This window comes from Xiphias gladius, chromosome 9 (assembly GCF_016859285.1).
Source record: "Xiphias gladius isolate SHS-SW01 ecotype Sanya breed wild chromosome 9, ASM1685928v1, whole genome shotgun sequence".
Classification (NCBI taxonomy): domain Eukaryota; kingdom Metazoa; phylum Chordata; class Actinopteri; order Istiophoriformes; family Xiphiidae; genus Xiphias; species Xiphias gladius.
Window position 1 is genome coordinate 10,990,341 of NC_053408.1, and position 288,358 is coordinate 11,278,698.

The 288,358-nt window shown below is 39.8% G+C and overlaps 12 protein-coding genes and 1 long non-coding RNA gene across 21 annotated transcripts in view; 8 read left to right on the plus strand and 5 right to left on the minus strand.

The window, feature by feature from the left end:
- si:ch211-28p3.4 (E3 ubiquitin-protein ligase TRIM39) overlaps positions 1 to 8,407 on the minus strand; it is a 13,121-nt gene extending 4,714 nt beyond the window's left edge. Inside the window, exon 1 of the mRNA XM_040134327.1 lies at positions 8,322 to 8,407. The gene's annotated coding sequence lies outside the window, so the exon portion shown is untranslated. The remainder of the gene's footprint in view (positions 1 to 8,321) is intronic.
- On the plus strand, positions 1,305 to 12,225 carry LOC120793895 (pleckstrin homology domain-containing family S member 1-like). 3 transcript variants are annotated; one of them, XM_040134322.1, is made up of 16 exons: positions 1,305 to 1,392; positions 1,936 to 1,973; positions 2,378 to 2,475; positions 2,576 to 2,694; positions 2,952 to 3,086; positions 4,188 to 4,263; positions 4,423 to 4,443; positions 5,233 to 5,280; positions 5,413 to 5,499; positions 6,025 to 6,068; positions 6,236 to 6,286; positions 6,396 to 6,521; positions 8,307 to 8,426; positions 9,194 to 9,289; positions 10,788 to 10,923; positions 11,046 to 12,225. In XM_040134322.1, the coding sequence occupies exons 2-16, from the start codon at positions 1,949 to 1,951 to the stop codon at positions 11,115 to 11,117; spliced, it is 1,254 nt and encodes a 417-aa protein (XP_039990256.1). In that variant the 5' UTR covers positions 1,305 to 1,392; positions 1,936 to 1,948; the 3' UTR covers positions 11,118 to 12,225. The 3 variants fall into 3 exon arrangements, with proteins under 3 accessions (XP_039990256.1, XP_039990257.1, XP_039990258.1); XM_040134323.1 differs by having other exon boundaries at positions 5,416 to 5,499; XM_040134324.1 differs by lacking the exon at positions 6,236 to 6,286 and having other exon boundaries at positions 6,462 to 6,521.
- A 1,021-nt stretch (positions 12,226 to 13,246) lies between these two features.
- On the minus strand, positions 13,247 to 23,860 carry dclre1a (DNA cross-link repair 1A (PSO2 homolog, S. cerevisiae)). Its single transcript, XM_040134320.1, has 9 exons — positions 23,172 to 23,860; positions 21,286 to 22,680; positions 21,057 to 21,190; positions 19,367 to 19,485; positions 18,836 to 18,979; positions 18,411 to 18,556; positions 16,839 to 16,993; positions 15,519 to 15,660; positions 13,247 to 13,916 (listed from the first exon to the last, which is right to left on the minus strand). The coding sequence occupies exons 1-9, from the start codon at positions 23,590 to 23,592 to the stop codon at positions 13,750 to 13,752; spliced, it is 2,823 nt and encodes a 940-aa protein (XP_039990254.1). The 5' UTR covers positions 23,593 to 23,860; the 3' UTR covers positions 13,247 to 13,749.
- A 232-nt stretch (positions 23,861 to 24,092) lies between these two features.
- nhlrc2 (NHL repeat containing 2) lies at positions 24,093 to 44,995 on the plus strand. The gene is made up of 12 exons (XM_040135330.1): positions 24,093 to 24,291; positions 26,619 to 26,771; positions 30,258 to 30,307; positions 31,361 to 31,766; positions 32,988 to 33,109; positions 33,214 to 33,343; positions 35,631 to 35,724; positions 36,090 to 36,321; positions 39,370 to 39,492; positions 39,717 to 39,926; positions 40,166 to 40,379; positions 42,471 to 44,995. Exons 1-12 carry the CDS (start codon positions 24,129 to 24,131, stop codon positions 42,731 to 42,733), a joined length of 2,160 nt encoding a protein of 719 aa, XP_039991264.1. The 5' UTR covers positions 24,093 to 24,128; the 3' UTR covers positions 42,734 to 44,995.
- A 6,610-nt stretch (positions 44,996 to 51,605) lies between these two features.
- adrb1 (adrenoceptor beta 1) lies at positions 51,606 to 55,344 on the plus strand. Its single transcript, XM_040134393.1, has one exon. It carries the CDS (start codon positions 51,824 to 51,826, stop codon positions 53,015 to 53,017), a length of 1,194 nt encoding a protein of 397 aa, XP_039990327.1. The 5' UTR covers positions 51,606 to 51,823; the 3' UTR covers positions 53,018 to 55,344.
- A 9,857-nt stretch (positions 55,345 to 65,201) lies between these two features.
- Positions 65,202 to 92,621, minus strand: ccdc186 (coiled-coil domain-containing protein 186). Of its 3 annotated transcripts, XR_005708087.1 has the most exons (16): positions 92,510 to 92,621; positions 89,809 to 90,820; positions 89,177 to 89,303; positions 87,643 to 87,771; positions 85,140 to 85,352; positions 84,431 to 84,550; positions 83,303 to 83,407; positions 82,335 to 82,433; positions 80,672 to 80,758; positions 80,441 to 80,583; positions 78,151 to 78,406; positions 77,461 to 77,650; positions 76,308 to 76,406; positions 75,807 to 76,033; positions 69,365 to 69,584; positions 65,202 to 66,326 (listed from the first exon to the last, which is right to left on the minus strand). XR_005708087.1 is itself a non-coding variant. In XM_040134715.1 (15 exons), exons 2-15 carry the CDS (start codon positions 90,798 to 90,800, stop codon positions 74,044 to 74,046), a joined length of 2,880 nt encoding a protein of 959 aa, XP_039990649.1. In that variant the 5' UTR covers positions 90,801 to 90,820; positions 92,510 to 92,621; the 3' UTR covers positions 72,422 to 74,043. The 3 variants fall into 3 exon arrangements, 2 of the variants coding, with proteins under 2 accessions (XP_039990649.1, XP_039990648.1); XM_040134715.1 differs by lacking the exons at positions 65,202 to 66,326; positions 69,365 to 69,584 and adding an exon at positions 72,422 to 74,154 and having other exon boundaries at positions 76,326 to 76,406; XM_040134714.1 differs by lacking the exons at positions 65,202 to 66,326; positions 69,365 to 69,584 and adding an exon at positions 72,422 to 74,154.
- A 1,616-nt stretch (positions 92,622 to 94,237) lies between these two features.
- Positions 94,238 to 105,301, plus strand: tdrd1 (tudor domain containing 1). 2 transcript variants are annotated; one of them, XM_040134712.1, is made up of 26 exons: positions 94,238 to 94,329; positions 94,659 to 94,826; positions 95,051 to 95,088; positions 95,185 to 95,245; positions 95,628 to 95,742; positions 95,904 to 95,970; positions 96,092 to 96,172; positions 96,273 to 96,452; positions 96,563 to 96,706; positions 96,931 to 97,096; positions 97,233 to 97,316; positions 97,786 to 97,962; positions 98,049 to 98,156; positions 98,612 to 98,782; positions 99,335 to 99,592; positions 99,720 to 99,851; positions 100,427 to 100,534; positions 100,832 to 100,999; positions 101,197 to 101,526; positions 101,610 to 101,726; positions 101,831 to 101,959; positions 103,305 to 103,472; positions 103,601 to 104,014; positions 104,360 to 104,425; positions 104,541 to 104,584; positions 104,757 to 105,301. In XM_040134712.1, exons 2-26 carry the CDS (start codon positions 94,667 to 94,669, stop codon positions 104,826 to 104,828), a joined length of 3,558 nt encoding a protein of 1,185 aa, XP_039990646.1. In that variant the 5' UTR covers positions 94,238 to 94,329; positions 94,659 to 94,666; the 3' UTR covers positions 104,829 to 105,301. The 2 variants fall into 2 exon arrangements, with proteins under 2 accessions (XP_039990646.1, XP_039990647.1); XM_040134713.1 differs by having other exon boundaries at positions 101,834 to 101,959.
- Positions 105,302 to 105,393: 92 nt separating this feature from the next.
- vwa2 (von Willebrand factor A domain containing 2) lies at positions 105,394 to 120,843 on the plus strand. Of its 2 annotated transcripts, none has more exons than XM_040134718.1 (14): positions 105,394 to 105,695; positions 108,962 to 109,023; positions 112,998 to 113,072; positions 113,810 to 113,943; positions 114,028 to 114,137; positions 116,477 to 116,674; positions 116,866 to 116,999; positions 117,320 to 117,449; positions 117,646 to 117,701; positions 117,832 to 117,939; positions 118,028 to 118,609; positions 118,898 to 119,449; positions 119,723 to 119,845; positions 120,301 to 120,843. In XM_040134718.1, the coding sequence occupies exons 2-14, from the start codon at positions 108,972 to 108,974 to the stop codon at positions 120,429 to 120,431; spliced, it is 2,385 nt and encodes a 794-aa protein (XP_039990652.1). In that variant the 5' UTR covers positions 105,394 to 105,695; positions 108,962 to 108,971; the 3' UTR covers positions 120,432 to 120,843. The 2 variants fall into 2 exon arrangements, with proteins under 2 accessions (XP_039990652.1, XP_039990650.1); XM_040134716.1 differs by lacking the exon at positions 105,394 to 105,695 and adding an exon at positions 105,772 to 105,800.
- A 625-nt stretch (positions 120,844 to 121,468) lies between these two features.
- afap1l2 (actin filament associated protein 1-like 2) lies at positions 121,469 to 159,867 on the minus strand. Of its 3 annotated transcripts, XM_040134846.1 has the most exons (20): positions 159,779 to 159,867; positions 146,831 to 146,959; positions 142,671 to 142,736; positions 139,694 to 139,785; positions 131,767 to 131,878; positions 130,371 to 130,454; positions 129,651 to 129,862; positions 128,273 to 128,452; positions 128,053 to 128,139; positions 127,851 to 127,935; positions 127,591 to 127,695; positions 126,796 to 127,007; positions 125,318 to 125,463; positions 125,107 to 125,218; positions 123,929 to 124,183; positions 123,498 to 123,795; positions 122,852 to 123,025; positions 122,583 to 122,770; positions 122,147 to 122,341; positions 121,469 to 122,026 (listed from the first exon to the last, which is right to left on the minus strand). In XM_040134846.1, the coding sequence occupies exons 1-20, from the start codon at positions 159,792 to 159,794 to the stop codon at positions 122,000 to 122,002; spliced, it is 2,775 nt and encodes a 924-aa protein (XP_039990780.1). In that variant the 5' UTR covers positions 159,795 to 159,867; the 3' UTR covers positions 121,469 to 121,999. The 3 variants fall into 3 exon arrangements, with proteins under 3 accessions (XP_039990780.1, XP_039990782.1, XP_039990781.1); XM_040134848.1 differs by lacking the exon at positions 130,371 to 130,454; XM_040134847.1 differs by lacking the exons at positions 130,371 to 130,454; positions 131,767 to 131,878; positions 146,831 to 146,959; positions 159,779 to 159,867 and having other exon boundaries at positions 142,671 to 142,737.
- Positions 137,229 to 138,810, plus strand: LOC120794131 (kelch repeat and BTB domain-containing protein 13). Its single transcript, XM_040134849.1, has one exon. The coding sequence runs from the start codon at positions 137,229 to 137,231 to the stop codon at positions 138,744 to 138,746; it is 1,518 nt and encodes a 505-aa protein (XP_039990783.1). The 3' UTR covers positions 138,747 to 138,810.
- LOC120794132 lies at positions 146,899 to 151,545 on the plus strand. Its single transcript, XR_005708098.1, has 3 exons — positions 146,899 to 146,992; positions 149,066 to 149,191; positions 151,246 to 151,545. It is a non-coding gene; the product is annotated as an uncharacterized LOC120794132 (long non-coding RNA).
- A 7,028-nt stretch (positions 159,868 to 166,895) lies between the features above and the next one.
- On the plus strand, positions 166,896 to 235,879 carry atrnl1b (attractin-like 1b). The gene is made up of 29 exons (XM_040135136.1): positions 166,896 to 168,084; positions 172,180 to 172,263; positions 173,407 to 173,520; positions 173,960 to 174,088; positions 174,538 to 174,746; positions 176,375 to 176,549; positions 177,518 to 177,605; positions 177,955 to 178,216; positions 179,082 to 179,265; positions 179,402 to 179,556; positions 180,023 to 180,107; positions 180,656 to 180,870; positions 181,298 to 181,416; positions 181,797 to 181,929; positions 183,099 to 183,286; positions 183,941 to 184,154; positions 184,313 to 184,504; positions 189,146 to 189,379; positions 190,714 to 190,851; positions 192,951 to 193,044; positions 202,813 to 202,865; positions 204,304 to 204,398; positions 204,781 to 204,859; positions 207,811 to 207,968; positions 212,123 to 212,184; positions 216,890 to 216,968; positions 227,214 to 227,321; positions 233,192 to 233,306; positions 233,733 to 235,879. The coding sequence occupies exons 1-29, from the start codon at positions 167,834 to 167,836 to the stop codon at positions 233,855 to 233,857; spliced, it is 4,137 nt and encodes a 1,378-aa protein (XP_039991070.1). The 5' UTR covers positions 166,896 to 167,833; the 3' UTR covers positions 233,858 to 235,879.
- An 11,760-nt stretch (positions 235,880 to 247,639) lies between these two features.
- Positions 247,640 to 268,749, minus strand: gfra1b (gdnf family receptor alpha 1b). Its single transcript, XM_040136061.1, has 10 exons — positions 268,645 to 268,749; positions 267,964 to 268,272; positions 266,841 to 266,924; positions 257,010 to 257,188; positions 256,395 to 256,567; positions 255,649 to 255,758; positions 253,722 to 253,856; positions 251,731 to 251,930; positions 248,829 to 248,876; positions 247,640 to 248,124 (listed from the first exon to the last, which is right to left on the minus strand). Exons 1-10 carry the CDS (start codon positions 268,682 to 268,684, stop codon positions 247,972 to 247,974), a joined length of 1,431 nt encoding a protein of 476 aa, XP_039991995.1. The 5' UTR covers positions 268,685 to 268,749; the 3' UTR covers positions 247,640 to 247,971.
- Between the last annotated feature and the right edge of the window lie 19,609 nt (positions 268,750 to 288,358).

The window sequence follows — 288,358 nt, forward strand, 5'->3', positions numbered from 1 at the left end:
TCGCCATGACCCATGATCTTTTACACGCGTAGCACAAATGGCCAATGCATATGCACAAGCAGAGAGATGCACCAAAAGCAGCTGACTCCCATTCGTCTAGTGACTGACAGGACTAAAGTCAAATTCTAGTCATCCTCACGTCACGGCACAGACACGGAATATCCCTCAAATCTGCCACGCAGGACTCCAGTCTCCTCCTCCCTGTTATCCTGACACATTTCTCATCAGAGGATATGGAAGAAAGTGGAACAGGACATGCCTCCATCTGAGTGCTACATATCAACCCCTCAGAATGTCATGCCCATTTCTGAACTGGGTAGGGCTAAAGCAGCCGCTTTAGAGAGAGGTTTGCTCGTCGTTTCACACCATGGGATACATACGGCTGCGACTCTGCTGATAAATCGACTTTGAATCAGTGCAGAATTGAACCTGCACAAACTTCAACCAGAAACATCTCTTTGGTTTTAACTGCCCGGCACGTACTGATACTACTACTTCTACCGAAGCATGTTGTAGCTTTTTTTACTCCAGCGTCTGAATATCAACCTTGCTATGAACATACTGGCAACACTTTGCTTTATTCCGGCCTATTTAGCAATTATAAGCACCATATAAACATTTCCTAAATTGTTTATAATGCACTGTAAATATGAGTGTTTATGAATTAATTTTTCAATAACTCCTAATAAGTTGGTAAGGCTATAAACAGATGATGAATGACAATGTAGTAAAACACAGGTGTAATACTATAAAATACATCTTCATATTTGAGAAGTTACAGTTGTAGGCAAATACAGAATATTAATAAAAATAAAAGTGATCCTTACACCTGCTTACAACAGGTGTGTGTGTGTGGGGGGGCTCTTCTGACCAATTCTACATTTCTTCCATCAAAGTTCTAAACTGAAACACTTTGCAAGGAAGTTAAAATCAGAATTTGAATTGAGAATGCGTCAAGAGTTCATAATCTGGACTCTTACACAGCTTTAAAGACATACTATATTCAGCTGAAGTGGTACAATAATAACCTGACATCCTTTAAATCTCACATGCACATCTCACATAGTACAGACATATTATGATTGACCTGAATGTTTTTGGCTAAAATTTATTCCCTGTCGATGTGGTTTTTACCATTATTTTTTTGCCGCCCTTTCTCTTTCTGCTGCCGTCATCCTACTTAAGGAGCGTTGCATGGAATTCTGCAGCCCACAAACACAGCGGGTAGAACCTTAAAACAACTCAAGCGAAGAACCAGAAACTCCAGTTCCCCTTATGAATATCTTGTTACTGTTTGTCAGGTACAGAAAACATCCAGCTTCCTCATGCAGCAACACTTACTTTTGTTAAAGACAGTGAGGTGAGCAGAATCTCTGAACAGGTGCTACACAGGTAACCATATTATGTTTATATATGTATGTATATATATGTGTATTTATATGTATATATATATAGTAATGTGTTGGATTTTTTTGTTGTTCCTATTTAATTACTCTGTGATGTGTAACATAGTTTAATGTGCATCGACTCGCCAACACATATTTGGTTCCGTCTTAGAAAAGTGAGACTTTAATTGTGTAAACCTTAACAATGGCTGGATGTGAAGAGAAGAATAAATATTAGTAAGTTTTAAATTTGCTAAGATACTGTATGTGCATACTTATTATAGACTTAAATAAATTAGATAAATTAGTGCACTAATGTCTTCACTGGCAACAGTCACAAAATGTTTTTTCTTTTCTCATAAATGTACATGTGAAAATTACAAGGCTTCTTTTTGTGAATTGAGCGCTATTTCCTGCTCTGCTTACACAGAGGCTTGAGCCTATTTTTAAACTCTACATTGTTAGTTAAGGTTAACTATTTCCCCCTGGATATTTTTATGCTGTCTGGAAGAGGCAGAGACTGATAGATGCCTGTGTTATTTTTGTTTAGGTGAGGTGTCACAATGCATAAGGCCCAGAAGAGCACAGGTAGTGTATTTCATCTGGAAACCTGATTTATGATTTGATTTAGGTGCTTGTGGTTATTTACTGGTATCTTGGGCTTGCTTAAAGTGTATCGGAAAACTTGTTTTTAACAGCTGATCAAGTCACAAAAGATTTGACAAGGACACCTGGAATTCAATTATGTACATAGGTATTGCATGTCGGCACCCTCATTAATAGTTTGGAGATTTTTAATCACTCAGTCCTTTCTTTAAACTACTCTTCAAGTTTATTTTCAGTTTTTCACAACTTGTTCATTCTCCCTCCATAAATCCTTTGCTGGTAGTCCCAAATAGATCCTACGGGGAAATAAAGTTATAGATTTCTGTAAACACAGACAAGATTTAAGCTAATGATCACAAAACAATAGGCTTTTCTTTTGCCCTCAGCCGGAAATGCCGTGTTCTACAGACCACTTGAAATTACAACAGAAATAAGATCTGGATACCTGTTCAAGTCTCCTCCCCCAAAGCGGTTGAAGACAGAGGTGACAGATAGCACAAAGAGTGCAATATATTGCTGCTTTTTATGTGCATATGTTTTAAAAATCACATTACATTATTTATTATATCGTATTTCTCCTGCAGAAATCATGGAAGAAGAGGTATTTTGTGCTGTTCAAAATCAGTGATCGAGAACATCAACTGAAGTACTTCAGGAGTCCAGAGGAAAAGGACAGGCCACTTGGAGGGATAAACTTGTCACGGTATGTCCTCGAATGGGCCATTTATTAGCAATTTATTGTTATTTTTTTATTTCCTGTGTAACCTATAACGAATAAAACATGAAGAATATGAAACAACATACTTCTCTTAAACTATGTTTTCCCAGAATTTCTTTATAAGCTTGTGTGCATGTTGTTTTTCTCTCTCATTTTTTGAGAGGGCTTTGTTTTTGGATGTATATCTCCTCCAGGACTAAATGTTATTTTCAACATCTGTATCTTTTGTGTCCTTGTATCAGTATCTCTCTGTTGTATGTGAACCCTCAAGACCACCAGAGATGGAGATGGGTCCAGAAGAGCGCCAGGTGCTCCCCATCCTGTGTGCTCTACATCAGGGCTGCTGACCGGGACTACTTCCTCGTCGGGGAGACGAGGTCAGTCATCTGGTTTTGAAGAGTGACATAAAGCACCAAGATGGAATTTATGACTCTTTTACAAACTTAAACGCATATTATGACACTGTATTGTAAAAACAGTACATGCCACACATACATAGGAATGTCTTTTACTATGACCCTAAACATAAATATTTATTGGGGGAATTGTAGGACTATGTGGGAGTGAAAAATGTCCGAATGAGCAGCCAGCAGCCCAAAAACCTCATCTGAAATCTTAATTAATCAAAATCCTGTCATGAGTCCACAATAATCACAGATCATCTGTGTATTTTTCAAAATAAATCATGTTTGGATTGTGCATGAATGCTGCCATTGTAAAACAATATAACTTTTTCAAAAGAGTAGTATTAGTTTCGGGTTTTGCGACGGCAACGTGAAGAAAGAAAGTCCCAAATACTGTACATGAATTGCATTAATTTGAAAGTCAGTGATGGTGTGAGGTTGAGGCCACAGCTGAGTTGGCCAATCCTCCTCTCAAGGCACTGACTGACACTTTCACAGTGCCTCATAAAACACTTCCCCCTGCCCTTTACACCATCTACTATTTTGGGAGTTATAACAATCAAAATTAAATTATGATGCTGCTTCCCTGTTTGGTTACCGTCAATCAGCAGATAATGGCTTTGCCTTTCACTTTGCCCACACTGAATTGTTGCTAAATGTCACTATTTCCACTTTATATGTGAATTTAAAATTGAATTTAAAATTGAATGTAATAGCCATAATTTGTGGAAAAAAATTATTTTTACCTCCGACAAGGGGGTTATGTTTTCACCCGTGTCTGTTTGTTGGTTTGTTTGTTTAGCTGTCAGCAGGATTACACAAAAAGTGCTGAACCGATTTGCACCAAACTTGGTGGAAGGATGAGGCATGGGCCAGGGAAGAGCCCAATCAAATTTGGTGCGGATGCGGTTCAAGGGGCTTATCCAGGAATTTTTTTTTAACCACTTTCCTTAACATTGCGACAATTTTTTGCCACAGCTTACATGTGGACATATTTGGCCTTGTCGGAGGTATGTGCTCTACTGAGTGCCATTCTAGTTTAAAAAGCGGTTCATATGTCCTTCTTTCTTCTAGTGAGGAAGTGGAAGGCTGGTTCTCTGACCTGTTTGACGCCCTCAAAAACCTGCCACATAAATGTATGGGTTCAGAGGTACGTTTAGATTTTTGTTCTTTACGATATTTTGTAACAGTTTATTGACACAAAGCATCTGTTGCACTGCTCTTTTTTTTATATTTCTGTCATGTTTGCTTACCAGCTATGTCACTGTCACTGACAGTAATTATTTGTTGTATTTTCTTACTGCTAAAGGAAACAGTTGAAACAGTTGAGGTAAATGCTCATGTCCCCTGGCTCAAATGGATGTCGACAAGTAATTTATCCAATAAGTGGCTTTTCTCTTCTTTCCCTCCTTTCCTTTCACTTGTTTCACAATTATTTTATTTCCTGCTGTCGGTCTCTGGCTCCATTAACCGTGCTTATCAATCAGCTCTCTAATAGACCTCCCTTCCTGTTTTACCAGGTTATTTCTAACCCCCTTGTGCCGATAAAGAAATTCAGCTGTTGTGTCTGAAAAGGTTGGTCCATTGCAACTAAAGCTCTGCTTGCGTTTGGCCAAATCTTTCTAAATGCATGCATCCTGTCAGTCTACCTTTACATCTTGCTGTCGTTGAAGAGATGGGTCTCAAACTCATACCGACGCTCAAAATATTCAGAAACAGAACACTCTGCTGGACGACTGCATGGCTCTGTGGTGTCGACTAAGTTCTTAGTCATACTTTAGCACTGTTCCAGTCCTGTGTTTATTCTAGCACATTTTACTTTTTGCTGGAGTGAATGGTTACATTGCATGTCACATAATCACAACATGCATGGTTTGATTCTGGCCGGGGACCTTTGCTGCATGTCAAACATCCCCCCCCCACTCTTCCCCTTCTAGGGGTTAATGGGCTGAAAGCAACACAACACACACTGCACATTTTCACGGGGATCGTCTCATTTTCTCTACAAATCTCTCTACGATCAAAACCTTCTGCTTTCAGAATAATGTGACACATGCACTAAACACACAAATATTGTACACACGTGTGCTTTAATGTGTGTTTTTGTTTTCTTTTTCAGCCACAGCTTAAAATACGGTCCATGTCTGATCCATCCTCAAATGCTTTGGTAAACAACACTGAAAAATCAAAGGGACAACATCTCAACTTGATTGTTTGTAATTAGTAATATATTAATTGGGGCAACTGGAGGTTGTTTTTCTCCTTCTGACACATGGCATATTGCTTTCTGATTGGACAGCAGGGTGAAGATTTTTCCAAAAGACGTGCATCAGAACCTTTGAATCCAATCTATGACTATCCGAAATCCTACTTGAGACAATTACAAGTAGGGCTGCAACTACCAATTATTTTCAGTATCAATTCATTTGCCAGTTATTTTCTTGATAAATGAGTCATTCTATCTATGACATGTCATTAAAATATAGGAAAATGCCAATTATAGTTTACCAGAGTGATGTCAAGTGACCACGTTGATGTTATTTTTTGTTTGACCAAGAGCCCAAACTCCAAAGATAGCTTAATATCATATATGACAAAGTAAAGCATCAAACCCTCACATTGGAGAAGTGGGAAGCAGAGAATGTTTGGCATATGTGTGTTAAAATTGATTAAAACGATTAATCAATTATTGAAATAGTTACAGATTAATTTTGTTGACTGACTACTTGTTGAATCAACTTATTGTTTCAGTTCTAAATACATCGACAACAGTGACTAAACAACTTCAGCTTGGCCATGCATGTTGTACTATTACAGCTGAATCAAACGTTGTGATTAATTTAACTGAACTCCTACTAATGTGCACTGTAACTAATACTAGTTGTAATTTTCGTCCTTTTTTGTGAATGAGGTCGGGGAAAATGGTTCAACCTGCGGCAAGAGCATGGAGTCAATGTAAGTGTTAAGTTAAGTTAAGTTATTACTTTTTTCTTCGTCAGACAAAAACACTCTATGTCACCTTTGTTCAAATGACACATGCTGGAATTGTGACCTTCACTTCTACAGCATTTCATATACTGTTTTTTTGTTTCTTTATTGATTTGAATCTCTATCTCTTGCAGATATGAAATGATGCAGGAGGTTAGACATAATGAGACAGTGGCCCAGGCAGCGTAAGTTGCAAAATCACTGAAAAAAAAAAAATCATATTTCCTAATAATGACAAATAATTGCCGATAATTGTTTAAGTTGTAAGCAGTTCATTGTGCCAAATGCCTCCAGAGACCATGAAGTTGAAGAGGTTACCGCTGGCAGTCTTATGAGGTCTGTCACTAAGGTCTTTGACAGATTGAAGACCCAGATTTCCCCACTGCCTCCGTTCAATGAGGAGACAGTAACTGAAGACAGGTAGATCTCAGATCCATTGCAGGGTCATTTTCTTTTTTGCGGGCCGCACGTGTGTGCGTGTCTGTGTGTATTTTTTGACTTTTCATGTTGTCATCGGTGTCAGTGTCCTATGGTCTTTGTGCAACATGTTTTTGTCAGTGCCCTAGATACCAAAATAGCTCACTCATCAGAGGTAACCACAGCCTCACTGGCTCAAGCAGCTAGACTGACAACAACGAGGGTGTTACTTTTACAGCACAAAACTGTTGACACTGTAGGACTAGTCAAGGAAAGGCAAGGCTAAAAAAGGGAACCCAGAGCCTGTTTAGCAACTTATGTAACTTCATCTTGTGAAAGAGTTTAATGAACCAGATGGCACTGATCATCTTCGCTGATTTATGTACAACTGAGCCATGACAATATGTCTTGTGATGCGGATTTTTGTGATCTTGTATAAGCTGAAATTGGTTTTACAAGTCAGCCGTAACTGATAAACATCTTCCACATGTTAGCTGTGATTTATTTGTTATTGTTAGATCCTAATAAGCTACATGGCTCGCTGCAGCCACAGTTGACTGTAACTCATGGCCTGTGCTGTCCCCAGCTTTTAATTTGGAAGAGGAATAATGTAATAATCATCTTTTGCTGAATATTTCTTCAATCTAAAACTTCCTTTGTTTTGCTTTAAGGCTGTCAACATTAAAAGCGAAACAAAGAACCAAACTGCATACTCTGTGAGATTCACGAGATTGACCTTATCATATGAAAATCAGTGATGCCGAACTTACTTTCATTACATTTAAGCTTGGAAGAAGTTTACCGTCAGAAAATATTCTTTCTGCATATTAAGAGTTGCTCAGGTAAAGTCTTTTGAAGTGGAAAGGCCGTCACAGGGCTAACAATGTTGAGTGTGTAGATCCAGCTTTGTGTTGATGTAGCATGTCAGACCTTCTGTTTCCTACAGGGCAAGCTTTACCCAATTAAGACCATTGTGTTAATCCCCAGCGCAACAGGCGATCACTTCCACTTTGCCTCTTCCAGCGTTTCCATGCATTACTCTCCTCCGTAAAAATACTCTCCCTCTGCTGTTTGCTTTGTTCGATTTGGTGCAATACTAAACTAAGTGATAATTTGGTGTTTCGCACTGGTGTTTGATTTCTTTCTAAGTGGCCAACCGCTGTGCCGCCGCACTGACGACCATCTTCTCTACTACCTTTGGCATATGGGTCAAAAGACTCGTTCCTGAAGTGCCTCTTAATCAGAATCCCTCTCGCGCTTTCACGCTGATTAGGGAATTATTTGCTTCTCCCATGCTGCTTTTATGAACCGTTTTAAAAAACCCTCAAGACATCTGGTCCCCTTTTTATGTAACTGAGAGAAACCTACAGTATTTTGGTTTTCGGTACACACAGTGCTCTTGTGACCTTTATCAAACATTTCTTTTTCCTTCATTGTTGTTATTTTCTGCCACAAGGGCAAATGTGTACGTCTGTCCATCCAAGGCTTCTAATACAGTGCCAGAATCTGTTGTTATGCTATCTGCCTGTGACTCACCCACCACGACAGTGCACGCAGATTCAGATGGTTCCTCCTCTGTGTCATTTTGTGGCTTCAGTGGTTGCAGTCAACATAAATCATTGGCTCCTGCTTCGTGACAGCCTCTTCGTGGTTTATTCTCGCTTTCTCTAAAAGCTGTCTTGTGGTTTTTTGTTATATGTCAACCAAGACTACACAAGTGACTACTAGCTGAGTGTAACGGAGACATGTACCTGATAAAATCCCTCATGCTATTACTTGCCTTTGCAGAGAAGAAACACGTACTTCAGACTTCAGCAGCAGCTCCAGCGACAACGGGGCCAACTCTCCTGTGGAGATGCTGGAGAGTCAAAATGCGCACACACTGGAAAAACAAAGCTCTACTGAGAGGTGAGATTCTGAAATAACTGACCCTGAATCCAAAAAAAGTACCTACCAAGTGGGAGGCGCTGTTTGAATTTTTCCCCCTTTTGTAAGACAAACACTAGAGATAGGGACATTTATGGGGGATGTGATGATAAACTGAAGCAGCGCGTTAGAGAGACGCATGAGTGCTGTCGTTCAACAGTTGCTTTAGTTTTAGAGTAGTTGTACAAGGAGACATTGGAAACCCCCACTGTGGCGCTGTGTTTGCTGTTGCCGATCAATAAGTCAGATACAGCTTTGTAATGGTTACGGAGAACAAGTGAAAAAAAGACATTTAAGGTGACTCAGTAAAATAAATAACTAGAAAGGAATTCTGGGACCAGCACTGACATGTTGCAGGACTGGTTAGAGCAGTTTTTGGAGGTTTCTGCAGGCAGTAGGGGCTACAATAATAGTAGAATAATAATAAGAAGCACTCGACATTAAACATTTATAACTCAGGCGACTTTGAAACCAGAATTTAAACGAGCTGTTCAAAGACAATTATAAGTCCTTGTCTATCCAGACACTCATGCCAATGTAATGGAGGAAGGAGACAATAATAACATATTTTCTCAGGAATGAAGGAGGTGCTTAGGAAAACTTCTCCCCTTACAGCTCTTACAAGTAAACAATTTTTTATTCCACTGGACAATTAGGGGTTAAGATTTAGATGTATTTTTCTTTAGTATGTCAAAATATATACCATAGCATTAAATAAAGCATTTGTTTTCTGTCATTTTTCTTTCCAGTCTTGACCCCATTATCCCAGAGGAAAGAGATATTGAGGTCAAGCAGGCAGATTTGAAAAAACACCTGAGACTAACAGAAGTGGATGGGAAACCTTGGTAAGTTTGTCTGTGAAAAAGGACAAATCACCTCACTGTTGTTGGACAATAAAAGTTTGAGATGTCTCAGATACTGGATTGCTTTGATCGAAACATCTGGAAAGGCTGAATCAATGCAACCCAAAGAACAAAAAATACAGAAACAAATGTTCCAGCTGTTTTTTTTTTCCTTTTTCCATTAATATTAATGAAAGCACTAAAACAACAGATGTGTGTGCCACATCCACTCCTGTCTGTTCTACTGCAGATTTGTCATCATCCCAGAAATTACAGACTCCGTTTAAAAAAAAAAAAAAAATACAGTTCACATCAGGCAGCGCTGGCGGTGATGCTGCACGTCCTTGTTTGCTCTTTTTGCAGTTGAGAAAAGTCAGGCTTAATGCTGCGCTGCAGGAGCTGTCCATTCATTTGTGCTGGATGGTCCAGAGCACTCAGCGGTACTGTGTGGAAATTTGGACATTTATTTATACTGAGATTGCACAAAATCAGAATTCTCAATCACCTTTATGATCTAGAAAAAAATACTGGTTTACTTCGCAGCTGCTAGATCACAAGACAAACACCATTTATAGAAAAGTTTGGATTTTTTCATGTCAGGCTCAGTTATTACATCTGTTCTAAACTCTGGTTTATGGTTATTTTGGTTGAGATTTCATGTCAGGTCTGGCTCTACTTGGCTTAAGACACTTCTCGAGATGTCGTCAAAGCAGCAGTAACTGTTTCTCTCTGAGCTGGTTTTAATAGCTCATTAAAGTTGGAGCCTGACAAGGTGTCTACACACACTGTGTAGTGAAGGCAGCACGTTGGCAGAGTAGCAGCAGCTTCAGTCATCCGTCAGTGTCTACACAGGGTGTGTCTGGGCACAGAGTTCAGTGTAGGTCACCCAACACACAATCATTGTATAGTAACACATGGAAAATCATGGAAAATAGACATGAAGCGTAAAAATTTGCTAAAATACGGACCGTGGTTACATGGCTGAAGTGAGAGTGACCAACGGATGAGTGAACAACGCGGCTGAAACGCCTCCTGTTTAGACAAGCCGTGAGGCATAAGCCAAACCTGCAGTAGAACAGATAGTAGTAGTTATCTTCTGATTGTGGCTTCAGCCATTAACTGAAAATGGTGATAGGGGCCAACAGCTGGAGAGGGCCAACAAAGGGCCACAGAAATCTTAGCTGAGACTCTGTTAATAGGAGGAAAATTTAGAATTATTTTCATCTCAACACTATGTCTTGTCATACTGTATCTAGAAGTGTGAAGTCAACTTCACTCGCTGTTTGGTCCCGAAGACATTTCACAATTCTCCCGATGACTCTTTATAGACATCTCACACCAATCCATACCAGAGCCAAACTTTGGCCCTGGTGTGGATGTACAAAGAAAATGCAAAAAAAAGACCAAAGGTAAATATTGTGTGAATGAGATCTACAGAAAGAATCTAAAAAACACAATATTTGTTTGTGTCTCTCTCTGTGTGTGCGTGTGTGTGTCACAGTGTGTCTGGGTGGACAGGCCAGCCACAGACAGTGTGCCTGTTCCACAAAGGAGACCAGATTCTGGCAATGAATGACTTGCACGTCAGCAGCGTGGAGGAGTTGAACATGTTCGTCAGCAAGTCACTCAGGAATGAGGTACATCCATTACTCGTGCACAAAATGTGGCACCGCTAACACATTGTCAGAGTTCATCAGGTTGCTGTTTGCATGTATCCGTGCAGCCTGTGATCTGAGAGGCAAATGATTTCTCTTTTCAGGTGAGACTGACCATCCTGCGTCTACCTGGATGCCACCCTCTGCATTCCCCAAACTGTCTCTGCAGTGACTAACTGCAGACTTGCCCATAAGAGATGGAACAGTTATTCCTACCTACCGGCTAATGATGCCTGTGTTTAGAGCACAAAGAGATCAGTAATATTGTGTGTTAAAATGTCCCCTCTATTTACATGTGATGAGTATTTGTTTATATGAAAAAAGACCCACATACAATTAAGATTTAAACTTTCCCTTTTCTTATTTTTCTGGAGAAAACTTTGTGAGTACTTAGGGGTTGAAAAACAGAAGATGTAGGAAGAGACCAGTGTTTCTTGTTGTCCACTGCGCAGGGAGTGTCTTGTGAATTAATGTGAAGACAGAATGCTGGTGCACCTCAGGCTATGTTCCACCTATTTCTCTCTGATTTGAAACAAAAATGGTGACTCAGAAAAACCAAGGAGATTGTGCTGAAATGTAATTTTAATATAACTTGGAGAGATGGTTTGTCTTTTTTTTTGAAAATTATGTCGAGTTACTAATATCCATAGAGGGCAAGAACAAAGCCTCCCTCTAAACTTCTAACATCAAATAACAATATTATCAGATACAGCTAATATTCAGACAAGTCCTTTTCCTATTACATCCTGTCACCCTTAATGTTTCAAGTTTTAATGGAGCTACTAACAGGTATAATTTCTGGCAAAGAAATTATTCAGGGTATTTATTCAACTGTGGTATTGAAGCTGTGCTGTATTACAAATATGTTCTATTGTAAATAAATGCAGATTGTACTGGGACAAAAATCTGTTTTATTTGTAAAATGATTACGAAAAAAATTTGACCCCATTGTTAAAAACCCTGACCATGTGTATTTTTTTTTTTTTTTTTAACAATTTTAACTGGGTCTGAGAAATATAAGTACACAGCACATAGAACAGGCTGCAGAGTTTATGCAGCAAAATTACATCATTCAGAGGAATTGTTAGTAAAACTAATCAACATAAAATGATTGTTTCCAATTGCTTGACTTCCAAAATCAATGATATTAAGTTTAAACCTGTCATCTGAGCAACACACTGCAAACTTAAGGTTTATTATCTGTAATGTTTATCATCATCGTGGTTATTTCAAGACTCCACTGAAATAAGACAACTGAAGATATTCTTACACCACAGCATTTTTGTCCAGTTTCATTAAACTTCCTGTTTTTCAAAAGATTATCAGTTCATTCTTTTTTAATTGAAGCATACAGTAAGAGCCACAGGGTATCTCGTTACAGTTGGCAGGGATTTAGTATTGCGCTCAGTAGGGTGAATGCTTGCACGTGCGAGAACCTGAACATCCAGCGACCTCTCTTATCTTCTCATCATCCTACAGGCCAGAATGTAGGGACTGATCATTATCTCTTAAGAAATACAGGGTTATACCACTTAAGGGTTTCCTATTACTCTGACAAGCATCCAGACATGCCTACTGACTAAAACAGAAGAGACGTTTCAACAACCACCCCAGTCAATCCAGTTTGGCAAGACTTAATACATATTCATGCCTAGGGTAAGAATACCAAAGATGATTATTAGACTGCAATTCCCTTTAAGGGAATTTTTACAAGTATTAAATGTGAAAATGATAGTCCAACAACAAACCTTTTCAATGTTTAGAATCTAGATTTTATGACCAACAGTTTCCTCACACTGGCCCCTGAGATTTAACACGCAGCTCAAGGAAATGTGAAAAGTTGAAGTCGTTCTGCATGAAAGGAGAAATCACGCAGGGATTGTGAGAAAAGCCTGCTTTACGGAGATAGAGATACAAAAAGCTCTCTCTGTACCACATCTCTGCTGTCTCCGAGATAAATGGCTGACAGATCTAATCTCTTCAAAACAAGTCCTCATTTTCAAAGCCACTACACAAGAGTGGCATTCCTCCTTAACACGGTTTCCCAGAAAAGGCATTGATGGTGTTGCAGAAATCCATCAGTAAGGACGACTGGAATTCCAGAGATGTCATTTGATGTACAGTAAGAGTAAAAAATCCAGATAATGCAGTCTTGAAAACCACTGATTATACCAAGTTTGCAAGTGTTAAAAGAAAATAAAGCTCATCTTGAATCTCATGTGCAATGATTTTTCTTGACATGACACATAATATGTACAGGTTAATGCTGCCAAAAATAAATAAAGAAAAAGGTGGGGTGGCGGGGGGGTGTTAAGAGAACGTTTAAAACATTTATTTTTTCAGCATAAAAATTTTCATTACATACAAAAAAATACAGACATTAGGAAACTGGAATTATACGGTTTCTAAGCAGCACTTGCATTGCAAACAGTGGTAAATTTGGAAGCAGCCACACACCCAATTAATTCAGTTCCAATATAAAACACTTCTTGACAACAGAGGTTTAACTGTTGTTCATGATTCACGTATGACCACAGATCATGTTTACACAAAACAACTTCCAAAGTTGTCAGTTATTTTTATTCAGCCCATTGTGAATAAAAGCAAAACCTTTGTCTCTTTTACCAGTGTTTGAAATGTTATGAGCTCAGCAGTCTGAGGCGAGCAACTTCAATAAGAGCAGTAAAAATTAGTGTTAAAATATATTTGTTCCCCATGATCATACGTCATTTGAAGTAATGAAAATTAATTGGTTCTCTCTTATTCCCAACGAGCAGCAGAGTTTCAAACAGTTTACTGGAAAATAAGCTACAGTTTAGCTTTACTTTCCATGAGCCATTCACTAAAGCACTTCTCCATAGTCTTCCTGCTGGCCCAGCTGCCATTGTTGACTGTGGGAATGATTTTGAGAGGTTGGATCCACTGGACGAAACGTTTCAACTCCAGAAAGCTGCTGTGTTCACTGTATGGGATTCCTGTCAAGAAAACAGAGGAGCCATTATCATTGTACATAAGCTTTGGCAGTTGGAAACAGATGTTTGCTTTAAGAGTTACATTTATCAAAAATATTCATATGTGGCCCTGCTGAAAATTCATTGTAAGCCTTAAGATAACAAACGTTTTGTTTTTCCTCACAGGGTTATTTCAAGTGTAGGTTGTATTTATCTCAATTTTCTATTTATTAAGGAGAAAAGCCCTATAGGGAAAGAGGCCAGCAGTGGTTTAGTACTGAACCAGAGAGACTTTTCAGACATGATTTTCACTCACTTTCAGCTCATCTGCTTCGACATTTTTCTTCCTAATTTCTCTGTTACATAATGTCAAGCTCAGTGAAGACAGAAGCAGTACAACGCTGTCACTGAGCCAGATGTCTAAAAGTATGAGGAAGCCAGGCAGACAGGCAACAGGGCAAAGACTGAGAAGAGGGAACAGATGCTCAACAGAGTGACTCACAGGCTCAGATTGACCGATTTCATATGCTGAAACATTAAGCCTGACAAATGTCATCTTTTTTTTTGTTGCAACGTGAGAATAAGAAAACAGCTTGGAACTGCTGCAGAGGGCTGCCGCCTCTTGTTTGTCCTCCTTCATCCCTCCACAGCTTTTGATGTGCTCCACCACTGCTTTTAACTGATCTAGCTGAAACCAAGCCCACTCAAGTATACAGTCAATCTTCCTACATGCAGAGAACAATATTAGCAGTAGCAGCATATGGTTGGGAAACACCATGACGAGATAAAACAAACACACACACACACACACACACACACAGATAATTGGCTGCCGCCTGAGTGACACAAACTGCGGAAAGAAAAACTGAAGAAATTATATGACTGCACGCATCGCAAAGGCCTCTAGCTGGTGATTTTAGGGTACGGGCCAGATGGCTGATGCTTTTGACGGATCTATTCAGAACATGAAGCCGAGGTAAGGAAGAAAAACAAGCTAAAACTGCAGTGGCAAATCAAGTCATGAGCCATTTCGTCTCTGGGGTTTAATGCTAGATTACTGTCCAGTAGTGCTCTCCATGACCGAAGATGTCCTCTTATGTACCCTCTCTTCACCAAGCTGAGGCAACCTGAAACTCAGCCATGTTCTATTGTTAATCCTCACACTCCTTCCCTGAGTCTTCTCCTCCTCCTCGCCTTGCCAAAAGAGGGAGCTGTAGGCTCAAAACAATAATGTGAGGGGACATGTTTTTGGCAGGGAAAATGCTGCTGTTATGATTAGGTCTTAAGAGAGTCTGGGAAGACGACAAAGATGATTTACCTCCGCAAGGTTCTGCTTTTGGTCAGTAAGAGAGAGAAGGGCATTCTCTCCGGGCAGACAGTGCCAATACCTCCAACTTTGCAGAAGACCTTCAAATACTATTAAACCCCAGTTACAGCCCTAATTTATTCTGAGAAGAGAGCGATTTACAAATGAAAAACATTACTCTTGGCCATTATTCCTTACCTGTGATTCATTATCTCTTTAGGTTTTGTAGAAGAGTTTTTGTGGTTTTCTCTGTTGATACTCTCATGTGAACAAATAACTGGATGTCAGGATATGTGTGAAGGAAGAAACGTAATGTGTACCATAGATGGAGATGTTGCCACTAATCTCAGGCTGAATGTCTTCCACTGATTCCACCTGCTGGCTGAAGGTCCAGCCAGTAGGTTTAAAGGCCACCAGCTGATCGTACCGTTCTGAAAACCGTGCCAGGTGATCCCGCAGTTTCTGGAGACCAAGTGAGGGTGACAAGGGGATACAGGAAATGAGAATTTAATGTTCAAATTTATCACACGTCGATGAATTGAGATGTGTCGTCATAAAACGCGGGTGCTACCACGAACAGCTGTCAAATGTGATACGTACAGTTCTCTTCCAAAATGTATATAGATAACCTTTGTTTGTGCAGCCTTTGTGCCCATGAGATTTGACAGTTTACTAGCAACACCCTTTAATATCCAGATGCAGTGTTTCTTAACCAACTAAACCCGGGTCCAGGTCTCATTGTGCTTTTGAGATTGTCAAATCAAAAACACAGACGTGGAACTATAGTTATTAATTTCAAATCAAGCTTGTTTACTGGTTGATTAAAAAAACTGCAGTGTTATTTCCAATTCACTATACACTTAACACAAAGAACTAACTTAAAATGGTGGTATTATACAATTTTATCAATTTCTTTCAAGGTACTCTGTCTAAGTTATGGTAGCTCTCGTTGATGAAACTGCTCAAAAAAGACCCACTACTCAGAATGTCTCAGTGCAAAACTAAGCTGCATCCATTTCCCCCAAGTCAGCCTCTCTTTGCTTAGCGATGCGTGAATTATACCAAGTCTTGGACTTATCTGTGGTCATACAGATGGAAAATTTAAATGCTTTGGTCCTTTTTAAAAGAGATGATATGCTCGGGTCATCATAATTAGCATTTCCTAATTATTTTAACTCCTGTCACAGATACTTGCATATGAATAGACGATAATAAATGATGTGTTTGTACATCAAAATAAACTGTCCAGAAATAATTGGAAACACCCCTTGGTTAAACAAGAAACATTTACGCAAAAGGTCTGCAGACTATTTGAGAAATAATTTATGACTATAATATCCAGCTATATTCCCCCTCATCTCACTAAGTAGTTTATTATTAAATGAAATGTTTAAACTCATCTCACTCTTGAGTGTTTGCCATTGCAGTACATGGGCTCATATTCCATGAATAAACAAAGAAACTGCCTGAGGGATATAAGCTTGATGCGATATATTTGCTGGTTGTTTTACTATAATCACTGATGTATTTTGTTTTCTAAACATGCCCTTAAAATAGAACATTTTTATACTCCCGAGGGCTCAGAGTCCCACCGTAATGACTGCTCTTTTCAGATCAGAAAATGAGATCGCTGCACCTACTTTGAAGGAGAGCTGCATCATGGGCAGCACATGTACTTGGGCTGATTTCCAGTCTGTGGTTATACGTTGTCTGACTTGCTCCGACTCCAGGCAACACATGGTGTTGTATTTGTCTCTAGAGAGGGACACTTTAGACCCCAGGACCTCTGCCAGAGCTACAAGTGAAGCAGAACCAGGAATGTGGGAAATTCAGACTTTTCATTTTAAGACCCATTATGTACTTGCAGTTAAGAACTCCTTGTTGTTACTCCCACTGACAGTTTGTACATTTCACTACAGAATAAAGTCTACCTGCTCTGAAGAACTCCTACCCCGGAGTTAAGGGGGGGGGGGGCAAACCAAAAAAAAAAAAAAAAAAACAAGCTTCACGGGAAAAAAAGTTTGTACAACTACAGGCTACAAATAAATTTATTAAAAAACTGCTGAATGCCTCCTTTAAAACAATCTGAAAATACTCTATTGCATTCTCTGCATTGTAAAATGTGTGCTTTAAGTGTACAAATACTCTTGTGAAATAAGAGTACACAGTGGATGAGTACAGTCAATTGAATCTGTTGTCATTTTTTTTTTTTGTTCCAATTTCATGCAGGGCTTGTTGAAACATAGTTGATTACAGAATGAATGCACGCCATTCACTCTCTGTGAGTACATTTGTTTTTGAGTACTTCACTACACCAAAGTGGAAAAGACCATTATTCCTGTGTGTAACCAGAGGACTGTTCGCCTCCGCATGAGGACAGCACATATTGAGTGGCTCTTTTCTCAAAACACACTAATCCACAAATTCTCCAAACCGCTCCCATTTCAATAAAAGACATCAGATGACCTGTCAGATGGGAGGAACGGTCCGGCAGTGATATAAGGCTACAGAAAAACCCGCTCATCTTTTCATTAGTTTCAGAAACACATTTACTTTGTGTCCATCAGTTTGTGGTCGAGGTAATGCCTTCCTTTGTAACACATCACGGTCACATCACCACTCTCATAATTAAATGAATAAATTACCATGTCATTGTCAGTGGTATAATTAGCCATCGAAAAAACATGTCACTTAATCTGTTTTATCATCAGACTGATTATGTGCAAGATATAGCATCCACCCAATTCCCAAATTTCTTTTCAGTATAATATCTCAGTATAATCTCAGCTGAAATGTCTACGCAAGGGAATAGGCTGGATGACCAATTTGATCACTTTGATTTTTGAACAGCAAAATGATCACAAGATCATCTGATTTGTTATGTGATGTCACCAAAATGAGGCAACTGAGTTTCCCTGATTTTGAAGGAGGTAAGGGAAAGAGAACAGCATAACAAACTGCCGCTGCTCTTTAATAATGACTAATATTTGGATTAATAAAAAGTACCATTAGTTTTGAGTAATAAGCTGAGTCAAAAGGGTTACTTTCTTTAAATGGTCTTCAGTCTAGACAAAACCCATTATTCTAAAGTATGGAACAATCTGTAGTTCTAAATCATGCCAAGTCTGCATGCTTTGCCTTCTAGCGGACAAGCACTTAAAAAGCTGGGTTAGGACACGTATTAACTATTTGCATAAACACCAAACACTTACCCAAAAATACCTTCTCTTTCCCCACAGAGTAGGATCCACATACCACAAGTGTACGTGGGTTGAGTGTCACCAGTTCAAAGGCTGTGCTGGCTGCAAAGCTGATGGTCTCCTGCTGTATGGGGAAGGTGTACTCAGGGCTGCAGTAGCTACAGGGATAAGAGAGCTTACACTGAAATCCGAGTTCCCTCAGGGCTTCTGCATCACTTTTAACAAGTTCCTTGCTTTAGTAGATTTAAGACATGGAATTGTGCACAGTTTTCACAAACTGGAAATCAGTCTGAACTAGGGACTGGGGAATCATCCTCAGGGAGTGGTTGTCGCTGCATGTTTATGTATTAGTTCATACACACAGCTGAGAGCAGTACAGTACAACCACAATCCTGCTTTCGGCACTGGTACATTCACTGTATATGAGAGGTACTTGCGTGGTGTCCAGGTAGAGCGTCTGCACCCTGCAGCTGAGTAACTCAGTGTAGGTTTCCATTGAGGGATCAGCTCTGAAGTCTCCCGTGTGGAGGACTGTCTGCCCATCGGGCAAGAAGAACAGCAGCATGGCAGCTCCTGGACAACTGAAAGAACAGACACAGAAAGGAGGTTAGCTGGAGACAAAGGGACATCAAGTGAGAGCACAGATGATCTGGGGAAAAAATAAAACTTCTTTAACTAGGAAAACTGAAGGAAGATCTCAGTGTGATTAACTAGAGTGGATACAGAGATGGTCGAATAAAATGGAAGATATTGTAGGCATTTATTTGGGCTTATAGAGTAAGGACTGGCCATCACAACTGTTGGTATAATTAGGCCCGAATTCAAAAGTAAGGATACTAACTGACTGAATAAAATTGCCCTGTCACACAGAGTTAGTTTCCCTAAAAAGTATCTTTGTATTCTTCAGTGAAAAAATGACAGCTAATCACTACTCAGTGGCTGATATTGATGTCAGCTGGATTACTCACTGGTTAGCGTCCAGGAGGATGACCCGGACTCCCTCCACAGTCACCTGGGTGTTCATGGGGAGGATGTGGACATACTGCTCTGCCACCTTCAGTTTGCTTTTCACCAGGTTCCCTGTAATCTGACCAGGAGAGGCAGCTGTTAGTCACCTCACATGTCTGTGGTTTACTTACAATGGCAGCAGGCACTAGCTAGAATACCTCAACGCTACGCAGAATTTTGCCGATTTTATAAAAAACCTGGTTGAGCAAACAATATAATTACTCTATACATTGTACAATTATTACAAACAAATAAGTAACGGAACCCTCAAAAAAATACCACATCACATATACCATGAAAAAGAGTAAAATGACTATATTTAAAATAAAAGTGAGACACAACACATGAAATACAAAAATTAAAATAGGATTTCCTTACAACTAAAAGGCTGCAATATAAGATCTGCTAAAGATCATGTTTCAAATAATCTCAGCTGCTAATGCCTCAGCATCAGTGCTCATCATGTTGCTGTTTATTGTATAAATCGCCCTTAACACCCTTGAAATCTTATTTCCAAATCTACTTGGAAAATTTCCTTGGTGACTCGGATCAAACTTTTCTGGGCTATGACCCAGCTAGCGCCCATATTGAATTTCTGTGACCTACCAAATAAAATAAAACCCCTATGGAGCCTGTTTTTAGTATTAATCCCTAAAGACACGCACTCCAGTGAGAAGTCATGACCCATTTGACAGAAGAATTTACATCATATCTAACCTCCTCTTTCACCAATACATTTTATTCTGGATACAATCTAATGCGCTGGTAGTTTCAGAGATATGATTTTTAAATATACGGTAAATAGAAAATGTACAGTACCTGAAGTTACTAGGGTAAACAAATATGGCCAATCTAAATATGAAAGAGGCAATATAAAGTCTGAATATTATACTTTGAATACCTCAATTCATTGAGTTTAACGCTTAATTCAGACACCTTAATTGGTTGCAACATTTGCACAGTGACAGAGTGAAAGAGGAAGAACAACTGAGATGCAGACACAGTAAATTTCCTGGATATGAAGCATTCTTATGCACAATTGGGTCAAAAAAAAAAAAAAAATCCCACTAAGGTCTTCAAATTTCAATTAACTACAATATGGTAAGAGCCATTGGCAGATTGGTATTCATAGCTTCCAACTGCAAGTGAAATTTTCATTACTCTGAGTCAATGCAGTGCAGTGAGATAACAAATAGATCAGGCATTTACTTTATTGAATTCTGTGGAAAAGAGCAGACAGGGAGCTTTTCAATGAGGTGCAAATAAATATGATTTTTGAAGAAAAAAAAAACAAACAGTTTGTAGCAATTAGTATCTTCCATAGTATTCAAGGGCTGACGAGCCTTTGGAGGGAAAATGCTATTAATTAACTGCATAAAACTAAAACCAACATCCATAACAGTTTCCTGTCCAAAAAAAAAAAAAAAAGGCCAAAAAGGACAGTCTTGTGCAGATCAATTCATAAAATAGGTTTTAAAGTAAAGTAATTGACTCCTACTTCAAAATACAGTGACGTAGCTTGACATATGGCTAATTCATTCACAACCAGTCAGGCACTTAAAGATACAATACACAGCATCTGCTCCAACTGAGGCAATGAAATAATATTAGAAGTCATTCATATTTTATAATGGCCGAAACATGACTTACTCTGTTACAGTAGATTGGGAATGTGGAGTTCTTGGTCAGCCCTCCGTAGTGGTCTGAGTGGAAATGGGTCAAGAAGTAGGCAGTGATGCCCTCAATCTCCCCGTATTGAAAGGCATCTATGGCAAACTTTGAACCTGAACAAAATTTTACCAATATTTTAGATTATAAAACACAAAATTACTTAACCATCAGATTGATGCAGCAATATATGATATACGGTCACTCTGACCTGGAATCTTCTTGTAGAATGGACAACGTGGTAATTCTACTTCTCCATCAGCATTCGCTCTATTCCACCTTCTTCTTCTCCAGCCTCTCCTTGCTTCTCCCCGAGCATTCACTTCATCACTGCCACCTACAGTCACTTTCCCGTCTGAGGTATCTGCGGTTGTGTCAGCCTTACTTTTCCTCGGCCTGTCGCTCCTTTGTCGTCTCTGTCCTGAGTTCTCACCATGTGTTGGAATACAGGTGGTGTTGAGTTCATGTGGTTCACTCTCAGCCCTTTTCTCCTTCCTCTTGAGGGGTTCGAGGCCAAAAAACACCCCAATGTCTGTCTGCTTGAGACAGGAGGCCTGACTGGCCTTGCTCTGGCCCTTCTGTGGCGGCATGGCTGGAGATCTTTGGACAGTGGAGGTTTGAGATGAGGGTACTTGATGAGAATTTGTGTGAGGCTGCTCTGACTGAACACTGTCATTCAAATTTTTTAAATGCAGGCTATCTGAGCTTAGAATAGTTTCTCTCAGGCGCTCTAAAACAATACTCTGTGGAGAATGAATGCTAGTCTTACATGGACTGGTGGGATTGTAAGATTTACCATGAGTTTCTTTTTCCCCTGTGGAATCCGCTTTGTTTCCAGCAACAGTAGCGGCAGCCAGCTGATTAGTGGGTGCTAATGAGGTAAACGACTCCAGCTGGGTGTTTGAGGAAGAAGGGTCCTTTACGGGCACATTATTGGTTTCCAAATTATCTAAGAATTGAGTTAGGAGCTCATCTTCACTTGAGAAACAGTCACTAAACAGTACCATCGAGTCTTCATCCCCATTTTCAAATGCATCACTATTAAAAAGGATTTTTCTACACTCACTATTATTGACTTCGGTCTCTGCAGGGAATTTAGAAAGAGGCGAGTAGGATATGGCATAACTGTTTTCAGGAGAAGGCTCACTTTCGGGAAAACCTTCACAAGTTTGTCCTCCACTGTCTTCCTTTACAGGAGTGGATGAAAGCTCTGTTTTACTTTCTTGGGAAGCGCTGATAGACTTGTGGCCTTTAGAAGAGGAAGACCAGCCTTTCTTCTTCTTAAAATCCTCTGGGCCAGGCGAGCGCAGACACAGAAGTCCATTTGTAAGTTTAGACGGAGGTGTTCCAGTGTTGTTATTGCAAGGGGATAAGACAGAAAGACTAACGGCGCTGTCCTGTGAAGTCTCTAAAGCAAAACCATCCACCTCATTGTTTATCAGTCCTGGGAGACAACTGAGACTGGTCTCCCCGCTGATTTCGGTCTGCTTGGACAGACTGAGGAGGGCTGTGTCACTGTTTGCTCGACTGTGTGCCAGGAGTGTGTGGTTGAATTTCCTGTAGTGGTTTGGGATGGTGGAGGAGCACTGTAGACCATCTGGACACTCTGTATGAACAGATGAAACATCCAAAAATTAGGCTAATCAGAGGGAGGTAAGAAATGATAATCATTCAAACTCTCAAAAGGCAGTTTGACAATACAGATATCCAGAGACTTTGATGTGATTTTTTTTTTTTTTAGTTTAGTTTATTACATTTATTTACTTGATTCAATCATCCCCTGACTTTCCACATCAGTTTACTTGTCAAAGAAAATACTACTCAGCAAACTGTATCATACATGCTGTGCCTCTTGAGGGAGCTTTCTAAAGAAAATAACACTAATTATGTTGTCAAGGTTTCCTTAAACTGGGCTTTTAATGAAAGTGCCAATGAATACAACTTGTAGGTTGATAATACAGCCAAAGTCTGTTGTTTTAGGTAATTAAATCTAAGTTTAATGGATGTAGGTCAACAAATATAGACAATTTTTATGGGACGTTTCTGATGTGGTTGTCCCATTTAGAAGTATATATGAAGAAAAATGGATGTCTGTACCTCTGCATTTGTCCCTGGGGCTGTCAAGGCATTCAGCAACGTGCCATCTTTGCGTCTGTACCACCAAGATGGAAAAGGGCATCTGACACATTGGACAAAAGTCTCCAGAGGATGGTCCCTGTGCAGCATTGTCTGTTTGGACTGTCTCATGTGTAGGAGATAACTTTGAGGGTAGGGTATTTGTCTCTACGCTTCTACGTCCGTCTACATTAATAACAGTACTAAAATGTCCACTTTCAGCTGTCTTGACTTTTTCAGGTGCCTTGACTGAGAAAGCAGTGTCTCTCGTGGAGGTTTTTCTGGAAGCACATCTTCTTTTGGTGATAGCTGCAACCGCGGAGGGTGATTTCTGTCTCTTCTTTTTCTTCTCGAGAGGTTTATAGTCCCAGATGTCATTTTCAGAGTCGTCCTTTTGTGACATTTGGAGGAACAGAAAAGCGTAACGTGCCTGGTGTTACCCAACGACCTCCTCAAAAACCCATTTATTACACAAGAGCTGATGTTTGATAACATCCCGCGGTTACCAATAATAATAAACGTTACAGTAGATTAACGACTACTGGTAGATTCCTTGTTACAGTGAGGATACATGACATTGCTAAAATAGTTTATCATAATTAATAAATAGAATATGGAGCTAATTTTCTTCTATACATGCTTTGTGTTCCTGCAAGAACATGTTAGCAGCTGGTAAGCACTTACCGCCACAGTGCATCAATGAATCTAGTAAAGACAACTACGGAAATACAGCAGCACTTTCCACAAATCTCGTAAAGTTTACTTACATTGTAGCTCTAATTAAAGACAGGGACATTCCCAAAGTTTTTTTTTAATCATAATTTATTTTATGAGCATAATTTAAACATTTGAAAATGAACGAATTAATTATATAGCTACATATTTTGAAAGGCATGAATCTTCGTTGTGGATTTACCTAACAGACTGGTTGTTGGGAACATGGCGTCTCAGTGCAGCCTCTCTACTTTATTTCCTGTTCAAAGTCAGCTGGATTTCGCCCTAGATGATGCTACGACACCACAGGAGAAAGAAAATCTTGTGCTCCAGTATTTGAAAAAACTAGACGAGAGAGACGACCTGAAGATACCCGACTTCCAGACAGGTCAGACTAAGTTTAAGTTCGAGCTCGCTTAGCACTGTGTCTCTCTCCATAGAATAGTTTGCCATCACTGCATGTTATTACAGGAATCTAAGTACACTTTTTTGGGTTTGCATACGAAAAACCTGTCCTCTGTTGGCATTTAAATACATTTTAAAAGCCAACTCTCACGCTTTTTCGCCCTATCAATACGTTTTTCTCACCGTATCACATACATACTTATCTGAATTTGTCTAAACTCTCTGTAAGTTAAGTATCTTATCTGTTAAGTACTTGTACTTTGAGTATTTCAGTTTCCTGCTACTTTATGATTCTACTCCACCACATTTCAAAGGGAAATATTGTACTGTTTACTCCACTACATCTATCTCATAGCTAAGAAATTACATTAAAAAAAAACATATGATAAGCTTATACAATACAACATAGTGTTAAAGATTAAACTAGTGGTGTCCAGACTTTTTGACTTGTGAATGCTCATATTAAACAACAGTGTGTAGTTGGGGCTCATATTCACGTCAGATGTCTGAGTTGTTTGCCATTACACCAAAGACAGCCCCCCTCTTAACATCTCACTTTGTTTCAACTGGGGCAAACCCTTGCCCCACTTTTGTTTGTCATTTATTATCATTACACAATATTAGCCTACATTAAAACCCCTGCTTGCTCCGGGTTTTTCCTGTAATCTTCAAATTGGTAGCATGTTTGTCATTACTTTTTCTTAAAACAATAGAATCGACAGCATAAGAATTAGAATAATAAAATAGCAATTGTCCTTTGTAGTTGCTATAACTACACGACTTGGTTGAAAAGTTGAAAGTTTTTGAATTGTTGTTGCCAAGTAATTCACAGTAACAGGAAATCACGGGATTCTGGTGTCCAGCAGAAGTTATAGTTTATTGATGGGCTGCTCTATAAATGCTGACTTGTTGAATCTACAGTTTGGTCCTCTGTTAAGGGATGCAGCATGTTGGCAGTATCTCATCACACCAGTAGATGGGGATCTACAGTAGTACATCAAACAGCCTAATAAACAGGGCTTTACGGACAATAACCAGGCCGTCGACCCCTCAGGAGCAGTTTTTAAAACTGCATAGCAGACACAGGTTTAAAATATATGGCTTTTTTTATATATAAAGCAATTTAGGGTGACAAATTCCAGGTTTTTCCTCCTCCTGGGGGTTATTTTAACAGCCAGCAGGGCACAACACAAAAAAGGTGTTGCGTACCTTGATTACAGTGTGTGTTTAAAATTTGATATTCTCCAGAGAAAAGCGAAAAGCATTTATGGCTGTCTATATATTTTTCTTATTGTCACTAAACTGTGTTCGCAACCCTTTCTTTTCAGGATTTCCCTTAAATTTATCCAATTATTTCCGGTTAGATACCTTTTTAAGGTATACAATATATTAATTTTCCTTACTGCCATAATCTGTTCTTCACACAGGCATCAAACTAATAGCAGCTAATTTTAAGACCACATGAATAAGAAAGGGATTGTTAGATTATCTGGGCATGCAATACCCATTATTACACATTGAGCTTCAGTAAAGCAATTGCACATAGTAGATGCACCATTTGGGAACCAGAAAAACCCTGTTATCACTCTCTTCAACAGATAAAACATTGAGATTTTGAAATCAGGAGAGCTATTTCTTCTTTCTCCTACTTGGTCTGTGCTTGCATCATTCTTGGAAATTAGAGAGATAACTCCTTAACTCTGTTATTTAACCTTGATTTAACCAGGTCAAGTGCCACTGAGATTAAGAGTCATTTTTCAAAGGAGACATTGCAAAGCTAGGCAGCAGCACAAGTAACACAAAGGGTTTCAAACAGGCAGTATTATATTCAGAACAAACAACAGGAATGCCATACAAGAGACATTTATGTGGAGGTTCGGGTAGGGTGTTACACTAAGTAATACAGGTTCATATGTACCTCAGTACGCTGTAAAATATGAAAGTAAATCTGTTAATCAAGTGTGACAGATGTTATCTCACCAAATCTAGAGTGCATGTGAGGTAAGAGCGAAATACCTTATCAGACGGAATCTCTAAGTTATTTATGGTGTTTGATAGCGCCATAAAACTTCTAAAGCTGTGAGTATTTCCAAGTCATTGCTTTGATCCATCAAGTTGTCCAACTTTTTTTTTACCATATGACATGAAAGTTGTGTCAGGCCTGATACAGATGTAACCCTTAGGTATTTTATGACTACTACCATTACCCTCCTAGGACCGTGATGGGCACTGTAAAGCGTTTGCCTACACTGTGACTAAACGTAATTAATAAGACGACAGCATCATTTTCCACTCTGTGATTTGCTCCAGGCTTGGAATGGCTGAACACGGAGGGGCCACTGTCTTTGAACAAGGAGCTGGCTGGCAAAGTGGTGCTTCTGGACTTCTTCACTTACTGCTGCATCAACTGCATGCACATCCTGCCTGATCTGCACCAGCTGGAGAAGAAACGCTCTGTTAAAGGTATGGACTTTCAGAGTTTATCTTTTAAAGCAGCAGCCAGCATGGGTGCCTTGATCCTGAGAGTTGAGAGACTACATGTAGGTGTAGGGTAACGATGGCATGTCTCACCATTTTTATATACCTAATTTAATTTACACAGAGAGATGCCTACGGTGTGTAAAGAAATATTCAGTTTAACACCATAATAAACCTGTATGACTTTGGAAAATAGAACAATCCTAACTGTCCTCCCCAAGTAGACTTCACATCACCCAACTGTCACAATTATGCAGAAGCAAATCTCATAATGAATTACGTGTCAATGAATTAATTAGTTAAATTATGATATTAAGAAATGATTTGATATTCATGGGTCTGTTGTTACAAAGCAGGTTGGAAAGCATGGTTGGTCAGGTTGGTCTAAGCTATTTGGCCTAGGAAAACTGGGGTACCTTCTGGGGCACCCTCTTTTATTTATTGAGTTGTAATTTTTTCGCACACGCTTAGTTAATGTTGGTGAATGTTAGTGAATTTTAATGTAATTTCACCAGATAGCTGGGAAATCGGGGTAACATTAAACTGTCAAGTGTGAACTTTAAGGCTACCTATTGTGAATTTCAAACACACCCCACATGTCAGTGGATTGGCTTTTATCTCTGAAAGACTGTGGCAGATTGTAATTAAGTCACCCCACATTTTGAAGCTTGCTGACTCAGTTTAACTATGAAAAACGTGCCCAGTGTCTGTAACCAAAGAAATCATCGGCTCCTGTCCAGTGCTTGTTAACCATAGCTATAGTTGAATGTGAGCCAATTAAAAAAGTATCTTACTTTGGTGAGTTACTTTTTGTTTGCCGTTCATATTGAATGGATTGAAGGTAAAAATAAAGTACGTAAAGTAGGTAAAACAAAATGCAGATAAGTTTTGAATGAAGCGATATTCCCCCCCTGCTAAATTATTAAATGTTTGAAGATGCCTCGAAAAAGCATTACTGGCCTGTCAGACTGCATTTTTTAATATATTCCTTTCCTTAAAGTCAGACTGTAGGGAAACTGGGCCTTGCGGGAGGCAGGAGCCTGGCAGGCCTTACTGGGGGAAGACAAATCCATTAGTACCTCATTATGTGTCATGCTGCGTCATGGGAATATGTGTAAGTTCACCGAGGCAGAAAAACTGTAGTACATCAACTTGCCCTCTTCTGTTCTAAGAGTATGAAGGCCCTTATCTTAGGGCTGTGAAGAGACAGTGACTAAAAATATTTCCAAGCTGCAGTGTCAGTGAGCAGGGGGCCCATAATTGTACCCTGCTGCAGCTCATGGTGTGGTTCTTTATATTGCCACTCCATGTACAGCCTAATCACATCCGACTCAGTCTGGCATCCTGCAGGTCCTTCAAGGGACCATCTGAGGAAGCTGTGCAGCTTGAAATTCAGTTGTGAGCCAGGCGGGACCCAGAACACACACACTGCAGTGCCACCACACATTATCATACTTGCCTTATCTTTGGCACTGCTATGGGTACATTCTGTTTGCTGCTCTGGTCAGTGAGGTGTGGGAGCCACCCTGTCCAGTCACTCCCACAGTCCACCCCGCCACCCACCCATCGTCACTACAATCTGTGCTGGTACTATACTGCTTGGCAGAGGCCATGAGTGATGAAATCCACTGCAGGCTGTGTTGGGTCTGAAGGTCTGGAATTGTGTGTTTTTACTTCTGTTTAGGAAGTGTCCAGTAGGGTCCATTTATGGACGACTGAGGGCTTTGGTTGATTTATTGTCGTCTGAAATGGCATGTGATGATGTGAGCCAAAAAAGGCATGATGAAATCTAAATTAAAATATAAAAGCTTTACCTGTTTTGTGTGACAAAGATCAAACTAATTAGAGTTCAAGTATGCATCTTAATTATAAAAAAAACAAAATTTTAAAGTTGTTTTTTTTCAAAATTAAAGTATGCATTTGATTTCGTGAGTTTTACTCATTTTCTCATTTCAAAACCTCAGTGAATATGAGTCTAATTTTAAAGATATATTTTTATGATTATAGGTAATATACTAGTTTCAGACTGTCCCTCAATTCCCTGGATTTGCACATTATTCTTACATTTCAACCTTTTATCGCCCACTGTTCTGCCCACCTGACGCTGGCATTATGTAGATCTTGACAAACTGCTAGTGCTATGAAAAGTTACACGAATATTAGCAAACAATAAAATTATTGGTAGATTAAACTCTGGTCTTTTCGGTCATTGTGGTCATTTCGGAAAAGAGTGTCATGTCATAAATCTCAATCGAGTGTAATACATGCAGAGTATACTAATGAAACCTTAAAAATAAGGTGTGTCCTTACCTTCAAACCAGTTTGGCACTTCAATAATGTAATAAATCATCGTAAACTTTCATTGCAAGAGTTTACCAATTATAATTAGTGCATATGTTTTATTTTAGGCAGGGGTTTGTTAAAGGCTTTACTGCTACACATATACATAATGTAATTCTAGATGGAGGTTATAAAAATACCTTTTTTTAACATTTATATATTATATAAATTATATGTTCTAGAAATGTCTTTATCACCTGTCAAACTTGATTCCATGTGAATAACGGATTCTCTAAATGACAATGTAGCTTTGACAACTCTGTCTCTCCACTGGCCCTTTTGCATACAGTATTCTCAAGTTTTTGGATCAAGGAACACATGAGTAAAAAAGTGACTGTGTTTCAACACAGAGTCCCGCAATGATTGGGAGATCGGAAGGCAACTTCTCAAGATATCTGCTATTTAAGGTCACTTCTGTCAGAATTCTACCAGCACAAAAGGGTCTGTTTTAAAAGGCATCAGAAATATGTAATTTCCACAGTTTTAGGCCATTCAGTTCCATAACATTTGAGTGCCGGCCTTGTGGAAAGTGAAATTATAACGATTTGCTCTCACTGTTTTGTACAGTAAGCATAGTATTAGTAGACTTTGATGACTACTGAGAAATGAGTCAGATAAGCTTTTACATACTAGAGGCACTAAAACCTCGCTTAAACCTACCTTATATAATGCTTGAGGGTCAACAACAATTTAACCAAGGATGACGTTTTAAGGTTTTCCATTGCAAATCACATCTGTTTACCTTCTTTTACCAAAGCATCTTTGACATCTGCTGCATCTGTTTGTGTGTGTGCATGTGGTGTTTTTTGTCTTTGTTAACTCATTATTGATCAGGCTTATGCAACTTGTTGACAACATGTTGACAGTGATTTTTGAGAAAAGGTTTTACAGAGATACTCATGGGATTACTAGATGGACACAAGTTTGAAACATTTGTATGTCTCTTTCAATTACTGCAACACTCAGTTAAGTAAAAAAACTGACAGACATTGGGCTTTTTTGTGTTGGAATAAAACTCAAAAAGCAAAAATATGTCCTGAAAGTTCAAAAATGCCTAGTTTGGATTTGGAGCACTGTTAAGTCAATCCACGGACTGTGTGACTCTCTCTATCTGTTTAATCTCTCTCGCAGATGGATTGGTTGTTGTTGGCGTACACTCTGCCAAATTCCCCAATGAAAAGGTAAGTGGTCTTTATTGTTCATCATCATTTTTACCTATGAGAAGACTTTTCTGGTAGGGCTTTCTTTCTGAATATTCACAATTGCAAACTACAAACAAATATGTGTAATTTGGGGAACGCCGTTAAATTTGAATATGATGCAAGACAATCCTTTGTCAACACGAGCCACTCTTTCCCCAAGCACAAAAATCAAAGCGCCAAGTATTCATTTGTAATCTTACACCAGTATACCAGCATTAGAATCTGATCTTGGCAGCTCTTATAGTATTTGCCAGAATTATCTGATACACACAGTATTTTCCCTGAGTACTTTTAAAACTGGAAAAAGATGGAAAAAAAAAAACACTTTAAGGGATATGGGAACATTTCAATCTAAGATCCGATTCTCTTTTTTTAAATAAAGATTATTTTAGTAGTTTTTTGTTCCAGAATAACTGTAGTATGTGTTTTGTGATTAAACGGTAACAGATTATATTCATTTTCTGTGCAGTTCTCAGTTTAGATAAGTTTCCATTCCCTAAAGACAGTGGAACATTAATTCCTTATTTTTATAAAGGACTTTCTTTAACAGAATATGACCTGTTAATTGGCTTCATTTATAGACTCAGACGTTCATTCAGAATATGATGATTTAGTCTAGACTGTAAGTTTTGTTTAATAATCGATATGTAGATCACCAGAAAATGAGTTTCCAACTAATATGATAATCAATTAATAATTTCAGTCATTTATTAAGCAAAAGTCAAACATTTGCTGGTTCCAGCTTCTCAGTTGTGCAGATTTGATGATTTTCTTTTATAGGTGATAGTGAATATTTTTCAGTTTTGGACTTTTGGTCATTTATAACTAATAAATTATAATATACTATATTATAATACAATAATTTTTCACTATTTTCTTACATTTTATGGACATGTTATTGATTGAATAATGGAGAACTTAATCGGCAGATTAATTGATTGTAATTTATTATAAATACAAGGTATTAATGAATACTTCACAGATTCACAGCTCATTACTAATTTTGCTATGTTTGTCACCAACCCTTAAAAGGTCCTGGAAAATGTTCGCAGTGCTGTTGTCCGCTATGACATCTGCCACCCAGTGGTGAACGACAGCGAGGCGCACCTCTGGCATGAACTGGAGGTGTCCTGCTGGCCAACACTGGTCCTGCTTGGACCACGTGGCAACCTGCTCTTCTCCCTGGTGGGTGAAGGCCACCGCGACAGGCTGATGCTTTTTACTGACAGCGCCCTCCAGTACTACGGGAAGCAGGGCCTGCTGAAGACTCACACAGTGGGGATCAAGCTGTACAGAGACTCCCTGCCACCCAGCATCCTGTCTTTTCCTGGGAAGGTGGCTATAGACAACAGCCAGAAAAGACTGGCCGTAGCAGACACTGGGCATCATCGGATTCTGGTGGTATCCTCTACCGGACAGCTGTTACATGTCATAGGGGGTAAGATACTAGATAGAGATATACAGTCTCTCGAGGTTGGCATTAAATCCTTATACCTCCACTCTATGGTATTTTGAAAGAAAGGACATACGTCTTTGTTATAATATATACTAATTTCAATGAGTTGTGGACAAAAATGAAGTATTGATCCTTGTAAAAATCAGAATCTTTACAAATTAAACAACCAGATTTAAGCAATACTGTTATTTTTAGATTACTCACATGCCTCAACAACCCTCAGAGGAGCCACATGGTTGTCTGTGTTGTCCTCAGACCAACAGAGAGTCTGGCAAGAGCAGGGACTAGTACACGCTGGGAACTGGCACTGACCTAAGTGTGGACAAGATGAGGAAAAAAACACAGAATTATTTTTATTTTTGTGGGTTGACCTCATCCCTATGTACACATAATATTTATGTGGGCATGACGATGAATTTCCAAACATGATTCGGGTCTAAAGATGGTATTTATTAGGACAAATTCTTAAAAAATGTCTCTTGTTTGTTCTGTCTCTATGGACTGACAGTGAGCTTTGGTTCAGAAGGTTATGTTCTTCCATTTAACACTACCTGATATAGATCACATCTCCCTGAGCAAATTTGTTACATACGGTAAAAGCACATTAGATCAAATAAACCACAGACATAAATTTAAATAATTGATCCACTTACAGAAATGAAAAACCCCCTCCAGTTGCTCCAGATGTAAATGAGCAAATACGCCTGTACGTATCCTTTGTATTAGTAAAACTCCCTTTTTTTTCTTGTAAAAGTCTAAACAGGGATGATGAAATTCAACTCTTGTATTAATATAAGTATTTTTTAAATAGAATGTGTGAACAATTAAAACTGCTGTTTCTTAGTAGCCTTTCAGTATCAAAGACTTGCTGAATACTTGAACATGCCGAGTCTGAAGATGCACAAATTTCCCTGCAAAGCTCTTATATGACAGCTCAGCAGAAATGATGACAGAGAAAATCTAGAAGAAACATTAACACTTTCAATTGATTTGTCCTTGGAGATGCACAGTATTCAGAGTGTGCAAGCATTATGTTTATCTTGGCAGACGTTTTTTAAGAGTAACAGGGTAATGAGCTTTGAGCCACTGACTTAGTATGGGAAAAAAATCTAAATAAATGAATAAGAAATAAATATATTAGGAAAGTAGTGTGGTGCAAATGGGACCTCCATAATGTTCATGGCAGTCTCACTTCTGTCGCAGGGCCTGAACGTGGGAGACAAGATGGCGACCTGTCCGAAGCTTCCTTTAACTCTCCTCAGGGTGTGGCCATTAAAGGGGACACAGTATATGTGGCCGACACGGAAAACCACCTAATCCGAAAGGTAGTGTCCTCCTTTATCTCTTAAAATAACTGCATTTTGATTTCTCTCAGCGACTATCTCCACATTTATGACTGGCTGTCTGTGTTTGTGTGTTTGTGTGTTAGATTGACCTGTTAGAGGGAAGAGTCAGCACCATAGCCGGCGTAGGAGCTCAAGGCACAGACAAAGAGGGTGGGGCCATGGGACCTCAGCAGCCAATCAGCTCTCCTTGGGACGTGACTCTCGGCACTGCCGGTGAGTTTTGTGGGGAAGACCAGACGTCGAGGGGCAACATTTACAACATTTTATTGTCTTTCTCCTCTGTGCCTGCCCTTGCTCTCACAGCCTGCCATACAGAATCCCCTTTATTCTGCTGTTTTTCTTTTTTCTGCGTGCTGCTATTCAGTCAGTAACTCCTGAGATAGACCTCAGCCCCAACCCTCTCTCAAATTGCCTGGTAGGTGTTGGGCCCCACTGTTTCGCAGGTCAGAGTTCAGGCAGTTTGAGGAGACAGTGAAGGTGGAAGGAAAACAGAAGTGACTACATGTCACCCTGTATGAAGAGACTGGGGTTTGAATCACACCTTTAGAGGGATTGTTTGCACCTTGCATATTTAGTGCAATTGGAGGATAAAACAGGTACTGAACATCAAATATATACAGCAAAATTACCTCGTATATACAAATTATATAGCTTCCCAGCTTTACGTAATATACCTTCAAAACACGTCTTCTGCGAGAAGTGGATATCCTGAGTTGCAATAGAAATCAATTTATAAAAAACAGCCTTTCATAAGTCATGTGCATGACAAATTGCAAGCAAGTAGTCATTGACGTCTAAGTCCTTCATTTTTCAGACAATATTCCTGAACCTGATAGTGAATAGAATAGGTAACAGTGCACAAATCACACATAATGTATAGACAATTGAATGGAGTACTCATGGTATGGGAAGATACCTTTTAATTGGTGGGACCTAATTTATGGGGGAGACTCAGTAAGCATCTTTAACAAATTCCTCTTCTACTGAGTCATTTTCAGGTCAAAATGTTGCCATCGAGCCTTGTTATGTGTGAGCATTCGTGGTTGTCATATACAGAGATCCTGTACCAGCAGATCCCTCAGACACACTCATATATACACCTTTCAGACGGTACTGTGTGTTGTTGTTTAATTAGCCCAAAATTTGTATTAATTTCTTGCTTTCTTTGTTTCACTCTTTATCGGTGAGTTAAGGTTTTTTTTCCAAATGCAGTTTTAAAATGTACCAAGTAATGACTTGATTAGCAATAAACACCCCCGAATTGCTTATTTTTTTCCCTTCAAGAACTATGTCAAAATATAGTTCTTAAAATGATAATAGATTTCAAAAAACATTTATTTTAAATTATTATGTCATGTGTTTTTCTTACAGCTTTCTTGCATCAGGTTAACATTGTTTACGGTTGCTTCTTCAAGTCTGAGATGTTGTGAGAGCCAGCTGTTGTATTTGAAGGAAAAATGAAGCACGTGTCGGACTGTCCTCGTGATATTGTGTACCTACTTAAAGCAAACAAAAGATGAAGGTTGGACAGAGTTGTTTATTCTGCCTGTGGCGAGTACCGTACTCATCAACGCTTACAGTAGTGTTTTTATTTTAGCGGTACTGTGATTGAATGACTGATCACAGGCATGTGATAAATCATTTTTTGGCCATTAGCACCATTATTTAGCAATTGCACCCAGCCTGGAAGCATGAGGTAATGAGTCAGTGTCGCATTTTCTGCACAGGCTGATGGATGACACAGCCTGCTGCTTTGAAACATCACCACATTGTCTGCGGATGTGTTATCACACCTTTAACTCCACCAACATTGTCCTTTGAGAGTACATCCAAACACTCATTGCATTTTCATGATTATTCACCATGTGTATGACTAATTAAGTTCACCAAATCAAGGAGGACCCTACGCCTTTTGAACTATGAAGAACTACCGTGTCACTGATGCGTTGAGTCAGGTGCCAGAGATGTCAAGAGTTCCTGACAGTCCAGCAGGTGTGATCAAGACGGGCTGAGATGTGCACTGCATTAAAAAGTACAGCTTGGGATACTGTGTGTCTGTAAGGGTTTTGAATCCATCATGATGGCAGCTTTTTCTCTGCTAAGTGGATCTGAGGTGGCATATGGGCTTTGTCAGACAGGCTGAATTCATTTAAACCTGCATAGCTGCATCTCTGACTTATTTCTGCCTCTCAGCCTTCACCAAACAGATTTTAAAAAAATCAGATCTGCATAGATATTTCTTTGGAACTGAGTAAAAAATTATGAACAAATTTTTACTTTTGAGGTTTCTTTCAGTCGTAAGAAAATCATAATGCTTTCTCTCAGTAAACTTCCCAAACACCTGAAAGAACATTTTATCCTTAGGATAAATATCAGCAACTTCTGGATGATTGAGCCTAACTAGTCGACGGTCAAAAGCAGTGACACAGGTCTCCTGATTCTAAACTCACCCTGTGTTTTATTGTGTGTTGATGTATGTGCGTTTCACTTGCATGTGTAGGGGGTGTGGAAGATAACGTGCTGTGGATAGCCATGGCAGGGACCCACCAGATCTGGGCTCTGTTCCTAGCAGATGGGAATCTGCCTAAAGGAAGGTGAGAGACTGGTACATGACCACCATGGCCACCAGGCAACAGGAACCCTTTAATGCCAAGAACAAAAAGAATTAAAAGGAAATAAAGACATCTGCCAAACCCCCCTCACAACGTGTTTTATCTGTGTGTGGCTAGCAATATCACAGCAAATCAATGACGAAAATGATCTAATAATACAGTATGTCCACGTTAACCACTTCCAGCCAAGGGGATCTCCATCTTAAGAAGAAATCAAAGTTTAGCATCATCAAAGAAACCATGTCTATGATAAATAAAAATTAATATTACCCATTTATTTGAACTGTACATATTCAGCAATGTATTTCAGTGTTTTGTCATTATCTTCTATTTTACAACCTAAACAGTGAGTCCAAGGCTGGAACGTGCGTGCGATGGGCAGGCAGTGGCAGCGAGGAGAACCGAAACAACGCCTACCCCCACAAGGCTGGCTTTGCTCAGCCTTCAGGCCTGGCTTTAGCCCCAGAGGAGCCCTGGAGCTGCCTGTATTTGGCCGATAGTGAGAGCAGCACCATCCGCACGCTCGCGCTGAAGGACGGAGGTGTCAAGCTGCTGGTTGGGGGAGAGAGAGACCCACTGGTGGGTGTACAGCAGGTTGATGGATGGATGACTAGGTAGTGGATGGATTTATAACTGGATGGATGTATTTTTTAAATAGTATTTACTACTTTTTCTTTCTTCTTCTGTCGTTTATATCTTTACATCAGGTGGTTTATATTTTTAAAAAACCAGCCACAGAGAATAAGCACGAAGATAATCCCAAGGGGCTTTAAGGGAGTTTCAATTTTGGTTAATTTAAGGTCCATTCTCTCATACCTAGTACATATCGGGGTATTATTTGTCCATTTTAGTGTTATTAATATTAAAAACAATACAGTGAACAGCAGAATGAACAGAAGGTGGTGGAAATTAAAAGCAAACCGCAAGAACTTAATAACCTCTCGTGCAGTACTTTCAATGATAATATGTTCTGTACCTTGCTCTGCCACCATCCATAATCAGAAAACACACAATGTAAAACCTGTACATTAATCTACCACATTTCCAGCCACAGATAACACCTGCGCACTACTTTGGATAAGTCCTAGACAATCAGCATTCCTCTAGAAGATAGAAAATACAGATTTCAAAAAAAGCCATAACTAAACACAACCTCTCGTTTGTTTGCTGAAGCAAGGCCTGAAAAACAATTTTAGTTAGTACTTTTATGTCCTCACAGCAGCTCTGTTGTAGTTTTTTTTTTTTTTTTTTTCCTGCCACTCTGGTGTATTTTTGGAAACTCCCAAGAGCTCTAAAGCTTGTAGTCACCCATGAGAATTGGGAGTAATTAACTGGAGAGTCATATACAGTTTATTCAACATGGCAGTGAGCCAGCAAAAACCATTAATGCATTGTATGGTCTACTGCCTGTAGACATTTTAGCGATTTAACTGAGACAATAAAACATAAAACCTTAAACAGGATTAAAGCTGTTACAAGTAAGGTGACACTCTTATATCTGCACTTTTAACGGCACTATATTTGCATTAGCACATGTTGTATCTGGCCATTACTTAATCAGTCCCCAGCTCCTTGAACATTTTCTGTTCACATTTTTGTTAACTTATTTATTGTAATTCATAATATGTCTGGAATCTTAATGTCAAACTATCTATCCTTAACAACCTCTCCACATTGATTTTCAGTGTCTTGAAATACTTCAAAAGATTATATAATTTGTTTAGAGGACTCATTTGCATCAGCTGAGCTCTATCTATTGTACAATACAGTGCTCTCAGTATTTAACAGAATCGGTTGACATTTCGGGAAATACACCAGTTCCTTTTTCTCACCGAGATTCGGATGAGAAGATTGATACCACTTTCATATCTGTACACTAAACATGAAGCTACAGCCAGCAATGGGTGAGCTTGGCACATGGAGTGGAAACCTGGGGAAACAGTTAACCCGGCTCTGGCTGAGGTAACAAAATCCCCCTGTTAGCACCTCTAAAGTTCATTAATTACCATATTATATCTTATATGTGTAAGTCATACGAAAACAAGAGTCATAAGTACAAGTTGTGGTTTTACAGGCGGTTGGGTGCTGGACAGTTTCTTGGCTGGGCACGGTGACTTCCCGGAATTGCCAGGCAACCAGCAGAGACTCCACAAATTTTTGCTTTTACACCTCGGTTATTGTATGGACTGAACAAATGTTCAGATGCTCACTCAGATGTTAATGAGTGAGCTTTAGAGAGGCTGGTAGGTGGATTTTGTTACCTTCAGACAGAGCCAGGCTTACTGCCCCCCCCCCCCCCCCCCCGTTTCCAGTCTTTATGCTAAGCTAAGTTAACTAGCTACATAATTATCGTGCAGTCATGAGAGTGGTTGTGATCTCCTCATCTAACTTTCGGGAAGAAAGCAAATAGGAATATTTCCCAAAATGTCAAAGTATTCCTGTAAGCCCTTTGACTTTTTTTTGAGTTTGTGTTAAACCCTAAGCTTTTAAAATGCCTGTATTTTTCCAATGTAAAGCTCAGAGTTAATAAGTCAGGAACCATAGCTATCTTTGTACAGGCTATGCACTTTGTTTCCGCACTTCCACCAAATGCATTTTTTCCATTCTTCAGCCTTAGTTTGAGCACTTCCTTTGCACCATGGAGAGGTTTTACACTTCTGCTGCATCGCCATCAGAAACCGAGGGCACACTCCTTCAGTGAAGGGGAACATCTGGGCACATGTAAACTGGTGTTTGGCACAAACTCTATTGGTGCAGCAACAGATTTTTCCCAAAGATTTGTTTCTTGTTTAGCCGCCATGGTTGAGTGAGCGCTGCAGCTGTGGAGAGTCAGTGGGCTGTAGAGAATCACGAAACTATTTTATAAGATTGTTATCTCATTGTTTTGTTTATTGACCTGAGCGAAACAGAGGTAAAAGCTATTTATTTCAGTTCTTCCCAATTTCTCACTAATTGACTGTTGATTGACTGTAATAGTAATTTGTCTGTGTGGGATCATGTTGCCAGGGAACCATCTGCAGCACTAAAAACTGTTTTCACTTAATTTGCTTATTTTCACTTTCAGAAAAACCATGAGGAATTGTCTTTTATAAACAATTTCTTCCACATAATTAGAAAAAAAATCCCTTTTGTAATATGAAATTCATCATTAATGTTGTTGTACTTCTCTAAAAAACTTCTCATGAATGACTCATCCAACTATTTTTGGCACAGTAGCTATTGCTATCTAAAGGTATTGTCATCTTTCCGGTGTTTCTTACAAATGTGGCATTATATTTTGTGTTTTACTCTTCTTGTATGAATTATTCAGAAACACCTAAGATCATGAAGGCAATTTCGCTTTCATGTTTTTATTTCAAGTATTATTCTGTAGAAACTGATTGTTGGTAGTGTATAGAAAAGGCTTCAGATTGTATTTTCAGAAGTCCTTTTATTTTGCTGGTTAAAAAGACTCAAAAATTAACAAGCTTTAGATTTAGTTAGAGGCGGTTCACAAATTTAGATTTTATATTCTGTTCTTCGACTCACGTTGAGCTTAAACACGGGTCACATGTTGCAGTTTGGGCATTTGGAAATTTTTATATCCTCATTTGATCTCGTCTGAATGTTTTATCTTCTTTGAAACAGAACCTCTTTGCTTACGGGGATGTAGACGGTAAAGGGGTGGACGCCAAGCTGCAGCATCCTCTCGGTGTCTCCTGGGCTCCTGAACAAAGCCTGCTCTATGTGGCCGACTCCTACAACCACAAGGTAACTGTTGCCTGTCACAAGGCTGTAGTTCAAAGCTGCATTGTACTCACATTTGATGCTTCTGTAAGGGGTTCCTTTAAGCTGTTGAATGGCTACTAAAAGCTTGTCTGTCTTTTAGAGCTAATACCATACATGGAACGTACAGGAGTTTACCTTTTTTTTTAAAATAAACCTGGTTTTGTTTTTTGTTCGTTCAATTGTGTCCATTTGCCTGCGTGATTCAGATCAAGGTGGTGGATCCGAGGACAAAGCAGTGTAGCACATTAGCAGGGACAGGAGAGGCTGGAGATTATCTGGGCCCTGAATTTAACAGATCATGTTTCAATGAACCTGGAGGAATCTGTGTTGGCAACAACGGGAAGCTTCTTTACGTGGCAGATACCAACAACCACCAAGTCAAAAGGCTGGACCTGGACTCCAAGACTGTCTCACTGGTAAGACCCGTGTGTGTGTGTGTGCGTTAGTGAGAAAAGTACAAACGCACACACACATCCACTTCCAACCTTGAGAAAGTACTTAACATTTTGTCCACTTGTATGTAATTAATCTATCCTAAAAGCTTTTGTACTAGAAGAGTTTGGATAAAAGGTTACAAAGAAAGGACATGGTAAGTGTCAGTAGCTTTCTCCTTGATCCTCTTTAATCCAAACATGAAAATTTCTCTCCTTTCCAGTTCCCCATATCCACGGACTGCACAGACTCAGTACCAGCAAAACCTTTGGCTCCTGCCAAAGCCCCCACGCTGCCTAAATCAGCTGCCAGGAAAGTAATGCCACCAGTAGCAGTGTCTTTGGGCCAGACTCTAATCCTGTCACTCACCCTGTCCCTTCCAGAAGGAACCAAACTCACCGAAGAGGCCCCCAGCTGCTGGGTTCTCTCAGCTGAGGGTGAGACAAAGTTCAATCATTGTTACAGATCTCATGCTTGTAATTGTTTTCTTCAGATTTATCCTAGCAGCACATTTGACTTCTTACCCATGAAAGGCATCTTGACCGTTAAGTAAGCCTCACCCTGTCACTGCTAAATCTGTTAAGTTTTCCGTTGTCGCAATGCACATATGCAGTTTCCAATTTTATGAGTGGCAGGTTAAATATTTGAACTTTGGACTAATTCTTGAAATAATGGGCATTTGATTTTCACACAATTCTTCTCAATACTGGCCGGAGACTGTCAATTTTGCCAGCTGAACCAACAAGTGTCTCAGCATATTCTATAAAATCATTAGCTCCATGAGTTGCTTGAAAACTACCAGCTGACTCATTCTGAAACGAGAAAAGAAGGTGTGTATTTCCTGGCTACATACATGACTTCATGCTAAAACACGGAGGCTATCCATTTAGAAAGCAGGGAAATAAAGGAGACCGTTGTTTTGGTATTGCAATGCAAAGCTTAGCCCTGGTGTTACAGGTTCATTGAGGAGAAGCGGAGGGATTTTAAGCAAGAGGACAGTCAGGAAGTTTGAGTGAAAGTACACTAATCTCATCTCCACACTTCAGAAATTGGCTGCGCTTGTAGAAGTGCATTTTTCTCTCCAGTTGCCCAAACTCAAGCTGAGCAAGGAATGATTAAACCATATTACTGTTGTTTTCATTAAGTTTCAAAAGCAAAAAAAAAAAAAATTCCTCAATTGCCTGCCTTGTTGAAGTTATTTCTACCTGTGAGTTTCGCCAGAGTCAGAGTTGTGACCCAAACTGGTTCTCTACATTTAAAATGACCCTATTCTGGATTTGAGCCTCTCAACCTCTCCTACTAAGGTTTATTTTGGTCCGCGATCCATGATTCTGTCAAAAAAAAAATAATGGAAGTGAATGATGCTTAACCTTCATATCATTCTCACTGTACAACAAGCAGATCCTCACTCTCCCAGCCCACACCTGGGATTAATAGTTCTCAGCTGAGGGATGGAGAAATAGATCAGTCAGAGACTCTTTTAAAGCACCAGTGAGGTTATACATGGCATGGATGATTTCATATATGATTTTTACGGCTACATACTGTATATAGGCTTTGATTAGTATTCTCAATCGTAATCTACAGCAGTCTGACCCTAGGATCAAGTGTGAAGTGATTTAAGATATCACGTTAGTGACGGTTGATGGCACGTTCATTAGGTTTGGAACAAAAGTGTTTCCATCATTCTGAGCGATGCAGCATGCAGTCGGTGATATCAGCAGGCTATTTTTAGAACTTTTCGATAAGACGACATGCCTTGGTTCACATAATTAGCTACCAGGCTATGTTACGTGATCCTCCACTCTCTGATCATACCCAGTCTAGACTTATGCTGATCAGATCAGAGCAGAGGCAGGAATTTTAATGGATCAAGTTAGAAGCGCACGCCAGATCTAAATTGTTTTTTAGGGGCTTTTTAGAAATGGCTTCCCTGGGACCTCACGTTAGCCATCAGCTTCATTAATCACTGCTGGCATGGATTTGACAGTCTCTCTGGCATAATAATATTTTCTCACAGTTGATGTTCTAGTCTTTTCTTTTCGACTTTGATTTATCTTTCCGTATTCACGTCTCTTTAGAGGAGCATTTGTTTCTAAAAATATCTCCTGCCTTTCAGAAAATCCATGTCCTCGCTCTCACTTCATCTGATTCAGTGGAGTTATGTGGGTTTGGGGTAATACTTTAGCACACTCCATTTAGGAGTGCTGTGTAATGCTCAGGGCTCGAGCCAATCTAGTACACAGGGTGCACCTTGGCACGCTCAACGATTAATTTAGGTGTCAGACAGACATTTTCATACAGACACATCTGCACTTTTGGAATATGACACTTTGTGAATGAACTGGGTCCAAAATGAGGAGTGGTCTTTGTGAATCACCTCCTTTCAAGAACATTAGTATTATTTATCATCGTTTTTTGCGCCAGACATTTATTTGTTCTTCTATTACCCAGATAATATCGGAGTATTGATTTCTGTCCCTTTGACAGCATTAAGACGACAAAAGTCTGTTTCCTGTTTCTCACAGGTAACGAGTGGCTGCTAGACAGTAAGCTGGTTACCGGTGACATTTTGGATCTGTCGAGGGCCCTCTGCATCTCAACCAAACTTCCCACTGTTGCGAAGGACTCAAACGGCAATCCAAGCCTCACTTTGGGTGTATGGGTGTACTACTGTATGGAAGCAGGTAAAGCCTGTATGATGAAAGCGGCCTCCTTCACTCAGCCGCTTCAAATAAGTGCCAGTCCTGGAGAGGCAGAGGTCACTGTGGCGTTGACTCATGCCTTCTAAAACCACTTACTTGTCGTAGTCAAAACAAGCCTATGAATCCACGCTTCCTGAATTGTTGCGACGGCAGTTAAACTTTCGATGCTAGCTGACTCAGTCTCGTGTTTTGTTTCCGACAGAGTTGTCACTTTTGACAGAAATGCATTTCATACAAACGTGATTTTCAGGAGAACTTAATTTCAAACTACTCAGAGGCCCTTTTTACGAAACATAATGCATCAGTGCTGTAATGTTCTTGACAGTGCGTGTCAATTATTTATAGGAATGCATATAGATACATCCCCAGGCATCTTAATAGGGCTGTACAGCAGACACAACTGCAGCCTAAACATCTGTATAATAGCATATTTATGCACGAAATTCCTTAAGACTGCCTGTGCTGGCGAAGTGTGTCTCCACTAGAAATTAATGTTTTATAGATGAAAAATTTCATCTTAAAGGCATCCTCTATCCGACACACTAAATGTATACTGAAAATAAAAGCATCTCTGTAGATTTAATGAGAAACTAAGATATTATGATTATCTAATTGGAAAGTGGTGATGATGGTGTCAGTGATGGATAGACAAATAGACTTTCTGTCATTTAACGACGTTGTGGAGGATTTAAAGCACTTTCAGATATCGAAAAAACAGAGGGAAAAGCCAAAGCCTCTGATAAACCTCACATTTTCACCTGAACCGCCAAATGGATTTGAATTTCAAAGATAAGACACAAAATTAGTGGAAGCCTCCTGGTTGTGTTCAAACCATTTCTCACAAAAATGAACAGAACTTTCTCATTTAGTCCCATGAGTAATTACATAGTAGGAATTAAAAAAGAGACATTTTATTGGAGCTGAAATTTGATTCAGACTCGGAGAAAGAAGTTTTTATTCTTCCTTTGCTCGCACAAGCATTGCTTTTGAATGCTAATATCAAGTTACGACAGTTTCTCGCAAATATGATATTGAAATCCCAAGAGGGAAACCTTTCCTTTAATCTCAGTCTAGGGAAAGAAGTCGTAAGTGGAAAAGGACAAAAATAAAACTTTATGAAAGGTTTATGCGAAGTTGTCTATGCAGAGACTCACATTTTTTATTATCTTTAATATATTAGATGCCTAGCAACAAAGTATTAATACACAATTTTACTTTGTACTTTTTTGAATAATATATTTCCATGTATATGTGTGTGTGGTTGCTTTAGTTTGACGATTAGCTTCGACGGTGCCTTCAAGCACACTAATCAGGCTTTCATAAATATTTGTCTACAAGTGTCACCACAGTCTGAGTAGTCCCAAGTTTTTCAGAAAGTTCACAGTCCCTTAAAGGTTACACTCATAGCTTAAAGTGTTGTTCTGTGTATCCACTCTCTGTATGACTGATTATTCTTCTGATTATCATTATTCATGACACAAAGAGCCCTTTTGATTTAGATCCTAGAAAATTGCTGTTACGTAAGTAATGAATAAAGTGCCTGTTTTCAATAAGGGGGAAGCGACCTCTTGTGAACTGATGACACTGAGTGACTACTGCTTGCCATGCACACAGTGGGATATTGTATTAAGGAAGCAAAGTTGCATTAAAATCTCTCTATCAAGCATTTATATACTTCTTCTATACTTCACAAAGGGAACATAATATGAAAGAGATGCTCTAATGAGGAGACACTGTGTAATACCTTGTGTATTTTGTCTGTGTAATATAATATGATGATGTGAAAGTTGTTATTGTCATTTTCCCTTCCTTTCCCTTCCAAACTTATGAGCTGTTGTCGGAAATGGGCCGGAGAGTGTTTTGATTATCATCGCTGTCATCGTGTCTCATAACGTAATTGTGCTTGTCAGACTGTTTTTTATTTGGCTTGGATCAGTTGGCCGACATGCATTGTATAAGGGGTGTTACTGTATGAATGGTGTGAACTGATGACACTCTGGGCGATCAGATGCAATAACAGCATTTCTGTAATGGGAGATGTGATTTATTTCCACAAGTTATTTATTTCAAATGAACTGCAAATGTTTTGCCAGTGTGTTCTCGCGACTCTGTGAGCCCTCTGGCTTTTTTTAATGAACAGTAATGAGCTTGAGTGGCTGCTGGTGGGCATTAAGTTCCTGATAGTGTTTACCAACTCTCACTTGATTTCTTCTCACTGTACCACCTTTTCAGGCACATTTTGCCATGCCTTTGTCTTGACGGGTACGTTGTTAATACGTCTGCTTCTCAATGCTGCACTTTAAGATGCAGCAAAGCAAGAAAAAAAAAAAAACGAATAAAACATTTTTATGCAGTCTGGTGGTTTGTTTGTGTGCAATGAGAAGAAGGTAAGATTTCATACAAAGAGCTTAACTGAGTGGTTGCCATTCTTTAAAATTCTTGTCCTATTCTTCTCTACATATTTCCAGCATTTGCGAGCAGGTCACTTAGCATAACTACAATTAATACATTAATAAATCGAAAGATGCAGCGCCTCTGTGTGAGATATTATCAAAAGCTTCACTAAGGAGTTTGCTCCGTCACAAATTTGTCACAGTGCCAGGTTATATGTGAGCTGACCTCAGATCACAGACTTCCTGTTCACATCGTGCAGTAAATTCCTCCCATTTGTCTCATTCATTTTACCAGTAGCAGCACATTGCCCTCATTTTTGCAGATCAGTATTGAAGTAATGACCACTTTAGCTTGTTTTGGTCGTAAACAAACTTACAAACAAGCACCTTACATAAGCCAGAAAAGCAGACTCACATGGGCCTCTCAATCTAAGCGTAGTCACATGTTATTGTTTTTTTTGTTTTGTTTTTTTAGATCACCTGTCACATTCATGCTGGGAGGTATCACAAACATAACAGTATGTAGCAACGTTTGGCTTAAATTTAAATTACAAAATGGATTAACTGTAAGCCAGTGCCCCAACTCGAAAAGCCAAAACACAATGATAGAAAAGGAAAAGAGCTGGGTCAGGTTTTTTAGTAGTGCTTATTAAAATTTTCAAGAGTAAGCACATACTACCACAATTCAAAAAGGTGCTAAAGCCAAAAAAAAAAAAAAAAAAAAGAGTAAATGTCTCCATTGCAAACACCCAATTTATTGTCTTAGATTTTGGTCAAAGAGACCTTTGGCAGCACATAAAATATCACAAATACACACAGAACAAATAGTTTCCCACATCATCATTTATCAGTCAACACACCTGAGATGATGGAGGACAATACACTTTTTTTATGGCGCAATACACTTAAAAGATAAGGCTAGCGCTGTCCTATATATATTTCTTATTGTCAACAAATCCCATGAAAAGACCGAAACCAGCAATGCGTTAGTCCATCTCTTAATACTTTCTGGCGTCACCTCCCTGTTACACTGAGCCCAAGCCCATTCCTTTCTACTGAAGACGTACACCGATCAGCCCCAACATTAAAAAGCACTGACAGCTGAAGTGGAAAACATTGATTATATTTTTACAATGGCACCTGTCAAGGGGTGGGATATACAATATTAGGCAGCAAGTGACCTGTCAGTTCTTGAGGTATAGGTGTTGAAAGCAGGAAAAATGGGCAAGCGTAAGGATCTGAGCGACTTTGACAAGGGCCAAATTGTTATTGCTAGACGACTGCGTCAGGGCATCTCCAGAGTGGCAGGTCTCGTGGGGTGTTCCTGGTATGCAGTGATCAGTACCTACCAAAAGTGGTCCAAGGAAGGACAACGGGTGAACCGGCGACAGAGTGTTGTGGAAGATTTTCCACAAAAGAAGACTCTGAACACAATTAAACACACAAAACGGGGTTAAAGTGAGATATATTGTAAGTTACAATATAGGAGACAAACAAACCTTATCCCAAGAAGTCAGAGGAGAGTCTCAGTAGAAAGAGTCTTAAAATCATGCTGGGAAACCTTGGGTGCCGGCATTCATGTGGATGTTTCTTTGTCACGTACCACCTACCCAAACATTGTTGCAGATGAAGTGCACCGCTTCATGGCCCTGTATTCCCTGCTGGCAGTGGCCTCTCTCAGCAGGATAATGCACCCTGCCACACTGCAAAAATTGTTCAGGAATATGACAAAGAGTTCAAGGTGTTGCCTTGGCCTCCAAATTCCGCAGATCTCAATCCCATCGAGCATCTGTGGGGTGTGCTGGAAAAACAATTCTGATCCATGGAGGCCCCACCTCGTAACTTACAGGACTTAAAGGATTTGCTGTTAACATCTTGGTGCCAGATACCAGAGGACACCTTCACAGGTCTCGTGGAATCCATGCCTCTACAGGTCCCAGCTTTTTTGGGAGGGGGAAGGGGACCTAAACAATGTTAGCTAGGTGGTTTTAATGTAGTTAAAAACAGTTCACAAATATATAGTTTCATTTATTTTAAAAAGCCATTTTATATAATTATTTTCTAAAGCAGCGGGACACTGGTTTTAAGCAAATGTTACTTAAACAGGAGTAAATAGTGCATTTGTTGGAGTCTATTTTTCGGCTGTGAATTTGGTGCACTAATGGGTACTTACAGCAACAGCATGGTCTACGTGTGACTGGTGAAAGATAAACTAAAAGGGCCATCTTTATTTTAATCAGAGAACATGTCACCTAGTGAAAAGGTGTGGCTCATTTAGTCTTATCCTGGGGATTTTTTGACAACAACAAAAATATAGAATATCACCAGACTTATCCTTCAAGAGGGATACAAAGCATTATCTGAAAACGAGCACGTTTTTTCTTACATATACACGCATGCGCAAAAAAAACATAATAGAAATATAGTTTTAGTGTACACATACAACAGTAAAGTATAACAAATTGGGTTAAATAAATGCCACGAGACACAGCAGAATGACCTCGAAAAAGATTGAGGCCAAACCATCGTACATTACAGCACCAGCCATTGTCGACCAAGGAAGTCACTGCAGAACATCAAAGAATTAAATCTATCAATGCAGGCATAAATTACAGCTCAACATAATTCAAACTCATCATTAAGGCCCCTCGATTGTGAGGAGTCCAAGTTAAGGGGTTAACTGTGCATCTGGAAAGTTATGCAAGCTTGTATAAAATCCTGTGGATTAATGATCAATCTGTCTTTAAACACATGAAAAACGCTTAACATTAAGTATGAGAGGATGAATTAAGTAACGGATAATTACTTAAAAAAGCATAACGAAGAAGAGGGGACACAGGAGAAGAGTTATCACTCTCCCTCCACCACCTCCTCTCTGCCCCCGCGTTTGTATCATTGCCTGCCGTGTTACCCGTCCATCCCCCTCAGCGTCACCCCTAACAGCATCGTTAACCCCACGTGATGCCGGCTGCTGTCTTCGCTGCCGGAGGCCGCGCACACACACACTCACTCACATAAACACAGCCTCAATTAACTCGGGCCACACTAGAAACATCACCGGGGAGTATACCGACACCTTTTACAAGCATTAAACGCTAAAGGTTTTCACGGCCACAAGTCGGGGGTGTCATCAGGAGCTTGGCAGTGGCACCTCCTCCCTTTGGCTGCCAAGCGATGGCCTATATAGTGATATAACACATTAAAATGAACATTAATTTAAAAGTAGGCAAATCCCTCAAGTAAGCCAGGAGGATTTTGAATCTGAGTGATTAGATAAGAGCCTCCATGAGCACACAGCTCCTTTCAGCAGCACAAAAAAGGCTTTCTCAGGGGCATGTAAACCCTGCTTCTCCTATGACACTCATATGATGCATGAAGCTGACACTGGTTAATTGTTACCGACCTATCTAAAATGATTGTTCATTGTGGCGTAAACATAAGATGCCTGATTTAATTGTGACTGGGCTTAGGGGAAAGATGTTGGCCGGGTGTTTGGCTAAACGTTTAAACCACATGGAGTTTTAGTGGAGGAGGACGGTTTTTACATGGTTTTAATCGCAGGAACATTTATTCACTCTATATTCTGGCTGAATGGGCTCCATTAAGATCATATCATCGTAAGAGATAAAATATTATTTCCATATTTCGAGTCTGTGTGACAGCACGGGAGGAATGTTAACTCAAAAAGCAGGAGAGAGAGGTTTTATGATGAATAGAGCTATTGAAAATGTTATCCCGCTTCATCTGAACACGTCATACCAGTTTGTCCGTCTTTGCCGCGCACCTCCATTCTCCCCTCTACTGAAAAGCTCAAGGCCAAGAAACAAGAAGACCACACTTTAAATTAAACTTGATGTCGGAGGTCAAGCTGCAAAGTCAAGTCGAACGTGCTCTACTTCCTTTCATTCGGGCATGGAAAGCTTGCATGGAGACATGTAGGAGGCAGCCACTGTGCAGTGGTCGAGAGAGCTTATTTTTGTGAAGGTGAGGGAGCAAATATACAAAAGATACTGAAAGTTGAATTACAGCAAAGAGGTTTAAATGCCATAAATATAGCCTTTGAAGAGACACCAGCAAAGTTGAGAAAACTTAAGAGTTCAAGGGCGATGTGTCTGAGGTAGAATTTGTTCAACATCCTAAACGATCAGTTCACCCAAATTGCAAGATAAAACTTTTTTATTTTTATTTTTTTTACTTCCCCGTTCATGCACTCAGCATGCTGCCCTGCTCACAGCCCTTAAAATTACACTTTAAATATTCAGCAGCGACACGTCTGCCCATGCTCCTCTGGAGCAGGGATCTCACAGGAGGATAGAGGATTTCTGAAAACGGGGGCACATTAAGACCAAAACTGCAAACTACATGAGTAGGAGGCACTAGACGTAAACATGGCCGTAGCCAGGAATTTAGAAAAACCTGAGGTAATTAGTGCAAATCCTCCCATGGTATACTCTGAATGAGAATGTTTTCCTTGACTTGTTTTTTTGGTGAACATTCACAGGCAAACTTTGCATTGATTGCTTATTTCCTTGCGCTGCTGTTACGAATCTCAAGTTGGTTTTCCAGTTGCCGCCGGTTATTATGGAAGCTGCAACCTGTCGACTGACCAGTCCAATGCCAACGTTCTAACGACACCTTCGTGCGCACTGCCCGGTGTCTGACGACTAGTATGCTAAGAAAGGGCTCCGTCCTGGACAGTCTTCTGCATGAGTTGAAGTGTGCAGACTTTTCACTTTTATCTTCTAAATACATTGAACTTCCAAATACTTGAATCAGCCTCTGAAATACCCATCACGTGTATGAGAATGGTAACCTAAAGCACAGTAAAGTGGGGTTGTGTTTGGGTCAATACCACTGTATGGTGCCTGCCTTTCTGTGTCCTTTACTTAATAAATTCATTTGCCATGTTAACATAAAAATGACTATGAAAGGGTTTCAAATTCCTTAAAAAAGCATGACTTTGCTATTTAGGTACATATTCCTGATTTTCCTTCTTTCTTTTTTTGAGTTTTGCATATTAGGATGCATGCTATTTTTCTATGCCCCATGCACTGCGCACTCTACTTCAGTGTGAGTAAAACATGGTCAAATCATAAAATTTACATTTTTTGTTTTCATATTTTGTTAACTTTTGTTGACTTTAAACTTAGATTCGCGCACAGGTGAGAAAATCGGGGGAAACCAGAACCCCTCACCTGCTGCAATGAAGCCGCATTCTGGCTGAAACTGTCGTTACAGGCTGCATCTCCCAAGTGCATAATGCAACCTGCATGGATAAGCGACCTGTTGTGGAAACACAGCGCATGCGTCGAGCTGACCCCCCCCCCCCGGGACACCCCTTAGAAATTGGGTGCAGAGCCATTCTCTCAGCCTCCTCCTGTCTCCTTCGGTGTGAGGAGCCCCCCCCCAGCATGTGGGCCGCTCCGAGGGGCCTGATGTAGGCCACGGACCCAGCTCTGCGATGGGCCTTGTTTGGTCGGGTCAGGTCGTGTCACGACCTCTGGCGCTGGGTCGTCAGAATCCTTGAGAATGCCTGGCCCCGTCTTCATTTTTCACAGTGGTGCCTTTCAACCGTGGAATCGGAAAGGTTTTCCGAAACTCAAAATATTTTTTCCTTATTCTGTGAAAATGAATGTTTGAACGAACGAAACTGCCTTTATTCAGATGTCGTGTTGTTCCCTAAGGAGGTCATATTGGTAGAATCGATTGTTTTTTTGGGGGGGGTCCATCTTGTCAGTCTCTGCATTACACCTTCCCGTGACACCTCTGTCTCCACTGTTATAAGTTTGTCTCGCAGCTCCGCCTTTCTTGTGTAACCTGGCTTTTTTGTTTTTGTCTGAACGGGGCTGCGTACGAGATCTGTCCGCGCTCTGATGCTCCGCAGCCTCGGTGTCCTGCTGACATCCTGACGCGAGGCGGTTCAAAGCACAGGCACCGCCGATCCCGTTTTTTATTTTTTATTTTTTAATCCCCGTAGATAACAAATCCTCAGAATTCGCGCTTTACGTGAAGCGCTGAGCTGAGGGCTTTGTCTCTGTACCGGTGCCTACAGTTTGGTCGCGGGTCAAACCCTGTGTTATAGCTCTCTCGACCCCATGACTGGAGACAAGAGGCTTCGTGTAACGCGGGATCCGCGGCTGGGCCTGACCCAGCGGCCCTGGAATGTATTCTTAGTGATAAAAATATGAAACGGGACAAGTGGAAAAATAAACGTTGCTTGTGATGGCAAGGGATGAAAACAGGGAACTCCCTGCAGATCGTCATGTAACGGGGTGGCTCTTGGACGTCCATATTTGGCTTCTCGTGTTCGCAGAGACTGGCAGATTTTCTTTTTTTTTATTCCCAGATAGCCTACCAGTCACACACATCCTCCAGGTGAGACGCTGGCTGTTTGTTCAGGAGCTGCCTGCCAGAAAAATTCCTGGTTATTCATCCGTGCGCCTTTAACTTATCAATACCTGATAAGAACCTGAGACCGAATGAAGGATTTTTTTTTTTTTTTTTTTCTTTTAGGTTCAGGTGTTGTTTGCGCCCTCAACTTCATTGTTAGAACAATTTGTCCGCTGAGCTGCCTGATTGGCCGTGAGCAGCCGTGATGTCACGGCCCGATTGGATGTCCCGGCTGGTGCAGCAGCTCGCGCAGGCTGAGGGCGAGAGAGGAGCTCCAGATGGAGTTGGCGCGCGACGGGGCTAGAGCCGTGGCCCGTGAGACGGACCGGACCGGCTGCCTTGCACTGCGTTGATGAGCCCGACCTGGTCCCGCACACAGCGCAGCAGCCCGTCATGGGGGACGGTGGCGCGCCCTCGCCGCTGAACTTCCAGAATGGCACGGGGAGCGAGGCGTCGGACGCGCCGGGTTCCCCCGCGGCCACCTCCGACCAGTGGATGGCGGGGATGAGCCTGGTGATGGGCTTGATCGTCCTGTCCATCGTGTTCGGGAATATCCTGGTCATCGTGGCCATAGCCAGGACGCAGCGGCTGCAGACGCTCACCAACGTGTTCATCGTGTCGCTGGCGAGCGCGGACCTCATCATGGGGTTGCTGGTGGTGCCGTTCGGCGCCGCACTCGAGGTACGCGGCTCGTGGCTCTACGGCTCCTTCTTCTGCGAGTTTTGGATCTCCGTGGACGTCCTCTGCGTCACCGCCAGCATCGAGACCCTGTGCGTTATCGCCATAGACCGGTACGTGGCCATCACCTCGCCCTTCCGCTACCAAAGCTTGCTGACCAAGGCTCGGGCTAAAGCTGTGGTGTGCATAGTCTGGGCCATCTCCGCGCTGGTCTCCTTCCTGCCCATCCTGATGCACTGGTCCCGGGACAGTGTGGACACAGCCTGCTACGAGGACCCGGAATGCTGCGACTTTGTCACCAACAGGGCATATGCCATCTCCTCATCCATCATATCTTTTTACATTCCTCTGCTGGTCATGATATTTGTTTACGCCCGCGTGTACAGGGAGGCGAAGAAGCAGCTGAGGAAGATCGACAAGTGCGAGGGCAGGTTTCACAACACCTTGACCGGACTGACCTCCAAGTGCAAGAAGAGGCCGTCTAAAATCCTGGCGCTCAGGGAGCAGAAGGCGCTCAAGACTCTCGGCATCATCATGGGGACGTTCACCCTGTGCTGGCTGCCCTTCTTCATAGTCAACGTCGTGCGGGTGTTCTGCGCGGAGGTGGTGGACAAGGACCTTTTCGTGTTCCTCAACTGGCTCGGGTACGTGAACTCGGCGTTTAACCCCGTCATTTACTGCCGGAGCCCAGACTTTCGGAAGGCGTTCAAGAGGCTGCTGTGCTGCCCGAGGCAGGCCGACCGCAGGCTGCACATCAGCTCTTGCGACCTGTCCCGGTGCTCCGGCGGGTTCGTGTCCTCTCTGGAGCTGGGCACGCTGGGGATGTGGTCAGACTGCGCCGGCTTGGACAACAGCGACAGCAGCCTGGTGGGGCCCGCAAAGCTGTCTCACTCCGAGTCGCAGCTCTGAGGGGAAAACGGTCAACTGTTGCTGAGGTGGATTACAACGGCCTGGAGAAGGACGGGTGGCCTACAACAACCGGAGCGGACTCCTTTGGCTTGCGCCTCTATTGAGGGAAGGTTTGCTCAAGAGCTGTACCTTAGAGCCTAAGTTGGTCGATTTTATTTCTTTTTTTTTTTTCTCATCAGAGAAAGAAAACAGGCGAAGTCACCAGAAACGTATCTGGAAGCCATACTTACCTTTTTAAAAAGAGGCATCAGGACCAATCATCTTTCCGGGATGCGCAAGTCCCTCCGAGACAGTTTCCAGTTTGCCAAGTATAACATCGACCCCTAAAAATAAAATCTAGTTAGATGGATCTGATGTATCATAATGGTTTTCATGCCCTTTGCCATAAAGCAGGTTTCGGTGAAGTGACACCTCTGTCAAAGAGCGCACGATGCCGCTCCCGTGTCTCGTTCCCGATGCTTTTTCCTCTGTGTCTGATGTTTATTGGATCAGCGGGCCGGTTACGCGCCGAGGGGAGGAGAATCCGCCAAGGGCAGGCGGCTGTCGTTGTACGTTGACCCCCCCCCCCCGGGTGTCGCGGCGGGTCAGAGGTTATTCTTTCAAAGCGGCCGCCGTGGTGGACGCGGCGCGCAGGAGCGATGGCATCTTGCGTCGGCGGGCTGACCGCACTGTCGTCGTAGGGTGCCCGCAGGGTGTTTTTACCTCACGGCCAATCGGCAAGTGCAATTTCTGCGACAGGTATTTGTTTATATTAAACATTAACGTGAAAACGGACACGCATTTATTCCGGCGCTGTCTTTTTACGACTACGCGAGTATGCGCGGGGGCCGAGTCCCGCGCCATTTGTGCACATCGTAGTATGCGGTGATCGGCGCTGAAGTGAGGAATTGGAGCCTGATCCCTCGCGCCCCCCATTCAAGCTTCGGACGCTGTGGCGAGGCGGTGTGTCGACTCCCGCGAAATAAAAGGACGCTTCGTCGCCAAAATTGCTGTTTGGGCTTGATTTGGAATTTCATCCTATTAATGAGTTCAAGTTTACCGACATAGAAATGTAGGTTCTCGAACCCACATCCGAGCGAGGGTGATCACGAAAAAGGCTCGAGGAGGAACCCCCCCCCACACAGACACACACACACACACACACACACACACACGCTTCATTCACAATTCAGCTGCGAGGAGGCAAAATAACATTTGTGTCGAGGCAGCGGGGGACACGTAGAGGTAAAAAAAAACTTGGTTCGGCAGGACTGGCGCGAACGCGGCGGGACGCTCGACCCTGCCGCGGCTGGCGGGGGAGCTGCCCGAGAGCAACTGGAAATCCGAAATGGCCTCTGCGGAGAGACGAGCCGCGAGGAAGCGGGATTTTAATACACGTTCATGCACAGTGGATTCGTGAGGTTTCGTGTTCAGTGTTTACATGGGTTTTTTTTTTTTTTTTTTTTTTTTTTGGTCGTGCAATCATTCAAGGCAGAAGTTCGCCAATACGGCACATCTGCAACATTTGAAGCACTGTGCACATGCACCGGAGCGCACGTGGTACACTGAACTGCATTGTGGTCGGGTTTTGATATAGGTTTCCCGGAAAATCAGTATTTCTCTTAATTAAGATGTTAAAGCATTGTAAGTGCTTCTCGTTCAAATTAAATTGCACTACTAGATGAATGCATTTGTTGTATGTCAGTATTTTAAGTGCATTTTGCCCAAATGTGTCTTGACAGATTTTTTTTTTTTTTTAAGTTGTATTGCACAAATAGACAAAGTTGCATGTCATTGTGGTTTTCACACTGCAGAACAATGTACTATTTTAAAACTAAAGGGATACTCCAGCTATATTGGGGGAACTCATAAGAGACAGATTCAAAAAACAAAACAACAAAAACGGTCAAAATCGAACCAGCAGATATCTTGACTTTTAGTCCCGGGCATGGGTCAAGCTCAAAAAACACTGGATCCCACACTTCCCGCAATGCAACTGGATAGCACCCTTCACTGCCCCCTGGATGCCCACGTCTTTCGAGAAACCCCACATCTCCAGTTTTGTAAGGCAGGCTCTCTGTTTAAAACTTGAAGTCCCAGGTCCGAGCTGAGACAACCCGGGTGACGTCACAGTGGCGTCGCCCGGGGTTGTCTCAGCTCGGACCTGAGATGACTTCTCTCAGCCCTTTAGAAAGCTGCACAGGAGACAATATTACAACTGTTCCTACAAGCTGAGTAGCACTCGTCAGGTGGAGTAAACTGAACATCATTTGTCAAAGCGGTGGAGTGTCCCTTTGAGTCTTCTTTTAAGTTAAATAGTACTGTAGGTTTCACTGGAACATTTCTCAAGGGTCTTCACATTAAAAACATCTAAGATATGTCAGATATGTCACGTTTTTTACGGTCATCAATGTTTGCTTTTACTTTGTCAAACCTGTTGACATGATCTAGAATCTAACTAAGCCCAGGGCTTTTAGACTCTCAGCTGCACACAAACTCATTCAGGACCTTAGATACCTCTCGCGTATGCCGTTTGATCACGGCATTTTCTCACTTTCGAAGCCTATAGATAAGGTTTTTCGTAAACATCGTGACAGCCGCTGTTATGCAGTGGCTCTCACAGGAGAGATATGCAGTTCTTTGCGGGGAATATTAATTAGCCCTTGAGCTGGACATCTTTAAAATGCATTAGCATGATTTGTCCTGCTAATGATGCACTCCCCGAAGGGCCGAGCGGTACATTTCAATTAGACCAGAAAAACTGAATGGAACGGAGCTCAGCTGTGTTGGGTAATGAACATTGTTTAGAAATGATTGGCTGAATTAATGTGTGTGAACCGAGACCCAGCTTTTAGAAGAAAAAAAAAAAGATAAATAAATAAATAACAACAGCAGTGTAGCCAGTATCGTCATTGGCTTCCTGGCAAAGACCCATTTCATTATTAAGCATTGTTTGCTTGGCAGGAAGTTTGTGTTTGGGCAGATTAGCAGTGGGCTCACAGATGGAGAAGCTAATCAGCGGCTTTAAGAATGATTGTTTCAAATTGCATGTGTATCAGTAGATATCTCAACTGCTCCAAGTGGATGAATTGATATCAACCTGACCTCTTCAGTAACGGAGGTTCCTGTTGGTAAACACAGAGTTTGCCTTCTGAAATATGACTGATCAGTGATTCACCCCTGGTGCAAAACTTCTAAAGTTTCACTGGAGTATTTGACAATCCAGTTAAGGGACTATTCCTTTAACTGCTAAAGTCCAAGATAAAAGGTAAACACTGAGTGATAATCCTATACTTATACTAACTGTATTATATTTGATGCCATCTTGAAATATAAAGGCATTTTAGAACACCAGGTACAACCTAAGGTGCAATAATTTTCCGTATGAAATTCTTATATTCCCAGATGTTAAAGGAAGAGTTTGACATTTTAGGGAAATTCACTTCTAGTTTTGGTTTCGATACACCATGAAAAACGCTGTTTGGCTAAGAAATAGTAGGTGGATTTTGTTACCTGTAGATGAAGCCACTAGCTATTTTCCCCTGTTTCCAGTCTTTATGCTAAGCTAAGCTAAAGGACTCCTGGGGTTGCTTCATTTTTATCATACAGGTATGAGTATGGTATCAATCCTTTCATCTAACTCTTGGCAAGAAGGTAAAGAAGCGAATAACGCAAAATGAAAACCTATTCCTTTAACTGTGTCGTATTTGACTTCGTTCAAACTTACTTGTATTTATTTATTGTCTCAGGACCATTAAATTCAGTTCAATTCAGTTTTATTTATATAGCGCCAAATCATAACAGAGGTTATCTCACGGCACTTTTCATATAGAGCAGGTCTAGACCGTACTCTTTAATGTTATATTCCAGAGACCCAACATTCCCCAGCACCGGACGACACCGGCCAGGAAAAACTCCCTTTTAACAGGTAGAAACCTTGAACAGAACCTGGCTCACGGTGGGTGGCCGTCTGCCCCGACCGGCTGGGTTGATAGAGAAATAATAATGAGAAATAATGAGACTAAAATAAAACTAATAATTATAATAATAGGGTGAATAATAATACTAATAAAACTAAATATAATAATAGTAATGATAATCATAATAATTGAAGCAGTGGGTGTTGAGCAGGATATTGGGGGCGGTAGGTGGTTTGCAGTGACAGATCCAGACTCTCTAGCACCAGGGGCAGAAATACCTGCAGAAAAAGACAGGAGGAGAGAGGAGAGAGACGAGAAAGCACAAAACTACGGGAGAGAGGAGAAGTCAAGTTAGTAACGAGCTTATAACATGGGGGCATTTTATCAGAACAGGTGCAACTCAATCATCCCCCCCCATAAAATCTTGATATTCCCAGATGTTACTGAACCAAAAACTAATTCAAAAGGGGTTTCACAGCGGAGTGAAATCATTTTCCATGACCTCCACTCAAACTTGAAGTAGGTATCTGGAGTTCTTTCAGATCCTCTCAGGCAACTGGTGTGAGTCTTCATTCAGTTATTAAATGGACTGCGTCTCTTCCTGTCCAGATCATGAATATTGTCTCTGCCAACCACCTCCTACTGCCATCTGCCCTTGGTTAAAGACCAACACAAACATCATAATCATCAAAGAGAGTTAAAGACATTCGAAACACGGCACGTCTTTTCCCAAATACTACCACGAAGCTGATGCTAAGGCGTGTTTGCTACATAACATGGTGTTCACTTGACGAGCCACTAAATAACAAGCTGTCCAAATGCTGATTCAAAAACAAAGAAAACAACACTGTAAATCAAAGTCAGTTGAAAGGGAATTACATAATACGTGACACTTAATGAGCTCCTTTGGTGGACTTGGGCCTTAAAGGGGAAAAAAAACAGGATTTTGACAGCTGAGATGGGTAATTCAGCTAATTACAGCAGAGATCCAAAAGAAACATGTTTATGACACACAGTACTGTCAAATGCAAAACTGTCATTTTGTTCAGGGGGTGGTTGGAGGGATGGCGGTTAAAATCTGTGAGAAAGAAAAACAAAACAATCCTGTCTGAAGGCAAGAAATGTCAGCACCTGGAGATACTCATTGCTGATTACAAACCTTATCAGCCCCTAACGGATGTGCTAATTCTGTTTATTCGATTGGAGCATAAAGGTGTGCCTTTTAAAAACCGTAGCCACTTTTAAGTCGTTTAAAATGTTTTGGGTTTTTCTTTGTGGCCACATGAAATGTAAATAAACTGTAGCAACGGGTAACAAATGTATTCCCTCAGCCCCTTAAACCCATCCCTTCAAAACCAAGCGATCGATTCAGTGGACATTGTAAAGAGGAATTTAGCTAAAAGGGGAAACAACACTGTAAATCCTAATAATGAATGTAAATGAACAAACAGAAATACCTTTGGTGAGCGGAGTCGAAGAGCTGAATTACAATGCAGCTGAACGACTTGCCTGAACTTGCAGAAACCTCTCAGTTCGCGCAAGTCTCTGATGCAGAACGTTGATTAAAAACTCAGCTTCCATTGGCTAATCAGTGCCTTGAAACCCTGTGAGATATAAATCCCCATGAAATTTTTTTTTTCTCTCTAAATCACACTGCGAGTGTTGAGGTGCGGTGCCAAAAGCAGGTGCCACACTTCATGCGTCCATCTGTTTGGATTCCCCTATGAACTTGGAGCGTAGAGGTTTCCATCTGCTGTGCTTTGGCTTGCTGTGATTGTGGCTCATGTAAAGACTGGGTGAATGTGGTCAGTCACATTCAGCATTTGTGTTCCACTCTTATAATGTAAATTGATGTTCTACTTACTGAAATATGAACTAAGAAACTGAGCATAAGCACATTCATGACTAAATAGCTGAATTTAGAAACGTGCAACAGGAACGGAGAACGTGTCTGAGGTACATTTTTCGTCAAACACATACATAAATACAGTATAAATCTTAGTTTTAGGACCCAACTGAGGACAGACTGCCAGATTATGATAACGGATTTATAAAAGAGGCTGGTCACAGATCTCGGCGACTTCAGGGAAAATACTCATTTATATCTAAGAATTTGGCCTAAATCAAGCTGGAACAGTAACAAACTCCAAGCAGCCTCTAGGTGCCTTGATTAGACACATGATGGTGCAATTATTCAAAAGGTGTTTATAGATGAACCACTTTGCCAAGACCTGTTGAAAAAAAAAAATGCAGAACTGATGATGAACATACCGGTCTGATGCAGCTCGGGGTGCACTATTCCGTGGCTCTACATTTTCTCATGGGCTTACTGGTTTTTCTCCCTACATGAGAAACCTGTGACACAGTCTGAGCACTGACGCACTGTGGCTCCAAAAGCCTACTGCAATTTTCTGGTCCAAATTGTACCAAGGGGGTGCCAACTTTATCAATCTTGACCTTTTACTTAATCCCAAACTTGAATCCCAATAAGCTGATGATTCAGTGCCTGATGGTGCAGGGGTCCTTTTTGATGCCTTGAGATTTAGTGTTGACAACGTGCGTGCCAACAGAGATGGTCATTAAAAGAATATTCTGACATTTCCTGCCAAGAGTTAGATTACAATATACTACACTCGCATCTGTCCATTGAATATGAAGGTACAGCCAGGAGATGGTTAGCTTAGTTTGGCATAAATACTGGAAGCAAGGGGAAAAAACTAGCCTGGCACAAATAGGCTAGCTCTTTCCCCGTTTCCAGTTGTTATGCTAAGCTAAGATAACGGGGCTGCTGGCTCCAGCCTCACAGTGAACAGACTGATTCGAGCGCGGTATCGATCTCCTCGCCTAACTCTCGGCGTGTAAACAAATAAAGCATGTTTCACAAGATGTCAAACTATTTCTTGAAGTAACCAGCAGCTGATCAACCGGTCGCCGAGGACGCTTTAAGAATGACTGCACTGATTGAAGCAGGAATTGTCGAGTCCACTTCTAACCACTAGGTCTCTGAGATACTGCGCAAAGAAGACATGCTATTTTAACAGTTGGCCAGCACAGTCAGATACCATCCTCGGTTTACAGTTTCTGATCAAGAGTTATTTTCTTCTCCCGTCAGCACCCAGGTTGCAGAGATCTGACCACAGATGTGTACAGATGTTTGCTGTTTAGTCCTTTGGCAGCCCCTAGTCATTTATAAGCCTTTTTCTTTTAAGGAATCGTGTTAAAGGTCCTGGCCGGACTCCTGAGCCCTCCTCAGCTCCTCAATTGTTCATCTGAACTTATGCTGACCACCCTCAGGTTCCTGCACCTGTAGACTGGTTTCTCAAGAAGACAGAGCAAAAGTTGTGAAAGACATCCTTAACTGGAGTAAAAGTACCAATACAACAATGTAAAAATACTCCACTATAAGTAATAGCCCTATATGCGAAATCCTATTTTAGTAAAAGAACAAAAAAACTGCCACTTTGATTTATTATTATATAACATTTTATTATATTGTTACTGATACACCAATGCATGAGTAGCATTTTACTGTATAAAGTTCAGTAGTTTAGTCCAGTGGTTCCTAAACTAGGGGTTGGGCCCCCGCCAAAGGGTCACAAGATAAATATAAGGGGTCGGGAGATTGGTTATTGGGGAAGGAAAGAAGAATAAATAAAGTTCTGAAAAACAAAAATGTATTAATTTTTTTGGACCTTTTTTAATTTTTGCTTTCTTAGTGCAATATCGGATCACTTAACCTGGTAATTTAATGAAACCACCTGTGAAGTTTAGAAGGGAAAAATACTAACAACATAGGACTCTCAAACGTGACAAGAGGCCAAAACTAGAAACATCACAAGCCAAAAAGGTTGGGAACCACTGGTTTAATCTTTAACAGTGCGTTGTATTTTATTTGTTTATCAAATGTTTTTTTTTTATGTAACACCTTAATCTGGATAGTAACTCGTGACTACATTTGTGAAATAAATGTAGTGAATTAAGAAGAAGAATATTTCTCCTCTGAAATGTTGAGAAATAGAAGTGTCGTTGAAGTGACATTAAATGGAAATACTCAAGTAAAATACAAGTATATATGTGCTTCCACGTGCCATTCACCCATTCACACACACTCACATACTGATGGTACTGATTGCAAAGCCACAAAGGGGATATTTGGGGTTCAGTATCAGTTCAGTACTTAGTTTCCACAACTAGCAAGCAATGAAACGGTTCAAAAGCCTTCATCACACCCAAGGCCATCACCGCGTGCTATCTTTCTTGCTGACTCTTTGCACCGGATCAGCACTAACCTCAAGGCTTTGACTCTAGTCTTGTCTCCCTCCAGGATAAACATACAGAAGACAATTTCCAGACATAAGGTTGTGAATGCACGCTGTGTAAGTAAAGAAGAGTTCTGGTTGAAGCATGAAACGAAATCTCTCTCATTCATGGATCCATTCGCAAAGTGAAACTTGCTGAAACCTGCAGCTCTGCACTTTAAAAAAAAAAAAAAAAAAAATGAATCCCAAAAACTGAATGAACACAACAAACTACGTAATGTATTTTGTTAAAGAAGTGCAACACTATTGGAAAAAACGAATCCTCTCAATTTCCATCTTTGAGCCTGAAGGGAAATGTGTGAACGGGCAAAGCAGGGAGAGTGGCATACAATCAAATGATTACTGTGCGATTCCACAGATAAGAAGGGCTGATTTTTCTGACAGGATACACCAGATGGATATATGAATATCCCCAATTAAAAAGGTCTATTTTTGTACACAGAATTTCGTAATTTTGAAATTAAAGGAAAATAAGTGAAATGTAAGAATACTCATCATAGAGACCCATTCATATTAAGATGTGTTTATTTATTTATTATTTATCTTAATGTTGCAGCAGTCGCTGTGCCTGTGTTGGGAAGGAATATAGTAACAAAACAAAAAAAAAAAAAAAAAAAAAATAGACTTGCAAGGACAGGCCAGGCTTTTTTATCTCCACACCTTGAGAGCTACTGTCATGCTTGCGGCCGCGTCTAAAGGACACAGGCAATGCGTTATGAATTCAAGGGTGGTCATCTAAGCTGATAGGAGAATCCGTTATCTGAGAGCTAAAAATAGCCTGTCGGTAACCATTGGGCTGAATTGGATATTTGAACCTGCCCTGTGCTGCTGTACTTGCAGAGAAAATGGGGAATTTCACCCATACGTGACAAAAATGTGCAAGTGAGGAAATGTCTTATGTTCCTGCTTAATGATGTATTACTTTGATAACAGGGGCTATCAGTTGGTCTGTAGGTGTTTTCCAATGTTTGCACATGTGCCTGCGTGGGAAATAATAACTGAGAAAGGCCGATGTCTGTGTGCAGATAACAGGGTGACTGAGGGTACTGTTCAACAAAACTGCCTCTATTATTCGGATTTTGATCCAAAAGACACAACATGGTAACTGCAGAGAATTCTCCTTGTGAACGTGAGATGAAACTATTATTTTGATAATTGAGTTGTCATTCAAGTCTTTTTTTTTTTTTTTTCAAGAAAGAATTCCAAATAATAACTATTTGCAGCTCCCCATTTGTGAGGATTTGCTACTTTTCTTTGTCACATTATATTAAATTCAAGATTTTTCTGTTTTGGATTGTTGGCCATTCCAAACAAGCAATTTTAAGACCTCACCTGTAGTTTGAGGAAACTGACATTTTATAGACCAAACAATTAAGTAATTAATCACCATAGGAAATAATGCTTAGTTGCAGCCCTAATTGGAACCTTTCACATTTGTATTTATGTGTTTTGTGTAACTCCAGTGCCCTCAATAAATTAGGTTACTTACAAGAATGATGCTTTCAGTTACACTAAAATGACATGGGTGAACTCCTCCACAACCTGATTTGTTTTTGTTTGGATTTGGGGAGATGGCTGGCTGGTTTGAGTGACAGTGGCGCAGTGATGTGCGTGACCTCCAGCACTGCTGACACAGCTGCTTTTTAAGTGGGACCTAAAACTGCTTCTCGAAAAAAAAGAGTTGCTGTGTGAGAGGTTCTCCCTCTGCAAAATTGCCCTACTACCTGAATTGCACTTCATTCCACTGTAACTGAAAAACAGAAATCAGGGCAACAGATGTTAGTGTCAACCAAAAAAACACGAGACAGGACGATGGCAGACCATTAAAGAGAAATTTAAGACTCATCTTCTTTTATTCCCTGGAAACACCATATATACAAACATAATCCAGAATCATTGTTTTTAAAAACATCTCATCATAATTTTACAGAATGACATATCTACAAATGTATATTATAATCACAGTTTGAATATTCCACAAAACAGAGCAAGGGGAAATCATTGCACAGCGGGGAAAAAAAAACAAAACCAAAAAAAAACAGGAAAATGACAAATTTATCATTAGATGTCACATTTTGACACTCGCACATATTGAACACAATTTCTTCACATCCATATAGTGGAACACGAGATTCTACTCATTCATCCACACAATGCTGGAGCATGGCTTTGTTTCAAGGCTGATTCTTACAGGTGACACACTGGGACCAAATCAGAGGAGGCGTATTAGCATGCCTCAGAGAATTATGAGGAATTAATCTGGAAATCCCATGCGAGTCTTTTGCATTGGTTGCATTTTCCTTCTGCACCAAAAAACAGACTGCAAAACAGCCAAATTAAAAAAAAAACAACTAAATTTTCACCTACTCAGCAGTATGCCGCATTGTTTAAGATACACATAAACACCAAGATAATTTATTTTGAACGAATCAAATGGCTTGATAGAAAAAGAAACCTACATGTTATTGTAGTTGATAAAGCTGCAAAACTGCACCTTTATTAAACCTATGTTGGATTTTTGTTTTTTTTGTTTTAGGTTACTAAGTTTCAATATCAAGGAGATTCAAGACATTATCTCAAAGTTTGCCATCTGTACGTTTACACACAGAGCAATTGGTTTGGATGAAATAAAAGTAGAAGTACATCAAACAGCGAGCAGCCACAGGAGCACCAGGGAGGCTTTAAGGACTCTGTGACCTCAATTCTGGAAACCTTCATCTCTATTCATATAGTGGGCCATTTCAACATAGCCTCAGGGTGTAAGCATTCATGGCCCATAAAAGCTGCTGTTGATATCTGATTTTGGGGGGGGGGCAAAAAAAAGGGATGGAGGCTTATTTGTGACAGCTTCTGCAATAAGAACAAATGAAGACCAAGGAAACTTTAGTATTGTCTATACCCTTTTTCATGTGTGTTTGAGAGAGTGAGAGAGAGAGAGTGTGTGTGTGTGTGCGTGCGTGCGTGTGCGTGCGTGCGTGCGCCTGCACGATAGATTAAGCAGCTGTAACTGAGAGACAGAAGCATTATTGCGTATAGCTGAGAGGTACTGAGCTGCAGGAGTGGGTTCGTGTGGCTGACAGACACTGGTGCAAATGCAAATGGTGTTTACCCTTCTGGAAGGAACAAACTTCATGGACAATCTGATAAAAGCCTTTAAGCGCTGACCGCTGAAGAATTTACACAAAGTGTAAACACAAAAGCTCGGGAGGTGAAAAAGGCACACATGCAGCTCACACACACAGATTGGACACTTAAATATTCAAACACCAGCACAGCCACATGTTGCACAAACACAAGCATAAAAACAGAAGATATGCAAACAGTACACTGGCACACAAACACATTCAGAAAAAGGAGGGGGAGGGGGAAAAAAAAAAAAAAAAAAAAAAAAATCAATGAAAGGAACGGCATTGCACTTTGTCCCTGGTTAAATTTCTGTAGGTTCCAAAAGCTTTCCTGAGCTACATCTACTAATCTCCTGTGCTCCCTCTGATTCTTCTACACTTTATTTACTTCAGCGGACTCAGTGACAGTACAAAGAAAAATATAAATGTATTCCTGTCTCCCTCCTCTTAACATTTTAGTCTTTTTCCCCCCGCTACATCATGTCATGCACATGGTGCAAAGAAAGTTTCTACCAGCCGAACCTCTGTCGCCACCGTTTTAAATGCGGAATGCTAATGATGCTAACAAACCACTAAGGAAGCTGAAACAAACATCTTTAGATGCTCATGTCTCATGCGATTAAGAGAAGTTGTTGCCAGTTGGCACTAATGACGCCTGCAACAGGAACATCTGATCACACCAGATTACAGTGAGGGAAAGGCAAATATGTTCAAAGTTTTTATCATTTTAAATTAAGATCCATGACCAAAAATTCTAAAATAAAGCTATCTGAGGTTATAATAAAAATATAAAAATTGATAACCAATCAGACACACAGAAATAAAAATTTAATTTTAAGCCAACAAAAATGAAAATAAATTTAAAAAAAAAAGCACATTCAAAATGGCCAAACTCAAGACCAGCTCTACATTTCAACCTTAGCTTGATATATTTGTCATAGAAATCCTTCAAATTTTACACAGCTCAACAGCAGGATTCTTCCACACTGACGGCATAGTGCTGATGGCTGCATGAAACGTTGCAAAGATACAGTCTGCTTCCTTAAGTGTATCGCCGGTGTCACACAGACGACCGGGTCTGCTGGCGTGAGGCACCTTGCCTCGCCACCTTGGTTGTAAGTGCTTCGCAGAGCAAAAGATGATGATTATGAAAAATGGTTGCGTACACAAGATCCCTCCCCAGGCCAGGGCTGATCTGTTTTTCACTTTTTCTTCACATACGGAGTGCTGTGCAGTTAAGCTGAAGAAGCAGCCTCTCAGAAATACATTTGGCTTATTGGCAGATGGACGTCAGCAGACAAGCGGAGAGCGCGTGCTGGCCGATGGTCATCTTATCTCAGTTTACTTACTGTACAATCGACAGACCTGTGATTCGTTGGGAGGAGAGAAATGAACTAGTAGACTCAATATTTTAGGATTAATTCATTGGCAAATCTTTGTTGGTGTTTTGTGACCATTTCCCAGGTAGATTTTGCTATACATTCATAATTATGGCATTTTCAGTTAATTAGTTTACAAGGCAGTCAGAGTTTGAAACTTGAAGAAACTGGCCTGAAGAATTTTATCTTGGCAAGGCTGAGGGGAGACGGATGTTAGCCAGAGGAAGATTTGTTGTGTTGGAGGAGGAAACGGAGGTGGAACAACGTAGATTGTTCAGTCCCAGTTCAAGTAGGTTCAGACATGTTCCGCAAGATGGACAGAAACTGGGGTCCTCCAAAAAACAACCTGAGGTGCTACTGGCACTTGCAACATTCAATTTGCTCCTTCACATGTTGGGAGAACAAGTGTGTGTGTGTGTATACTTCTCATATCCCTTCAAAAATGGTGTGTTGGAGATTCCTCAAGTAGTCCTTCATTTTCTCTTCCTTGTGACGTGGTCGTGTCACTTCCTCCTTGCTCCGTCCTCAGGATCTCTCTGCTGTTTGATGAGCCTCTCGATCTCGGCCCCGAGTGTCTGCAGATTCTCCTATCAAAAGAGAGTCGAGACTTTTAGATTCAAATGTGACATTTTAAGTGTGACAATACACGAGAGGGACTGGTGTGCCGTGGCTGCTTTTCTGCAGTTCATTCCTGCAGGGAAATATTCTAGGAAGAGCACAAATGGCATTTCAAAGTGTGAATGACATTTATCATTTTAATAGTACGAGTGAAAAAACTTCAAAGAAGTTAAGTGATTCCATTAATACTACTAATAAAAAATAATCATAAAAATTTAGGAAGAATACTGTTATTAAAGATGGTCCCCCTCTTGTCTGTCTTCTTGGTGTTTTCTGTACTTTGTGTTTGAGAATAGGAGGACACTCGCTGCCATCAGTTCTTATACAGTATGAAAAATAATCACCAGACTCTAAAACTGGTAAATCTAGATGATCCATATAAGTAAATGCAACACCTTAATTTGGCTTTGTCAGAGTTTTATTGTCATTTTGTTGTGTCCATGTTGAGTGTTTTTGTATCATCACTTCATGCTTACTGCCAATCATCTTTCATCCACAGAAAGAAAAATGCTCCCAGAAAATACTCCCACATTCAGATGCATTGTCCCATTTAGGTTTTTACACAGGGCGTCTGTAAGGTAAGTCTGACAAAAATATGAAGACTATAGGAAGCTGCTTGTTTGCAAAATATGAAAATATTTATGAAATCATCCAATGCGCCTACATGAACGTATGTATGTGCACATAGAGAAAAAAAAAAGACAAGCATCAAGGAGGCTTTAAAAACACGTGACGACAGGATGGTAAAACATTTTGAGTGTTCAGGATGAATTGTTTATGTGGGTGCATTAAGGCTTTAATAAATATTTTCATTTTTGGCTCGGTATTATCTATATGTTGTGTTTTCGTCTGCTGTATTTGATGTTTACGTTTAACACCCCGTAACTTTACTGCATGGATTCACTCACGACTCGCTTCAGCACTGTTTTTAGCCACAGCAGGCAGCTATTCCAATGACAAAACTATGAAGAACTCACTGTATGCTACCTGCCAAGCACCGACTGATGGCAAGGCAAAATTTATCAACGGGACAGCGAAAACAGTGGAGCATTTAGAAGATAATCAGCCAGGCATTTCCCTCAGGAATCGATGATAATGTTGCTCTGTGTTGATAATCTTTAGTGCAGCTGGTTACATCACTCAAAATCCACTCGAGACAGTAGACTCCCATGCAGTGAAAAATTATATGTAAATATAAGTAAATCCTATCCAAAAATACTACACAAATAAGGACTAAGGACAATGTGGGGAAAATTGGAACATTGTGGTAAATGTGTACATACTACAGCTGGGTGGTTTAATGTTAACTTTTAAAATGGTAAATCTGGGAAATTTGCATATTTCACCGCATGGAAATAAGCTGCTGCTTTCCTGGCACTACATTTTCTTATGGATGCAGTGCACCATTTGGCTAAATCACTAGTTGAGACATGCTGCTGTTGTAAACTGACCTGAGAATTGGAACGGATGCATTCATTTAACGCCAACACATCGGAAAAATTGGTTAGGCCTAAATCCTAATTCGGTTAAATTATGTAAAGACCCTCAGGTGCAGAGGGATGAATGAGGATAGACAATGTGAATATAGGCTTAAATCCAAAAATTTAGCAAGGAGGAAAACTATGTCTCGCTCACAATGCGGCACAGTTTCCTTACTTAGCGGCAGCATCAATCATGCAGGTTCTGAATTAGACCCTGATTTTCAAACATGTCATGCCTCTAAAAACGGAGATAGTGGATAGACAACCTGACGAGCACACTGTCCTGACAGGACTGTCAGTCTGTCAGATGAAACGCAAATTCACACACAGACAATGGGATACATGCCGTGGCTGACTTCAAAGGTTTGGGAGATACGACCCGAATGTCAGACAACTTCACTCAGCAGAAGGTAGAGGATGGTTTGACATTCCCTATACCCTGAGCCTCTTTTATCCACACCTACATTGTCATACTGTTAGTGTACAATTTCACTACTGTCCCAGTACTGTTGTTGCTTATGTAAAACTGTTAAGATGACATTAGTTGACAATATCAACTTCACGTTCAATTTCTGCTGTCAGATGCCTGGGCATGAACTTTTGGTGAAAGTCAAATATTGGACACCTCAGCATGGCAATCTCCGGACTGAGTATGCAGATTTGCTTTTTCTAACATAAATGGCTTTGAGAGGAAGATTAGCAACTGTTTCTGCATGAAGGTACAGCATGCTGACTGTGATACCTGTGCGTTATCCCCATGCACGGTGTAAGAACTAAAAAAGACTGTCAACTATTCATCAGTATTCTGCATGAATAGTTGACAGTCTGTGCACATGTGCAACAGTAGAGGCATCCAGGGATCCTGCGGTCTCCCGGGCTGGTGTAGGTGTGAGGAATTAAAGGAAGTGAGACAAGTTTTCAGTATGAAAAAACCTAATTGCTGAAAAAAAAAAAATCATTATTATTATGTAAGCATAAGCTAGGGACACTATGATGTCATTATATACCAAATTACAATAAAACATTAAATTCTCAGTTTTTTCCTTCTTTCTTTACAATCATGAACACTATCAATACAATGGGAGCAAATAAACTAAACTGATAACACAAGGGAATGCTTTAATGAGAGTCATATAAATTATATGTAAAGTTGTGCACAGTGTTTCTAATTTATGTGTATTGTAACATATCAAACTGTGACCTCAGAAGAACTCACACCGACGCTTTCTGTATTCGAATTTGACATTTTTTTTTTCTTTCTCTTTTTTTAACGGTGATGGCAGCGCCTGCACACTTTGATAGTCAAGTCACATCAGGCCGTGTTGCTGCAAATGTGGAGTGTGACACTGGCACAGCCAATTAATTATCCACTCAGGTCACCAAAGATTCAACAATTACACACACACACAGCAAATTAAGACGCGCTGTACGGAACTGCACACATCATCAGTCTTTTCAATGTCATGTGAATAAGTTTTTCTGTATTTAATACTTAGGGGAATGATGCCTGCTGGGGGAGACCTTACCTTCAGAGTAATGTTCTTCAGCAGTGTGTCCTCCAACACAGCCTGCAGCTTCCTGTTGATCTCCAGCGACAGATCCAGGGTCAGCCCGCTGTCCGCCGGATGGGAGGTATAAAGCGAAGCCATAATGCCACCCCGCCGGCTCAGGTGGGCCTTGTTAATGTCAGATGCCTCTGATGAGAGGGCCCCCGACTCCTCTCTTAGCACGTAGCTCTGGATAATTCTGTGGGGAGGAAGGGGAGGAGCTGTGTCAAACTGCGTTCTTCAAAAAGGAGGGGAAAAGGGAGCAAGTGCGTGGCATCGGCTGAGGACTACTGAACAAAGCAATAAAACCGTTTCCAGCAGCAAAAGCAGCAGACGTTACTGGAATAGTAATTTCAAGGGGATGGCTTATTGAACTTATGCACGGGATACATCCAGTCACAGCTAGAAAGATTATTATTGTGCGAGTCAGAGAAGGAAAGGGAAAGAAAACAGTGGCATTAGAACGGGCTGCGAGGATTTAATTAATCAATTGCATGCCTCTCTCACTCAGAGAGAGAGCGAGAGAGAGAAAGTGGGAGAGATCTTCATGTTAAAACTTATTTTCATCTCAATAACAGTATGGTGTTAAGCTATGTTTGTGTCAGAGAGAGGGAGGGAAGATAATTCATTTGCTTAATAGCTCTAAACTTCCTGTTGTCCAATTTTCCCAGCGCAGCCCAGAGAACATTGACAAGCAAGTGTGTTTCTATTTAGAGGCAAACAGAGAGCCGTCATTGTGATTCAAATTCATTACTGCCTCCTACATTATTATCCTTTTCAAAATATGTAACCAAAGAGAAAGGAAAATAATACAAGTAGCTATTAAAAGCAGAAGGAGATGGTTAAGGAAATTAGTGCTTGAAACCCATTCATGACATTTTTTCTGTGCATGTCTATTGCCATAGGAGTGAGGATGATCAAGCTACTCTCCTGTCTTCAAAGATAAAAGAAACCTGTAGAGGGTTGGAACTAGAAAGCTTTTGCAAATGCATCTGTATTCTTAAATTTCTCTTAAGACTTGGAGTGTGTGGGCAAGTAAGGAGGGTTGTGTACTGTCCTTCAGAAAAGGTCAACAATCTCTCAATATTTTAAACCTGCTCTCAACCCAGCTGTATACCTAAATCACTAACCTGAAATGCCAACAACATTCAGCCCCCCCCCCCCCACTGGGATTGTTAAATTCAAATTCAGGGTGTGTCTGAGGGAGATTTTTTGAAACTGAGTGACTGCAGGATGATTAGATGAGATTCTGCAGCAAGATTTCCACCCAGTAAATATCTGTCCTTCTAAACAGAGTCAGATGACTGCCTGACTTGTAAAGCTGAAAGATTCTTATCAGAGGATTCTCAAGAAGATAACTGGAGTGTAGATTCATTGGAGGTGAAAAGCGAAATTTGCAAAGTCTAATACGACTACATATTACTACTATAACTACTATAACTACTATAATTACTACAATTGCTACTGCAGATCATGATCTAGCCATCAATAATGAAAAACAGGAATTCAAACCATAAATACCACAAACGCATATGAATAGAAAAACGGTTTGTGTACTACATCCTTAATGATATCCCCTTTCTGTGCTGTCATGCCCTTTATTTATTTTTCATGTGTGGCAAATAGAACTGCTCTGTGCAAATACACAATTTTCAGGTCTATATCAAGTAAATAACCTTATGGATCCAATCCAAACAATTACACTGACTTCAGGTGGTCTATTTAAATGTAAGCACAAAGATTTTACGTGGCACAGTCATTCATTCGGAACTAAGTAACTAAAAAAAGCTTGCTGTTTAACTTTTCTTGTTTATTCAAGTGAACATGTTGTGAAAGACATCTTGGAAGGGTTGAGAACATGTCGGTGATTTCTGGTAACGACATTTCAAAACATACCACACATGAATTGGCCAATACCAAGATAAATAGATAAACTGGGTTGCACATAGTACTTAGCAGTACTGAGCATGCAGCAGCCTGCGATACCTGGGTCTCAAACCTCCTTAAAATGCAAATGTAATTTCCATTTTACCTGAAATGAAGAAATTAAATTTGATGACCTCTCTGAAGAAGGGCAGATAAAGTCAGAAATCACTTTTAACAGGCATTTTAAGTGCTAATACTGGTACTCAGTATTGGCTCTTACTTGCACTCTGTATGAGTGTATCTTTTGTTATCCAATGATTAATGTGTCTGGTATAATGAGTCTTTCACGGAAGTCAACACAATATCTATGCACTACTGCTTGCTAAACTAACAAAGCAAATAATTTTATGGTGCAAAAAAAACAAAAACAAAAAAAACCCAAAACGTATATATATATAGAAACAATGTAATCACTACAAAGAAGCAACCATCATAAATCAACTCACACACACAGACACACACACACACACACACACACACACACACACACACACACACACACACACACACACACACACACACACACACACACACACACACAAGACTTACCTCTGACTAGACTTGCAAGGGTCCATATTTGGACCCCAGTTCCATCACGACAGTGTTTAGTAAAAACAAAAAAAAGTGACAGAAATTAAAGATGTGGCCACATGGTGCGCTTAAATGGCATGCAAAGGTCGGTGGAGGGAAGTAAGCAAGACAATGACTTATTTATGAATTTGTGAGTAATGTGTACTTTCTTTCCTGCTGACAGAGTGTATGCAATGAGGGCAGCAAGTCAAGCATGCATAATGTGAAGGTGGCTACTCTGGGTACAGTACAGCTCTCTGACAGGTTTTGCCAGACCATACCACAAAGCAAAGTTCTTAAAACTTGTGCCCAAGAAGTGGCAAGACAGAAAGAGAAGATACAGAGAAAAAAGGATATGCCTGGGGTGTGAAAGCCTTTCAATTATCAAAGCCATATTTTATCTTAATTACATTCAGAACTACACAGGTTCAAAAAAATGAATTTAAAAGGCAACTTTCTGTTTCATATTGGAAGAATTTTGTTGCAACATGTACAACTGTACATGCTCAATAAACGTAGATACTTATGATCAGATCTAGATAAATCTAAATATATCCTCTGTAGTATTTCAAAAACATCACAGGCACTGGCTTACATACAAACTAAAATCAAAAGCATAGGGGAACACAGTGGGAGTGGCAGTGGGACTAAAATCCCACATAACCTTGAGAGGAACAATTATAATATTTTAACCCATTGAGCAGCGTGGATCCTCAGTAGCCTGCAACCGATTTTAAATCGTATTGATTTACAGCTACCATTGATTACAATCTTAACAGAGTGAAGGAGGCTGTCCAGATAAATAGCCACCTACACCACGTGAACAGAGGGGCTTCATCCGTTTTTATTTTCATCTGGTTTGTATTGGCATCATTTTAATTCAAGTCACATGAATGGTCCATTTAGACTTAATGGTCATAATAACCAGGTGTGGTGGGTAAAGGACAGACATCATTGCCCTTGAAGGATGATGCCGCCGTTTCTGCTTTTTTTTTTAGCTCATTTACTACAAATTACATATACTGAATGAACAATGCAGCCAATGACCCATGTTTGACTTCATAGCAGCACATGAACATGCCACTGTGAGCACATAATATAAAATACCAAAGGGCGATAATATATTCACTGTGATGGTTTATTGGCCAGTCTGGTGAATTTCTGACAAACTGAAGTGAATGGAAATGAATAGCTGCATGATAAGTGAAAAAATAAATAATAAAACTAATTATGTAGCAATAAAATAGCGAACTAGGAGAAGCTGCTGGCTCTGAAAGTATTTTCACCATTACAAATATGCATTTAAAATTGTTCTTTTAATGATATCTTCAATGTCACTGAACACAGAAACAAGAAGGTGTCCTCAATAGTGTAGTAATCCTAAAGGTTTATAATGTGGCTACCAGTTTTAATCATTTCAACTGAATTTCCAAGAAATCATGTTGTTTCCATAAGTTTGGCATGGCCAACAGCTCTAAATACTGCAACACTCTAGAGTCCTCAGCCGCTATTGCTATGGAGAACAGGCCAGTCAGAGATGCAAATGAGAGCTGCAGCAAAATCAAAATGTTCATCTAAAATGTACCTAGGATAAAATGTGAATTGAATTAAGCTGCATATTGTGTTATTTGTTTTCTAAACAGCATATTCTTCAGCTTTTGTCTGTGGTTAGCACTGCATAGATGTTTAGCATAACAGTGTTTAAAGCTCCGAGAGTCAATGTTTCTTAAGAAAATGCACCTTAGGAGTCAAAGTTCATTTCCCACCTTACGTTTTTATGTACACAACCTTTTACCTTCAACTATTTGTCAAAGAACTAGATATTCTCTAACACAAATGTTCATCTGTTGTTGTATTCATTTGACTGGGAGAGTTTCATGCCCATTCAAGGTGTAGAAGTGCTCCAACTGTCTATGGGGAAAAATGAATGGGACTTTCAATTCCAGAACCAGGGGATGCTCTTAACAGCTCTTCCCAATCTGCAACCCTATATGCAGTACTTAAACTATACAATATATTAAAATAGAGAGTATACATGAGTAGTAAATGGATACAGTCATTAGTAGTCAATGAGCTAAAAGATGCAAAGCACTGCCATCATACAACAGAGCGATATGGATGTGCTAACATAGATCAAAGGTTAGCCTATTGACTTTCTTGCACTAACTGTCTTCTGTCAGAGACCCACTAAGCTTCAGCTTCCGTATCTCTGTCTCTTTATTCATCACCTGCTGCAGGCTTACAGTTATCTTGCCAGTGTTCACCAGGCTGTCCTGGAGGGATAGGGACAGAAAAGGCAAAAAGGACAAATTCACATCTCACATCCACATTCTGAGTAGTGTAACACCCCCGCTTAGCTGAGATTTTACAAAGCTAAATTTAGTCCGGTAACCGTGGGATTCGTCCTCAATTTTAACTATTGAATGTAGGTTGAGGCTAATAGATTCAATCCAAGTGTATAGCTGGGAAACAAATGAGAAGAGGGAAAGAGCAGATGATTCAAGTAGAATCAGATAGGATGGTTGGCTATATCCGAGCACTGTCAATATCATCTGGCAACAAGAGCCAATATGATATCATACAAAACTTTAATGCAGTGTACGGAGTGATCTTTACTGATCAATGAACAACATTTCATTCATTCCAGAGAAATCTCTCCTTTTTTTAAATCCCATTGGCTCTATGAGATTATATTATGTAGAAAATTGATAACCACAACCTATTTTATACTGGCATAGGTTCCCAATCTACTTCAAAGCCTAAATTATAAATGAGGGGGTGTTTTGATTAAGACAGTCCAAACGTCCTTCACACTGTCTCTTTGGTATAGGTGATGGCCATGAATATGGATGGAACATCATTAGGGATCCATACTGAGGCATTGCCCCCATCGACTCAGCTATAAATAGTTCTTGGTGAAGTTACCACGAATCGGAAGTGTGGTGTTTGCATTCGTTGTAATCTGAAGACGAGAGAGGGAGACATAGAAGGAGGTAGGGGGCATAAACTGTGTGTTTAAGCGTATGCTGTCTGTCAAGTTCAGCTGACGCCCCCTGTGCACAGGGACTGAGGTAAAGTATGCCTAAATAGGTTTTGAAATATAAAGAAAATGTTTGTCAACAAAAATATTACGTTATAGCTCCAAAATACAGTTCTCACAAGTGCCAAGACCTAACATGTGCAACTAAGAAAATATACTCTTTGCCTTTAGTTTTTATGTGTTTTTCCCCTTTAACACTTTCAAACAACTGCTGGAAATTGCTTATCACTCGTATGCTACACAGGAGAGATTACCAATGTTATCAAATGATGTGTTGCTACTTTTCTTTAAAAGGGAGGTCACACAAAATTGTGGCTGTACAAGAATCCACAGCATGTTTCAGGGAACCTGTATATAAAGCATTTTGTAATTCAACTAAGAGTAATGAATGAGTGAAGATGACGCAACCCTGTGTCTGCCTTGGAGCATATTCTCATTAGTGAGCAGCTTTTTATATTTTCCTGACTCCTCTTGTATTGTTTAATGTGTGCTGGTTGTTACTTATTCCTTTATATCTATTACACAAGTGCTGAGATGTTGACAACCTTTAGTAAAACTGAATTATTATTACTCTGTTACATTAAAACTGCTGTAGGGTCTAAAACAATGTATCAGACATGTCAGGGTTGTGAGGTTTTCTTGCATTTGCACTTGGAGGGCTGTTAATTTCCAAACTTTATCTTATCCATCAGTACTGTTTGAGTACAATATACCACCATAGACTGCACCAGTAAAAACTGAACACCCTGCATTCTATGGTCAAACTGCTCCTAAAAAATTTAGTCAGCATTGTTTATCACAGCAACAAAAAAAAAAAAAAACTATAAAAAAAGGTTCCTGTCATCCCTCTTCCCTGCTCCGTGTACTTTGCTCAATGCCACTCACTTCGTCTTTTTGGATCTCTTCCACTAGTTGCTTGATGTGATCCTCCATGAACTCAATTTTTTCCTGCTTGCGAGCCAGGGCCTTTTGAAGACGGACAATGCGCTCCACTAGCACAGCCTTGTCGACCTCTGGGAAGCTGTCCACGACCACCACTGATGGACCTGACTGGCTCTCCGGCGACCGCTCTTCAACACCACTGCCCCCACTGTGACGTGCATTTAAGGAGCCTGGGGACAGGAGGGGAAGGAGACAGAGATTCACTTATAAAACCGTTTATTTTAGGTCATGTAACAACTAGCTATTGAATTTTCCGTAAACAAAATAATAAAGATTCTTTACATTGCCTTATCCCTTTGTTGTTATGAATTATTTAAATAAACACTACCTTCTTTAGAGGGACATTTATCCCACTAGAGCAAAAAACCAAAAAGACATTATACACCAACTATTGAAAAACATAAACCTTTTATGATATTACTGCTGCATGTGTTAAATACTAACCAAATCCAGGAGTAGTACCTGAGGAACTAGAGCGACTGCCCATACTACTGGCATCCCGGTCGCAGCCTCCATTCTCAACCTGCTCCAGTCTCTTACGGGCTGTAGAAGAAGAAAAAGTACACCTATCAAGTCTCAAAAAGAGACACTAATACCAATCAGTCTGTGTGTTAGATAAAATTAGAAATTGACATTGCTAACTATTGAATATTACAAAATTATTAGCTGAATTCAGCAAATTGTCACACTTTTCTAAGTACTATCTCCTTCTAAGAAGTCTTTTATGACATACTAAAGTGCTGCCTTAAAATTGCATCCTGTTTGTCTGACCAGTAGTCAAAACCCCCAAATATTTAGTTTAATTGTATGAATGAGAATCAAGCAAGCAAATCTTTTTATTTAAGAGGCTTCAATGAGGAAGTATCTTTACTTGACAAACGACAAACAATAAATTGATTATGGAAGTGTCAGAATATTAATTTTCTGCTGAGTAACTTACCGATTTGTCAACAACTCATTTCCAGACAAGCCTTGATTGAGCAAAATATCAGACAATACTGACTGGTATTATGTCTTTGAAAATGGTCTATAGTTGAGCAAAAACGAACTACATATGAAATTTTTTCAAACAAATTATTAGAGGCAGAGGCCCACAAGAAGACAGCGAAAATCAAAGCTAAGCAGCACTGCTTTGACTGATCCACTGAGTTTCCCCCTGTGAAGGTGTCTACCTGAATAAATGTTATGCGGGTTTCTTTTGAAGAAGAGTGCATGCTCAGCAAACCTTCCATGCCTAAACAAAGGCTTGAAAATGACTGTACTGTAGTCGTAAAGTGTAAGTGCAACACTGATGAATGATCACAGGCTCTCCAATGAAAATGTCCACTCTGTCCCACATGCCAACTAAAAGTGAATATCTTATGCATACAAGATAATAGCACTGAACTTCATGCCTTAAGGTTATTGTGTGTCCAGAGAACAAAGTAGGGGAAGGTGGCTCATTCTACCAAGTATAATCCTAGCATGAGAGGAACATTAGCTTTCTATACATCGCACCTATCTGTACACTTCCATCCCCCTTGTTTCTAATCACCCTGCACTTTCCCCTCTTAGTCTGCATGTGTGGAGTAGCAGAAGTATCTGATGGTTTCCTGACCTTGTGTTAGTTGTTTCGTCAGGTCCTTGATGTTGGCGGCTTGTTTCCTTTTCTGAGTCACCAGCTCATCTCTTAGCTCTTCAACTCTGGTTTTTAGTTGGGCCACCTCTGTATGCTGTGCTGTCCGCTCCTCCTGCAGGCCCTGCACCTCCTGCTGCCTCAGCACCTCTTCCTGTTTGAGCTGCCGTGACTGCACGATCAATGGCGATTAGAAAGAGATGGGATTAATAATGAAGCCATGACAGAGTGGTAAGATATTGTGACAATGACTGCGTGTTCAAAGATAAATAAATAAATAAATAAATAAAATCACAGTCTAGCAGCCCGTGGCTGAACAGAAAAAAATAAATGTAGTACTCATTATTTTAAGAATTTCTCCTGAATGTCAAGCCAGAAATTATCACTATATGCTCTAGGTCAGACAACTCCGCTGTTATGAGAATGTCAGTAGCACAGACCATTCAATCTACAGTACATTTGAAACAATGTTTGATTAATCAAAAAAGGAAAAACTGAGATTGAATCAGCACTTTTTAATAATCAGACCCTTATAACTTTATGAAGGATTTCAGCAAGGTATTCCTACAGGATTTTAGGGAATTGTATTCATCTGTTAAAACCGGGCGAGTTTCAGTCATGCATCACTTCTACATCTCACTCTATCACTCAATGGAATCAGAGTTCCCCAACCTTGTCATCCAGTAGCCTGCTGGTCTCCTCCAGCTTTGCTTGGAGCTCTGTGAAGCTGCTGATAAGCTGATCCAGCTGAGACTGTAGTGCGTTGCTCTCGGACTGGAGCTGGGCGTTCTTGCTGCTCAGCTTCTCGGTGAAGCCCAGTAACTCAGCCTCACGCTCCCTGCTGCCCTGTACATCACGCTGCAGGTCAGCCATCTGGTTGGTTTGACCGTCCACTTCCTCTTGAAGAGACGTGATCTCCTGTTTGTCACTGCGTGACAAAGAAAGTGATTGACAGGATAATTAATAAAAAAGACAGCAACTAACATTAAATGGAAATTCACTATGAACTTCGCTGTGTGTGAAATGCATACTATAAGCATACAGTTATACATGAGAATTGTTTGAGAAACAGCAAATCATACTTAAAATGATACAAACATATGTAAGACATCTTGTTGACACAAAGATCCAATAGGAAATAAATACTTTACAAAAATAAGTCACAAACTATTGATTTGAAGGACATGAGTACATGCTTGAAACTTGAGTACATGTTAGATTTAACTGTTCACTATCCTTTCAATTAAGTGTAATCATTTTCCAATTCAAATAAACCAGTTCTTTTGCATCTGCAACCACACAGACCACTGAAGTTAAGGGTAGCTAAAATGACCAATAACAGTTTGATTCTGATTTACAAAAAAACTGGGCCATACATAATGTGTTTGGATGAAGGTCACAATCGTCACTGGTAGTGAAATTGTCTATGAACCAAAGAAGTGGTGGTACCAAATTATGTTTTTCTTGCAAACAACTTAAAATGTTGGTAGAAGTGGTGAAAAAAAAAAAAAAATTCCTGCTGCTCAGTGCTCAAAATGACAGCCTGAAAAAAGTAGAGAAGCTTTTGCATAAATCCATCTGGGTTGGCGCCACGTACTTATGGCACTCTGGCACACACAGAAAGCAGCATTTCAAAAAGTGGAAAAAGGTTCTCAATCACGTCATCTGCACATGGCCAGCAGTGCCACAAACCCACAAAGGGACCTGAGTCCCTTTCTGCCCTGTGTGCTATATCTATCCCTGGCCTATCTTTAAACGCTCTGATAAGGTACTTGAAAAAAAAAAAAAAAAAAGGACAAGAACTATATTACAACCTGCACACGTCTATCAAAACCAGATATGTCTGAATGATGATACAGGTGCATAAGTCAAGAAATAAAACTGGCCAGAAAGCTAGCCTACACCATGCATGTATGGATTTGTATAAGCATATGACACATCTTAAACTGTCAGGAGGAATTATCTTGTCATGACTAAAATGCTTATAATAGTGTGTTCATGTCGATATTTCCAGTTAGTGCTTAAGTGATAGTAATGATTTTATTTGAAGTTTCTTAAAGTCTAAATCCCATTATGTATCACTGTCTGTCCAAGTTCTTTCTTGCAGTTAAGTCACAGGATCCCACTGTGTGTTTCTGAAACCTTCATGTATTTTTTGCTAATCCGAGCGGCTAATTTTGACATTTGAAAGGACTACTTCCAATTCCTATTGTCTTTCCAAAAATAGACTGGGGCTACTGGGACTTTCCATCATAATTCAGTGTAGCCTACAAAGGTATTAATAATTACTTTAGCAGTAAGTCCTCCTTTACCAACACAACACCAAGCGTCAACAATAGAAAAGTGTCAGAGCAGAGTTAGTAGATGTTATAGCTTGTTAGCTAGACTAGCTCGCCTGCAATATTTCTGGATTGGAACCTTCTAGAATGAGAGTTGGAGCCTACAGCTCCCTCAACATTTCTGGATTATGATTTCATAGGTGTGGAAACCACAAGACGTTGAAGTTACTGAAGCATAATCAATAATAAAAAAAGCTAAACAAATGTCTCATGGGCATCTGGTTATCACATTACAGTCTCAGAGTTTTATTCAGCATTAGCTCATGCCAATGAATGCTTACATTTACGACAAGCTAAAGCTGCGCTCTGCTAGTGCAGCACACTCGCTTATAGGGGAAATTACAATTGCTGCAGAAATATGGCACAAACATCACTGTCAGTAAGTTTGTTGGACACTTATAACCATCTCATCTCAGAATCACTAAATGATGATCCCTGGCCTCTGTTAACATATGTCACAGTGCAAATTTATAGTCCTCTAGTCATTTCCTTCAGATGTTGGAAATGCAGCACTGTCCTATGGTGTATATTATTGTGTACCGTTTCACTTACTGCTGCATGCTTCTATGCTTGAGCTTTGACTTTAAGTACTGTTCCTACATAATCAGTGTGAGTGTGTGTACCGTTGATGCTGCTCCTGGAGTGTAGCGATCTCTTCCAGCTTTTCTCTCTGGCGGCCAATCTCAGCTTTCTGCCGGTTGATGATCTCCCTGTACTTGGTCAGCTCGTCCTCCCAGCGTGGACGCTCGTCTTCTAAACACTTTAACTACATCACAACAACCACTTACTGAGCTGAAGACCTGCTGATTTCATGTGCACACACAGATGTTCAAGCACTTATCTGTATGACAAACCTTGGTACGCAGAGTATTGAGCTCATCCATGCCCTCTTTGTAACTCCTCTTCAGGTCTTCCAGCTCTTTGGCCTTAACCCGGTGTACCTGCCATGTGCATCAAATTCTACGTTAGATATGTACCCACTATTATTCATTTTACTTGCAGTTGTCTCTAAACCTCTGAATCATAATTGGTAAAGGATACCTAACACTAAAAGGGTTTCTTCTCTGTCAATTACAATTGTGATTACAAAGATTTAATACACATCACCCATTCAGTTCAGTGGTTTTACACTTCAACTTAAACCTCAGTCACCTCATTTTACTGCAAATTAATTTCCTGGCAATCCAAGGGTTGCATTCATTAAATTTATTTTGCTTATGCACTCATTAAGCGTATAAAAGCAAAGCTTATTAATGTTTCTTCTCATGTTTAAAAAAAAGAAAAAGAAAAAAAAAGAAGAAAAAAAAAAAAAAAGGGATTTATGGTACTAGAGCTAGGCAAATTTTCCAAGAAGCTATTAGTAGTCTGTAGTATCCAAGACAACATGCCAGTAAAGGAGATGCCAGCAAATTTTAAAAACAATTCTATTTTAATGTTAACTCCCACACAGTAATGGAAACTCAACTGTTTTGTCTGCATTATTTATGACTGAGCTGCATCATCATGTCAGCATTGCATACTTATTTAAGTAAAAAAAGGGCTTGGACCAATTTATTCATCACCGGGGCATCGATACGTGCCAAAATAAAGGTCCTACATCATAAAAACAATCTGCACAACTATCGGTGATGTGCTAGCAATGTACAGTATGTCACCATTGAAAATGTTTCTTTGATAACAGAGTGTCTGATACCAGAGAAATCATTTTTTAGTTTTAGTTAATCAAACCAAATATCTGCCAAAAATTTAAAATGAAATAGGTTTAAATAAAACTTTTCAGTTAAAATAAATTCATCAAAATTCAAATTTAAGACAGTTTAATTACTTTTAAGACCTGATATTTGTAAAATTTAATTCAAATATTAAGACTTTTTAAAAAGGACTTGTAAACACCCTGAAGGAAAAAACCAGACTGGGGATTGACGGCGAAAAAAATGGGTGCTGTCTTCTGGGTTGTTTTTAAAATGCACAGTTTCCTCTCGATTATTTCTAGGCCACTTATTTTTAAAGCGAGATACCCCTCAGAATGAGGCAGAGAGGAAAAACAGGCCATTGTGTTTGGAGTGAGTCCATGTCTGTGCCTGTGTGCATGTGTGTCTGCCTGCAGAGTCTATGTGCCAGTTTGTTACTCATCTCTAGTTAAGGCAATTACACCTCTCAAACTGATGAAAACAGCTGAAAATAAACATTTTTACTGGAAGAGCCAGCATTAAGGCCATCAATAAAAGGCTGAATAATGGCCTGGCGGAAAACAACGTATATGTAATTTTTGGGTAATAGCAAACCTGTATTACAGTTTATTTTGTATTTCTGATATAAATAGAAAACAAACTCACAGAAAAGCACATGCAGCAAGCATATAAACTACTAATATTTATACTATCACTGTTTAGCTTCACATGATGGAAATGATGAAAAGTGGGAAGCCTTGATCTTGCATGAGAAACTGGGTGATTGAATTCATATTTTCATTGTATACATGTGTGAGAAAGTGTATGTGTGCACAGCGGTTGTCACCTCTAATTGGTCTGTTTGTTCCTGCTTGTGTTTCTCTAGCTCTCCTTTGGTCTCTCTCAGTTTAGCATCCAGCTCATTGGACTTTAGCTCTTCTGATTCCTGGAGGACAGAGGGGTAAAAGGGTGATGGGGAGAATGCATTGGCTGAAACAACAGCAGAAGAGGGATCGACATATAGAGAACGCTAGCTTGGAAGAAAGAGATTTCTGCAGGATAAGACACAGGTAAAGGGAAGCAATTGAAAATAAGGAGACACCAAGACATATTTTCCATGTTTGCAACAAAGATATCTGGGGGTAATTTTGGTTTTAGTTCAATTCAACTCTATTCCTGGTCTTATTAGCTATATGATTTGTTACATGCTTTTGTTTTTGGGAGCTTCATGTCATGTAATTTTATTTTGTTGTCTGGTTCAGTTATATGCTGGCAATGTTACTTGTATATGCTCTGATAACACACTAGGGATGACAGCAGTAATAGTATACGTAAACTAATCTTTTCACCACAGAGAGAAAAATTATGGTAGAAAGCTCTTTACTACCATCATAAGGTACAAATGAAAACTGCCATTCTCCTGAAGCAAAATCATTCCTGTTCCAAGTTCAGATTTGCTCCCTGAGCATCTTTTCACATTCTACTAAAAAAAAAAAAAAAAAAAAAGACACACAGTGTTTTCCAGTCTGTGTATGTGAAAGTATAGTATGTGATAGAGCTGAACATTTTCTCATCTCATTAGTCAATTACAAATCCGATTTGATTAATTTACCTCTTAGCCCAATTTGTTGATCATTTGGGAATCAGCTACCTGATTGCAGCCCTAATAAAGGATGTTGACCCATACATTTTGCCATCCCTTCCACAGACACAAACCTAGACATGCAGCATGATTCTTGGACAAAGCTATTCTTTGTTTGCTTACATCCTTGGTCATGAGCAAACTAAAACTTCTATGTGATAAATATCACAGACCTGGTATGTTCGGATCATGTCCTGGCAGTTCTTGCGGATCTGTTCGGTCTCTTCTTTGGCCTGGGCCAGTTTGGATGTGGTCTCTCTCAGCTTGTCTTTAGTTTCCTTCACACAGATAAATATAAGCAAGCTTTGTAATTATGATATTAAAAAAGGGCATTCACTTCAAAGCAAAGCCGGCACTGTATAAAGCCAAAACAATTAGTAAAAGGTTGCAGTTTTGTGCCTTTTTTTTTCTAGCAGATGGATAACAACAAGTACAGACAGAATGATTTACACACGCATCAACCACACAAACGACCACAAAGAGAAACATCAGTGGCTGAGCTCCCGTGGTCTTGAGCAACTACTGGTTTTTTGCTTTTTTCCTTTGTTTATAGTTGGGTATTTGCTTGATGGCAGTTAAAAAATAAAACCATTATTTTGTAATATACATTTTCAAAAATAGCTAGAATGTTAATGGTGATTTCCTTGTACGATCATTACTGTACCATTTTCATCCCATTTCATTTCAGCCCTGAATCAAAAGACCCATCTAATCATGTTTTTTTATGAGGTGGCTGCAGATAAAATGAGTGAAAGGGACATCATTTGTATCCTGGAAATACTTAGCAGGTGCAAATGTTTGACAAACAACATACAGGGTAAATTAGGAAAATCAGCGTTAACCAAAAAATTAAGTATCTTGTTACAAACTGATATGTTGTAATGTATACACTTTAAAGTGGAGCTGCGATGACCTACATAGTCAGCCGTATTAGCGATGTAAATGTGTAAATGTAGCTATTTCTATTCCTTGTATCATTTGATTAAAGTTTGAATGCAGCATGTTCAGGTTCACATGTTCAGTAGCATCCAAAACAAATAGAGTGCTCTACTGTCTGTGTTTTTGATAAGTTTACAGTGGTGGACCAAAAGTAAGGAAAGATCAATTGGTTTTATAGATTTTTTTTCCCTATGTTTATCCATGAAATATTTTCCCGTACACATTTGTACATTTGGGTTGTTAATTGTTAGATGTTGTTTTAGTACAATTCTGTTGAAATAGAAAACTTAATCTCAACATGATTGCTTGATAAGTAACAGGTTTAACAAAAAATAAATACAAAATTAACACAGTTACATTACCTTGTGTGCATCTGCCTCACTCTTTAGTTTGTTCTGGGCCCATTTGACCTTGATAAGATGTGAGTTGATCTCCTCCTTCAACTTGTCCGCCTCTCGAATCGACCTGCTAACCTCGCCTTCCTGAGAAGACAGGGATATGGGTGAGGCAGGAACAACACAGGACAGCAAACGGATTTTTGGATGAGCTGAGATACTTATTAATTAAATTGTCCTGATGTTTTTCCCCTGCTAATTCCTTAATGTTTATACAACGCATACAAGTTCGATTCGGAACATCCAATGTACTACTGAGATAAGACTCAAACCAACATGATAAAGACTAGCCAGATAAAAATCTGTATGCACCACACAATTTTCGCTACATCTTTGAGAAACAAATATGAAATATAAAAATTATAAACAAAGTACAAACTAATGAGTGGGACAGCTTTCTATCTTTAAAATGTTTGCAGTGGTAAATTATGCTGAATTCAATCCATTTACCACGTAAAGCACACTGCAATAAATTCAAACGGATACATCAAAACATTCGTGTAATGTGTTTGTACTGTATATTAAGGTTTTACTTTTGTCAGAAGTTAACTGTCAAGGTAAATGCAAATAAAACCTGTGTAAGTAGAGCTGTTATTGAGTCTTTATGTCCTGATATAAGCGGTCTCCAAAATAAAAAAATCTACAACAAAGCACTTAAAACTGACACAGTATTTACCTTAGCATCATACAGCTGCTGCAGCCGGCCTTTCTCCTGAGCCAGGTGGTTTCCTCGGAGTGCCTGACGGTCTACCTCCTTGGTGGCTTCCCTCAGCCTCTTCTCCAAACCCTCTTTATCCCTTCTCAGGTCGAGGGCCTCTTTCTCCCCCCGCACATATTTCATCACCATGGCCTCCTTCTCTTGGCGTGCCTCATCACACTTCTTGTTCGCCTGAGATGGTTGTTTATATATAATGAGAGACGTTTATAACAATTCCCACACTTCAGTCACTGAGCTGCTTATACTGTTGGACCCAAAAAGAGGATCAGAAGAAAGTTATATTTCCCTTAGGAATCCCTAAAAGGAGATGGCTTGGGAGAATTTGTATGGTCTACTGTACTTGGACAGTTGGATCACATTGCCGTGTGGATGGAAGACAAAACTGCTGACTTACTGTATCGTCTGATTATCAGCTCGTCAACCTTTCACAAACAGGGCTGACATGCTTTCACTTGGCAGCAACAATTCTGTTGCCTTATTTCACTGTGAGTGCAATAATATAGTCTATTAATTTACTATTTAGTACAAATTCTGTAATGCACCCGGAGTCTCTCAATGCCATGTTTTGCAGTTTTTTTATACTAACTATGGCTGTAACAAAAAGTTATTTTCATTATCGATTCATCTGCAGATTAATTTCTTGATAAATCAATTAATTGCATTATCATTAAAATGTCAGAAAACAATGAAAAAAAGCCTCAATTTCCCAGAGCCCAAGGTGACATGTTGTTCAAATTGTTTGTTTTGTTCAACTAGGTCCACAAACAAATTATATTCAGGCAGTGAATCCGCTTGAAACAGCCACCGTTTGGCATTTTTCATAAAAAACTGACACTAATGATTTAAAGGTTATCAAAATTTTTCTTTTTTATTGATTAACTAATCATTTAATTGAATGAGTGTTTCAACTGTCAACAAGTTTTAAATAGCGCTGCCAAGACGATGGCATACCAGGTATTGCTGCTGGCACAATTAAACACACAAATGATGTAAGAATTTCACTGGTGGATATTTCTACAGTGAAACTTGATTTTTTAGAAAGATTGTATTTTCTCTGTCCAAGTGCCAATCGATCTATACCTGTAGCTCTTGATCGGCCCAGCAATTTTTAAGACCAGGGGCCACCCTGTTACACCTGCTGTACAGACACTTCACTCTCAGTCTGGTGGTTCTTTCATTGCTTCCCTCACTAGTCATGCAAATGTGAGTTCATTCGTCATCCCAACGAGATGCTCATGTGCCATTTCTCAGGTAAGTTTTTTATTTTCCTGTGCAAACATGTTTAACGGATTATGTGTGTGCATTTATGTGTTTAAGAACATAGATATAGCACATTTTGTGCATCAGGAATCTCAATGTGTATTTTAAATAAAAACCAATAAGTAAAAAAAAAAAAAAAAGAAGAAGAAGAAAGTAACAGTTAGTTGGCACAGAGCTTAGAAAATAACATGAAGAAATGTTTCAAACCTCTGGGGCAACAGCTGATTAAGAATAGGTCAGCATCTTAATATAAGAGAGGACTGTTACAAGGGACAGTCTAGAAAAGGGATGACAGAGTGCAAAATCTACCTCGTACTGTTCACTGAACAGTGAAATTAAAAATTGTGAAGTGTGACAAAAGTGTCAAGAGAGAAGTACTCTGCATGGTTTCAACCAGGTGTGTAAACTGTTGGATGAAAAATGTGCTTTCCTGCACTATTCGCTTAACAAGTGATTAAATCTGTAATAACATGAGTTTGGTGTGCAAATACCTTGAACATCAGCTGCTAACTTTATCCAAACGTTGTCAAAGACGTGTGGGATACAGTGTGTGGCAAAAACAATGTATCTTCTTTACCATTATTTTAGCTATTTCAGCTTTAGCAGTATTTTTTATCTGAAGATGAATACCACATTTCTTTATGTAAGATGGTACAAGTTACTCACTGGTAGTGGCATATTGATGCATAGGTATTAACTCAGTTTATAGATACCACAGATAGATGGAGACACTCAGCCAGCAGTTTGTCAGATACTGATGCAGCAATTAATAAAAACATTTACCACAACAGAGCACACAAAAAATGTGCAAGATGACTTAGTCTTGTCTCAGAACTCTCTTAATTAAATATTGAAAATCTACATTCTTTTATATGTACAGTATATACACATTTATTGATGTATCTGTTGGGGATGATGAAAAGTGCAGAGGGCTACATTGTTGTTCGAAATGTCTTTCTACCATAGTCTATAAAACTAGAAAACATTGCACATAGAATGGGTATGTTGATTTGTTTTTAAGTAATAACATTGTGAGTTACAGTAAGTGACAAACTCTGCCTTAGTTCAGCAAAATAATGGTATTGTACCAGCCTTAAAATGGAACAAGACCAGACATGCAAATAAGGGTCAGACTGAGGTAAAACTATGCTGTGTGACCAGCTTATCAAGGAGTATCAGAGTATTTAGGTCCCAGTTATACCTGTTCTAGCCGGTAGGCCATCTCCTTTTGCATTTGCTGGAGGGCAGCCTTAGCTGCCTGGTCCTGGTGAATAAGTTTATCCCGCGACTCCTTCAGCTCTTTCCGGAGCTCCTCCACCCTGTCCTCCAACTGCAGAAACAAAACGTACACAGGGTAAGCAATTTGTTGGGCAACATGTAAACCTGGGTCACACCTGGGCTAACCTGCTACACAGCATGACACCTCTCAGAAAATGCTGGAGGCAAAACAAGTTTAAACAACACAGGAAGAGGGAGGCAGTTTGTTCTATTCCTTGAAATCAGATACTTTTACTGTAAACGGAGAAATGTCTCTGGTAAGATAAGCCTAAAGTAATTACACATGACAGAAAAGATCTTTTACCTTGTTGTCTGAAATATGATCACTATCAATTTGTTTCATGCTACAGGCGTTACAATTTTTCTGAAAAAATTCTGCAAAATGGTCATTAGAAATGGACATTCAATATAGCAAGCCTAAATCGAAGAACTGAAAAAAAAAATTTATAAAATGGATCCAAAAATACATTGAGTCTATGTAATAAAAATTCCTCACACATCCTTTTGTTTGTACAATGCTTAAACAAATGCTGCTACCAAGAAGGCATGAATGAATTACTGTTCCTTCTATGGCAACAGAGTGGCTATACCAGACCCAATGAATAGAGAAGCACTTGTGTTTTGCAGTCCTAGCTAGAGGGTAAGCTTTTTAATTCAAAAGGTGAGGAAACACAGGCACACACGCACGCACACGCACGCACACGCACGCAAACACATGCACAAGACATTTACAAACACAGAAATCAGACAAATGAATACAGCCTGTGGTGCACATGTGTCCTGTTGAATGCTAGTAATCAGAACTCAGTGTCCTTTTCTTCTCCCCACCACGTTGCTTTGTTGGACTTCCTTAATTACCAGCTATAAAGGGCTAGACTCTAAATTTAATTGAATTGGATTGTCACTGTGACCAGTGCTGCTACACATCATTTGCCCTCTGGTTTGTTCTCTAATTTTAACAGTCAGTGTTGGCTAAACTCAAGCATTATATATATGGAGCATTTTTTTATTTATTTTTTTTTTTAATAAAGTGAACTAAAAATGAATGTTGTAGCAATCAGTTTCAATTTCTAAGGCTGCTTTCATCTCCTCATATAATTCTCTTCTTTCATCCCATTATAATAACCCCTAACATTAAACTGTACACTGAAAATTAAAGTATTAGCAAAATGGTAGATGCAATGTAATCATAATTAGCAGAAGTCAATGCCCAGCACAGACAGGATGTCAGACAAAACATCGCAGTGGAGCACTTCCTTGGTAGTGAAAAATATAAAGTACATAGGCTTCCATTGTTTTCAAAAATCTATTAACAATAGCTTGAAGAGACATGCAACTTTAATGATAAACACAGCGCATTTTTTAATAATATGCTTGAGATGGACCAAGGGACAGATACAGACCGCATTGCTTGTGCCATATCACCATGTTCAACATGAATAGACAATGAAACCAACCTTTTTAATGGTGGCCATGTGGTGCTTTTCTGTCTCTGCCCTCTTTTTCAGCTCTTCCCTCATGTTGTCCTTCTCTGAACAGATACCCAGGATCAGCTCCTGGTGTCTCTTGTTCTCCTCAAGCAACCTATACAGACAGTCACACCACACATAAGCACACAATACCAATTCAGGTCAAGTCCACACATAGCACTGAAGAATTTAGACTGATGTTATTAAGGCCAGTAGACAGAGCAGGAGCAGGATAGGAAAATAAGTGGGTTATTCTGTGTCATTTAGCAAATAGGTCCAGTTTTATTACTTTATATATATATATATATATATATATATATAAAAACATACTGCAAAGGCTTTAATTACAATTATTCTCACGTCAGCTTCATAAAAGCAGATTTAATACAAGTGAGATGAAAAAATAAAGCAGTAGCAATTAGCAAGTAGGTTAATCTCTTGCTAAACTCACCCATTGCAATGGAAGATAAGTACTGTACAAATAGTAGTTTAAAATAATGTGATGAAAGTGGTCTAGTATATCATCATTTACTCTGGGCAGCATATACGCCAGACACATTGACTGATCTTTTAGCTAGAACCACAGTGTAACAATTTTAACTTACAAAATAGCCGCATACCTCTGGATAGCTTTCTCTTGTTGTGCATACTTGTACTGCACACACTTCTCAAAAACAACCATGCAGCCCTCCTGGTCTGTGGGGAGTCCATTGACAGGTGGGCTCCCTTTTCTCTCGCTTCCACCCTCAGGCAGCTGACAAGCCAAAAGCTCTGACTCTAGCTCATCCAGCAATGACTCCTGTGACAGCGAGCGCTGGATCTGGGACATGAGTTTGCGGCTGCAATCAGTGTCATACGGGCTCGACGAGGACTGTGAGGGGGCGGAGGTGTTAGCACTGGTTTGTGGACTGGAAGCAAGGGAGGAACTGACAGTGTCAGAGCTCGGGGTCGAGGGGCCATTAGAGATCCCAGAGGCGGTTGTGAAGTCAGTAGGGGAGCTTTTGGAAGTGCTTTGGACGGAAGAGGGTGATGGAGTCTCAGCCGAACCATTATCAGCAGCAGGCAACGGCTCTGTGGAACAATTTGTAACCAAGACTGATGGCTGCTCATTTTGGTTTGGAGTCGTGGTATGAGGAACCTTTACTGCATCAAAAGTCAATGAGGGTTCTATTGTGCCTTCAAGAACAGAAGGAGAGCTTTCTACCATATCACGTAAAGAGGTGTGTTGGGCTACCAAAGCTCCACCAGCCTCATTTGAAAATGAAGGAATCCCACCTTCCATGGAAACTGTACTGTTATGACAGCTGGTATCAGCATCCATCTCACTCCCTTCCGCCTGTTCCTGACTGCATGTTTGAGCTTCCGGCTCTGTCTCTCTGTCCGTCTCAACATCTGTTGCATTTTGGATTGATTCACTTTCAAACAGTGCTTCATCTTTTGCCTGACTGCACTTTTCTGATTCATTTGCACTTTTGTAAGATATTTGCTCCTCATTTTCGACGTTGGCTGTGCTGTTTTGGAGCTGATTCCCAAGGGGCGACCCCTCAGACACAGATTCAACCTCTGATCCTTCCATCATGTGTGTATCTGAAGCAGGACCAGGCTGTTCCATGGTCCCTCCCTAGGTTAAATCTGTCAGAAAGAGAGGAAGAAGCAGACATATAGGGGAGAGAGAGAGACTGAGTGGGTGCAAAGACTGATAAACTGTTTGAGTGTGACAACAGTTTTCCTGTGAACAACCTAAAAGTCCTGGGTGTCACCAATACAGCAGCTCTGTGCTATGTGCATGTTGTGTCTTCCCAGTCATTAGGTACAATCTTGGCCTTGTGTTGAGCCTGGAAAAACTCTGACAATAAATTTCATATTTCCTCAAGTTAGTTCTCCAGAGATTTACAAGTTTATCTGTTGGTAAAAGAAAAAAATAACTCAAAGGTATGCCCAATAGAAAACGCACAATTGCTTGCTTTGACAGTCACTGGGAGATGTGGCCCTGTCAACACCTATGACATAGTTACACTTGTAGGCTTGTGGTGACGAACGTCATACAACTATGATAGGTATTCAAGATTATTACACAATCTGCTTTTACCTTCAAACTTTATAAAAAAATCCATTCACAGATGCTGGTAAAACAAGCTACTATATGGTATTAGAAGCAATATGAAGCAAGATGAAAAACAATAAAGCATCACCTGGTACATGCGGCTGGTACATGGCAGAACACATGGCCAATCTCATGGTTACTTTTGAGAATAATAAATACAACCCATATGGACTTTCTTGATAACACTTCTCTAGGTCACTTTATTTTAGGGATATAAAGAAAATTCACTGGCCATTAGGCCTGTGCTCACTAAAACTATAAAAAAAAAGTTTAATACACAAAGAAGCCCTGTGTCAGTCAGAAACATTCAGGCTTGGTTTGGACCTATTCAAACATCCAAAAGTTACACCTTATTCCCCTAGCTTTGTCAGTATTTACTGCCGTATTAATTACTGAAATGTATGAAAATAACTGGAAGCCATGTAAACTTTATTACAGCCCTCTAGCTTATTGTTTTGAGAGACGATATATAGCGGCTGGGGCCCATGTATACATCATGTTTCCTGATCCCAAATCCCCCCAGTACCATTTTTCCTACCTCTTTCTCCGTACTCACTACAGCGGTCAACCTCCCCACAAATGGGGACCGAAATTGTAAGTCTTACAGTAAAACCTAGATGCCTTGTGCACAGTATAATCCTATTGTGATACTGGGACATAGCTACATACAGCAACATAATCTAGCTTCTCCTGTTAAGCAGTGAAAGCACAATAGCTCCAACGCATGTAATAGTGATGATGCTAATGTGACAGGTGTCATGCCATAACAATGTCACGAGTAGTTCACGTAGTAATAAACGCCAGTCTTGATAGAAAATCCATTCATCGTTTTGGTGGCTGTGCAATTTGCATTTAGTGCTGTTTTATTAACACTTCGGTTCATTTAACGTTAAGTAAGTCCTACTGCTGACTTTAGCTCGCTAGCTGTTTAGTTAGCCACGAAAGAAAACCCATTATCTGATGTGAAGGACGGCACACACTAAGGCTAAAACTTAGTAAAACTAACAATGGGTGGCTCAAATGTCTTAAAAGCTAAACTGCAGACTGACATATTGTATGGAGCCGCTGCTTACTTTCGCTACCCAGCTAACATTGAGAAAGGAGGCGTTAGCAAGCTACAAGTACAGTCTGCTCAGGCTTCAGGTAGAATTGCTAACGCTAGCATCTAGCGTAAACGACAAACAAAGCTCAATAAAGATGGCTATATTTTCACCCACCGAATGCGAAAAACACATGGTGTAGTTCAATGCTGAGATAATCGGCGTAAGGGCTAACTTGGGGCTTGCTGTCCAACCAGCTGATAGCCCCCACAAGTCACTTTGATATGACACATCAACAAATATGGCCACTGCGGGAGAAACGATGAGGCGATATAAACCAATGAGAGGCCAGTGAGGAACGACGCTAGTTTGACGTCAAAAGGTACACCTCCACCTTATGTTTTACAGAAAACCAAATAATGTAACAAATACCAAACCACTACACACCGGTAAACCACATTAAATAGCACATACACTCAGTTGTCATTTTGTGAGGAACACCTAGGATAAAAGTAATACAGTCTAATACAACAGTCAAGCAATAAATCCTACCTTCATGTTCCGTTTTTGTCGAAACTGTGCTGATTTAGCCATATGATCACTTTGGAGGATGTAGTCTGTGGTGCTGTTTAACTGCACTGCGTTATGTTGACAGGTATTCCCATTATTTTGTTCACCTCATTCAAAACGATAATCAATTCAATGACCAGTGTGTTGTGTTAAGTTTGTGTGATCATTGTGTTTTTTGTGTTTGAATTTGCTTTTAAACCAACGGCTTGGGTGTTAGGACCTTTGCCTTGATAAAATGCTGTACAGCATAAAGCCTTTTTTTTTTTTTTAATTAAAAAAAAAAAATATAAATGAAATGAGTCAGTATCTGAGATTCTGACTTAATATTGTGTGCCAGCTTTTGGTACTTAACATTTTTTTGTGGTGTTCAGTGTTATGGGTTTTACTCACTAAGTACGGCTTTTAGACCCAGCCCACTCACTTAATGTTTTCAATTTTTCTCGGTGCTTTGATAACATAAATATTTGTACTGGCTGACAGATATCAATCATAGAGATTAGTCTAAAAATTATTTAAATGGCAGCTTTTATATCCGGCCCACTTGATACCACAAGGCTTTTCAGCTTGCTTCCCTATATCACAGAGGTGTAGTCCATCAGCAGATTCAACCCCTTGAAAGATTCTAAAAAGATAGTGAATTAAAGAAAAAAGTTGACATGGTTGGAAAATATCTACAATATTTCAAGAGAGTGTTATAACCTTGAACTTAAATTAATAAAATGCCATTATACTATCTATCATTATGGTATAACATGTATTACAATGTATGCTTGTTTTGACAGCAATTTCTGAATTCTGCCTTTTGAAATCTATAGGCTTCTGTTAGCAAGGAATTGTATTTGAATGTTTGTTTATTACTCTTTATTATAGCCAACTAACTATCTATGTTGAAGTTTTGGACCATTATTATTTGTGTTTTGTTGAAATAAATAAATGAATAGAAAGGAAAAACGCATATTTCTGCTGTATGCGGCCTCCACGTAGTATGTCATGTGACTCAAATGAAATTAACGAAGTCAGTGTGCATTGTGCAATGACCAAAACAGTGAGCCAGCATTAAAAGCCCATGAGGAAGAGGTTACAAACATGTGCCCATATCATACTTGTTAAGACACAAGCTCCTCACATCTCTTGAAGCTATATGCGCCTTTATTTCCTTTATTTCCTTCATTACCTTCACGTCAGTGCATTGCTTATGGTTTTCTATGGCCTTAATAATTGTAACAGGCGAGAAAAAAATTCAGACATGCCTTTATTAATGAAAAATAATTAGCAATACAGACAAATAAAACCGAATTGTCATGCCCTTTCTTCTTGAGACAGAAGTACTTGAGAATTAATTTCACGCTGACCTTTTGACCCGGCTGCCGTTGAAGCTACTGCGCATGCGCAACACTTTTGCCACTTCTACTAACACGTGCACTCAGGTAAAATGTGGACATAAAACCATAACCTACATATTTTATTTATTGGGGTTTATATATATATCTATAGTTGTGTGCCGTAGTATAACAATGTTTATGTGCGTTGTTGTAAGCTCATTGTCGTCGTTTGTATTAGCTTGCTAAGAGCTAGTAACCGAGCTAACTTGTCAATCGCCTACTATTGTACACAAAGTTATCTAGCTGTTTCACCTTTGAGCGAAGAATGCAGTACTTTTTTTTTAAGTGTGAACGAAACTTTTCTGCACTTTTTCATGCCCAAGTCATATATTAATAGACTGTCTGCCTTTGCTTCATCTCTACGGTGTTGACAGCTGTCGGCATGGAGCGCTCATTTTCTCCAGACCTGGTTCGTCCTAACCTGCCCCTGAGGAAACCATCGTCGAGTCCCGCGGCTGTCTCCACCGCGTCGCCTCCTCCGAGAGCTCTCACGAGGCCCGCTGCGACGCCCGTGCGCCCCGCGTCTGGCGCCATTGGAGAAGGTAAATCAGTGTCATCCTTATCAAAAAAAAAAAAAAAGACAGACAACAACAATTATTGGACACATAACCTAACTGGCATGCCTGTTTCTTCCCCTCATTTGGACAATTGCACGCTGTTACATAACAGCGATAAAATGTTAATCCGTGAACTTGGCAATATTATCTACTAAATATTCGTCGTACTTTATATTTCAACAGATTAATTTCTCTTTTCTTTTTTACAGGTCACATACATTCACTAGTCAGCAGGGATAAATCTGAAGTATGTGTCAAAGTTGCAGTTCTTCATCATAAATCAGTATGGCCTGTTAAAATGAAAAGATCTTTCTCAGTGCCATTTTTTTTTTTCTGCCTTCAGGTGTTAGGATCCATGCCACCAGCACTGACTGTATACTTCTGCAACTACTGTGGTCAGCAAGGTATTATTACAGTTTAAAGGGGTATGTTAAGGTCCTGCAGCCATGTACCACGGAGTGCATTCTTGGCCCGTAATAGCAACAGGTTTCACAGGTCTGTGGCACATTATTGGGGTACCTCGACTTTTCCTGTGTGCCCTCAGGTTGTTAATGATACAGGCAAATTAATTAGAATATTAATCAAATCTATACAACATTTCTACTCTACATTTAGGAAAAGTGACCGTATAAAATGTTACCCTGTCTTGGAGTGTGCTATATTTTTGTGTGTTGAACTATGTCTTGACACCATTGTGCGTGGTATGCAAAACATTTCATCACCGTTGTTTTTGTGTTTGTGTCAACATTTTTAGTGAAATCTAATTTACCAGGTGTTTACCGACAGGAAATTTTCGGTGCAAGCGCTGCAAGAAGACGCCTTACTGCTCTGTGGTGTGCCAGACAGAAGACTGGACAGCACACAGACACGTGTGCAAGTCCGTTGATCCGGAACCTGCAAAGTAAGCTGTTCAAACCCTGAGCGCCACTGACTATTAGCTGTAACCTTTTTTTTTTTTTAATACTAACAACAACCAGTCAGTTTGTACTTCACTATCAAAGAGTTGAATCAATAAATAATGTCCTCTAAGTAATACAGTCACTTGTTTTTCTCAATCTAAAGAGAGAAACCAAAGGAAACCATAGCTTCACCCGTGACAGGAGACAGAGCTGGCCTATTGGAGTTGAAAGTAATTGCGCTGCTTGGATGATCTTGTAATGCAAGTAACAATTTTAAGCTCTGCAGTTGCATGATTGGAAATAATCTTGTGTAAAAAGTACAGTGATCTTTATCCTTGTTTTACCTTGAAGCATGCTGATGCATCCAGCCTCCAGAGGGTCTATTTGAAAGACTTGCATATGACTAAAAGCATTATGGGAACAGACATCCAGGTACAACACACCCAGTTTGTCTCAACTGTAAAGACTGATCTAGTTATCGTTATTAAATACCAAAATGCAATATTTGTTTGTTGTAATGTGTGGTTTTTAGGCATCTGTTATAGAGTTCTACAGCCCTGGCAGGTTTTTTCTCCTCGCCCAAAGCCCCAAGCTGCTGGAAGCTCTGCAGGTTATCAGCAGCGAGCTTCAGAAAACTTACAGCTACCCCTCAGTAACAACGTATGTACCCTGTGTTGGCGAAGTTTGTGGAGTACAGTTCTCCTGTGATCTGGTGAGCAGAGGCCTTCTCAAGCAGTTTAACAAGGGTCGCAATATTTAGTATGCACATTGGCTGAGTCTCTGACTGTGTCACTTGTGTTTTTCCTTTATTTTTATATGTAGAACTGGTACCGAGGCCTGGTCCAGACTTTGGCTGCTGACCAGAAGATGGCTAATATCCTTTACATTGACTTTGGCAATGAAGAGGATGTCCCTGTGGATAGAATCAGACCCCTGGCTGCTAATATCGAGCCATTTTGTCCATGCGTGAGTGCATATTCACACCACTCAAATTAGGTGCTTTTTTTTTTTTTTAAGTATCCATCGTGGCAGTGATGGGTATCAAAATATATTTTTGTTCCATGAATAATAATTATCCACAGGCAACTATCAAGGTCATAACTAACCCACTACAAAACATTAACTGTGACAGTTTGTAGTGTCCTACAGCTGGCATGATGACACTTAGCACTTGCATCTGTTACATCCAGGCAATGGAGTGCCGTATCGCCGGGGTGGTGCCATTGGCTGGTAACTGGTCAGGCGAGTGCTGTATTGCGGTGAGACAGCTGTTGGCTGGCAGAACTGTGCCTGTTAGGCTGGTGGAAACACAACAGAATGGTCGCATCCATGCTGTGGATATCCTGCTTTCAATGGGTATGTTGTATGGAGTTGGAAAGACTGAAAAACATGATCTGTTTCAGATAAGTGTGATTTTTGCGAGGGATGCACAGGTGAAGGATTTGCACAAGTGTAAATTCAAAGTCAGTAACACTCTCCCTCTTTCTTTTAGGAAAGCACTTGAGCATGTTCCTCCTTGAGCATGGTTATGCAGCAAAGGAAACAGTCAATGTAATACCGACTCAGCAAGAGATAAGTAATCTAGCTTCATATTTCCTTTCCCACCTCATCTCAAGCACAGGTAGTAGCACAGTTAGCTACCCCCAAAATGTCATGGGACTTTTCATCATCTGGATTTGTTCTGTATTTGTCATCAGCTAGGAATGTTTAGAGCACTGCAAGCTGTCTTTCTGTTATAGTTAAGTTCTGCCTCAGTGCTCTAAGTCAGTCCTGCATGTTTTGTGCCTTATATCAGACCAACAAACTGAACACATGCAAAACAGGTTCAGCATAAAATTGACTATTCTACAGTGCTGTTTTCAAATTCCATTACTTTACACTTTCAAAGTTCTATCAAGTGTCCAATGTGAGGTAATGTGAAAATATGTTAAATAACTAAAACAGATACAACTACTTCTGATCAGAACAAACATTTTCACTGTTCATAATTAGCACTATAGTCATTCTTGTAAGAGGGTTTTCATGATCTATTTCGTCTTCTTCAGACGCCATGATGAGTGCATCCTTGGCAAACTTCAAGCGTCACTCCAATGGGAAGGATAACAACGCCTGGGCTCAGCCTCCGGAGCCTCTGACACAGGCAGTGGGTGACTCCTTCTCTGTTGTGGTCACCCACTTCCAGTCACCCGATGAATTTATTGTGCAAAAGGTGGAAAACGCTGGTAAGTAGCATTTTTTTTTTTTTTCCAGTGCAGTCAACTTAATCCTCTGGACCTCGGCATGTATCTTTAGAGCTTTTGGTTTGCAGGAGTGATTCAGGAGTTGCAGTTGAGACTGAGGGAGCACTGCTGTCAAGTCCCACCCCCCCACACCTTCAGACCAGCACCTGGCACTGTTTGCTGTGCCCGGTTCTCAGGTACAACACGCATTTACATATTGAGAATCAACCAATGTCAGCCTTTAACACATTGAAGTATGAGTTTGTTTAATGAGATTATGCCCAATTGGAAAAGCCATCTACTAAAGAAGCACCGGGTGTCAGTATTGTGTCAAGTTAATACATGACTCACAAAATTTGGAACTTTTGACATTTCAACCACATTGCAGTTGAACACAGATTTATATTTCCCAGATAATTAGTGTATTCCTTTATAAATTGGGTCTTATGATTTCAATATGCCTTGTGCCTGAAAGGTGCTCCCGTTGACCAGTTCACATATTAAATTTAATGAGTGTTTCCTCTGGTTTTAAAACATTTCTACATTCAGCTCCTAAAACATAGTGTCATACATTATATTATCAAAATAGTAGTTTCTAGTGCTAGACCTCCTTTGAGAACCTACACACTGACCTCTGTGTGTTTTATTCCAGAGGACAAGCAGTGGTACAGGGCCAAAGTTCTGGCTTATCCATCAGAGGAACGCGTCTGTGTCGGTTACCTTGATTTTGGCAACTCCGAGGAGGTGGATTTAGGTCACCTGCGGCCTATCAGTACTTCATTACTGGCCCTGCCAATGCAGGCTATGCCTTGTGGTCTAGCAGGTAGTATCCTCACTGTGCAACACATTTTAAGTGGTTAGAAAGCTACCAAACTGTGTTTAACTAAGTGTTTGATGGTTCTATAGTGAGTTGCACACCTGCTGATTGTTTTTTTTGTTTTGTTTGTTTTTTTCCTGTCCCTTCTGTAATCTGTAGTGACTATCAACTTTTAAAAAATACATTTATCAATATCACTTTACGTTTAAATTGGACACCATGTAGTTGCCTTACTGTTTCTCTGTCTACATTAAGCAACTTTCTATTTCTTGACTTTCTTGAGAAATTTCTTCTTAATCCCAGACAGTTGAAAACGTGTATTCTCTCACATTCCCTTTTTGTAGAGTACATCTATCCTTTATGCCTGAGAAACTGTTCAATTTTTAATAAGCAATATATTTGAATATATGCTACGATACTTGTCTTTTCAAAGTGCTAAAAGAAATTGGCATAAGCCTTGTTTGGTAAATGTGAATTTCATATTAAAACACAAACATTGTCTTTTTAGTCCATTGTCCGTCATGACCACTAAAATATCTGTCTTTGGGTCCTTTCCAGGGGTGCAGCCTGTTGGGGAGAAGTGGTCAGAGGACTGCCTGTTGGCCCTGCAGCGAAGAGTATCGAACAGAATACTGCGCATTGAGATCCAGGGAGCTCATGAGGGCAAGGCTTTGGTGGCCATGATTGATGAGGCCAGTGATCCTCAGGCCAATGTAGCCGAGTTGCTGATCTCTGCTGCTTACGCTGCACCCGCTCCTGTTACTACCAGTAGTGACCATCAGGTTGACCGTACAATTGCTGCTGCTGAACCACATGGTGAAAAACTGTCTGAAGTTAACCTTGCAAAATTTACATCTAACCTCATTAAAAAGCACACAGTGTAATTGGGCCTGTGTATGATGTTTTGTTTTTTGGTGTGTGTGTGTTGAAATACGCTCTTCAGTGCCTACCCCTGCCTCTGAGCCTGTGGTGTGGTCTTTTACTGAGATTCCCTGTAACGGCCAGACGGTGGCACTGCTAGCCAGCGTTGTGGAGAACCCTGGAGAGTTTTACTGCCGCGTTGACAATCCTACAGGTATTGTTAGTTTCTTCAGCCTAGAGGGCCACCATTTACTTTTTTTTTTTTTTTTTTTTTTTTACAGTGAATTAAGCTCAGTATTGGGTTATATCAATGCCATTACATGTACTTGTCCCAATAACATTGCTGTCTGTTTACGTTTTTTTTTTTTTTTAATATTACCATTATGTTTAAGAGGATATTAATCTAGTTTAATCATCCATATATACCACAGGTAATTTAAAAGTGCCATACAGTATCGTTCACTTTGTCTTTTGTCATAGATATGGACACAAATTTGAAATAAGTGGACAAAAGTTAGATTAGCAATAATTCTTCTGATTCTTTTCACCACTGGTGCTGTAGATTATTTCATGTATTTAATTCTTTGTTGCTCCCCTAGAATGATGCAAGTAACTTGAAACGCTATTGGACACACTGCAGTGTGTATGATATTATACCACGGTTATAATTGTTGATGTCCACATAAAATGTAATAATTTTATTTTAATGTAATTTTCTTGATACTTTGATATGACCTCTTCTCAAGCCACTTGAACGCTTTATCTCCTTTATTTGTCTGTGTTTGTCAGACCATCAGCGGCTGATAAAGCTCGGGGCCGAGTTGAAGCAGCAGTGTGAGGCAGATAACTCACTTTTTGAACCCAAGGTGGGAGAGCCCTGCTGTGTCATGTTTTCTGGTGAGAAGGTCTACTGTGCTACTAGTGGTGATAATCACTGTCAGCTTGCAAGGTTCATTGGCATATGCTACTGAATGAATGATATTTTTATGAAAAGTTGAAAGTAAAATTCCTAAAAGATATCAAATATCAACTATATAATCAGGTGGGTTAATTGAGTGCTGTTTTGGTTGACACATTCAATTATTTGTTTGGATCAGATGATGTTCAGAGTCACCGAATGGCATTTTTTTTTTTTTCTTCTGTGTTATTGTTTTGTGGGGGTTTTGGGTGTACAATATGCTTTTTGCTCCCCAGATGATGGGGCATGGTATCGAGCTATGGTGAAGGAGCTGTCTGAGAACCAGGTGTATGTAAACGTTGTGGACTATGGTTACAGCATGAAAGTAGAAAAGCACCATCTTAGAGCCATTAAACCCCAACTCCTGACTCTACCCTTCCAGGCAATTCGCTGCTGGCTCTCAGGTAGTCTGTGTGTGTGTGTGTGTGTGTGTGTGTGTGTGTGTGTGTGTGTGTGTGTGTGTTAGTGTTATTTAGCGGCCAAAAGGTTATCTCATAATTCTCTTAAATTCTCATTTGATATCAAAATTTGGAATTATTTGGCATATTCAGTCCAATGATGATTATCACGCCGAGAGGATTTCATCTATGTTTGAATTCAGGTGTGGAGCCCCTGGGTACTGAGTGGAGCAGTGAAACCCTGCTCTGGTTCCAGACTCTGGTGGATGGCGAGCATCTCTCTGCACGTGTCCTTTCTGTCACTGAGCAGGGCTATGGTGTGGAGCTGGAGAGCAGAGGGCGGAATGTGGCAGCTGCCCTAATTTCTGAGCAACTAGCCAAAGTTCCTGGAGAGATTTCCAAAGAAATACATGCAACCACAGGCTCTGGAGTCAAATACAAAGAGACTGCAACGGAAAATGAGCACTCCAACCAGACAGGAGCCGGTTATAAAGAGAAACCAACCGAGGGGCAGACTGCAGTGCCATCAGAAGGTCAGCTAGAGTGTCGATGTCCTCAAGATGAAAGGGTTGATTTTTAGGAGCCTGATTGAAATGAGGTTGTAATCTCTTTTCAGTCCCATCTTTCCCAGTGGACTGGAAGACAGTGGAGCTGCCTGTCAGCGAGACGTTTAAGCCTTACATTGCAGCTGTCACTAGTCCTTCCCTCTTCTACCTGCTTGGTCCCAGCCAGGGTCAGAACGCTCACTTATGTCGCTATCTGTCATAGATAGAAGATGCACAAATGATGAAAATCTGGTACTCCTTTCTGTTGTAATTGCTGTGTGTTTTTGTGCAGTAGACAAGCAGAAGCTTCAGGAGTTGATGATGGAGGTGGCTGCCTATTGCAGCAATAATCAGGCCTCTTTATCCTCCGCTGTCCTGAGCAGACCAGCTCCTGGGGCTGCCTGCTGTGCCCAGTTCTCTGGTGAGGGACACTCATATTATTCATTCAATATATACATCATAGAAGGATAAGTCCAGAGATAAATTTTAGCCCGTGGTCTTTCAGTCACATTGCGAGATAAAAATTAAGGTGCCTTACCAAACTGCAATATGCGCTGCTATTACCATGCAACTCTTCTTGAGGCAACAAAGTACATTGTTAGTCTTGGCCTCCATCCCCTCCACTGCTCATCCCCCCTCCCCCCAGAACTTTTGCCATGCTCCTTGACTAGTCATCTGCCATATCTAGGAGAAACTGGCATCTGTAAAACCATCACAGCTGTTGAAGAGGCAGGTAGTGAACACAGTGACAGTAGGTGCAAAGCCCTCCACATTGCTTGTAGACATGAGCCTAGTTCAGTGTTCTATAAATCATTACCATTACGTTTTTATAAGCGATAATCATAAGAAAGTCATAAATGCAGCTTCAAATCTAGCCATGCACAATAGCTGACAATATTATTGTTGAGACATCATACTGAGATATCTAGACTCCAAGGTGGATTAGTTTTCACAACACATTGTGGTTTATGAGGAAATTGCATCCAGGATTTCATAGATACTGTCAGCAGGGGAAAACCCTATCACCCAGGCAGTATCATTCCCACCCATCTTTTAATGATTACTGGAAAGAAACCCTATGAAGACACACCACCTGATCCATCATTAAGCTAATTCACTCAGACACAAGGTCGCTATGAATTCTCTTCTCTCATTCTCGCATCAAGTTTTTTATGTTTTCTCTAAGACCACGCAGGCGGAACAACCTGCATTTTGTTCCCCCTGCAGACCTGAGTTGGTAATTTGGTGTCTGCTAGTAGATATAATTACACAGCATGTGCTCACTCGAGCATAGGAGCGGCTCTTCTTTAAACACAGTATACAAGTAGAAGACTATACCTTGGCATACATTCCGCAGCTCGGCTAACGACAGGGTCCGATTTAATGGAGTTTTCAGTGGTGTCTGTACACTCTTAGCTGGTAAGGGCTCAGGAGTTTTTAAGGGCAGCTGTGTATGTAGAATCATCTTTGTCATCTCTTAAAAGATGCTTTTTTTTTTTTGGATGTCCGTCCTAATGATTGGTAAATATTGATTGACAGCTTCCCGAATTTCGGTACAATTTGTGTATTTATTATTATTTAATTTACGTGCCCATTTGTAATAAAAAGTTTAATGAACATGTAACAGTGAAAACGCAGGCACCTTCTAGAGGTTGTGACTTGGTAAACCAATATATTAATTCTAAACCTCCACAAATGTTATTGCTCAAAAAGCCACCAAAATATTAAATAATGTTTGCCTTTTTATTTATTTATTTTTTTTCCAGCTGACAATAACTGGTACCGTGCCGTTGTCCTGGAAGTTGGTGAGAATGAAATGAGTGTCATCTATGCAGATTACGGCAACACTGAAAAGGTGCCATTCTCCCAAATCTTGCCCATCCCAATGCACCTGCTGCAGCTTCCCTTTCAGATCACTCGCTGCACCCTCTTTGGTAATGGGGCTATTCTTTTTTTCTGAAATTAATTTTGAGCCGGACCACAAGTGCTCTTTTGTAATTGCTTTGGGCCGTAGCATTTTACCTCCTCATACACCCGTCTGCTCCTTCTCCTCCATTCCTAGGTAAGGAGCACTTTCCTGCAGAATGGCCAGAGGAGGTGCAGCAGATGTTTCACACCATCCTTTTGAGTGGTGTCCTGGCCACCGTCCGCTCCTTCGATGGCTCTGCTAACGTGCTCTCACTCACTCTGCCCACTGAGAGGGGCGGGGGGCAAGTTGCTGAGATAGTGGATGCACTACAGGTTCAGACCAAGAGTAATCCTTGCACAGCCACTGCCCAGAGTGCTGACCAAACTGACAGTAGCACACCTACTGCCATCGCCCCAGCTGCGCCTGACTGCCCCCAGGCAAAGTCGATACCTGAAACCCAAAAGGGGCCGGAACTTACAGCAGCTACCACTGGCCTAACCATAACTCCAGAGCCAACACCCCGGACTCCCCAGCCGAATAAAAACACTCCTGCAGAGTCAGTCAATGGTTGGTGAAGTCACAATTTCAAAGTATGATTTTTGAATTTGGTGGCTAATTTTTACAATTACGAAATACATTCAAGAAAATATCCTGGGAAACCAGGTATGTTTTGATACTGTTACAATCTATGGTATGCATCATATTGCTTTGTTTAAAGTTCTTAATTAGGTTCAAATCACTTGAAAGAAGATCAGCAAGTAATGATTATTTTCATCGTTGATTTTATCTATATTTGTATTGATTTGATTTATCAGTAAATCTTCAAAAAAAATCTAAATATATGAATGATCTACGATGGCTTATACTTAAAGTGATGAAATCAAGCAGCAGTTATGATATTTTGTTTTTCAGAGGACCCAGTGCATAAGATCATTGCACAAATGGCACCATCATGCAACATTAATACAGAAACGAATGGTATGTATGCTTTAAAACAACATGATCTGTGACTGCCCAACTTAAAATGTTTTTAAACTTTTGATCACACTTCAGGCTTTGTCGTACTACACTTGGCTTTCTGTTTGAATTCCAGATACTCAGACCTCTGGCTGCTGCTGTCTGAGCCTGAAGACTAAGGTCAGAGCTGGTTACACTGTTTTTGGAAAGCATATTTGAACTTGTGTTATTTCATTGAGATAGGACATTGTTTCAGTGTGTATACCTGGGCCCTAATCTTATACATTCATTCTTATGTCATACTTGCAAATGGACAACATCTATAATTGATTGTTTCTCTTGCCTTTCACAGATTGATCAACTGGAACAGCTGATGCAGCTGCAGCTTTCTCTCATCAAGCAGCTGGTTGGACAGACAAAATAAGATTTATCACATACGTAACTCTATAGTTCTGTTTGCCAACTTGTTGAAGTCAAGGTTGTTGTTTTTTTTTTTGTTACTCCAGAAGTTATGCTCCGGCTTTTAATTTTAATTTTGTGTCCTTATTACTGACAATGCACTCTGTTCAGGGCATTTCTGTGTTTCAACCTGTAGTAACATTCCAGTTGCTTCTTGGGTTTTAACATTTTTGGAGGTTTTCTGAATCATTATGCATGAAAGTTGGCAGAAATATCAGCAACACCAAGATGTTCAACCTCAAATTATCCATGTGTGCATTTGTCCCCTGCAAGTGTGCCATAGCATGCCTGCTGTGCTGCCATCTGTTTCTTTGTTCGGCCCTAATCACTCGTTCAGGTGGGATGTTCACCCTGATTGATTTATGTTTGACGTGTGTTTCGGTGTATACATAACATTTCTGTGATGAAAAACACAAAATAAATGTATAAGGGATTTTATTTTGATCGCTGAATTCCTATGGCTCTCTACACTAAAATAGAAAGATCCTGTGTGAAAACTTCACCACTTTATGCCTACAGTAACTCTGTGGAAATGCGCGGATTCCTCTTCTTGGAGACGAGTAACAGCTTATATCACGTCTATAATGCGCCTTGGCCCCTCCCTGCCTCCGTACCTGCCCCGTGCGGGATGAGGCGAGGACAAATTAGACCCCACCGGTGCTGGAACATCGGAGGTGGGCACGGCGAGGAGGTGGGGTCGCCGCTCTCCTGTCAGGAGAAGAAAAAGCCAAAGTAGGTCCGAGTAGTGCGGAAACAGAGCAGTGCGCGGAGCCGGGGAGGACTGGTCACTGGAGAGACGCGCCCGAGAGCCAAGGATACGAGACAGCGCATGGTAAGAAGACGTCTCGTCTGTCTCTGATTTTTTTTTTTTTTTTGCTCGCCTGGTGGCGGAGGGCGGAAACCTGCCCTAACGCGGTACGTCGCGTCTCTGGATGTGGTAAGGCGGCCCCTTTTTTTTTTTTTTAGATCGACTAACGATATGGGGCAGGAAAAAAGATAACACCACCGAAACGGGCGGAAGCTGTAGCGGGGGCAGATCGTTTCACGGCTTCAAAAAATGTCTGTGTTGAATTGCGATTATCACCTTGTGTGATGTCACATTTTAACAATACACCTCTGGCAACGAATGAAATTATTACATCAAGTGTAGTACAGGTCAATTCGAAAACGGCAGGTAACAGGAACAACTGCGGTTGACTTAAATGCAACTAAATGCATTTCTTGAATTCCATCTACCCACTTAGTGCTTGCCTGAGCTGTCCCCGATCAAGTTTGTTTGGCTTCTTGGGTAAACCTGGGCTACTGTTGCATGTCAGGGTCATAACCTCTGGCCCCATCTTAGACCTGCCTTGACCCTTGACACATTCAAGAGTATAGTTGGTGGTGGTGTGTATGTGGCATTGGCTGTTTGGTCTGCTTAAAAGTCTTACTTTTGATCTTAATCTTTCTTGTTAGTTCTAAATGGTACTTAAAAGGGGTTAATTTAAATTGGGGTGATGGCTATGAGATGATGAACTGAGCTGATGAGCCACCACCTTTAGTTACATTTAAGTTTTAATTTGGAGTTTTTCTGAGTTAATTTTCCCTGTACAATTGTCCTGGAATGGGAGAATGCACCTATGCTTGCTTGCCTTGCAAATGCTTGCTTAATGCAAAACCCATTACTTGGAAATAACGTCAGTTAGTACAATCATTTTTACAGTCTGTTGTGGAGGGGGGAATCTGGGGGAAAAAAAAAAAACAAAAACAAAAAAATTGTTTTCTTTGTTGTTACATTTGGTGTTTATTTAAAATTGACTAATTTTGAAAAGACTCCAAAGTCACCTAAAAACAACTCCAAAAAGTCAAACACCTCTTGATTTTTGCTAGAAGCTGGTCCTAAAAAAGCTCTCTTCTCTTTTCTTCATACAGAGGAGGTAATTTCCAACTACCAAGACCAACTTTCAAAGCAGCACATCCATCAAAGCAGAGAGCCTTTTTTTTTTTTTTTCTTTTTTTTTTTGGGTTCTTTTTAAGGAGGAATGTCCTCAAGTCCTGTTTTAGTTTTAGTTCCTGTAGATGAGATGAGAAGTATCAGGTTTACCGTTTCACTCAAGTCAGAATAAATTTTACCTAACTCTTGCCCCTCCCCTGAGACTATATTCCTTTAATCATTATGATTTTCATGGACATGTTGCAGTCCCGATGGCAAGATAAGAACTTATGTTACTTTTAATATATTTTTAATATAAACACCAACATGACCCAAGTGTCTGTGTCTGTAGTTTTTTTTCTTTTTTTGCTGGAATCAAACGGAGCAGAGAGACAGGAGCAGAGATGCTCAGAACAGCAAGAAAAAGAAAGAGAAGGAAAAGAGGAGGCGGAGGGATCCAGAAGAGAAGAAGAAGAATTTTTTTTTTTTTTTAGACAGGTGTGCAGTGCAGTGTGTGTGTGGTGTTTTTTATTTTGGCGTGCACTGCACGCTTCCCTCTCCACACGCACGCAGGTGCGGCGGCGCGCACACATTCAAAGCGAGTGCGCAAATAGAGCATCAATGGCCTCTGGTGATGTTAATCAGGCCGGGGGCTGCTGGGACAGTCACTGCTTGTCAGCCCTGCAGATCAGTATCACAGACACGCAGACTCCCCTTAAAACGAGGCTCCGTCCTGCACACAATTCTATCTCTGTTTCAGAAATACACACATTCTTACCTATAGGGAGGGTTTCGCTGGCACGTCCGTCTTCTTTGCCCACCCCAATCCCTCCACACACACACACACACACACACACACACACACACACACACTTCAGACGCAGGCAGGATATTATGGCCAAGCTTATCAGCAGCCAGAGGTAATCAAACCTTATCTGCAGCACCTGAACTTCTTATGTGTACCTAACAACAATGGACATACACAATAAGACAGGTGAGAATGTTACTACTTGATTTAGATGCAGGCCAGGCTAGTGGAGTGGTTACATAAAATTATAATGTACACTAAACGGTTTATTAGGTATATCTCTGTAATCAAATGGAATTCAATCTAACAGCCCTGCATTAATTTCTTCTTTTGTGAAACCAATTATGTTCAGCTTTTACGCAACCGAACTGACACCTCTCTGTCCTCAGGGTGTTCATAATTTGTCCATGTGCCTTTGCAATATTAATCCTTAACTTGGCAACCCACGTCCCAGGTGAACACGCTGATGAAAAACATTCCTGGGCTTCCTCGCCACACACACACACACACACACACATCAAAACCGCGGGACATCTTTGTGTTGCTTTGAGAAATTCAGTTCGAGCTTACTGTAAACTTTCTGACCCAGACAAAATACAGATCGGTTCACATGCCGGTGTCAAGACAGTGAAGTGTGTCTGCATGTGGAAACTTTTGTCTAGTGAAGTGTGTTTTGGTACACGCCAAAACGCCATGTCCCCTCCATGGTGGTTGTCAGTCATCAGGTATACCTGAATTTGTTCTCACTGAAGGATTAGGACTCAACCCACCCTTAGCTGGGAAAACATGCTAAGGGTGTACTCAGAGTCCTCGAGGCAAGTTACGATTTTGCTATTTGACCTACCTGGTCAGGAGGCAAATGTGGCCTGTGGCTTCTTCGTCGTCCTTTTGGCTTCCCCCTTGTACAGCATTTCTGGACTTGTGAACCACATTTTGTGGTTCGTTTCAACGCGATTACTAGGCTTACTAGAAATAATGCAAAACAGAAAGCGTAGAAAATGAAGAAAAAGACTGCACTTCAAACTTGTTGGCTCCTGGACAACTGCCCATGCTCGAAATTTTGACTTTCTGATGAAATATACCACTGGTTGCCATCCCCCGGGGGTCAGAACAGGAGGGAGGAAAAAAAAAAAAAAAAAATTCTAATGCACAAACTTCTGTTTTTTTTAATTCCGAATTTTCTATAATTCTACCTTTTTTCAGCCCCGTAAAAATCCTTCAGATGTTACGACATACGAATGAAACCTAATTCTCCTGTCTCCTTTTATCTCTCATCTTTTTTCCGTAAAACTTAACTCTCACACCCTCCTCTCCTCTGCTGTTGGGTGCATTTTGTTCTGTATTCTTTGTAAGCTTGTACTTTTGTTTATCATTCCAGGTGTCCCAACATGCACCCTGATATCCATCTCTCCCTCCTCTTAACACTGCTGCTTCTGCAAGGTCAGTCGATTTGACTTTATTACTGTTCTGCATTCAGGTTCAGTTGAGGAGTCCCTTCTGTGCCTCTCTGGCTTTTGGAATTTTTTTCCAATCTGCCCTCGTCATTACTAATGTTTGGTCATTCCAAATCATTCCATTCCACATTTGAACATTCATGTTTTCTTCACGCATTACTGATAGAAAATAGTTCCACATTCAGTTTTTTTGGAGTTCAATGAGAAGATAGATTCCAGTCTCATGTCTGCACAGTAAATATGACGCTACAGCCAGCAGCCCGTTAGCTTAGCTTAGCATAAAGACTGGAAACAGAAAGAAAACAGCTGGTCTGGCTCTGTCCAAAGGCATTACTTTGTGTTTATGAACCTCAGGACGTAAAAATGGCCATTTTAGGGTTAGCTAAATAAATAGATAAATATTAATATTGTTGATAGGTATAGGTGTTTGCGGAGAGGAAGAATGAAGTCAGTGTAAAAAAAAAAAACATACATATAAGTGAGGATAAATTGCTGCCATTTTTGAGCATGTTGAAGTGTAGGTTTGTGCATCGCACGTTGGAAAATGTAAGATACTTCGCTGATGCGCTTCTGGTCAACCTGAGATTCTTTACAAGCCATTTTACTGCTTGAACCTGTCAAGTTCCCAGTGCCAAAGAATTCCCATTATCTCTCCTTCCAAGCCATTTCCTGCCTCTTGTGCTCAAAATGCTGTTCGTTTCCAGGCAAGTCAAATTTTGCATCGCTTTTATAGCGTATCGTCAATAGTCCTCTTGGGCCCAAGAGTATCGGTATTTGCCTGAGGGGAGACGCGGGAGTCGTGGGGCGATATAATCTTCGAGTTGTTTTCATAAATGACAGCTTTAGCACCATCTGAAGTATTTATTACCGGCCATTTTAAGACTTTGAACTTGAGCAAAACAGACTATTTCACCTTGTCAATACGCCCCCCTTTCCTCCTGTGCTGACAACGCAGATAACATATTGCACTGATTCACCGGCTAGATATCCCTGACTGTCAAATGACATTTCCCAGATAGGTAGAGACTGGTCCAAACTTTTTATCTCTGATTTCGAGGGAATATTACTTAAATCTCCTAGACTATGGTGGGATTAATGCCAATTAGACATATTCTCCTCAGCCTAAGGATCCTTGCTCATTATCTTGCTCCTGATTTTTCCCGCTATTCACTGACATTAAAGGTACACACTCCCTGTCCTAGAGGCACTTGGCTGAACAGACAAACTTTTTGTTCACTGAGTGGGGCCCCACTGACGATGAGAGAGGAGCTTGCCAAGACCCCGAACTTTCACTGTCTCGAGAACTTTGGGCTGGGAATGACTTTGGAATTGGGGGCAGATGAAAGGGTCAGGATTGTGCAGAGGTTGGAGCCTAGGCCCCTGGGTTGCAGGTGGTACTTTTTTTTTAACGGTTAGTGTTCTGTTGGTTTTTACACTTTATTGTTTCCTGACCTCATGCAGTTTGCTCCTCTCTTCCTATGGATTGATGATGAAATATTTTTATTAAAGACTGGGATGTCATCCTTTTTTTTTTTTTTTTTTGTCTCATTATTATTTCACGCACATGAATATGATAACCTCGCTCTCAATATGTATTGTTGCTCTAATGCAGTTTTGCAAAATCTGTGCGGCAACTGGCTGTGTCTCCCTCATTTTCGTCAGTAGCGGTTGCCTCCACGGGCCTCAAATGGGGACAAAAATTTGTCAAGAAGTAATGAAAACACAGGAGCCTCTCGTTGGTGGTCCATTTAAAAGGAAGATGAATGACCCGTGACACTGCCCTTACACCCTTACAGAAGCCATGCTTAACAGATCTCTCATGCTTATCTCTCTGTTGATCGACTGAAGAGGAAGACACCTGAGGGGTGACCCGAGCCAGCTGATCTCCCCCTTCTGCCTCCGTCACTACCTCACACCCTAAATATCTTAGTGGGATGCTCGGGTCTCCTCTCCTGACTAACGCTCGTCTTCTCAACCAGGGAAAGGAAATGGTTGCATATGCACTCATTGCGAGAAAGGTTGCCACAGGTCTCAAAAAATATTTGCCGCTTAAAGCAGTAAATTCAGTGCCTGAAGTGCATTGCTAGTGGTCATGACGGGAGTTTGTGCTATAAACAGATTGGGGCTGAAACAATTAGTTGATTAATCAGTTGGTCGACCCATTGATCATCCAAGTCGCTTATCAAAGAGAAAAGCGACATTATTTCCTGTTTTTCAAAATGTGAGGATTCAACACTTTTCTACATTTTATATGATTGTAAATTGAATAGATTTGTTTTGTGGACTTGTCGGGGTAAAACAAAGCGAGCAATTTGAAGCAATTTGGGTTCTTTGAACTTGTGATGGACATTTTTCATCATTTTTTTTTTGACAAAAAAAGATACATTTTTCAAAATGATTATTAATACTGAAAATAACTGTCAGTTGCAGCCTGCTTTCAGGTGTTGTTTTTTGGTCATATGTAATCCAAGCTCATTTCAGGTTGATAAAATAATGTTTTAGTTGATAATAGTCCATTTAAAGTAGAATCTGTTAAGTAGCAGCTGCTGTTTTTCATAATTACCCTTTTAATGTCATTACTATCATCTTGGTTACTGTAAAAATGGGTTGCATTTACATTTTGTTTTTTCCCAAAAAGGAAAAAAAAACTAGTGTATGCCACATCTTTCTCCCCAACCATTAGAGTGACCTCAGTGGCAGAAAGATGAGCAGAGGAGGAGGACAAAGTCAGTGATAGTGCTAAATTTTGACAGTCACCACAAGACGTATCACATATTTCAGCTAATTAGCAGGTGCTAAATCGACACCAGACGGACAGCCCCGAAGCATTACTGCGAAATTGATGGGAGCGTACTGACAATTTCTCTCTGTATTATGTCCCAAAGAGAAGGACTGGGCTTCGCAGAGAGTAGAAATCTGTTTAATGTGGAGATGCACGTTTGTTAAGATCACTCAAGCGCTCCGTCTCTGTGATGGACAAATACCTCTGTGACAATTTGGGGCTGCGAGGCACAAGGCGGTATGTTCGCATGCTGAACAGGAAATCGCATGTCCTTATCCCTCCTCTCGGGGCTGTACGTATGCATGAATAGAGCAACGTACTTTCGGAGCGAAAGAATGGTTTTCTTCACTTGTCCATTCACATTAGCTTTAAATACTCAATTATCCGTCCCAGACGGGGTCAAGTGTGAGTCAGTGAACTGCATTGGCTTCAGAGACAGCATCCCATTTACTATGTTATTTTACACTTTTTTTCTGAGGGCACTGGTGGTTTTTGAATGACACTTAACAGATACAGTTAACATGGACAAGTATTTAGGTCCACACATCAGAGTCTGTCTTTCTAAATGTATCTTTTGTGAATCCAAAGCTAACTGTAGAGGTAATGTACTGTAAATCCCACGTCAATTTGTAGTCAACGTACAGGTGTGTGTGTGTGTGTGTGTGTGTGTGTGTGTGTGTGTGTGTGTGTGTGTTCATTAACAACAGAAAGATTATCAACCCTGCCACTGGTTATGTGTAGGTGAGGAGTGAATTTTGGGGCAGGGGACACAACAATGAAATTGAGCAACCAATAATCACTGGTTGCTGGATGTATCCACTTTAACTGAAGTATAATTTCTTTACCCTGTTTCCAGAATCATAGTTTATTTATTTATTTATTTTTTCAAGCAAAGATGAGAGAAAAGTCTGAAAAATAAGTATTGCTTTGTGTAGCAGAAATGACTTTTTTTTTTTTTTAATTTTGCACCAATTTTGTGTGTAATAAGTCATGTTTCTTTCATGTTACTTTTGAGAAAAAGCATCACCTGTGTATGATGTGTAGGGTTTTGTTGCGCCTGGATGGGTACAGTCGGCCCAGATTCTGTATCTAAATGTCATGTTTGCGCCACGCATGTGCATAATACTATATCCATAAAGTGTGTGTGGACAAACCTCCATGTTGTTTGTCCCTTCCAGTCCAGCAGGGCACCACAGTGCAGGACATCCAAACCAGCCATCAGAACATTTTAAAAATCAACTCAGCAGGAGAAAGTGAGTACCTTACCAAAACCACGTCAACATAACGAAATGGTTAAGAAATGACAATAACAGGGCCAGTGATTGTGATTCCTGACCTACTGCTGTGTTCCATATTATAGCAAGATGTGTACAGGCTAAAGTGAAAGAATGTGCAGGGTCTGATGTAGACAGAGTTGTACAAACCTTGTTAGGTGCGATGCCACTGACTTTTAATAAATGGGTAAGTTACGAGGTAGAGTGACTTTGAGAGGATCCTCGGAGGTGGTGGGCGGTCGTATTAGCCTGATGTCTGTGTTTGGAGGCGGCTTTCACATAAACGGAGCCAGTGGCTGACAGACGGACGGCACACTCTCTCTGTCTGTAACGGCCCCTCTTCGTGATCAGCCGGCGCATTCTAACATTGACAGCAACACCACTGATAATTTGTGCTGCCGGCGAGTGCAAACATGCTTGGGAGAGGGAGAGGGAGTTTTCGCTTGGTAATGGTTTTGTGAAACCTGGGAAAAGAAAATTGAGCTCTGTCGTTCTAAACTGTTTTTCTCCTATTATGTCAAGGGGATTATTTTCATCTGCGACAGCCCATTTTAATAACTAACCAGGATAATCCCATAATGCCCATATAGTGCAATAGAATAGGAGCTCTTTGCCAGGAATGCATTGGTTTAGACGCTGAATGAGTTTGGGCCTACTTCTTAATCTAGAAATCCAGTGGTTTTAACTTTTTATTTTGTTTGTTTTTCCATGGAAAGTGATGCAGTGCTCAGCAGCTACGGATATCCTCTTTCTCATGGATGGTTCCTACAGCGTGGGGAAGGGCAGTTTCGAGAGGTCCAAACACTATGCAATCAAACTCTGTCAAGCACTAGACATTGGACCAGACAAGGTTTGTTTTCTCTCTGTTCTCTTCGCTCTCTCTCTCTCTTTCTCTCATGTCAATCAGTACTCATGTAATCCCAACCTTGTCCAGGTGCGGGTTGGTTTGATTCAGTTTGGCTCCACTCCACGGCTGGAGTTTTCTCTGGACTCTTACACCACCAAACCAGAGCTGAAGAAGCACATGAAAAAGATTTCTTACAGGTGTGTCTCTCCTCTCATGTCACCTGCAGGAAGATAATGTTTTGGGATCCAAAGAGACTTTGTTATTTATAGTGTGACTTGGGGTTAAATCTGTGTGGTTTTGCCTCTGATGAAGCAATACGTCTGAAAGAATTAGAATCCTAAATGTCTAAGATTATATAAAAGCACAAATAGAGTTCATACAGTTAAATTAAAACAAACTTTAGGCTATTAAAACATTTAAAACTAATTTAAAAAGTTGAGACTGGGAGTTTTAGTTGTTCCAAAATAGAGTTACTGTGGTCTAAATATCGAATAAAACCATGAATGACACTGTCTAGGTCATGTTTGACCTCCAGAATTAAATCAATTTCATTTTGGAAATTTTTCTCAACTGTAAGAAGCCAGACTTAACCTCTCTGTGTAACTGCTTGTGTTTAGTCAGTGCTTGGAAAGATAGGCAGAAATATACATGTGAGGACTGGCATAAATGTGAAAAGAAATATTGTGTTTTTAGGGCTGGAGTGTTCCCCTTTTTTAGCAGCATTCTTAAAAGCATACGGTCTCAGTGAGCTGGTGATTATCAATATGTTACTAGGACAATCTGCTATAGACATGTCCTCTTAAGAACTTTATAGGGACAAAGCCATTGGGACAAATGTTCATTTTAATATGACCTACTATCAGAGATACGGGGGAATTAATTTCAGCACTGGCAGTATTCAGCAATTTCCATGTTAATATATTGTATATACAAACAGGTCATTGGTAGGGGTCAGATCATTTATATCCTCAGCTATTCTGGCACGCTCAAACTTTTTTTTTATTCCTCAGTGTAGTTTCAGAACCACAACCAGAATGAATGAGTTGGCAATAGTGGCAAAACAAGGAGTTAACAGATTTGGCAAATGTTTGTGTATATGTTTGATGAGTTACACGATTGGGACTGGATTTAGTTCAAAGTTATGCTGAAGCAAAACATATATGCACATGTCCAGAGGCTAAGTAACACCAAATGCTCCCTGGAAAGAAAAACAAATTCATTTCAGATTAGAAGCACACCACAGATGGACACTGGATACTGGATAAGTGCATAAGCCGAGGAAGAGGATGGTAATTTTGCCGTGTGTGTGCGTGCGTGCGAGATGCTCACAGTGCAGAAGTGTCATTTTGGCTTACTTACCTGGCACATTGCCTCAAATAAAACTAGTACCTATGAGAGCTCAAATGTAGCAATATGCTGTAGGTGTATGTTTATTCATAATGATGCATAGATTATAATCATTTTTTTAATATTTTCAATTCTAAACAATTATATATCCTACTACTCTGCTTTGTAATATACATCTCTTCTTCTGACCAGTAATATGGCCAAGAATATAAATAAAAATAGAGAAAATATGTATTAAACAAATATATATACTGCATATATACATATACTATAACATTTTAACAAAAAAAACAGACAGAATTTGACTCTAACCAAAGTTGATTTGCAGTTCAGGTCTAAATCCACTTTGTTGAAATAGTTGTCTGAGCTAAAATTGCTTTTTCAAGGATTAGACTGTAAAAGCCTATCATCAAATAATGATAACTACTGTCACTTAAGATGAGTCTTTATCAGTCATTGTTCTTTAAGTTTGCCCATTGGACTAAAAAAAAAAGGATTCACCAGTGTGTAAGATACAGCTTTTCCAAGATGTGAGCACAGTATGTGTTCTGTAATATGTATTGTGGAGCGATTTTATGCTAAGAAACCAATACCTCGTGTTGTCGATATATATCTGTGCATGGTAGCTAAAATTATGAAACGGTGCCTGAAGGCCTTTTGTGGTTTTTGCTTTATTGTCTTCTAGTCCTCCAAGCAGACATTGCGTTTTTTTCGCTGCAGCAAAAAGGGACACAAAAGAAATATAATAGGATGACACCTAAGCCCATCACAGCTTTGTTTCGGCAGCTCTGTCTTCATGTGAAAAGTGTGAATATGTTTCTTACTGTCTAGTGGGAGGACTGAACGAGGCTCCTGCTCTGAATGACATTTAAGTCTTTTTGAAAAAAAAAAAATATAATAGGTTTTAAATTGGTTTCTTGAGTGCTGAGGTGGTGAAACAAGGCCAACACTCAAAATTCTTCATACATTTTCAATCCAAGAACTAAAAGAGGAATCCAAATAAAATTTATCTGCGGTTTACTTTGGCAGTGATATGCAGTAGACTTATGACTCTGCTTGCCTCTGGTGTACAGTACACAGTCTCCCATTTTTCAGATTGTTCCGTCAGTGTTGTTCTGACAAAAACATTAAAAAAAAAAACATTAAAAAAAAAAACAAAAACCCACTATTCCAAACTCTGAACTCCCAGGGGAGGCAGCACCCAGACAGGCCTGGCTCTCAAGTACATCCTGAGGAAGGGCTTCCCAGGCGGTCGTAACTCCTCCACTGTGGCCCGGATCGCCATCCTCTTATCAGATGGGAGGTCTCAGGGCAACGTGGTGCAGGCGGCTGCACAGCTCAAAGAGACAGGCGTGGTCTTGTTTGCCGTTGGTCTGCGCTATCCCAGGTATGTTGGATGGTGTGGAAATAGTGATCACTGCCAGGGATAATACTATTTATTATTCATTTTTACATTCTTTTTGTATGTAATGCAGTTTAAAGGAAAGGGGAAACTTGTGAGATGGAGTAGAAAAACTAAACCTAAATAAATCGTAATTTTTTCACAAGTTTTATGAATTTTTTTCCTCTGTTTTACAGGTGGGAGGAGCTACACACTCTGGCCAGTGAGCCAACGGAGAACCATGTCTTCTTCGCCGAGCATTTCTACGATGCCGTCAATGGCCTGTACACCACACTGTCCACCTTCTCTGTCTGCAATGCTACACCAGCAGGTGGGACTCCTAGACAACACTTTTTCACTGGAGGCCATTACGACTGCTACACATGCTAATTATCTACTTGTACAGACATCATTAGTTTGGTATCACTGGACATAAATGATGTAGAGGTGGTCAAATCTACACTGTAGAAAATGTAACATTATTTATGTGTGAAAAGAAGGAAATGAGATTCTTAAAATCATCTTAGTTGTCTCTCTCACTGCCTCCCTCTCGCTCTGCCTAACTCTCTTCCATTCCTGTCCACTCCAAACATCCTTCCATATCCCCTCTCTTCCCGACACCAATCCCAAACCTCCTGTTCTGTTGTCCAGGCTGTCAGGTGGAGTCGTTTCCCTGTGAGAGGAAGACACTGGAGGCAGTGAAAGAGCTGCAGGGAAATTTCATGTGTTGGAAAGGCTCCAAAGGGTATTCTCCATACATGTCTCTCTGTCCCTACTACAGGCAAGTGTACAGGAATGCATGGAGTCTTCTTGAGAAGATGAGAAACAGAACCGATTTTGGAAATTTCATTTATTTGAGAGAAGAAAAAAAAAGAAAAACAAAAAAGTTATTCCTTGCAAAATGCACATCTTTCATTCATTTCAAACTAAAAAAAAAACGTGTGAATATTGTTTCGGGCCAAATCTGTGTGTTGCAGGTACAACAAGGCTTACAAGAGACACAAGACTGTCTGCCATCGGACTATCTGTCCAGGTGACAACCTTGTCCTTTCCCTTTGATTCCAGCTGCACTTTACTCTTTTCAGATGTGTGTGTGTGTGTGTGTGTGTTTGTCGAGATATGTTTGTGCAGCTCACTTCCTGCCACTGTCTCTCTCTCTGTAGATCCCTGTGATTCCCAGCCCTGTCTGAATGGTGGAACATGTGTATCAGAGGGTCCGGAGGGCTACCACTGTGTGTGTCCGCCCGGCTATGGAGGAGACCCGCACTGCGGTTTGTTCACTGTCTGTATACTTACTGAGACTTTCACAACACTTGAATGCAGAGATAAAACTAAATAAAACCCTCCATCCCTCCTCAGCTCCTGCATTATCACTGGACTGCTCTGTGGACTTGCTCTTCCTGCTGGAGGGTTCTGCCACGCTTACCTTGGAGGGCTTCCTCCGTCTCAAGTCCTTCTTGAAGCGCTTCTTGCAGACCGTGATTGGGTCTGACAGCCCCAGCAAAGTCGGCCTGGCGGTGTTTGGTGGAGAGGCTCGAGTAGAAGCCCAGGTGGGCAAGTTCAAAGGGGATCTGAGGGGTCTGCTTAAGGCAGTGGAGGCGCTCCAACCGATCGGCGGCGAGGCCAGGACGGGGCAGGCGCTTCGTTACGTCACACGCCATGGCTTTGTTAGTGTGCCAGTCTTTGCCGATGTCACAGACGACCTTCCCCGGGTGGTGGTGCTGCTCACTGACACTCCTGCTGTTGACGAGGTGGTGGAGCCTTCAAAATATGCACGGGACAGAGAGATCTTCCTTATAGCCATGGGACCAGACTACTTAAAGGGACAGCTGAATAACATCACAGGAAATCCCCAGAGGACTATCACCTACACATCACCTGACAGGTTCAGTGCCAAGATCCCTGAGCTCAAGGCCAAGATCTGCAGTGTGGACACACAAGGTACCTAATGAGCAACAGAGCACTTTAAACAAATTCATTTCATAGGCGGAATATTCTGCCCAGACTGTGGTATATTTTCCACATTTGTAAATACGCATGTCCAAGAAATTCACAAAATATCATGTAAAAATTATGTCAAAAAATTCCTTTAAAAATCTGCACTTACTCAGTAGTCTTAATAAAAAAGGTAACTATTTCTGGCTCCCATGTATATTAATAAACCCTCTGGATTTTAATTTATAAGATCTTGAAATCTCACTTCTAAATCATCTTTTGTATGTTTTCCAGGTTGTCTGGGCCAAGCGGTAGACCTGGTGTTTGCCCTGGATGCCTCCGGTGGTGTCGGCCGTGACAACTTCGCCACCGTGCGCGACTTTGTGCGCAGCCTCACTGTCCAGTTCGACATCAACCGTGACGTGGCCCAAGTGGCACTTGTGGCTTATGGACGGAGAGCCACCACCGTCTTCAACCTGGACACCCATGACACGGGTTCTGCCATCCTCAAGGCAGTGGGTGACACCAACTACATGGGTGGAGTGGCCTCAACCGGCGCAGCTTTACTGCACATCCACTCCAAGATCTTGACTGTCGCTAAAGGTGCGCGGCCTGGAGTCAACAAGGCTGTGGTGGTGGTGACTGATGGTTCGGGCGGGGACGATGCTGTCGTGCCAGCGCAAAAGATAAGAGACAATGGGGTTTCACTGTTTGTGATCGGTATTGGAGATGTACAGAGAGAGAGGCTGCTGAAGATTGCTGGTTCAGAGGAGCACATGATCTCAGTGCCGTCTTATGAGGACCTCAAGTACTTTGAGGACGTTCTGGTCCAGATGCTGTGTTCAGGTGAGCATTCAGGGAGTTACCTCTGTTACCAAACCTTTCCTGGACAGCTTGTTCTCTCATGCTCCATGGATAGGAATAAGAGGTTGGTTAAGAAGTAAATCTAATCTGCAATATATTGTTTGTTTTCCTGCATGTCCTTTCACTAAGACGTCCTTGCAGCTGTCTAAGAATAGAGAACAGATAAACGGGTGCTGAGGGACCTGTTTAAAATATGAATTTGTGTACTTAACATGATGGTAATTTGCTGTTTTGTGGTCAATTTCTTTTAATCAGAGGTAAAGAAGCCGGTAAACCTGTGCAGCCCGAACCCATGTATGAATGATGGGATCTGCATCCTGTCAGGAGGGAGCTTCCGTTGTCAGTGCCAAGGCTATGAAGGACCACACTGTGAAACAAGTCAGTGGCATGAATGAGGGTCTTCTTTCCTTCATTTTTTTTTCTTCATTTCTTCATTTCTGCATTTCTCTGGCTCCTGCTTGAACTATCCTTCTTATCTGTTTATCAGTCAAAGCTTTTAATGCTTTTAATGGGACGGTAACCGTGGCATGCTTTTGGTCATATCAGCCTTAAAAAAAATTCTGCCCCAGCATTTGGTTGACAGCAAAGGGCTGTGGTGCTGTCTGCCTTCATTCAAGTCATTCAGTCATATTCCTGCTGAGGACCCGTCTTACCCTGATGGACCCTGTTCGAAGGCTACAGTTGCTGCTGTCACATGTGTCGACCAAGCTCAGTATTTGAATTAGTCAAGAAAATTTTATCATGACCGATAGGAATGGTGGCCAAATAAAAAACTGCATTATTTGCATAATTATGCAACAGTCCTGACTTTCTCTGTGGTTTTTGTGTGGTAGGAAGCAGTAGGCCCTCATCCAGGGGAGATCTTCCGAGGCCTGCTGGTCTCAGGAAGAAGAGCAGGCAGAAGAAGAGCCACCAGGAGCTCCTGCATCACTACAAACTACACCGTCGGAGAAATGCTGCCTGATACACCATACACACATAAACACACATACTATACACGGAAATAAATCACCTACGGAATCTTAAGAACCAAGGATGTTTGCGGGTACACACTGGAGTAAAGGGAAAATTTATATTACTGTTACCTTGTTACTGTTTCAATATTTAAACTTGCAGTCGAACTTCAACAAGTGACGTCAAACCGTATGTATCTCTACTGTGGTGTCCATTTGTGTCCTAGTTTGTTTCTTGTTGGATTTGTCAGCCCACACTGTGCTCACTTTTGTGCAATTGTCTCAATAAGGTTCTATTGGCTATTTCAAAGATGTAAACTTTTATATTATACTATATTGTATATCTGTGTCATGATTTTTTTTATTCAGTGTTTAATCACCACAACCTTCTTTCTTCCTTCCAAATCAGACAAAAACATCAAATTTGTGCCAAAAAGGCTTTATACTAACTGTATATTTTCATGTTAGATGTTAAAAATGTTTTAGTTCTCTCTAATGAACAAAATTTTTTAATAAATATCCTGTATATATGTATTGCATTTTTAGTTAAGTTCGTGATATGTAACACTCAGAAAATAAGGCTAGTTTTGTACCTTAACTTACCCTTTACTTTACTAATATCACTCTTGGGGAAAAGAGAATAAACTTACAATGGGACAAATGCCATAATACATTATTTGGCGGTCCAACTTTAGCTAAAATGTCTATATTTAAACTGTAAAATTACTCTACCTGCACAACAGCTAACAAGATCTAACATGTTATATTTGAAATGAACAGTCATTTAAATTAATAATCAAAAGGTCTAAACGCTTGGCACTTTCCAAAACGTTGTCCCATTCGTGAAGGTTTTATTTTCACTACTGAGGAGCAAATGTGTTCAATCTCTAATTACCATTTCAATGTTTAATGCTGCAGGTTTCCTGTGTCAATTTTAGCCTTCAGTTCGTTTGCAGCAGACAAGCTGGACTGACAGCTGACAGATGAAAGGTCAAAGGCAAAATGAGACATTTTCATGATTCATTTTCAAGCCATTATTGTTGTCAGTACATTTTTATTTGAATAAAAAGTGCATTTCTAGCTAGCAATACAAGCCAAAAGGCTGAATAATGGTGTAAATATATTTACATCTTGGCTACCAGCATATATGAACCAAGCAACAAAAAGTTTACAAAATGGCCAATTTAGTACAGGGGCATCTTTCTGTCTCAGACTTCAGTGGTTTCAAATATTTGGCTTTTTGCAGTGTTGAAAAATCCCATTTTTTCAGTATCAAGAACAAATGTTATACTGGCCAAAATGCAACTACATCAAATTTCTGCCTCTAGCAAACAAAGAAAAAACAACTTGAAAAGTTGTTAAAACCAAAGTCCTCCAGTGGTATTTAAGAAGACAGCTTGTGGCTCTCTGTGATTGGCTCTTTATAGTCTTGGCAGGGAGGTGGTGAGGATGAATGATCCAGAGACGGGAGGATGTTGATTTAACTGTCTGGTCTGTTAACTTGGCAGTTCCGTGCTTAAGCAGGACAAGTTGGATTTGGATCAGGTCAGAGGAGTTCAAAGGGCATTGTGTTTTCCTCCTAGGTGGTGGATTTCTTCTCCCACTCCTATAAATACAAAAAAGGAACAGAAACTGTAACTCACAACACATGTTTTAAGATATACCGCATCCTTTTTTTTCCCACTGACATCCATGCTTTCACTGTACGTGAACTCTGTAGTCTCACCTTAGCTTTCTGCAGGACTTTGCCTTTCGTGGCCATGATGGAGGCCGGTCTGTTCTTTAGTGCCGAGGCAGAGTTGACTGGAGAGGCCGGGTCTGCACTGACATTGCTGTTCGAGGGTTGGGATGATGATGATGACGACGACGACGACGATGGTGGCGGTGATGTCTGGAGAGCAGGCATGGTTGTTGCTTTGGGCTGTGGGCAAAATGATGGAGAGGTGGTTCAGGTATGGTCCATATTTCAAAAAAAGGATTAATGTTGATCGCCTAAGGAGGGAGAGTAGTTGAAAGCTTGGATGTCACATAATTCATTTAGACTAAGCCCTTTTACATCATGGATTCTGCTTGACAAACACAATACCATGTATTTGAAACATTTCGCAAAATGATTGGGATCTGAAGTTCTGCATTTATACCAACAGAACCAGTACACTGACTGTGGGTGTGTCCTGGAGGCTGCTGTCCAGTGTGGTTCCCAGTGTGAAAGGCCCTGACTCCACCTTCTTCAGACTTTCCTTCACTTCTACCAACCGAAGCTCGACCTCGACCCTGCGGTGCTCCGCCTCCCGACACGCCTCCTCCATCTGCTTCAAGCGGGTTTCTAGTGAGGCCTGCTGCTTGGGGTCTGAGGATAACAGACAGCTGTCAGTCACGCGGATCAGCGTCAACCTTGCTGTCACAAATGCTACAGGAAGTGCATATGCACCTTGGCAGGCGCTGAGCTCCTCTTTGGTCTCCCTTCTCTCCTTCTTCAGGTTCGCCAGACTGCTCCTCACCTCCTCCCTTTCTTTCTCCAAGCGGTCGCGATCATCAATGTAGCGGCGCATGTCTGCCTCCGTGCGGTTTTTGCCCAGTTTCACCTCAACTGCACCGGGACACCCTGGGAATTGAATGTTGAAATTTTAGCTCAAAGTAAAAGAAGAAAGAATGAAATATAGTCATCTTGACATTAGCAGAGAAAAACAAAAAAAAAGATGCAATGACTATTTAAAAGCAAATACTTCTTTTTGAATGTATATCTTAGTTTCACTGTGAAGCTGCGGCTTTGACTGCAGAGGATGCAGCTTTTCACCAGAGGGAGCCATGGTAATTTAAGATTGCGGAGAAAGGCAAGCAGTTAATCTGACTCAGTGCGGAGGAAAACAGCAGCAACACCATTTGCTGCTTCATGTTGAAAGTGTACTTTCCAAGTATCTTCAAAAAGGCGTGTGTACTGATGAGTGACAAGAGGACATGCTCACAGCATTGCAAGCATAGTGTAGATTGAGCACTGATACATTTTATTCTTTGTTCAACTCCTCTCCTGTAACGCAGTGTCCAGCAAGGCCACTGTCCCTGTTTTTCAATCTCACCTATGGTATGTGCCTTGGGGCGCAGGGGTTGGGGACTGTGGGGGAACCCCGCACTAGTGTGGACTGTTGGGCCTTTGTGGAGCTGCCCCCCGGAGGAGTTGAAGGCCTGTGTGATTCCCAGGGTCAACCTCTTAGGCGTCTCCTGGCTTTGGGCTGTGGTTTTGAGTGGCTGAGTTTGTGACTGCTGTGGCGTGGGACACGGGGGGGCCGCTTGTTCTGGTTTGCTGGTAGCAGACGTCAAACTTGTTTCATTTAACACAGGTGTTGGCTCTGGCTCGGGAGGGTTAGTTGAACTGACCTGAAATTAGTACACAAGATATAAAATATGATATAAATACAACATATAAATACAAAATGTTACATCTGTTGCCTTATATTGAATATCTTTAGGAATGAAACAGGAGATAATACTGTATCTCCCTATTTTGTACCTCTTTAACTTGACATGAAGAGTCCTTCTGGTCCTCTACTGGGACCGGGGAATGTCTAAAAGTTTCTTTGGCTGGGGAGGCTTTACCCCCACTCGAAGTATGGAGGAAGGAGCGCACAGGAACCAGGTCCAGGTAAACCCTGTTTTCAGTGTCCTGCTCTGTTCCCACTGAGTCCTTGGCATCGTGTGTGCATGTTTCATTATGTTCCTGAAGGTCGTTGTCCTCACTGCGTGGCAGGCTGCTCTCTTCAGCATCCTGTATAACACGGGAGCAGGAAGTTAGGAGATGGAAAGTGGCCAGATGAAGTGAGTCCATGTAAAAATTAAACTGAAACCTGAAAACTGATTGCAAAACAACAGGGCAGAGGCTGTGTGTTTTCTTAGGAAAAAACACCCCACCGGATGGTTTCAAGGAGTGTTTTGTCTGTTTAAAGTTAACAGTAATCAGAAGAGTTTGATTGAAATGAAAACCATGGCTGTTTAAACTCCGTGGCATCTACATTCTTTTTGTTAACCATTCATGTTATTAAATCTGAATTCTCTCTTTGCGTGTAAGCTGTAGTGGCAACACAGAAATCACATCCTACTTTTTTTACATGAATGTACTGTATGTTGTTATACATAATCGTGGATATTTGAGGTGAAACAACTGATTAATCGATAAGTCAATCAGCGGGAAATGAATGGGAAACGATAAAATTAATTGGTTCCAGCTTCTTCACTGTGAATATTTTGTGGTTTTCACAGCTTTTCTGTGAGAGTATACTGAGTATTTTTGGGTTTCTGGCAAACAGAAAATAATTGGTAGACTAGTCAATAATGAAAATATTTTGTTGCAGCCCTGTTGGATATATTAATGAAATTATATTTGATCATCTATTACTAAAAGTATTCTTTCCTTTTAAAATGTGTCTCGTAATAAACTCTACAAAGCAAAAATAGTAAGCCACATTTCCCCTAGATTGATTCCTGAGAAACTTAAAAATGCTGAAAATGGGTTTAGTGAATGAGTTCAGTGTGTTCAATGTAATCGACATCGACCACAAAATTTTACAGATGATTTTACAAAACTAACCAGATGTTCAGAACTACTTTGTATTGATATTGGAAGAAGGTCAAGTGTCTCAATATTTTTTTAAACCCGGGTAACTTGATAGTGCCTTTTAACCGTGTACATACCTCTGGATCAGCTATAGACGCCACATCGTCGTACAGTTCATCAGAGTTGTGAGGGATGGAGGGTAGGGTATCTATGTAGGTGTTCGGCTCTGAATACCTCCTCTGCATCAAGCTGGGGAGACACACAAATACACACGTTCGCCTAACCGTTGTTCCTACATATGCATCCAGAACAGTTTCCCATTTAAGTAGACAGAAGTGAAAACGTTACTATAAGGAAGTCTTGGCAGCATTGACGATGCTGGAGATCCTCTCAGCGTTGACGTAGTCGTAGGTCAGCTCCTCTGGGTCCTGCTTGGTCCCTGTTTGTGACAGCAAGAGGCCCAGCCAGTGACCCATGTCTGCTGAGGTCTTAGCCTGGGATGGGTTGGGAGAAAAGAGGACAGGAAAAAGAACAGTGTGAAAAAAAAAAGAAAAGTGCATTCAGCGCATACCATGCGCTTGCAACATCATAGATTTAAAACCAGCAGTATTTCAGTGGAGAAAACCTTTGAAGACGTAAACTGTTCGCTCCTCAGCTGAGCAGTGCAAGTCAACTGAGACATAGTGAACGTGTGTTGATGGCTAGTAAGTACATTAACCTCTTTCTAGGAATTTGCTCTTTTGAAAATTAATATGTTTTGCCATTGGTCACTTCTGTGTCTGCAAGTCAGTTAAAGAAGGGTCTTTTGTGCAGCATGCACTCCTGTACTATCAATCAGCAACGCCATACAATGAAGTGGTAACACTATGAGAACAAACAGCTCTTTTCAATAACCAGCCTAAATTAAAAACGCGAAGAGACAGAATCACATGAGATGTTGACAGCCTATTGTTATTTATGGGAGATTCAAACAGGTCCTCTCATAGAACTGTGTGACACGTAACCAACACATAATGGTTTGACACATATTTCTCTGAACAGTTTTTTGTTTGTTTTGGTAAATATTGGACCAGGGAAGTTACAATTTGTGAAAATTGAAAAAGAAAAACCTCATACAGGGAAAAAAAAAACCCCAAACAAAACCATAAATGTGTCAGAAACAGCCCTCAAGACTAAACTTTACATTCCATTGCCTATGACCACATATGCACCGCCGCAGGGTGGTACTGGCCTAATCAAAAAGGGTGTAGCATTAGCCCCCAAATTCCCAGTTTTGTAATACACCCCCACCCTTCACACACAAACACACACACTCATATGCAGGCATACCACACTTGTGTGCACACATACATTACGTTGGCTAAGTTTGATGTCAGCAGAAAGTGATTTCCAAACGAGGATACTGTATGTAAGCGTTCAGGATCCCTACAAGCAGCTGTACACCATTTCTCTTTTTCCGAAATGTTGATACAGAATGTGCTTTTGGCCACACATTTACCATTCCAGGCATGATAAATGCCTGGTTATTTAGTCAGAACAACAGAATAAGGCTGATGTAAGCTCTTGTAAACATGAACGGACGACAGGAAACGTGCTGCATGTAGACCAGATGTCACGGTCTATTTTTTAATGATACACTCACTCTTTTTTAGGTTCAGGGTTAGCGTGGAGGGGTCAGGTTGTTAAAAAGTGTCAAACCATTTATTTAGCAATAGTCAGCAAAGCAAAAAAAACTAAAAAACAAAAAACATTTTCTCATAATCCCCCCCCCCCCCAAATATTCAGAGAGATGTTACAAAGTAAAAGAAAAGACACTGGTCATGTACCTCTAGGGTTGCCACCTGTGTGCCATCCATGTTAATCCTAAAGGAGTACAGGCGCTCAGGGCTGGGGTCGGGCAAAACACTGCAGCCCTCCAGAGTTACCGCTGGCTGGCTCACTTTGTTTTTGCCCTTGTCCTGGTAAAACCATAGCTGCCCATTCTTGATCAGACACCAGCAGATCCGCCATTGGCTGTTCACCAGCACGTTGAGGTAGCCTGACAGAGGGTGGAGGAGGTAACTTAATTATGAGTTATATGTTTCTCTTCCTAGTAAGTAATAATGTATATGAGTATTTACATGCCGGCATCTCGCATTGTAGTTTTGTGTTACCCAAACCAAGTCTACCATTACACCTCACCAGTGGTTAACTATGTTTGTTTAATGTCATAAACCCACTGATTATTGCTTAAATCAGTGCTAATAAATTGTTGTGGTACTGAATGTGATCAAATGTACTATGTGTACAGAGAGAAATAGGTTTTTTAGAAACTAGGTGGCCAAGACAGTTTAAAGGGTTCTCCAGATTGAATATAATTAAAGAACTATACAGCACTGAGAACCCCAGAGTTTGTTAAAATAGTGTATAATTATGACGACATTTTGTTAATCAGAAGACTGCATATGAGAAAATATTGTCATGTTTAGTCTGGCATAAATATAATTACAGATATAGACCTTCTTCTGCTAGTACTAATACCATCTGGCAGAGACTATGTTACAAGACCTGCACCTGCACATGACATTCAGTACATGCTTTGGGACTGCACAACGTAGTCTGACATATACGACAGAACTCACCTGAGGTGTCGACACATTTCTCCGGGCTCTCTAATGAGGAAGGTTTTTTCTTGCCAATGTTCATGAGATTGCTGAACTTCAAACCTGCGCTGTATTTTTTCTTCACTGTGGAGAGGAGATGAAGTACTTCACATGATTATTTACAATATTTGTGCTTTCAAATACCAGAACCATGTCCCTGAACCTATGCTGGACTGACTCCAGTGTAGACATTAAAATAAAAAAAAATTAAAAAAAAACACAACTAAGGAAAAACTCACCATCTTTGTTTTCAGGGGTTTCAGCGTGACTGTCAGTGCTGCTGCCGCTCTCTGAAGCCACTGAGTATCTCTCACTCAGCTCTCCCTGTGTGTTCATATCCACAGTTTAGTCATTTAGAAGGCATTTTCTTCAAAAAATACAAAGTATGACAAAAGCTGAGGAGAGGGAATCCAACTATAAAAAAATCTGGATTAAGTGTACCTTAGTACAGATGAGCCTCGGGGAGTCAGACACAGAGTGCTGGGGGTCATAGTTTTCTGCTGGCTTGGGACTGATCTCCTGAATCACCTAATGAACAAGCAGAGGCCGATTACTGTCCACACCTTCAGGCTTTTAAACGCAGCAACCAGTTGAGTAATAATGCTGCTCCACATGAGTTTTTAAGAGCTAATAAGAACAAGCCGTTTTTGGAATAACCTACCTTCAACCACTGCTCTGTCTGCTCCTTGCTCTGTAGGCCCAGCACGATGGCCTCCCCTCCTACAGGAGTGATCTTCAGCTTGTGCTCTTTCCTCTTCAGCTGCTTCTCTTTGTAAACCACACTGCAGCCCAACAGGCTCACATCCAACAGGGGTGTCTGCTCCTTGGAGCTTTTATAGCACTGAGGAGAGCAGCGATAACAGTGACTTAACTTAGAGGCTGTACAACAGCCGACAATAGGCAACAGCTAAACTGTTTAACATGTACAGTATTGTCGGAAAGCATATTTGCAGTATTGTACAGTGTCTTTAGAATTTAATTACTTGCCATTTAACAAATACCAGCCACAAATGCAACTGAGTTTTGAAAAAAATTCCATTCTGATATGTATACTCATTACATTTACTCCAAAATCCATGGTGCTCTATCATAAAAGTTATTTTTATATAGAAACTATAAATGTCTTTTATGATTTAGCACAACAGACAATAGTCTTGTTCATCACAGGGTCAAATGATCCCAACCTGACCCTCATGTGGTTTTCTGCAGCGATGTATTCAGGGGAGATTTCGTACAAGTCTATAAATATTCACATATCCTGACATAACTTGAGTCACAGCTGAAGGGTTACAGGGAGCACATCTCACCCCATTGCGTCAAAGGCTATTGGGCTATTGAGAGTCTTTTGATGATGGGGAAGCATGATCAAAAGCCAATCCCAGACAAATGGAAATACATTTTTCTAATTTGATCCTTTCTATACAGTGAAGTCAATCCATATTAGGTCAATCTTTTAGCCCTGTTTTGGTCTCCACCAGCTCTTGAGAAAAACTTCTGGCTCTTTGGCTGCTAGCCAGCTGTTCCACTTTCTTTACCAGCTAGTGACGAACCTAGCCTTTCATTTGGTGCTGGGCAGCTTGGGTAGAGTGGATTTATCAGATGATTTTGCTAAAAACAGCAGCTTGCTGTGATGAGAGCATCGAATTGCTCTCTAGAGCTGATGGCCCCTTTACATACACGTCATTTGCTCACTGTTAATATAAGTATTGAAGCCCCTTGTATTTTGCATTTTAGTTCCCAGGATGGGGAGGCTACGAGGAGATAAAAAACGTGATAAACTGTCTTACTGCTAGATTTGTCCACTGGTTGATTTATTGGATTAATATTTTCCATTCTGAAAATAAGTATCAAAGCAAAGACAGTATGTGACAGCTAAACATGGAAATTTAAATATAAATTTAAGTATAAACGTTATAATTACAAGAAGAATATAAACAAACCCTAGCCTTCATTAAACCATCTGTGCTCATTATTGTAATTGCTGTACACCAAACCTCACTGGGGCTTTAATTCTGATTTTCACACAGTCTTTTACCCACCAGCAGCCGATGGTCTTTGATGACACACAGCTGTTTGGCCCACTGGCCGAGCCATTTCTTCCTCCACAGGAAGGCACAGATTCGAGCATCCTTCATCAGCTCGATGGATGCCTCTGTGGAAGGCCACTGGTGCTGCGCTGACGGTGACTTTCCTCTGGTAACTTCCTCTTCATCGTAGGACTCATATGAGCTGCTAACTACCTCCCCATCATCTAAAAACAAAAATCAAAGATGCTGTCACTGAAGAGATTAAAACAAAAGGCAGGGGTAATTGGGGGAGAAAATTGATAAGGCATTATAATCAAAGATTCATAATGATGGCCGAGTTCACAGTGTGGGGTGAGTTTGACTGAACAGGTGAGGTTAACGCCTGGTTTCTTGAACTTGATGACTGTCTTTAACAGAGGAGGATTTCCTCACAACACACATTTCAAATAAGAAAATAACATTTTTAATATTGATGGGTAGTAGCAGGATAAAGATGCCAAGTTATAATGAAAGACAACATAATAAATGAAGGAAATTGAGATTAAGATGGGGCTGATTAATGATGTTTGTCTCAAGTCTTGACTGGAAATTGTTTCTGTACATGCAGAACCCTGTTCATGCTAGACAATGACAGCCAGAGGACATGCTGGCATAATTTGGATTATGCCTCAAAAAACCGCAAGGCCAAGACATGCAGCAAACACACAAGTCCTGTGATAGAGAGCTAGCTACCCCTGGTGATAACAGCATAGACCACACTGTCAGAGCTCTGCACTCGCATCCAAGGCCCTGAGAGGAGGCCAAAACAGTCCAGATCTACACAACAGGAGGAGGAGGAGGAGGAAGAGGACCGGGAAGAGGAAGAAGGAGAAGGAGAAGAAGAAGAAGAAGAAGAAGAAGAAGAAAAAGAAAAAGAAGAGTAGCAAGATCGGAAAAAAAGTGTGAGGGAAAATGCCTTTAAAAAATATTTATAGAAAAGATAAATGTTCAAAAAATCTTTGGAAAAATTGCAGTACATGACAACAACAGAAGCTAAATGCTTGATTAGAAACCTTTTTTTTTTTTTAGCATTTCAGCATCACTGACACAAGCAACCTTCTCAGCAACAGGAGAACAAAATAAAACTTTAAATTAGTCCTCTGCTCCAAATTACATAAGGCCAAATCCTTCTGGTTATTGAAAAATGATGCATGAAGCGTAGGCCTAATTAACCTCATTAACCTTTGTGAATATATCATAAATATCATAACTTACCAGTAATTAAAAGTATTGTTTATTGCCAATGTCAGAGATGGTCAGATGAAGTTGTGTTAAACATAACACGCAGCCTCTAGCTCAGAAGTGAAGATGGCTGTAGTATAATGATATTTAATCAATGTACAGCAGTAATTCTAGAAATACCTGAAGCATTTTAGCAGAAAGTTGAAATGTGTCTGTGTTAAAACCATGTTATTGGGTAAATAAAGTTGCTTATTTAGCCCAACACGTGAACAATAATGCACCATTGTAGCCAAGATAATAGCTTCTGTTTTATTATGGCTTATGTCTTGCAGTGCCAGACACCGCCTTCGCAGAAAACCAGATATTTTTCCTGCTGACAGTACGCAAGGAAGTGTCACTATTGTGTCAGTTTCCCTTTTGGGTAAAGGCTCACGCTTGACGATTAAAGTTTGCATCAGAACAAAAAATACACCAGAGCAAATGTCATTACAAATTTATAACTTAGGTTGGAGCACACAGCTGAAAAAGCAAAATATCACTGATCTTACTTTTCTTTAAGTGATTCCAAGGTTGACAGGTAATCACCTCACAATGGTGAGGCCATTAGCTGGTTTGCTACAAAAATTACCTGTATTTCCATGATGAAACGGCCTCAAATGGTGTGCGACAAACACCCTTTCACTGCCACATACTGTATGTGGAATTCCTCCTAAAGTTAATGCCTCCTTTACAATACTACCGCCGATATCCTTTACAGTAGTTCTGCAGCAAATAGAGTTTTGGCCCTAATAATCAAGTATTGAGTCTGACAATCCTTCAGCTGGCCCTCGCTGTGAAGATTCTAAGCTTTGTTCCTGTGAAACAACTATGGGGAAGAAGAAATAAGAAACTGAACCAGAGCTCTTACCATTGACAGTTTCCTCATAAGGCTGCGCCTCCTCATAGTAACTCTCTGAGGTGTCTATACTGGCTGGAGCAGGAACTGCAGGTAAGGGGAATGGCTCCCGACCCACCACACACTGGCAGATGAGAGAGGGATGGGAAAAAGCGGTACAAAAAGAGAAAGGGGCGAGGGATTATAAAATTAAATCTTCCGATCCATCAATTTTAGCGATATGCTCTACAACAATATAGCCTCTGTACATGCATGTTCAATTAATGCCCTGAAGAGGAATATGTCCAGGGTAACAACAACAGCAACACACACTCATGCACATACACAAACACACACATACACACACACACACACATTATTAACATGTGTTGTTCCCCCAGGCTGAACATGTGGCTAATCCAGCTGTCACTTCAGGAGTAAGTAGGGAAGTCCTCGTATAACCAATCCGTCTGACCCGGTGCACTAGGGAATTACATGTTTGCCCTCAGGGAAGAGTCATTGTGTGTGAGCATGGAAAAGAGAGGGAAAGCATGTATTTATGTGTGTGTGTGTGTGAGTGTGTGTGTGTGTGTGTGAGAGAGAGTGAGAGAGAGAGAAAGAGACAGAGAGAGAGAGAGAGAGAGAGGGTGAGTGTGTGTGGGCCTACTGGCTTTCCTGAAATTGATCGGCAGTCTGGCTTCACTTCTGCCTTCCTTCTCGTCGCCTGTGTGGTAAAGACCGTCTGCCTGTTCCTTCACATACTGCTGGAAACCCCCAGACTCCCGGCTGCTTGGCTGCCTCAATGAGTCTCAATTCAATGAGTCTCAGAACTCTTCGTTACTTTTACTTTCAACTAAAGTCAGTAAATAAGCTACACACAGACCTCTGCCATCACTGGAGTTCATTATATTGAAAATTTGTATTTCTCAAATTGATGGTGAGCTGTGAATCTTGAAGAATGTCTCTGGATACACCCTGACTTTAAACTGGCAAAATGCATCTTTAATATGCGTCTGTCAAATTTAAATGTTAGGAATGTAAAAATTCAAATGACATGTTGGCATTTCTCAGTGTAGACTCAGCATCCATTTTTATTTCATACATAATACATAAAATGCATCAGTGCAACAGATAGATAGATAGATAGATAGATAGATAGATAGATAGATAGATAGATGGTAAAGTCACTTTTAAGGTTTGGGTTTCATCACCTAGTAACAAGCTTTGTTAGTAAGTATCTTTTAGGATGTCTGAGATTAATACATCTGGTAATTGCTGAAAATTACAAAGAAATTCTGGAGGAAACCAAGTCAGAAAACTGATCGGGTATTAAAATTTCCGGGAAACAGTCATAGTTATCTTTTTCTTTGGAATTGTGAAATCATGCACAATGGCTATTTTGTAGTCAAAAATTTGTGAGCCATCTTGTAAGCTTATGTATGTTCCTGGTTTGCTGTTTATTAACAGGTTACATTGGAGTTAGATCATCAGGCACTGAAGGATGACTTTTCTGACTCATACAGTGTGTTGCAACAAAAATTTCCAGATGGGATTTCTTAAATGAACAAAAAAAAAAAAAAAAACTTTATCTCCACGGCCTGTGACCACAAGTCTCAATTTACAACATCGCAAAGGATGGGAGATATGAAAGTTTTGTCTGGGCATGTGCTAGGAATAAGATGACATACCAGCTCAAAAAATTCAGTAGCTACCAGTGAAGATAAAAACTACTGTATGTATTCTTTCCAGAGTAAAGAGGGAAACATAATGAAGCAAAGAGATGGATGATGGAGACAGACTTCGATGGAGGGAGGATTCCTATGAAAGGAAGGTAGAGGAATTTCAAGTATTGTGTTAATGTGGCACACAAGTAGAACATATAGGATAAGTCACCTGGGGAAACAGCTCATATTCTAAATTTGATTTTTTTTATTTATTTATTTATTTTTTTTATTTGCACAGGTAAAATCAGACAACTGCAACAATCAACAAGATAAGACAAATGTTAATGTGCAGGGAGAGGAAAAAAGCCCTTTATATTTACACACGTAAATATAAAGGGGGAAAAAAGTTACACTGTTAAAAAAACAGGAATTAAAGCCCCCTTTAACCCAATTAGAATAGTAGTTCCATAAGTTCAATCCATGTTGCAGTAGTCTGATATAGTTGGATATATTTTAAAAAGTTCTTCTCAAGTGAACTCTGTGAAACCCTGTGAGTGGAATGACAAAAAAAACGATCTCTTAACTATGTCTAATGTTTCCTCCCACCACTGATCTGAAAACGCTGCCTGTATTCCTTTATTTTTACTTTATTTCCCCTAAGGCTGTCACATTCTCAGCAAGATCACAGAAATATGAAATACAACCCCTTAGCAGAGGAGCTTCATATATCATGCAAACCATGCCTAAGGGAGGTTGGCTTTGTGGAAAAGTATGAGCTCTCGCAAAGTCAGACCTCTTAAAGTATGTCCTAAGATCAGAGTTTGTTTAATTAAGGGTGGAGATCAATTAGTCAGAAACGCTTAGTTTCTCTTCAATGTAGCAATGTTTGATTCAGAAAAAGCTATTCCCTTCCTGCAATATAATTCTGTAATCAACTTTTGATCATGTCTGGTGTGTAGCAGTGCTTATCCTCTATACAAGAAAAATGAATAACACTAAAGAAAAAAGAGGCAGTAATATATTGTGTTTGGGTGGTTACCAGCCTGTTGTGGGTCTTCGCTAACAGAGTTGCTAGTTCAGCTCCGATTCACAGACCAACAAAATACTGAAAAACAAATCATATTTGTCTCTATGTACAACAATCACAAAAATCATGACTTCTGATGTGAGCACCCATCAGAGACGGCACCAGTAAATAGGGAATCCCCTGCTTGTGAGCTCTTTTCCCACCATATCACATCAGTGAACGAACACATTCCCAGTAATACACAGCAGATGCAGTAAGCTGTCATAACAGCTGGCGTCATGTCGTGGCCCGCATACAGTCATAGTGACGAGGATTTGTTTGTGTGATTGGCCTGCATGCCAGAAAGCGGAGGAAAGGATCAACGAAGAACTGTGCGGGCCAGCGATGCTATCAATGCTGTTTCAGGAGGGTAGCATCAGTTATAAATTACGGGGTTGTTGTAGATATTTCATAATGCAAGTATCAGCAAATACAAATTTAGAAATTTAATCTCAGTCATAATTTGTTGTCTTCAAAATGATGCTACGCTGAGAAAATATGGAAAAAAGTGGAAAAAAATTGTAAACTGAGAAGGTTAATCTTAGCAGTAAGACTCATAACAAATAACATTTATCATGGCTGCATTCCATTTAGGTGTGTTTTTGACAATGTCCTTGTTTTGTGCATATTGGCTACTTTTTTGTATTATTTTATTAATTTGTTTTTTGTTTTTTTTCATGGCTTGTAGACACAAAAATGACACCTGCGACTCAACACCTGATAAGTCGTGACACAAAACTATCATATAATAGCTGCCTAAATTGACAATTTAGTGCTTGCTATAGAGTTAACTTTTGGATATCTAAAATGGTGAAAGAATGAGGGGCTCGGCTCTGGTTTAAGCCTTGATACAGATGATAGAGAACAAGATCGAGGATGCCATGAATCACAGAAGTACAGAAATGAATTAGGCCAGTTTCACAATGATGGACCTAAAAAAGTGTTTACATCTAGAAATTCAGCAGAATTTGTGTCACTGACTTTAATTTTACTTGATGTTAATCTGAAAATTGTAATATGGTAAAATGTCTTTTTCTTTTCTTTTCTTTTTTTGAAGTGACAAAAATCTGGATTTAATCCATTCCAGTCACCATTAAAAGGAAATTATTTGCCACGATGTTACCCCAGAAGTAAGAAGACACAGCTTAAGAGTTGACAGGGACTTCATGAGAAAAAGTGATTGTTCTGAGAAAATTAGTCTGTAAAGAATTGAGCACGCACGTACACACGACGGTACAAACAGTGTAAACTGCTCCACAGAGGGAAAAAAAAAACAGGAGTCTAGGCATCTGTTATTAATTAAAACAAAGAGCCAAGCATTCCAGAGCAGCAACAGCCCCCCCAGACCGCCCACCCACCCACCCTTATCTCTATCCTCTCTTTTTCTCTCTCCATTTCAGTCATCTCCAAAAAAAACTAAATCTGCCCGTTGTTTGGGCCAAGGCTAAAGAGAAGCCATTCCACAGACCAGCTGGACTGATATGAAAAAGAGAAAGGACAGGAAGATCCCAGGTGTGTGTTTGTAAGTATATTTTTTTTCTCCCAGAAGACTTTACAAGGGACTCCGGCTCCGCAACAGTCACTTTAGCCTGCAACCTTTCACTTCTCACACACACATACACACACATCCTCACCACAGAAACATCGGGTAGAAGGAATGGATCGAGGAGTCAGAGCATAAATAACAAAGCAAGAAGAGGGGGGCGGCGGAGGAGGAACAGGGGTGTGGTGGAGGGGCTTTGAGTAAAGAGTGGGAAAAAGAGCCCAAAAAATGAACAGTCAGAGGAACATGGAAAATCCCTGGTTCCCATGCCAAGAATCCGGCGCAGCGAAAACGGACACACACACACACACACACACACACACACACACACACACACACACACACACACACACACACACACACACACACACACACACACACACACTGTATCTGGAGGCCTGCTGGGAGCTCAGGGCAGAGGAGAAGGTAGTGATACAAAAAAAAAAAAAATAATAATCAGTGCAGCTCAGGTTTGGGAAGCCAGATTCAGGAGAACTCTCTGGGCCTTTCCTCTCTCTGCGCTAGTTGTTACACAGTAGTTTCTGGTTGGAGTTATTGGTCTAACTAAAAGTAGCATGAATTAAAATGGGGGGGAAAAAAGGCAGTAAATGTCAGCTGTATGGTTGGGGGCAGAAAAAGAGAAAACAAAAAATTCACATGACACAGATTTTTCACATAATTTATTTATTTTTCCATTATTTTTGCCTTCTTGGGAACACTTTGACCTCCTCTAAACCCCTCATAGTTTTGGTTCCAGATTTTGTTTTTCCATTTGGCATAAATGTTCACAAGCAACCACCTTAAAATGTTTAACAGTAAATAAAGAAGACCTTCATGTATAAAACTAAAATAGTCATGTAAAACAAAACTGGATTTAAAGGGGTAATGCCAGCAAGTAACGTAATCATGAATAATTCAGCAAATACTTGTGCTAGCCAATTGCATTGCGGTTATGATAATCACCAGTTGCCGGCAGCCACAGTACTGCTCACTGTGCATGTCAACAGTTTTCCTTTCCCTGCCTGACGCTTGCGAGTGGCACAGCTGCTATCTATAGTACAACTCTATTTTCAGACCATGCAGACGAGACGCAATGGAACTCACAAAAATCTTTATTTACCGTCCGGCTCTGGGGAAAATATGGCTAATCTACACCCGAGTCACACGTATTGTCACTTGAGAGCCTGCTTTAGGAGGAATAAGGACCCCAGTCTAAGAGATCATGGAAGTGCTTGAAGGCCTGCGAGTCAACCGGGATATCCATGCTGAGATTGCGACCGTTGAACTAGAGGACAGGGAGCACCAAGGGGGCTGGGTGAGAGTGAGGGTGGAGCAGAGCTGGTTCGTTGTGGAGCGGGCCTTGCTGGCCAGGTACAGTGACTACTTCCGTGCTCTCTTTCAGTCTGGGATGACAGAAAGTCGTCAGGATGAAGTCCACCTGAAGGGAGGAGTGCATGCAAGGGGTTTTCTCACTGCCCTTTCTGTCTGCAGGGGAGAGATTCTCACCATCAGTGACCCGGATGAGCTTATAGAAGCTGTAGAGTGTGCTGCTTTCCTGCAGGTTGCATGTTTGGTGCAACATCTTTGTGATATTATTGATTCAGACAACTGCCTCTTGCTTTACTATGCAGCCTCCATCTTTGGGGTACATAAGCTGTTTCAAAATGCAGCTCTTTTCCTTTGTGATGCTTTTGCTGATTTGAAGGAGGCAGCAGAGAGTACAATTCCTGAAGAACTTCTTCAGTATTCTCAGTCATTGTCTCCCTCTACTTATATTGCTATAGGCACCCACTCTCCTTCCATGGAACAGCTACGTGACTCCTTTAGGGTTGTGTGCTACCTTGATGAAAAAGAGGGAGAGTGGAAGCATTTAACTAACCTCCCAACTCTCTGTAGCACCTCCATGGCTGGTGTGGCTGTGCTTGACAATCGATTGTACATTGTAGGGGGAGTTTACGGTTATGGTAAGGGCACAGTGGACAGCAGCTTTTGCTATAACCCTGACTCGGGGGTCTGGACTGCTCTTCCTGGACCCCAACAACCAAGATATGACTTCACCCTGCTCGGGCATGAGGGCCGACTCTATGCCATCGGCGGCGAGTTCCAGAAACGGATCATTTCTACAGCGGAGAGTTATGACACTGAGAAGGGAGAGTGGACATTTATACAACATGCACCAAGACCTGTAGCATCTGCAGCTAGTGCTATTGCAAGACGGAGGATGTTTGTTTGCTTCTGGAAACCACCAGATACCACAGATATCTATGAGTATGTGCCAGTAAAAGATGAATGGAAACTTGCCACCACAATGATCAGACCTCAAAGCTACGGCCATTGTATGGTAGCCCACAGGGACAATTTATATGTGATGCGCAATGGGCCTTGCGATGACTTCCTGCGCTGCCTAGTGGACTGCTACAATATCACGACCGGCCAGTGGACAGCCATGCCCGGACACTACATAAACAGCAAGGGGGCATTGTTCACTGCAAAGATAAGGGGGGACTCGGTGTTCACAGTCAAACACATGCTAACTCTCGAATACACCATCACTGGAGATGGATGGAAGCCCTGCAGGCAGATGAAGGGATTTCCAAAGAGTGGTTCACTGTGGACGTGTTTACTCAGGCTTCCCAAGACGGGACCAGTTATACCACAGCTGGATGCAGAAAGGAAGGAAGAAGAAATGTCTTTGCCAGACACATCTGAGGGATTTGTGGAAGCTATACCACAGCCGTGAAATTACAGCTCAACTGAAAAACAATGTGATGTTTTTTAGGGTTTCTAAACACTGAAAAAAAAACACTGACACTGAATGATTCTGGAGACTGCATAGTGACACAAATGTTCCTCATTTTAATGCTTTCACTTTCACATGTACTCACACTTGTGCACACACACATGCACACATGCTGACACCAAGCATTTGTTCTGATTAGCAACAGCTGCTACTGTAGTTTATATTAGGGCAGGCCACTGTGCGTGTGTGTGTGTGTGTGTGTGTGTGTGTGTGTGTGTGTGTGTGTGTGTGTGTGTGTGTGTGTGTGTGTGTGTGTGCGCGTGCGCACGCGCACAAAGTTCAAAGGCACTGACGGGATGTTCCAAACCTCTCATTCTACACGTTTTTCCTGAAGTCACACTGGGCCAATTCAGGAGCCACCAGCCTCGCAGTCAACATAAAACACAGCTCTGTCACACACTATTGAACACTCACTTGCCCAGGTTTCAATACCTGTTGGAGAAAAACATTTCACCTAGCCTCAGGCTTGTAACTCTGACGTTTGTGGGGAATGTTTTTGTCTTGTAAGGCCACAGACTTCATCTGTTTTAGTACATTAAAAACCGCTGGAATTCTCTGGCAATATGTGATATCGAGCCGTAGACCTTTATTTCGAATACTTAACATGCTTAGTGACAGTAATGTTCTTACTGTAACAAAAGACCAAAATATTGTCAATTCCATTTAAAGTTGGAATTTGTCTTTGGGCTCCTTGTGCATGCAATTGAATATCATGATTTCCAATGAGCTGTCTCACGTACTTTGTTGAGTTCAACAGTCCTACTGTGGTAGAGTATGCTATAAAGCATTCCCACCACAGAAAAAGGCTCAAAACGCTATGTGTGTATGTTAAGCCAAATCATTTCAGGTTAATCCACTCTGATGGAATTGAGCTGGTAATCACTTACTGTTCTGGAGGACGGCAGGTCGGGAAGGCTCTTCTGCGGGACGGGTACACATTTTGTTGCTTTTCCATTGAGCAGGGCATCTGATCTGTCATCTAGGTCATAAAAGCATAGAGTTGGGGATTAAATGCATAACAGAAATCTTAACTCTCACATTATATTGGCTAAACATACAGAAATTCATGTGTGTATGTGTGTGTGTGTGTGTGTCTGTGTGTGTGTGTGTGTGTGTGTGTGTGTGTGTGTGTTTGTGTGCAAAGTTCAAAGGCACTGACGGGATGTTCTAAACCTCTCATTCTCCACATTCTTCCTGAAGTCACACTGGGCCAGTTTGGAATAAGTGAAAGAAATGGTTCACCATGTGAGTTTGAATTTAATATATTTTTATCCAATGCTATTTCCAGATGTCTCCGACATATATCAATGCCTCCTAGTATCCCTAACACTCGCTATGAGCACAAGACCCTTCATTTTTAAATTACAGTGCCCACATAACCCACAACCCATTTGTATGGTAGCAACAACCCTATTATACAAAACACACACCCCAGTATAGGGGAAAAAAATCGAATCAAGAAAATTAAAGAAGACTCTGGATAAAGAATGAAAAAATTTTGGATTTCATTGGACTTATCCTCTAACTAACAATGGCCAATGCTAATGTACAGCAGCCTTTTTGGCATTTGACTTGCTTAAAGAAGTTGTTTGATATTTTGGGAAAATAGGAATAAAAATAATTATTTGTCTTTCACAATACCACTCACACATCTGTCAGCCAAATGTCAAGCTAAAGCTAGAAGACGCGTGGTTTATCTTACTGTAGCATAAAGGCTGGACATGGGGAAATAACTGACCTATTTTCAGACCATGTAGGTATAATGTGTTAATCATTGAGCTTTAGAGGTACTGGCAAGCAGAATTTGTTACCTTTGGACACAATCTGGCTAGTTGTTTCCCTCTGCTTCAAGCCTCTCTGCCAGGGTAAGATAATGGTCTGCTGGCTGTAGCTTTATATGGAATGGACCATTTAATAAGACCTAATATTTAGCGTACAGATATGAGAGTGGTATCAATTGTTTCACCAATGCCCTCTACTTCTGCAATCCTCAGGCCATTCACCTAGTTTCTGCTTGAATACTGATATACTGATATGGATTAACGTAGAGATGCAAGGGCAGAGCTTTGACACAGTCACTTTAAACATCTTCTCTTTAAAAAGTTCTCACTGAGTCTTTCTCTGTCTCCAACGTGAATTTAGCTACAGAAGATCCTTAAGCTTTAGATAGCGAAAACAAAAGAAAGGCTTGGTCCTGTGGAGCCCATGACTATTTTTGCAGAGGACATTAAGCAAAATTTCCAGTTATGCACCTTTACTGTACGTCAAAGCCTTTTTGTATCATCATGAGGATGGGAAACAAACTGAACTGAATTACAGCAAACAACGTCAGGTATACCTAAAGATTGCATGAGTAATAGCATTTAGATAACATTAGCTAAAATAAGTTTCTTTTTAGATTAAAAATGTTTTAATGTAATATTAGAGTCTTAAATGCCATTCTCTTGCACCTTAACTGAAAGAGAAAGTTCAGGTTAACCACATGATTACTGATTAAGGAACGTCAACTCTCACATCTGAGCCTCCGCTCTCCATCAGTCTATGTGAAAAAAAAACTAGCGTTGCGGCTGCAAATATACGGGTTATGTCTAGCGCTCGTTCAAACCACATTCTTCATCACTGTCCAAACAAAATAGGTCACACTCAGATGATGCAGAGCTATGAAGAAACAGACAGGAAATGGTTGTTTAGAGGAGGGGAGATGAGGGGGCCGCTGCTTGTTTCAGCTTATTCTCACGTCTGCTAGTAACTTGAATCATCTCAGATTGAGTATGAGATGCAATAACATAACAAGTTCGCATTGGTATTTGACCACCTTGGACAAGCTCAAATTACCAGAAGGAGCCTTTTTTATTAAAGGTTTTGTTCAAAATTGCACATCATTCCACATTAAACATCCTTTACAGAGATAATGCATTCCAAAGCTCAAGCCAAATGACTCTGAAATGGCGAGATTATAGGCATTGTAAATGGATTAATGCTGCACATAATCAATATAAGAGTGTCAAATTGATCGTGTACTTAGATACTTACTTCCAGTATCATATACTTAGATAGTATGTTGAAGAGCTTTGCCACAGAACTATTCTATCTATTCTAACTATTCTATTGAAAATACAGAGCATGTAATAACTGATGAAGAAAGGCCCTTACCCAAACCTAAATTTAAAAATCATTGAAAATGTGATGCTTATTTAATGGTTTGATTACTACTGATAATTCTACAGCCAAGCTAGCAGCTCTGTGAGGCCTGGCTTGGGCACAGTGGTGCTAACATGCTTGCAATGACAATGCCAATTTGTTGATGTTTAACAGGCATAATGTTTACAATAGTCACCATTTTAGTTTAGGGAGTTAGTGTGCTAACATTTGCTAAATAGCACCAAACAAAAAGTACAGGTATTTGGTCATAAACCAAAGTAAAGAGAAATGAAACTTTTGACCTGCTGGTGGTGCAATTTGGGGTTGCAATCTTTGCAGTTCAGGGATCACCTAAGTCATTAGGATTTAGTGTATCTGTACTACATTTCATGGCAATCCATCCCCCCAGTTAGAGACATTTCAGTAAAAAACACAAATGTCACCCTCATGGTGGCACAACAGCAAAAGTCAGGGGTCCCCAAAGTCATTAGGATTCATCCTCTGAAGAACATCAAATCAAAATGCTGGACTGACCATTATTAAAACCATGCCACTACTGTGGCTGAAAAGCTATATTACGCCACAAGACCGTGTTTTCAATGAGAAGATTCAAATTATTTTCTTTATAGATTATATTTCAGCTAGATTTCAGGGAAAAAAACAAAACCATGACCTCATATCAGTATCACATTTTTAGAAAAAAGAACCATTTGTAACTCACACCTTTGTCGTCTTTGTCCTTCCCGGTAACAATCACTTTGTTCATGTAGATATACTCCTCATCAGCATCTGCATGGAGACCGCAAAAGGTGGTTAACACCTGACCTGAGTGCATTTCTGCAGAGAAACTTTTACATTGTGGGTAGTTACCACAAACACTAACATCTCGGTAAACAAAGGAAACTAGCCTCTTAAGTGCCACCAAACAAAACATTATACAAATATTGTAGATACCACTGTAGTATGATAGTTACAATATTCTTACAAATATTCTGCCACAGTCTATATATTTGATAGTATGAATAAAAGGAAGAAGGTGACTGGGTATGGGTGAAGAATGAGGGGAACTGTCCAAAGTTGAAAAACACTGTTGTAACTCTTTGGCCCATGCACAGTTATTTTACAGGACAGAGCTCCCATGCATGGTTCTCCAATCTAAAATCATTATTGCTTTAATCAAAGTGAACATGTGACTGGTTGCCTGTCAGGAACACAAGAAAACTGATGTCTCAGTAAAGGCCTTGGTGGGAGAGGTGAGGACTCAGCTGATGAAACATCAGGGGATTCCCAGACTCATTTGTTTGACTTAAAGTGTTCTTTGACTCCCAGAACCTTCTGGATTTTTTTTTTCGTGAAGAGCTGCCCACCTTGAAAATACTGTACGGTCAGGCTAGTGCATTGTTGACTCGGGTTTGTTCATTCCTCCTATATTCTGCACGTGAAAACATTTTTGCCATAGAATGATTAGTTGTTGTATCTTCGAGACGGACCTCTCCGGATATTGTACACAAAGTAACAACTACAGTCACAAGAAGAGCATGCATACTTGGCTTCCGAAGGAATTCACTGTAGCACTGATGGAAAAATCTGACTCCTCCTTAGTGCCAAACAAACTTTCATCATGTTTGTCAAAAGACCGGGATTAAAGGAGAACTTCACCCAAACAAGTGGCCCATTGTGCTGACAGATGGGCCCATTATTGACACCCACTCTTACTGTGGCGGGCATTCATCGGATATTAGTCAGAAAACTCCTTGCCTGCACAGATAGAGCACTGTATAGCGTCTATCTTTGAAGTTTTTGAAGATCGCACAATAAAACATACAATGCAGCTCCCGACCCTGATCCATCTGCTAAGACCAGCCTTGACTTCCAAAGAGTTTACATTATGATCAAAAATATGACCCCGGTTAAGTTTCAAATTCAGCTTCCGCTCAATATCTGCATGGAATGTATATTCATAAACAAGTAGTTGCATTGGTCCAGAAGCAACAGCTTATTTTTATCCACGTTTTTTGACTCATAGGCTGGAAAAGTCAGAAAGGGTACCATTTAATTAAAGTGAAAATAAGAAAACATCATAGTTCTAGTCATAGTTGCGGTTTCCTGGGACAGCAATAAAAGCACAGTGATTGGGAAATTAAGTGCTTTCACGGTGAGAGGAGTTGGATGTCACTGGGCAAACAGTCAGGACTGCCTTTAGAGACTCAACTTGACTTCTCTTTGCACTCATTTATAAATATTTAGAGGTCAGTGTGAACAACCGTATCATTTAAGAGATGAGATAAAACCTCATATCATACACCAGTGCTGAAGTCAGCTCAGTGAGAAAAGGATTGTGTTTGGTTTAATGTCGCTCTTAACATGGTGGAGTAATTACCAGCTTGCGAAGACATCGCCATAACATTGCCACACAAACAGTTTGAATGAATGTCTCTTTCTCAAACAATAAAGCCTGCCGTTCTGTCATTGCAGTCTCCAGCTGGTTACTGTAACCTGTTACAGGAATTTGTTCCGGAGCTGCAGTGCAGCTTTGAGGAAGGTCGTTTCATTGAATTAAATATTTTAGCTGACTAAGATTATATCCTGAGAGGAAATCAAACAGAACTGTAACCTTGGGTGGTACTCTGGATAGGGTTTCTCCTTTGAAATAGATATCGTGAGGTGAAATCAAACAGCAGTGGAATGAAACGATGTTTTGCCTGTACAGTAAAACCAGATTTTAGGGGAACAGAGTTGAAATGCTATTTATAAACGGATTCTCAAAAGGAAGTGAGCATCCCCAGAGGCTAAATGCAGCTTCGGAAAAATGATACAGCTTGGAGCCAGTAGAGGAAGTATGGACAGACCAGTCCAGGACTTGAACATGGAAAAGTATGACTGTGTGCGTGTGTGTGTGTGTGTGTGTGTGTGTGTGTGTGTGTGTGTGTGTGTGTGTGTGTGTGTGTGTGTGTGTCGGTGTTGGTGTGACAGACAGAGAAAGACAGAGAGTGAGTAGCAAAAGTCAAATTTGGCTCTTTCAGTCCAAACGTGACAGTGAATGTAAAAGAATTGGGTCACTGAAACAAAATGTCCTAGACATTGTTGTTAGAGTTATTATAAAGCAAAGATCTTGGGTCAGTGTGGATTGTATGCAACTTTTCTCTACCATCACAGCTAAGGTTTCTGCTGGATCAGCAGTGTCATTCATTATCCCCAATTGATCACATACCTAGGGGCTGAGGTTTGTCAGACTGGTTAACATTGTAACTTACTGACTTCCAGGAACCATAAATCACATCAGCCTACCAGCAGTTGCACCATTTTGATGCCGAGTGTCAGAGCCAGTGAGACAGAAAAATAAACTTGTCATTAGCTGTTTGGCAAAATTATTTCATTTAGTCTCCATAAAGTGGTATTAAGCAACCAAAATAGGATACAAAACCCTGAATGTATTTGATAATAGAAGACTGCAAGACTATAATTATTACATGGTGGTTACTGAGAATTTAAAATAACAAAATAATGCCAGAGTGGGGAGTTTAATAGATTCTCTTAGGCCAAACTGCCGACAACGCAAGTTCATTGAATTGTGGGAAACGCAAGGCATGACCACATGTTACATAAGTTGCGTTGCGTAAAGACAGACTAACTGCCAGTTCGTCTAAAAAGCTTTTGAATGACCTGGCGTTAAACATTTGTGGTTAAACCTCAACCAGTGTAACTGTCATGTAATCAGACATACTGCAGCATTAGGAAACACAAGAAAGGAAGGATTATAGTGATGAAAAGTTACTTATTTTATGGGTAATAGCTTTGCTCTCCATACCTCTAATAAGGCACTTGTAACAGATTACACACCCATTTGTCTTAAATTTGCAACAGACCGTGTTTTACATGTATGTAGGCTAATAGACTATCCGGTTGACATTTCCGATGTACCTGCTTTAACTAATTAAAAATACCATTATGATCTGAGAGCTCGCCAATACTACATAAGTGTTCTTAAATACAAAGATTTACTTATATTTCACAGAGCTGGAAGTCTACAGTAACGCCTAGATACTCTGCAGCCTTCACGGTAGGTAAACGTATACTCACAATACGGAGCAGGCAAGATTTTATCACTCTAAGGAATGAAAGAAAAAAAAGGAAAAAAACCTAGTGTCGTTGAGCACTGTGGTTTACACTGTTATATGAAAGCCTGGGAAAATCTGAATGGTTCTGGCCTTAGTGCAGTATTCTGCACAGTATTCTGCTAGAAATTTAACTAAAAATGTTAAAATAAAAGCTGTTCAAAGGTGTTTGTGTTCGGTTTACTTGACATTGGTCTAGTCTCTTTCAAACTATCAAATATATTTGACCACTCATTTCTAAACAGGGGAGAGCAACTTTATCTTCCCCTAATGTCATTTTCCTAATCTAAATATTATGACACGAGGTATTATAACATCTAAGAGATGTCTCCAACCTTTCACTTCCACCCTGGTTTTGTTTTAGTTACACGTCAAAAAAAGTGTAAAATTCCCTTTAAAAGATGAAACAAAATCTGTTCCCGAATAAAACTGAAGTGAGAACTAGGTCATGGAGTTTTAGAATTGCATTTCCTTTCAATTCTACATTGCCAAGTTTTAATAGTTGTAATTCAAGTTCTGGTAAGTTGAAGGGTTTTTTTTTAAGGGCAGTGAGTCAGTCAACTGATCCAGTGGATGTTTACCAGACTGCACTTCACCTTTAGGAAACTCAGCTGGAGAGCCTAGTCTAATCCACATTTTTAATGAAAAATCTCATTTGCCGCAGTGCTCTACTGTACACAAACACAGGTCTGTAGGCAGGTCCATAGCACCTCGCGCTCTCTGTTCAGCAACCTATGCTTGCGCTCTTGACTAAGTTTTTCCTCATACCATTGGAGGCTCTATAAGACTGGAGGAGATCGGAGAGCAAGCCCTTCTGGATGGTGGCGTTCCCGCTCAAGGTCTCCTTGTCCAGGATGAGAAGGAAGCGGTGGAGCTCCATCAGGAGCTGGTCCAGCACTGGAAGCACAGACAGACAAGAGAGTCTCAGAGGTACAGCAAAATAAAAATTCCTTCATGCAAACTGGTTTCAACATTGCGAACACATCTGCAACCTTTCTCATATTTAGAAGTATCAAAACAATGGCTTTAGACCAGGACTTCCCATGAGCAAGAAAAAGAAGAGCGATGAGCGATTTAAAACCTCTGACGTTTCCAGGCAGAAATATTCAGAATATTGTACTGTAATTTACAGTATGGCTGAGAACAGGGAGTTCAACTCAAGGACTTGTCTTTTACCTTTTTTTCAGCTGCTAAGTTGTTAGCTATTTTAATCTCAGTGTTTGGCGTTTGTGTTTTAAGCCTCATGCTGTATGCCAATATTTTACATGGGAGAAACTCTTCAGAGGTTTTCAGCTGGCATCTTTCGATAACCATTCAGACCTCATATCATTCACTCGATTCTCTCTTGCATCTGCTATTGACAGTTTTAAGTCTGTTTGAGGTTGTCCTGGGAGTTGTATGGTTTAGTGAAAGGTCATGTCCAGGGGAGGGATGAGCCTGGGCCCGAGTCGGCGGGGCCACCGCATCTGGGTGCATCCCACACACATCCTTCAGGGGTCAGGGCTGAGCTCACAGCCCTCTCCGCTGTGTGGGGAGGTCTTTGTATTTCCCTTCACTCTCTCTTGGCCTCATGAATAGGCCCCTTGCTACAGTGGGCCTCAGTGTGTGAGCACTTCACCAGAGGATGAGACAGAATGGGAATAAAGAAGAAAGACTTTATTAAACGAAAAGGTGGGGCAAACATCAGTGGTGGTGGGTAAATTCCCCCAGAATGTATGCCGTCACCTTTCTTACATGTTTTTTTAGATGTGTCTGTATTATAATTAGCTTTAACATTCCCACTTGGCTCAAATTAAAGTTAACACCTGAAGACAGTCATATGTAGAGTCAAAATTAAATTTTATTTAATCAGCTGTGTATGAATAGCAACGGTATACAGAGGAATTTGGCTATTTTGATTAACTTGTCTAACAGCAGGGTTATTACATTATGCTGAACCTAAATCCAAGCTAAAACTAAAGTATTTTACTCAGAATAGTTCGACATTTTGGAAATTTCTCTTATTTTCTTGCTGTGCAGTAAATACTGATCTAGAGCCAGTATTATCTTAGCTTTGTGTAAAGACGGGAAATAGAGGGAAACAGCTAGCCTTGCTCTGTCCAAAGGTAACAGTCCCCCTACCAGCACCTCTAAAGCTCACTGATCAACACATCACGTCTTGTTTGTTTAATCCGTACAAAAACCAAAGCGTGAAAATGACAAATTAAAAATGACTATTTGCCAAAACTGAAATTAAGTTTAAAGTTAAAAGAAACATCTCAGGGTTACTGAGAAACACAAGCAGAAACTACAATTTAAATGCGAAAATCATCTGACTACTCAAGAACTGAACTCTAATCCATATTAGAAAAAACAAAACAAAAACAGATTGCTTAACTATTACAAGGATAATAAATTGCTCCTCTCTGTTTTAACTCTATTAAAACTGTCAGCTTGTCTGTTTTAAGTGGCTCCTTCCGGCTCAAACTGATCACTAACCATGACTTGTGGGGGAATATGTTCATGGCCTCTCCCCTACTTCCTACGCTCCCACACACCAAAAAGTCCTCAGCGAAGGGGGAAATTTCTGCAACATAAGGTGTCAGACCACGGTGAGCTTTGCGTTTCAAAGATGACGAGAGGCTTTCCCGAAGCTAAAGCAAACTGGGCTCTTTTTAATGACTCCTACTCAAGCTGAGTCAACTTCTGCTGAGAGGCCCCAAGTGAGGAGGGCCTGCACCATGGAAAACATCACTGACTGAACTGGACACATATAGACGAAAACACACACACACACACAAACACACACACAACGGATGTAAAGTAATTAAAACCAGCTTAGACAGTGATAAAGACTCTCAAAAACGTTTACCGACTCCTCTTTGTGTTGAGATGTTACTGTAATGATTAAAACCACACACATTCACTTTCATGACATTTCTAATAGTTGTTTAGCTGCTAATGTTTGCCTGCTCAGTGTGAATCTAAACATTTTTCCTGCTTCTCCTACTTGTGTGTTTGCAGAGATTGACTCAGATGGCCTTTTGGATTGGGGGACCCTGGGAAACGAAGTCAGTTGACAGGACAGGGAGGTCTGCAGCAGGCCTTCTCTGTGGGCTTTGGGTTGGCCAGACGCCCATTGCACATGCAGTGAGTGACCGCAGCCTCCGCAGCATAAACAATTCACTTCTCTAGAATGGCCAAAAGGAATCTGAGAGACCATTAGCCAGCCAGAGTACTACAGTGTTTTCTAACTAAATGTTGCAATTAAAACACGTTAAAAAAAAAAAAAGGGGCAAGAATAAGGCAAGAATAAAATAAAGAGTACACTTAACAGCCTAAAGTTTGTCTCAATAGTAAGGTGCATTTGAAGTTTTAAAATCCCTGAATTATGCACAAGTGAAATTTCTCTTCCTCATGCCTGAGGTTTTTAATTCCTGGTTTGTTCAATTTACAAGAAAAACAATTACCTTTTCATTTGAGATATCCAGGCCTACTCTGTATGATATAGTGTTCTGATAAGTTGGCCAATAAGTAAGATGTATTTGCGATGCCTGATTAGTTTAAAACAGAAGAATGAAACTAAAAACTAACTAACGATTAAACTGGGGATCTGTTTAAAACCTATCTGGCTGTCTGACCACTCGTACTGGACTGTTGCTGTTATTTTTGATGTAACACAGTGACACAGTGGTTAGAGCAGAGATTATACATAACAAATGTTTCCTGCAATATCACGTATAACATACTGTTGTTTATCAGCTATTTATCGCCTCCATCTGCTTAGCTTGTCTGACCCTGGCTGTGGTAGGATGGAGAAAGGCTCATTCTTTCAAACTGACTGAAATTGTCTTTTAGTGGCCCTCCAAAAATAACCCGCAAAATATATGAATGTCTTTGCATGCACAAGAGAAAAGGAGAAGTAATTGGACTTGAGTCTGTCCCACCATTCTCCTTGTTAAATTTGAGCAAATCTTCTGCTGAACAAGGGGGTCTTGTCAGGATCCTGGCAGTTTTCCTACTCTGAGAGGCTTGAGGTTCTGCATCATCACTGACAGGCCACATCTTAGCGGAGGCGATCGCAAGCATTTCATCTTATCAAGTTAACGAGGGAGGCATGGCCGCTCATTTCAATCAGACTGCTTCCAGGTTAAATGCGGCTGCTGGTACACTTCTGCTACTTGGTGGGGTCAGCCTTGAAACTATGCTGGGTGGATATAATCTGACATGAAGTTAACTGGCTTTCCCTCCAAGTATGCTCTCTCCAAGAACTGCATGAAAAATGGTGTGTTTGAAACTACATTTCAGCCCTAATAAGAGAAAATAAAGAATAGGAAGCAAAATAAAAGATAATGTAAGAGACTTGAGAGCATAAAAAGGCCATAGGGACACTATAAGCCAACCTAGCAGCTTCAGCGCGCCTTGTCAAAAGTGAGAGAGATATGACAGCTATTACTTTTTTTTTTTTTTTTGTATTTGGTTGGGTTTTGCATTTGTGACTTGGAACAGTCACTGTGACAAATTTTGCATAGTTTGTATGTTCACCAAACCATTAAGTTGTTGTGCACGTCCTCTAAATAATAACTTTCATGTTTCCTCTCATCTATACATCACCCCCCCCCCCCCCATTCTGTCCTACTTTCAAAACAACTCCTCAAATCCAAGCATATCAATTCATGCTCGAGGAAGTATCCAGTTTTTCGCTGATGCAATATTTTGCTTCTCGCAAGTATTTTTATAACTTTGATCAGCGGTGAAAAAACAAGTCAAATGGGTGGAGAGATAAAGAAAAACAAACATAAGAAGAAATGTTAAATCATAGTATTGCTTCAACCTGATGATGCAATAAAGGTTGCTGAAATGTAAGATGGCCTTGCTGCTTGTTCAGCTTGAGGTTGCCGGTTGAGGTCTGTTTGGGACACTTCCTTTACTGTCTGAATCACAGTCATATTTTGGGATGCGGTGCAGACGTCGAAAATAGTCGCAGATATGCCCGCAGGGTTTTCCTCATCTGTAGTGAAAAGTGAATGCTACACGCACTGAGCTCTTATATAACAGGTTCCGTCTGTCTGTCGACATACCTACCCATATTTATTTTGATCCATGCACCTGTGTGCCCGCCTTCATCCATCCATCCGTCCACTCATCCATTCTTTTCAACGACTTCATGAACTGCGTATGTCTTTGGCACATTTGTTCTGCAGATACCGATCACAATGGACTTGGCAGCAGGGAAGGTGTGACCAACATGGATGTGGCACTGGCGTCTCCCTGGAGGCCGGACAGTTTCTCTCGACTAATTCTATGACTCGGAGGCACTCCAAGCAGTCTACCAATGACAAGTCCTGCAGCACACCACCCTGCGCCTGATAGGTCACTCCTACCCAGCTCTATTCTCATTCATGAGTTCACATAAACAGAAACACACACATTTCAAATTTTGCACATTTAAAAGTGCATTCTAAAAAAATTAGGGTTCATCAAATTAATTACATGATTTCAGTAAGTAAAACAGTTACTTCTTAGTTAATTGGAACACAAAGGAAACTGAAAACTGGAAAATACTGATTTTGTGCTGGCAACCAGCAAATCCCCACAGTGTTTGCTTGTTTTACATGATTGAGAAATGACTCGACATTAAATCAGCCTTAACTGGCTTTGCTAAATGAAAAACCATCTCCTCTCATGCTTGCAGCAGGCATTTTCTGAACTCATAAAACTTGTTTACAACAAAGCTATCACCATTACTCAGGATGGAGATTAATTGGCAGCTTATTTGAATGTGATTTCAGCTCCTTGGCTCCCTAGCTAAACAGCTGCCTCAGTCTCATCTATAAAGGAGACAGCAGTCTTAGGCTGCTTTGATTGGTATTTAGGTTTGCAAACATACTTGACATCTCTAAAAAAACTACCAGTCACAGAGTTAATCACTGTGAGTTGGTAAACTTGTTTGTATGAACATATTCATCTCAGCAGGTTAGGTCAAGTTGAACATACAGTATCAAAAGAGATTCATTGTTATAAATACAAAAAGTAACTTACCTAATTCCATTTAAAAGAAACCAATCGCTAGATCTAGTGAACCGAAGTTAAATGATACTAGGCACCGAGCCTATTTTTTGTCATCTTGTGACTGACAATGACTGAGCTACAACTACGCCTAAAGGGAAATGGTAGCAACAGGGAGAACAGGAACCTGTGACCACACACAGTAGTAAAATGTTTGGACATTTGGCACGGTTTTTACACCGTCACAGATTCAAGAACAGAAAAGAGAAAACCTGACAGAAACAAGGCTGATTTTTTTTCTTATCGTTCGACTCTAACACACCAAGTTTCCACGGGGAAACACATGAATGACCCTGACCTTGGGTCAGTTTCAATGTTCACAACTGGAAGAGGGAGCCACGTACGATTGGTTTGTTCCAGACTTGCCTTGCTCTGGTGAGAGAGGCAGATAACTGGCTGATGGCAGGGCCTGAATAAAGGATCAAACATCAGTTTGACTGGTGTTTGAGCACTATTGGCAGGCACTGGTCTGTCTCCTTGCAGCATGCTGGGTTCAGCTGTGGGGCAGGGGCTGCGTGGACATGCCTGGATTAATCCAAGCTGTGTTTTGGTGTTATTCCCATAGCAACCTGAATTAAAAAAAAGCGAGTTTCAACTTCATGACTTCAGAAAAGGGTCCGCCTGTGTCTGATAGCAGCACTGAAGCAGCTTTGGAAAGAAGTGGACAAAGTGACAAAAGTGTGAAAGGAAAAGTAGAAGAATAAATTGAGGTTAGAAGCAAGGTAAGAGTTTAAACATGACATAGTTCCCTTTCTAACATTATGTCAACATTCCACTGAGTTTTAAAATAAAGGCAAAGGAATATTATGGTTTTGATACATCTGTGAATACTATGTCTATACGAAAAGTACATAGTGGCCTAATAGAGAATTCTGAAAATACATCTCTACTTTGATTTGTCTTGAGTGTAAAATACAGTATTAGTGCACAACATTATCTGTTTAAATTCTCGTTGCAAGTCTGGCATTAATTAACTCCTTCACTGCTCGTTCACCATCTGCCCAATACGCGTGAGTCTCGCTCCCCCTGAGCTTTAGGTGGATTCCTGAGTCTTGAACCGAGGAGCTCGCCATCCCCTATCAGCAGTTGTTTCACTTCTCTAAAATACAGGTCTCCGCATTCCTACTTGCAATAGACTGCGGATATCTTTATCACGCTGCTCTACTTGTGTTAAGGTGCACGGTTCCTGTGTTGCTGTGTGGCTGTGAAAACCACTGGGATGTTGTTTTTTTTTTCCACTTGTAAAGTTGCAAAGCAATAACACAACAGACTCCACAGAGTGAGTGACAACTGGAGTGAAATACAACATGGTTTAACTAAACTACCTGGAAGAATAGAAACCAGCAGCACTCTAAGTACAAAGACTCATTCATTCATAGACAATGTGGAGGAAAAACAGACTCAAATTACAGAATCAAAAATGCCTTATTTCACTCCATTATACAAATTATGGGAACAAACCCTGGCAAGGCTAAATAGTAAAGTGGTTTAAAAATAAAATCTCTGTCAGTCTTGTGGTCAGTTGAGGTCAGAATGGATGTCATGCTCTTACACTAGTGATAGGAAGTTTTTCACAGTGTGGGAAAATTTTGATCTAGAGAGAGATTGAGGTTGTCTAGCAGTTTGGTCATGGCTGAAGTGTTTGTGACATGTTTGCGACCACAGCACAGGAAGTAATCCGTGGAATCTGTTGGTCTATGAACTACTGTAGCGTATACTATATCTACTGTATTTTTTTGGGTTTACGTTTTCTTTCTTTGTTGGCAGACGAAAACTAGCATTTCCCTAAAAAAATATGCTTGAGCCATGCTGCCATGGCAAAAATAATATTAACCAAGTTTGAGCAATGTTATTAGAAGGGAGACAGCATGAAAAGAAACAGAAGAATCAATGTCATATGAGGGAAAAGATAAAAGGAAAATTGTGAAGGCATAGACTTGAGACACTGGCAGTAAGAAAGAGTAGAAAGAATGTGTGGGCAGAGTAAAATACTGAAGACAGAAGCTGTAAAGAAGGAATCACTTATAAAGTGTAGTTCCACTCCACTCTTTTTCAAGTTTCTCATCTTTCATCATCCTTTTGCCAAGACAATTGGATCTTGCCTTTATTCATCTCACGCTTTATCTTCCCCAACACTTTTTTCTTTCTTCCAGTCTTTCTTTAGATCTGTTTTATCTCAGTTATATTGAGTCTTAAAGCTTGGACCTTGGAGAAATCAGGCTGTTTTTATGGCTGAAACATGCTAATGGGCTCCAAAATCCAAGTAAATCTTTGTTTTTTATAGGAAGGGGCCCTGGACTACTTGAACAACTTCGTCTAGATTAGGATGCAATGCATGTTACTGTAGTCCCTAAAGATAACGGCTAAGGCTGAGGGTTTAACACTCTGGCTTAGAGGCATGATGATATGAGGTTTGTGTGTAAGAGAGAGTGGGTGTGCAGCAAAGTCAGAGATGAGAGAAGTGAGCAAAAAAGCAAAATGAAAATGAAGTGTGGAAGATAACGCTGGACTTTGTCCACAGAAACAAAATCACTTAAGTCATTTACAGATAGGATAAAGATTGTGTAGAGATAAGACCATCAAAGGTCGATGTCTGATATTAATTTGGTGCATTGATATTTCAACTTTAGCAAATTAACATTTTATTAACATGTTTTGAGAGTCTGAGGCCAACTGCTGGCTTTATTTGAATCACTGTTATAAATGCACTGGAATGTTAACAATGACGAGAGAAACATCAGATAAGACATAAGACAGCTGTTGGACAAAGTCAAAAACATTTCCTCAATAATGTAAAATGGTGACAAAAATGGAAAGCGAAAGTTCAAAAAAGCTGCTCTAGTCAATATTTTTATAATAACAATCAATCAAATGATTGTTTGCCAAATAAAAGGTGTCACTTGCAGTGATGAAGCCACAAAAATTATTGCAAAACTACACAGTCTCCCTTATGCTCTAGGTAGGGTTTAAGTCTTTTATTGCTTTGCTTTTCCAGCAAGCAACTTTATTGTTTTGGTTGAGTCTCACGGCTCTCAAAGGCAGGCAGTTGTTTTTTAGCAAAAAGCTTGGATAAGCCCACGGTATGCTACCTGCTAAGCACCATACAGCAGACGGGCAAAGTTAGCAACTAGCTAATAAACATAGCAGAGCAGACAGCAGCTTAAGAGTCAGGTATTTCCCCCAGGAGTTGGGTGGAAACCAAAACAGAGCTAAATGGAGAGTGAAAATTGCAATTACAGTTGGATGTGTAAATAAGCAAATGTTGCTAACACATTAGCTATACCAACTTGAGAATGACATGTCAGTGTTGTGTTTACAGCTTTTTGTGGGTCCCCCGAGTGGCCAAGAAATCAACTAATGCAGGTTTAGAGATATTTTTACATCCAAAACAGGTATATGTCCAAATAACACCAACTCTGCAGAGCATTACTACATGCAGAAAACACACTCTCACAAAACACACCACTCTCTCCCTCCCATTAGTTTTTCTCACAAACACACACAGAGATGAAAAATCTGTCAGCCTTGGGCCATGAGGCAGCGCAGGCTCTGTGTGATTCCACCTCCTCCTCTTAATGCAGCACCCCGCCTTCATGCCTCCCCAAATCTTCCTCTCTGTACGTCCCCAAAAACATTTCCTCGCCTCACAGGACCCCGCCAACAGTCAAAGGCATCATCTTCTAGATCATCTGAGGTGTGTGAGGTGTATATGCATGTACATATCACAAATTTTTCGATTAATATATACAGTACCGTGTAGTGATAAATGAATTCATGTGTAAGTAAAAGTGAAGCATTACATGGCTCCACAGTGTTGGCTTGACGAGAAAGAAAGCGAGAGACTAGAAGCAGCTGCTGACAAATGAAAACTAACTAGCAATGCCTCCTCAGAGTCACCCACATAAAAGCTTCTCTTCTTAGTTATTATCCCGCAGATAAGTGGCTGCAGGGACAGTAAGAACTAGAGAGTGTGCATATGTGAGCGATTACAAGTGTGTGAGCTCCCGATTCTCTTGCTCTAAGTACCTATTCCCTCGTAAGAGTACCTGGTGAGAAAAAAAAGAAAGAAAAAAAACACTATACAGGTCCGATCCAGAGCTTCTGTATCCAATAAACAAAGCAACGTTTGATGTGTTGAAAATGAACATGAGCAAGACCCAGAGGGCGAAAAAAGGGCCAAACTCACACTGAGCGCCCCGCTGCCCCAGAGCAGGAAGACCGTCTTTCTTTTCATCATTTTTATAGCCCAGTCCAGCTTCCTGAATTACCCGCACTCCACTCACTCCCCCTTGGCAAGTACAGCCCATGACACACATACAAGTGAACCGGCAGACCCCATGCCAGCCTTCATGGCCTACATCTAAGCCTGCCTCTGCTGAGCTTATTGGATGTGAAACCCACTAAACCCACTGACTCTGTCACATTGTCATGCTACACTAAAAAAGTGCCTTTGAAACTGTCAAAGAAACTTTGAAAATTTTTCAACTGATACCGGGATACACAGGTTAATAAAAGTACACAGGTAAACATTTTATAGGAAGAAAAATGACAATATCTTTCGCCATTCCTCACAGCCAGACAAAGTCAGTCAACTTTTAAGCTAAACAATAGTTGCTTGTGTCTCGGCTGAATAATCCACTGATTCAAAAATGTCCATCAATGTGTCTGTCAGTCGGCCTCCATTTGTTTTACATTTTATTTTGGCAGTGATCACAGAATCAGATCGTTGTTGGAGAAGACGGCTGACGCTGGAGGCAAGAAAAGGAGCCATCACCATAGATCTCATTGCTTTCCTGGGTGAAACCCAGCTGCAAAGAGTGTGAAGCCAACACAGTGAATTCAACAAAGATATGCCTTACCCAGAAACTGGTGGGATCCATAATAACATGGAAAGCAAAACAAGCAAGCCCATGATGTGAAAGGCATTGATTGACAAGGGAAGTAAGATAATAAATACTGGAGAGCATCTCGCAAAAAATAAACAAACATATGCTTCCACTTCCATTATGGGAATGGAATATTGTATATAATGCACAATATTAGGTAATGTTTCTTTTATAGGCTATTTTTCTGAAAATATGCATGTATGTAATACAAGATAAATTCGAGATACAGTTATATAGTGTTAAGAAAAACATTTGAGAAAAATATAAATATTTTTGACCCTATGATCATTTAACATTTAGTAGGCTGAAACATGACTGTGATTGGATGCTGGACAAAGTGAATATTGGGTCAATAATTGCATAAAACATGCTCCAATCATCACTTGGCTGAGCTGGTGAGTTATGTCCTCTACTGCAACAATGATTCTCAAACATGTCCCATCACAGCCCAAAGGTCATTCAATCTAAACACAGCTCCAGGTGGTTTCACTAATTTGATCCTCGTCTCTGGCAGAATGTGTGAGAATCAGTGACATGAGACGCTAAACTGTTGCTCTGGAATGAAACCTGCATGAGTCAGGTTTGAAAAACACAGACCATGTCCAGAATACTAAACAATGCCTTTCCTTGTCATTGGCCTCCCTGAATTTTCCCAGGTTTCCCTTTACTGTACCCCCTCTACTGACTGCCTGTGGCTGCTAGTATCTAGTTCAGTGTCCTGGTGCTGCTGCACACAGCTGCCAAAAGAGTACACTCCAGCCCTTATTTCAGCCTGACACACCAGCTCATTTTCTGCACTCTGTAACTCTGTAACTACCAGATGCAGGTTTCCCGCCCTACTTCTCACTATCTGCCACTCTCAGCTCTCCCCTTCTCTGATGGTCTCCTCATTGCTCATGTCTTGCCCCTATCTGCCCTGACAGTATCTTGGAAAATATCTTTGACTTAAACCATGCCATTCGGTGTCAAAGCCTGATCAGCTGATGGTAAACAGCTTCACCCTGCATTGATCACTTTTGCAAACCACTTTAGATTTTACAATACTGAAACATACTTTACTGTTAGCCCCCCCCCACCTAGTTTCAGCTATGACAGTCAATGGTGTATGAAATAGAATCAACTGAGCAGTATGGCTCCCCTTGTGGACGTTCGGTGTAATCTCATAAATGCTTAAACATGACAGTGGGATGCCTCACTCCTCCACATTTTGTCAAAATCGAATCCATGTGAGGGGCTGCAACTAATAATTATTTTCTTTATTGGTAAATCTGGTGATTATTTATATCAAAAAGAATGTGGAAAAATCACATAATTTCTCAGAGCCCAAAGTAACATTAAAAAAAAAAAAAAAAAAATCCTTTTTTTTTTGTTCAACCAACCAAACAAACGCAGAGATATTCAATTTACAATGATGTATAACAGAGGGCAGCACATTTGCTAAAAATTAAACGCAGCTTGATATTTGTGCGCAAAAACCGACTCCAACAGTCAATCAACTGTCAGAATGCTTGTGTAATCCGTTAAGTGTTTCAGCTGTACATGTGATCGACGGATGGCTGACCCACCCGAAGCCTCCGCCGCTAATGAGATGCCCCCAAACGGAGAAATTACCCACAGCACACCTCTTGGGCCGCTCGCGGTGCCGCCTGTGTACCCCGAGAGCGCGTGGGGGGGGGGGTAAACAGAGAGGGCCGCGTAGTCAGCCGAGGACCGGGACTGCTGCGGCGAGAGTTGCTGCCTTTGGGAAACCGCGGCGGAGTCAGCGCAAGCTTGACCGTCGCCATTGTTTACAGTCCGGCAAGCTGCGCCGTAGACCCCGTAGCCTCACCGGTCTAGGTGAGCGGTAAGAGTGCGGGGATACGATCTGACGAGACCCCCACGGTCATGTGTCTCCCATCGGTGCTTAGGTGCACGGATAACTAACACCCCCCCCTCTCTAAACTAGTCTCCGTGCAAAATGTTTCCTCCGAAGTTTGGACGGCAAAGGTGCGGGTGTAACTCCCTCACCCATCACTAATTTCGACATTTGGGCTCAGGCCCTGTGTTTTTATGCCAATCGGGGAAGTGTTGTGTGGTTTTTTTTTTTTTCCCTCATCCCTCCCGGACAAATAATCACAGGAATCTGAGGAATGCTCCGAGAACAATGTCGCTGCTATTGGAAATCATCGGGGGCCGGAGTGTAAACCACTCTGCGGAGCCCACTCGGAGGAGAAGAGGTTCGGGGGATGAGCCACACGTCTTCGTGGACATGATGAAACCGGGTGCATTCAACTCGGTCAAGTAGTATGAGTCTGATGAACTTGAGGACCCGCGGCCCACGGGCAGCCTCCTACTTGAACAGGACGGTCTATTTTAGCGGACTTCCTAACCCGCCCTGGCTTTTTAACGCTGATTATATGGGGCAGGTGACCGGACCGCGTGTCCTCGCACAGCACAGGTCGACCAGAACTGAAACGAACTTATCGGAGGATGCAGATGGCTTTTATGGCCGCGGTGGTAATCCCGAAACATCACATTTTGGCTGCCGGCAACGTGCGAAATGGCTCGAAGGCATCCCAAAAAAAAAACAGTGAATGTCATGTGACGATTCGTATGTCATCTGGATGCAGGAATAAACAGTCGGTTTTGGTGTATTTTGGTCCCCAAATACCAATGTAAAGTAGTTGTAAAAGGAGTCATTTTTACCGCGAGTTCGTGGGGATGCCTTGTCAGCAACGACACTCGAGAAATCCGCAGGCGCGTCTCATCTTATTGACACAAAGTTCAGAAATCCTCCTCTTACCTTTGTGCTTCTCCATTCGCTCGCTCGGACGCTCGCAGTTTCACCGTCTTATCCCTCGCTTTCCTCCGCTCATGCAATTCAAAAAAAAAAAAAAAAAAAATCCCCAAAGTTTGCTGACGACTTTCTGAGTGATGGGGCAGCGACTTCTGCGGAATGCAGCCCGGCGCTCCCGCTCGCAACAATACACTGAGTGGGCCAGCCAGGCTTAAGTTTTAACGGAACAACAGCGCTCTCCTCTTCTTCCTCATCTGCTTTGCCGCACCTCCTCCTCCCAACTATATGCAGCATCCAGGCTGCAGGTCGCCTGCTCCTTCGGCGCGGGGACCCTCCGGGTGTTATTCGGAGGCTCCCAGGGGTCCCGTGACAAACTGAGGAGGAGACGGACTTTTCACCTTTTTAGAGAGAAGTGGTCGCGCTGACCGGATGGTCGCATCATGGGCACTTGTATACTTTTGGTATCTTCAAATCCACGCTATTGACATGTATTTCCTTAGTACGTTGTGTCTATAACCACAGGACTACAGGGGACAGTCTCAGAGACATAAATCAACACAAAATTTCCCGGACTTTGTTTGAGGCTCAGAATTGGTTTCTTTCATGCTTTTACAGCTCTAGACCCTGCTTTTGAAATAAATACACAAGATCTTTGGGTGATAAGACTTAAGACCTCATCCACAAGTAGGAGGGCGTAGAGTCTGCCAGCTGAGAAACAAAAGCAACGGTGTCTGGGGGACAAAACTCTGAGCGTTTACCGCACTGCACCTTTGCAGCCATTGCTTCCTCGCTGGCAACAGCAAAGTGAAGTTTCCTGCCTAAACATCCCCGTGGGAGAACCGTGACCGGGGTGGAGGTATGAGAGGAATGTCAAACGAAGGGAAACACAGCATACTCCACGAGATGATTCAAAACGCATTAAGTGTTTTGTGTTTGACCTGGCCGCCACTGGGCCGATGGTTTTTATGTTGTTAACTTGCGCACAGGTGACAATACTTCAGCTGAGACAATAAGGACGGTTGTGTGGTTGAGGAGTAGGGGAAGGGGAAGAGCGAGGTGAAGTTCCCAACCAAGGTAAACAGATCGCAGTTAGTAAGTATGGCAAGTGGGGATCCTGTGATGTCAGAGGGGGAGGGTGAGCGGGGTCGCACAGAGGCGGACGTGAGCAGGCCGGGTCCTGTTGATGAGACTGCGGGGACAAAGACGCGCAGATGAACAGGTCCCGAGGCCTTCTGCTCAGTGAAGTGGCAGAGGCTGGAGAATGCAGTTTAGGACCAGCAGCGTGGTGCACAGGGGAGAGACTCCCTCAGTCTGAAAACCTAACGCATCCAAACAATGACGTCCATACTGCTTCATGCAGTCTCATCTGATCTTGCGCTTGAACTCTACTTTAGACAAATGACTTGGACCAAAGGTCACACCGAGCATACTCACAGGTGAAATTACATAGGCACGTGTCAGTTGTGTTTTAGGGGTCCTTTACATGTCTTAAGCTTCTTTGATCCCTTTGCGAAGGTGTTGGATTGATTGAAACATGTGTGGGTGTCAGTGATTGTTAAAGGAGGTTAGAGGGTTCCTCCTTTCAACTCAGCCTTTTACGTATTCATCCATCCCATGTTTATTATAGTCGGGCTCACAGCTCTCTCACATCTCCAGTCATCACGGGCAAACACAAAGAAGACAGACAGTAGCGCTCAGAGAGTACCTGGTCCTCCTGACTTGTACGTCTTTGGACTGCGGGAAGGAGTGGAGGTCCTGGAGGAGTACACAAACAAGGGAAGAACATCCAAACTCCACATAAACCCATATGCAGATTGAGAACAGAACCCAGGATTACGTCTGCACATGTCTGAGAAATGGTGATGGGATGGAGGTTCGTATCTGTTACCATAGTAACAGGGTAACTCACTGGTAGGATCACATGCATTTGTGTGCATTGCTGAAAAATAGCATACTTGCTCAATATAAGATAAAATAAAGAGACTTCTGTTTAAGTAAGGGACCACAACAAAACATGTGTGTCACTGTGTCTCCCCAGCGTGATAAGGTTCAAGTTTCATTTGTGAGAGCTTTGACACTTTTCACTCTTGGTTCAAGAAGGAGGACAAGGAGACATGATCTCTGATTTATATACAGATGGGTGACAAATTAGAGGAAAACCCACATAAAGTCTCTGAGTAAGGTGTTGGGCCACTGAGAGCCACCAAAACAGCTTCAATGTCCCTTGCCATTGAGTCTACAAGTCTCTGAACTCTACCGGAGAGATGAACACCATTCTTCCAAAAGATATTCCCTCGTTTGAAGTTTTGATGACGGCGCTGTTTAACACGTCGGTCCAAAATCTCCCATGGGTATTCGGTCTGGTTGAGATGTTGTGACTGCAAAGGCCATAGAATATGATTCACTTCATTTTCATACTCATCAAAGCATTCAGTGACCCCAAGAGTTCTTCGGATGGGGGCATTGTCATCCTGCTTCTCCACTCATTTTTCGAGTTTTTCCTTTAATTTGTCACCTGTCTGTAGTTCTGAATAGAGTCTAGAGTGTCTTTTTAGTTTCTATGTGTAAAAAAAAATATATATATATACCTTATATACCTTATATACCTTATATATCTTATTTATGAGCACTGATGCTGTATATCTTTGCTCTGGTTATTGTATTGTGGGGTAATAAGTGTGAGAACATGGGCTATAAAAGCCGCAAATTCCACTGGACATCTTCTCATGTGAAACTACAAAGTTGCGGCTCAACATGAACTCAAAGTGATTTGTGTGTTGTCATGATTTTTCTCTTTGTAGTAACTCAAGATAAATTTTTAAAATGGGAAGTTTTATTAGTGTAAACCTTAGTATAACACCAGGTTTACATCCATTTCTCTGGACTGCATTTTCCAATAATAACATTATAAACTGTCTACTTTAAAACCTGCCAGAACTTTGTAGTGTAATATAAGACTGTTTATACTCGATATATGCAATGAGCCATATCATGCACCCTTTATTACCTTTGTGCTTTAAGTGTAGGTCTAATAATAACACAAAGTGCTTCAAAATCAAAGGAACACCTCCAATGTCAGAAAACTAAAAGCAGTAATGACAAGACAAAAGATGCAGTGTTTACAAAAGAGAAATTCCAACAAGACTGCCAATTAATGTAATTCAGAACAGAGACAAAAGAGACAAGAGAGATGGAAGAATCAGTAAAAGGCTGGAACACAACGGTGGAGCCTTGAGATGCGATTCCGCTGAGTTTGCACATCTCTCACTCAGGGTATTTCAAACTGTAGGAGCAACCACAGCAAACACTCAATCCTTATTTGATCAAATTTGCCTGGAAGACAAGCAGAGACCCTTAATCTGAAATCTGTATGTATCCCTGTGGCTTTACAGGGTTCAACACTTCTCAGATATTTAAGGGACCTGACCAGAAGCAGACTACAGGAGGCTTCTTAAGATCCATATGGAATGTTAATTGCAGTGCAGGCAATAATGTGAGCTTGTGTTGGATTCTTTGTAGGAGGTCTCAAAGGTGCATTTTGTCCTAAAACAAAAACATTTAAGTCCTTAGAGCTGCATTGTGATTTGGCAGACTGACGTAGCATGAAAAGTTAGTTTACAGAATCTAAATCAATGCACTTGTCAGTTAGGATTAATTTACAGTTCAACAGGGATTTTGTTGAATGTACTCATGGTTTCAAAGTATGTATGAGAGGAAGATGGAATGGTAATTTACTGCTTGAATTTAATGTCTATCAACTGTTCAAATTTCCTCGAACAATTCGAATAGGTGATGTGCACAAACATTTTAAAAGACAGAGCATAAGCGTTTCTGACTAAATGTGCAACTCCACGGGGTCTGCTTTCAGGATGGTAACCTGACTCACGTTTTCACTCTGAAGAAATGTCTGGATTTTGTAACCAATGCTGATACAACGTTTATTTAATACAGTTGGACAGCTCTATGGTTCCTTTAAATCTTCAATGTTTATGTCATAAGCACTTTGTCTGCTCTGTGGGTTTATGACGGCCTTTTTACTTCCTGACTAAATACAAAAAGCCTGTTATTGTATGTAGGCCTTGCAGAGGCTTCCGGTATCTATAGTAACTGCTGAGTTAACCTCATATCAAAAAGTGAATCTGAAAGCCAATGGAAACGTGTATTTAGTTTTTTGACAATAAAATATTATTACTTAATTTAAAGTCCACTTAGTAGCTTTTTTGAAGGCTTTCGACTGCATCTTACTGTCTTCATCAGTGGATGGAGTTGTCCTCACATTTCCTAGGTGCGCTTCAGGAAAAGCTAGTTAGCGAACCTTGAACTGAGTTTTTCCAAGGCCTTGTTTCCAATGCCAAGAATGCCCATCTGTGCTCAGTGTTTTATTTTTGTTGTTTTGCATGAATTAAAAAAAAAGTTTGCGCTTGAACAAATCTTTTCACCTTGTTTTAGAGCAACCACAATGTACTGTTCTTATTCAATTCTTGGCCTTGAACCTGTGTCTGTTTGTCTAAATCTGTGCTAAAACTTCACTTCAAACCCCTCAGTTAAAAATCAACAGATGATGTCATCTTTTTTGTACACCTCATCGTATGGCCTTGAGTGAATGCTGAAAGTGTGAATGTGAGTCAGGCATGATGGCTCAGCATGAATTGAATACAAGGGTGGTCTGGCCTTTCTCTCCTCCACTCTGTCCACAGCAAAGGAACTGTCTTGTAAATCTAGCAGCGGAATTCCTATTGAGCAGCAGACCTTTGGAAGCTCCTGGCAATACGGGAGGGTTCAGGCCTTGAACATTCAGATTTGGATGATTTAGGGTCACCATGCTTGTCCATGTGTTTGAGGTATTTGTACGTAGGTGTGGAACAAAGGTACTAAAAGTTTCAAATGTGGTCAGACAGACACTTGAACTTTTATAGAGTGCCTTTTTGAGTCAAAGGTGCGACTGTAGACTGGGCTTCTATCCTCTTTTCTGCTGCTGATTGGAGGACAAAGAGCATTCCTCAACTGTGAATCAGAGGACAAAGGTCACTGACTCAACTCCAAATTAGCACTGGACCCTCTTTGATTCAAGGGCTTCTTCCATGTTTGCACACATACATACAGACACATATTGCACTGCCAGTCCCCTGAAAAGAGACCCCCCATTTATTTAGGTATTTTCATCTAATCTAGTCTGAACCTTGTGCCTCCTTTTACTGTCGCGTCTGGGAATTTCCAAAGAAAGTCAAATCCACTGACTCTGCTGTACCTCCCTGTTGTTTTAAGAACATTTAGACCAAGAATGCAGAGGGCACTGCCTTCAGACACACTACACCTTGTAAAGATGGTGCCTATTTCCCTGTACCACTGAGGTGTGTGCACCTGACTAAACGCCAACAGGCTCTCTTGTGGCTTAAGTAGAGGAGTGTTAAGTCATAGCTCAATAATATTGTTTTTAGTTCATATGTGATCAGGTTCACAGTAACCTCTGTGGAAAATAAAGAGTGGTTCTTCAGATTTCAAAATGTGCACAGATGACTCATGGGAAGGCTGAGAAAACGTTGATACTTTCTGCGACAGCTTAAATCTTGCCTGCCAGGTAGGTTTTGTTAAGGGATCACTGAGAGGGATTTGGGTAGTCTAACCTCGACACAGTCATGTCTTAAATAAGACCAAGCACAGGACAGGTATTTAAATGATTCACAAAATACACAAAATTTAGGTTTATGCTTTCAAAATTGTTAGTCTGTGTTAAAGAAAAACCTACCAGAAAACAGAATGTCCTGCATTTTGCACAACTCCAGTGACTTTGAACTGTAAAGTCATTATCTACAATCAAAGATAACTGTCTCTCGAATATATAAAATCATCAAGCCTTCAATTTATAAAGATTTCAGATGACACTATTTGAAGCCGATGTACTGACACTGTATTAGTGACTAACTCAGTGAGCTTAATCAGTTGTGCACAATTACGTTAGTATTTGTAGCCTGACATCTGTGATCACTTTTCAGTTCATTCGGTTACGAACAAATATAAGCTTCGATAATGTTAGCTGCCGAGTTAGGAGTTCCATACTGATACTGAGTATGAAGCCTCCATAGTCAGAACAGAAACGTGCAGTCAATTACTCCTGCTCTTCTCTTCCGGCCCCAAACCATAAGGCTGAAAGTCTGTACCCACTGTCCTACATTTGTACACCCATGCCTTAATGTTGCTGTGCAACATTGCCACCTGCAGGTGTAAATGTAAAAGTGTGGAAAGCTCCAGGTAAATCTATCTGTTAAACAGTCACCAACCAATTATACATAAAGAATATTGAAGTTAAATTCTTGTACACTTAAAAGTTCAAGATTATATTCATGCTATAGTGATTAAAAGCATTACCTATTATATTAAAATTCAGAAGAAGAGGTGAGCATTTTTCATGCCCAAGTCTGTGTTATTTTGTAACCACTGTCTTCCTGACCTTCTTCAGTTTTCCAGCACAGCGTAAAAGGCTATTGACAAAAGTGGAGACTCTCACTATATTTGCCATCCCAGTTTGCACTACGGCAACCAGCAAATAACACTGTCACTTCCTGGGGGTGAATTTATCTCAGTGTTTTACACAGTGTGCAGAGACTTGTTTCAGAACTATCAGAGCTTGGACCGGACACCTGCACGCTTTTGACCCTCCAATGCACATAGAGAACGCCCAGAGTTTTAAACAACAGAACCCATATGCAACAGACACACTGCAGATTTGCAATATAGGGAGATCTAATACTCTACATTTACATATGCGTGTAATTTTTTTAAAAATTGCAATGCATGTATTTGCAATATACTGTATGTCTGCAGTCATCATATTTTACGTTTTTCGTAGAAAAAATATATACATATATATGTGTGTGTGTGTGTGTGTGTTTTGACATAACAAACAAACAAACAAACTTAGAAACAAAAGTCTTTTTTGACATGTTATGTAGGACTTTAAGGATGATGTTATTTCCTTGACCTGAAAGACGTATGATCAAGAGACATTCCGTTTGTAAATGCCGCATAGGAGAGCTCCGTAGCTTTTTTTTTTTTTTTTTTTTTTACACTGTGCCTTTAAACAGAGCCAGGCTCGAGTGTCCCCGTGCGCATGCGCAGACCGTGTTTCGTCTTTTCCAACCTGAGGAGCTGTTTAGCGTCGCTGCCTCAGGAAATCCATCGCAACCAGTTCCAGTCATGTTTTGGGAGCAACAGCGGGGCTTGAGTTATTATGGGTTTTTTGTTTTGTTTTTTTCTAACGGGGACACAAGGAGACACCACCGAACAGTCACGTCAACGAAGTCCACGTTTGTAGGTGCTTAAATTTGCTGTGAGAAAAGGCCAGTAAGATCAACAACAGTTCAAAGTGGTTACTCCGTGCCCCCTTAGTCGGCAGGAATAGCCTTCCAGTTCCCACATCTCACCACATCCATGTTGACTGCGGCAGCCTTCGCACCGGGTCCAGGGCTACAAACACCACAACCCCTTTGTTCTTCTGTGGACAAGATCCGGCTAAATACGGACCGTCGTATGTTACAATGTACATCCCGCTTCTCACCGAGGGATTGTTTACGCTTTAAAATGGCTGCTGAAATGGGATTTGGAAGTGAATGGTCTTGAATCGATGCATTCACGTTACGTTACCTAGCAGATGCCAAACTGCAAACAAGCCGACGTTACATAGACAAAGTAATTAGGTATTAGGTAAGTCACTGTTCAGAGAGTTAGCTCCTTTCGTAGCTTTGATAGATGGTTCGCCGCTTTTTTGGTGGGTCCTTCCAACAAGAGGTAGGCTGAAGGGAATTCCTCCCACTCCAAATCTATGCATGCGGTTAACCAAGCAGCTTTTCAAAGCACTTAGCTAACATTGCCTTTTCTTGGCCATTCTCCCCAAAGCTTTGTAAAGCAGGCTTGGCCGAGCCTTAATTTGAGTATGCATAATACTCAACGAATATGCAGGACTTCTTTGTTATAATTGAAACGGCCTGAGTAGCCGAGGCTTTCTCCCGGAGCAGACCTAAAGGCCCCGGTCTTTCACTCGCCTAGGTCGACCTGGGGGGAAAAATGGATCCCGGGGGGGAATGTGAGACTAAACTCTTCCTTTTTGGACCCAAAGTCGCCACCCACGGCAACCTGCGGGGTATCAACAGATACTTGGTGGTCTATGTTTTGTTTTACTTTGTCCTGTTCACTCACGCCTCCCCGGCGAGACCGTGTGACAAGAATTGCCTCTCTGGAAAATGCATAAACGGATCCTGCATCTGTGACCGAGGATGGGTTGGAGACCAGTGCCAGCACTGCCAAGGGAGGTTCAAGTAAGTGGCCATGCACTAAAAGCTTTAGCTCCACTTTTTAATCTGTGGCCACCAGCAGAATACTTACACTGTTGTTGTTTTTCAGACTTTTCATGACATTCAGAATAGCAATGGTCTGAGCCACCCCCGAAGTGGGTCAGGATCAAATCTGATCCAGCGGTGGCTGTTTTCCATCAAACAGCAGTGTCAGTAGAGATCACTGGCACTCATCAAATAGATTCTAGTGCGCCCGTCTTTTTGGCAGATGACTTGCAGTTACAGTGGGGAAAAGGCTTGCATGACAAAAACAAAACCCTTTCAAACGCACAGATTTACACACAGTAAGAAGGCTGACTTTTGATCAAGACTAAACTATATTTTAGAATCAGCTAGCCACCTCAGCAGACCTGTTGAGCTCAGTACTCAGAAGATTTCGGACCTATTTCCGTGGATTTATTATCGGTGAACAAATTTTGCATGGAAATTGTTGGGTTGAAAACCAAAATAAGACAAAGCAATTGGAACCCGGAACACAATTTTGATATTTTTAGTTGCGTGTTCATCTTAGGGCTGCAAATAAAGATGATCGATTTCCATTGTTTTCTATTAATTATCTGCTAAATTAATAGATTAATAGAAAATAAAATGTCAGAAAAAAAACGTACATCGCAATATCTCAAAACTTAATGTGACTATTCAAAATGTCTGACAGAGTATATAACTCAAAGAGATTCAGTTTAGTACCGCAGAAGGAAAAGCAGCAAATTCCCACAATTAAGAAGGTTGTACGAGTTAATGTTTGGCATTTTTTGCTTCAAAATTGATTTAAACAAATAATCCATTATCAGGATAGTTGCAGATTAAATTTCAGTCAGTTGACTAATTGGTCATTCAACCAATCATTTGGTGAAAGTTTCTCACTTTGTCTGTAGCCTCCCTCAGTCCCTCAGTTTGTGATTTATCTATGTTCACCGGAGATATATGCGATTATTAAACAAACGCCTGATGCTTATTTTCTCCGATTTTACGTTTTCATGTGACACACACACAAGAGAAAGTAAATGTAAAAAAGTTATATGGCACTTTTCTAGTCTTATTGACCACTCACTCGTGACCGTATCGGTGGAAATTTGGGGTTCAGTATCTTGCTCGAGGAAACTTCGACATGCGGAAATAGGGATTGAACTGCCGACCTTCTGGTTAGTTGATGACCAGCTCTACCTCCTGCCGCCACGCTCCTCACTGATTGATTCCAAATAAAATCCTTAAACAGATAAATTCCTTTTGCTTTTGCAAGAGAGAGGAGCCGACACTGGCACTGAAGAAGCATCTGCAAGCAGTTGATTTTGCATATGCCCTGAAGCTTATGTGGTGATAGAGTTAATGGGTGTTGTTCCTAAATTGGAAGAAAATGCCTGTTGATCAGCACAGGTTGATGGACATGGAAAACCGCCAAAAGATACAATGCAGCAAAGACTTAGTGCAAATCGATAAAAACAAAAGGAGAAGGCAGGGAAACAATGGCGAGTGACTACAGAATAAATGTTCAGACTTCTATATAAAAATAATAATAATAATAATAATCTTGATTGTGACTCTTGACAGGGGCATTTAATGGCCTTTCAGTACACCTGATGTGCACTTTGCGGTGCAGAAGTACCTTGATCACAGTAATTACCATTGCTCCTGATGTGTCTGAGGTTTTGTATAGGTTGTCATCAAGCATGTTGTCAGGGAAACACCTCCCATCACTTAGAGACAAACTACTGAAATGTGAGACTCTTAACTCTTAGTGTCTCTGTAGTCAGTGAAATAGAAACATGTGCCCAAGTTAATAGGTAATCATTTACATCTTGCTGTTTTGCACCAAGATACCAGTTGTGGCTTCCCTCATAACAAGTGTGAAATCCTGTCATGAAAGTTTGATCACAGATAAATGTCCTGTCTGATTTTAAATATAGATAGACTGCAACATCACAGTGATGTGGACAGCACAAGATAGTATTTCCCTGGGAAGTCCAAAGTGCAACATGAAAAATTCATCATTCTTGGATGTCTACACAGGTCAAACTCAGTGCTGGCTGCATTCTGCGGGGTGTTTCTATCATAAACAAATCTAACTGTAGTAACTGTAACTAGACAATGCATAAAGAATATCAATCTGTAGATACACCTCAAGCAAATCTATTATAATACATGTTTTTATAATGTGAGTAGTACACAACAGTGCTTGGTTAAAGGTTTTAAGGTACACGTCAAGATCAAACATTATTGCATGCATGCCATTACAACCCATCTTTAGTCCATTATCCTGTCAAAACCTCTGGACTGAAAGTAATCTTATATCCTGTTATTCATCCAAAACAATTGTCAGGGAGATAAAAGGCAATACCGCTCTGTATGTGAAGCTTCTGAAGTCAGAAATAAAAGCAGCAGGGTGCTGTCTTTCCGTGGTGTCATATAAAAGTAAGGTCTGAATGTTATCAGCTGACATATACTCATTTTGTGGATTCATGAATTATTTGTCTCACCTTTGCCATCCAAATGGGTTTCATCAAAGTACAAACTGTTGCAAGCCAGAAAATGTATCACTGTGTCGAGAAAATGTTTTCCAGGTAATCTGTCCTCTCATCATTTTCAATTGATTCTGAGTGTGATCACAGAGTCCTGTGGGTGGGATACGTACAAGTCTAATTTCTTGTGATATGGGACAGCGATGAATCACCATTTAAAAGTCATCTATTTGTGTTATACACACTGCTGTGGTCTTTCATGCTGAAAATTGCTTTCACTATCTGATTGGGCACATGGGCAGAAAAGAGGCAGAGGAAGCTTTTCAGGAGGCAGCTGATTGAATCTTTTGGTTGGCAGGGACTGACCCTGAGCTTTTTGTCTTCTTATCTTAAATTCTGGCAGTGGAATTCAGTGTGTGACACTATAGTTGGACTCCTGAGTCCAGAGATTAGGTACCAGGGATTTGCTGGAGAAATTTGCTCATTTAAAAATGACACCGTTTATGCTGCCATTAAAGTAAAGGTTTTTATCAGTTATTGTCAGAGTTGGTAGGCCATTGTTTAAACACGTAAAGACCTAGGTGTTTTTCAAAAAAATGCGGTTATTTGTTAATGTTTATACTCTTGGAAATTATATCATACTTTATGAATGAGATTCTTTGCTTGCAGATTCTTAAAATTTAGAAGCCAGAGGGCTTTCCAGCAGGCCTGCAGGTTCTGAACTACAAAATGTGCTTTCAGTCTAGAAAATGTAATTGATTTTCCACTATTTTGATCACCAGATGAAGAGTCTGACCGCTGCTTGGTTACCCTCATGCCAAAGGGCTGTTTCAGGGACATACAAACCAGGAAATACTCAGGAAAAAATTTAAAAGATTTTCATGTCTCAAACAGGGTTTGAGAATGTTTTTGATGAATGGCAGAGACGTCTGCCCAACTACTTATACCCCACTATTTTTATATGGTCCAAGATATATATATATATATATATATATATATATACATATATGGTCCGAGAAATTACCCTATATCTGAGAGAACAGATACCTTTGCTTCGCAGCAAGTTTGTATCTTCCCCAAGTCTGCATGGGTTTCCTTTCACAGTCAGAAATTTGCAAGTTAGTTTGATCTAGAGGCAATTATAAAAATGTTTCACAGTTTGCTGTCTAGACTGGCGCCCCGTTGAGGTTGTATGCCAGCTCTTGACCAATGTTAGCCGGGATAGGGATAGGCAGCTCTGCCAAACCCTGCACTGGATTTAAAGAATAGATGCATAGATATTTCAAAAAGCAGTATACAACCATCTGCATTATGTAGCGTATCTGCTCTACCAATGCAATAATAGAACAGATACCCTACAATGCAACTGCAATGCAACAAATTATTTAATTATTTGTGGCCAAGGATGTTTTCCAGTTTTGGGGTTTTAACTTAGAATGCTTCTTTCCTAACTCTAAACTGATTTCAAAGATTGTTGATTCTATCGTTTGTTTTGTTTGAAATGTATTTTAGTTACCTGACTTTAAATTGTCCACCTGAGATAACACGTTACTGTGCTGACTGTCTGAATTTTGTGATTTTTTTTTTTTTTTTTTCTTTTCAGGTTGATGGAGCCCTCAGGATACCTCACAGATGGTCCAATTAATTACAAGTACAAAACAAAGTGCACGTGGCTCATTGAAGGCTAGTAAGTACTTTTTGTAAATTAGTATGTTATGCTGAAGCTGAGCATGCACAGCCAAATTTAATTATGTGCTGCAAAAAGATTGATGTAATTAAATCAAGCCGTTTTTGTCAATCTCTGTTTTTTTTTTCCTTTTTATTTTTAACAACATTTTAAGTTTAATATACAAACATATGAGGTCTTGCTTGGTGTCAGCAAACTTCAGAGACAGGTTGACAGGTACAGTTCATTACGCAGGGATTTCAGCATTGATGCCTAATAAAAGAGAGAGACAGAGAGAAAAACCCTGGTCAGTATCCGTTCCCTGTTAGTATAAGCCCCTCTTCCTATAGTATTTTCCCCCCATGTCTTTCTGTAGAAGAAGGATGTAAGTCATCGTTTCCATGGAGCATATATAATTGATAGTTCCTTTAAAAAGGTCCACAGGGGGATCTCTCTGAAGCCAGCATTTGGTGATAGCTTCTTTACATGCATCTGAAATCTTCAGGGGGTAGGCATCACCTTTACATAAGCCTTCCGGAGTAACTCCAGGAAACAGGGAGCAAAAGGACATAATCAATGTTAAGGCCTAGGATCCTAGACATTAAACGTCCCACATTTCCCCAAATGGTTGAATACGTGGAGACAAGCAAAATATGTGGATATGATCCACTTGCAATGATCCACACTCCCTCCAGGAGGGTTGCTGGGTCCCAGTTAACGTAGATTTCTGCTTTAGTGTTATAAAGAACTGAATCAAGCTCCTCCAACAAAAATCTCTCCTGGTCAGTGAGTTAGTTGGTGGAAGACTGAGTTTCCCAGGCATGGGAGAGACAGGTTGACAGGTACAGCAGGGATTTCAGCATTGATGCCTAATAAGAGAGAGAGAGAAAGAGAGAGAGAAAACCCTGGTCAGTATCCATTCCCTGTCAGTAACAGCCCCACTTCCTCCAGTATTTTTCCCCCCATGTCTTTCTGTAGAAGAAGGACGAAAGTCATCTTTTCCTATATCTGTGATCGTACCATGCTGGTATGAAGTGTGGATTGTAAGCTGGCCAACTTAAATCAGAATCTCTGTTGAAAGAAGTATACTTTTGTTTTATATGATGCTCAAATGTGTATCCATGAAACCTAAACCATTTTTTGTTATGTTTTTCCCTCCTGCAGTCCAAATGCGGTTCTTCGGTTAAGATTTAACCACTTTGCCACAGAATGTAGTTGGGACCATATGTACGTCTATGATGGCGACTCGATATATGCTCCTCTGGTTGCTGTTTTCAGGTGAGGAACTCCAAAGTGAGAGAGTGAATTTTAATCCGAGGTATGTCCAGAATGACGACAGATGACTGATAGATACTATATTGATGTTTTATATTGCAGTACAACGTAAGTGTGTACTTGTGACACACATCTGACGTCAGTAACAATTATTACAAGAAGTGTTTTCTGAAAAGAAAAAATATATCATGGAATAATTTAAATCAGCAGCTTTGTGAGAGCAGAGAAAGCAAACAGGTGTTGCTTGTTTGAAACATTTATAAATGGATGTCTTTTAACAAATGGGTTTGATGTGGTTTTTTTTTTTTTTTTGCTTGTTGATTTTACTCTTCATTTCATGTAGCATTTATCTAGTTATTGTGATTTAGCTGAGATATATGGTTTTGTTACTTTAACTTGTGAGTTGTGAGAAAGTGATGGCACTTCCTGTTCTTGTCTTTAGTGGTCTCATCGTGCCAGAGATACGAGGAAACGAGACGGTTCCTGAGGTTGAGACAACTTCAGGCTATGCACTACTGCACTTTTTCAGTGATGCTGCCTATAACCTTACAGGATTTGAAATATTTTACTCGTAAGTATCCAGGCTCTACATATGAACTTAAACCAGAGGCAAAACATACTTTTAGTTTGGAGGTTGCGTTTTAGGCCATCACCTGTATTAAAGGCATTTTTCAGGTTTTCACTGATGTGTCCAATTTATTCTGAACTATAGTGGGCAGTTTTCCAGGTCCATTTAGTTCTCCTAGCTGTTGATGGATGGTAACAAGTTTCTGCGTACCACATTTCAGCAACAAAAAGACCAGCACAAGAGCTTTTCTGCAGGACTTAAAACCTACAGCAACAATCACTGACCTGATCAATAGTTCTTCATCTGTTGTTTTTTTTTTTTTTTTTATCCCCCTCACCTTTGCCAAGAGCTAGAAGATACTCATTAATCTTCCTCAATGCCCGAGTAAAAGTCTATGTGTGGCTTAAACAGTGCACACAGTGTTGGGTGAATAAAAACTTGTTTCTGTCCAGGATCAACTCCTGTCCCAATAACTGCTCTGGCCATGGGAAGTGCACCCCTGGGAACTCGGTCGCCAGCAGAGTGTACTGTGAATGTGACAAGTACTGGAAAGGCGAGGCCTGTGATATCCCCTACTGCAGGAACAACTGCGGTAGCCCCGACCACGGCTACTGCGACCTCACTGGGGAGAAGCTGTGTGTCTGCAATGAGAGCTGGCAAGGTAAGAGTTGTCTTTGTCCGGACCTCCCAGTTGCTCAGAAATGTTAACATTTAGAATGGCTCAAGTAGAAATACAGGTAGGATTTGACCACATTTGTCAAACAGCTCAGAACTGCATATGTACGCAGCTTATTTCAATATGAGCTTTGCAAGAAGAATTTTACAAGTTATTGACAAAACTATCCAGAAAACAATAATAATCAGTATAGTAGGCCGGCATGTAGTCATTAGCAAGATTTGAACACATGGCAGAGTATTCCAGTTTTAAAAACTGCTATCACAGCATCATTACAGAGCGGAAGCAGATGTTATCTGACTCTGGAACACAATCCCCAAATATGGTTGGGGTTTGATGGCCTTCTATTAAATCTAAATCCAGATTATTAAACTTGAAATGCTCAATCAAATTAATATACCTCATTAAATCTATTGTGGTTTCAGCTTTCAACTATTTTAAATTATAACTGTTTTAAATAACAGAATATTGAAGAACTGAAACTCTGAGATTGGCATTCAGACAACAAAAACCAGCTCAACTTTTTGCCTGATTGATTACATCCTTTCTATTTAGCTAAATGACTACCAGAATGTTTTCCTCATTGCTCTGTATTTACTAAAAAAGAAAGAGAGCTCATGAGATTTGATTACACATTTGTTAGACTGAGAACTTAATGAAGCCAGATATTTTACTAATTTAGAACATTATCCAAAATGCATCTAGTTGTTGGAATCTGACCATTGTAGCAAATATGTGTGAAGGTTTACTGCTCTACCATCCCACGTCTTCACTGGTGTTCATTTGTCAGATGGTTTTGTAGAGAAACCACAAACTTTTTTATCTGTGTTCCAGATTATTTAAAGGAATTACTGGAAAAGTAGAAAATACTGACAAGAATGATAGAACTCCAGCACAAATGATGTTTGGACAACAAATACTAAGATTGTAGGGAAGTATCCCTCAGATAACAATTCACAGTCTCTCAAAACTTCCTACATTCAAAACACTGAGTCATGAATCATATGTTACACACTTTTGTAATCACAGGCTGTTGTTGCTCTTCCCATGTGCACTCTGGTGATTATGTAGTAAGATGTAATGAGGATTGTGTTAGCAGACAAGTGTGAACAGCTGTTTCGTGTTATTTTGTGTTGTGTTGTGTCATAATGCTGGTCAGTAACACGTTGATAAGCCCTGTGACAGTGCGTTATTATGGGCCTCCAGCTAGAGGGAAGTAAATGCTTGCGCATGATGAAACTTGACAGAATCATTAGCAGAGACATGCGGTTTTTCAGCATGGCCTCCATTCACAGGGTTTAACATATTCCCACCTCCCTGCCTGTCATGCTTGGTTTAAGGAGTGGTCATGCTTTTGTTTAGGTTTGAGAGTGGCATGTTTGCTCTTCAAAGTTTCAGTGGCGAGTTTGAAGCTACGTGTCAGATGCAGTTACAAAATTCCATCCTTAAAGAGATTAGACAGTTAGATTAGTCTTTATCCTAAAATAGTGCAGCTATGAAGAGAAAATCAATCATCTTTATTTTGGAGATGTGGAGCTGAAATCTTACGGTAACATTTTTTAATTTGACACATACCCTCAGCTGAAATATCTTTTTCTCTTTTTGTCTTGTAGGCCCAGACTGCTCTCTAACTCTACCTTCAACTGAGTCCTTCTGGGTTCTACCAAGCGTCAAGCCCTTTGGCACATCACTCGCCAGAGCGTCCCATAAGGCCGTGGTACAGGAAAAGGTCATGTGGGTGGTGGGCGGATACACCTTCAACTACAGCTCCTTCCAGATGATTCTCAAGTGAGTCAAAGCACAGCATGTCCCAAGGTCTTGATATTTACAACAAATGAAATTCTCACGGTTTATTATACTGTTTGTGTTTTTGAATGAAAAAAATGTTGTTTTTAAATTTATCTTTAAAATAAGAGGTATTTTGGTAGTTTGTTGAGTCCACTGTACTACAGATCAACAAACACCAAAATAAGCCCTTCAGACAAACACATCAACTTTGTTGCCACTTACATGTACATAGACGGTATTGACTTTTCTTTACACCAACAAAAGCACCAGGCTCAGATTAAGCCCTGACCCGGTCCCAATTTTCAATTCTCATGTAGTATATTAAGAAATTGCTCAATAGCTGGTGCCTTCGTCGCGCAAGTCTCTTGAGAAAAACCCAACCCAACATTACAACTAACTCTTGTGTGGTCTGCTTTGTGAATGTAGACATGTACAACATTCACTTACCTAAACTGAGAATTTAGTATTTAGTGTAGCTGGATGCTTCAGCAGGTAAAATGCAGAACTGGCTCCTGTCCTCAATCATGTCCTGGCTCAGAGTTAATTGACATTTCTCTTCTTCATTGCTTTGAAAAGCTCTCTCCATCTGCTCAGTGTTTGCTCATCACCAGGTGTTATTACTCCTGAGTAAAACTGACCCCGCAGATCATCTTGTGTCATGTCATCAAGTGTGATGACATGACTAAGTGCCCTATTTTATCGTGGATGTCTACAAACATTCATTTTTTCTGTATTAATCAGTGTGCAAAACATCTAGCTTAACAAAGGCCCTTTTTGTGACTGGAAGACTAAATTGGTACCTTTGGCATGAAGGAAACTTCTATCTGTTGGTTGCCTTGATTTAATCAGCTGATCATAAGTTATAAATACATTTATGTGAAGTAACAGGGGGACAAGCTAAATGCATTTTGTGTTCTGTACAGATTTTATATATACGGTGAGTTATGATCTGTTGCTTTACTCTGCAGCTACAACCTGGAGAGTGGCATCTGGAACACAGTTCCCATCAATAGTGGCCCCGTGCCAAGATACGGCCACTCACTCGCTGCCTACCAGGTAAACACACATAAACAGAACCGTGTGCCTCAAAACCGCAACTGTTACTAGGAGGGAAGGAGAATTAGATGGGTTGAAAAAGCAGTAAAAAGCTTGCTCACACAAAAGGAAACCACAACCGTTGCTTTCGCAGGGAAATTATGGGTCGTGGCTCAATAAGCTGAATGTGAAGTAGAATTTAAACGAAACACTAGCTTGTTTGAAAGACACATTTTACATCATGTTATGTTTTCATAAACTGTAGCGCTTCTTTCACTTTAGTTAGAGCCTGCACCAGCCTCTCTGCATGCTTGGTTGACATGGCTACATTCTGAAACACACTGAAACCAAACTCTCCTCTTCTTCTCAGGATGAGATCTATGTGTTTGGTGGGAAACTGGAGGCCGGCTGGGGGAATGTGACAGATGAGCTGTGGGTGTTCAACGTGCCCAGTCGGACGTGGCAGCGGAGAAACCCTGTGGTTGGCCCACCGGCCCAGGCTCAGATTTACGCTGTGGAGGGACACTCGGCCCACTGTGTCCTGCTGGAGGGTGGCGAGGCCATCATGCTGGTCATCTTTGGCTACTCACCCATCTACAGCTACATCAGCAACATTCAGGAGTACAACCTGAGTGAGTCACAACTTTTGTTCAGACAGTTTAGATTTTAGACTGTTTGTTTCCCACTCTCTTTGTCTCCCATCACATGACACTTGTTACATTGTTGGAAAATGTGTCCACCTGGAACTTAAACTTAAACATGGCTTCTTGACTTTCATCATTTACAGAAGTATGGGTGAAATAAATAGAAAATAAAATAAAATAATCTGCAAAATAATTTAAGATCTGAAGAGAATCTGACTTGAATTGAGAAGGATTCAACAAAGAAATAATTTCACGCCTAGCAAATTTTTGATGAGTAGCACTGCCTCTAAGTGTTTGAAAGTACCAACAGACATCCTTAGTATCTTCAATTTTGCAGTTATGTTCAGTTTGTGTGTGTGTGTGTGTGTGTGTGTGTGTGTGTGTGTGTGTGTGTGTGTGTGTGTGTGTGTGTGTGTGTGTGTGTGTGTGTGTGTGTGTGTGTGTGTGTGTGTGTGTGTGTGTGTGTGTGTGTGTGTGAGCTTTGGAATCCGTTGTTTATTGAGGACATGCCAGAACAACAAATTTCACTATTGAATTTTTGCATATTAGAGGCTAAGAAGATCCGTGGCATATTTTTCTGTTGTCAATGAGATGTAACAATTTAAAAAAACTGAAAATCCAGGCCTAGAAATCGTATCAAGTGCCCACAACAAAAAAAATGGTAACCATTCCTGCCAATCTGTTGTTTACAAGATTTTAAGCACGTGAGAGCATAGCTGTTTCCAAATGATTATTATTAAAATGTTTCTATCATTTGATTCCTATAATTTGTTGGGGAAAAAAAAAAAGCTTTTTGATTTGAAGGACATTTTTTCTTCTGCACTATAAGCTGCTCCGTATGCTTTCTTGTCAGGATCCAACACGTGGTTGGTGCCTGAGACCAAGGGAGCCATTCCACAGGGAGGTTACGGCCACAGCAGCACATATGACAGTTCCAGCGGCAGTGTGTATGTTCACGGAGGCTATAAGGCACTGCCAGCCAACAAATACGGCCTTGTTGATGACCTCTACCGCTATGACGTTAACAGCCGGACGTGGTAAATCAACACATACACATGCATTCATATTCTGCTTTCTTTTTTCATCATGTATTCCAGTCTGTGTGTATGACACCGCATAACATGTTTTTCTTGTTAGCTTGTCCTTGACACCCTTGTCATGCATATGTTTCAGGTTCATTCTGAGAGAGAGCGGATATCCACGGTACTTGCACTCAGCTGTGCTCCTCAGCGGCACCCTGCTCATCTTTGGTGGCAACACACACAACGACACATCACTCAGCAATGGGGCCAAATGTTTCTCTGCTGACTTCCTTACCTATGACATTGGTAGGACTCATATTATTCTTGACATCACGTCCCACTTTGAATAATTACCTCTCTAGTGGTGTTATTATCCAACTTGAAAAATGTTTGTTTAAAAACCCTCTCATGTCACTTCATCATCTCATTTTAAGTTTGTGAAAACTACAATCTTATACATGAAAGTACTTCAGATAGTTAATTTTTAAGTGTGGTTTGAAGTGCTTTAGTACCTACTATGTATATGTTGATTTAAAAAAAAAAAAAAATTGTTAATGGAGTTAATGAGGTTTTATGGGTCTCTTTCCTCCATCACAATCATCATCTATATCTTCATAATTATCCACTTTATTCTCAACAGAATCAATAATTATAAAAGACGATATAATGAAAATAAATGACAGAACTATGTGTGTAACATACATTTATAATTTAATGTAAGCACACAGACAAACCAAGCACTCTGTTACATATGGTCTCCTCTTTTCCTCAGCCTGCGATGAGTGGAGGGTCCTGCCTAAACCAGACCTACACAGGGATGTCAACCGCTTTGGTCACTCTGCAGTGGTCAGCAATGGGTGAGTCTTTTGAAGGCTAGTGTTATACTTTCCGCATCTGTAAATTTTGTCATAAGAGGGTCTAAGCGCGGCACCAATGCACGCTACAAGGGCACCAACTGCACGTGGTCTGCACTGAGCTTTAGACAATATGAATGAGGTATATTGATTTAATTCTAAAATTTGAGTACTCTCAGTAATTTGGGAGAGCTTGTTTGCTGCGATTTCAGTAACTTCTGTTAGTCCACATTTAAAAATCTTAACAATATCTGACTAGAAATTATAGCAAGAACTGGTGAAGAAATGTTCACTGCAGTGATAATGAAATCAAATCCATTTAAAGTTTTAATACGTTTTTTTGTAGCTGCTTTTCAGACACAGTCCTCACATCACCTTACCTGCTTTGTAGTTATCATTAATGTGTTGCATGTATTTGCTGAGTGATTTTTCCCTTCTGAAGAATTTTATTAAGCTAAAAACTACAAAGGATACGATAATAGAACTTTCAAGTTGATCTTTATGTTGTAGCTTAATTTATACCCTCTGTTCTCCTGTGTGTTCTTCACTAGGTCCATGTATGTGTTTGGGGGCTTCTCCGGTGTGCTGCTCAACGATGTGCTTGTTTACCGACCCCCCAGCTGCCAGGCCTTCTTGGCAGAGGCAGGGTGTGTGAAGGCTGGGCCAGGGGTCCGCTGCATCTGGAGCAGAGGCCGCTGTCTCCCCTGGGAACCCAGCATGTCTAATGGAAGCCTCACCCCTGCCCCATTTTGCCCCCCTAAAGCTGGTGAGAAAAACATCCAAACCTTTCTGCATACTTATCCAAACTTTAATTTCTGGTTCATTCCTCCTTTCCAGATCTGCTAAAGAATGACTGCTGGTCCACTTTAAGTGCAGAAATTAAAATTTTCCAGGCTATCTGCTCTTCTTCAACCCTCCGTCAGATCACAGAGATGTCGTCTCAGTGAATCTAAATAACTGCCAATGTTGTTTTAGTGATAAATTCTTTGTTACACAAACAGGATGTCCCTTCTTTTAAGTTAAAGCTGTCACCTAATTACTTTCAAATTGAGAGTTACAAAGTAACTGTATTTTTCACAAGTTTTCTATATCTAAAGAACCACTTAAAAAGAAATACAAAACCTGTTTGCACCAAATGCAAACACAAACACTCGTTCTTTCACTCTGTTTTTCCTCTCGGCATCTCTTTGTAGTCACAGTGGACGAGCGGTGCTACCGGTTCTCAGACTGCGCTAGCTGTACAGCCAACACCAACGGATGCCAGTGGTGTGATGACAAGAAGTGCATCTCTGCCTCCAGCAACTGTACACTGGTGAGTGGCCCAACAGGGGGCATCAGAGAGCTTCTGGCCTTGTGTTTCGCTCCCTGAAACCCTCACTCAGACAGAGTCTGAGAATCACTCAGACACATGCGCGCACAAACATTTACACCCATCAAGATTTTGTGAAGAGGGGATATTGGGATTATAACGTGCTATTATTATTATTTACATAGTGATACTAGCACTCCATACTGTCCTCACAGCATGTTGCCCGTTGTAGAGAAATCCATTGTATCATAGGACAAAGAGGACTCTGTTTTTTACTATGTACATTGACTGAACAAATGACAACACCTTCTAACCCATCTTAAATTTAAAGCTTCTGTTAACCGCCCTCCCGTCTTTTTCTGTTCTCTCCCCTCTCACTGTAGAACGTGAAGAACTTCACTGAGTGTCCAGTGCGGAACGAGCAGGTGTGCAGCAAGCTTGCCAACTGCAAGAGCTGTTCGCTGAATCTCAACTGTCAGTGGGACCAGAATCAGCCAGAGTGCCATGCTCTGCCTGGTAAGAACGACAATGGAACTACAAGCCCATTCCCATACACACGGACACGCGCTTTATTATTGAATGCTTTGTATTCATTTCTCGAACATGCGCGACCAGAGGGTCAGGTTTTCAGTAAGTATGTTAGAAATTGATGCGAGTGAGCACTTCATAACACACAACAGTCACTTACGTTGTGAGATGATGTTGTGTTCACTGTAATGAATGGCACCACTGTCCTTCAGATTCAAAGGGAATATTTGAACAAATATTCATTGATTTTTTTTTTTGCTATCAGGATTTGGTTTATTTGCCCAACTTAAGAAATGTCATGATAAAATACTTTAAGTAATTTCAGTAGAGGTTAAGGATGATTTACAAAGAGGAGTTTTTTTCTTTTACCCCTATACATCATATTAACACACAGCTTCTTTTATTCAGAGATGTACCTCAAGATGTCATCCTGATGGTGTTTATCAGGTCTGGCAGTGTGTTTAGTTTACCTCTCATCCTCTATTCCCTCCTCCCAAATGTTGACTCTGGCTGAATCTGAAGAAATGGTGCTGTCACTTTATCCACAATTTGCAGTTCATGAAGCCTTGTCACCTAAGGGCTCGTTGCAGCAGTGGGAGCTGCAAATCATATCTGTGTGCGCATGTGTGTGTCTGATGCCTCTGCGAATCATGCAGCGACTGCATGATTCGCACCCCCAAATGCATACATCTGAATGAGCATCCACCATATTTTTATGAGAAGTAGTAAGTAACAGGCAATTTTGCTTCCGGATCACTCCATCTTGCTAAGGCAAATAAGGGCAGATTACACTCCTGCTAAATCTGTGACATCCACACATACGTACATATAGAGTAACCTACTAAATCATTAGTCGCTTGTGGTTTGGGAGAAAGCAGACTTCCTGCAATCTGCTGACTAGCCCGTGCTCTATACTTGACGTCTTTTTTTTCGTGGGGCATGGTACCCCCTGTTGAGCAGTATTTAACTAATGTTCTGATTTTATTGATCCCTTTTTTTAATTTTTTTTTTTTAATAAAAGTTCCTGTAAGTCCCAGTCCTGTCTAGGTAGTTTCACTTACAAAGGCTGGGGGAGAGTAGACCTATGTTTTCAATAACATCCAACATATTTTGGCCCAGTGTCGCCCTCTTGTCGTCATACTACATCTTCCTTCCAGCTCAACAGTGCAGTGAGGGTTGGAGCCAGGTGGGGGAGGCCTGCCTGAGGATCAACTCCAGCCGTGAGAGTTATGACAACGCCCAACACTACTGCAAGAACCTCAATGGAAACATCGCCTCACTCACCACCTCCAAACAAGTGGACTTTGTACTTGAAGAGCTCAAGAAGCTCCAGCAACAAGACAAGGTAAACATAAATAAATAAAGAGATTCAATTTATTTAAAAAGTAATTTCATTAGATTGTTTTCAACTGGCAGTGCCACAAAGTATATGGTTTGTTATTGACTATGACGCAATTATAAGTAGACAGCAATGCCAGACTCTACGTAGTCTTGTTTTTGAGGTACTGCACTTGATGAGTCAGACTGTGATAATAACACCTCACTTAGTTTTGTTTTACTTTGTTTTGCCATAGTAACATTTTGTTATTTACAGTTTCTTCTGTGTATCTTAATAACAAACCACGGCCAAATCATAAGCACTTACAGTATCTAAGGCACTCACTGCAGAGTCTGGTTTGCTTTTAGTTTTAACTTGGATCAGAGTATAACTTCAGAATCGCTCTCCAAATTTTAAGTTTTCTATTCCATACTAAAAAGCGCAAATATATCAACAAGTTAAGGGAAATCTGTGATGTAGTTTCAAAATGCGTGTGTCCCCTATTTTCATTAGAGTTTTAATGGTATCCTTGGTTCCCAGGTGTAAATGCAGTAGCCACACATTTCTTGAATAGCTCGATTGAGCAGAAAGGGGGGCAGAGTTAAAAAGATTATCTAACATTTGAATATCCAGTGGCTTCTCAGGCCTTGGTGTGTTTAGCTTTTTGTCGTGTCTCCGCAGCGGCTGTCTCCCTGGGTCGGCCTGAGGAAAATCAACGTGTCGTACTGGGGTTGGGAGGACATGACCCCCTTCACCAACAGCAGCCTGCGCTGGCTGCCCGGCGAGCCCAGTGACTCTGGTTTCTGTGCCTACCTGGAGGAGCCCCAGGTTTCAGGCCTGAGAGCCAATCCATGCACTGCCACTGCCCATGGCCTCATTTGTGAAAAAGCTACTGGTGAGAGACACCAGCATGCATATACTACATGAATATGTTATTTCTTTGGGAAGATTTTCACATTATACGGGACATACAACGTGATTTGTTAAAAAAAAAAAAAATCACCGTCCTTCCTTTTTTATTTCTTCCTGTTCCTTTTGTCATATCCTTTGCAGGAAACCCCAATCAGAGTACCCGTCCATCCTGTAAGAAGCCTTGCTCACTGCACACCAACTGTGCTAACTGTACCAGCCAGGCCATGGAGTGTATGTGGTGCGGCAGTGCGCAGCGCTGTGTCGACTCCACTGCCTATGTCATCTCTTTTCCCTATGGCCAGTGTCTGGAGTGGCAGACTGGAGATTGTGTGGGTAAGTGTCTTTCACTGAATGTAATCTAGATGAGGCTTCTTTGAAGTCTATAGTCTGGCATTAAGGTGGCTGGCACTAAGCTTTCCCAGATTGGCTCCCAGATTGGCTTCTGTAAGCAGTCAATATTCATCACAGAGAGAAAGAAGGTTAAGGCAGGAAAACAGCTTAAAGTGGAAGGTGTTTGTGTCAGAGGGAAAATGGTATTAGTTTCCTGTGATTGGCTTTGGAAGCTGTTTTTGGTTCGTAATGGCCAATTACTCTCGCATATAGTCGCCCCAACTGTTACATTTCCCTATTGACCAAGCTGCAGATGGACTTTTTACCATTAGCTGCCGTTAAGTAGTTTAAAAACAGTCATGCATCACAGAACAGTTTCAGAGATGGCTACAAATACTCCGTGACTGAGAGGAGAGCATAATGGGAATACCTGTACATATGGTACTATAAATATGAATGTTTGAATAGAAACTCCTGTATGTTTTAAGTCCACTGGAACCCCTAAAGTGTTGAGGCAGTGCAACTCAAGGACGAGCCTTTCGTGCTGCAAAATTGACTACCCACAGTGCAGTTATATGGTGAATACAAATGTCTAAGATGAATTTTTTACATCCCACTTATGCATTCATTATGCACATTTACACATTATAAATAATAATAGACCAAAGCCTTCTTTAAATTAATGTCAGAAATAAACGCAGAGCAGGAGGCAGTGCTTTAACTAAATAAATCTAATGATCAACTTAATTGTAAAATATACTACCTTTTAGAATAAACTTGGCTTCTATTGCATTAACAGATTCCTCATAGCATTACAAAGTTCATGAAATTAATAACTGTAAAACAATCAATGAAAATACTCAGCAGTATACAACTCCACTTAAAGTCTGTTTTTGCTGCCCTCGATACAAGTGGTGAGATGACGCTAGCTTTGCAAGCAGTTCGGGTCTTTATTATGATTTTTGCTCAACTGTAATGCACATTAAGTGCTAAAAAAACAGATGTTTCAAACGTGTGAGTCTTGCAGGGATAAAAATCTATTAAAATTGGAATAAGCCCCAGGCCAGATTTTATTTTTTGGCCATTTCATCTAGCCTTATTTGAAACGCTCACAGCTCATAGAAAATTGTAAAATTTGATAAGGGGTCGTGTGTTGAGTTTACTTTGCTTTAAAGGGTTACGAGCCTAAAAAGCTTGGAAAACGCTGCTTTAGAGAGCAAAACTCCCTTTAAAAACAAGCACAAACATTGGATTCTCACAAACTCTCCTACTGTACAATTTGTAGCCATTTCGTCCAGCACAGCTCACTGTAGCACACAATAGTACATGAAAGGTCTTTTTGCGAAAATAAGTTAATTTGAATAATTTTATTTCATCAATTCAGTCATCATATAATATTACGTGTTAAATCAATGAAGAGGAGGGCAGCAATAATAATAAAGCTGTTAGCCATCATGGTACGATAGATAAACATGAACAAAACACAGCTGCTTCCACTATTCTCTGAATCATCATGTCCCAAAGTTAACATGGGCTAGCACAGAGGTGAAACTGTTAACCATATTTTCACTGCACATTGTTAAGTCGATCAGAGAGCTCCTTTATCTGAAGGTCAGTGTAGTTGTTCAGGTCGATGCTGCTGTTTCTGCGTGATGTATGAAATATACGTGCAGGTGTGTCAGATCGTAAAAACATTCTCTGATCAGTTTAGTGAGCAACAAATTTAGGGAGCCCACGGGTACAGTCTCAAATTCTCTGTGTCTGCTGGTGCTGGGTAGTACAGAGGCATTTCAGTAAGTTTTCCCTTAAGGCATGAAGGACAGAGAAGGTTGTCCTAAACATTCCCTCTGTATTTTCTTCACTTTCGGTTTGTTCTGTCTAACTTTGCTCCTTCACACTAACTCTCAAACTTTCAATCGCCACTTCTGTCCTGAATTATCTCACCTAGTAGAACATTCCTCCTCATTATCAGTGCATTAGCGATGTGTGCTTTAAGCTGAGTACACTGCATAAATGCAATTAAAAACACAGACTTAGGATAAAATACTCTGTATCACTACCTCTGTATCACAGTCTGCCCTTGAAAGGGCAGACTGTGACTGATGACTGTGAGTGTTGTATTTGTTGCTCTCAGTAGAGAGTAATCTAATTTTGCACATCTGAGGTTTTTACTTGTGAGATGCTAGAATAGTGAGTAGTAGTTTGTTAACTTTATTTATGGCTTTGATCTAATATTTTCTTTCTGTCGTGTAATTAATAATCCAAAATACATCTTCAGCTTCTGTGTAGCCATATCTTGCCAGATCAAACATCCAAACCAGACACACGGTCATCTGTGCCATGAACACACTGTCCATTTGTTTCATCAGGAAGGGGTCAAAAAAAGTAAATCCCCTGAAGCTGCATTTACTTCAGACAGAATTTTAAACATATGCTGTCACGTTGGCTTTCCCTTTACCTCAGAGCATTTCCTTGGTCCTTGATGTAATCTTTTATATTAGAACTTGCTTGTATGCTCCCTACACCACCTCCACTTTTTCAGGTTCTGCACATAATGCTGTTGAGCATGTGAGTAGAGCTTAAAACAATTGTTCGATTTAAAATTGAATAACTGGCAACTTCTCTGTTAATTAATTTTTTTGGGGTCATTTTTAAGAGCAAAAATGCCAAACATTTACAGTTTTTCAGTTCTTTAAATGTGAGGATTTACCGCCTTCTGTTGTCACATGGTACATGACAGTAAAATTAATCTCTGGTTTTTGACTGTTGCTGGAACAAAACTAAGCAATTTGAATATGTCACCCTGGGCTCTGGGAATTTATAGAGGTCAATTTTCACAATTTTCTGACATTCTATAGAAAAATAATGGGCAGATTAACTTATTTTGAAAACTAGTCATTAGTTGCAGCCCTCGCCTGGAGACAGTTGTTAAAATTAGGGCAGCCCCTTGTTATTGGTTGATTAGTTGCTTTAATGGTGAGTTTATTGCAAATGAACCATTAGTAAGTACTGCAGTGTCATCATACCAAATCTCATCCATCACAATATTCACAAGTACGCTTTGGTCTTTAAGAACTAGATTCCAACGTATTTTCAGATGCTGGCCTGGCTTGGCTGCCTCTTCTGTGCAGAGTCCACATGGTGGATACTTGTTGATCTAAAGCAGCAACTGTCATCTGTTGATTGCTGGGTGCATTAAAAGAGATAACAAGTCACAGAAAAAAAATGATTTTGCTCACATTGCTCTCAGAAATGATAAGCCAGATATTGAAGTGGTAAGGTCTTCATTTTGATAAATAATATTTGTGGTCTTGGTGCAATCCAGCCAAGTACTTTTGTAAGCGCTGAAACACCCTGCAGACACAGATAGATAAAAAGTAAATATAACCACAAGAGACATGCAGTGGGATGTACAATAAATTGATCTTATCAAAGCTGATCTTGTAGTTTGACCTCAAAAGTCATATTTTGATATAATTTACAGCTGCAAACAGATTTGAATTTAAACTCATTTACATGTTAAAATGGCCTTGAAAGCTTCCATAAATAAATTCAGACTTGTCAGGGCTGTCACGGGGAACCTGGGCCAGGCATGCCGGTTATATTTGCTTGTCTGGTGAAAACTGTTTACACTGGATGGAACCACACTTATTCTGCTGTACAGACCCAGTCATAGTCGTCACCAACCAATTTAGGTTACAGCATCAGATTTAGTGATTCATGTTCACCCTTAAAGATTTGTTTGTCAAAATCCAATGCGTAAGATGTGTGTTTTGTTTTTATGGCAGACTTTGTGTTTCAAGATGCTTTTGTGTCGTCGTAATCAGCCTGCCACTTCTTTTCTCAGAAATAGCATGTTCCTGAAAAATGTGCCACTTACGTCCCGTCATCAAAACAGAACTTGAATGGCCTTACTTTGTACTTATGGCTCTTGTGTTGTCATGGTTTCACATCCATTAGCAGAATAGCTGGAGATTTGTTTGACATAAACTGAGGTAAAGCACTCAAAGTTTGTCTCCTCAAAATAGTAGTGAAATTTCTCCTCTAAAGTGTCTGTCTGGAATGCAAGTGGCAACACTGAAACTTGTCAAACAATTTAGTGGCCTAAAAGTTTGTCCCACATCCGACAAGCAAGTATTGCTCACACGCTCCCTTTGGGTTTCTGAGTTAAGAGCAAGGTGCCAGTTCACACATGACATTTAAGCCTTTCATCGAACTTTGCTCAAATCACAAACTTTTCACTAACTCTGGTTTTCTTACATGTATTTTTGTCCCATTCTACGGCTACCCCCTCTCCATCACCTGCTTAATGCTTGACATTTGTGTCTTATATCTTATCTGCTCTTGAATCTGTTATCCATCAAAGCTCCTTAGATAACCACTTTATGTCTCAGTACAAAGAACATTAATGCTCCTTTAATCTGAAGGTCCTGCAGAGGCTAACAAATGGCGAAAATATTACAAAATAAAATCCTGAAAGCAAAATTTTGTTTGCTGCAACATTGCACCGATGCTGTTTTTGCTGCGGAATTTTGTCTACTGCTGTTGGTTTCAAGAGTTTGACTCTTAGGAGGTTAAATAATTTGGGAAGGGAGCCAAAACTTGCTGGTGAGAAATATAACAAAAGCTCCTTCTCTGCTTTAGCCCAGAACTGTTCAGGCCTGCAGACATGTTCCCAATGCTTGGAGCAACCTGAGTGCGGCTGGTGTGGAGATCCCAGCAGCACAGGGAAGGGTCTGTGCATGGAGGGTTCGTACCGGGGGCCCATGAAGAGAACAGCGAAGCAGGGCCAGCAGGGCCAGTCCCAGGACATGACCCTTGAGCCAGGCAGCTGCCCAAAAGACAAGGGCTATGAGTGGGCCTTCATTCAATGCCCCGGTAAGGGATCCACTTCCTGTCCCTCTTACTGAAATTACAGATCTGTGTCATAAGTATATCTGTGTGAGAGGCTGTTATTACCCATTGACAGTAATGTCTTAAGTTTAAAAAGATGTTCTTATCAAGGAATCCTGTTACAGTTTCCCTATGCAAACTAATCCCTCCCTGCTGACTCCATGAAATCCTACGCTAGTATGTCATTTAATGCTTTCATCAAGCCCCAGTCTATGCAACCACGTCATCTAAAATGATGATACACCCACAGCTAGTTGTAATTTGAGAATGTGAGGAGTGTGCGGTGGCTCAGTGTCATCAATGTGTAAAAACCTTGAGAAATATTTCATTTTGTAAGATTCATATAATTTAGTAAGTCTGAAAGTTACTATTTAAAGGGTTATGGTAATAATTAGCCTGAACCTCAGTGTCTTTGATTTGATTGCATTTACATTTTTTTTTTACATTTATTGTTGTTGCTTTTTTTTCTTTATGAAATGTTTTTCCCTTTTCCCTCAGAAATACTAAATTGTTCAAGGCGCAAAAGGCAGTGACCAAGGCAGGAGTGCATTTTCACTGCACTGAATTATAGTTATTGCCCTACTGTCATGCAGATTTCAGCAGTAGAGATGGAACGTTGTGTCTAACATCAAAGGTGAAATTAATTGTAACAACCTTTTGAAGGCTGTGTGCTACACAACGTACTGTGGCTGAAGAATCCATATAAACAGGGTTATCTAATGAATCAGTCTTACATAAACTAAACACTTCTTATGTTTCTATTCTTTTCCATTAGATGTCCAATCTGTAATTCCAATAGGACACATGGATGTTGGATCATTAAAAGTTGAAGCCCTTAGGAATATTTTAAAAAGCAGATCTGACTAAATGCAATATGACATGGCAGATCCAAGCTGCTGACAGCTCTAATGGGTCTGTTGATTTTCTAGACAACCCTAGATGTAAGTTGTGTTGGGCTGGTCTCAAATCCTAGCTGTTAATTAGCTACAGGGAGGATGATCAAAATGATTGTGTGACAGAAGACGTTCAAAAATCACTGTAAAACAGGCACCTACGTGCCTTGATTGTGACTGCATGATGTTAGAGGAATTCATCCATCTTGCCCCCCCCCAGTATAATCCACAATAAGGATGTAGATTTTCAATGTGTCAGGATCTGAAATATGATTTTCATTTATTTCCTAAATATCTATATGAAAGGCAGTTGCAGAAAGTTAAAGCAATGAAACTGACTCTGACCCTGCAATTGCAAAACCTTTCTCTCTCTCTCTCTCTCTCTCTCTCTCTCTCTCTCTCTCTCTCTCTCTCTCTATTCTGCAGCATGCCAGTGCAATGGCCACAGCACATGTGTGAACGGCAGTGTGTGCGAACAGTGCCGTAACCTCACCACTGGTCCGCACTGTCAGACCTGCATGCCTGGTTACCATGGAGACCCGACAAATGGCGGCAAATGCCAGGGTGAGTTCTGGATCGCCACAGAAATGACTTATTCTGCACACACACAACTTGATGGATTTGTTTGTTATTGTTTTGGTGAAGCAGTCAACTGATGTATTTTAACGCGAAACCTCTTAAACCTTTTCCCAATTGTCTGTATGCATTGTAAACAACATATTGTAAACAAATACAACTCAAATTATCGTTTGTATTTTCCTTTATTTTGTACTAGAAATGGTGTTTGTAAATTATAATTAAGCTTTAAGAAGAAAGACATCCTCTTATTGGATTCTAACTAGTATGTTGCGTGATAAACCTACAGTAATACAGCATCATAACCAACAGAGGGCACTATTGTGTATTGATTAGAGCTCGTGACAATTTGTCTGTCATGTGCGATTAATGAAAATATTACTCCATATGTTGGTTTTAAGCAAAGCCAAAATAGATGTCTAGTGCCTGCGGGCTTATTTTCGATTCTGCGAGTCAATGGCAGAAAAATGTCAAGTTTAATTGTGTTTTCCTTACACTGGAGTGAGCGTAGAGCAGATGTGCTACTCTGCGGGAACTGCAGCTGAAGCTGAAGGTCGAATACTCACCTCGTGTGTTACTGTGGTTTTCAACCCGTAATACACAGCCTTGTAGAGAAAAGGAACGTGTATACATCATGTATCTTTAATTTTGGATTAATGGATATACATGCAAGCAGGCATGTACATACAGAGCTGGTTGGCTGGGTGAGGAGACATCGAAGTTTTAAAGGCAAATTGAGTTTTTGAATCCTAGATGGAGTAGATTTATTATCTGCGTTTCCGTTCAATGCAGAATCAATTTTTTTTTTCGTGACTGCAACCTATATTTATACAGCATTCCTGTTTTCAAAGCAAAAGCACATAATGCTGACTGAATGTAATGTGGAGAATGGGTGTAAATTCACCACAGGGATGGACATTAAATCAAATATAAAGTGACTGTATATGTATTTGATAACTGTCTGAGGGTGTCTTTCTATGAAACGAATTGCAGATTGACTGAAGACTGGCAATACAGTTTCATTTTCAAGAGGAGATTTACCCAAACTCATCCCTTATGAGACATGAATAGCATTCCTGAGAAATTACATGCTGGCTAATGTTTGAATTGTCAGACATAGGAGCCATACGCACATAAACACATACACATCTGGGAGCTCTAAAGTCTCAGGTTCCATCTGTTAAAGTATAGGCTACAGCCAAAACCTGTAAAGTGAAACTACACAGGTGAGCTTCTGTGAATTCTTTAGGAGCCTGGGGGATGAAATGACTCAAAATAATTATGTTCTCTTAGTACATGCGAATATATCCATACTTTCTTTTGAAGAAAAGATAGTTATTGTATAATCACTGTTAGTTTGGGCAATTAGAAAAACCCTATTCAGTGTGACCTACATGTAGTAAAACTCAATCTGTGTATCACCATCTGTCAGTAACAAGACTTGTAGGAGAGAGTGCGATGACACCCAGTTAAAAGCTGTCCTGTCATCTGAAATACTCATATTTACCATCTTGGGAAATGTTCTAACAAGAGGGAAGGAGAAGGAACTGTAATAGACCTTCTCAGCAGAGTGAACTGAAAGGAATAGGTCAGATTTTTTGTCCTGCAAATACAAACATGAATGGATGTCACACACATTTTTCTTCATCTGAAGTTCAGCCAATCTTTTGGGAAAATGCACTTGTTTACCCTCTCACCCAGATCAATATCAATTTCATCTCGTGTGTGTTAAGTATAGCTGAAGACATGTTGGTAGCCTAGCTTAGTAGAAACACCGCAAACAATGGGAAACTGCTAGGCTACTGCTTAAAAGAGGGAAATAAAACTGTTGTGTCCAAGACTGTGGGAATTGTGGGGTTTTTTGTGCCCTCAGGAGATCCTGAACTCACCGGTTTAAACTAAGGCTGGAAAGGTCTAACTGATCATGTTCATGTACACAAGGATATACAAATCTAACTCTTACTTTATCCACTTATTTTGCTACATGTAGTGCTAATCAGTAATGTCTCTGTCCCTCTGTTCTCTCTTTGACCTGCTCTGTTTCTATCCCCTATGTTCTTTTCCATCTGTTTCTCTGCCCCTTCCAGCCTGTAAGTGTAATGGTCATGCAAGTGTGTGCCAGGTGTTAACTGGCAAGTGCTTCTGCACTACCAAGGGGATCAAAGGAGACCAGTGCCAGCTGTGAGTACCATTACAACGACCACGAGGTCACACACAAACACACACACCTGAATACATGAGAAAACAGAGGTACCTTGTAGTGTTTTAAATGGTTACATATTTCAATCATCATCCTGAAATTTTGGACCAGCATTTCACAATGTAGCTTTTCATTATTGGCTATGGTCAGCTCAGTATCTCTAGACCCTGTTTTCAAAAGTTCAGATCTGCAACAGAGAGGTTAGAGATAAGAGATACACTGTCCATGTTATGACTGAAATTCGGAAATTCACTGATTTAAGGTAATGTCAATCAAAAGTGAGTCTCTGGGCTTCCTGTCAGTGGGTCAGTAATCACTTGAGATGGAGCCTTGATGAAATGCTCATGGCTATTTTAATGGAGACCCATGTTGACAAGTGAGACCGATACATATGGGAAAGTGCTATGTCCTGTTTATGAGTATTGTTTCTGTGATTCTAGTAGTCGGTCATGTTTATGATTGTGTCTTTATGGACACAAAAACAGAGCATCTGTTACGACGCTGAGTTTAAAACTCACCCTGGAGATTTTAAAGGGCATAAATACAGATCAGTGAAAGATGTGGTAGAAAAAGTTAGGCCCCTTTTTGTGATTAAATTGAATCAGAAAAATTATGATAACAATACATTGGAACAAATTACAATACATCAGAATGGATGGTAGGTAACCCAGAGGAGTTCATCTCTTTATCAAATTGTAACTTATACAAAACAAATCCTTGATATTGTAGGAATATTGAATCAAAGTGGATCAGTTTGTCTGTTTAATTCTGTCTGTTTAATAATCATATTAGAGCAATTAATTTTTTTGATCAGATTTTGTAAATATATAGCACATTGTTTTTCAAAGCTTTTATCCCACAGGAGTAGAAGATACAAAACACGTATATTTGACTTCGAGTCACCTACTCATCCCCTAAATATAAAGAGTCAAATATGTTGACAAATTGAAATCCCCATTCCCATCTACCATCTTTGACCCAATGAGAAAAGGATTGAGGTGTGTTGCTTCCATTTTAAAAGGCTCAAATGTGTCACAAGGAGTGTAGTGAAGCCATGACCACAGGTTTTATTCGGTAAGAGAGCACGGGATTCCTTTGATGCCAAATCAAAACAGGACACACACTTGATCAGGGTCAAATTGGTTTCCAAACATCTCACTAAAAGCTTTAAAATTGTTATCCAGAAGGTGGAGAGATTCAGACACAGCCAGGACATGTGCATCAAGTCTGCTGCCTGGCCTCTACATGGAGGGCATAACGGTTCAATGTTCAGATAAATCTTTGCCAATCTAGCATTAGTTAAATTATGTATTAAGCCACATTTAGTGGACGTAGACAATGTGTGTACCAAGTCTAAGACAGTCCCATTGGTCATCTGTAAAAACTACTGCAAGATACCAGGCCATTTTTAATTTTCAATGGAGTGTGGATTGATGTTAATGAGCTCATTAATCTTTGATATCAGTATTTTACGGTCTGAATTCAATTCAAGGATGTGGCCAACGTGGTTTTACGGGCTTCTCTGGAAATGAATTAAATGTCTTCTGTGCAAAGCTTCTGATTTGTAGGTAACAAAAGAAATGGTTCTTTGGTAGGTCGTAGATTTGGGCTAAGTCAGAGTAAGATGCAAATATATCTTCTGTGTATAGATTGTTGATTGATCTAACCCCTTTATTAAACCATAATTTAAATGTAGGGTATTTTACAGGAGGGAAGGAACATGTGATTTGACTTAAATAGGGAGAGAGTAGAAGTTCCTTGCAGCCCGAAATGTCTTATGAGTAAGCCCATATTCTTATTGACTGATTAACTTTTATATTTGAACTCAAATAATTACTAAGAAGGGGCAAGGCTTCACAAACCACTGAACCCAAGTGGTGTTGACATGATGAGAACTCTTAACTTTTCCAGTCTGTCTTTCCTGTAACTGGTATGTCTACGAACCAGTGAATTAACGTCTAGATGTTGCATGCCCAATAATAAAAAAAAAAAAGGAAATTGGGTAAAGCCAGACCTCCTGAGATTTATTCCCCTATAGGAAAGGGATAATACTTTTATCAAGTGTTTAAAAAAAAAAAAAAAAAAAAATTAGAATGGGGATGTTTTGGAAGAGAGATAAAATCTTTGGCAACACTATCATTTTAATTAGGTTAACGTGCCCCGCTGATGATAATGGTAAGGAGGCCCAGTGATTCATAATCCTGTTTACACTTACTAAGAAGAGCAGTGAAGTATTTTGTAAAAGACGTTGAATATCGAGGTCACTTGCTCTTTCCTAAGTATTTAAAACCATCTTGGACCCTTATAAGGCTAGAGGGAAGTGCATCTGCCTCAGAATTTAAAAGGAAAAGTTCACTCTTCTGTAAATTTAACTTATACCCGAAGATCTTTCTAATTTGAAACGGGATATCTGGAATGCAGGGGAGTGATAGAGCTGGATCGCAGACTTACAAAAGCAGAATGTGTGTAGAGAGAAACTTTAAACTCTAGCCCATCCCGATGTATATCTTTTTATAAATTATATGTATGTATACTTTCCAAGGGGGAAGTAACCAGACTGAGTATTATTAGCGATTACGGGTGCAAGGGGGGAGGAGTAAGGCAATTTGATCCAGGCAACTCATTCGTCTTTAAAGCCAAACTTTTGGAGGTTAAATATAGATATTTCCATTCAACCCTATCAATGGCCTTTGACCGGGCTGAGTGCACAACATTGAATACTTTTCTTAGATTTGAATAAGAGTGCCGGCCTTAATAAATCACATTGGATAGGGTGAAACAATATCTAGAGTGATGTTCCAATCCCATTCACCTTGGACTATAAACACTTTCTCATGTGTGGTTATTCACTTTGTGCTTAGGTCTAGGCCTCCACTTCAAACTCTATCTTTATGAAAAATTAAGAAGATTAAAAAAAAAACAGAATTTAATCTTGGTAAACAACTACTTCTTTAGTATCTAAGCAACAATACGGTGAAAACTATCGTCTACTAACTATCAAGTACTGTTTCAACAACAAACAACAAATAACAATGCTAATAATTGTAATACTATTATTACTAATGACAATAGTAATCATAAAATGAATAATAATAAAAATCATAAAATTGTACCATCAAATGTCGTTAAGACATGGAGATATGCTTATAACAGCTCTGTTTTGCATTTGGAACCTTTAAGCGATAGACACAACAGCTGGATTTTGAACACATTGAGCCCTTCAAACAATTAACTAGGGTAATAAAAAGGGATTGGACCTTTAAAACTGTAAGCTAGAGTCTTTGGTTCTAAGCAAGTCAAAGTATTAAGCCCTTAAAACATTCAATTCGAACGGCTAGTTTCCTGTGGAGGGAAAAAGGAAAAAAAAAAGTTCTGAGCAACAAAGCTGACTTGAGCTGACTTTGAATCATGGCATAGTCTGACTTTCACTTTTATTTTAATCATATAATGGGATTCATACAATTTGAGGTCACACAGAAGGCAAAACAGCCAAAGTTCATTTTCAGAGACTTGGATGTTGCAATGTTTCTGTGGTGTTTTTAAAAAAAAAAAAAAAAAAATACCCTGAGAACTGTCAGTTGACATTACTGGCCAGTAACATCCCAGAAACTCTAGGATGATTCCTGCTGACGCTGTGGATTCTCTCGGTGTAGGAGGACCATCTCCACTTAACTGTCTGCTTTCCCAGTTGTGAGCAGAACGGACACAGATGTTTTTAATACTCCTAATGCAGTAAGAGGTGTGGAGGGGTCACTGGCAAACATGAGCACACATACCCTCCCTCCCACACCCCATGACATAGTTTTGCCTCTCTTTTGTAGTCTCTTACTTGTTCAGTTTCACATTTCACAGTCGCACATTTCATGCCATATTTAAATTAATTTGCAGCCTTTTGACAAAATTATAATTTTAAATTTAGTCAGCTTTTAGTCATGTTGTACTGATTTGGTTGAGACATCTCCTCGCTAAATACAATGACAACAGTCAGCAAAAGTAACATGCAGTAGTCAGGACACCGTTAAAGATATTTAAAGGATTTTAAATTGTGGATTGTTGTCATCCACCTTTAGTAGCTAGTGTTCCTGCCAGTGTTCTTTGCCTTTGTTTGTCCGTGCGTTATCGCCACCAACTGTCATTGACTGAAATAGCGTGAAACCCACGTGAGGATGTAAATCCTGTTGCCTACTGTGTGCTTTATGTGCGCTTTCATGCAAAGCAAAACGTGGACCCACTCTTAAAAACATTACTCTATAGCACTACTAGTGGTCAAAAACTTCACAGGCTACCTTTTAACTATTTGGGTTTAAATCTCAAACAAAGTTGTCTTTCTCTTTGTCCTGTTTTTATAATCACTTTAAATAATGTTTTGTAAAACCCAACTTCAAAGTCCTTAAAATTTAATTTTAATAAGGAGTAGACTAACTTATGAAGGGGAAGCAATGGAATAAAGTAACTAGTAATTGTGAAAAATAACAGTATGTTTTGCCAGCACTGCCCAACTTGTTAAGCTGACGAGATAGATGGTCTTTATTGTCCCAGGGGGAAAATTTGTTTTCACAGCCTGCACATGTACCTGTACGTTTCACATGGAAAACATACATGTACAATCTACAGTTTACACGTGGTTACATGTAGATAAACATGTTAAAGGCATCATGCTCTGTACGTAAACCATGGGTTTAAATCAGTGGGGGTGCAGAAATAAATGATCAGTGTCTGTGATTAGAACAAATGTATGACATTAAAATATAAACTGACAAACTGTGACATTTTTCTGTAATTACATGCATATTTTTCGACTCTGAATGATGGTCGATATAAACTGTAGTTATCCAGCCTGTGCTTATGATGAATATGCTGTTCTAAACACTCAATATGTGGTAAATGTTTTTATAAGAGAAAGATTAAATTCCTGTTACACGTTTTGTGTTAGCAGACAAAAACCTATCGAGACTTAAGGTTCATAGAAAATACAAGTGAAGCGACGTCTTAGCCTTGACTGTATTCACAATATGCTAGCCACTCACTAAGTGAGAGGACACATGAATGTGATGAGAGTACTAGAGAGAGGGAAGACAGAGAGAAAGCAAAGAAAACAAGGGGAAGTGCTCAGAATAAGACCTCTTCAAAACCCTCTGTGCTTTTTGGTGACTTTGACAATAAATAAATGACACTTGACACAAATGACAAAATGTCACATTAATTTCTGCCACCAGATGGAATGCAGTACAACACCCAGATAGCAGGTGGCTAACAGTTGATTTAAATGACTCATTTTCCACCGTACAAAATCAGAGCGGGTTATCAGAGCAGGCCAAGCACCAGCAGGCCAATCATTATCAGCCATTTAGAGGGAGGATATGCCCATACTGCTCTGGAACCAGCTTTGGGAAGGTTCCTGCAACCCATTACTGATTATCATCTTAAAATATAGCCAGCAACACAAACCATCAGAATATGTTGTTAATTCGGTCCCATTTACAGACTGTAATTAGATTAGTGTTTGTCGTTACCAACAACCGTTATTTTAGTGGTGGCTTTAATCTCAAAATCAAGATGCATTTTCCTATTCAAACATGTTAAAGTAATCAAATAATCACTTTGTGTGAGTGTAATCTAGTTAGTGTTGTCTATGTACTGACTAACAGTTGTGGTGTGGTGTTTGCCATTCCCTATGTAATGCAATTTCTGGTATCTCATTGCATGTAATCAGTGTCTTCCCCCAACCCCTGTCAGCCACTCACTTGCACCATCCCCAGCAGTAACCCCTAACCAAAGACCTTCCGCACAAGGGTACTCTGTCTTTTTAGCCCTGTACACAAAAGCACACATATGTTGGCTTTCACACACCCATGCACCCGCAACCAGCGATGTCATTAGGACCTCCGAATAATAGCCACAGTAATGAAGTGAAGGGGTGCATCAGTGCAGAATAGAATTGTTTTTGTAAACAATTGATGAGGTCCATGCTGCATTACAGTGATGAGTCAAACAAAAGCGGTGAGGGAAATATTTCCTTTTTTTTATAGTGCTCATTTGGATACATACATTATTCAGGATCCTTCTTGTGCTGGAGGTAACAGGGTATAGCGCTGAGTGTGTACATGTGTGAGCTCGCGCCAGCCTTCATATATGTGAAGGACATTGTATAGGTTCCCAGCAAATTTTTCGTGTGTGTGTGTGTGTGTGTGTGTGTGTGTGTGTGTGTGTGTGTGTGTGTGTGTGTGTGTGTGTGTGTGTGTGTGTGTGTGTGTGTGTGTGTGTGTGTGTGTGTGTGTGTGTGTGTGTGTATTTTGCCTGTTAAATCACAGATTGTGCACAAGCAGAGACAAAGGTTCAAGCTGAGTGCAGATCAAATTAAGATACAGCGCAGGGGTATTGCCTGGAGTTCAGATGTGTGCATGCATGCATGTAGGTGTAGATTGAATTAAGATACAGAGTAGAGGAGTTGCATTATACACTTCATGATGAGCGAGTGGGTACGTGTGTGATTTTTGCCTTCTGTAATGCCAGGCAGCTGAAACGCCCCAGGAGGGATGTTCTGTAAGGTTCAAAGCCCTGTGGTGGCATTTGTCCTTCGTCCTTTGTACTGTGGTAAAAGAGCCTGTCTATGCCTGTTTAACCTCAACAGTGAGAGCATTGGAGCTGGCTCTTGCCCAGCTCTGTGTCCTGCACCCGTTAGATCATTCAGAGCACTGATGCTTGTCCTTCAGGATTTGCTGGTTAGACACAGCATCAAAATCCATCTTGATCAGGTTAGTTAATATTGTTAAAGCATGCATTTACTGCACATGTACTTTGGAGTATCTGGGAGAAGCGAGCAACTCCAGCAAAACACCCCCTAAAATGACACATGACAATATGAACAGCATATAAGCATTAAAACTGTTGTTACATGTGGTGCTTATTTTTAGCAGTATTAAACATTTTTAATTCAGTCATGAAATATATAAACTATAAACTCAGGTTTTACAGCTTTTTTTTTTTCATTTTTATTTTTTTTACTTAGTAGTGATAATTAAGTTTTATGAAACCCATCAGATGTCTTACCTCCATCCTCGTCTGATAGACACATTTTCTAAAATTTTTTTTTTTTTTTTGCATGGTACCGTAACTATTGAATACCATGTGTCTCGTGAATCCAAACTGCAGCAAAACAACCAATGATGCATTATTCTTAGAGGCAGCCCCACACACACACACACACACACACACACACACACACACACACACATCATTAACGGCCACCACCACCTCCTCCTCCTCCTCCTCCTCTGTGGCATTTGTGTCTCTCAGTTGGTTAGCTCTGTCCTCCGTTCCCTCCCTCGCTCGATGTCCTCTCTGACTCCTCAACACCGCCTCTGATATTCTTACTCTAACAAGATTAATTGGTTGTCTTTAAGATAAAACGACTGTGAAACAAAATCAGTGGGATAATAGATATCTAATGTTTAAATTGCCATGTCATTTTTCACGCTATCTATGCAGTTCTAGTGCATATGTGTGATATTACTCGCACTGTTTATCAAGTGAAGTACAGCAGAGTGATGCATAAAAGATTGAGAGACAGATCAGAGAGATCCATTGAAAAGAAGATAAAGAATGCTGCTTTCCAGTGAACACTACCATATGTTCCTCCTCATCACAGGCCTTTGGAAAGCCATGGGCCTGATAAAACACACTCATGCACACACATACCCTCAAAACAATTGATGTTAACAAATTATAGTGTCTGGCAGCACTTCATTTCAAAGTCAGACTACTTTGGCTGTTATGCCACAGTATCACTGATGTGTGAAAATTGTGTGCTGTTAAAAACGCAGTGGTTTGAGCAAACTGCATGACCTGACAGTACCTAAGAAACCCATTCATAGATTTCTGTTAGCAAATGCACATGAAAAACAAATCACACTTTAGAAGTGTGTCAATCCAACTACTGAAATAATTTTTTAAAAGTCCCGGACCAAAGCAAATTTAAAAAACGTTTTGAACATACATGGACAATATGGGAATTAGGGGATTTTTTCATCGTCAAGGAAGAGTTTGTTTTTGAATTTTTTTTTTTGTGAGGACAGTGCTGATGTTCAAGTCTTTAAAATTTTAAGAGTTTTTTTTTCTTTTTTCTTTGAACTGGAGGTAAATGGAACCTCGTAATTGTCCAGTTTTCACACCATCTTACTTAGTCATTTCACACCTGCAACAGACACAAACCACATGTTAAACACAGGTTAAGTATAGTTTATATTTTCTTTCTTTATTCTTTTTTTAATATTGTATCTTAAATTCAATAATAATAATGCATACAAATAATACATACATAAAACACTGAAAAACTGTTTATAAAATGTGTTAGAAGTCCTTTTGTGTTTTTAAAAAAGAAAAGTGTAATTTTGTAACAGACTGAGCGGCATAATTAAAAATACAAAGGTACATAAATTTGATGTACATTTTGAGTGAAAGAAAGCCATAGCATATGGTTGTAATCAGCGTGCTAAAGACAGGACAGTCTCATTTACTCCTTATGTCTGCCACCCTCCTGTGAACATCAGTATCTTGATGACAAGCTGCTGTACAAGACACCTATTGAGTAGGTTTGGTCTAGGCAGAGGTAAACAGCTGCCAGAACTGCCAAAACCCATCGACCAAATGTACAAAAAGTCCTGATCAGGATTTTTTGAAACATCTTTGCAACATATGGATTAGCAACACAATAAAAAAAACAGGATGTACTTTCATTAAAAGAAGATTAAAACAATTTTCTCTTTAAATTTTTTTGTTTGTATTGTAGTTCACTTTCAGTTCTCTTTGTAGCATTTTAAAGTAGTTATCATTATTGCTTAACTTTAGTTGTTTTGGAACATTAAATTTTTATTTTTTTATTTCAGTTCATTTTTTTTCCAAAGATTAATGTTTCGTTCTCATTGCAATGTTTGTTAACGATTTTAAGAGATTTACATTATTAACCCAGTGGATACTAAACTCCGCTCCAGGACAGGGTTTTCCCCAGTCTTTTTGGGTTATCTCCAAAAACATGGGTTGCTATGCAAATGCAAATGCTATGAAAGGAGAATCAAAAGTAATGGCACAATTGTAATCCAATCAAAGGTAAACACGTCTTGTGCTCTGAGCGTTGTAAACATGTTCAACCTCAGCTCTGATTATCTAGTCTGAATCCTAAATGTCTAAGTCAATAAACATGAGAGTGAAACTCGCACTCCCCTTGGGCTTTGTTCAGGCTGTTTTGAACTTTGCATTCCTGGCTCGCTGGCTCTCAAACGTCGTTATTTTACTGCCTTATCTCATCCATCCCTTTAAAAGGACTCACCTTGATTGGTGGTTGGTGTTGATTTGGCTTTCGCATCTCAATTTAGGATTATATTTCCCACACAATCAAGGAAGAATTCATAAATTGTGTTGTTTGCTCCAAGGATTTTAAGGGATTAAATTTAGTACATGACTTTTAGTTGCCTGTGCTCTGTGATCAGGGGGTACGTGAAGTTTGTTGCATGTCACTGTGTTGCTTTGATAAACACAACTTTAAAAAAAAAAAAAAAAAGATGTAATTAACTTTTACAAACTATCAGATTATTTCCTCTTTGTCAGAAGTAGGAGACTTGATGAGGCGCCAACAGCAGGAGCTACTGCACTGTCACTTGGCATACACGGCTCCTGATAAGAGGCATTCTTGCTCTCAATCTGTTAGCACTCTTATTCATCTTGTTCTCTCCTCTCTGTTTTCTTCACTGCAGATGTGACTCAGAAAACCGTTACCTTGGCAATCCACTCAGAGGAACCTGTTACTGTGAGTAATTCTCCAATGGACAGCTCTTTGCTGGAAAAAGCTCATATGCACAAACACACACACACACACCTCCTTGATTATTGTTGGCTGTTCTCTCTCTGCTTTTCTTTCTCCCTCTCTTGCTTCTCCACTTCCACTGTTCCACTCAGGGCAGATGGAGCATTTTTGCACTTTGGCACCAAGGGCGCTTGTTCGGTGACAGAATGACTTGTTGTGAAAATGTCAAGTGCATCAGAAGGAGTGAGTGATTGAGCTAATCAAGGAAACGGGGGACTAAATATTCTCCACTTGTCTGCTCACTCACTCAATCACCCACCCACTCATTCATTCATTAAGAAAGTTGACAAAATGGTAGTTAGAGTTGTAAAGTAAAAGGGAAATATATCAAGGTGAGTGAGGCGAAAAGCTGCATTAGGAAAAACAAAAAAAGAGAAAATGACAAAGTTTACACCCAGTGCCGAGTGGATGCAGTCTGCGCCTGTATCCCTGTGTGTACTGTACATTCTGTTGTTTGTGCTTTGTGTGTTTATTTGCATGATGTGGTGTCCTTCACGGTACTGCAGTACTTACTGATTTGTTATCTGCCTTTCAACACTCTGCTACTGACAACAGAGCCTCTGCCAAGGTCTTGTCCCCTTTGAAATGCCAAAGCCTGACACCAGGCTCAATGAAAGGAAGACAGGAAACTAAGAGCCTGGAGCTTGTTTTAACCTCTGCACACCACGGGGACCTTTTCTTGAGCTCTGTCACGCAGTATTGCAAACATGACACTCCTTACACTATCTAAAAGGCCGTTGACCATGGATTAACATGCTGCACTCATTGTGACTTTATCCAGCTACTTCACTGTTTGATTTATTTGACCTCTCACTGTAAGTGGTGATTTTGAGCTCACTTCTATCGTCTGCCAAGAATTTTGTGCAATTAAAACAAAATGGATTGAAGAAACAATCCAACATATATTTTTCAATCTAAATATTTTGCATAGAGATACTTCATTAACGTTTGTATATCGTTTTGGGAAAGTAGTGAATTCATTTGTGGCAATCTGCCATTAATTAATAATTAAACACTTCATAAATCGCTGCAGGGGAATATTTTGAGCTTGCTGTCAGGGTCAGGTATTCCTACTTGTTCTCCGCTTGATGAGAAAATTGAACACCCTGATTGCAGTCACTGGATATGATTACAGACCTTTTGATTTCACTTGTCTCCATCAGTCAGACTATGCTTGGCAAGTTTCTTTTGATCACATCACATACCATAAATCTCTATATTTTTATGCTGTCACAGTAGTCTCTAATAGTGTGTGCCACAGCTGGCAGCTCAGATTGTGTATATACCTCAGGAAAGTTTCTACTCCTTGGTATGTAAAATATATTGACGAATGTTAGGAAAGGATATGAGATCTTTCTTTCTTGTCTGATTTTCTAAATAGACAATCTGCTGATCGACTACCAGTTTACCTTCAGTCTCATCCAAGAAGATGACAATCACTACACTGCCATCAACTTTATGGCCTCACCTGAGCAGGTAACTATTTCCGAAATCAAAGTTCTCAGTCTGGTGACTGAGGCAGTGATACCATAAATTGGTCTTTTTTTGAAGATGTGACATGAGTGCAGCAGTCTGTTAAATCTCCAGTCACAGACTGCCACTTTAAAGTCGATGCTCATTGATTGGTCATTCATTTTCTGTCGAGATGCTAAAAGGTTGCACTAAGAGTCTGGAACAGCCCACAATTTTTCCAAGGCTCCTTCAATCCTTGCTGAATTTCATAACCTCCTTACAGTATTTCTGCTTTTATTATGTACTTTCCATATTGAAGCTATTGTGTCTTTTTGTGTGATAATCTCAGTTTATCTTATATTTAACTACATTAATGTTGCGGTGTTTTTATGTCCATTATCTAAAGGCAAACAAGAACTTGGACATGTCCATTAATGCATCCAACAACTTCAACCTCAATATCACGTGGTCGGTGGGATCAACAGGTACTTTTACTTGATTTTACTGTTCTAATGAATGTATTGTAAAAATGTCTTGCTCTGTTTTCATCCTTCTGTTAGACAGTAGACACCTTGTCCAGGGAAAAAGTATGTGCACCGCCTATCTACTGATGTTATATATTGGCGCTGTAGTCAACCAAATAAAATCACGGTCGCCTTAAATCGTACCTACTCTTCAAACACTCGATTGCTCACGGGGGAAAAAAATCTGCATGTTTTCTGTAGATTAACTGCTAACCTTATTAGTCAAAATAAATTATAAATAAACATAAAAAGCTGGTATTCTCAGCGTATTAAATAATTTTAACCCTAATTATTTTATACTGATATGATAAGAACAGACTCAGAGCCGACCGGCATGCACCTGCTCATATTCATATGATTTCTGAAAATAGAACTATGTCAACTGGTGATCACAGCACAAGAACAATTGAGGAGTAAACACTCAAGGCCTCAAGCGTTGTACACTAAAGTTTTAACGCAGACAAGCATCCTAACGCAGAGAAGTTGGCCTACCGTTTTCAGATGATATGCCATGGTGGTTTTTTGAGCTGTGATATGCAAACTGCTGTTTGCAAAGTTTAAACTCGCCTTTTTGGTCACCTGTTTTAAAGAAATGCAGCCAACACTGACAACTTCTTTGACATGGTGTCAATTAGTTGGGAGCCAGCCCCGAGTAAATGTTCAGTAAACATTCATTTATACCTAGCAGGTCTAAGGTCTAGGTCTAACTTATTTAATATTTAATATTTAACACCCCCCAACAGGAGGCTATTGATGTAGCACTTTTCTCCTTATGAAAACACCGGCAGCTGGCAACAACGACTACAGCGCTATTATTTATATATTGATTCCAGTCACAGTAAAGCAGGTTTTATTTTGAACTAAGCTGATGGATTTTCCAAACCCTTAAACTCTTAACAGGCCATAGGGTAATGAGTTTTCTTTCCCTCTTCTCACTGTGTTGAAAATTCACCCATTAGACTGTGGAAATACATATTCCGGGTTCAAACACTTCTGCAATGAATTTGTCAAAAAGACCAAAATTAATTATGTAATAAACAAAATGTTTTATTCTGCGTCTAACAAATGGTTCAGGTCACAAATGCTATTTGGGATTCAAGTCAAAAGGTGTCATATTTGTAAATTTGAGGTTATCTACTCAAGAGTGAAGTAATTTTTTGAAACATTACACAAAAATACCCATAATATTTTTTAGTATCGGAAGGTCAGCAAAGCAAATATTCAAAATCAAACTGCTGCATAGTTTTCCACCCCCACACAAAACGACATGCATCCAATTTAGTCCAAGCATCATTAGGAAGTCATTTTCATCCACACAGAGTGATTTGCACAGACAGGTCAAACACAGACTCAAGCTGAGTAGATATAATGTCTATATTTATCGTCACCTCAATGCCAGAATTGCAAATTTAATCATATACCTTACAACAATATTAACTGAATAATGACATATGCCGTCCAGGCTTTAGAAATTCCTTTTGTAATGTAGAAAATTTGCTTTGGCTTTTTCTTTATTATTTATTATTATTATTATTATTATTATTTATTTTCTTTATTTTCTTTTCTTTTCTTTTGTATTAGTATTATTTTTTTAAGTAATCATTTAGTCAGTAGGTATGGAAGATAAACCAGGAACAATAATGGACCCTCTCTTGGTAGTGAGTACTATGTCACTGTTGAGTGGATATTGTAGGTTCCCTGAGGAAAGACACCCAAGGACACTGCAGTCATCCAGTGCCACTGTTTATCTCGTGCTCTCCCTTGCTCTCAAGTCATCTGCCACTTTCTCCAAACCCACCACACTGACATTTTCCAACCACTCAAACATGTTAACCTCCCCTGCTCCTCTCCGCCACCTTAACCTTTTCGGAGTACCTTCATTAATATTTGCAGTTGGGTCCCCTTTTCCCCACAAAGATATTGTGTCTCAGAAGGAACGGGAGCCTCTTCACAATCGACAAGAGCGTGAAGTGCCTCTGGGTGGGGGGCAGAGGGTGATTTCAATTAAGATAAATGTGCTCACGTAGCCACACTCAAGCTGTCATTTTCAGTTCTTTTGTTTCAGAGTTGTGGGTTGGAATGTCAATGTAGAGGACCCACTGACATGAGGAAGAATAAGAAATGACTTGAAACATTAAAACAGATGGAAAGTAGCCTTTTTTTTTTTTTTTTTAAAGATTTTTGCTTTGAAATACATTAGTTTTTATTTCAGGGTTGGTATTATGAAATGTATATTAAGAAGACATACGCTCTTTCAAGTTTGCTCTTCAACCGTATTGAATTTTATTGAAAGAAAATCCTGTCATCCTCTCTTGAAATCATGTCATCAGTTATAACAGATATTGCGCTTTTTAACTACAAGTTTTGGGCTGTTGTAATATTCACCACGAAACATAAATGGACACAAACAAATACTATGATAAATAGTTGATCTTTGCAGAGTTGCGTTGCCGTTAGGCAGACTGCTTCCACCAGAAAGGGCATAAAATGCTAAATTCTAGGTGTCAAATATACTAAATGCATTAGCTAATAGTGTTGGTATGGTTTCAAATGATTAATATGTGCTAGCGTGACTCAGTCATGACCTATGGACAGCAGCGTTTCAGTCACTCTTTCAAGCTGTGCTTTTCTCCCATGTCCACGTCTGTTTAACAGAAAAATATGAATGGCAAGTATAATTACACAATAAAGCTCCACTCTGTTTTAGGTCAACCAAAAAGAAGTTTAATGCACTTCAGGCATGATAATAATAATTGGTCATGAGAGCTTTGTGTTGTCCTGAATGGCTTGATGAAGCCATTAATGGATTCATAATAATGTGTTGCAGGCGGTCCAGCTTCATGTCTGTATGTAGGTGATCTCAGTGAGCACCAAATAGCAGTGTGCTGAACATGAACTCTTTGCCTCAACAGCTGGAACCATCTCTGGAGAGGAGGTGCCCATCGTGTCCAAAACTAACATCAAGGAGTACAGAGACAGTTTCTCCTGTGAGAAATTCACCTTTAGAAGCAACCCTAATATTACCTTTTATGTCTACGTCAGTAACTTCTCATGGCCCATCAAGATCCAGGTAAGGACTGTGCTTGTGACGTTCAGCTGACTCATATTAAGCAGATAACGCAGTGATTTAATCTCCCAGTCTTTCTTACAGTACGAAGAGAGAGCAGGCGCAGCCATCTTTGCAGTTGCAGAGCTCTGTTGTTGCTGCTTTTTAGCGGGCACCGTTGAACCTTTTCTAGACCTTCTGAATGGAGGAGTTTGAGGCTTTGATGTGGGGGACAGGACGAAAATATAAAACTGTGCAAAATAAATGCCATTTGCTGTTAGTTATTTTGGATTTGCAGGAAAACAATGATTATTGCTATTGTCAAAAAACTCATGGTTTAGTTTGCAGGTAATAAAATTAAACACTGAGGTTAAGGGAAAACAGCAGGGTACTATTAGGGTGTAAGGGGTGTATTTTACCTGTGATTTTGACAAAGCAAAACTGAACTCGTAGACAATTTAACTGATGACTGTAACTAGCTGCAACAACGTCACTTTAGTTTATATTCATTCAAAAGTTAAATAATAATTAATATCTCTGATATTTAGGATGTGCATTTTAGCACTTTAAAAATGACTAATTCTGTTGGATATGCTCAAGAATACATTTGAATACAATCAGTTTTTCTGTCTTGTAATGTAAGGTAGATTAGTTCTGAAATAATGGTTATGCTAAGTGTTATCAGGGTTCAAGCCCAAAAGGGGCAGAACCCGGTTCATTATTATCATTTTTATTTTTCTACCACATTGGTCCAAATTGTGGCGAGCTGGAATGAGCTAGAAACGTGAAACTCGGCCCAATAACTGGAAAGGCTTTGCAAGTACTTCCCAAGAAATATGAGCCCAGTGGACCAGATGGCGGCACTATCCAAAAAAACATTTTTAGAAAGGCCACGCCCCTCACACCATAAGTCCGATTGACTTGAAATTAGACACACAAGTCCAGCTCTGTGTGCTCTACAAAAAAAGCCTCTCGGACCATAAAAGTTCACAAAGTTTTCCACATTTTTTTATTTTTTGAAAAACACATTTTTATTTTTATTTTTTGAAAAACACATTTTTTTTTACATCTCCCCCTAATATTTGGGTCCAATTGCTACTAAATTGCCTGTAGATCATCATTGGACCAAGCCTATCAAAAGTTGCATTAGCTTGCTTGTTGTTATTTTATTTAGTTTTCAAGATAGTGACCAGTGATCTTCACAAGGGGCAGTGCTTTGCAGGAAAATGGCCAAAAGTCATTAATGATTTGTCCAATCATCATAATTCTGGGTACACATCTTCAGGCCATATTTGGGAGTACGTCTACCAAATGATTTTGAGCCAGACCCATATCGGGCGCCACAAATACCAAAATCATGTACTTCAAAACCCATGGGGCAGAATTTAACCAGTTTAGGTGTGCATGCTGTGGGGGCAAGTATTAATCAAATCTGAAGTGCGATATTAATTTGTGCAAGGGGGCGTGGCCTGTCATATATTTGCTAATAACACAAGATGCTTTTGAGCAATCCTGATTAAACACACTGGAGACATCCTGTGCTATCTCCTGAACATACACACCGAGTTTTGTTCAAATCTGATGAAGGGGGGACAAATGGCGGAACGTTGATTGTAAAATTATTGAAATGCTGCAGGCTTTGTGATGATGAAAAAAGCACGTGATTGGTCTCACTCCTTCTTTAAATAGAATTAAACTATCTAGAGTGACTTTGTTTGGCTTTGTGAAGGCTGATACCTGCCCGTTGCTGCTTGCGGCTTTAACTTTGGCCGATTGAGCTGCTTCCCTCTGTTGAGCGCAAAAGGGCTTGACCCTGGTATTTCCACTTGCAGTTTTATTATATATTTGATATGTCATGAAACATTTGTCCAAATTAATGTACTTACTCATTTCAGTTCACACTTGCAGCTACATATTTCTGCAGTTTTATGTCTTAAAAACAAGTTGTAACAATGGTTTGTATGATTATTAACTTTTGCATGTTCCTTATTTTTTTTTTTTTTGTTTTGTTTTTTCAAACATTCAGCCAGTGCTCCCTGTGTATTCAGTCTTTAACAATCTTATTTTTAAGCCTGTATGTTTAAGCGAAAAGAAAAAGCTTTTACTACGAAATCTGATAGATACGTTATCATTTGTAATAATAGCACACAATACCCTCTTTGCTAATTAGCCCGCTCCCATATATTGATTTTCATATTTGTTCAGTCCTTCCCTCTCACATGGTCGGTGAGTGGACCATAGTGGGGTAGTAATGTCCTTGAGGTCAGTCCATCTGTGGAGGTCGCCCGATAATAGTTTTCTATTAGATTTTCTAGCCAACAGTCACTTATTTATTATGGACTGGCCTGAGCTGTTATAGCAAACAACCTCTGTAACAGGATAAGGTCCCGCTTTCCTTGCTTGCTTTTATGATGCAGGGGAGAGAGTGTAGACATGGATGAGATAAAGCAGAATTTGAGACTGCACTTACGAGCCTTTGTATTTAAAGTCCAAGCACTTAAATTATGCTTTTAAATGTGGATAAAGATATTAAAGAGCAGTCTAAGATTTTTCTGTGACATCATCATGTGTCAGTATAATTGTTATCAAAAAGACTGCTCAATGTAATAAAAGTCCACTTGTAACAAAAGAATGTTCCCATATGATGCCATTGATCGGTTGAGATTGATGAATTGAAATTAAATTAACCCCAAACGTATTGCTTTGACCCCATTTTATGTGAAAAGCACGTATTAAAAACGGGGCAAAACATCTGTGTAATGTGTGCTTTTGAGTCATGGTAGCCATGTCAGTGAGCATTTCATTTCAGATCAGTGATTCTCGTTCCCTGCTTAAAAAAGTCAAAGGTGGTGGAAGTTTGTGAAGGCGATGAAATGACGACTCGGTCCAGCTACATTCCCTTAAACATGCACTTTCAAAGCCAAATATTCTGCTGTATGTAGCTTGTCATTTACAAATAATTAAAGAATACAAGAGGCATTCTCCTTTTCATTAATAAATCGATGCCTCTGCCCTGTTTCAACACCCTGTGATAGGCAGAATCTTCGGTTTTTAAATTTGTGTGTCATCAGCTTTCAAAGCAACAAAAATGATGCATATAATCCATCTCCAAAAGCACAGTGTGTGCCCCATTAGCCAACCCTAGGTCCTATCAACCAGAGGAGACTCGATATTGCTGCAGATGACGTTGTGTTTGTGTGTCTGAATGCTTTCAGGGCAGAATTCCTTCAAAGCATCTAAAGTAGATAATGACATGTCACTATGATGTGACCTATCAGATATGATTGAGCTGCCAGGGGTGTGTGTAATCCCTCTTTTAATGAAGATAAAACATATTTCTTAACCATTATTCACTGGCCATGTTGCCTTTTAGACATAAATCAGCTACATACCTAAGAGATACTCTATATTTTATTCACCTCGACAACAGATTAGTTAACCTGTGGTCCCTTCCCACTGAAGCGCAATGTATAGATTTTTGAATTATATTGGATTGTGAAATTTTGATTCTAGCCACTGTTTTATCTTTGCAACTGGAGCTATATAAAAGAACATATTAAATATCTAAAGGAATCATTTATTATTTTTTTTTATCTCTGGCTTCAGGTTTATATAGAAGAGCCTGTCTTTGGTTTAGAATAAGAAAGATACACTTGGGTCCGCTAATACATCTCACTAAAGCTATCCAGATATTTTTTTTCAGACAACAATTTTTCAGTTATCCAAATTATTTCTGTTTTACTTGTGTGCTGTCTACCAGCAGAAATCTTTCTGCCACGTTTCAACCCTTCCATTTCGAGACTATATTCAAACGGAAGCTCTAATGGAAGATGCTTCAGAGAATCTTGCCAGTGACGTTTTTCGCAGGTCCACTTGGCTCTTATGCAGACTTGACCTGTCACTGAGCTGAGTGTTTTCCCCCCTGAAATTAATTGATTTTTAATAGCAGATTTTTTTATTTAATGAAAAGATTTTATAAATACAGTTCAGGTTTACAAAAAATTGGACTGACTGAGAATGATGTAAAAGTGTCACTTTATTTTTCCTAAAGTTTGGTGATTTATACCCACGTTCATATCATTTTGGCTGCAACATTTTGCTAAATTTACGTTAGTTTTCAATACTGCTTCCATGGTATTTGTCTGGTTGTAAGTCATTCTCTTCTTTCTCTCAAATAGATTGCCTTCTCCCAACACAACAGTATCATGGACCTTGTCCAGTTCTTTGTGACATTTTTCAGGTGAGTGAGTAAAATATTTATACAACTGAGAAATACACTTTTAGTAATTTGTTTTACCTTTCCTAAGTGGTAAGCAGTCAAGAAGCATTATCCAGAATTTGACCCACCGCCTCTTCATTTCTCACTCTCGTCTCTCGGGAAATATTGAGTTATTTGAGCCTGTTGGACCAGTTCTGTTAACCACAATACGTGTAAATGCTTCTTGTGTCTTTAAGGCAGAGATTTATTTTTATCAAGTGGCAAATGAACTGAAAGTAACCATTTAATAGGTGCATATTGCTCTGCAAGTACCATCTAAAGGGAAGGCATGGGCAATCAAGATATGAGGGCTCTTGATGATTTTTCATCCAGAGAGCAGCGATGGAAATCTTCTCTCATTGAAATGTTTAAAATGAGTCAATTGAGTTGTCTCAAAAGCACAGCATGGTCTGGGTAAATTAAGAGGGTGTAAGTATAATTGCAAAATCTGTGCTTTAAGTTAGATGTTTGCATATTTGAAAGGCATTGAAAGATTGGCTGTGACACCTTCTGAAAGGAGTCGCTTCCCAAAGCTTCAGGTAGCGTAGTCATGCCTGCTATGCTGTTGTAAGCATCTTTGATCCATAACACAGTGTCTTGGACTGCAGGTTGGATTTTAAGTAAGATTTTTTAAGTTTTGTGTAATTAATTTTTAATTATTATATATAAAAGAGCTAAATATTATATATATTTATATATCTTTTATATACAATGCCAAAAGACTTGCATTTATGGAAAGCTGCAGTGAATTGTTAGATTGGGAGAGGTGGCACATGAACAAATCAGTGGTGGATCATTTTTTATCTCCTTGTCTGTGAGTTGTTTTTAATCATTAAGCCAATGTCAGTGGTGGAAACAATAATTTTCATACCTAACACCGACATAAGCTATGGTGCTGTGTGTATCTGTGTATCTATGTGGGTTCATTTCATTTCATTTCATTGCAAGGTGTGCTGCCCAGAGTAGCTGATGGACTAACATATCATCCGTGCAGGTGTCAGGGAGTGGAATTGAAGACAGTCTTTGCCCAAGGCACCTGCCCATCATTGCCCAGTCCACAATAACTCTCCCGAAAAGCTGTCACACAATCAGTTATCGTCTGCCTCCATCTGATCAAATTACAGTTGAATAGCCAAATTCAGGAATTCGGGGGAGAAGGACAGAGGTTATTTTATCTGAAATGTGTCTGAAAGCTGCTTCCATCTGTAGCTCAGGAAACCATTGTGTATAGGGTCACGACACAGGCACAGGACAAAGTTTTTGTTTTTTTGGATGGTTTTTGCAAAAAACTATTTACTTTAATAATTCATTTTTCTCAGATTTGATTTAATTTTGATTGATTTAATTCTCATACTTACCAAAGGCAACTAATCCCATCTTTCCATGACACTGCACACATCTTTTTATTTTTGCCTGCCTTGACTATTTCCATTGGTATGCATTGTAGTTTTTGGTTCTTTTTTTTTTTTTTTTTTTTCCATTGTCGTGCAGGTTATACTTTTTTTCTAGAGTCCTTGTCTGCATCCTTGTGGTCCAGTCCTCATTGACCCATAAACTCAGGAAAAAGGCCCTGCTGCCGTCACTAGCAGCTGTGTGTGCGTGTCTGTGGGTGGTTTGAGGGATGAACCCGCAGGAAACATAATCAGCCTGATGACAAAATGTCAAATCACCCCACAGAGTTTCTAGACCTCCTTGTATGAGAGGTAGAGGGTGAAGAAATGACGGCATGACTGGGAACAAGCTCTGTTTTTATCTTTTGAGTTATTGAAATATCTGTTCACCTTTCTCACTACAAGCCTTTCAGACACAGAGTGTTTTTCCTCATTTCCACATTGCTTCTTCATCTTAGTAACCTCAGAAATAATATTTAGTTGCACAGTGCTGCCTAAATTGTAATCTAGTTAAATTATGGTTGTTTCATACGTTCTGATTAGATGTTGTACAAACTCTCTACTAGGATGCTGCGCTATACTTAAAGAAGAGCCCCAGGGTCTAATTTATACTAATTAAAAAAATCAGCTTCATTCTAGTCACGACTGTGGGTATGTGTATCTGTGTGTATGTATGTATGTGTGTGTGTGTGTGTGTGTGTGTGTGTGTGTGTGTGTGTGTGTGTATATATATATATATATATATATATTTGTGAGTGTATGCATGGGCAAATTAGTGTCGCTGTGTGTTTGCATCATCTATGTGAATGGATAAGAGATTTTAGGAATCATGCATGCACACTTTATTTATCACCGACTTTATTCATAAAATTTTCAGGGAAGGTTGAATGAAACCATACAAAACTGAAACCTTAAAAAGTCTAAATACTTTAAAGAGGTTCAGGCTTCTATTTAGCAATTTTCTTTTTCTTTTTTTATTTAATCTTATAATAAATAGTCAACATGTCTTCCTATTTCTTACATAGCTACTTAATGATGATTTTTACAGAGCTTCATGGAACATGTTTTCTATTTTTGCACAGCCTGAAAAGCCTGTAGAAAGCAGTTATAGGTATTATTGATTGTTTTCCCCGGTAATAACTGTAGCCATGTGATTACAGAATTGAGCATGTCATTAAAAGAAAGCAGTGTTGAGTTCAGTTTCCTTTCTGTCAAAGACCAATTTTCTTAAGTTACACATTGTGGGACGTGATCACTATCAAAAAAGGACACATTTGGCTGTCTTATAATTAAAAACATAATAATGATGTAGGACCATATAGAGAACAGTGGGACTCATCTGAGATCAGTAAACCCAGGAAATTAATTAAAATCTGTGATACCTTCCTTAATGTTTTCCTCATTAGTATGTTTTTAAAGTGAATGTGCACACCTGCTGTTACTCCATCTAAAAATCTCATATCTGTAACTACTTGTAAAAAACTCGAGCATCTTTTTGTAAATTTTTTGTTTTCGTCCTTCACTACCTACCACATGAATGATTGCAGAACTCCTTTTATTAACAGCAGAAGCAGAGGGAACAGCAAAGGGGACTCAAGCTTCTTTACTGTACGAGAATACACTCGATGAAACCCAGACATCTATCCAGGGATTTTTGTCACTTCTGCCACATGGAAATCTCATTCAAGCCCCCCCTCTAAAACAATAAAAGGGTTTCTCAGCTTCTGCATCTCTGAAGTAAATTCTAAGTGCGATGATGAGATGTTAGAAGCACAGGAGTTTCCCGTCACTCAACACTTTAATCCCACTTTGCTTCTTACTTTTTTTTTTTTTTTCCTTGTCACCTCCTTATTGCCTCAATCATATATGAGAACCTGTATTTTTTAAGAGTTATCACGTTCCTCCCAGGCATTATCGCCTTATTCAAAGATCCTGGCCAATGGATCTAGCAGGTGTGGCAGGCAAACTGAAAGCCTGTTCAAGTTTGAAATATCAAACCAGTGGGCCCATGAAATCAGAGCTAGTCATGTGTCTCTGGTGAACTGTGCTTATTGGACCAGACTTCCCATTTTATAACGTGGCATGTCCCAAAAGACAAGGGCTCATTGGTCATATTATAGTATGGGTTTCAGATCAAAGTAGGATTGTTCCTGGACAACAGGAAGGGGAGTCATGTTCCCTTCTAATACAGTGAGTAGAGAATAATTAAAGGGAAATGATAAAATACTTGTTAATGACTGAGTATTCACCCCCTTTAATTCTAGTTCAGGAAAGTTCTTTTTAATATTTAAGGTTATGTGAAGAAATATGTTTAAATTATGTTTTTTAATTGATTGAATTAAAATAAACTGATGCCAATATGTGACCTTTTTATTTTGTCATTATATATTATTTACTAATAATGCATGCAAAGCAAACTATCTTAACATACTATGGATATCTAAAACATAACTATGTCCTGTCTTTGATAATAAATACCCCACACAGACAGATGAAACATCAGCTATTTTCATGAACTTGTTCAATTTCCCCTTGTTGCTTTGACATGTTCTTAAAAAGTGCAGAATGTCTCTTTAGCACATAATAATTTTTACATCCTCATCTGTCACCAGGATAATGAAGTGGAAGCTCTCAATCAGTCATATTTTTCTATCCCAGCAGCACTTGGACCTTGCTGAATTTCCCTTGACTAATGATTTTACTGTTGGGTTATTAATTGAAGTAATCGGCCACAATATTCATTCTACTGAGACATGAGTGTGCTACCTCTTCATATCATCTCTCCTGCTTTGTCTCTTTTTTAAAAAGTTAGAAGGAAACTTTGAATGTGAGAGTCCACCCTGTTTGGAGCCAGTAATTGAGTTATTTTAATATATCAAGAGCGTATAGCAAAAAATACACAAAATGGAAATATTGATACTAAAGAAATGCTGGGTTAAAAGCCAATCCCATGTGAGATAAAGGAAATATTGTATTTTAGATATACAAAGTCATGGCTACACCATACAACATCACAGCTTAATAGTTGTGAATCCAGGTTTTCTTTTTATGTTGTTAAATATTTTCTCCTCTTCCTACATGAGAAATTATGATGTCATGAAGAAGCATTTTCCTCGTTTTCCTTTGGGTATAATGAATTACTTGACATGGTAACACGAAACTCAGCTGGGTTAGCTGCAGGTTTATATTCGGTAGCTACTGTTGCATGCAAAAAAAAAAAAAAAAGTAGTTAAGTAATTGAGATTAGTTAATAGTTAGTCACTTTGCTTGATAACGTTTCTTCTCTGTCATTCCAGTTGCTTTCTGTCGCTACTCCTGGTGGCAGCAGTGGTTTGGAAGATCAAACAGACCTGCTGGGCTTCACGACGGAGGGAAGTAAGTCCATAAAATACTGTATGTTCTGTTTACATGTGAGATGCAGCACATCTGACCGTTGCAAGGTTTAATTCACTTCCAATAACCTCTCTAGAAAAAGTGTCTCGCTTTCCTTAACATGATGGTGCCCCAGTTCTTCCGAAACAATTATCAAACTTAAACCACCGTGTGTTCTAAACTTTATTAGAAAATAGCACTTACGAAATGTTGCACCGTCCAGTGTATTCTACGTCATTTCATGTTGTGTTCTGATTGGTTGGTTTGTCGACGTGGGTGGTAGCATGTGAGATTTGGGTCTTAAATTTCTGTCACTGCCAGAAATTTGCTACAGAATATCTTTCGTCACCAAACGTCTAAATCATGAGACGGTGGAGATACCTCACCGTGTCATCTAGGACTACTGTTTTTGAGGACTATAACGTATTATAATACATAAATAGATATCAGCCGATGCTATCAGCACTACGTAAACAACTTCAGTTCCTTAGGAGCTTTTAGACCACTGTTCATAGATGGTTTGTATCTGCTAATGGCAAATACTTTTTATGAAGAACGACATCTCAGGATTTGACAACTTATTTCATTAGAAAGACAGTGAATATAGTTAACAGTTACGATGATAAGTCAGATAAATTGTGGATTTAAGCACAGGGTACCAGTGGAAAAGGTATGACGGAAGCAAATAAGAGATACTGTGAATTACTTTGGGAAAAGGGGATGGAATGAAACATTAATATTCAGCGCTGGTATGAAAGATGGGGTTGAGAAAAGATGGGAATGAAAAGGGGTGAAAGATGAAATGATTGGCAGTAGAAATTAAAGAAGAGGGCGGAAAAGATGCAGTGTAGAAAATTGAGGTGCGCAGAGAATGTATGCAAATTCACCTCACTGCCCTTAACTCGAACTTTTCAGGGTGGCTGCTGGTTTCTGTAAGAGCAGCCATCTTTTCCATCTCTTCAGAGTGAATCCTATATTGTAGTAGATGCTGTATGATACTCAATAGCAGGAAGTTTCATTTGGTGCACATCCAGCCTTTTGACCCGCAGTTTAGTAATAAAGCTCTCACATTTAATTTCCCCTTTGGGAATGACATTGATAATCATAGGATCTGAATTTTATATCCTCTAATTGATATATGAAAGTAAACAAGAATGATAGCTCCCATGACTTCAAATCATGCCCATCCAAAGAATTAAAGTTAATAAAAATTAATAAAGACAGATGGGCTCATGTCATTAAAATTCTGCTCACTTTTTCTGTGTGCTCTTGGCATTCCTATCATCTGTTTGTCACTGCCCTTCAGCTGCCAGATGAAAATGAATAAATAGTGGAATGAAAACCTCCATCTCTTGATTTCAGGTGACTGAAAAGTTTTGTCATTGCAGGAAAAAAATTACAAGCTGTTTTTAAGTCTGTGAAAAGACACGAAAGCTTTGTCTGCAGATCAATTCCTACTCTCTGTCTCTGTGTGTGTGTCTGTGTGTGTGTGTGTGTGTGTGTGTGTGTGTGTGTGTGTGTGTGTGTGTGTGTGTGTGTGTGTGTGTGTGTGTGCAATATATGAATCATTTATTCACACAGTTAATATATATTCATTCAGTATATTTTTATTGCTATGTGTGTTCTTTCCAGTGTAAAGCTGAGTGAAAGTGCAAGCCGTGTAATTTTTTTTAGCACATATAATATCACGATATTATCAGTTTTGGTTTTGGAAACTTGATGCAATCCGTAAGTGAACTTTACATTCCACACTGTATTCATATTTCTGAATTTGAATCCACCTTAAATCCCAAATCCACTGGGATTTTATTTTGTAAACAGCTTTACCATTTTATTTTATTTTTTTTATAAGTTTGATGGTCAAACTGATTAATGATCAAATCTTGCATGTAGCAACTCCTATCTGAGAAGCCTAAGATATGAAATTTTGATCCAATATCTCACTTATGCAGTTGAACCCTGTTGAGAAACAGGATTTTTGAACACCCTGTTCATCATTTATTTTAATATTGTCATACTATAGACGATTTTCTTAGACATTTAGCCTTTTGATACATGGCCTTTATGAACCCCACCAATTTAAAAGAATATAATCCTTAGGATAAATAATACCTTAAGGTTCCTGCTGTGGCATTTTAAGGTGCCCTAGTTTTGAAGAAACATTGTAAAGAGAAGCGTGTGTTGGTAACCTTTTCCTAAAAGCTGTAACAGCCTAGAGGGTGTTCTTCAGTGCTGTTGTGGGTACTTTAGCTTTGCCAAGTAGTCTTTCAGTAGAATTATTTGTAGAGGTTATTACTGAACTAGTTAAGGTTGGTTTTTTTATATCCTGTCAGAGTCACATCGTTATGTATATTAGGTGGCATCCAATGCACCACTTAGTTACTGTACTGTAGTAATATCTGAGAATGTTTTTGTAGCTATAAGGTCGACAAATATAAACTACTGCTACTAACTCTCCACTCAATTACAGCTTTTTTTGCTGAGCAAGGTCTGTTTGCTCCTATTACCACTACATGTAATCATAACATAATTAGCCATTTAGGATAAGACCTATAAGTATATAATTTCATTTTCTTAAAACACATAGCTAAACTACAAATGGTAAAATATTCAGCTGGTGAAAGGGATCCAAAAATCCTTTGAAAAAAACCTCCAACTTGCATCCTGTTCTTAATTTTGTTTAATAAGCTCTATTATCAGTGTCTGACAGGTGCAAACCTAATCAATCTTTATTTAAAAAACTAACAGGTCTTCTGTCTGTAGCAGTGGCTGCTCCAAAGATAATTTACGTGTCCTATAAAGGACTCTTTTTGCTTTGGTGTGTATGTTTGTTTGTTTGTTTATTCAAGAGATACTGGACATTAAGAATATTCGTCTCCATTTTAAAGTGGATTTTCATCTTTAGATACATAATGCTGCTGTCAACAAAACCATAGCTTCACTTGTTCTGGACTGGCTGATGATAACTGTTATGTATATATGTAAAAAAAAAAAAAAAATGTAAAATAAGTCACTATTTCAATTAAATACAGTAATTGTATTTCATTTATGTTTTCTACATCTTTGACCCATTTAGACTACATAACATACAGAGGGGCAGCATGATTTTGCTTCCACATTTTGCCCTAAATACACTCAGCATTTATTAATATTCTTTCTTTTCTCCTCATATATAGTTTCAAAATAGCATTTTATTAGATTTGAGCTACTGTGCCTGTAACAGGTTTTACAAGCTAATGTTGTTGTTGTTGCCTTCTATTGCTTTAGCCTTATGCCTTATGCCATTTTACCCACGTAAATTATTCAAGTACAATATTTTTATGTTGTATAAAGAATTCCGTCATATACGAACTAATGTGAAGACGGTACCAGGTCTTTTATGATATTAGATAAACTGATTCAGTTCTTGTCTCATTGATGAACTGATTGGCTCTTCACTGAACATTGTGTCCATTTAATTTGAAAGAGCTTGTCAATAGCCCCTGCACTTATGAGACTCGTCCAAATAAGCGATGGAAAGATTTGGGCTGGGGGCCATCTAATGCTCAGAAGCCCCCATCTGACATAAGGACATGGATTGAATGAGTCTTAATGAGGCTTACAATAATGAGACACTGATCCAGCCAAGTGGCATATGGATGTCTGATACTGATTGAACTTTTGAACATTTTTTATTGGCTTTGTGGTGTGAAATCTGTGTTAGTACTTCTTAGTACTTATGAATTGTCGTAGATTTAAAAAGCAATGTGTTTATATTCTGCATGATGTAGGATTTTTACTAGAAACACATTTGATATTAGTATTTACAGTATATGTAACACAGTAGGCATTGTCTGTATGTAATTTTAGAAATTTGCTGTGAATTGAGGATAAAACAATAATCACCAACAGTTTCTCAGAACCCACAAAGTGGTGAATTCCTTTTAATTCTTGGTATTGACTTAATCTTACAAAGCTGAACTTTTACCACACTAGTGCAGTAATTGGATAAGGGTTTCCTTTTTTGTTGGGAGTTAAACGGACGTGTTTCCAAAGGTGCGGCTGTTTTGTTTGTGACATTTTAGTTGAGGATAGGAGACGAGACTTGGACCCTGACTGGGGGACAAAGTGACGAAAAGACAACAGCTGGAAATGCCATGTAGGAAGACAAGGGGTGACCTCTTTGAAGCCACCTGTGGGGGTAACAGGAGGGAGGGGGCACTGACATTTCACAAGACTGCAGCACAGGGATGTTTTACTCACAAACATGTGGATGTATCTATTTCTCTCCATCTTTATCTCTCTCACACGCTCATACAAACACACCCAGAGACACACCTCATACACACTTGCACGGTATGTACTGACCATTGTGTAGAGCGATGATGTTTTACTGGCACTCTAAAAGCAGTTAAAACTATTTACCATAGCAGCAGTTACCATAAAAAGCACCATTATTTTTTTTCAGCATGTTTAAGCGTGCCATTTACAAAGTACACAAGTAACTAATTAACACCTGTTTATTAAAAGCTATCTTCAGCCCATAGAAGTTGTCCTGGCCAATGATGCTGGTAATAGCTATTGCCAGCTTGTAATTGATGACTTAAACCTGCCTGCTTTGTCAGCTGAGGACGAGATAGTGATGGATGTAAAGGCTAAGAAGAAGGGCTGTGTTGTGTTGCCTATAATGGTGTGTCAGTGATGTAGTTTGGTTCCTGGCAGCATGGCTCTAGGGATGGAAATGTCAGTCAGTTGGACCACCACTTTGGTCCAGATTGAAATATCCAAACATCTGTTGGACGGATTGCCATGATATTTTTTTCAGACATTCATGGTTACCAGAGGATGAATCCTACTGACTTTGATGATTCTCTGACTTTTCCTCTAGCGCAACTAACAGGTCAGAAATTGCTGTTTTCTTGTGAAATATTTCAACATCTACTAGATTTATCGCCATGAAATTTCATGGTTCTCAGGTGATGTATCCTAATAAATAACACATTAAACTTAGATGCTTAGCATGGTAAACATTTTACCTGCTTAACACCAGCTTGTTAGCATTTTTAGCAGTTTGAGTAATAGATCCACGAGCTTGAGAGCTTATCAGATGCCAAAAGACTCCCTAGCAAAGACCAGGATTTTACAAAGACAGTCTGGCGACAGTCATTATAACTTTTTGTTGTGACAGTCATGAGGTAATAAGCAGAAATACACAGTTAACGTTACAATGTTATTTATTGTGATTGCGTGTTTGCAGGTATTTGATTGGCCAGTGCAACAGATGCTTCCGGATCATGTTGCATTGCGGTCTTGCATAAATCGATAAATTGCTTTTTTTTTTTTTTTTTTTTTTTTTGCCAGAGCCCTCTACATTTTGTAACCTTTCTGCGTTGCCAGATTGGCTTCATTCAAATGAAGGAGAGGGTTGCATTTTTTCACACAGGGCTAAAGTTTCTGTAAAAGATGCTATTATATGCTGGCAGCATGATCTTTTGCAGAAAACTCGGCTATCCACCACTGTAAACACCCCCATTTTGACTAAGACAGCTCGATTGCCTAATTTTATATAATGTTTGCATTGACAAAACTGAAAGAAACACATTACTAACCACATAATTCTCACATGTCCCTCTGCAGACTTGGCAGAGTCTCACTCTCTGCTCATCCCTTGAAGAGCTCAATCAGCAGTCATCGATTGCTATAATAAGATTATCCTACTCTTATGCCCCTGGTCACCTTGATTGTCCCTTGTTCAGTTTAAAGTTTGGACTCTAATCATTTCAACTAAAGCTATCGATGATGGAGCGTAACTGTGATTAGTAGTTCAAATCAGGTTATAGCATACCCTTGGAAGCTTCGAAGCTTTCCTCCTAATGAGTAAAACTGAATTTTAGAAATCTGACAACACAACTACAGTAATACGTATTATTCAAATTCTCTAATGAGTTCTTGGTACTTCAGCCTACACAGAACCTCTCGACCACACCAACATTATATCAAAGTGGCACTGTATGCAGTGGCAGTTTACTAGACTGGTTATCTTCATTTAGTGATCTTCAGTCCATTAATCACAGTATGTGTGTAGAAAGAATGCAGAATGTAAAACTATATTGCCAAAAAAGTGAAACTGCTTGCAGAAACATTTAGTCATTTTTCACTTTTTGCCTATCTGAGTATGCAATTCAATGTTTTATCTTTCCTTTTATCTTTCCCTTTTCCTTATGTTTTTATTTATGTATTTTTATTTCTCAGGACAGCGCCTTTAGGTACAGCCAGTGATCTTTGAAAAGGACAAAGTGACCTGTTTAGGTGTAGAATATGCTTTTGGGGTGGGGGGAGGCTTACCCTTTTATTGAATCCAATGAAGGGAACAAAGTGCTGTACTCACAAGACAGATAATTCACGCACTCACTTGCCAAATTAATCAAGTTGCAAAGCAGTGCACTGCATACCTACCCCTTATCACAACCGTGAATGGCTCCAGCTTGTATTCTTGACAAAATCAGTCTGTCAATGCACAAACGTTAATTGGTTTTACAGAGTTCACTCTTGCCTTTTGTCATTAACTTAGTATTCATTTCTAAAATCGCTCTGGTATTGTACTGGCCCTTTGATGATTGTATACCCAGCACATTTTAGATGCATGTGCTGGCCACAGAGCAAAGTACTAGCATTCCCTGGCTTTGCTTCTGCTCTCTTTTTATGCTTTGTTGCTTGAATTCTGCAAAGTGATAAATAACATTACTGCTGTCTGACATTTAGGATGTATGTTGTTGGATTTAAAGCTTTTTTGTTGGAAGCCGTAATAAGCCGTGAGCTGTTTTCTCATTTTGCAACAACCCCACCAGGCCCTCCGTTCTGCTTTTATCTCTTCGAAAAGGGCAAAATTTCTCATTTTGACCTTTGGTGGCCCAGCAGCTCAAATCTATAGGTTTGGTGCAGCTGGTTTGATGTTTAATAGTAGAGATGTGAAACAATCTGACATGGGCCCCTCAGATTTAAAGTTTAAAAATCTGAGCTACAAAAAGAAAAATCAATCTGCTGATCAATCTCAATTTCATATGGCTGTTGTTTTTTTTTTTTTTCCCCTCACCTTTTCCTCCCCTAGGGAATGTTTTCAAAGTGATTCAACATAGTGGTGCTTACATAGACCTGATGTGAACTTTCCTCTCATTCTCTCTCCATCGATAAGTCTATACAACATTGAAGAGTAGTCAGTAAAGTAATGGTTGAGTGTTCGAAATGCTTCAGAATGAGCTTCATAGACACAAAAAAAGCACAGAACCTATTTTGAGAAAATGAAAATGAAATTAATTTCATTATTGTTTTTGTCACTTAAAGTGCTTTCAAACAGGTTAGAGTGCATTAATATAAAAAGTTTATTACATATTGGCAGTATTTGAGAGCATTATGTTTTGTGTTTTTGTTTTGTGAGCCTGTGTGGTCTATTAATTAATTTAATCTCTACATAAAAGTCACAGATGATTGAGGCTCTGGTTGAAGAACTGCCTGTTCCAGTCTTAGTAATGAGTCACTGGTAGCTGCCAAATATCTAGGGTTTTTGACGTGTGTCAAAAAAGGTTCTTGACATATTAATAGAATTCCACCATTTCCATCACTTTTAGTATTTTCCTGTGTACACCCTCAACAGAACTATAACAGTGTGAAAGAATGAGCACTGTGCTTTGATATACTCTTTTTGTAAAGCCGTCACATAGATGGAGTCCTCGATACCCCAAGATGTTGATTCAAAGCGTCTTTTGCAGAATTGTTTTTTTCACTTGTTCGTTTGTACAATGCTATCAGCCTCTCCATGCCTCATCTGAATTTTTGCCAATTAATAGCCAGGCTATTGAATACTTAATTATATTCAGAGGGAGTTAGGGTGGGGGTCTGGACACACAAATCTCAGGGTTCATTACTAAACCAAGGACAAATTCCTATTCAGGAAAGAGACCACCAGAAAATTCAACATTCTCATCCAGTTGACCCGAATGGGCACATAGCTTTATTAAAGGGATAATGTGAGATAATTGGAAAGTGCTAAAAACAGCTAAGTGTACTTGAAATATTATAGATTTTCTTCGTCTTTTGCAGGATGACCTTTAAGAGTTTTATCATTAGGCAGCAAAATGAATACTTAAGTTTTTTTTTTTTTTTTATGTTGAGCCTTATTCATTCAAGTGAACTTTAGTTCCTACTATTGTAGCATTTATTTTAACTTATATTTGAGCTTCAATGTTTTCTGGACAACTGACCATTCACTAAGCCCTAACCCCCTTAATTATTGTTGCCAGTAGGCGAATGATTAGGAAAATTAGACGATTATTTCATTCCTAGCCCTGTCTGCCTGCTTGCTTACATTATTGGATAGTTGATGTGCTATAATGAACAATAGGTAGTAAGCAGACAGGCTAACATTTGCAAAACAACGTTAAGGCCATTCTTTACACATTTGCTCTTGTGTTTTTGGTTTTGGAAAGGCTTAAAAAGAGACACCACCCTCCATACCTTTTAAATTTAGAGTATCATTCTTACACGGTTCAGCATGTGGAGGAAGCCATAGCTTGAAATGATTGCCATGTCTAGTTATGTATATTAAACTATGGTTTGACAATTGCTGTTTGGAAAATGGGTTCAGTGAATGGTCAATTAGTTAACTATTTTTGGTTATCATTTCTATGTACAATTGTTTTAAAAACTCCCTTGCAGACATCAAAGGTTGAATGTAACGGAAACCAGACAGTTGAGGGACATGTTTTCACACATGTAGAGCCATATTTATTGAACTCCAGAGAAGTGGAGAGGATTGGCAGGTTATGAGGCCGATCATCACAACCGCTTGATGTGTGTAGTAATGTCAAGCACAATTAGATCTTAATGCAGCACACTTAAGCTCAGCAGAAATCCAATGCCAATCAGTGATGTCCTTGGCGCTAAAATGGCGGCCTGTATAGATATTGATCAGACACTGCGTTGCCGATGAAAGTGTGGCGCACGTTGTTTTTACAATATTGATTAGTGGGGAGCAAGGGAAGTTATTTTCTGCAGAAATTGTGTCTCTCTTAGGCTGCAACCTAACCAAAGCATTTCTGTGCACATCGTTGAGGGAATGTTTGCAAAATTCTCTGTGATGGTTTACCGAAATATATAGGGAAACAAAATTACAGTGTAAGATGTATGTGGTGTTTGTAGTGGTGATGGTTTGTAGTGTTGTCATGTTACTGTAGTGTCCATCATATTGAAAAAATATTTGGAATATTTTGGAACCATCGTGTATTTGAATGGGATGTGCAAAATATTTTATATTGAAAAAAAAAAATATAAAAGATTTTTGTATTCCAGATACAAAATTTGAAATGGAAAGAGGGATTTCAAGTCTATTATATTATCTAAAATCATAATGAAAACACAACTGGGAATCCTGAAGTAAAGTTGGGGCTCGGTGAGTAATGTGGGCTACACAATTATTCTCCATGTCCTCAGGGCCTGGATGTTTACGGATGGTGTTTCAGTGTTTCCTCGTTGATATCTGGTATTGATTTCGAGCTTCATACTGTAATATCCCTGGGGGTGCATATTACCACGCATGAACACAGTTTTGTCAATTTTTCATTCTTTCTCGCTCTTAAACCCCTCGTAGTATATTACAGAATGTTTCATGGCACCTTATCAAACAACAATCAAAACAACCAAAAGATCCCACTACAGTTCGAGTATTGTATAACAAATTCTACAAAGATTGTGGCCATATACTGCGCATCATCATTTATAATCATTGGAATACTGATTGTGGCTACATAATTGCTTTTAATTTAGACATTGGTGGGAGGTTTTTTGTTTTTATTTATGCTGGTTTTTGATTAATGATGACATTGTATTCTACTCAGGTCTCATAGTACACTGTAACCTCAGTCAATTTAGTTATATTATAACTATTGCTAGAAACTACATATTTCTAGCAATAATGGGTTTATTTTAAAGAGTTGGATTACATGTAATAACCCACTGTCAGTCAGTTTTTTGTTGTGTTTATATGCATCCATGGAAAGCTTTGAATGATAGTGACTTCCCTTCGTTATTCAAAATCAGAAATGGAATGTGTTTTGAGGGTTTTTTATATGTATGATGTACATTACATGAAAAAATGAATACATTGTTTGTATTTACGTATTATTAATTCAGTAGAGCATATTTCCCCAAATCCTTTATTTTAATTAGACTGTATCCAATGTTTTGCTCATCTTTCATCTTTGTTTGATCTGACAGCAACTGATGAGAGAGCGTCAGCAGATGGCCAGTCGTCCATTTGCCTCAGTTGCCGTTGCACTGGATGCCAGGGGAGAACAAACAGAACTGTTGCAGCCTGTGGTTGATGTGAGTCCTGCTTGCTTCCTTGCTTAAGCGCACACACACAGACTATTGTCAAATTCATGACTATGTATGCAATAGGGAGGAATTTGCAGTGTAACGACAACTGCATTCCTTTAACATCTTGCAAGAGTCTTCCAATGCTGATGGCTGGCACACATTTCTTTCATTTTGATTATTTTAACGTCCTGTTCCCAAATCCTACCATCTAAGCACAACAACATTTGACCATGTAGCCTCCCTTATGTCTTCTCTGAACTGGCACCTGATACTAGCTACCGACAGACAGAATATGACATAGTTTTCTGGTGCTACATGATTAGACCTTATTGTTCTGTACTCAACCAGCTCATGTCCTGTACTCACAATATGACAGCCTATATCCACTCCCCACATCATAAGAAATCTGTCAATGATGGCCCTTTCCTCCCATGTCCCCCTTCTTTATATGAATTGTCGTCTGCAATCAGAGCTGCAGACTTGCAGATATTTCTTCTAATTGATGTTGAGAAAAATATCTTTTATGTGAAATTAGGTCAAGTTGCCAAGATTTTTAGAGATTTATATGGATTTTTCAAATGTTTTTTTTTTTTTTTTTTTTTTAATCGATAGATCTTTATGGTGGTTTTAATCTTGTAGCAAAGAAAAGATGGTCACTACTTTGAAAAGCATCACTGAACTGAAGAGGGATTGCTCTGGTATTAAAATGATCATGTCAGGGTGTTTTGTTTTGTTTTGTTTTTTTTAGAAAATTTTTTTGTAGTTCTTTTTCCTACATCTGTATTTTACTACATGTTTTCATTTTGCCTAATTTATCCTCCTGAGTTGGTTACTGGGAATATGCTGCATGGTGTTTTTGCACTCAAAATTTGTTTCATTTGTTCTTTTACCTTGGATGCTTAAATGCTTTTGCGCATAACAATTATCTTGCACTGTCCAGTTGCACTGACTCCTCTTTATTCTTAAGATGTGACTACCTCCCATATAAACTACAGAAGAAGTCTGGCAATAAGCACGGTCTAGGGCTCAGTGCCACATGGGATAAGAGCTTGGTTTAAAGCAATGTGGAGAGCTACATGCTGAAATTGACATCGGGCGACCAACTGTGTATTCTCAGCCAGGGCCAGCTCTGTGTCATCTGCTGTTGAGAGAAATAAAATCACTGCAGCAACCAGCAAAGAGGCACTACATGAGCTATTAGTGTAGCGATGAGTGGTACTCTCTGTGCATTATGGTATTGTGAAGGGCAAAGTAAAGGGCAATGTAAAGAGCAATGTAAAAAGGAGAAAACAATGCTTTTTAGTTCTCTAAGTGCACTTTATTGTTATACTTTTAAAGCCGTGAGATATAGTCTGAAACTGAATGACGCTGGAAAGCATACTTTGCCTGATTTAAGCAAACTGTTAATTACATACTTGTCAGTGGGACATCTGTGTCCACCTGTTACTTAATAATTTGCTCCAGTCCTCCCTTTCCTGCACAAAAACCAGAGACAGTGTTCTTTTTTATAAAGTGCTTTAAGGTAGTGACTTAGCATCCACTAGAGAGTGATGCTTTGAAAAACGTCCCAAGCTGTTCTGGAAATAACTGGAAAAAAAAAAAACCATGTTCAGCCTTCTGTTTCTCGACCCTTTCAAGATGCAGAGTGAACCTTTACTTTCAGTTTTACTTGGATATCCGCACAGCTTTTAAGGAATTTACTATATAAGTATTGTTGCGGAAAGCAGCTGAGAACTTTGATGTTGTGGAAATAATTTTCACGGCTGTGTCCTAAATTAATTTCACACAAATTGGTATGCATAATGCTTTTCAGTGGCATGTACTGTAGCAAAACATATAAACTACATTTTAAATTCAGTATACAATGGTACAAGCAATCAACTTTCCTGCCCAATACATTGCTTAAGTGTATGTTTAAAACACATAATATGATCATAGTAAGTCTAGCATTCACCAAGCAGCTCATAATTAAATGTTGCTTGGCTAATCATTTACATGTGAAATTTTTTCAGTAGCTTCTAGTGGCATAGAAATGGTCTCAAATGACATTCAATTCACGTATTAATCGTTTTATTCTATTTCAACCTTCTGGCTGTCAAAAGGATTTGCATTGAGGAGCTATGCCTCGAACTCATATATTAGTACATATTTTTATATATGGAAGCACATTATCATATTCTGCCATAACGCTCTGTAGCTTTTGTCAGCTTTATAAATATGTCATTGTATTTTGCACTCATTCCTTGAAAAAAAAATCTAATCTGCAAGGTTTCAAATGTGCAAATGCATATGTTGGACCACATACAGCTCCATCACATGCTCTGCTACCAGCTGAAGGAGAACCGTATGATACGAGCCTAATTCTCTTTAACAAAGGTTAATTGGTCAGCATCTGGCACCACTTAGCTTTTGGAAGTATTTTTTGATGTCAAAGAGGACACCGATGCCACGCAAGCATCACTGGTTTCCTATTTGTTTCACCAGCTCTGTTTGTACTTTTAAGTCACACCCACTCATTCACTGACTTAATGCAGACAGGTGAAATTAGATTAATGGTGTAGGCATATAATAAGGCACATAAACAACAGCATGCAGTCCAGGTCAGTTCGGTAGGGACGGAGTTTAGAATAAATTTTAATATCATAACCACATTAATGACTGATGCAGCTTGTTCAGAAACCAGAATTACCCCTCACACCCTTTCCAACACATGGAAGCATTTTACAGACCTTATTCTCTGACTGTACTGTCAGCACTGATCTCACTGCATTACTTAGTACCAGCTCTTCTTTACTAAATCTTTGCAGACGTTCCAGCTGGTCTGAGGGAAAATTAAAACAGCCTTTGTGCCCATTTCCTCCATTTTTGGTTGGTTTAATTCCTCAAGAGATGGACTTTAGTGACCAAGATGTCAGCAGCTGTTGGACAGAGAGCAGATCGGGCCCCGACACTGTAGGCCTAGGCCTCGATGTCACAGATGTCTCTATGCACTATGGCTGGCATTCAACATATGGAACCACTAACGGACAGCGAGCATGATGGATGACGCCTGTCAGCAAGGGGAGAGGAAAGGAGATATGCTGTGTGTTTGAATGTGTGTGTATGCATAGTTATGTTTGCATGGTTATGAATGACCATAACACAGTCGTCGCGCCTGATTAATACATAGTTGAAATTCAGGCTGCATACACCTTCTTTGGAAGATATAAAAATTGACACACCAGATTTAGAAAGCCTTGACAGGAAAAGCAACATTAAGATTGAAATAGAATGGAATGAGTTAGTAATGTTTTTTATTTTCCTCTGCATTTTAGATATACTTCAAGAGCAAGAAGAAAGGAGGTGGTTTAACTTTGCTATTAGTACTGCCTTTCACACAAACAAAAATGTTTTATTTATGCTAACATTGCAAAAATCACCGCATAGGTGTGACAGTACTTGCATAGCTCTGTGTAGTTCCAAAAAATGCACAACAGATGAAAAAGCAATGTGTAATTGTATGCTTTAAGGTCGTGTCAGTTGGTGATGTAATTGAAAGTCACCATTGCAAGCACACTTTATTTTCCACAAAGTTACTAGTAATAATACGACATTTATATTTAAACTAAACTGGTGATATTATCAACTTTACGTATGATATGTTAATTAACAAATACGTCCAGAATAACAGTTCAGCAAGCCAGTGTAAACAGAACCCAACAGTCACACACGAGCTGAAGCAAAGGGTCCTTTAATGTGAACAGAATGTCACAAGATTTGGTGCCAATCCATTCATTGTAAGTTGAGATATTTCACAGGATCAGTGAAGTCTTTGACCTGCACGTGGCGCTACAGGAAGTCTGGGGATAACCAAAGTCGGTAATATTCATCCTCTGGGCACCCTAAATATCTGTACAAAATTCCATCTCAAGCTGTTCAGTAGCTGTTGAGATATTTCAGTCTGATGTAGATGTGGTAGATGAAATCAGTTTAACAACTGATTAACAGTTAGTTTGTATCTGCCTCATTTAGTATACTTTCTATACGTACTTTGGTCTACCAAGGGTCTATTTCTTCCCCTTTGTCCTGCTCTCTATTCTCCGCATCTTTCTGTCCCTCTGTATTAGTTCCAGCTGATTAATAGTTCAGACAAATGGATAAGAAGCTGAGCGAATGTTGAGAGCATTCATAACCTCAGGAAATTATTTGAATTCTGCAAAGAGGGTTCTCTCTTGATGAAGGACAAATCCAGTACTTCTCAGAGTCAACTTTCAATTGCATATGTATCAAAGTTTTCCATATTTGTACATCAAAAGGTGTCATATAATGAGTTGAAACCTTTACTCCTTTGACCACAGAGCTAGTTCTTTGTTGAGCTAAGTAGTCATTAGCACTACCTTTGTTAATTAGCCCTTTGAACTTTTTCAACTTTGCCCTAGAAGATCCTCCATTCGTACTGTCCCCTTCTTTCAGTGTCCGTCAGCTAAAAGTCAAAATAAGGAAAGGTTAAATTCCAGTAAGCTAAAGATCCCAAACGGGTTCTGGACAAGCTTATGGCCAGTTCTTTCTGCTTGCATGACAAAAATGCCATAACAGTATGATTAGAATACACGGACACAGTACATGATCACATTCCTTGCCATACCAGTTGTTTCTTTCAGTTGATCAAGACATTTGAAGTTTCTTATTTTTAAAATGTTAAATGTTCATCCGTACGCTCTGTCTGTGTTGTGAGGTTCATTGTGTTAAATGGCTTTTTCAGCGTGCTCACCTGGTTTTTGGTTACGACTACATCGCTAAAGCCTGATGCATACGACAACACCCTCAATCTCACTGAGTACCTAAGAAACATCCTGTGGTTGTTAACTGTGGCATTTGAAATGGCAAACTTAATTGGCAGTTGCATGTGAGATTACACAGCACGCTGAAACAGGATTGCACTTACTTTTGATTAAAGGACTCCATATTGCAAAAACTTTACTTTGACATTATTTTATATCAGAGTTTTATGTTTTGCTGTGTTTTTTTTTTTTTTTCATTTGACAGCTAAAACAAATCTGCATCTAACACGCTCACTGTAACTTTGGTACCTATAACGTACTGCATACAGTCAGTATATCAAGGCTTTTAGAGTCAATGCTCATTCAGAATACACAAGTCAGCATCAGTGTTTTGTTTTTTGCTGTTTGCACAGGGTGAAATATACAACAAATTCCAATGGAACATGTTAATTCTCTCTAATACGTCCCACTCCCGATTCTCATGTTTTAATGCATTTGCTTGTGCATCCACAATTTTCTCCCATTTCGCTGCCTCTTTCATCTCCATTTTAGATTCAGGCAGACACAAAGAAAAAAAGTCACTTATATTCAGACATGTTATTATTCCCCAATTTTTTTCCCCTCATCCATTCATTATCAGGATGACGCGTTTTTTCACGCTTGAAATGAGCAGTTTTGGCCATTAAGTCCGAGGTTTGGTCATTGCCTCAACATGTGGACTGTCTGACAGGGACACGCTCAAGTGTTTTTGTCGTGTGAACAATCAAACCATTTGTCTCAGGGAGGAGGGTGTCTCGTCTGAAACGCAGCAGCTCCAGCAGCTAATATCAGTGGCCGCTGGTCTGCCGGTCCCAAAAAAAGAACATTCAACATCACATGTGCCACTATAGAAAACTGTCCAGGCTCTGCAAGTGTAGCTGTAACATCACTTTGATCACAAATGACTAGTTTTGGTCTGTGCAGGATACACAGTGTAGCTTTTCGTAGTTCGATATTTTACTGTAAAATCCGAATAAACCAATGAACATGAGCTTATTTTGACTTCCTTTCATTGTAGTGATTTGAAAAAAAGTGTTGTTTGTTTTCTCTCTCTCTCTCTCTCTCTCCTGTTCTCAGGGTGTCCCTAAACCTGTTGCGATGGAGCCGTGTTCTGGAGGGAAAGCTGCTGTGTTGACTGTCCTCATGCGTCTTCCCTCTGGGCCCTCAGGCTTGCCTCCACCAGGACAGTCAGGTACATTTTCATCTGTTTTTTCCATTTTCATCCATTTTTCTTGTTATGGTTATGACGTTTCAATTTTGCAGTATGAATTTGAAGTCAGCGTAAGTAAGTGAAAGTCCACATTTATTAGCCAGACGCAGAGAGTCTTGGAGCAAGCGAAAAAAAAGTTTGTGTCATGAAAAACAATCCTTTGCAATGTCTGGAGACTGAAATTTCAATCATCCGGTGTTTTGAACTCGGCACATCTGATTTTCATGATTCCTTTCAGAGCTGATATCTGTAATTTTTTTTTCTTTTTAGTATATTGTCTATACGTACAGTATATGGTGATAGATGTACCTTCAATATCCATTTGTGTTTTTACTGAACAAAGAAGTTTGTGTAAATTGCCTGTTTTCCACTACCAACATGTTTTTCTTCCTTTTTCTTCTTCTTCAGGACTCATTGTTGCCAGTGCACTGACAGACATTTCACAGCAGAAAACAACAGATTTTAAGGACAAGTCCCAGGCTTTAAAGACCCGAAAAGCCCTTCCGCCTGCACACCAAGGCACCTGCGTCTGAGTCTCAACCCGTCAATCCATTGGGTCCCTTTTAATACCATCTGAGGTCATATTGCACCAACTTGTCGACGGTCTGGTTTGGAAACCTTTTCCAGAGACAAGAGATGGCTACATGTAGGAGATTTCATTCGGCTGCTACCACTGAAGTTTTAACGTCCCAAGAGCACAACCTCTGTTACCTTTCCTGCCGCTTTTGCTCTATTCTGCATATGTCAACCTCAGAAATCCTTCTCCAACCTCCGCAACAGCATCCTCCGCCTACTGGGCCCTACCTTGTTCCCTTTAGCTCGGATAGTCATCGTGGCAGAACTTAGCGTCTGCCCTAAGAGGGAACCTGCCTGATCTGCGATATCAGAGACAGATGAATTACGAGGATCTGCACCTACTGAAGCTTCAGTCATAAATGCTTTCTCGTCCATTTGCTGAGAATGAGGGGAAAAGCAAAGAAATCTGTACATTAGGTCATATCAAAGTTTAACTGATTTCCTTCACACTGTGTTGGAAATAAAAACAGATGATTAAAAATGGATGGTACATATCCAGTACATGCTGCCTATGGGTTTTTTTCCTTTTTGCTTGCCAACAAGTGGTATTCTATGGTGCTAAAGCATTTAGTTTTTATGACAAGCCTGACTCCCAACTCAGTCCTTGCTCTGTGGACTGACTTCATTCTGCCTTTTCCGTGGGGTTAAGCTATGCGCTAGGCCAGGACTCTTTTTAACACCTCATGACCACATGATAGTGTTTTGACAGCTAGAGTATTTTGTCACACCACTTTGCCAATTCCCATTAGCGATCTGTTTTAGCATTTCCTGTACATATGTATCATCCAACCAGCTGAAGCTAAAGTCTGTATTTTCCGTGGAATACATGTGCAAATGCTGCAGGGGAATGAGACTGCAATCACTACCGGCAGCATGTGGGTGAAGACTGCGAACTGAAGGAGGCACGAACAAATCATCAGTCGTCAAATTAAAGCATGGAAAACTCCGAAACTTAAGAAAAGTTAGATGCGTTTTATTAGCGGACTGGAAGTTTCGTTTGTGACAAAAATCCAGATTTTTTTTCAGTGTGCTCACTGTTTAAGAAATTACGTAATGCAGAGAAACACTGAAGCTCTGGTAAATTCTCTACTGTAGTTTTTGTAATTGTGTCATTTTGCTGTGCAGCTTGGACATTAGGCTTTTGAACTTGCCCTTGGATTGATGTGGTGGGTGGATGCCATTTAGGAGAAAGACATCAGCTTAATAAAATTAGACCAGGGACATCATGCTCCTCTGGCTGTTTACTAGTTTGTTTTGTAAGTTTTTTTAAAAGTTCTCTGAAGCTATGACTTAATTTCCATCTTTGAGTACAAGGAGTTACATTACCTTTTATAATGCCTTGGCTTTCCATGAACTCCTACGGAGGGGGCATGTTGATCTGCAGAATTTTCAAAGCTGTCAACTATTTTTAGCCCTGACTCCATCCTGAGCTGTACAGTGTCTTGTTGGAACAAATGTGAGTCTTTGTCACTCTTATCTCTTGAGATTTCACGTGTTTGTCAGGTTTTTATGACAGAATGGCAAGAGATTATCGTTTATTTTAGGCCTTGTCACCTGTTACTATTATATCTATGATAAATTGTAAGTCTTTTGCTACTCTTGTGAAAAGAGCATTTCTGTTAATATTTTGTTTTGATATTTAACAGATTCCTGTGTAATAGCGCATTTAACTTGATTTTATTCTTGACTTAAATCAGTTGTTTTATTGTCAACTCTTTGAATTGTGCATCTTTAAGGACTTTATGGGCATTGTCTTGCTTTTATTTTTGCAACGTGGTCATGATGATGCATTTCATAAGGATAGTATGCCAGCTAATGTGTTTTTATTTTGTTATTGTAGAGTAATCCTATAACGGTGTCATTACACAGGAATCAGGGTCTCACTGTACCGTGAAAAAAGATGAGAAACTGCATATCAGTAATCTTCAGTGTATTTTAAAGATGGACAACATGCCATAAAATAAAAAATAAAAAAAACAGACCTGACAATCACTTGTGCACTGGAGTCTTTTCACACAAAGTATTTATAGTACACGCATTGAATTCTACACTACATTCCTTGTCTTTCCTCTGCTTCTGTCTGCCTGGTGCTTGCTGCCTCTGAAGCTTAAACATCCAATTTGCAATTGCATTCTGGTGCCCACTGTTCAACCCCGGTTGACTGCCTCAGCTAAAGATAATTATTCCCTCTGAAAGTGACAGAGAGAGAAACCAAAAACCCGACTTGAATTTTGGTGTATTTTTTTTGAACGCAGACACAGTAAACACGAACAGTTGATACTAAAAATCACAAAAGTGAATTAATTTCCTGTTTTTAAGTTGTTTTTGTTTTTGGTGAAAGGGATGAATCTAAACAAGTTTATTTTAAGTAACTGACTCCAAGTCCAAGACTGAATTAAAATACAGTCTCTAATGAATTAAAAGATTAAAGCATTTTCTCAAGTCGTATTTGGGAAATGTCAAATGGAAATGTAATAAAGCAAAAATGGTCACATTAACTCTTGGATTAGATGTTTTTATATTTTATATACAAAAATGACATTATAATGACTTATTGTATAGGAACTACTGATAAGTAACATATTTTTAACCATTTTTTATTTACTATAATTTCAACCGGCAAGGTTCATCTCACTCAAACCGTGTGACAAAAAAAGAACATGTGGCATCAGGCTGATATTAACAGGTTGTGTCATTCAGTGTTCTATCACCTTTCACGATGCTGTTAAAATGCTCCATCTTCAATGTCAGTGGTGTGCATTTGAACAATGATGCGAAGAAAAGGGATGCAGCCTGCCAAAGTGCTACTCTGGATAATCCTCATTTATACTCAACAGTATATTTATAAGCTGCAGGCGTTCTTGGTGAAAAGCCACTATAGTACTCTAAAAGCGCTCTCACCATGTGGGTACATTATAATGCTGTTGATGGCAAGAAACGTGAAAAATAAACCCCTTTCGTCCCACTAAATGTGAAGGGCACATGTATAATGCACTTGTTCTTTTCGAAGATTTTTTCTTCATGTTTCAGATTTTACACCATGTCCCTTTCAGACCAGTATTTTCACTGGGGTTGCAATGCTGCATAGTCAATAAAACGTGTTGCTTTTAACTCTCTCCAGCACCAGGCATGCCTTCTGAAGAGAGGGCTTTTTGACCTGTGCTCGTGCCCTCGGTTTGTTCTCCGTGCCCTCTGTGCACTTCCAGTTAAAAGGGAGGTGACAGCTCTGGAGGTGGCAGCCCGGTATTAAACCATCATTGTGCTCTGAAATCCCGTGGCGCCTGTGGCAGACAGTCGTACAAGCGAAGTGCCGTATGATTCCTATAAATCCTCTCCCGCTGTTTAAGTGACGTTGACGACAGACACTACGAAATGTTTTCAAAATCCTCCGAACATGACAGAGGCTTTTTGCCGGGCTGATATGTAGCTCTGGTGTTCTTCCATATCAAATCGAGAGCGAGGTGACCCCAGCGTGTGAATCGGCAGGGTTTCGTTGATCTCCCTTGAGAGTGTGAGTTAAAAAAATCCCGGCTGTTTTGAGACTGCTGGGCGTGCTTTTTTAACATGCCCTTTTTTTTTGGGCCAGCGTGAATACCGTTCAGGTTCTATACACTGTAACCCATTGATAGCTACATGTGAACACCAGGGCCAGCTCGCCGGTTCAGCGTCTGAAAAAGGTCCACGGAGCCACTAGAATCGGGAGGGCTTTGGACCAAACGGGCTGTTGGCTTTTCCGCGGTATGACTGGCTGTTATTTTTCAAAATGACAGCTAGGTGAACAGAGGTCATTGCTAAGTACTGGAGAGGGATATGCTGAAAATATTGAGAGTGACTGCTGTGCTGAACCCGAGGCACTGTTGGCAAACTGATGTCCAGTCTGGTCCAACCCTGATGGTCATATTGTCTGGCAATTAGTGATTTATATTTTAATTCCGCTGAGCCTGGTCCTTGATGACGTGCATTGTCCCTCTATACTTGGTAATCTATTGCTTAGTTAACGTTACACTGGTTTTTCTTATGTTTTGGGCAGTTTACCAATTATATTTTGGGATTTAATTAATCATAATGAGGATATTTATGAATGGAACATGCCCTTTTCATTTTAGCTGCCCGGTCAGTTGGGGTAGGATGCCATGACATCCACAGCAATGTTGAGAATGGAGGGCAGGACTCGAGGGGGAATGGGAAATTATGAGTACAGTGTTCTATGAAGAACTGAGATGTAACCTTGGTCCCACCGACACCTAAATTACGTAGAAATGATTTATTGAAATACTGAATACTACACAGACTTTGCTTGCTTTTGTATGGCACTTTGGTTATAGTTATATACAGAAACCACAGTCTCTGTCACAATAACACTCGAGACTTTCTTACCCATGTTTCTGGGATATAAGTCTTATATTCAGTGTATTATATAACAAACTAAATCGAGCAATTATGGAATGTCCCTTTATTTATGTTGGAATAGTTTAATCATGTGAAACAGAAAATGTGTTTGCATTCCTAGTCACCAGCTCCAGAATGAATTATAGCAATTACTTGAACAAGTCATTCACACCTGAGATCTAAAATCTAATTTATGATTTTTTTTTTAAACAAAAAAATGTAAAGACCCCTTTACATGGCCATTTTTAAGAAAGTCAGTTGCACAACCACTTTTTTTTTTATTCAATCCCTTGTTTTTATTTTCTGTTGACAAAGTCAAATTGCTGTGCATCAGTGTCAGTGCGCGTTCTCTCCTACCTAAAAGTATGAGCTAATTCAGTTTCCATTCTTGTTGCCCTGATAACATTACAGAATGTCCCTGAAATCAATCAGATAAAGAAGGGGGGGGACTTGACCTTGTCTTTTTGTGTAAATTGTCACAATGCACTTGATTTAACCACCAGATGGCACTACATAAATAAATCTGCATTACAACTTTGATCGTCAGACATGATACAGGTCTGATTTTGGTAGGTCGCACTGACTGTATCAGGTCAGTAATTCACAAACACATGTGAACGGGTGGAGCGCCTCATGGCTCAGTGCAGAAATTAAAGCTCTTGAGTCCCCTGATTCACTTATGATGTGAGAGTATGGATTTTTATTCCTGTTTGTCTTGGTCTGCCTCCTTTATTACCAAGAGATGTTGATTAATCTGTCACTCTCAGTACTAAATTATGGGGGGGGGGGGTCTCAGAAGACAAATCAGCCAAACCATCCAGTATAATCCTGCTGGATTTTTTGGCATCCAAGAGTTTGGATGCCAGTTCACACCGTAAATTAAACTGTACAGGCCTTAAACTTCAGGAGACGGTGATGTCAGTGTGGTTTACATATAACAGTGAGGTTAAAAGAAATTAATAAATGAATATCTGTGAGGTTCTGTGCTGTATGTTATTTACTGTTGGTCACGCCTGCCACTGCCACCTCATCATAACTTCTGAACTTCACATTTTCAGGGATCGATACGTGTTTTTACCAAGAGGTTTTAGAGGCAAGTATTATGTCCTTTTGAAGGGGAGACCCTATTCTGCACTTTCACATCAATCTACAAAGTTGCAACATCTACTTTGTTCTAGCATATAGGATACAGTGTACTGCAGTATGTAAAAAAAAAAATACACCGTATTGTCGCAAAGCCATTATTATGGCAGGTGTGTCCATCCAGTTTGGCAGGAAGCATCAAGACAGGCCTACTTCAGCCATTTTTAAAGAGTCTAAACTATAATTTAGTAATTCTTGCTGATACAAAACTATTCAAAAAGTAGAAATTTGATATCCGTTGAAAGCGAGTTAAGTCACCCAATAAAAAAGGCTGGGACCGTTCTTGCTTTTCTGCTTCCTTGTGTGTCAGCAGAGCCCCCCCCCCCCAAAGAAACGCCCTCACCAGCTCCAAACCAAAGAGCTCTACGTTGTGTTCATAAACAATATCTTATACCTTACGCCTTTTGGTTCATCAACAAAAAGGCTAGAAAACTTGCTGCAGAAATTACACTGCACATAAATGTGGTTTCATGGGGACAAGTCTGGAGGCCCGGTTCTTATGTCACCAGACAGTCTACATGTCTAGTTCGACAGAGGGTATTTGCTCCTACGTTTGTTTTTACTTTTAGGCCACTATTAAATCCCCTTTGTCGTGGTTACGCACCTATTGCAGTTCGCTAGCGAGGTAGAACAGATATAACGGAACTGAGCTGGCCACACGGTTTACGTTTAAATGTCTGCAGGGATTGTAACCGGCCGGTACATGGAACTCGCGTTGAACTGGCCCCGCGAAGGCTCAGTCGCAGTTCGACGCCATCTTGTGGACACGTGTGTAGGTCTCGCCGATTCGGAGACAACTTCAGCTGTCAAAAAAAACTCTCCGTGTGTTCTCGGCTGGAGTGGAAGTTTGTTTTTGTTTTTTTTTTCCCCCCTTACCAACCGGTCGGACACATTAGCGGTCTTTGGCGGACTCGGGCTATGGCGCGGGTAACACGCCTGCAACAAGGCGGGCTATTTAAACGGCCCTCTGTGTTGCTTTTCTAGTCCAAGCGCTGCGAGTCTGCGAACGTCTCCGTGACCTCGCCGTAAACGCTGCCGCCGCCGGACCCGCGGCATTACAAGCTATGTTTCCCCCCGCCAACAATGCAGTCCCGCCGCTTCGGGACGTCTTCGTGAAGGTATAATTGCGCTTAACTCCCTGTTGGCTCGCAGCCACAAACTCGCCTTTAAACCCTGGGAGCGGCGGGCTCTCCTGGGTCTGTGGGAATGGGGACCACTCTGCCGGGGTGTTGAGGAATCGCAGCTCCTCCTCAGCGAGGTAAGACTTTGCTGCGTGCGTGTTCGTGTTTCACAGATGTGTTTGCATCCGCCGCTTGCAAAGTTCTTCTCTCATGTTGGTACCTACGTGATCATATACTGTTGTGTGCGGTGTTTGCTTGCAGTTTTAATGAAGAGCCCAATCTTTGGTTGTTTGGAAAGTGCATGATGGCATTTTGATTTACACAATAGTGAAATATGAGTACCCGTATTTAAGTGTCATGTGTTGTGGCCTGGCTGCTGGTATTGTGTTGCGGGTCCTGTTGGCCTGCTGCAAAACTCAGATATGTAGTTGAGATGTAAAGGGATCTGGGATCCAGTATGTTGTCCTCCGCACAGCCCACACACTTGATGACTTCTCTGTAGTTTTGGCCTCATGGCAAACTTAACGTGGCTATGTCACATAAGTTGTTCACAGTTTCTCTACACCCTTTATTTCTGCTCAGCATTGAGGGGGGGAAGAAATTCAACTTAGACCAATGTCCTTACACGACAGCTTGCTTTACTGTTATCATAATTACATCTAAAGTGCTGAGCTCCTGGTCCTTGGATTATGTCGCTGCCACACTCATCTGTGCTCATTGCCATTCTTAAACTTTATCGGTGTACTGATGGTCATCTGCTGCTTAAAAATTATACATAACATTTCAGACGAGACTGCTCCAAATAATGTTTTTTTTGTTTTTGTTTTTGTGTTGTTAGTTGAATATGTTTTGAATAAATAATAATTATCTGCCGCATAGTTTAAAATTTTAAGCCGACAGCAGCATAGCTGGATTGCTGGATTTAGATTTATCCATCTTCTGTTAAGTAAACCGTAACTTTTATATTCCGCTTATTGCCTGATTTGTTTAGCCAGGAGATGAGCCACTTGGCTGATTGTCTGGCTCTGTATCTAATTTGGCTTTGAGGAGGACTCTTATTGTCGCCACTCCCCTATTCTGCTATGCCGAGCCTCCTGTGTGCTTGTGGAGAGTGACAGGGTCAGAGCCCGGTTGCCAAATATCCACTCTGTACACATTTTGTTTCTCACATATATAATAAGCTCTATGTAACTAACCTGCTGATATCAACTAGCCTGAAAACACAAGGTTTACTCAAGTAGAGTAATTTACGGTATCGTGTGTCTGTAACGATTAGCCAGCAGCTGAATGAACACCATGAAGAACATGGTCATTGTGTCGAGGCCTCACAGGTAACTGCTTTCAAAATAAAATCTGTGTCACTTTTGTAACACAAAAATGTTGTGGAGTATGACCTTAAATCTATTGTTATTTTTGACGGAACCCATTTGCAGTGGGAACAGACGACAGCTAAAATGCCATTATGCCGTAAGAAAGCTTTTTTTGTAATTTATTTATTTTTTTTATGATGAAGTGGATTTTGGTGCAGTAGCAGCCAATTTGTGACTAGACCAGGACAACACCATCTTGGGAAACATGTGGATAGGAGGCTGGCCAGAAGGAGAGCCCGCAGACTTTGAAAGCGAATGGACTTAAGCAATTTAAAGGGAAGCAGGAGCAAATTCTCATGTGGGAGAGTCATTACTTTGATTGAGAACAGCTGGTGTCATACTCTCACTTTCACCCCCGGATGCCCTTTGTGGAAATGGCTCTCTCCGTGGAGATGAACTACTGGCTAAGTGGCATGACAGTCCACAGTTTTGTTATTAGTATTACTCAGACAAAGACCCAAGTTCCTCAGTGAGGGCTTTATTTTAGAAACCCCCTTTTTATATATTTATTATTATTTTTTTTTATCAAAGGCCAAGCACAGTGGAACATGTGATGATCAGTAAGTCTTAGCATCCATTTAAACTCGACTTGACAGAGGATCACTTGCAGACATGTAAAACCACTTTATTAGAATAATCATATTCAGTGGCTAGCGACTACTACAGTCATTTGGAGGTTGTACAATATTAACAGCTGTCTTTTTATAGGGTCAGTAATGATTACGGTGGGTAATTTGCTCAGAAAATTTTAATTGACATATCTGATCACCTTGAACTGGACCTTTTTTTTAAATAAGGTAAGTTAGTAAATGAAGAAAATAATAGGAAATTTGTGGACCTGCTTTAATTTCTTCACCTGAAATTCGTCCTGGTTGTTCATGTGTGTTTACTGTGTAGCTGTCCTCCAATGTTTACTTGTCACCAATTGTCATTATCGCTTAATTGTTTATATCATTCATTAGTTGCAGCCCTACTGTATAAACTACATTTTTTTTTTTTTTTTTAACCATTTCAAGAGCAATCATATTGTCCTCAGCCTGTACACTAAAAGGTAATCTTCTCGAGCTGTGTCACATTTCCTCTAGTCTGTTTTCTTAATCCATCCAGGAATTTAAAAAGTTTTCAGCGTCTTCCATCTTTTCAGTCGCATAAAGCTTATGGTTTTGCCTTCAGGCTGCAATCAAGGACCTGCATTATTATCTCTTATCTTTGCCGCTGCATTGCTCTGGAGAAGATGTGAGGGGAAGCATCTCAAAGTCACCTAAGCCATGAAATGTTTACTGTGAAAAGTCAGGCACACTCTGAAATTTAGGCACAACAAAAAAAGAAAGTAATAAAGTGAAATTGCTGCGGCTATCCTGGTTAATGGAAAAGGTGAAATCCACAGAGTAGTTTCGAGGTGCTGAAACAATGTGGCTGGAGAGGTCAAAGTTGCAGTAATTAAATGTAATCCCTACCAGGCAGTGTTGCTGTGATTGAACCGTTTTATCAGTATTCTCTTTCATCCATGCCAAGGATGAACATTTGGATTGAGTAGAACTGCAGTGGTTTTATAGTTGTGGGATGGGAAGTCTTAAAACTCTATCTCCCAGTCTCTCGTTATGGCGGGGGAAACGGTAAACCTGGAGAGCAATAATATTTATTATAGGTTTAATGAGAACTATTCTTGTCTCGAGGCTTCAGTCAGCCACTATGTGTGTGGCATTCTTAAAACCTGTACAGTTAAATTGTAATGTCTCTCATATCTCTGAACGCAAAAGTTCTACAATCAGATACCATGAAAGGGTTCAAGAGTTTTGACAATGACTTAATGAACAAGCACAAAGATATTGAACAAACAAAGGAACAAATGGCCTGTTAAACTTTACTTTTGTGATCTTTAGATATAGCTAACACATTGAATAAGTGGTTACAATTACTTTTATTGACATGTTAAATAGCCATGTGCTTGATTAGTGTCAATTGTCAAATTGTGGATGTATCCCTTAACAAGAATAAGGCTGGCAGTATACGGTATATCCATGATTGTGTTAGTCTGTATCGCAATACTTCTGACTTCCCCATCCTGTTTGTGGCTTTCAACCCCAAGCCCATTTGTTCCCACTGAAAATGTAAATCTTTAAAAATGAGTCATGACCATATACTTTAAACAAGACTAGGTCAAAACCTAATATATGGCTGGACCGCCCTTTTATCTGTTTTCTTCTCTCCTACTGTCTGTGCTCACATATACAGTAATTTAATAGAGCCGAATTCCCAATAAGCTATTCTCATTTACGCTTTTCTGTTTTTGTTGTCAGACAACGGAACAAGTATGAAATAGTAACTGAAATGCGGCCCGTGAAGACTACATGTTAACCAGCAGTCACATCCAAGCCATTTCCAAACTGCTGCTCTGCACTGCTAAAATCCTGATTTTATAACCGCGACGTCAGACAAAATCAGTATACACATAAGTTAAAGACAATGGCTGTGCTGTGATTTTGGCTACATTTACTTGGAAAATGATCACTCAGACAGAAAATTAGACGTTCATTCATGTCTGTGTCAGCTGCCGTGCGGTCAATTGAATGAGATGCATAGAGAGGAGTGTCTGAAGAGGGAAAGCCCAACCTTGCACTTGTGGGGCGACAATGGCGACTCTCTTCTACGGAAAGTAGCTTAGGTTTGTCCAAAAAGTCGCTAGATTTGTCGCTAGGTGCTGTTTGTGATGAAAACTCGTTAAATGAGTGTGAAAAGTTGTTAAATCAAACAACAAAGGAACTAAGATGACAACGCTGCCTGCAAACACCCCTCTGATGACACAATAGAAACTGTTTGTGCCATTTCATTTTCAAAGAGCAACAGCCAACAGGGAAACTGGTGTAACGTCAGCACTCAGTGACGCAGCATGCAGCTGACCAATGGTGTAACTTTATCTGTCAGGCAGTCAGTCAGTTATTGGCTGGCTGACTGACTGGCTGGCCCTGCTGTTGCGGTCCAGCCAAAATAAAAAAAAATAAAAAAAGGTGCATAATTTCCTAATACAGCTTTTTTTTTTTTTTGCCTTCTTTGACAGTCAGCAGTGGAGAAGCAGACGGGAAACATGGAGAGAAAGAAGGGGCATGCAGCAAAGGTCCCCGGCCAGAATCAAACCACAGCAGTTATGTGGCATACGCTGTAACCTTTTGGCTATCAGAGTGCTCCATAAATACTGAATTTGTGAGGGACTATTTTCAGCCACGAATTAATGCCCATTTGGTGTTTTGTTTGTGTATTTATGGTAGGTGAAGGAACATGTCAGCCATTGCAACAGTGTAGCTCAATTCTTGGTTTTTAATAGTTTTTTAACAACAATAAAGATCTATGGCACAGAAGACAGCTATATGTATAAGCTATATCAAACTTTGACTACACATACGATACTAATCAATCAATTCACTGTTGGTTTTGGTCTTCTTATGAAATTTGTTGACAACAATACAAATATAGAAGATATAGAAGATTTTATCCTTTTGGGACCATAACTTCCGGTAACTAATGCGACCAGTATCTTGCTTGAGTCTCCGCAGGTTGCCTGGAAGCTGGTCCCAGCCAAGAAATAGCCCAGCACATAACCCGCCATAAAAGGGCAAGTTGTCATTTCGAAGTTCAGTTTTGTATGGATTAAACAAACTAGATGTAACATATTAAATTAGGTTCTAGTAAGCAGATTTTGTCTCCCATTTAATTCTGGACAGAGACAGGTCAGCCCCCCCCCATTTCCAGTTTTTGTGCTAAGCTAAGCTAACTGCCTGTTGGCACTAGCCTTCTATTTAACAGACAGATATGAGAGTGGAATAATTCTTCTCATATCCCTCTCTGCCAGAAAGTGAATAAGAATATGAATGTAAATTAAAATGATTCCTTTTAAGTGCATTTTCTAAAATCATGTTTTGTATAGTTCCAAATTATTAAAAGGATTGGTTATATCCGTTCACTTTACTTCCCTCCTATATCAGTTACAATGGACAGTTGTCATTTCCATCTCATGCAAAACATGAGGAGGATATTTTGGCCCTTTCGGTTCTGTGACACATCTAATAAATCTTAGGCTGTCTGTCTAGGTCAGGTATTCCATCACTGTGCCAAAACAGTCTGTCCTCTATGGGCTGCGTCCTTGTCCGCCTGTGTCACTCCGCACCGGGCATGATGTGATCTGACTGACAATGATGTTCTGTCTGCCCTGTGCTATCTTATAATCCTACTTTACGGGAGTCCTTCCTTGTTGCTAAAAGACCAGATAAACTAGCATTAAAAAAAAAAAAAAAAAAAAAAAGATACGAGCCCAAAACAATGTATTTTTTGCTGTTGATTGTAGAAACCAACATGAGCCACAGTTCACCATTTTTATTTCAGCTGTTTGGCAAACACTGAACAGATAAACCAAATTTTAAATTTTTATTCATGGCTACTTGTACATAAAGGTGTCCTCCTACATGAGATGTCTTAAGGTTTATGCTGGTAATATCTATAAGTCAAATTAGATAAACAGTTATTTTTGACCAAAACTTCTTTTTCACCCTTTCAAAAAACAAACCTGAGACACCATCTATAAAGAAGTGCATCTGTACAGGCTTTAGTTCAGAAGTCATACATGGAAGTCATTTTAAAAGACACAATTCACACATTTTTTGAAATGGTAAGGATGTTTAAAAACAAATCTTCAGTGTTCATTGTCATGTTCTTTGAATGTCTTTGATAATTAGTGTCATTAAGTATATAATAACTATGTAAGTGTTTTCATCTTTTCCAGCATTTGGATCAGCAGTAATTGTTAGTAATTAATTTGTACTGGCTTTTGTTTAGTGACATTTTCTCTACATGTGGGTATGTACACATTCCTTATTCATTAAACCACTGTTCTCTTGCTCTCTACCAAGATATAATAAGATGAAAAACAAACAAAACATGTTTAACTTTTTAGCCATTAAAGACGCTTTTGTAAATTCTTTATGTTCTCATTGCTGCTAAAGATAGTTTGATATTCCTCAAAAAAAAATACTGTTTAAGTAAATTATGCAATCTGCCATCAAAATATAAGTACACAATAAAGTCATATCTGTAACCACATGGGTAAAGAACCATACCCCGTCACATTTTATAAATCATAGCTACACTAGATGAATCTGAGAGGCCTCAATCAACACAAAACTAACATACACTCTCAAAAACATTACAGACAATATTTTACAAGTTAACAGCAGCAAACTGTAATATATTATATATACAAAATATTCTTTTCAGAGGCGATATGATAAAACCACATAGAACCAATCAAATCAATTTACAAAACTGATCTATACCTAGTACTGAACATGTAGAAGAGAAAATTGTTGTACGTTCTCAGGGCAGATATGTCTTTGTCCTTCAAGGATACTTTAACAAAATGTTATGGTCTTTTAAATGAGTTAAAATGTTTTATGAATTGTGTTCCATACAGCGTGTCTATGAAATTAGTTAGTTGTCCATAGTGGCATATTAAAGATCAACACTTTTAGATCAACACTGGGTTTGCCTTTTGTTAAACTAAAGCAAGGTTATTAACAGGCTGACTCAAAGCGCAGTTATGCAGAGACTGATCCAGTGTATCCTCAAAACACTGTTCAGCACATTGGCAGTCCACTCAGTCAAATGTGCACCGATTGCACACATTCCAAAGTGAATTTATTCACATGGTTATCAGATCAGTGTTTCTGAGTTTGAATCTGATTTTTTTTTTTTTTGATTTTTTTTTTTCTATTTATTTTTTTTGAAGTCACCAAATTGCCCCCACGAGGCATGGAAGGCAAATGAGCTGATATCTCAGCAACAGCTTGAGCAGGTCTTTTTCCAACACAGCAACAGTCAGCAGGAATTGCTCAGATATAACCCACTGTTGTCTATGATTGCAGTCCTCTTACCATCCTTTGTTGGTTTTTTTCCACTTAAAGAAAAACGTAGGCGTCACACTCTGGCAAATGTCTATATTAAAGTTCACGAGTTGAATCACTTCTTGAGCTAAGAGTGTCGATCCATAGGCCTCACATCCTACAAAAGGTAGAAACCTTCTAGTGGTAATACTGTTGGTGTAAAGCCAAAGGCTAGTGCAAGGAGCATACTGGACGGGTGCAGGCAGGTGAGTTCAGCTGGTGAGCTTCTAGCAATGGCGTTTGAGTCACTGGACTTGTCCAGTTGATGGTTCTGGGGGGAAAGACCAGAGTGTTACACTGAGTGGAAAGTTGACAAGAATATTTTGGAAATGGATAATTTACTGATTTTTCCTGTGGCCTTCACCATGAATCTGAGATTTTAAAGGATGATAGAATATGTGTAGGGTCTGTAAATAAAATCATAGCAAATTTCCATTTTCACATACTGATGTGCTCGAAAGTCAGGTCAGAAATGTTACGTCACATTACATTCTGGTTTATGTCAAATTAAGATTGAGAACTAAAGCCCCATACATCACCTAGACACATTATTTCATGATATATTTTTTAGTGTGTTTCTATCCACTTTTTATGCACATTTTCAATTTGTGCATTAAAAAAAACCCCTCATTGCTGGAATTACGAAATGAAGTTGAAATATTCCAAAAAAGATTTTACTCTTGACTGAGATGGAAAAATAGTGTATTGATACAACAAAATGCGATGAATGCAGTGGAAACAAACATAATGAATAAATAATGTTGTGACTTAAACAAAGTATAAAATATTGAGCTAAGTGCATTTTTTTTGTTATTTACTTATGTTAAGATTGGACTAATATTGGTCTCTTTATTGACATTAGATTTTTTTTGTAATTCTCAAATATTAGTATGATTATCAGCCTCACAAATACTATAATTATTGGAGCACTAACGGGAACCTTTAATGGAATGCACAGAATAAAACAAGCCTTACCGCACACACATTAGTATCCACTGTTTGATTTGACACCAATCTTTGGGCCTAGTGGGAAGAAAATAGGAGAGAAGGCAGAGGAACATTAATTTTCATTCTTTTTTGATTGGGTTTGCCTGTCTTTCAAGATCACACTCTGGCTGGATGTGGTGCAAAAATGCTATGACAAACTGTATATACCGGTGAACGCTTCTTTAAAATGATCAATCATTTAGCCTGTCTCAGTTTAGTGGAAAGAAGAAATTGTCTTGGCCCGCAAGTTGAACTGTGTTTAAAAGAAGGGCATAGTCTTCAAAGTTCAGGCAAAATCAATACTGAATCAACCTAAACTCCCACTGCCACAAATGTGAAGCAAAATACTCCCAGCAATAAAATTTATGGTAATACTTTCAGTTCCCACAAATTCCCATAGTTTAGACCTACATGAACCCCTTTGTGTAATCATCCTCTTCAAGCAATGTGTGTGTGTGTGTGTGTGTGTGTGTGTGTGTGTGTGTGTGTGTGTGTGTGTTTCTGTAAAAGTTTGTCCGTGCGAGATCCCGTTTGTGAAGGCTCAAGGTTACGACAGTTTAATACATGAAAACTTTTCTCAGACTGTTCCAAACCTTTTCAGCCAAACATAAAAATACCCGCATGCTTTTGCACACACACAGCCACACACACAAACAAATACACACTCACAGAGATGGAGTACAGAAAATGATAAAGTGACTCTACAGTGGTTTGGGAACATAATAAACACTTCACGCATTGGTTCTTAAGTATAAAGAATTATATGAGGCAGGATTCTGGAGAAGAATGATTAATTGCTCTATAGGAGATCTTTACTCCTGGAGGATGTTTTTACTGCAATAAATCATATTATCGCTATTAAAAGCCAATATGATAGATTGTCTCGCTTAAAGTATGTGATATCATCTCATTTAAAAATATAGCCCCATAGTATTTATCAGAGGAGAACAGCAGAGGTCTGAAGTGTGTTGGTGAGGCCAAAAAGTACCAAAGCAGCTGGAGCATCTGTAAACACATTCAAGCAAAACATGCAAATAATGAGTTAAAATGTCAAAATCAGCACACTGAACAGATTCCCTGCAATTGCATTTGATATTTCAAAACTAATATCCATTTTCATGCCATTATCTGTGACCTTATTTTTTTTTTAAGTCACATGGGTGAAACGTTGAACTTAGAGGGGCACTCAGAGAGCGCAGACCTCCAGAAAGACCAACTTCAAACAACCGTCACCAGACTCAAGAGAAGAAAAATCAAATTCATCGTAAATGATCTGGATCTGCCCCAAAATGTAATTTGGCCCTATCCCTCGGCCAAGTTTGGCGCAAATCGGTTCAATACTTCTTGTGTAATCCAGTTGACAGACGATCCAACAAACAAACCAACAGACACAGGTGAAAACATAACCTCCTTGGTGGAGAAAATTAAATCAGTTAGTTAGATCTAAGAAATAATAGAATATTAGAAATAACGTCATCTGCTGAGGAGGATTGTGTGATATGATCAAAAGCTCTAGGACAGTAACTAAATGGACTTTGTGGTAAAGTTTTGTCAATTATATTTTCAAGGTCAGAAGCAAACTTTTGACCTCTACTCACTTTGTAAAGCTTGAATTTTGTTGAGATACTGTCAGAGCAACTCAGTTTACAAGTAGTATTATGCAGCTACTTTGAATTAGTGACTTAGGTTCAGTGCAAATGCGGGAGGTAGAGAGATGTTCACTCAAGTTTGTGTCTCATGTCGGCAATCGGCATTTACATGTCATTTAACAATGAGCAGCTATATTTGTATTAAACTGAATATGGATTTAAGTAAACATAAAAACCTCAGTCTTTCCCTAACCTTACCCATGTAACAGTAGGGGACAAAACATTTGGTACATCCTTACAATGATACTGTGTCCCTGTACACAGACACACTACCCCTGTGGGCCATCTCTGATGTTTCTGTGGCAACCAATTAGCTTTGACACGACAGCTTTGGAAACTCTGACTCCACAGTGATGTCTCATCTTTCTGCCTAGGAGGGGGATTCTGTGCACGCCATCATAAAACCATCGCTGATCCTTCAAGGTGACACAGCCAGACGTCTGACACTCAGAAAGAGGCTCTGAATAGATCTCTACCTGATGTTTAGGCCTCAGTTTGGAATCGGGCACTTTTCTTTCATAGGTTTTGAGAGTCTTCTGATGCCTCAGGAATTTAGGAAAAAAAGCCACGTTTGTTAACATTTGTTAATATATGTAAGGATTTCCCGTTTGCCCTTTTTATTTTAACAGGCACTAACTGCAGACAAAGTAATAAATACTTACCTGAACTACACTGAGTAAATTTTATGAAAATTGAAACTTATTACTTTGCATTGTTACTGAGCCCTTTTTGTTTCAACAAGAAATTCCTTTATTAGGCCAATAAACTTTCTCTGTTAATGAGATAAGTGGAGGTATAATAAATATTATTTGGATATTTACATCGTCTCCAATAATGTAAACTATAACACTGAAAGCTCTCTATTGTCTGTAAGCATATATAAAGTATGCAGTCAAACAAAACACTGATGGCTGATTTATTTAGATTAGAGTAGTTTGTGTTTTTCCTGGAGGTATTATAAATACACGTATGCATTAAAAAAAAATACATACTTAAATAAGTAAGATAAATGCAACTGGAGAAATTAGTTTTTTCAACCCTGCTCCCAGATCTCACAGAAACACATTTAGTTGGTGATCTTATGTGGGGATTCCATCTCCACTTCCCTCTCTTTTATTCATTTTTTTTATGTCTACCAATTTTCATTTTGAAATATAACTTAAGTGTTTTAAGTCAGAAAAGGAAAAAAAATGATACAGCCTGGATCTAAACACAGAAACTCTCTACATTTAAAACTTCACCTGCAAGGTCCCACAGATGTGATATAGTGAGTCGCCATTGAGATCCAGTTTGGTCATGTCTGTCAGTGTGTCCAGAGCATTATTGGTTCGCCCATTACCCCTCAGAGTGATGCTAGGCTCTACTACAGTAGGCTGAATCGGGGGTTGGGGCTGCCAGACTCCAACATCAGTACCGTTGCCAAATGCCTGGATGGCGTTACCTGCAAGAAAAGAGTGTATTGACTGGTGACCCGCTTGATCCTGTACATATGCAGAATCGGTGCTTTACAAGACAGAATATATTTAAAAGGAATGAGACAGGAGTAAAGGCCACAAGTGACAAAATACTGTATGGAAATACGGGAGAATTAGAGCTCGACCGATTTATCGGTTGGCTGATTTTTATCGGCCGATGCTGGCCTATCACAGGTATACCAATGTCAGCAGAGAGCGCTCCAACTCCATTGTTAAAATACTCTCAGCACTGTCGGCAGCACACGTAGCAGAGTACGCTTCACATCTGAGCAGACGGTTGTGTGGAGTCAAGCGGTGACTTCTGGTAAGTTGCTAACCAGTTTGTGAAATACATTGCTGGAAAGTTAATAAACACTGAGCCCATCATTTTCCCCTTTTCAATATAACTCTACAACCGTCATGTACCTCGTGCTTATCACATCTTTTTTTCTATGTTAGCGAGGTAGTTAGCCAGCTACATATTGTTAGCTACAATTCTTAATGTGGCAAATTGAAAGTCATAAAGTCAAGTCAATTTTATTTGTATAGCACCAAATCATAACAGATGTTATCTCATTGCAATTTTCATATAGAGCAGGTCTGAAACGTCCTCCTGAGAGGAAAAAAGAAAATAATAAAAAAAAACATTAAAAAAACTTAAAAATAAAAAAATAAAATATATATTATGTTAAAAAAATGTGTGTGTGTGTGTACGATTCAATTATAGAATGTTGTAATACATGTAATAAGCATTATCCATCAGAAAGCCCTCTGAGCCCTGTTTTTAAAAATGTAGTCTACACATCTAATATGTTAGCAGGTGTCTTCCATCCTTGTCTTGGAAATATGGCTGAAAAGTTCTTGTTAGTGTCCAACTAAATGCTGCCTTATAATTGATACTTCAGATAATTGGCTAGGAAAAGAAATTACTTGACCTTTCTCAGGAACCTTTTAAAAGCAGTGTCTGCCTTTAATGGCTATGATTCACAAAGCTGTAAAAAAAAAAAAAAAAAATGAATTCATAATTGCCTGAAACAAGAAAACTTTAAAATGTATGTAATGTACTGTAATTTTCCTCATCATTTATTAGTCATTTAATCGTAGATACTTTTCCATGAGAAAAATAGAATGTGGGCAAAAACTATTGTATTATTCAAAACTGTTTCTCGATCTGATTTAATCATACTAAAAAACAATTTTGCCTGAGTTACTGTCAGAGCAATTTTGGACATCTCCATTAAATTATAATTACTATTGTATGTTCTTAAGACTTGGAGTTAGAATGTTGAAATGCCAATGAATGCCATTAATACTCACATATGGCTGAAAAAAGAGACTGTTGCTTATAAACAGTCAAAGTAAAGTATTTGATGGGAGAACATGTCAAAGGCAAGATACTTTTCCTGTTTCAAGGCATTATCTCCCACTCAGGCCAGTCCAGACAATACAACTGGTCAATGTGACCTTAAGCAGTGAAGAACAGTGCAAAGTTGTGAGGGAAGTGTGAGAGTGTGATGAGATTGTTATTCAGTGGAGGGATACTCCTTTCTGCATTAATGATATTGTAAATTTGGGGCGGTCAGGTGATAGAGCTAGTTGTCCAATGATTGCAAGGTTGGCAGCGCGATCCCAGGCTCCTCCTGTCCGCGTGCGAAACTCCAAGACACTCACGACCCTAAGTTTCCTCACCAGGCGCCGCTTTGGATAAAAGCGTCTGCCTAATGAGTACATGTAAATGTAAATTCATTTCTGCAGAATGCCTGAATATGGGAACTCACGTAGGCATCTATTGTTGGTAAAAAATTCAGCAAATTTGTCACAGTCTGGCTTGCTGTTCCCACTGCTGCTGCAGTCACACCACGGTGATAGGCTAATACCAAGAGATCGCACATAATTGGGTGTCATCACCGTACCTACAGAGGAGAAGAAAACAACTGTAAATCATTGTAACTGTAGTCCACTTATCATAGCTGAATCCTTCTAACAGGACTCTCTTGATTAAGTCACTCATTTTTTGAGGCTCTGCACAGTGAAATTTGAATGGTCGGGTCAGCCAATTTGGGCTGATATGATCTTATTCAGAATTATAGGGGGCCTTTAACACATTTACAAAGTCTATAGAACTTGCCTTGAATTACAAAGTACCTCATTGGAGAGCTGTGTTATCAAGCATAGCTATTATTCTGTTTCACAAATGCTTCACCATTTAAGGTCTCTACTTGCATTAGGGATGGAACCCATTGAGTCTACCCTCTGTCTTGACATTGACACAACAACCCACTGCATTGTGATTATAAGCCTCACTGACTTGTACAGTATTCCCCTAATTATATAGCACGGCCAGTGTTTTTTGTATGTTCCACAACATGCACATTATTTAAAGAAGTGCTGATGTCCACAAAGGTGGCACTGGGGACTGTTGTTAAAAGGGTTTTCAGGGCTGCTGTTGTTTACCACCCATTGGGAGTCAGTGGTGATGAACATGCTGTTCATCACTGTAGTTCATGAGCACTGAGTCGAAAGTCGCTTGGATATTTTGCCATCCTGATGTAACTGAATAACACTTTTGCCTTTTTTTTGTAGGGAGCATGGGGTTGAGTAGGCTCATACTTATTAGCTGTGTGATACATGCAGATTTTTGTGTGCAGAGTCAGAGATGAGAGGTTAAGACGGGGGGGGGGACCCATTAGAGGGTGTAACCTGTTTGAAGTAGAATATGAATGGTCCAGATTAAAATGTCTGCTTGTTGAGTTTGCATTTTGTCACTGTTGCACCCTGGTCAAATCTCATTAGGAAAACTCATTGGGACATTATTTTTCCTTCCTACATAATGAAACCTGCTGATGGAAGAAAGACCGATGAAAAGGCAATGAGCACTATTTCTGCACAGTGCTATCGTGTATGAGCTGTGATGACATGTACACCCTACAGACCGGGAATTTGAGTGTGATCTCAGCTGTCTGGCTGTCTAGTGGATGTGGTGCCCTACCATCTGCTGTGGAGAACACATTAAGATAAAGTTACTTGGCTTGCTAGTTAACATCTGTAAGTGAACTGTTGTGCAGCTTGCAAGTTAGATTACATGCCTACCAAGTGTTTCTGTATGGATGATTAAATTGTCCACATCTAACTGTATGACTTAAGAAAGCCATGGCTGTATGGTGACTGCACTGTGGTAAATCATCACTGTACTTGTAGTTTTAAAGAGCTATCTTATATTCTGTGCAGCTGTTTTAGAAAAAGAATCACCTTTTCACCCTTTGAACAGGTTTTCTGTTTGATTTTGGTTTAGGAAATTTTTTTTAATTAAAGGTTAATACATCACTTCCAATCAGGCCAATGAAAGCTTCAGACAGCTTATAAAGGAAAAAAAACTGGAAAAAAAAAATCAAGATCGTAAAACAATACAAACAAGTTTGATAGCTAAAAGATTGATTGACAACTAATATTTATGATTTGATAAATTGATTCTGTTCATGCCTTATGAGTTTTCTTCTGTTGGGACATTTTCTTGTTTACTTTCCTCGGTGCAAGCTCATCTGAATAGATTTCATAGATTGTTGAGCAAAAACACGGGGACAAAACTAATTAAAAGAAGCACCATTAGTAGTATAGCTTTGGGTACAATTATGAGTCTAGTTACATAACAAATCCAGCAAAAGCCTTGTAAAGTCATTTTAAAAATATTTTGGGAGAATAACTTACCAATAAGACCTGAATAAGACAGCAGACAATCAGCATAGTTCTCCCTCAGACAGCCGGATATGGAGCGAGCTTCTGGCTGACAGTTGCTGATGAAATCTGCCAGCCTTGACCTAGAAACCACAGAAAAATGTGTGTTTCCTATTCTTTGTTGCCAGTTTACACACTGCAGATCATATAAAGTCAGCTGAGAGATTTGAAAATGAAAGTATAGGATGTGAAATACAGATTTAGCAATAGTGTAATTGGCAAAACTCCTTCACTGAATGAAAGACTGTTCATCTGCTTTTTTTTTTTTTTCCCAACCTATACAGTTCACTATAACCCACTATACACGCTATATCTTGCAGTTATTGTTACTGACTCCTCTTTGGTCAAAGACTTGAATTAAACTGACTCAGCCTCAGACAGGCAATTTTCTCTCAATTAACATTATGACTGCAGTTTTCAGTTTGTACTTTGTACTGGAACAGCAATTATCATTTCTCAAAATAGATGATTTGAATTACTACTTAAGTACTCTTTGCAGGTAATATGTTCCTCCTTAGAAATTAGAATTGGTTATTCAATGATGCACACAAGTGGAGACAAAGTTACTGTCACACATGCACTGAGACAATACTAATACAAAACACATTAGGATGTGTATTTGAAAACTGTGTGTGTGCCTGTATGTGTGTATACACACAAAAAAAATTGGAAAAAAATGGATTTATAAGGATATTAAGGATCCATCTAAGCATTCTTACCTGCAGATGTAGTTGGTCTTGCATGTGTTCTGAAGAGACAGACAATTAGGTTTGTCTTTATCCTCATAGGAGCAGACCGGTACAATAGTTTGCCGTCTGCGTTCTGCACATGCTGTCTGATCCCCCGCCGGACAGGAGCAAAACAGCATCCCATAGCTGTATTTAGTTGGAACCTTCATTTTGGAAATAAAGGGAGAAAGAACGTATGTTGACACACGTGGTGTTACAGCCTGGAAGGGGGAAACAACTTCCACTTCCTCTCAGGTATCCAGTGATATCTGCAAATCTCTCCTCTTTCTCGAGTAAGTGAGTAATTTAACTATAATAGTGGCAAAATGTGAACATAGAAACCACAGATCCACTATGGCTTCCTCCCAGTGTGAATAGTACCATTCTGTGATGTATTATAATACACTGAATTAAGTGCAATGCTAGGTAACTGAGACTTTTGTAAAGAAACTGGATAGAAAGTCATCTCAATTTGAAATTGCACTTAAAATAGCATTTTCCCCTTTGATATTTGACACCTGGTCCAGGCGGTGGTTTGAGTGCCAAAACTACAAAATCAATCACAAAAGGCTGCAAATAGTTCTCAAAATTAACATGCTCATTTACCTTGTCAAAGAACTGTCGTAGAGCTTTGTGGCATTTGCGCTTGTTGCACACCTCAGAAGCGGACACCCTGCTAGTACAGGGGTTGATGTAAGCGGAGCGGTATTTCTTACATGTGTCATTCAGGTTACAGGCTTTGGCAGCATTCAGACAATTGTTCTCCTTTGTGGATGCAGGCTCAACTAAGAGAGAGGAGAGACACATCATTTTTGTATTTCCTCATTTAAGAATTATTGCTTTCTTGCGCAGGTTACATTGTTGTTTAAGCATCATAAATGAGAAATATTAAGAGTGTGACATGAACCGAAAAAGAGAAAGAAAGGCATCATGAAGAGATATTGTCCTGCATTACAATTCTTTAAAGGGATGTTACACTCGTAGTCCACATTTATCACTATAATTTCCACCATGTAATACAGTTCCATAACCTCTGGATGTGTCCCTGACTTTTAAAAAAATTATTTTCCATTTATTTAAAAACAGTTTATTTCCATCACATCCAAGAAATGACACATCTCCATCTTTATCCACGGTTCTAAGGAGGTTTCTAAAAATCTCTTAGTTACATTTGAAAATACTATTTTACATAATTAAGGAAGATAAAATAAAAGCTGTTGTGTCAAAATTGACATGAATTATCCAAATGGTGGATCATCCCACAGTTATAGCCAGAAAAAACTTTACTTGATAACTTTACTAGATATCTATTTATGTATTTAAAACCAATTTCTCACAATATTATACTAGGGGTCCATCATTTACTTTATGCCCAAAACAGCAAAAAAGCAACCATATGAGAGCTTTGAGCCTTGCTGAATTCAGTCATACTTGTATTTGCAAACACAACATTACACAAATTGTGTAAATACAGAATCTTATTATAAATGATTGTACCAGTTTGTTGCTCAAGTTGCTCTGTTTGTTGCAGTTGCTTTGTTACACATTTGAACTGTAAGTTCTCTGGCTAAACGGTGTACTCGAGGTTTTTATCAGATTCCTCTGAAGGCCAGACCTCATTAGGTTTGGCCTTCGTGATCCAAACGCCTGTGTGTGTGCACCAGAAAGCCACGGTTACACCACACTCTAGTAAATTCAAGGTGACCTCTCATCTCTTCAAATTAGACAAAAGCTCAAACCCTTAATGTTCCAAGCATTACCAAAAGCTACAGTAATGATATTAGTATATCCCATTGTGTTGGTTCTGTGTCCGCTGAGGTTTTTCTCATCACATCTTATACATGCAGCTCCAGGGTGATTTGGTTGTCCTGAGCCTTACAGAGAACACAGAAATGTACTCCTTGAAAATAAAAAACAAACACCTGCTCAGACACAGTGCATTTTCCTTGCCTGCAGTTACACGAACCGAGCAACCCATCTTTCCTTCTATCACAGCAAAAGCGCTCTGTGGCCAACATAATGAGTCTCATATCTCATTTTTCTCATTTGTTGTAGTTAAAGTCCTTCCTGCTCCACTGATTTCTGCACAGTAACACAAACTGTATCCTCAGCCTTGGCATGGAAGAATGACTTCTGTAATTCGGCCTTTTGAGGTGGAATGGAAGTTCACTGCACTCTTTCATGCACCACAGAATGAACCATGATTAAATCTGAATACATTATTTAACCTTGGGTTAATCACATATTACAAAACCCATTACTTACATCTGACAAGTGCCTAGAGATGTGGGCTGTGATCCCTTAGTGGCTGTTTGTAGCTCTTGGGCCATAGGTGTGACAGTTTTACCTCAGATTGCTGACCTTAGTTGTGTTTAAAACCCACGTTTTAAAAAAAAAAAAAAGGGGAAAAAAAGTTCTTACTTTTGGGAGTTGGGTTAAAACATGGCTATATGTGTGTGTGTGTGTGTGTGTGTGTGTGTGTGTGTGTGTGTGTGTGTGTGTTTGAGTTAGAAGGTTGTAGCTGTAGGTCACAGTGTGACTCCATATAGATGTAACACCCTACAGCAGGAAAAAACCTTTTCTATCAAGAGAACTTTTGTAATTAATAAGCTAACTCTAGGGTCATATTTTCTTATTTTCACGAATAATTCCAGTACAAACCATGTTTCACTTTCTAAGACCACAGTCAAGTTAATTGGGAAAATCATGACATTGTGGATTTAGTGAAGTTCAGCAGTTACTTCAAGTCTCCCCATGAGTATATGAAGAGCGTCATGTCATAAATCAGCGACACATTTATCAGAATATAATTCTATTACTTAAGAAATTTTGGGTAAACATTAAGTAATTTGACATTGCCAGTGAGTTACATAAACAGGGCTGTGTTCAAGATTGTTGTCGATAGTTGTCTGTCCTTTGTTCTGTGCTGCTTGTGCTGTTTAATTTTGTGTGCTGCATAAATGACAATGATGGTAATCATTTGAAAATATTTGTGCTTGTCTCTGTAATCCTCTTAATGTCTCTGTGTTTCTCTGTAAAATGCTGTGACATGTCGTATTTAATTCGATTTACAGAAAACCAACTAAAAAAAAAAAAGATTTGTGGGTAACTTCATATGACATATAACATTATATCCTGTTAAAAGCCCCACTGGCTTAAGGAAAACAAATGTCACTTAGCCTTCTTGAATTGCACTCCCTGAGCAAGGCCATCATGTTGTCATTGATTCAGACCAAATAACAAGCCAGTATAGCAAACACTGGAATCTGACCCTTTGACCTCTAACAGGTTGATACAAAAGACCTTTTGAAGGACTGCAAGCCAGGTAGGGTTAAAAAGGAATCTCAAAGAAGAGGTCAGCTATCTCATCCTGGGGTTCTGCTTTTACTTATGCAGTGAAGGGGAGGATATGTGAACCAGAAGTTTCCATTTTTTTTGTAATGGCTTAACTTATGAAATGCTAGTGAAAGGTTAGTGGTGTATTCACCATATGTCTCATGTGCAATGTTCTAATAGATCAGTGGGGTTATCCACACTGTGAAAACCTATTTGACACAAGGCATGTATCCGTGTTGGAGAAGTGGCCAAGGAGCTCTCGAGTACAGGTGACGTCAGCACCTAGAAAGGAACTTTTTGGCATTTTGCTCGGCAACGATTATTGATGATCGATCACATTTGTTCGGTTAATCATAGTTGCAGATTAATTGATTGATTAATTAATCATCAAAATTATGGCTGGTTAATTTTTTGTCAATTAACTAATAAATTAATTGACTTCTCGATTTCAGGTATAAAAAAAGACTTTGAAGTAACTAAGTCCCAATAGCAAACAATGCCTGAAACATGGCCATATTAAGTTGTATGCCTGGTGAGAATGAAGCTGAAGAAACACGAGAAAATGGATGCAGTAGTGTCCAAGTTTCCTGTGAGAAACATCCAGAGAGCCTCATGCACCTCATGCATCAGATTCTGCAATCCCCTTATTTCCTTGGGATATGTTCATGGATGCAGGCTGAGACAAATTAAGCATCTTTTTGCACAGGACACATGGAATAAATAGGACACATAAATTTTCCCGGACTGATACCACCATCAAACACAGGGGCACTGAGGTGAGACGCGGTAGAGCTGGTCTTAAAAAAATCCTTTCTCTGTAGGGTTTAATTCCAGTTTAGCAGTTCTGGATAACAATGTTCTGCAAAGAAACTGTTCAAGCTACTCTTTTTTTTTTTTCTCTTTTTTTTTTTTTCTCTGAATGTATTCCAAGAGCAGGTATAGGAACATGTGGTCATGGAATTGCCCTTTTATCTGTGTACGGCATGAAAATCCTCCCATGTTCAAGAAATACAGATTACATAAGTACAAATTATTATTTAAAACCGGTAACTGGTTTTAATGTTGTGGCTGATCGGTGTGTATTTACCATATTATTTTCTCTAGCCATATCATTTGCCTCTGATACCTGATTCTACTGTATATTTTCACTTCACACAAAATTTACCAGCCCAAAAATTTAAAATCACAAAATGATTATATTACAGAGTCTCCATTCGCTGTCTACATAATGGTCCAAAATCAAAGTCCTTCACAATGTACCACTGCTTAATTTAATCCTTTTAAACCTATCCCTCCACTTAGTGCCTTCTTTGTCATCTCCCATAATAGAAAGAAAACAGCAGTGGTCAGAGCCCTCTCCTTCATGGCACCCAGCCGTCTTTCAGGCTTCCTGCCAGCATCACTAAATCCACACAATGTTTCAGTATTTATGACCAGACCCAAGACCCATATATTAAGTGCACCCATGTAATTAGCAAGATCTCACTTAGCTCCTACTGCACCAGCTATTCATTTCCTCTATTTAATCCTCTAGACAGTCATTCAATCCTGCAGTGATTTAAAATAGTTGTTCAGCAGTTCTGATGTCTGCCATATTCAGCACGATTGTGATAGAAGCACACAAGGATGAAAATGAAAATCCCCACAGATAAGGCAATGATGATGGAGACCACAATATTTAGTGACGATTGCTTGAGAAAGTTGCTCAAATGTTCTAATGATCACAAACAATGTATGTGGAAACCAAAATACCCCTTTAAGGTTTGAGGTTGTTGGTGGCACATCACGCTATGAGATAACATCTCCTGCCGATCTGACACACACGTTATGAAGATGAGGGTAAAGTAATGTGACTGGACATATGGCACTACTGTTACTGCCGGATATGGGAGAGAGAGAGAGACGGATCAGGAAACGTGAGTACAAATTGTGGGGTTGCACCTGTGGATGCAGTGCGTGAGCGGGATATGTGGATGCCCAAGGGCACTTTTGCTTTCTGTTTTTCAGAAAGTCAGTGACCCACTCAGATCAAAGGAGATTCCACTTGGCCAATTAAAAATGTAACTGTGTCATGACATACAAATTTGCTGTTTCACCATCAGCAGTTGTCAAATAATATTACTATAGGAGACTTTCTTCTCTGTTCTTCCTCCTAGTTTCCTAATTTTAAACATTAGTAGTTAAAACCAAGGACCATTATATTTATGCACCTGTATATCAGGAGGCACTGAGATATTTTTGAATTTTGAGAGTATGTATCTCACTGCCAATGTATGGGAATGTGTGCTGGGTGATCTGCATGTAGATGAAGGTCTACATTCAGCAGTAATGCACATGTGTCACATCACAGTATGAGCGATAATTTGTTTGTGTACATTAAGTTTGTTTGCGCATGCGGGTGCAGCGTGTGGTTAGCTCGCAATAAATAATTCCATGCACAAACGAAAAACATTATCCCGTGTCACCTGCAGCCTACAGCGCTTTATTTTCTTATCTCAAAGTCATGATTAGCCATAGCCTGCATCGCTCATGGTTGCATATCCACTTGGCTCCCTGCACACATAACTTGTCATGGCTAAGCCATCAGGTACACTCATCTCGGTGAGGAATTTCTGCGTTCCAAACTGCTTTACTGAGCCTTCATCTTTCAGTAACATTTATGTGTCTAAGTGGCAGGAAATGCTGGGAGTGGGTTAGTCAGTACATGAATAGGTGTGTGTACGTGTGTGTGTGTGTGCACGTGTGTGTGCACATGTCTGTGTACGTGTGTGTGTGTGTGACTGGTAATGTGTCTAATATTATTTGCTCAACAACATTCTTGGCATGACTGACATATAATGTAATTGATTTGCATGATATAGCTAATTCAAAGTGTCAGAATTCGGTAGCAAAGTAAAGTTTTATTTTCAGGTGTGTTTTGCTTCATTACAAGGCATATCCCCACTTAAACAAGTTTCAAGACGCATATTAATATCTTTCTATTGTGATTTTATTGTAGTTTTTCATGTTGCCCTCTGAAGTCATTTTGTTGTGTTGTTCTACATGGGGTGGACATAAAACACCTTGACACACAGAGTAATACTGTAAATGTGGTGTGCCATGTTGGAGGTGGTCTTAGCTTACATTTTATTGAACAAATGCTGCTATTATTGTGTCCAGCCCCCTGTAGTTTTCCCTGTGCTTACACGTCTACAAATGTTTTATGCAACGTTCCGATATCTCATGTCATATAAATCAAACTTACTATGCTTTCCATTATGAAAAAGGCAAAACTCTGAAATACAATATGCTTGTCAATAAATACGATGGCACAGAATGCATAGGTTTTAATAATTGATTACACAGCACATAAGTGAATCTCAAATTTATAATCCACCACTTACGTCTATTGGTGGGTTTCGAGCTCCCTCTGGTTAACTCGGTTGGAATAAATTGTGTTATTCTGCGGTTACAGAGGGGCAGGGAACCAAAACAGACGAGAAGATTGTGAAAGGAAATGCCTTCAGATGATTCACTGATATGGCCAAAAGCAGTCTTGTGTAAAAAGGATCAGCAGATTTAAAGTGTTTCTTCTACTGATGGCTACTCTAATGTCAGGCTGGAGCAGTTTGCACATTTATGCACAGTTCACAGGCAGGCCAGGCCAGCGGCAGGGGACAAAGACTACTGAGGAGTCATCTGTTGCTTCAGGCAGCTAGACCCACTGAATTAGTCTTGAGATCTTTGCAATGGAAGTTGATCCCGCCAAGCTTCATCTCTTGTTCACCGACTCAATTCTCGGTAAGACTACGAAGATAGACTGGGAGGAGAGGGGGAAGATACTGGGCTCAGTGGTAGGGCCAGTACTAGTGAGAGTGTCTCCTTACATGTAAATTGAGTAACTGGCTTGAGGGGTTTTTGAAAATGTGTCAAGTTTGTCACTTTTAAACTGAAAACATTTATACAGTTGAGAAAATGTGCTCTAATTTATATTGGTTATGGCACGGAAACGTGAGTGGCCGGAGTTTGATTTAAAAACTGAGTATAAGAGGTGTGTCTGCATAAGGGCATTGCTGATTTACACTCATATTCACATACATACACACATATGTCACACATATTCCTAACTTTCAAATAAGGAATTCAGATATATAGAGCCAATTATGTACTATTTTCCTTTTCAAAGGTAAGTATTTAGAACATACAGAAAGACAGAATGAAAATAGTTGAATTTATACCCTTGCTCATTCATATGTACAGTATTTGGTAATCCAGAAGTTCTCTTGGAATCTAATCAGTACTTGTGCCGGTAGTGTCAGACTTGCAATGGATAAGGAGCATCAGTGCATCTTGTCTCCTAAAAAGTATCTCGCTTATAATGAGTTGAGAATGTGATTGCAAAAGCAGATATACTCTGCGACAACCTTTGCTGTCTCAACTCTGGCCATGGGACTGCAAAGAAGCATAAGCAAGAAGCTGCAGATACGTTTATAATAATCCCAAGTTGTCTGTATGCACAGTATAATTTAGTAATGACTTTGAGTGTTACTTGCTGATGTCCTCTGGTACTGCAGTAAATTATTTTAAAGACAAACACGTTGTGTGGTTCACTAGCTCTGTTTTCCTGTAGTCCCATCATTCTCCCCGTCTGCACAGCAGCATTCCCGAACATCTATGAGAGGCACTTGTTCATTGATTTATAAATGATGCAGAATTTTATATCAGCTGTTCCTGGAGACTACATTCTAGCAGTTATTGGCTCTCCTTTTCAGTTAGAATTGATAAAGTTAAAAATTCATCTTAGGTGAACAAGTTTTGCTGGAGCCATAAAAAAGGAAAAGCGACTTAATGAAGGTAGTACTCAAAACACAGAGGAGTCATACTAGTAGTCTTGCATAAGGAGCGGGGAAACGAATTGGCCATGCTCTTGGCATGGCTCCATGGGTAACGATATCTGATGGACATTCGTGCGTCCCTTTAGGATAAATTGCAGTCACCTTGATGATCCCCTGACTTACCATCTTTTGCCATCTCCAAGTAAATCAATTTGTCCAATACCGTCAAATGTTAGGATTCTACATTGCGATTGTGAACTTGGTAAAAAATTATTCTTGCTTAGCATCAGCCTGGTAGTATTGTCGCTGTGAGCATGGTAGCTTGCCTCTCTTAGCTTTTAGCTCAAAACACTGCTGTGCCAAAACTCAGTCTCACAGAGCTGCTGTAAACTCTTAGTCTTGTCGATTTCTTGTTACTAGATATATTTTTTAAGTCGTCATTTATATACTATGCGAAAACCATCCTGTTTTTATAAAATATAATTTGCTGAAACATTTGGAAGAATAATAAATAAATAAATAATATACGTATATAATAAAACAAGCATTTGTTTACAGCCAATCAGAGTAGTGAGCATCATGTCTTAGCAGTTGACCCTTGGGATACAGAACAAATCATTCTGTACTGGCTCACGTGTGCATTATTTTACACTGCGGATTGAGGCCTGAGGCCTGGCTTAGTTCTACACAGGAATGAGGTCACTTATAGCAAATGGATTCCTGATATCTAACCCATTAAGTAATTTATTTTTTTAGAAGCCCCTTTGGCTGTTTACACACTGTTATACATTAAACTGGCTACTCAGCTCCAGCTCCATCTCTGCACCCAATTTATCTTGCTCACATAATCTAGGTGATTTCTTGTAGTAATGGCACTTAATAATGTTAAAAAAACAACAACAGAGGTTAAGCTGCCAGCTCTGCACATTCTAGGTCACTGACTTTGATAAAAGAGCACGTTAGCAGCAAATCAGATTTTTAAATACAGTGGTGTCCAAAAAGTCCGAAGCTTGATCAAGATTTAAATATCACCGATTTTTTTTCAGTGTGATTCCTTAGATTTTGGAGGGGGTCTGCTGTCTCATTTAAACTACATCAAGCAAATGATTTTGTGGTTAGAGAAGGACATGAACATTACAGGCTGCATTTTCTTCTCGGCCTTTAATGATCCCTGTTTTGTTTTCACTAGTAGTCCCATCATCTGAAAGCCTCATGAATCCTTAACCACTTTTCCAGTTTCAGTTTTCCTGCAATTCTTCTTAGTCTCACATTGCTAGACCTATCTTTGCAATACATTTGCACCATTCCAGGGCAGGAGAGAAATCCAAATTCCAATAAATTGTTCTTTACTCTCTGTTTGAAATACAGTTAACCATTATGTCATTGCATGTGGAGCTGAGCCACTGTGATACGCTAAGTTGATTCAATCACAGCAAGAGCCAGAGAGAGAGAGCCAGAGAGAGAGAGAGAGCCAGAGAGAGAGAGAGAGAGAGAGAGCCAGAGAGAGAGAGAGAGAGAGCCAGAGAGGAAGAGAGAGAATCAAATAACCATTTTTTCACTGAAATGGTAGCTGGCCAGTACAGCAGATGCCCTCCGCCAGCCAGAAAGCACTTGTCACACACACAGCTCTTGTTTTATCAGTGCCATTGAACAGAGACAGATGGTTAATTGCTCCTCTGTGTATGTGTTTCTGATCTCAGCAGATAAATATGGGAATGCCTAGGTGTATGCTCCCAAGTCCACCTGCACTCCGTTGACATTTGAGGACATGTATGGCATCTAGATTTACAACAACAAACCATTTTGGTTTTTTTTTTTTTGGTTTTTTTAAAATCCAGGCATTCAGCCCTAAAAGGCTGCTGGATCTCAAACAACACAGGCTTTCCTCTAAAAGGATGATTAATTCAAAACTAGCACATACTGTCAATGCTACTCCCAGCATTAATACTGTGACAGTAGGAAAAAAAAAAACATGCAGATATCTCATCATTGCCTTGGGAGCTGAAAGTGAAATATACTAAATTACTGTGCTTTGTGTATGGTGGGTCACAGTGGCAGAGGAAAGCTTTTGTGATGGATAACGGGTGTTGAAAGCTGCAGCCTGAAACCAGACAGCAATAGAAAAGAGTGGTTGTAAAATAGTGACAGATTTGTAGGGAGGATGTGGTGAGTTCAGCTGGTTTAAAGCATAACTGAAAAATAATGACCGTATATACAATAACTTAACTATACACAATGTTCAAACTTAAACCTGAGGAATGACAGCAATGTAGAAGCAGCTTCTTACCAGCTATGATGGGGGCAAGGCGGAAGATATCTGAGAGCCGGCTATTGACTGGCTCATACGGAGAGTATTCCAGCAAATCATTACCTGCAGGGAGAAAAAAAAAAAATTATTGTCAACGATGTTTGCCTGAAATTGTGTGTGTTTGTGTGTGACTTTGTGTAAAAATATATGCAGTGTGGGTGGATGATACCTGATTCGCATTATAAAATCAATCATACTGAATGGGTAATCCCTTAAATGACTCATATTGATACATACATGACTGCTTATTTTTAAAAAAAATATGAGTATGTTGTCATTTAAGTATACAGTAGAACTTGTGAAGACGGTTGGCCCTAGGTTCACTTTGTGACAAGTACAATTATCTCTATGTTACGTGAGCATGAACAAATATGCAGTCTGAGAAGAAGTTGTATGATGACGCGTCAGTATAATGAATCCGGGACACTATGGAGATTGCATGTGACACGTATTTGTTCTGAGAGCATGTTTCCAGCTTGATTTTTATTTATTTGTTTATTTATTTATTTTTTAAACAGACCTGCTTACTGCAGTGTGACTAAGATTTACAGTGAGAAGTAGAAGTGTTCATTGTTAAAATGTGTGTACAGTAATAGTACATTTACTCACATACTGTACTTAAGTACAAATTTTTCGGTCCTTTCCTTGAGTATTTCCCTTTTAAGCTACTTTAAACTTTACTGTACATTTTACTCCACTGCATTACCTTTTTCTATTGTAGTTTTTGACATACAACACATATAAGCACATATCATCAGCTTATAAAATAATGCGGAATTACTGATTAAGCTAACTTTTAGTATTTAAAGTAGTCAACCAGCTCCCCCCTGACCCAGTACAACATGGAAATGCTGCTTAATGCAAATTAATTCATCAGTGATAATAATCCATAGTATAAAATATAATAAAACAATGACAGGGGCCATTCTGCCTGCACAATAAGTACTGTACTCTTACTTTTGATACTTAAAGTACATTTTGCTGGAGGGCATTTACGTACTTTTACCTGTAATTTATTTCTTTTTTTTAAAAGGAAATGGATCTGAATACTTCTTAACTCATAAAATAACGATTTAATAGTTTGCTCTGAATCACTGCATACCCTGTAAACTCTGAAATATGCTCCAGAAGATCCGGAGGCAGTTCTTCTCCTTCTTCATGCCCCTTCTGCACCTGCAGTTGTACAGGGGGCTCTGCTTCATGGCATCTATGGCGCTGCGGCACTCGCCCCGCGCCTCCGGCCCGGTGACCGCGCTGAAGTTGCTCTCCCTGCCCGCCACGCACTGTCTCATCGTCCGGTACTTGGTGCTGCAGGAGTACTCCTTCAGACACTGCTCGCTGGCCTTCACGCAGTCCAGGTGCACGGGCCGGGAGGCGGTGCTGCCGTCCCCCTTCAAGGTGAACACTGAGGCTGGGAGTTGCAAGAATTGAGTCAGGGAAAGGTCTGCGTTCAGGGTGGAAACTAGTTTGTAGACCTTGTTCTGCACACAGAGGGTTCTCGATCCCTCGGCTATCGCTATTTAATTCGACGGCGCTCACTTGTTTTCTTGGCGAATAACACACAAAGATACACTGAGCAGTAGACAAACTTTCTGAGCCCTGAATGCTCGCCATCAGAACAAAAGGAACCAAATCAACATCTGTTTCTCCCTATCCGAGGGACGTACCTTTTTTCCCCCCCTCTGCGTTTATTAAATCGAACTGTAAAGGAACAGGAGCGGTTTAAAAACAAGTATTACAGCCTAAACACTGAAGAAATTCAACAGATGAATTCGTCACTTACCCGGGAAGGACAGTATAATGACAAAAGTTGTAAAAATCATTGCGCCGGGAGATTTCGTTTCTTTTGTGGTTTTAAATAGGTGCGTCGGGGGATTAAAATAAAATGTCGAGAGAACTCGTCAGGCAGATCCACTTTCCTTCAGGTTGCACATTACATGGGTTCAAGTGGCGATGCATCCTGGTGATCCAACGGCGAGAAAGATCCCGGCTCTCGAACTCGCGAGTCCAGCGGCTAAAGCCACATTGCGCGAATCCGCCGGAGTTTCGGGCAGATCGCAAACGCGGGTGCGAGGCGAAGAGGCGCGCCGGCGGAGCATTTCCACTTCACCCAGCTCCCGTCAACTCCTCCGCCTGTCCGCTGCTCTGTCACACGGACAGCTCGCGGGGGGGGGGGGTGGGGTAGGGGGGTGGGGTGGGGAGCCTGATCCGGCAGAGGAGCTGTCACCGGCTTTCAGGGCAAAACTTTACAGCCGCGACCGGCCAGAGTCAGTGGAAACCACAGTAAAACCCCCGGTCCCCGATCAGTTCAACTTTAATAAAGGAACTGGTTTAACTTTTAATTGTCCATCGCAGTCGCCGAACGGACCGGCAGCCCGTTGAGATCATACATCCCAAAAGCTGGAAGAAGAAGAAAAAAAAAAAGAAAAATACATTCCGTTTTTCAGCGGACGGAAAGACAAAACGACGCCGTCTGATCCGGACTGGTCTCCACTCCGGTGGAAAACTGAGGCTCGGGATGCAACGCGTGGGGGGTGGGGGGTGGGGGGGGCGTGACGTCATGCGAAAATGCGCACAATAACCTTAATGAACCCATTAGCGGCCCTCAGCTCGCGACGAGCTGCGAGGACAGTCACAACAAATGTGATGGCCGACAGCGCGAGCGGGGTTACACGAGGACACCTCGGCCTTCGACAGAGCTCCCTCGTTAACTTTTGGGGGGAATCAACATTTATAATAGCTCACTTTACATTTGTGTAACCTGCAGGCCTGGAGAACGGATGGACGCCCAGCAGATTGAAAATATGTGTCCTGTGGAACAATTTTTCAAGTGTCCCGATATTTAACTCCAGGCCATTTAAGTCTTTAATTGTCCTCTCAGCCCCTCAGTATGTATAGAAGCAATTATAACCCATAGCAATACATCAACCCTCAACCCCATCAGTTCGAGGAAGTTTTTTTTTTTTTGTAGGATGTTCCCGAAGTTTCAAGGTATTTCGATCCCTGAAATTGAATAGCACAAATGGGTAAGTGGGGGGGAGGGGAAAAAAAAATCATATTGCTTCTTTATCTGAAATTGCAGTTACCATATAAACTAAGATAACTGTTGACAGAGCTTTCTCTATCAAAGTTTATTTTTCTTCACTGGAAAAAAAAAAAAAGCATTAGATTTAGGGGACGAGTGAAAAATGAGGCAGTAGCACTAAATAATTTACTGGGTGGAGAATTTGGGGATCTTGCAGCTTGTTTGGCGGTTCCAAGATTCTGCACAGCAGAATATGCATTTATATTGTGTTTGTGTATAGTACATTAAAATGTTACAAGTAAAATGTTACAAATGTACAAGATCATAAATTTACTTAATGCTGCCACAGAGCGTTTTGTCCACTTTGGGAGATTTTGTGTCCCTTGTGGCCCTTACATCCATGGTAAAGGTTTGAAAACAACAACGAAAACTCATTACTGTAATAGACATCCCATCAATGCATGCATTTCCTTTTTCACTTGGGCTTGATTTTGTTTGATTCCATCTACCATCAAATCTAGCCTGCTACAGATGCCACACTGCTCAGCATGCAGGACATCTAAAATCTGTACTCCCTTGTTTAAGGGCACCTCCCCGTGGCTGTTTCACACTGTATTTTATAGTAAGAGTTGCCTGAAAAAGCCCAACTCTGCTAACATAAAAAAAAAAAATATATATATCAACCTTAAGGGAAAAAACTAGATGCCAACTTCACACAGCAAACACCATATACTGCATTTAATGAATGCTTTGAAAAAATAGTTGATACAACAATGTCATGCCAGCTGTCAAATTTATGGAAAAAAAGCCTTGTCAGTGTCAAACCTCCTTTCATTTATTCAGTATCCACTTTGTTCTCTTTAGTTTGCATTAGGCCACTCTACTGCCCCCGAGCAGCACCAACGTTGTCTTCCACATCTATAGAGATCATAAAACTAACCATAGAGTAAGAATAGCAATGCAGTACATATCAAGTTCAACCACAGGTTCATTTATTTATATTGTAGAAAAAGGAGGAACAGCAACATCTTTGAAAGACTATAGCTTGTTAGTGAAAAGTCCTTTTAGAGAGGGATCCCCACAAGACTGCTGAGCATGCAGCAGGCACAGAGACAAACTTGAATTAATGTATACTGTGATAATGATTGATTTATTCATCTACTGTATGATATCATTTCTTCTGTAATGTGAAAGATAGAAAAAAAGAAGTCTTACTGTTATTATTATTGATGTAAGTATTATTTATTTATTTATTTTTTCGCCTCAGGTTTAGGGAAAGTTTAATACAGCATATGAATAGCCTGTATAAAGGAAAAGAGCCTAACTGTGACAGAGCGTTTGCCAGCAAATCGAATCGATCGGAGCATGACTGATTAATCAGTTGTGAGTGCCCAGTGGATGACATTAGTATCATGATAAAAACTCATCCGACTAGATATAATTCATGTCACATTTCCCTTAAGTAAAAGGCAGGCATTAAATACATTGATTTGTCTATTTATTGTGTAAAAACCGATGCATAGATGAGAAGGCTTCTGTGCAGCATCAGACTTAAAGACCTCAACACTGTACATTGACCAGCTCTCATACTGTCCCAATAGAATTTCTTTCCTGTGCAGTTTATGTTCAGTTGTATTGTTAAACTCATGGTAATTTGCCATCTTTAATGAAGTGTTTGGAGATTATTGGATGGCCCTTGTAAATGCACTGGGCTATAAGAACACAAAGTCAATATCTCTCTGTAGAGCCTCAACTGTGTGAGGGCTTCGGCTCCTAGATAGTGCTAATCATTGAATGTGTGTTTGCTACATACAGTACTGTGCTTGTTTAAGTGGCTGTCGGATGTCAATGAAATCTTTGTTCACATTTAAAAAGTCAAAGGATGTATGATCTAGTAGGCAAAGCGAATATAATTACATGATACAAATAATAGTCATATTCATTAAACGTTAACTTGCAGTATCATCACCTCATGCCTCTACCACTCAGTAGGAGCATATCTATTTTATAACTGATCTAAATAACCATAACATGAAATAGTATTATAGCTTTAGCATGTGATTGATTGCTGTTGATTAAAGCCCCGGTGCAGGAGAGGAAGCCATCAGTTAAGTTTCCAGTGACAGTAGCTAATGTTGTATTTCCTGCATATGATACGTCCTACTTAAACAAATGGAAAATCTATACAGAATCAGCAACAGGAAGAAGTTCAAGCTCCGAGGCAATTCGCTCATACCCACACCAGGACTCTTTATTACCTTGCAAAAGCTCTCTCTCAGCATTATTCATCTCCGACCTTTTATGGTGATCATTCATTTGATGTGTCCCCCAAGAACACTGAAGGCTTCGCTGCACAAGAACACTTGGAGGATGAGATTTATTAGGGGGTAATCGATATCATTGTTCTGTGTATATCACAAGATCAACACTAACCAATTACTGGGTCCCTAGGACAGTCTCTGCACCTCTGACAGGATGCTATAACTCAAGATTAATTTCTTGTTAAAGGCTCAGTCAGTCATTTTGTTTATCATCTAAATTACCGGCATATTCATATATACACAGTATAAGTGACTTATACAGTAGATAAAAAGTAAGCATTTTGTGTGTCTCTCACTTAAGCATAATTGAAAAAAAAATGATGCTGTAAAAAGTGTGTTTAAGGCCTAGACAACCTTGTATAAATTTTTTTTTTTTTTTTTTTACCTTAATAGTATCTATTACTCACCCCCTGTTAGCTTTAAGCAGTTGGTAAAAGCTGGTTGTTGGCTTCTTCATTGAGAACAGCAGTCACGGTGATCTTTCAGTCACTTTGAATTAAGCGGATTCCAATGACAACAAGATTTCCTGACATAGAGAAGTACGGACACTTCAGTATAAAGTTCTCAAACACCTCCTGCAGCATAATCCACTTCTCCACTGTCCATCTGTATGCCTACTATGTTCCAAACACCCACGGATGTGCCAAAATATGGCTAAATACACAGCTTACATCCATGCCAAAATTGTGAATGGCATGTATTTGCATGAGGAACATTAAAAATTGGAAGTGTGGAAGCTGTGTATTTAGCTATGTTTGGCTGATGTATGATCCAAACAGTCATATTTTTGCCAAATCTCCAGTTCAGAGTTTTGAGAACATACTGAGCATATGGATGGACAATATGTGCGTTTATTCATTTTTGCTAAAATACAGCAAATCAAAAAGTTGGACAATGGAGAGGTCTTTTAGGTTGCAAGGGCAGTTTGAGAACTTTGTATGAACATTTCCCCATTGTGAAATTGGGTCACTATTAAAATCTGTTCTGACCAGCATGTATTTAAAGGCTCTATATGTAAGTTTTTGCTATCGCAACATAGCCAATGTTAGCATTAACACCTATTTACTTACCTGTCTAGAAGAAACGTTACAGGTTCAACATCAAACATCATTCCTCTACATGCTACTTCTTCAACTTCTCATGCTGAACAGAGGGCAGGATGGATGCTACAGTGACCCCCTACGCGAAGTAGTATTACGAGATGGGACGGGCCAAGGCTAGCTTGTTAGCGTGCCAACTTCGATAGAAGAAAAGATGTGATAGAAATAGAAGCAAAACAAGAGTCGACATTGGTGTTGCTTTCCACTGTTGGAGACAGCTCTTGGCGAGTAAAGGAATGAAGCTTGATGCTGAACTCTCAACGTTTCTTCTAGGTTGGTGAGTAAACAGCCGTCAATGCTAACGTTGGCTATGTAGTGATAGCAAAAACTTACATGTAGCACCTTTTAAGTTGACCACAGCTGCTGTTGTCTACTGTAAATCACAGAGGTACTTATACAAGATTGCAAAGTTTGGCATTTACATTTAAAAAACTGTTAATTCATGCTTCATTATGACTGAAATCAGTTTGATGACATTGCATTTTGCATACATTTTTCATATTGTAACATACATCACAATATGGCAGAAAACACCCCTTTTACTATTGTCATATTGATTTTAACCATGTCACTATACTCTTCATGTTCACCTCTCCATAGCCTATAGACTGATGGTTTCCAAACTTACTGGCTTTTTTTAAAGCAAAGCCATGTCTACTCATCATCCCCTGTCCCTGGTTTCATATGTCTATTAGTTGCTGGCAGTTCAACCAAAGAGTGATGTTCTTTCTTGGATTGTTTCATTTGAGCGGTTTTTAAATGCCTGGACAAGGTAAACTATCCAGTATTTTGAAATAAAATGCAAAGATTAGAGAAAAAGAAACATATTTTTTGTAACATAATGTTTTTTTTTTCTTATTTCCTGTTCTGTTAATCATCCTGCAACCCTTCAGATTTATTCTTCGACCCCAATAGGACAATCACGATATAGTCCAATGCATTCATCGTGTTTTCAATGTTTAAGTTGTTTTATCCTCTTTTTGGTACACAGATTTGTGGTTATAATATTTTCCTCTTATAAGTCTCTGTCTTCTGAAAATTTAGTTTTTATGTGGAGTACAGGTCTTTATTGGATAAAGCAGCTATTTGTGAGGCAGAGATTCTTTTATAAACATCCCCTATTACATTGGAGGGAAAGGGAAGATGGTGTATATTGCAGCCCCTGGTGAAATAAAGAGAGACTGCAATACCATCTAGTGGAAAACATAACCCTGTACAAGCCTCTTTGACCTGCTGAATCATGGTCTGCTAAAAAAAAAAAAAAACTTCACATGACTCTTATTATTTCAGTTTTTGGTCATATTTTTGAAATAATATCTGTTTTGGTTTTATAGTTTTGTCTCAATAATTTTACCATAGCAGACATCCTTTATTTGGATCAGCACTAAGATCACATTAGGTGTTTTTTGTCCCCAAAATAAGGCCACTAAGTTTACGTTTGAGACATATGGTATTTGTTTTCTATTATTGTATTTCCTAAATGTATGTCATCACAGGGACATATTGTCGCTGTAGGTTAACTGCCCTCAGTCCCCTTGCTGGCTCAAATTTGACATATAAACTCCTCACAGAATGTGAAACAAATCTCTTTTCGCACACTCACCGTTTGCTGTCACAGCCATCCTCCTCTTTACTTGTTCCCACCTTGATCTGTATTGTCTGTGTCCCGGATCATTTATATGACCCACTACATCTGTCTGTGGTGGATCACTTGCTGTGCAGTGATCCCAAAGCGCTCACCAAACCTATCCTACCCTCCTGTCTTCTTACTTGGAGATGAACACATCACATCACCTTAAAATAAGTTGCCATATTTTCAGTGTACTTTTTCAGACCTAAATAAATATAGAATGATACAGAATAAATAAATAAATATATAATACAGAAGAATTGATTCAATATTTGACATATTAAATTGCTCTCCCCATGTTTTCTCTGTCTGTCTGTAGACACATTCTTCTGAACACAATGACTCAAGGACACTTCAGAATAGAAACTCCATACCTTCACCACAGGTTTCCCCCAGAGGACTGATGATCTGATTAGATTTTGGGAGCACCTTGTTGCATTCATTTGCATATCAGAGATGTACACCGAAAAAAAAAAAAAAAAAAGGCAGGTCATTAAGCAGCTCAAATGCCTCATGTTTAACTCACAGCTTCCCCAAGGAAAGAACAAGGTCAGTTTAGTTGTGACTAGCATCAAGGGGAAGGTTACTTTGATGAGGCCAAAGTATTGGGAACGACAGACTTGCAGTAGGGTTGGGTTTTGGCAACAGTGAAAGCACCTGCCTGGCCAGAACAAGACAAGACAAGACAAGACATGCGTAGTAGAGCTCTCATTTCCTCAGTGACCCAGAAAAAAGATGTTTTTGTGCTGCCACTTTTCTTGCTGTTCCGGTAATGGAGGATATGAAAGAAGTTACACTTGTCTCAGTTACCTCTGGCTAAAAGGAGAATATTACATCAGTGATAAAAAAGATGATGAACAAGGCAGTAGGGGAACTGCCAGCTTATTAGTGTACGTTAATAGTTAATGTTACAGTCAGCAGTTTCAGGTTAGTGTGTGTTTATTCTGACCTTAATCCGAATTTAGTTCTCCTATAAAGCATATTCTGGGTTTGTGGCAGTAAGTACAAGCACATCTCAGTAACAGACATCCATTTTTGATGAAGTGGCAAATAAACTGCCTGAAACAGCCCCCACTTTCCCTCGCTTCCTGCGTCTTTACCTGCATTTGTTACTTTCTGGTTGAAGAGGAGTGGCTGTCAAGGAAGGCAGCAAAAGAGGAGCAGTGAAAAACCTGGATGAAACTACGATCTGGTTTGTCCTCCTACCTGTACAGGATAACTCATTTTTTTCAGGTTAAACTTCACTTTATATACTTATTTCTAATTTACAATATAGACTAAATTGTCAGCTGTATTTTTTTTTAGTTTAAGATAAAACAAAACAAAAAGGAAAAAAATTTTTTAGTATTAAATAAGTTGTCAAACCATGTGAAATTGATTAAATGCAAATTTGCTGCATCTGGTTAGGCAGTTGGGCTGTTGTCTTTTTTTTTTCTTTTTCTTTTCTGTCTTTTAAAGTGTTGCAATGTTGTCTGTGATTTACTGCAAATTACCATATGACCAGTCAACATATGGGTACACACATACAGACACGCCCAAAAGTGTGCGCACAGCCAGCTGGCATTTTGGAGATCCACCCGGCAAGATGATGAGTAAATTGCTTTATGGCACGGCTATGCCTCTTTGGCAATTACTCTTGTGTCAGCTGGTAGTAAAGTGCGTTCTATTATTTATTGCTTTCATATGGCAAAGGGATCCGTTCGCTCTGAGCACAGCATGCATGCACACATGCACACACGTGTACATGTTGTAGGTGATCTGCTGTGCACAAACATGACCAGCAGGGGGCAGTGTTGTTACACCATTAGGAGCAATGCAGAGAGTTGAAGGGAAGACAGCATTTCATTTCATAACACCACAGTGATGATAATCTTAAAAATAGCGCTGAGTGTTGCACTGCCATTGTCTCATTGGCTCAAATGCTCCAGGAGAATTTAGCCATCATGCCATGATCTTGCAAGCCTCATTTTTGGAGCTGCTTTGCATTACTAAATTGACAGTCAAGGTGTCAGAGCCAGTCGTAACCGACAATTTTTTTTGTTGGTTACAACACTTATTCTTTTTTATTCTTCCATAAGCTGTGTATTTATGGTTTTTACTTTCAAAATGCTGCACATATGCACAGAGACAATGTGTGGGCAGAGTCACAGTCCCGGAGGAATACCTCTACCACTACCAAGCTTCACGATCATAGAACAGGGCTTAACTGGTATGTCACAGTTTTGTCAGACTGTATATGTTAATTTTAGATGGTCCAGTTCCAGGTGGCTCTTTTTGCCATAGCAATGGTGCTCCACAAATATCCTGCAATGTTATCCTGGTGGCCCAAGAGTCTGTATCTACGATGCAAGACTTTGGACAGAGGCCTCCATTATTGCTTTACCTCCTCTTCTGATGCCTTGGATGTTTTGGCCTCCAGTAGGTTTTAAGTGAGCAAGAAATATGGGATGCTTCTAAAGTGGTTATGTAAGATAGTATGTTCTGTGGATTGCGTACAATTTCACAGGGATAGTGCAATATTTAAAGAGCCTGTGCACATCATTTAAGTAATAATCTATGTACAACCATGCTATATGGCTACCCAAAGCACAGATAGGGTATACTGCAGTAATTACATGTGAGAATACATTAATTATATTCATGGAGGCTGATTAAGGACACAGCTAAGTGTTAGGAAAAAAAAAAAAACAATGAGCAGTGCAAGTTTTAAATATTAAATATTAAACTTCCTGTCAGCACTTTATAAGTTCATCCTGACAATAACATGAGATCCTTTTATCTTGACATTCATTTATTTATTCAGACCTTTCTACGTTGCAGTTTTTTTGGTGACTGTGATAAATTACAGCATACAGTAAATATAAAAATACCAAGAATAAAGTGACACAAAATAACTGAACCATTACGTATCTCACAGTTTGGTTGCCGTATATTAAAATTACTAAAAGGATGATGTTATCACAATCTAAGTTGCTATTTTGTAAGTTAAACAATCATAAAAATAAATAAATAAACTAAATGGTAAAAATGTTAAGTGATGTCAGAGATAACTTACCTTATTTCCAAAATCCTAAAATGTTTATAGTATATATGGATACACCTTTTTTTCTAATGTACCTTTGTAAAGACCAGATGAATTCAGTCTTGATATAGTTTCCAGCATTCTTAAAGACCACACATGACACCGTATATTGGGATTATACTACTTGTGATCATGTAACCCATTGTGTCACTTCTTTGGAGGCAGCTCCGATAATGCTCTTGGCTTTCAGTGTTTTCCTTCGCCATCATTTTGTCCTCAGTATCCCCGCTTGGTATTCCCTCCCACACTTCCAATTATCCTTGACGTGATAACACACCATAATGTGACACGCAAGGGCAAACGGCTACTCTGTCTAGAAACAGATCTCCCCTGGACCAACTTTTTTCCTCTGCATACTGGTAAAAGAAAAGTCTCTCGAAAGTCTCATTGAGTTGTCATTAAGCAACAGATCTTCCAACATTTGCATCATTATCTACAAAGAACCCACTATATTACTGAAATACCATTGATTAAGTATTTTGCAGGAAAGCAAGAAACCGACTACTTCTGCAGTTCTGATAATAACCTATCACAGACTGTTTGATGCCAATCTAAAGGCAGGGAAGTGAAGTGAACCTCCCCACCTGCATATTAACTAGACCCACATAGCAGTAACTGTTCTGTGCTGCAAGAAACTAGCAAATCACTGCGTGTCTAAGGCAACAATCAGTGCTCCAGCTTACAGTTATACCACAAAAATACCACAGATAGATTATACATGCAACCCTTTATAATTAAAAATGTAACAAGGATCCAGCAAAGATGCCAGTTAACATAAAAAATAACATCCTTTATATTAATGACATAATGTACCTGCATCAATCAACTTGATGCGAGCAATAGCATGTACACACTATTCTAACTGCTAGACAAACCTTTACTTTACTTGCTTGCTTTAAGGTCTGTCCACAAATGAACAAACACACTTATTTAGCTGATAGATTTAAAGTTGGCTTTCCTACCCAGTTCAGCATCCGATTTCAACAGCGCACTTGATGTCTTACAGCTCTACTGTACCTCCTTTTGCCCACAGACGTGGTTGAGAATGTTTTGACAGCCTTCTTCATCTATATTTCCAAATTGATCCTGTGAAAAAAACGGTTTTGTTATGTTGAGTAGAAATTTGTATTCATTGGGTCCCTCTGAATAGTAACAACACTGGTCCTTGATTAAACAGCAGTGGCAGCTTCTCCAATTAAAATGCGGTAAACCTGAACAGACAAGGATTTGACGGGGAATGTCAGTTTAAATCCTGCAAAGTGGCTTTCCCTGAAACTGAAAGTTTAACAATGTCTGAAATTTGTTTGATTCTCCTATTTTAAAAGATAAAGTGGTTAGAAAAGGGACATTTAAAGATGAAATAAGTCACATCTTTTTTTTATTTTTGTTATTTTTGGTGGACAGAGTGGGCTGAATTCACACATGTACTGCAGAGTTGCTTTACATGCACTACTTATGACAAGTTTTTGCACGGACCGGAAACAATGACGTGAAAAAACTTCACGTACGACACACCACAGCCCCTGTAATTGGTATTGTTTCAGAATGCATAAAAGTTTCAGATTTTAGGTTATATTTACCAACTGGCTAGTATTGTTTTCACCTTGTGAGTCGGTGTGTGTGTGTGTGTGTGTGTGTGTGTCATCATGGCAAAATGTGGTCTGCTATAGCAGGACTACGACAGAAGTGGTTTAGAGTACTTTGGCAGCTTTTTATGTCTGCCTGCCTGCCTGCCTGTCTGTCTACAGGTAGACAGACAGGTACAACTACACAACTGTCCCTTGCTAATGCTCATTGGTCTAATGGGTTACTGAACAGTGCCTTGTGTAAACAGTCTTTCATCTTGCAAGGGGATCGCACCCAGCCACGACGCTCATCCATATGTTGAAGTTCGTACCCATGAGTACAGTACACAAGGGTTGGAACTTCAACATATTGATGAGCGTCGTGGCTGGGGTGCGATCCCCTCGCAAGACGGTCTCCAGTTTATTGTTAGTTGAAAGAGTGTTTTCATTCAAGGCATTGTTCAGTAACCTTAGAACAATGAGCAAGGGACAGTTGTATGTTGTGTCTTACTTTTCCTGGTTTTCCACCACTTAATGGATTTTAATGGGGTATTTAATTTGCCAATACATTCGTGGGCAGTGAACTCTGAACCTTAATGGAGATAATGCTGTGATCTTGCTAGCTGAGTAGAACAGACTCCCTGCTAAATGCTTATGTAGTGTTTTCAGCAGTGCAGCTTCAGCAAGTATAAAGAGCAGCACATAAGCCAAAAACGGCTTCTTAAATTAGGTCATTACATATAAATTTTACTCGTGTAAATTATAAATTCTATATCCATAGACAGGGAAGATGGGTTGTGGGTTTGATCATTGTTTTAAACTGCAGCTTATTAGAGCCATGAGCACAACAAGCAAAGTTTTAAAGTTGTTTAGATACTTATTGAAAAGATGGATTTTTGCCACGTGGATCAGAACAGCTCATTTGTTACTCCAAACTGTGACTCACAACAATTTTAAAAGTAAAAAAGGGTTTATTAATTTTACTACCTGCCTGTTTGATGAATTACGGTCTTGAAAATGCATCATTTTCCTCATCACATCACTTTCACCACCAAATAAAATGTCATCATGTCCACCAGGGAATGGCACCAATCAGAAGCAGATTTTGATCACCAACTACACTGCTGACTAAAACTGGATCAGCAACTGCGGAGGAAAAAATATAATGAAACAAACAGAAAACAGTCTAACATAGAAGTCGTGTTGGTTCCACCACTGATGTGTGCCGGCTGTGTCTCAGCTGTTTCCAGCGGTTATCTCAGGAAATGATTGTTGACTCTGTTCTGTTCTCACCTCGAAGTGTATTGTGCACATCTTGTTATTACTCAAGGTAATGCACCTTTTATATGGTGCACTGAAAGAAAACTTCTAGTATGATTGAAGGTTCTGCATATTTGCTCCTTCCCTATATAGCTTTTCACATTGTGAGATGTAGTAATTTGCTTGTTTTGTTTGTCTTAGAAGTTTTCAAAGTTAATATTTCAAAATAAATACTGTGTAAATATTACAAGGTGTAAAATTAAGATTAATTTCACTTTCTTTTTCAGACTTTGTTGTGATTGACATGAGACAACGCCTAGCATAACCACATTTTCTAGAGGAAACCTAGGATTATGAGATTATAAAGCAACAATTAATAATAATCCAAGAGGAAAACACAGACGCAAAACATCGAACTAAAGCAGCCCCTCCTATCTCCCCTTCATAGCGGCGTTCCTATGTGCTAATATGAAACCCTGATTGACATTGAAGTTTATTTCCCATTTCTGGTCTGATGTAACTTTTAAAAATGTGATTGACGGCCTTCGGTTTACGTTGATGGATTGCTTTGACCGACTGAGTCGGATGTCTCTGGAGTTGTTTTCCTCGGCTTCGGGAATTGAGCGAGCCAAAGAGGTATGACGAAACAGATTTGACAATGCTCTTGGTCGTGGTGCGTGCGTGTAATTAGGTCACAGTCCACTTCAGCGAGAGAAAAGTGAAAAAACAGTAAAAAGTCATCTTACGGTGGGACTGACCCTATAATGTAGACCTGAATCTGGGTGTGTAGCCATGAACAGCATTTTTGTCTCTCCTTGTTTTCAGTGAACAATCTGACTCGCTGAATGTGTGTGGACTCGACTGTGCTGCTTGTGTTGCTGCTTCAGCTGTTCTGCTACTTACTCATGGACTGAAACTTTCAAAAAGGCCTCTTTCATCCGCTTGTCTCTGTCCTCAGGGTCTCTCCACCTTCTTTTATCACTGCTCAAAGTGTTCGTAAACAACTGGTTCACATTGTTTGTTTTCTACAAACATGTTGTAAAAAAAATGGAATTACCAGAGAGAAAAAGCCTTATGCCATCCTTGTGACTAAACTATTTTTCTTGAGCTTTCGGACTTTATGGAAGGGCATTGACCTCTTAACTGTTTGGTCTTTAAAATTGTTTTTAATCTAAAATAATTTAACAGCTCCTTCAGGCTAAATAAACTGAGACTGTGTCCCAGTTCCATACTGGATACAAATTCCATACATTATATGTTAATCTTTGCAGTGCAGGTATTTTGACCATTTTGGATTACAGTCAACGTGAGAAATTGCAAGGTTTAATTCCTAATTTTATGTTTTCAAAGATTTAACCGCCCACTGTTCACAATTAGTTTTATTTTATGTTTTATAAGCTCTATGTAGCTCCTCCGTTTTGTTTGTACATTACATTTTGGGACAATAGTGTTCATCAATAGTATTTTAAAAATTCAAGCAAAGTATAGTATGTAAACTGACATGTTTTTAGTATGCTGAATGTTGCCACTTTTCTGGTGAAAACACCTAGATACAGTTAACGTATAGTATGAAATTGGGGGCACAGCTTGTGGGCCACAACCTCTCCCATTAAAAGACATGCCAAAAGAGTATAAATGTGGGACTCTGAGCCTTTTCCTATGAGTTAACCATTTTGTTATGCAGTTGATAGCTCACACTATTAAGTCCTGAATTAACCAAAGCAACAGTGCACATCAGTTACCACAACTGTGACTTGCCTGGAAGGCCGAACCTCTCAGTCTGCATCGCCTTTAACCAGGGACGTGCAGAGTTTAGTGGCTGCAGTAGCTCAAGCCACTGCCGTTTTGCCCTGAATGGGTGAAGTGCCTCTCTTGAACAAATTGAGAAATAAAAAATAATTGTTATAATTATAGTGTTGTTCTAGTTGTAGCTGGTACTGCTGCAGTTGTTGTTATAATTAGTATTGTGAAAAATCCTGCCAACCTCCCATTCATCTTAAACATCAGTATTTTTTTCTTCCAGTGAATAAGTTGAGGAGAAAATTCTGTCCTTGACTTATTCTTTCTTTGTAAATAGGGATGTCATTAGCTGTTCTTACATCAGAATGTAGGTGGTTTATGCCTTTTTTTTTTTTTTTGAAAAAACGATTTAACCAGATTTCATTGGTTATCCTGGAGCTGAGTTTCTTAACACTGAACTCCACTATTTCAAACATATACAGTATTTAGTTAATCATTCTTGTACAGCGAGTACAACCAGTTGGTACTAGTTAGTACTACAGTTATTACTTCCCACAAAAGCCAGTGGCAGAGATGAAGCACAGCCCTCCCTGTTGCCTTCCCCCACCTATCCATACACGTTGGTGCCCTATGATAAGCTCCATTGCCATAGTGAAGGCTAAAGGGGTAATCATGCTCCCTGCCATGAATGCTCTAAGCCGTAGTACAGCTGTAAAGCACATCTCAGTATCTTACAAATATGACAGATTGCGCATGGTGTTTGGAGTGATGAATTTAAGATTCTCATGTCTTATCACACTTGTCCACATGGTCTTCTCTTCAGGCTTGGTGTACATTATACATTACAGCCGGCTTATATACTCTGAACTGTCATGAGTTTACACAACACTATCTTTTATTAAACAGTTGTGTCAATGCCTATGTTCAACTTGTATGTATTTCGATAAGGGTTATAGGCATGTGCATATTTAAAGATTACCCTAAAAATATCCAACTATAGCCACTATTTTTCACCATTCTCCTGCTTACTTTTACTGAATACTTTATTAAAAGCCAGATGTAGTTGATGGAGCTGCATTTGGGTTATACATCACAGATTTAAGTTTGGGTGATTTTTTTTTTTTTTTTTTTTCCCCCTAGAATAGTAATTTTCATAGATTTTGTCATAATCTTTCCTGCTTTTATAAAGACAGAGAACAGCAACTGCAGAAGCAATGTGAGGAAAAAAAGGACACATGGAAAATGCAGTATCTACACACAAAACATGTCTCCTCTGAGACTGATGAGCTAATTTCATAAAATAATCTTTAATAAAATACATTTAAATATGTGATTTAAAGGTGATTTAAATGCTCATCAATGAATTCTGCTGAAGTCAGAAGCTGCAGAAATGGCAGTTACTACTAATCTGCTAAACTAGACTATTTTATCCATTATTATTAGATCCAGCTACTGCCTGATTTACTGTATGTGGTTTAACAAACTAAGATGTTTAAAGATCAAAACTGAGCTGAGTTTTTTTTTTTTTAATCTCTGTTTTCAAGTTCTTTCAAAATTTTAAATGCCCCCCCCCCCACCCCACCCCCATTAGACATTTTTATGGCATGATCATTTTTTAAATGGGAAAACAGAGTCAAAAAATTTGGATCTTAACTGAGTTTATGACCTCATAAGCAGTTACTACATTTTGGCTTTGTACTGGAAAATTGATTTAAATCCAACAAGAATCTCAGTGATGTGGTCGCCTGAATTAATTTGGTGTGGGTTGATCTTAATCAAGATACCCCGACTGTTACAAGTTGCCAGTCACAAACAATCTCGTGACAGACATGAGACACTGTCTGACTAATCCGATGTCTTTTCTCATATGATACAATACTCATCAATCAAGCTACTACCATCCAATAGCACAGCATTTCAGTTGAAGTGATATAATGGATTTTGTGATCTCTGATTACACAGTGAAATTGCTCAAGGCGACTTAACAGATTCATCATTTAACATTCATATACCACCTCTTTGATTTATAATCTCATCTCTTAGAAGCTCCCCTCTGCATGAATCCTCAATAGCTGAGAATACCTGTAAGATTCCCTATACACAGATAATATGATAATATATAACAATTGATCTGTTTCTGAGTTGTGTAAACAGATTCGTGTTTTAGGTGTTGTATACCGTTATATCTGCTGTGCGTACACAGTGAGACTGCATGCATATGTGCATGCCTCCATAGTTATAAATCAATTAAAGCATCTCCAATAAAATGTTCGCCATACTAGCTGCACAACACAAACAGAGATATAGTAGAGGTGGGTATTTTTAGTTTTACCCATATTTCCTCACTTGTATTTCAAAAAATGTTGTAAAAATTGTCCGTTTGCCTGTTATCAATCTGTGTATGCAGATCTTGCCTTTTATGGTTCTACACCGTCCAGTGTTAATAAATAATACTTCAGCTGCTATCACATCTTGTGATTAAGAAAATAAAATTGATAAAAATCAAACACTCTTAATATATAGCTTTAAATGTGCTGGTCTTAATCTTATAATAATTATCCTCAGTGTAGATCTACTGTATAAGGGTCTCTTAAGTATCTAGGCTGACCCATGCTTGCAAGTTTGAGGGGGAAAAAAAAGGCCATTGCAGAAAATTAACAAGTGAAACATCAAAACGACTTCTAGACTAAGGGCCAACCATTGAAATGATGCTAAAAATGGTTTATTACTGCTCTGAACACGCAGAAAGTTTAAAAATCAAGCAACCAGTTTTTGAAGTAATTTATACACATACATCTATCTATGGTCCTGAATGTACTTTCATTTGCATGCAATCAGCTTTTCATTGATGTTTGTAAAGCTTTTAGGCATTTACCTTTTTGCTGATCGTAAGCATAAAACCTCAGTGTTGCTTTTTGCTTGTCTTGCATACTGCCTATGTCGGCTTTACAGATGGCAGTTAGTTCAGCCTCCAGGCGACACACCATCTCAAGATAGAGAGCTCATCAAGATAACTGACAAGTGTTGGAGAGGAACTTTACCTACTGAGGGAGAAGAAGCTGACACCGGACAGGTGTAACATATGGAGCAACTTCGAACTACTTCTGTCTTCACTGAAATACCACTGGGTAGATTAGAGTGCTTCTCGTTTCTGGCTAACAGTCAGTGATAGTGTCTCACCGTTTTGTTTGCAGCAAGAGACAGTTGTTGACTCTACAGCTTTGCAAGAGGGCCTCCCTGCCTCAAAACATTTCTGCTTTTCCTGACAAGCTCTCTTGCAGGCTGGAATAACAGCATGTGAAGCACTTTCCCTTGTTCATCATCCAGTTATCTTTGCAGGACTAATAATACGTTTCCTGCATAAAAGCAAAAAGTTGCAAATTTGGAACTTCACTGCTGGCAAAAATAAGAATACAAAGATTAGCGGAAGCCCACATTATCTTCTTTGTTTAGTTGGGCTTTTCTTTAAGGCATTTGATTTTTTTTTTTTTCCTTCATATTGCCTCCAAATTACCATTACTGAGAGCTAATGGTGTTGCTTGTTTTTGTTCCTGGGACAGCTACTTTTCTGGTGCATTTGTTGTCTGTATTTTCAAATGCTAAAATGTTAGTAGGTATCTTGACTATTAATCCCCACATAATTTAAATATTGGGTCTGACACTGCATCTGTTATCTAAACTGCATCACTGCAGTGCCAATGTCTAAACAATCACAGGGATTATGATATATAAAATGATTTCACCCTTAAAAAAGTAAATTTAAGGGTGAAATCATGACTTTTAAAGCCTATGTAAAATGTTGTGTTATTAGATATAAAAGTTTTATTAATTGTGTTTTTTCTTTTTTAATTTTTATTAATAAGACTTTTAAGAATTCAGGTCCATCTTTTAATTTCACTCTGCAAAAAATTCTAATTAACATGTCTGGCACCACAAATGTCCCCCCTCTTCTTTCTTTAATCCCAGAGGAATTCACAACCACTGATTAATTCTATAGAACAATCTCTTTTGTTTTTGGCAACATTGAAAGCAGCAGGGACAACATTTCAACACTTCTAGACTGACTAATGGAATAAAGCTTACATTTGTTACGTTTTTGGAGTCAAAAAAGTCCGGTGAAGCATTCTGTAAAATGTGTGACAGAACGGCTACATGCAGCATATGATCTCAGTAGAGAGGTTGTAGATGAGTAGCTTGTGCAGATTTGAACACACGCAGATGTTCAGCCTGTCGGGAGTCTGTGATGTGCTTTTGAGCAAGGATAAGAACCACTGTCAGCAATGTAGTGGGTACATAAATCAAGAGACAGATAAACGATATGAGTTCCTGCCAGTTCAGCAGATGACACTTGCTTCTTGTTTAGACTGCACTATACCAGATACAATATTGTTAAAAGGTGGCATGTGGACTATTTTTGCATGCACTTTTACATTGTACACACACTGGGCTCCAACCAAAAATGTGGGACTAAAACATTTGGCTCTCATACCTAGAGGATATTAAGCTGCTTCAGAGCATTGGCATTATATTTAAATTATGCTAATTAAATTAAACAAAGACCATTGCCAAAAAAAGCTCAATGGTTCCCACACACCTGTTCAGTTTGGATGGAACGTTTGGGTAATTTCGCAGCGATTTGGCTTCGCAGGCATGTCTGTCAATGGCATTTTTCTGTATTCCAAAGCATAAGCTACTGTTTTGTAACATTTTATGTCAATTTTTCAGCATTTGTAATAACAGGAAAAAGCAAAGCAGGCTCTTAAAGATGAGGACAACTGATATAGGTTGATTATAAGTGAATATTGTTATGCTTTACTGTACATTGTATTTGTTCCAGTTTAATGATAATAAAGAATATAGTCAAGGAACAACTTTAATACTTTGATGTCATACTTTGATTTAATACTTTGATTTTCATCTTAAGTTGAGCTTTGTCACATTAAAAGAAGATGGCATAAACACAGTTAATAGACATAAACATGTCTAGGCTGGATTTGTGCCAGTGTTACATCAGCTATATCAGACAACCTGAGTTCAGCCAGGGTAGCAGCCCTATTCATTTCTCCCCTAGAAAAAGTCTGAGTGGCCTGCTGAGCATTTCTCCCACGTCAGCCATAGATTCAAGCAAGTATGGTCTGATTTGCTGCAGCATGTACTCTAATTTCAGTCTCTGTGAGCATGGCTGTGCAGTATTTGCACATGCTTCACCAATCATTGTCTCTCCACCCCCCCCCGCAGCAATATTTTTCCCCAGGGAGGCTGCTTGACTTGAAGCAGCAGATCCTTCTTGCCTTTTGCAGAATCTCCTCAGCAGTATATTCATACAAGGATGCCGTAAATGAAGGTGCTGATGAAGTGTGGCTTAATACAGTTTGTCATCATCCATTACATCTTTAACAGTGCGATTCTCCTCTGCTACAGTAGTGCAGTAGTTACAGTAGCTTAGCTTTAGGAAGTGAGTGGAAAGGTAAGTAGCAACAATCCCAGCTATATTCAAGATTCCATGCAGTCCCGCAACTAATCAACACCCATTCTTACAAGGGTGGGGTTTCTTTATACTTGATGCGTTTTATTGCATATTCCTATTCTGGGTTATGGCTGATCATGGACTGTATCCCTGCATGCACTGGTCAGACAAGAGCGGAAACACAGTAAGACAGTTTAGATTCTGTAATGACTTGCTTGGCATAATGGAGGAAGAAACTCATGCAGAAAGAACACGCCATCTCCACACAGGCTACAGTGCTGCACCTCCTGATTAGATTTGTGATGTA

What these genes read in the sequence shown, in the direction of transcription:
- dclre1a (XM_040134320.1), bottom strand. Translation starts at nt 23,592, where the DNA reads ATGTCACAAAAGGACGACTCTGAAAATGACATCTGGGACTATAAACCT. An exon ending in CCCCAGGGACAAATGCAGAG is followed by an intron (nt 22,681 to 23,171) that starts GTACAGACATCC and finishes CTGTTCATACAG; the next exon opens with AGTGTCCAGATGGTCTACAG. An exon ending in ACGCTCTACCTGGACACCAC is followed by an intron (nt 18,557 to 18,835) that starts GCAAGTACCTCT and finishes TTATCCCTGTAG; the next exon opens with CTACTGCAGCCCTGAGTACA.
- nhlrc2 (XM_040135330.1), top strand. Translation starts at nt 24,129, where the DNA reads ATGGCGTCTCAGTGCAGCCTCTCTACTTTATTTCCTGTTCAAAGTCAG. An exon ending in GAAGAAACGCTCTGTTAAAG is followed by an intron (nt 26,772 to 30,257) that starts GTATGGACTTTC and finishes TCTCTCTCGCAG; the next exon opens with ATGGATTGGTTGTTGTTGGC. An exon ending in AAAACCACCTAATCCGAAAG is followed by an intron (nt 33,110 to 33,213) that starts GTAGTGTCCTCC and finishes TTTGTGTGTTAG; the next exon opens with ATTGACCTGTTAGAGGGAAG.
- vwa2 (XM_040134716.1), top strand. An exon ending in TAGACATTGGACCAGACAAG is followed by an intron (nt 113,944 to 114,027) that starts GTTTGTTTTCTC and finishes AACCTTGTCCAG; the next exon opens with GTGCGGGTTGGTTTGATTCA. An exon ending in AGGACCACACTGTGAAACAA is followed by an intron (nt 119,846 to 120,300) that starts GTCAGTGGCATG and finishes TTTGTGTGGTAG; the next exon opens with GAAGCAGTAGGCCCTCATCC.
- LOC120793895 (XM_040134322.1), top strand. Translation starts at nt 1,949, where the DNA reads ATGCATAAGGCCCAGAAGAGCACAG. An exon ending in TAAGGCCCAGAAGAGCACAG is followed by an intron (nt 1,974 to 2,377) that starts GTAGTGTATTTC and finishes TTTTGCCCTCAG; the next exon opens with CCGGAAATGCCGTGTTCTAC. An exon ending in CCTACTTGAGACAATTACAA is followed by an intron (nt 5,500 to 6,024) that starts GTAGGGCTGCAA and finishes TTTGTGAATGAG; the next exon opens with GTCGGGGAAAATGGTTCAAC.
- adrb1 (XM_040134393.1), top strand. Translation starts at nt 51,824, where the DNA reads ATGGGGGACGGTGGCGCGCCCTCGCCGCTGAACTTCCAGAATGGCACG.
- atrnl1b (XM_040135136.1), top strand. Translation starts at nt 167,834, where the DNA reads ATGGATCCCGGGGGGGAATGTGAGACTAAACTCTTCCTTTTTGGACCC. An exon ending in GGATTTGAAATATTTTACTC is followed by an intron (nt 174,089 to 174,537) that starts GTAAGTATCCAG and finishes GTTTCTGTCCAG; the next exon opens with GATCAACTCCTGTCCCAATA. An exon ending in CATTCAGGAGTACAACCTGA is followed by an intron (nt 178,217 to 179,081) that starts GTGAGTCACAAC and finishes CTTTCTTGTCAG; the next exon opens with GATCCAACACGTGGTTGGTG.
- afap1l2 (XM_040134846.1), bottom strand. An exon ending in TCAAAGACCATCGGCTGCTG is followed by an intron (nt 128,453 to 129,650) that starts GTGGGTAAAAGA and finishes TGCTCTCCTCAG; the next exon opens with TGCTATAAAAGCTCCAAGGA. An exon ending in GCTGCCAAGACTTCCTTATA is followed by an intron (nt 125,219 to 125,317) that starts GTAACGTTTTCA and finishes GTGTCTCCCCAG; the next exon opens with CTTGATGCAGAGGAGGTATT.
- tdrd1 (XM_040134712.1), top strand. Translation starts at nt 94,667, where the DNA reads ATGGAGCGCTCATTTTCTCCAGACCTGGTTCGTCCTAACCTGCCCCTG. An exon ending in TACAGTTCTCCTGTGATCTG is followed by an intron (nt 96,453 to 96,562) that starts GTGAGCAGAGGC and finishes TTTTATATGTAG; the next exon opens with AACTGGTACCGAGGCCTGGT. An exon ending in TCGAGCCATTTTGTCCATGC is followed by an intron (nt 96,707 to 96,930) that starts GTGAGTGCATAT and finishes TGTTACATCCAG; the next exon opens with GCAATGGAGTGCCGTATCGC.
- gfra1b (XM_040136061.1), bottom strand. Translation starts at nt 268,684, where the DNA reads ATGATTTTTACAACTTTTGTCATTATACTGTCCTTCCCGG. An exon ending in CATATTTCAGAGTTTACAGG is followed by an intron (nt 266,925 to 267,963) that starts GTATGCAGTGAT and finishes TTCTCCCTGCAG; the next exon opens with GTAATGATTTGCTGGAATAC. An exon ending in TACCAACAATAGATGCCTAC is followed by an intron (nt 251,931 to 253,721) that starts GTGAGTTCCCAT and finishes CTTTTCTTGCAG; the next exon opens with GTAACGCCATCCAGGCATTT.
- ccdc186 (XM_040134714.1), bottom strand. Translation starts at nt 90,800, where the DNA reads ATGGAACAGCCTGGTCCTGCTTCAGATACACACATGATGGAAGGATCA. An exon ending in ACATGATCCGAACATACCAG is followed by an intron (nt 82,434 to 83,302) that starts GTCTGTGATATT and finishes TCTGTCCTCCAG; the next exon opens with GAATCAGAAGAGCTAAAGTC. An exon ending in AGGTACTACTCCTGGATTTG is followed by an intron (nt 76,034 to 76,307) that starts GTTAGTATTTAA and finishes TCCTGTCCCCAG; the next exon opens with GCTCCTTAAATGCACGTCAC.
- LOC120794131 (XM_040134849.1), top strand. Translation starts at nt 137,229, where the DNA reads ATGGAAGTGCTTGAAGGCCTGCGAGTCAACCGGGATATCCATGCTGAG.